This window comes from Bufo bufo, chromosome 7, assembly GCF_905171765.1.
Source record: "Bufo bufo chromosome 7, aBufBuf1.1, whole genome shotgun sequence".
Taxonomy (NCBI): domain Eukaryota; kingdom Metazoa; phylum Chordata; class Amphibia; order Anura; family Bufonidae; genus Bufo; species Bufo bufo.
This window is the reverse complement of record NC_053395.1, coordinates 192,953,962-193,242,319: the sequence shown is the minus strand read 5'-3', so window position 1 is coordinate 193,242,319 and position 288,358 is coordinate 192,953,962. Positions and strand designations below refer to the sequence as shown.

Below are 288,358 nucleotides of genomic sequence, written 5' to 3'. Positions count from 1 at the left end.
ACTTATGAAAAACATTATGGATCTTCCAAGTCTGAGGAAGATCAAGACGGTAGGCAACAGGATTGATGACAGACAGGATCTTGTAAGGCCCAATAAACCTAGGACCCAACTTCCAGGAGGGAACCTTCAATTTGATATTCTTGGTAGACAACCACACCAGATCACCAACATTCAGGTCCGGACCAGGCACACGTCTTTTATCTGCCACACGCTTATATCTCTCACTCATGCTCTTTAGATTATCCTGAATCTTTTGCCAAATAGATGACAAAGACGAGGAGAATCTGTCCTCATCAGGTAAACCAGAAGACCCCTCTCCCGAGAAAGTCCCAAACTGCGGATGAAACCCATATGCACCAAAAAATGGTGACTTATCAGAGGACGACTGACGACGGTTATTTAAAGCAAACTCAGCAAGGGACAAAAAAGAACACCAATCCTCCTGATTCTCCGCCACAAAACAGCGCAGATATGTCTCCAGATTCTGATTGACGCGCTCTGTCTGGCCATTCGACTGCGGGTGGAAAGCAGAAGAGAATGACAACCGAACCCCCAAGCGAGAACAGAAAGCCTTCCAGAATCTGGAAACAAACTGTGTGCCCCTATCAGAGACTATGTCTGAAGGAATACCATGCAATTTGACAATGTGGTCAATAAATGCCTGCACCAGCGTCTTAGCATTGGGCAAACCAGGAAAAGGGATGAAATGCACCATTTTGCTAAAACGGTCCACCACCACCAGAATCACAGTCTTCCCCGAGGAACGAGGCAAGTCCGTTATGAAGTCCATGGACAGATGTGTCCAAGGACGGGAAGGAATGGGTAAGGGAAGGAGAGGACCTGATGGCCGTGAATGAGGGACTTTGGCACGAGCGCAAGTCTCGCAAGCTGCCACAAAACCCTCAACCGACTTACGAAGCGCAGGCCACCAGAATCTCCGAGCGATGAGATCCAGTGTGGCTCTTGCCCCCGGGTGCCCCGCAAGGACCGTATCGTGGTGTTCCTTAAAAATCTTGTGTCTCAAAGCGAGAGGCACAAACAACCTCCCAGGAGGACAAATATCAGGAGCCTCTGACTGGGCTGCCTGCACCTCTGCCTCCAATTCAGGAAAAAGAGCAGAGACCACCACACCTTCAGCCAAAATGGGACCCGGGTCTTCAAAATTCCCACCTCCCGGAAAACAACGTGACAGGGCATCTGCCTTCACATTCTTAACCCCAGGGCGGAACGTGACAACAAAATTAAACCTTGAAAAGAACAAAGACCATCTGGCCTGTCTCGGGTTCAGACGCTTGGCTGACTCCAAGTAGGCCAGATTTTTATGGTCAGTAAACACAGTAATAGGGTGTCTGGCTCCCTCTAGCCAATGGCGCCATTCTTCAAAAGCCAACTTGATGGCCAACAATTCCCTATCTCCCACATCATAATTTCTCTCTGCGGAGGAGAGTTTCTTTGAGAAAAAGGCACACAGTTGCCATTTGGCAGGAGAGGAACCCTGAGACAAGACCGCACCCACCCCAACCTCAGAAGCATCAACCTCAACTATGAAGGGTAACGAAATATCAGGTTGTACCAGGATGGGAGCGGAAGCAAAACTCTCCTTGATATTAGAAAAGGCCTTACGTGCCTCTACCGACCAGGAAGAAAAATCTACCCCCTTTCTGGTCATATCAGTGAGTGGTTTAACAACAGAGGAATAATTCAAAATAAATTTCCTGTAATAATTGGCAAAGCCCAAAAAACGCATCAGCGCCTTCTGATTCTCAGGAAGCTCCCACTCAAGCACAGCGCGGACCTTCTCGGGGTCCATGCGAAAACCAGAAGCGGAGAGTAGAAACCCCAGAAATTGAATTTCTGGAACCGCAAACACACATTTTTCCAGTTTCGCGTATAATTTATTCTCCCGCAGAATGAGCAAGACCTGACGTAAATGTTCCTTATGAGTCTTGAAATCAGGAGAAAAAATCAAAATGTCATCCAAATACACTAATACAAATTTTCCCATTAAATGATAAAAAATGCTGTTCACGAAATGCTGAAAAACGGCTGGGGCATTTATCAAACCAAAAGGCATAACCAAATTCTCAAAATGGCCCTCAGGGGTATTGAAAGCCGTCTTCCATTCGTCTCCTTCTCTGACCCTGACCAGGTTGTATGCCCCTCTTAGGTCTAATTTGGAAAAGACTTTAGCCCCAACAACCTGGTTAAACAGGTCCGGGATCAGAGGAAGCGGATAAGGGTCACGAATAGTGATACTGTTCAGCTCCCTGAAATCCAGACAAGGTCTTAAAGAACCATCTTTTTTCTTAACAAAGAAAAAAACAGCGGCAACAGGTGACTTCGAGGGTCGTATGTGTCCTTTTCTCAGACTCTCAGAGATATAAGCACGCATAGCGACCCTCTCAGGTTGGGAAAGATTGTATAAACGAGATTTAGGCAGCTTGGCGCCTGGGATGAGATTAATAGGGCAATCGTACTCCCTGTGCGGGGGCAATTCCTGAACTCCACTCTCAGAGAAGACATCCGAAAATTCAGAGAGGAAAGGTGGTACAGTCTTAGTAGAAACCTCAGAAACAGATGTCATGAGGCAATTCTCTCTGCAAAAGTCACTCCAACCATTTATTTGCCTCGCTTGCCAATCAATGGTGGGGTTATGTTTAGTGAGCCAGGGTAGCCCCAACACTAGAGGAGTAGGCAAACCGCTAAGGACGAAACATGACACATCCTCAACATGAGCATCACTCACAATTAAACGGATATTGTGAACTATGCCCTTTAATGATTTCTGAGAAAGTGGAGCGGAATCAATAGCAAAAACAGGAATATCCTTTCCCAAAGTGCATACCTGGAAACCATGAGTTATTGCAAATTGATTATCAATGAGATTGACAGCTGCTCCACTATCCACAAAAATCTCACAAAAAATGCTTTTGCTCTCTAGCGCCACCCTAGCAGGCAGGAAAAAACGGGAACTACAAGCAAACGGAAAACCTTCAATTTCCGCCTCAACCCTGCCAATAGTAACAGACGGAACATTTTTAAAAGATTTTTTCCTTTTTGTTTCTTTATTACTCCCAGAAAACTGCCTGAATCTCTTAGAGGGACAAACATTTGCCAAATGATTTATACCTCCACAACAAAAACAAACCCTCCCATGCGGGCTGAATCTTCAATTGTCAGAGGCAATCAACCCCAGCTGCATGGGCTCCTGCTCAGAAGGGACTGACAGCAACTGAGACCCCTGCGCACAGAAAGAGACCGCTGCACTGTCCCGGGACTGAGCATGACAGGAAGGAGAGATCTCTCCTCTCTCTCTAAGATGTCTGTCAATACGAACGGCCTGAGACATAGCAGAATCCAAGGAGGTAGGTCTCTCATGAAAGGCAAATGCATCTTTCAATCTCTCTGAAAGACCATGGCAAAATTGACTTCGGAGTGCAGCATCATTCCAACCAGTATCAGCTGCCCATCTCCGAAATTCTGAGCAGTATATCTCTGCGGATTGTTTACCCTGGCATAACAGACGTAGTCTAGACTCAGCTAGAGCAATACGATCCGGATCATCATATATCTGACCCAGGGCTAAAAAGAATTCATCCACTGAACGGAGGGGCCGTGCCCCCTCCGGCAGCGAAAAGGCCCAAGATTGAGCGTTACCCCTGAGCAGCGATATAATGATCCCCACCCTCCGTTCTTCATCACCAGAGGAATGGGGAAGAAGGCGAAAATGGAGTTTGCAAGCCTCTCTAAAACGCACAAAATACTCACTACCCCCGGAGAACGTATCCGGGAGCGAGATCTTAGGCTCAGAACAAACTCCATGAACGCAAGCTGAACCGGTCACTTGAAACTGAGAAAAAGTTTTACGGAGATCAGCTACCTCCAATGAAAGACCCTGGAAGCGCTCAGCCAAAAGTGAAACCGGATCCATGCTTGAGACGGTTTTGGCGGCTTATAATGTCATGGATGGTGTACAGGAAACAAGACAATACAATATGAAACTATGACTCACTGGATCCACAACTAAGGAACAAAAGGTAGACCCCTGCAAGAGACCTGCCGATCTCCCTTATTGCTCAGCCTATGCGACCACCCCAAAGGTGGATGGGCGCATATCCACGTACCTCGACTATCTTACACCTGATGACCCTACAATAGTGAGGGGACACGACCACCGGCTCCCTACACAGACACGGAGGGAGTCAGGGTCACCTGGATCCAGAAAACAGAAAATCATAAATACATAAACAGAACTTATGTTGCAGACGACTGGGGACTGTGGACTGAGAACTAGGAACAGCATGCACACACACTCCAGGAAGTTGTATAAGCCGCACACTACTGCATTCTGGGGAGGAACTTAAAGGGCAGCAATCAGTCCAACTGCATGACAGCTGAGATAGACTAACGAGATGAGGAACTTAACCAAAACAAAGAAACTCAAGGAGGAGGATCTGGAAAGCTCTTGTCAGAGCTTCTCAACTGTCTGGTTGTGACACCATGCCACTGTTAGAGGATACAAAGATAGATAGAGTAGAAGTTGAAGAGCATGGGAACCTGTCTGAGGTAGAAAAGTCTGATGCAGCATTAGTCTTGCCTCAAACCAATATAGCCCAAGCAGATGAACTAAGACATTCATCACGTGCCAGAAAACCAACCCAAAAAATGCTGGGAAATTTGGAGCAAGAAGCAGCGCTGAGAGGAAAAAAGTTCTCCAGAATGTATGATAAGTGGAAATTATACATTAAAGAAATCTGTAAAAAGTTAAAGCAAGAAAGTATAATAAGGGACTTGAGTGATATGGTAGAGACGGTAGAAGAATCTGAATCAGAGCTTATGGCAAAATACGGATGTAGCAGGGTTAACACACATGCTTTATGAGACATGTTATCTAAACTAAATGAAACTAAATGCTTTAAGCAATTGCTTTTAAATGGCTTTTGTTTCAAGATGACGCGATGAGTTAAGAAATTTGAGTTAAGAGTGTGTGTGTTACCCCTGCTACATCTGTATGTCAACATGCGGTCGTTTACAACACCTTCCCAGGATATTGTAAGGAACATGGACACATGTACTGCAGTCACTAAAGATTTAGTAAAGCTCATGAGAGAACTTTCATCTCCAGCTAATTATGATGAAGTTAAAGCAAGAAGTAGAATGAACAAGCCTTTTATGAGAGGCTATGCTAGGTCCTTAGGTGGTACCACAATCTCAAGTGTGACTTCCTTCACTAGCAGAAGTGCCACCCACATATCAGAGTCCTCAAATACTTCAGCCAAAAGAAAGGACTTAGCTGAACAACTTGCTGTCAAGAGAGCAGAAATTGAGATGGAAGCTGCCATCAAGGCACAGCGCCAAATGATGGCTGAAAAGGATGCACAATGCCATCAGATGGAAGCTAAAATGGAGGCACAGCGCCAACAGATGAAAAGTCTAGAAAGGCAGAAAGAAGTTAAGATCTTAGAAGCCAGACTGAGAGTATACAAAGAGGATATGAATCAGAGTAGTCATAGGTTTGTAGTGTCCCACTACGTAAGGGTGGGCACTACACAAGGGTCAATTGGATCACGTTGTTCTCCACCTCCTGTGTAACATGGTTATTGTATTTTATATTGCATTTTAATGTGAATTGTCATGTTATTTATGTTATCTCCTGTGTACCAGGCCTGTTATGGGTGTAGTTCCTCCTCCTAGACAGTAGAGGGAGCTAGGGAACCTCCTAGTATAAATAGCCAGGTCCAGAGCAGAGAAAGGGTGTGTGTGTAGTCAGAAGCCTAGAGTCACTTCAGCCAGAAAAGAGCCGAGAAGCAGCCTCTGACATGCAGCTAGATAGCCCAGGCTTCTAGCTTGCCACCAGGAGAAGAGTCTGCCTCCTGAGAAAACTAAGTTCCTATAAAAGTACAGTGCAGAGCCAAGTTTATTCCAGCCAAACAGAGAGCTGAAGGGCAGAAGGATATATTTAAAGCAAGGAGACATATACGAGAGGAAGTTTTCCCTAACCAAGGATAAAGCCAGAAATAGGGCATACGGGCCTTGGAGAAAGACAGACAGGATCCTGAGGAAAAGTGCAGCCTATTCTGTAAGTGTTTAACCCTCTGAGTATCTTGCAAAGAATATTGCCTGCCATTTGATGTAAAGCCTGCCTGTCACCACCTTTTACATGTGGAACTGCCTAAAGACTGTAAATAGTTAAACTGTTCAGTAAAAGGAAGTCTTCACTGCAACGTGTGTTCCTCAATTAGTACTACAGGAAATCGGTGTGCCACCGTTACCAGCACTGGCGTCACGAACTTTAAGGGATCTTGCCACAGGCACAATAAACCTACAACACCTAGGGCACCTCACCTACCACCTGGCCTGGTCCCTATACACAGAGAGTGCCCCAGAGGATCCATGTGCCAGCCTCTCCATCACTGCTGTACGCCTGCCCTGCCCAGGGTATATAAAAACTGTGAGTACCAAGAGCAACCCTCGTTCTGCCTATTAACCATGACCTCACATTCGCTTACCCTGCAGGGCTGCGTACTGCAGGTTCAAATCTGTACTAAGTGAAGAGGCAGACTCCTACTTTCCTACATACTCCCAAGAGAATGGAAGGAAATCTCCAGCATTTAGTGAGGAAATAAGTCATTATCCTTCCATTCCTGCTCAGAAAGACAAAGAGAGGCCTAGTCCAGTGTTAGGAAAAGGTGTTTGGATTTACCCTCTATCTCTACCAGAAAAGTTAAAGAAAGGGACTCACCTATTTCAGAACTAAGTGTGAAAATAGAACCGGATGATTCTATTCCTAGATGCCACGGAAATGCTCAGGAGAATGTTACAACCATTGTCCCGGCAAGACCACAGAGAACAGTCCTAGCTAGACTTCCCATTCCGGAACCTACTGTATTTTCGGGAGACGTACTGAAGTTCATAGAGTGGAAGGCAAGTTTTGAGATGATCATTGAGCATCATTGCTTCAGTCCAGTTGGCAAGTTATTCTACCTTCAGAGATATGTTGGTGGAGAAGCCAAGGAAGTTCTTGAAGGTAACTTCTATAGAAAAGACGAAGAAGCCTACAAGCAAGCTTTGGAAATATTTAATGCAAGATATGGTCATCCTTTCTTAGTACAAAGAGCCTTTAGATAGAAACTGAATAACTGGCCTAAAATAGGTCCTGAAGAACACTTTAGACTCCAAAAGTATAGTGACTTCCTGCAAGCATGCAGCAATGCCATCCCACATGTTAAAGGACTGGAAGTACTGAACAACTATCTAGAAAACCACAGGATGCTAACTAAGCTACCTGAAGAAGTGGCTTCTAGATGGAATCGCTATGTGACTAAACAGTTAGATCTAGGTAAGAACTTCCCAAGTTTTAAAAAGTTCTTTGAGTTTGTCAATGAGGAAGCATGGATAGCATGCAATCCAGTAACACCATCTTAGATCTTAAAATCCTTAGAAGAAAGGCCTGCAAGAGAGATAAGACATGCAAGAGCAACTATCTTTGTAACCAACACAGCAGCTAAAGGTCCAGATACGTACGAGAACAAGTCCAAAGTCACTACTGGGATCAATAGAGAGACAGAACCGACAAATCTTCAGACTACCTTCAAGTGTATGTTCTGTGGAGAGAACCACTCCATACAGTTCCAACAGTTGAAGGAGAAGTCCCCGGAAGAAAAGAAAAAATTTATGCTGGATAAACAACTGTGTTTCAGATGCCTTAGAAAAGGCCATGTTACTAAGGAGTGTAAGAAAAAGGCAAAATGCAGCGTTTGCAAAGGATACATCCTACACCACTACATGAAGAACGTCCAAAGAAAGATAAATCCTCAATACCTAAAGATACTGAGCCACTAGCAGTAGATATTACCCTCCGGAAATCCTCTAATTTATCAACCGGCAACCTGTATTGCAACCGTATTGATGACAATACCCAGGAAACTTAAAGCTGTGGTTGGCCCTTCCCTTTTATCCCGAGCCAGCGGTACCCCAAACTGTCTCGCCATCGCCTCGAAAGAATACAGCATAACCGAGCATCCATTCAAGCCCGGCGGCCCAATAAACAGAAAATCATCCAAATAATGGATGATGGACCGCCACCCCGACCAATCCCATGCCACCTATTCCAAAAACATGCTGAACTTCTCTAAATACGAGCACGAAATGGAGCAACCCATGGGAAGACATTGTTAAAAAAAAAAAACTCCCAACAACAGCCCAACAGATGCTGACAGTCAGGATGCACTGGCAACAACCGGAAGGCCAACTCAATATCAACCTTTGCCAGTAATGCCCCCTGACCGTATTCGCGAACCCAACAAACCGCCTCATCACGCCACGTATAAATTATTGAACACAACTCAGGCGCAATCTCCTTTGGGAAACGATAGATGATGAATCAGCCGAAATTTTCCGGGATCCTTTTTTGGAACCACCCCTAAAGGGGAAAACCTCTAATCCTGTATCGGAGGACCTGTAAATTGGCCTGCCATGCGCCCCAACTCAACTTCCTTCTGCAACTTATCTGAGCTGATCAATGCGTGTGTTTTGAATTGTCCGCCCCCTGCCTGATGTAGCATCGGAATAATAAAGTTGCTGATTTGTTTACACACGGGTGAGTGCTGCTGTTTTGTTCCGTTCTACATTACCTTGATTCTTGCATCTCACTTCTACAGCTGAGCACCGCCGATCGTGTATGTCCTCTCCAGCCACGTACAGCGCTTTGTTTCTTGTGCATCCAGCAGGAGCAGTGGTGCCGCCCCCTATCTCACTTGTTACAATATTATCTGAGACTATACCCGGAAAATCCAACGCTGAACGCAAATTCCTCCCTACCTACACCGAACCTCTCCCTTCAACAAATGGGATCCGAAAACCCTCCCGGAAGCCAGCCTTCAAAAACTCTGCCGCCACCTAGTCCGTATACTTATTTAGGAAGGGCTCTATCCCGATTAACCGAATGGGCGTCCGGCCCTTTTCTCAGCGCGTCACCCCCACCCTTTCCTTTCCTGCTCCGGAAACACCGAGCTGCTCCATGCTTCCCGAAATGATGGGCACTCGTGCTTAAACTTGCACTTGTCCCCATATTTGCATGTGCCCTCATTAAAGAGGAAGCACAAACCCTTCTGAACCGCCGCCGAGAATTCCAACTGTCCGGAATCCCTGCACCCCCCCCCCCGTGATAGGACTGCCCTGCCCTAACCGGAGCCGTCACCCGCAACCACAGCACTATATCCTTGTGGTCCGACCTGATACTAGGACGCACCGCCTTGCACTGACGAAACTGCTCGTCATAACACAGCCAAGTAAGCCACAACAGGCGGAATCAGACGAGAACGCCGCTTATCCTCATCCTCCTTTCTCTTATCCTCCGTCTGTTCTCTATCCGGGAGTAGGGAAAAAATATCCACGTACTCCCCTTTCCAAATTTTATCCTGCACCTCTTGCTTTAAATGTGCCCCTAAGGGTCCTTCAAAGCAAACATACACGTCGCCGTTTACCGCGTCATCCAAACGCGGCTCATCGCCATCCTTCCTCATCTGCATGACCAGAGAAAGCCGAAGAAGAAGTAAGGACACTAGGATGGGCGGGCTCAATGGAGGATCCCCCGAAACTGCAGCAGGCTGGTCCGATGCAGAAATGTTGCCTAATTTTTTATTGTACAGTACAATGGATAAGGTTTAGTGATGAGCGAGCACCATAGTGTTCGGGTGTTCGGTCCAAACACATCGCGATATTCGTGCGCTCGGCTGAGTATAATGGAAATCAATGGGAGGCGACCAGGCACCCCCTGCTCGGATGAAGTGAGGGTGCCTGGTTCATAGGAAAAGGTCTGAAAGTGATGGAAACACCTCTGAAATCGATTAGGAACAGCAGGGGGACCATGTCTGGATACATCTTGGACACCAATGTCGCTGCTGGGAACCATGTTGTCCGAGTTGTACGCCACTTTTACAGACTGACAAAAAAAAACGCCCAAAACCCCGCCCCCACGAAAAAAAAATCCTTTTTAGAGGAAAAATTGTTAGGAAACATTCTTTCCTGTAGATTCAATTGTATATACATTGTAAGTGCTGCCAAAAATTGCAAGGAAAAATAAATACAGCTTCTATATCACATGAGGAGGGCCTCATTCACATGGTGTTACAATTGTTCAGGTAGTGGGACTCCTACACTCATACAGCCTATGCACTAAATAAAAGGCCTGCCAAAAATGACAAGGCACAGGCACTCCAATTCACCTTTTATTACACATAAAGGAGGGCATCACACACACCCATTAAAAAATATTAATAATAGCCTGCTGCTGACCCTCAAAAAACATTAGGAGCAAGGGCCTGCTGGTTACCCACTAAAACATTACGGGTGAGGGCCTGCTGCTCAGCTGACCCTCCTAAACATTATGGTTGAGGGCCTGCTGGTGAGCTGACCCTGGAAAACATTAGAGGTGAGGGCCTGAAAGTGAGCAAACCCCATAAAACATTGTAGTGAGGGCCTACAGGTGAGCAGACTGTATGAAACATTGGAGGTGATGGCCTACAGGTGAGCGAACCCCATAAAACATCGTAGTGAGGGCCTTATGGTTAGCAAACCCCATAAAACATTGTAGTGAGGGCCTACAGGTGAGCGAACCCCATAAAACATTGTAGTGAGGGCCTACAGTTGAGCGAACAGCATAAAACATTGTAGTGAGGGCCTACAGGTGAGCAGACTGTATGAAACATTGGAGGTGAGGGCCTACAGCTGAGCAGACCGTATGAAACCTTGGAGGTGAGGGCCTACAGGTGAGTGAACCCCATAAAACATTGTAGTGATGGCCTTATGGTGAGCAAACCCCATAAAACATTGGAGGTGAGGGCCTACAGCTGAGCAGACCGTATGAAACATTAGAGGTGAGGGCCTACAGGTGAGCAGACCGTATGAAACATTGTACTGAGCAGACCATATGAAACATTGGAGTGAGGGCCTACAGGTGAGCAGACCGTATGAAACATTGTACTGAGCAGACCGTATGAAACATTGGAGGTGAGGGCCTACAGCTGAGCAGACCGTATAAAACATTTGAGGTGAGGGCCTGAAGGTGAGCGAACCCCATAAAACATTGTAGTGAGGGCCTACAGCTGAGCAGACCCTATGAAACATTGGAGGTGAGGGCCTACAGCTGAGCAGACCGTATAAAACAGTGGAGGTGAAGGCCTACAGGTGAGCAAACCCCATAAAACATTGTAGTGAGGGCCTACAGCTGAGCAGACTGTATGAAACATTGGAGGTGAGGGCCTGAAGGTGAGCAAACCCCATAAAACATAGTAGTGAGGGCCTGAAGGTGAGCAAACCTCATAAAACATTGTAGTGAGGGCCTACAGGTGAGCAGACCATATGATTGGAGTGAGGGCCTACAGGTGAGCAGACCGTATGAAACATTGTACTGAGGGCATATATACTGTATAGAACAGGAGGAGGAGGAGGATGAGTAAACAAACATACTGTATACCCTTTTTGAGAAGTTGAAAAGGGTGCATCTGAATCTTGTGGATTGAGTACATTGTAAAGCATACATTTCAATTGCGTGTTTGTTCCTCATTAGCTCAGCATTCCTCTGGTGGAGTGGAGAAGTCAGGGGCAATCCAGGCCTTGTTCATTTTTATCTGAGTCAACCTGTCAGCATTGCCAGTGGACAAGCGGATACGCTTATCTGTTATGATGCCACCAACAGCACTAAATACACGCTCAGACAAAACGCTGGCGGCAGGGCAGGCCAACACCTCCAAGGAGTAGAGCGCAAGTTCGTCCCACGTGTCCAGCTTGGACACCCAGTAGTTGTAAGGCACTGAGGGATCATTTAGGACACTGACACGGTCTGCTATGTATTCCTTCACCATTTTCCAAAACTTTTCCCTCCTTGTACCACCAGGCCGCCCTTCAGGGTGAGGTTGCTGGCGGGGTGTCATAAAAGTGTCCCATGCCTTGGAGAGTGTTGCCCTGCCTTTGTTGGAACTGCTGTGTGTTCCCATTGTCAACCTTCCCCGGTTGCCTAAGGAAGTACGGACTCTGCCGCCAGCATTGTCAGATGGAAAATTCCGGAGCAATCTCTCAACAAGTACCTTCTGGTATTGCACCATTTTACTCGTCCTCTCCACGACAGGAATGAGAAGTTTTCTTTGTAATGGGGGTTGAGAAGGGTGAACACCCAGTAATCCGTGTTATCTAAAATGCGTATAACGCGAGGGTCGCGGGTAAGGCAGCCTAACATGAATTTAGCCATGTGTGCCACAGTACCAACAGGCAAGATGTCGACATCAGGATTACTCTCCATCTCCTCTTCCTCCTCCTCCTCTTTGGCCCATCCACGCTGAACAGATGGAATTAAAGTTCCATGGGTACTAGCCTCAGTAGCAGAGGCAACAGTCTCCATCTCCTCCTCCTCCTCCTCTTCACGGTCCAAGTCGTGCTGAGAAGACAAACTGTGGGTGGTCTGGGTATCACCCTGTGAGATATCCTCCCCCAGTTCCTCGTCTGCCACATTCAGAGCGTCGTCCTTAATTGTGAGAAGCGATCGTTTGAGTATGCACAGCAGTGGGATGGTTATGCTGATAATAGTGTTATCGCCACTAACCATCTGTGTGGATTCTTCAAAGTTTTTAAAAATCTCACATAGGACTGACATCAATAGTGGCAGTTGACTTTAAAGGCGACGACCATGTTGCAGCTGGTATTCCACAACTGCCCTCTTCTGCTCACAAAGCCTGACCGACATATAGAACGTAGAGTTCCAGCGCGTGCTCACGTCGCACAACAGTCGGTGAGCTGGAAGCCGCAAGCGCTGCTGCAGCGTTGACAGGCCGGCTGAAGCTGTGGACGACTTGCGGAAATTGGCACACACGCGGCGTGCCTTCACTACTAGCTCTGGCAAGTTGGGGTATGTTTTGATAAACCGCTGAACCACTAAGTTTAAGACGTGGGCTAGGCATTGCATGTGTGTCAGGTTGCCGAGCTCCAAAGCCGCCACCAAGTTACGGCCATTGTCAGACACAACCATGTCTGGTTGTAGGTTGAGTGGAGAGAGCCACAGCTCGGTCTGTTCCCTTATACCCTGCCAAAGCTCTGTGGCGGTGTGCTGTTTGTCCCCTAAGCAGATCAGCTTCAGCACGGCCTGTTGACGCTTACCCACAGCAGTGCTACACTGCTTCCAGCTAGCGACTGATGGCTGTTGGAGGTGGAAGTGGAGGAGGATGAGGCAGAAGAGGAGGAGAAGTGGGGGTTGGAGCCAGTAACATAGCTGCTTGCGGAGACCCTGATGGACGTAGGGCCTGCAATCCTGGGCGTGGGTAGCACCTGTGCCATCCCAGGGTACGACTCACTCCCGGCCTCCACCACATTCACCCAGTGTGTGGTCAGGGAAATGTAGCGTCCCTGGCCACCAGCACTTGTCCATGTGTCCGTGGTTAAGTGGACCTTCCCAGTAACTGCATTGGTCAGGGCACGGGTGATGTTCTGGGACACATGCTGATGTAAGGCAGGCACGGCACACCGTGAAAAATAGTGGCGGCTGGGGATTGTGTACCGAGGGACCGCGGCCGACATCAGGCTGCGGAAGGCCTTAGTGTCCATAAGCCTATAAGGCAACATTTCAAGGGCCAGTAATTTTGAAAGTTGGCAATTAAGTGCTATGGCCTGTGGGTGGGTGGGTATTTGCGCTTGCGTTCAAATGACTGTGGTATGGACATTTGGATGCTGCACTGGGACAGGGAAGTGGATGTTGTTGCTGCTGGACAGGGTATTGGACAGCACGTAACACAGGGGAAGAGGAGGCAGTGGTGTGACCTGCAGACCCAGATTGTGGACCCAGGCATTCGGCCCACTTAGTAGGGTGCTTGGATGACATATTGCGGATCATGCTGGTGGTGGTGAGGTTGCTAGTGTTCATGCCTCGGCTCATTTTGGTACCGCACAGGTTGCAAACTACCACTCTTTTGTCCTCTGCACTTTCCTCAAAAAAGCGTCATACTGCGGAACACCTACCCCTTGCTAAGGTTGATTTACGCATGGGGGTGATCGGTGTAACAGTTGTGGGCCTGTTTGGTGTGGGCCGACTTCTCCCTTTTGCAACCCCACTGCCTTTTCCAGCCTGTTGCGGTGCTGCGGATCCCTCCCCCTCTGTACTGCTGTCCTCGCTCGGCTTTTCACCTTCCCATGTTGGGTCAATGACCTCATCGTCCAACACCTCCTCTTCCACTTCCTCACTCTGATCATCCTCCTGTCTTGACCTAACCACAACCTCAGTGATTGACAACTGTGTCTCATCGTCATCCACCTCGTAAACTAATGATTGACGTTCACCACCGTCATCTTCTTGAGACTGTGAAGGCTCAAGAGGTTGGGAATCAGGGCACAATATCTCAGGTCCCTCTTCAAGCATGCTGACCGCGAGGGCCAAATCTAATAGTGGAGCTGAAAAGAGCTCCTGGAATATCCGAGTGTGGGATCACCCGTTTGGCAGGCCTCTCCATGGTGGGAGGAAGGATAATCTGAGCAGGAGTTGGCTGACCAGACTCTTGGCTACAGAGACTGGACTTGATGGAAGAGAGGGTGGTGCTTAGCCGACTGGAAGCATTGTCGTAAGCAAGCCAACCGACCAACTGTTCGCACTGGTCTGACTTGGACTAGCGCCGCCTAGCTAAGTTGGACATGAAGCTGGGTACGGTTTTATAACTTTTTTTTTTTGGTGCACTGACAGTAGGCACAGTTTAATTGCGCCCAGTGCCACGACCTCTGCCTGAACCATCAGCATAACGCCCACTTCCCCGTCCCTTAGTGCTGGCTTTCTTCATATTTATGGATTTTTTACTGGTTGTGACGCAGTTTTTTTTACTGTCCACAAAAGACAGTTTTCAGATACAGGGCAGTATATGACACAGAACAGCATAGATTTTGGACAGTATTTTAGCCACAGATTATTGTAATCTGCAGTACAGCCACTGTTTTATGATGTTGTTTATATTTATGACTATATTATTCTCAATATATACGCCTGAAGCGCACAGATGGTACAGAAATGCAATGCACTGCGATTAACGTTTTAAACCGCAGACAAGAAAACTGGGTGCTGATTTAGTGAAATGTGTATATATACTGATTCTATTTCTCCAAATATATGGGCCTGAAGCAGTCAGACGGTATAGAAATGCAATGCGCTGTGATAAACGGTTTCTGCCGCAGGCAAGAAAACTGTGTGCAGATTAAGTGAAATTTGTATATATATTGATTTTCACTACATCCCAATATATGGCCCTGAAGTGCACAGACGGTATTCTAATGCAGAGCACTGAGATTAATGGGTTAAACAGCTGACAGCAAAAATGTGGTCAGATTCTGGGACAAAAAAATATTGTTTTCACTGATATTTTTCCTATCTATGCCCCTGATACACAGAAGGTATTGCACAGATGTCAGAAGTCACTGCAGACACTTTCTATTAGGATAGCCAATGAAGCGATTTTTTTTTGTAAAAAACAAAATACAAAAAAAGTGCAAATCTGCACTTTAAGTTGCTGCCAACACACATAGTACTGTAGTCCTTAAAATGACTTTTGGGTCTTTGAAAGTCTTGAGAAAGAGTAATTTGCTATCACAATCTCCCTACACTGTCCCTTCCTAACAGCAGCTCTCCCTGACTCGCAATGAGCCAAACCCGCGTGACCGGGTGCTATATAGCACCCGATGACGTGTTCCGGCCAGCCAATCACTGTAATACCAGTAGAAAACATGGCTAATGGCATTACAGTGATAGCAATACTTACCAGCATGTTTATTGGCTGCTTAGAAGGTGCCAAACGTGCGGAGAGGAGACTCGAGCACATGTGGTACTCGGCCGAGCGCTCGGATCTGCGGAGCATAGCGATGCTCGAGCCGAACCCGTACTCGGCCGAGCATGCTCGCTCATCACTAATAAGGTTTATTTGCTGAAAGAACTACAGTATACTTCTCATAAGGATTGGCTACTTTTGACAATTACGGCTTATTAGAAGGATTCTTTGACAATAAGCTGGAATCCAGCTATCTGAGTAGGTGCTTGAGAAGGCGAGCAGACCTCCTGTGATCAGTTTTGACCCCTGCTAAATAGACATTTGAAAACATAGCTACAGTAACAAATCGTATCTTAGAAAAAGGATAAATCTCCTTTTTCTAAGATACGATTTGTCACTGTAGCTATGTTGTCAAATGTCTATTTAGCAGGGGTCAAAACTGATGACAGGAGGTCTGCTCGCCTTCTCAAGCACCTACTCAGATAGTTGGATTCCAGCTGGATTCCAGCTTATTGTCAAAGCAAACTCCTGCCATATGCAAATTACTTTTGATGTGTCTATTGGGTGTGTCTTCTTCTGGCAAGTGTCCTGCGATCTCAGCAGCAACTCCTAGTGTAGGCGACGTAGTTGCCGTATTTGTGGGAGGGGAGGCTCCCGCTCTTACTATTTAAGGCACCTCCGTGCCCTCCCCCCTGGCGGCTTCCTCCACGATTCCCGGCTCGGCAGCGTGTGCGTCACTTCCGGATCACGTGGTGAATCGCGTCCGACGGCCGCCGTCCTGCGTGCAGCAGCGCTCATCTCCACACCTACAGCCGCTCCCGTCCGGCAGGCATCCCGGCACAGGTAACGGGCGCATGCCCCTGGCCTCTCGCCCCACGTTCAGGCAGCCGCACCACTTCCCTCCTCGCCGGGCAGCCATGTTACCGGGCGCATGCAGCCGACAGCGTCCTCCTAGCGGCGGTACCACTTATCTAGTACACGTCCCGGTCCGCCGGAGTGTGCTGTCGGCTTCACTATCGCCACCTTCACTCGCCCACCACGCACTTCCCAGACTACGACCTCAGGCGGTCGATCCCGCGATAGCTCCCAGCGTGCTGCCGGATTTCATACCTCCTGAGTTATAGTACCCACGCAGTCACAGGGTACCCGGTCCCTTCCACCACGGGTTCACAGTCGGGGGTCAGACATCATTCACACATGGCGCGTACGGCACCATATCGCCACATTCCGTATCTCATCTGTTCGACGCACCGCAGCTCCTGTGTCGCCAACCGTACCGTTCTTGATACCGCAGTCCGGACAGTATGCAATTCAAAGCATACTCACGCTGGGCATACGTCATTATTCAGCTGCTGGTCCGCGCACCCCGCGCTGGAGCAGCGTACGGGTGCACATGCTTGTCTAGACGTCCGATTACGGGCATTCAGTAGTCAGTACTGTCTATATCGTTGATGCATTTTATCCCATAATAGGTGTCATCTCAGGCTTCAAGGGCTCGTACGGTCAGAGTATCAAACTCCTACAAACCCTGGTGCAGGTAGATTTCAGTAACATAGTTAGGTCAGGCTTAATTTTTCAAAGCTGACCTGGTGCTCTGTTTCGTTCACAGTCAAGTAGTCACATACTTCGTCCATCAGGATCCGGTAAAGGGAAATTTATTTTGTTTTCTCTCCCCCCTTTCTCTCTCCTCTCTTCCTCGCTCTCTTCTCACCAGGGGTACCACTCGTCACCAGGGGTTCATGTACAGCCATTAGTTAAAAAAAGAATAAAAAAAAAATAATATATATATATATATATACATGTATACGAAAAAAAAAAAAAAAAGGGGTTTCTCCCCACGTCCTCAGACTCACACGCAGTCCCGGCACGTTCAGCCTCGGCAGGTCTGTCACGTCCTCAGACTCACACGCAGTCCCGCCACGTTCAGCCTCGGCAGGTCTGTCACGTCCTCAGACTCACACGCAGTCCCGGCACGTTCAGCCTCGGTAGGTCTGTCACGTCCTCAGACTCACACGCAGTCCCGGCACGTTCAGCCTCGGCAGGTCTGTCACATCCTCAGACTCACACGCAGTCCCGGCACGTTCAGCCTCGGCAGGTCTGTCACGTCCTCAGACTCACACGCAGTCCCGACACGTTCAGCCTCGGCAGGTCTGTCACGTCCTCAGACTCACACGCAGTCCCGGCACGTTCAGCCTCGGCAGGTCTGTCACGTCCTCAGACTCAGTTGATAGTCACGGCATATCTCAGCCGGCCCACTTCTGACACGTGCTCAGACTCTCACGCCAATTCCGTCACGTTTCAGCATTGGCCAGTTCTGTCACGTCTTCAGACTCAACGTAAGACCTGTCACGCCCTCAGGCAAACTCGTCAAGTCTGTCACGTCTTCAGTCTCGGTCAAGTCCTGTCACGTCTTCAGGCACACGCGTCAAGTCTGTCACGTCCTCAGACTCAGTCTAAGTCCTGACACGACTTCAGGCATTCGCAACTCTGTCACGTCTTCAGAGATTACGCAAGTCCTGTCACGTCTACAGGTGCCAGTTTAGTCGCAGCTCGGTACGGCTTACAGTTCGAGCGTACAGGTCTCCTGTCTCACACGCATCCACTATAACCCACTCACACGCAGTTGTGGGCCCCCACGGACATCAGCAGTCACGGCTGTACATGCCCTGTCCCGGGGTACACAAGGTGGCAGGGGGTGTCAGGGTACACGAGTGTGGCGCGTTATTTCCCTCAGGCACAGCTTGCACGGTTAGTCTTTCTTCCCTAACTAGTTCACCAGGGTACATGGTACGGGCAATCGTCACGTTTAGCTTGCCATCGTGTCATGCATTTCATGTATTCTAGATGGAGCTGCCACACAACCAGGTTCCGACTGCATCTGCGTCATCCCAAGCCAGCGGGGACGTACAGTCAGAAAGAGGCATGACCCCCTCCCTAAGGTCTTGGACCATATCCAGGATAACTACGGAACTGTTACGCAGAGGAATTCCCTTCCCAGCATCTGCTAGGAAGGTCGAACTTTTTCGTTTGCCACAGTCCGAACCAGGCTCCAGTCAAGAGTTGCTTACGCCCAACACCATACAGACTTCCATTACCCAGTTACATGCGGCAATTGACAACATGGCGTCCTCCATGTCTAGCTTCCAAACCAGGCTAGAGGAAATTCAAAACAGGGCATCCACCTCCAGCGCTGGCGCCCCAACACTCACGTCTCCGTCAGTCCCCTCCACGTCTGCGGCGACCCCCCCCCCCCAACTTCCCTAATGTCGCACCATCGCATTTCATTCCGGCCAACGTTAGGCAGGATATTCAAGACGGTAAGGATGTCAATTTAGCCTGTCTGCTTATCGCTACACATGAGGTACCCGATAATAAGACCATCGCCTGCGGGGAGGTGTCTGTCATCCTCAAGTCACGGGACATCAGGCTAAACCGCAAACTCAGTATTACTGAGTTTGTGCTGGCGTTTAGCCTATACCGGGACGTCATCTGTTCCGTGTCGCCCAGTTGCCATGAAGAATTAGACCTATACCTCTACAAAGTGGTAGACCTAGGCCACAAATACGGTGGCACGGCCTTCTACGAGTATCACAGGTCTTTTTCTGCAAGGGCAGCAGCCTTGCTCACACAGTTCCAGCACACCGTCGACTGGGCAGTGACGGACACCGAGCTTTTTTGCCGCCATTTTGCTGGCTTGAGAGCCCCCGCTTGTTCCACTTGCAGTTCACACTCCCACACCGCAGAGTGGTGCTCCTCCAGCAATCCTCCGTCAGGCAGCTCCCAGACTAGGCAGGCACCCGATAGCATCATGCCCAAATCCGCCACAGGGGTTGATAAATTAGGCAGGCCCATCAAGTACTTAGGCAAATCGCAAATTTGCAACAACTTCAATTACACAGGGTGCTTCTACAGCCAATGCCGGTTGCTGCATTTATGCACCAACTGTTTCAGGGCCCACCCCAAGACAGCATGCCCTCAGAAAGGCCTTCACCCGGCATGACTAGGCAGGGTGCATGTCGACACGCTAGCCACATTCCTGGCTGATCATCCAGACCAACAGTGGGTGAGGTTCCTCCTAAACGGTTTCACCGTAGGTTTCCACACAGGCCAGATATCCCTACCACAGACCACGTACGAATGTAGGAATTTGCTGTCTGCTGTCAGGAACCCCGAGGCAGCCAGTGTCCTCATTCAAGCAGAGGTGGCAAAGAGCTACCTGATAGGTCCTCTGCGCCAGCCCCCTTTCGATTGCTGGAGAATTAGTCCGATAGGCATGGTTGTTGGCAAATTCTCCAATAAAAAACGCCTGATTTATGACCTGTCAGCTCCACATTCTTCTGACGTGCCTAGCCTCAATGCTCTCATTCCCTCCGAGGAGTTCGGCATGAAATATGCGTCCATAGACGAGGCAATTCAGGTCATACTGTCTTTGGGGCAGCACACGTGGTTGTCAAAGGCAGATATCACCGACGCTTTTAAACTGCTGCCCATTCACCCCCAACTATGGCAGTGGCATGGCGTTAGGTGGGACGGGCTGTATTATTTCGCTAACTGTCTCACTTTTGGCTCAAAATCAAGCCCTTGGCTGTTCGATCAGTTTGCCAGCAGTCTACACTGGATCCTTGAGCACACCTTCAGTGCCCATCACGTCATCCACTATCTAGACGACTTTCTGCTGATCGAACCTCCGTCACGGCCTCCAGGTGATCTAGGAGTTTTGACTGAAGTGTTCAGCAAACTCGGTGTTCCAGTAGCGAATCATAAGCTCGAGGGCCCACACACCAGTTTGACCTTTTTAGGTATCCAACTAGACACCTTTACGTTGCAAGCTAGTTTGCCTCCGGACAAGCTACACAGAATCAGAGATAATATCCACAAGTTAGCTTGCGCAGGCATTTGTTCCAGAGTGGAGCTCCAAAGCCTGCTTGGCATGCTCAATTATGCCATGAGGATCATCCCGCAAGGCAGGACTTTCATCTCCAGACTCCTTAGCCTTCTTCCATCAGCCACTGACCAAGATAGCCAGGTGAGGCTAGATCAACAAGCTCTGGCCGATCTAGTGATGTGGGACCAGTTCCTTTCCAACTGGAACGGTATTTCATTGTTTATTCCCTCAGTGACCAGCCACTCCCCCGTCCTCCACGCCGATGCTTCATCAGCTCTGGGCTTCGCCGCCATTTACGGCAACCACTGGATGGCCAGCGCTTGGCCACCCGAGGTTGCTTCCATACCTGGGTTTTCCCAGTCATCCTCGTTGTTCGAGATCTACACCATTGTCGCTGCAGCACAGGCGTGGGGAGCTCACTGGCGCAAGAACACAGTGCTGATTCTGACCGATAATGAAGGTCTGGCAGCACTGATCAATATAGGTAGGTCAGACTCCAGGGAAATCATGGCCTTCATGAGACGGTTTATCTGGTTGGCTCTACAGCACCAGTTTCATTTTGAATGTGCACATATTCCCGGCAAGGTAAACGTGGCAATTTTATCTAGGGGTAAACTGCAATTTTTCTTTCAGATTTCACCAGAGGCGGACCCCGTACCAACCCCTACACCATCGCACAACCTGTTAGTCATGCCTTGAACACGCACCTGGCCACAGCCAGGCTCCTCATGCAGAGGTCATTGTCCGAGAACACGGCTAGGACGTACAAGACGGCGTGGTCCCATTTTTCTAGATTCCAGCTTAAGTGTCCACAGCTGGGCATGGACGATATCACATATTTAATCGCATTTATAGCTTTTTGCCACTCAGACCTCAAACTAGCACACGGCACGATCAAGTCATACTTAGCCGGCATACAACACTACTGGCACATCTCCTACCCAGGTAGACCCTCGCTATTCTCCGCTCACCCTATTAAAACGATCCTCAAGGGCATTCAGAATTCAGCGGCCGTTAGCCCGATTTCCAGGAGACCCTTCTTTGGGGACATGTTTAAATCCTTAGCGGCCATCCTAGATACCAACCCCTTCGGAGTAAGGACTAGCGCCTTAGTTAAAACCGCCCTGTATCTATGCTTCTACGGCTTCCTACGACCCGGGGAATTCACGTGCCCCGTTTCCCGCCATACTTTCATACAGAAACAACATTTACAACACTCAGGCTCCCACTATGTGCTCACACTTAATCATACCAAGACGACCAGACCCGGCGAGACCACCAAGGTTAAGTATTTTCCCCACAGGCAATGTATGGTGCCCAGTCGCAGTGTTTAATGAATGGTTGGTGCTGATCAAACCCGACGCACCTCACTCCCCGTTGTTGGCTTACGACTCCGGCCCACTCTCTATCCAGACTTTCCTTAGGTTCATCCGCGCATTATTGCCAGGAGTGGGTGTGGATCCGTTGAGCATCACCGGCCATTCATTCAGGATAGGCGCTGCATCAGCCGCCTCTAAAAACAATGTACCGGGGCACATTATAAAGAGATTAGGGCGTTGGAAGTCATTGTGCTACACTCGCTACATCCCCAACCCTAAACGCGAGATGTCTTTAGCTTTCCGGAATTTGTTACTGTAATATGTGTCAATACAGTATTTTGTTCACATTACTGTGTCGTGTATTTTTGGCCCCTTTAGGCTACCCTTTACAGCAGTTCCGCCACTACTCTACTGCTACGCTTAGGCCACGGCTGTTCTGATAGTCGATCCGAGCACAAGTGTAGGCAACGTAGTTGCCGTATTTGTGGGAGGGGAGGCTCCCGCTCTTACTATTTAAGGCACCTCCGTGCCCTCCCCCCTGGCGGCTTCCTCCACGATTCCCGGCTCAGCAGCGTGTGCCCCTCCCACCCTACCCCTTTTTTCATCCTTCCCATAGGGTGGCCCCCTTTAGGCTACCCTTTACAGCAGTTCCGCCACTACTCTACTGCTACGCTTAGGCCACGGCTGTTCTGATAGTCGATCCGAGCACAATTATCTTTAATGAGTCTAATGACATCTCCGATGACTTCGGCGTCATCCACTGTCTCCCTGCAAAAGCATCAGTGAAAGAAGCGTTCCTATCTTGGACATTTAGAGTATCATATCCATAGGACATGCCATAAATGTCTGATGGATGCGGGACCCAACTCTGAGATCTGCACCTCGAGAAGAGGGACTCTTGACTTGTGGCAGCTGTGACTGGAGAAGTCGCCACACATGCATGGGTCCTCAGTTTATGTAATTGTGAGTTCTTAAACATATCTGAGCAAGCATGCTTGACTATTTCCTAAAACAGAGGATACAAAGTTAATAGGATGTGGGAGGAGTTCCTTTTTAAAATGACTAGTGTTAGCCCTTGGAAGCTACATATAGGAACCTCAGATCGTGAACCCTCAAAGAGTAATTTTATGACTCTGTCAGTGCCCGCTTCACCTGATGAAAATTATTAAAAGCACCAAGGGCATTAATCAGGCAGTGCTGTATTGCATTATCATAATAAATAGAATATTAGAGTGTACTTCTTTCCATGCACCTCGCTGACACAAAGTAATACTTGTTAATGTACCTTAAAAAACACAAAATACATAATATTTTAAGCATTTATTATACATGTTATCCTCAGGATCCAAAGTAGTAAAATCTGTGGATCAGTTTCAAATAAATATGATTTTTTCTTTTAATTACTTCAATAAATAGCTGAAATAGAGTGATTTTAATTCACTACTATTACCACCGCATGTATTGTTAATTAGTAATGTTATCATTAGCATTATTATGAACACAGTTAGACCCATTAGATGCTGCAGTCAATAGTGACCGCTGCTCTAAGGAGTTGACAGAGAGAGGTGGTTCCCTCAATTGGGCCACCTGTGATGCGATCTCAGGTTACTGACAGTTGTCAACCAGAGACCTAAAAATGCCATCTGGGTCTGGCACAAACAGAAGCCTCTTAGGCCATTGGCAGGGCTTGCCTGACAGGTAAGAATTAAAGGGGTTATCCCATGATTAATGTAAAAAAAAAAAAAAAAAACATACATCATATAGCACCTGAAAATCTCTTTCTAACAAAGCTACAACCAGCCCTGTACCTCGCATGGATCCAGAGATCTCCCCATTCATTGCTCTGCTAGATTTGTATCAAGCTCAGGGGGAGTGAACTTTCTTCTGCAGTTCAGGAGGCGTGTCCATTCTGTTGGAGCTCTCCCTATCACAGTTCAGGAGGCGTGTCCATTCTGTTGGAGCTCTCCCTATCACAGCTCAGGAGGCAGTTGAAAGATGAAAGATGAGCATGTGCGGCCATCTCAGTGAGCAGGACAAAAAAATTAGAAAAAGAACAAATAGGTGGCACTATACAGATACATTTTATTGAATAACTTAGCGGCTAAGCTACATTTTTTATTACATGCAGTTACAAAAGTATTCAGGTCCAGGTGCTGATTTGAAAACTGTAGAATATTTTTTGTGGGACAACCCCTTTAACCACCTCCGGACCGCTGTACGCACAGACGCGTCCTGGAGGTGGTTGATTCATTCCTCCTGGACGCGCCGGCGCGTCATCTCGCGAGACGCGAGATTTCGGTCACAGCCGGCCCGCGCATGCGCATCGCGGGCCGGCAAAAGTTAGAGGAGTATTTCATCAGCAACCTGCCAGCCAATGATCGTCGCTGGCAGGTTGCTGATTTTTAAAAAATCGAATCACAAGCCAGATAACAGATCATATTAGTAAATATGATCTGTTATATGGCTTCTCTGCTTCTCTGCTGGTCCTTTTCGTCGGTTGGATCCAGCAGAGAAGCAGACATCACTGTGAGTACACACCAAACACTGCCCTTAGCCCCTGATCACCATCCATCACCCCCATCATCCAAATTAACCCCTTGATCGCCCCCTGTCAATCACTTAGTGAAAGACAAAAAGTGATCAGTGTAAACTGACACTTTTTTTTTTCACTAGTATTGGCTGTTAGGTTTTAGGGATAGTTTAGGCCCCTTGGTTAGGTAGTTAGCGTCAGTTAGCGCCCACCCCACCGCACCGCAGTCACTTTTATTCGCTGTTTAGCGTATCGCTAATCAGCATTTGTACTTTTATAGTATCTGTAAGTGATCAAAACTGATCACGGTCAGATCTATAATAGTATTAGTGTCACTTTAGTTCGCCCTCCACCCAAAACGCAGTGTTTGCCCGATCAGGCCTGATCGGTCGCCCACACGTGCGTTCACCCACGCCCGCCCCACCGCAGTGACAAAAAAATTTTTTTTTTTGATCACTGCACATTCACTTTACACGCTCTGCGGCGATAAAAAAATCAGTTTTGATATTTTTTATCAACCGCAGCGGCCTCCGGTACTTCGCTAGCCTCCCCTTTGTAAGACAGGCTTGCTTTTTTTCTTGGGTAGTCTCAGGGAATACCCCTAAATTTAGTAGTCCAAATGTCAAACAGGGGGTATTCTTCTGAAGAGGCCTACAGGATTCTGACCCAGTCGGATGAGGAGTGGGAACCCTCATCTGATGAATCTAGCGGGTCAGAATATGAACCTGTAGAAAGCAGTGGCTCTCTGACCCAAAGTTCGGACGAGGAGGTTGAGGTCCCTGGCAGCACCAGGCGTACCCGGCCCCGTGTCGCTAGACCACAGGTTATGCAGGATCCGCTTCAAGAGCAGCAGAGTGGGGCTGTCGCTGCCGGATCACGTGGTGAGGCATACACCAGCAGCGCAGCCCTTCCTGGACCTAGTACCAGCACTGCCGTACAACATGGTGAAGTAGCGAGCACCAGAAGGGCAGTTGAAGCTGGTACGGTGGCACGTGCACTAGTTACCCCGTCGCAGCCACCGCACAGACAGGCCCGTAGAGCCCCTAGAATCCCTGAGGTGCTGGCAAACCCTGATTGGCAGTCACCAACTTCAGCCGCACCAGTAGTTCCCCCTTTCACCGCCCAGTCTGGAGTTCGGGTTGAGACGGCTCAGATCAGTACGGCCCTGGGATTTTTTGAGCTGTTCTTGACTGCGGAGCTCTTGGACTTAGTCGTGGCAGAGACCAACCAATATGCCACACAATTTATAACCGCAAACCCGGGAAGCTTTTATGCCCAGCCTTTCCGGTGGAAACCAGTCCAAGTTTCCGAACTTAAAATTTTTCTGGGCCTTCTCCTCAACATGGGCCTGACAAAAAAGCATGAATTGCGGTCATATTGGTCAACGCACCCAATTCATCACATGCCCATGTTCTCTGCTGCTATGTCCAGGACACGATTTGAGGCCATCCTGCGTTTCCTGCACTTTAGCGACAACACCACCTCCCGTCCCAGAGGCCACCCAGCTTTTGACCGGCTCCACAAAATTCGGCCCCTCATAGACCATTTCAACCAGAAATTTGCAGATTTGTATACCCCTGAGCAAAACATCTGCGTAGACGAGTCCCTAATACATTTTACCGGGCGCCTTGGCTTCAAACAGTACATCCCAAGCAAGCGTGCCCGGTATGGGGTCAAATTGTATAAGCTCTGTGAAAGGGCCACAGGCTATACCCACAAATTTCGGATCTATGAGGGAAAAGATCAGACCCTGGAGCCGGTCGGTTGCCCTGACTACCTGGGGAGCAGTGGGAAGACAGTCTGGGACTTGGTGTCACCCTTATTCGGCAAGGGGTACCATCTTTATGTGGACAATTTTTACACAAGTGTGGCCCTCTTTAGGCATTTGTTTCTAGAACGGATTTGCGCCTGTGGCACCGCGCGAACTAGTCGCGTGGGCTTCCCCCAACGGCTTGTAACCACCCGTCTTGCAAGGGGGGAGAGGGCTGCCTTGTGTAACGAAGAACTGCTCGCGGTGAAATGGAGAGACAAGCGTGACGTTTACATGCTCTCCTCCATTCACGCAGACACGACAATACAAATTCAAAGGGCAACCCGTGTCATTGAAAAGCCCCTCTCAGTCCACGACTATAATGCGCTCATGGGAGGGGTGGACTTCAATGACCAGATGTTGGCTCCCTATTTAGTTTCCCGCAGAACCAGACGCTGGTATAAGAAGGTGTCTGTATATTTAATTCAATTGGCGCTCTACAATAGTTTTGTTCTCTACAGTAAGGCTGGGAGAACACGATCCTTCCTCAAATTCCAGGAAGAGATCATCGAGAACCTCCTTTACCCAGGAGGTTCCGTGGCCCCATCCACCAGTGTAGTTAGCCGTCTACACGAGCGACATTTCCCCAGTGTCGTTGCTGGTACCTCAACCCAACCGCCACCCCGAAAAAAATGTCGTGTCTGTAGCAGGAGTGGAATAAGGCGTGACACCCGCTATTTCTGTCCTGACTGTCCGGACCACCCTGCCCTATGCTTAGGAGAGTGTTTCCGGAAGTACCACACACAGGTACACCTAGCATAGGGATCACATCTCACCAGGACAGGCACACAGGGCTATTAGGGCCCTTTCTCTCACAGCTGCTGCAAACCTCTCCTTTCACCTGGGATAAAGTGCATAACGTACTTCGCCACATCTTTGGGCGATTTGCGCTTTGCACATTGTCCCATGGGGAAGGAGAGGTTTGTTCTATAAAGGTAAAAAAAACAAAACAAAAAAAAAATTACCGGTAAGTAAAAAAGTTAAAAAAGTTTAAAAAAGTTAATATGTTCTGTTCTAAAGTTAATAAAGTTATTGCTTTGCGGCCTGGTTTTTTCTTTTTTGTTTTGTTTTTTTTACCTTCCAGGTGGACCATCCGATCGACCAGCTGCAGCACTGATGTGCATTCGGACAGAAGCATTGCGCTGCTGTCAGATTACACGCAAGTCGGTGTATGCGGCGCTGCAAGACGAGATTTCTCCTCTGCAGTAAAAGATATGTTTGCCAAGGCATATGAGCTGAGGAGGTGGCGGTGTTCATATACTTTGGCAAACACTTTGTATATATAAAAAAAAAAATCCCGGCAATGATTTATTCATCCACATCGATTGATGTGAATGGAGAAATCTGGTTTGCCAGGGCATACGAGCTGAAGTGGGTATGGATGTTGGGCGGAGCTCCTATGTCCTGGCAGACGCCTTTCCCCTCCTTTTTTCTTTTTTTGGCCGAGATTTTTTCATCCACATTGATCGATGCGAATGAAGAAATCTGTGCCGTTCATTTTTTTCTTTCAGCCCAGAGGCTGAACGGAAAAAAAAAATCTCATTACCCGTATGCTCAATATAAGGAGAATAGCAGAAACTCCTAATGCTGGGCATACATGTAATGATTGCGGAGACCCTCAAATGCCAGGGCAGTACAAACACCCCACAAATAACACCATTTTGGAAAGAAGACACCCCAAGGTATTCGCTGAGGGGCATATTGAGTCCATGAAAGATTGAAATTTTTGTCCCAAGTTAGCGGAAAGGGAGACTTTGTGAGAACAAAATCAAAAAAATCAATTTCCGCTAACTTGTGCCAAAATTTTTTTTTTTCAATGAACTCGCCATGCCCCTCATTGAATACCTTGGGGTGTCTTCTTTCCAAAATGGGGTCACATGTGGGGTATTTATACTGCCCTGGCATTTTAGGGGCCCCAAAGCGTGAGAAGAAGTCTGGTATCCAAATGTCTAAAAATGCCCTGCTAAAAGGAATTTGGGCCCCTTTGCCCACCTAGGCTGCAAAAAAGTGTCACACATCTGGTATCTCCGTACTCAGGAGAAGTTGAGGAATGTGTTTTGGGGTGTCTTTTTACATATACCCATGCTGGGTGAGATAAATATCTTGGTCAAATGCAAACTTTGTATAAAAAAAATGGGAAAAGTTGTCTTTGCCAAGATATTTCTCTCACCCAGCATGGGTATATGTAAAATGACACCCCAAAACACATTCCCCACCTTCTCCTGAGTACGGAGATACCAGATGTGTGACACTTTTTTGCAGCCTAGGTGGGCAAAGGGGCCCACATTCCAAAGAGCACCTTTCGGATTTCACAGGTCATTTACCTACTTACCACACATTAGGGCCCCTGTAAAATGCCAGGGCAGTATAACTACCCCACAAGTGACCCCATTTTGGAAAGAAGACACCCCAAGGTATTCCGTGAGGGGCATGGCAAGTTCCTAGAATTTTTAATTTTTAGTCACAAGTTAGTGGAAAATGATGATTTTTTTTTTTTTTTTTTTTTTTCATACAAAGTCTCATATTCCACTAACTTGTGACAAAAAATAAAAACTTCCATGAACTCACTATGCCCATCAGCGAATACCTTGGGGTCTCTTCTTTCCAAAATGGGGTCACTTGTGGGGTAGTTATACTGCCCTGGCATTCTAGGGGCCCAAATGTGTGGTAAGGAGTTTGAAATCAAATTCAGTAAAAAATGACCTGTGAAATCCGAAAGGTGCTCTTTGGAATGTGGGCCCCTTTGCCCACCTAGGCTGCAAAAAAGTGTCACACATCTGGTATCTCCGTACTCAGGAGAAGTTGAGGAATGTGTTTTGGGGTGTCTTTTTACATATACCCATGCTGGGTGAGATAAATATCTTGGTCAAATGCCAACTTTGTATAAAAAAATGGGAAAAGTTGTCTTTTGCCAAGATATTTCTCTCACCCAGCATGGGTATATATAAAATGACACCCCAAAACACATTCCCCACCTTCTCCTGAGTACGGAGATACCAGATGTGTGACACTTTTTTGCAGCCTAGGTGGGCAAAGGGGCCCATATTCCAAAGAGCACCTTTCGGATTTCACAGGTCAATTTTTACAGAATTTGATTTCAAACTCCTTACCACACATTTGGGCCCCTAGAATGCCAGGGCAGTATAACTACCCCACAAGTGACCCCATTTTGGAAAGAAGACACCCCAAGGTATTCCGTGAGGGGCATGGCGAGTTCCTAGAATTTTTTATTTTTTGTCACAAGTTAGTGGAAAATGATGATTTTTTTTTTTTTTTTTTTTTTCATACAAAGTCTCATATTCCACTAACTTGTGACAAAAAATAAAAACTTCCATGAACTCACTATGCCCATCAGCGAATACCTTGGGGTCTCTTCTTTCCAAAATGGGGTCACTTGTGGGGTAGTTATACTGCCCTGGCATTCTAGGGGCCCAAATGTGTGGTAAGGAGTTTGAAATCAAATTCTGTAAAAATTGACCTGTGAAATCCGAAAGGTGCTCTTTGGAATATGGGCCCCTTTGCCCACCTAGGCTGCAAAAAAGTGTCACACATCTGGTATCTCCGTACTCAGGAGAAGGTGGGGAATGTGTTTTGGGGTGTCATTTTATATATACCCATGCTGGGTGAGAGAAATATCTTGGCAAAAGACAACTTTTCCCATTTTTTTATACAAAGTTGGCATTTGACCAAGATATTTATCTCACCCAGCATGGGTATATGTAAAAAGACACCCCAAAACACATTCCTCAACTTCTCCTGAGTACGGAGATACCAGATGTGTGACACTTTTTTGCAGCCTAGGTGGGCAAAGGGGCCCACATTCCAAAGAGCACCTTTCGGATTTCACAGGTCATTTTTTACTGAATTTGATTTCAAACTCCTTACCACACATTTGGGCCCCTAGAATGCCAGGGCAGTATAACTACCCCACAAGTGACCCCATTTTGGAAAGAAGACACCCCAAGGTATTCCGTGAGGGGCATGGTTAGTTCCTAGAATTTTTTATTTTTTGTCACAAGTTAGTGGAAAATGATGATTTTTTTTTTTTTTTTTTTTTTCATACAAAGTCTCATATTCCCCTAACTTGTGACAAAAAATAAAAACTTCCATGAACTCACTATGCCCATCAGCGAATACCTTGGGGTCTCTTCTTTCCAAAATGGGGTCACTTGTGGGGTAGTTATACTGCCCTGGCATTCTAGGGGCCCAAATGTGTGGTAAGGAGTTTGAAATCAAATTCTGTAAAAATTGACCTGTGAAATCCGAAAGGTGCTCTTTGGAATATGGGCCCCTTTGCCCACCTAGGCTGCAAAAAAGTGTCACACATCTGGTATCTCCGTACTCAGGAGAAGTTGAGGAATGTGTTTTGGGGTGTCTTTTTACATATACCCATGCTGGGTGAGATAAATATCTTGGTCAAATGCCAACTTTGTATAAAAAAAATGGGAAAAGTTGTCTTTTGCCAAGATATTTCTCTCACCCAGCATGGGTATATATAAAATGACACCCCAAAACACATTCCCCACCTTCTCCTGAGTACGGAGATACCAGATGTGTGACACTTTTTTGCAGCCTAGGTGGGCAAAGGGGCCCATATTCCAAAGAGCACCTTTCGGATTTCACAGGTCAATTTTTACAGAATTTGATTTCAAACTCCTTACCACACATTTGGGCCCCTAGAATGCCAGGGCAGTATAACTACCCCACAAGTGACCCCATTTTGGAAAGAAGAGACCCCAAGGTATTCGCTGATGGGCATAGTGAGTTCATAGAACTTTTTATTTTTTGTCACAAGTTAGTGGAATATGAGACTTTGTAAGAAAAAAAAAAAAAAAAAAAAAAATCATCATTTTCCGCTAACTTGTGACAAAAAATAAAAAGTTCTATGAACTCACTATGCCCATCAGTGAATACCTTAGGGTGTCTACTTTCAGAAATGGGGTCATTTGTGGGGTGTTTGTACTGTCTGGCCATTGTAGAACCTCAGGAAACATGACAGGTGCTCAGAAAGTCAGAGCTGCTTCAAAAAGCGGAAATTCACATTTTTGTACCATAGTTTGTAAACGCTATAACTTTTACCCAAACCATTTTTTTTTTACCCAAACATTTTTTTTTTATCAAAGACATGTAGAACTATAAATTTAGAGCAAAATTTCTATATGGATGTCGTTTTTTTTGCAAAATTTTACACCTGAAAGTGAAAAATGTCATTTTTTTGCAAAAAAATCGTTAAATTTCGATTAATAACAAAAAAAGTAAAAATGTCAGCAGCAAAGAAATACCACCAAATGAAAGCTCTATTAGTGAGAAGAAAAGGAGGTAAAATTCATTTGGGTGGTAAGTTGCATGACCGAGCAATAAACGGTGAAAGTAGTGTAGGTCAGAAGTGTAAAAAGTGGCCTGGTCTTTCAGGGTGTTTAAGCACTGGGGGCTGAGGTGGTTAATACACTGCACAACAAGCAGTGCAGTGTATTTTGTAGGCAATCAGAGGAATGCATGCTCAAGTTGCCATGTGGGACTATTATAATCATATTTTACTAGGTTTACTTTAAGTTAGACAGGCTACACATTTAGACAGGGAATGTCTAAAGGGAGTCTGTCACCAGCAAACTCACTGTCAAATTAGGCACCGTGTCTTGTAGGGCTAGTTCTGCTGAATGGAATGATACCTTTCACTTAGTGATCCGTTGATCCATTCTGGAAGAAAAGTACTTTTAATACATATGCAGATTGGCAGTTAAAGGGGTTGTTTCATCACAGCTAGTGGGGGCATATCGCTAGGATAAGCCCTCATTGTCTTAAAGGTGACACTGCTGGGACCCGCACCTATATCGGGAACGGAGCCCCGCAAAGTGGTGGCTGGAGGACTCCACTACCAAGCGCGCTCCCCATAGAAGTTAATGGGAGCACACCGCGCATTACCGGCCACGGCTCCCACTCACTTCTATGGGCCCAACGAAAATAGCCGATCTTTATGCTTTTTGGGCATAATGGTAAGTTTAAGACTAAGTTAAAATCTGCTCCAGAGGCTTCATTTGGAGACTCCATCAGAGGCCAAAAAAGTAATTTTTTTTCTCTAAAAGAACAGGGACTCCTGAAGGAAACCAAACTGAATAGTCAATGGGGCCGATTCCGCATCGTTTGTATTATTTATCTGCCAGACCCGGCTCTTTTACTATTTTTGTTGTTCTGAATTCTGCCCCTACAATAGAGCAGAACAATGGAAATAGAGCTTGTGTGAACCCAGCCTTAGAGGACCATAATCCCAACCCACAATTCCAGGACCCCACAGTTCTACTGAACTGAACTCATAGCACCACAGAACTCTATGGTGATCCAGGTTTTGCAGCTGTAATATAGATCTTAACCTGTTAGTGACTGCCATTACATCTTTTTACACCACCTACTGTAGATACATATTTTAATGGAAAAAATAGAAAAAATAAAATATCCTCCACATATTTGGTATTACTGCTTCTGTAACATCCCACGCTAAACAGTTATCATGTAGTTTATTCTGTATGGTGAAAGCTGTTAAAAAAAAAAAAAATAATAATAATTCCTGAACTGCTGTTTTTTGTCTGTGAAGGTTCTCATTTATCCAGGTCATGGTATATCTGTAAAGAATAAATCAAGGCAACTGGACTTACTATAGATTTCTTGAAAACGTTTCACTCGTTCTTCCAACGAGCTTTCTCAATTCTGAGTGACTGTACAAGAATTCTCTGGGAATAAATATGTAACTGAATCAACATCTGGTAATTATACCCAGCATGGGGTCAGAGGTCATTATACCCAGCATGGGGTCAAAGCTGTTGATTCCATTATCCTAGTTGCTGTTTTTTGCTTATTCTCCATAAAAAAAGGAATTAAAAAAGCAATCAAAAAGTATTATGCACACTGTACACAAATGTTATGTAAAAACACAGCAGCAGTACTGCTGTTGCCCCGCCCCCCCCCAAAAAAAGAGTTAATAAAAGTTAGTTAGTAAGTTATGTGTACCCCAAAATGGGGCCATTAACCACCTCAGCCCCCAGTGCTTAAACACCCTGAAAGACCAGGCCACTTTTTACACTTCTGACCTACACTACTTTCACCGTTTATTGCTCGGTCATGCAACTTACCACCCAAATGAATTTTACCTCCTTTTCTTCTCACTAATAGAGCTTTCATTTGGTGGTATTTCATTGCTGCTGACATTTTTACTTTTTTTGTTATTAATCGAAATTTAACGATTTTTTTGCAAAAAAATTACATTTTTCACTTTCAGTTGTAAAATTTTGCAAAAAAAACGAGATCCATATAGAAATTTTGCTCTAAATTTATAGTTCTACATGTCTTTGATAAAAAAAAAATGTTTGGGTAAAAAAAAAAAATGGTTTGGGTAAAAGTTATAGCGTTTACAAACTATGGTACAAAAATGTGAATTTCCGCTTTTTGAAGCAGCTCTGACTTTCTGAGCACCTGTCATGTTTCCTGAGGTTCTACAATGCCCAGACAGTAGAAAACCCCCACAAATGACCCCATTTCGGAAAGTACACACCCTAAGGTATTCGCTGATGGGCATAGTGAGTTCATAGAACTTTTTATTTTTTGTCACAAGTTAGCGGAAAATGATGATTTTTTTATTTTTTATTTTTTTCTTACAAAGTCTCATATTCCACTAACTTGTGACAAAAAATAAAAACTTCCATGAACTCACTATGCCCATCACGAAATACCTTGGGGTCTCTTCTTTCCAAAATGGGGTCACTTGTGGGGTAGTTATACTGCCCTGGCATTCTAGGGGCCCAAATGTGTGGTAAGGAGTTTGAAATCAAATTCTGTAAAAAATGACCTGTGAAATCCGAAAGGTGCTCTTTGGAATATGGGCCCAAGAAGAGACCCCAAGGTATTCGCTGATGGGCATAGTGAGTTCATGGAAGTTTTTATTTTTTGTCACAAGTTAGTGGAATATGAGACTTTGTATGAAAAAAAAAAAAAAAAAAATCATCATTTTCCACTAACTTGTGACAAAAAATAAAAAATTCTAGGAACTCGCCATGCCCCTCACGGAATACCTTGGGGTGTCTTCTTTCCAAAATGGGGTCACTTGTGGGGTAGTTATACTGCCCTGGCATTTTCCAGGGGCCCTAATGTGTGGTAAGTAGGTAAATGACCAGTGAAATCCGAAAGGTGCTCTTTGGAATGTGGGCCCCTTTGCCCACCTAGGCTGCAAAAAAGTGTCACACATGTGGTATCGCCGTATTCAGGAGAAGTTGGGGAATGTGTTTTGGGGTGTCTTTTTACATATACCCATGCTGGGTGAGAGAAATATCTTGGCAAAAGACAACTTTTCCCATTTTTTTATACAAAGTTGGCATTTGACCAAGATATTTATCTCACCCAGCATGGGTAAATGTAAAATGACACCCCAAAACATATTCCCCAACTTCTGCTGAATACGGAGATACCAGATGTGTGACACTTTTTTGCAGCCTAGGTGGGCAAAGGGGCCCAAATTCCTTTTAGACATTTGGATACCAGACTTCTTCTCACGCTTTGGGGCCCCTAGAATGCCAGGGCAGTATAAATACCCCACATGTGACCCCATTTTGGAAAGAAGACACCCCAAGGTATTCAATGAGGGGCATGGCGAGTTCATAGAAATTTTTTTTTTTTGGCACAAGTTAGCGGAAATTGATATTTTTTATTTTTTTCTCACAAAGTCTCCCGTTCCGCTAACTTGGGACAAAAATTTCAATCTTTCATGGACTCAATATGCCCCTCACGGAATACCTGGGGGTGTCTTCTTTCCGAAATGGGGTCACATGTGGGGTATTTATACTGCCCTGGCATTCTAGGGGCCCTAAAGCGTGAGAAGAAGTCTGGAATATAAATGTCTAAAAAATTTTACGCATTTGGATTCCGTGAGGGGTAGGGTGAGTTCATGTGAGATTTTATTTTTTGTCACAAGTTAGTGGAATATGAGACTTTGTAAGAAAAAAAATAATAATTCCGCTAACTTGGGCCAAAAAAATATCTGAATGGAGCCTTACAGAGGGGTGATCAATGACAGGGGGGGTGATCAATGACAGGGGGGGTGATCAATGACAGGGGGGTGATCAATGACAGGGGGGTGATCAGGGAGTCTATATGGGGTGATAACCACAGTCATTGATCACGCCCGTGTAAGGCTTCATTCAGACGTCCGTATGCGTTTTGCGGATCCGATCCATCTATCAGTGGATCCGTAAAATCATGCGGACGTCTGAATGGAGCTTTACAGGGGGGTGATCAATGACAGGGGGGTAATCAATGACAGGGGGGTGATCAGGGAGTCTATATGGGGTGATCACCACAGTCATTGATCATGCCCCTGTAAGGCTTCATTCAGACGTCCGGATGCGTTTTGCGGATCCGATCCATCTATCAGTGGATCCGTAAAAATCATGCGGACGTCTGAATGGAGCTTTACAGGGGGGTGATCAATGACAGGGGGGTAATCAATGACAGGGGGGTGATCAGGGAGTCTATATGGGGTGATCACCACAGTCATTGATCATGCCCCTGTAAGGCTTCATTCAGACGTCCGGATGCGTTTTGCGGATCCGATCCATCTATCAGTGCATCCGTAAAAATCATGCGGACATCTGAATGGAGCTTTACAGGGGGTGATCAGGGAGTCTATATGGGGTGATCACCACAGTCATTGATCATGCCCCTGTAAGGCTTCATTCAGACGTCCGGATGCGTTTTGCGGATCCGATCCATCTATCAGTGGATCCGTAAAAATCATGCGGACATCTGAATGGAGCTTTACAGGGGGTTGATCAATGACAGGGGGGTAATCAATGACAGGGGGGTGATCAGGGAGTCTATATGGGGTGATCACCACAGTCATTGATCACGCCCCTGTAAGGCTTCATTCAGACGTCCGGATGCGTTTTGCGGATCCGATCCATCTATCAGTGCATCCGTAAAAATCATGCGGACATCTGAATGGAGCTTTACAGGGGGTGATCAGGGAGTCTCTATGGGGTGATCACCACAGTCATTGATCATGCCCCTGTAAGGCTTCATTCAGACGTCCAGATGCGTTTTGCGGATCCGATCCATCTATCAGTGGATCCGTAAAAATCATGCGGACATCTGAATGGAGCTTTACAGGGGGTTGATCAATGACAGGGGGGTAATCAATGACAGGGGGGTGATCAGGGAGTCTATATGGGGTGATCACCACAGTCATTGATCATGCCCCTGTAAGGCTTCATTCAGACGTCCGGATGCGTTTTGCGGATCCGATCCATCTATCAGTGGATCCGTAAAAATCATGCGGACGTCTGAATGGAGCTTTACAGGGGGGTGATCAATGACAGGGGGGTAATCAATGACAGGGGGGTGATCAGGGAGTCTATATGGGGTGATCACCACAGTCATTGATCATGCCCCTGTAAGGCTTCATTCAGACGTCCGGATGCGTTTTGCGGATCCGATCCATCTATCAGTGCATCTGTAAAAATCATGCGGACGTCTGAATGGAGCTTTACAGGGGGTTGATCAATGACAGGGGGGTAATCAATGAAAGGGGGGTGATCAGGGAGTCTATATGGGGTGATCAGGGGTGATCAGGGGCTAATAAGGGGTTAATAAATGACGGGGGGGGGTGTAGTGTAGTGTAGTGGTGCTTGGTGCTACTTTACTGAGCTACCTGTGTCCTCTGGTGGTCGATCCAAACAAAGGGGACCACCAGAGGACCAGGTAGCAGGTATATTAGACGCTGTTATCAAAACAGCGTCTAATATACCTGTTAGGGGTTAAAAAAAACACATCTCCAGCCTGCCAGCGAACGATCGCCGCTGGCAGGCTGGAGATCAAATCTCTTACCTTCCGTTCCTGTGAGCGCGCGCGCCTGTGTGCGCGCGTTCACAGGAAATCCCGGGTCACGCGAGATGATGCGTATATGCGTCGCTGAGCGCAGGGCTGCCACCTCCGGAACGCCAATCTGCGTACAGCGGTCCGGAGGTGGTTAAAAAGATCAACTGGTCTCACAAAAATAAGTCCATGTGGTTGTATGGACAGAAAAATAAAAAGGTTATAGCTCATGGAATGTGACGATGAAGAAAATGAAAAAATTGCTTGGTCACTGAAAGGAATCCATGTTTTTATATGTTAAAACTAAATCTGCTTTCTGTTAAAGTTTAATTTCTCTGTTAGAAACTAACTCTGATTGCTGTTAAGTATCTTTTCTCTGTAACCCTGAATTTTATCACTTTGGCACTACTCCCGGACAATATTCCTAATGTGGAAGTTCCGTTTTTGTTGCTCTTTTGCTGTCTGTAGAATAGAACGTGTTAATATGATAGGTTGAATAAACAACTTACGTTGATATGCTAATAAAGGGGGTAAAACCCCCTCTATATAACCTGTGTGCACTAATAATAAACTTCAGAGCGTTCATTCAGTACACCATTGTTGTGTCTTTTATTCCCTTCTGAGTAAAGCGCTCTCCTGACGTCAGAACAAGACTCAAACCAAGCCGATACTAGAAGTTTGGTGCCAGGGGTACCAAGTGGGACGTTGAGATTTCCTATCAGTCACTAAGACCCAAAACTGGTTGGTCATTTTAGGGTTCACATTGTGGCTGTCTGAAATCTGCCTTTCTCTTGTGAACGTCATTTTTCTTCTGCAAACTTAGGTATTTCAGTGCTTTAGGGGCATTTATTGCACTTATCTCCCCTTTTTCTAAATTATTAAAATCTATGCAGCTATAAACTTTTTGACAAATGATGCAAGGTAACACTGATTATCGTGCGAATGATCTTAAGTAAGAAGTTATGACGTTTATTGTATATTTGTTACTGTAAATGAGTTTGCTACTTCCCACACTATGCAACGTGGGTGGTAAAATTCAGCAGCAAACAACTAGATCAGGGTAGAATACTAGACAACTCTTGAAAGGTAACTCGGTTTTCTTAAATAATATACTGATAAATTTACAAATTAGCAGAAGAGTGAAGTTTGTTCATTAATTGCATCATTGCCATGTTTGGGTATTGGAGCAGTAAGTGTGTTCATGGTTTGAACTACACTGCTCAAAAAAATAAAGGGAACACTTAAACAACACAATGTAACTCCAAGTCAATCACACTTCTGTGAAATCAAACTGTCCACTTAGGAAGCAACACTGAGTGACAATCAATTTCACATGCTGTTGTGCAACTGGGATAGACAGCAAGTGGAAATTATAGGCAATTAGCAAGACACCCCCAATAAAGGAATGGTTCTGCAGGTGGTGACCACAGACCACTTCTCAGCAGGACCGCTACCTCCGCCTTTGTGCAAGGAGGAACAGGAGGAGCACTGCCAGAGCCCTGCAAAATGACCTCCAGCAGGCTACAAATGTGCATGTGTCTGCTCAAACGGTCAGAAACAGACTCCATGAGGGTGATATGAGGGCCCGACGTCCACCGGTGGGGGTTGTGCTTACAGCCCAACACCGTGCAGGACGTTTGGCATTTGCCAGAGAACATCAAGATTGGCAAATTCGCCACTGGCGCCCTGTGCTCTTCCCAGATGAAAGCAGGTTCACACTGAGCACATGTGACAGACGTGACAGAGTCTTGAGACGCCGTGGAGAACGTTCTGCTGCCTGCAACATCCTCCAGCATGACCGGTTTGGCATTGGGTCAGTAATGGTGTGGGGTGGCATTTCTTTGGAGGGCCGCACAGCCCTCCATGTGCTCGCCAGAGGTAGTCTGACTGCCATTAGGTACCGAGATGAGATCCTCAGACCCCTTGTGAGACCATATGCTGGTGCGGTTGGCCCTGGGTTCCTCCTAATGCAAGACAATGCTAGACCTCATGTGGCTGGAGTGTGTCAGCAGTTCCTGCTAGTCGAAGGCATTGATGCTATGGACTGGCCCGCCCGTTCCCCAGACCTGAATCCAATTGAGCACATCTGGGACATCATGTCTCGCTCTATCCACCAACGTCACGTTGCACCACAGACTGTCCAGGAGTTGGCAGATGCTTTAGTCCAGGTCTGGGAGGATATCCCTCAGGAGACCGTCCGCCACCTCATCAGGAGCATGCACAGGCGTTGTAGGGAGGTCATACAGGCACGTGGAGGCCACACACACTACTGAGCCTCATTTTGACTTGTTTTAAGGACATTACATCAAAGTTGGATCAGCCTGTAGTGTGTTTTTCCACTTTAATTTTGAGTGTGACTCCAAATCCAGACCTCCATGGGTTGAAAAATGTGATTTCCATTTTTAAATTTTTGTGTGATTTTGTTGTCAGCACATTCAACTATGTAAAGAACAAAGTATTTCAGAAGAGTATTTAATTAATTCAGATCTAGGATGTGTTATTTCTGTGTTCCCTTTATTTTTTTGAGCAGTGTATAATAAATGTGTATATAGTGCCCAGCAGGGCCGGCCTTAGGTTACATGGCGCCCTGTGCGAGAAGTCCTTTTGGTGCCCCCACACACACCTCCACAACCATTATATAGAAATAAATACACTAAATTAGTTGCATCAAATTTAAAATGTAGCAAATATGAATGTATAGCTAATGCTTAAAGGGGTTTTCCCATCTGGGACATTTACAAAAAATCAATACGATATGCCATAAATGTACGACAGGTGTGTGCCCTCTCCTATCTCAAGAACATGGTCCCAACGGGAATGGAGAGCAAGCCACACATAGGACCTCTGAAAAAAGCAGAGCGCTGGCTCAGCTATCTTCTGAATTCCCACAGCAGATGGATATGGAGAGGACCCTGTGCATGTGCAGTGTGCTTTTTAAGATACAGTGGTAGTGGTGCCATACCAAGCTCATTACACAAATACAGCACCAGAACCAAGCAAAGTGCATAAATACAGCGCAAGAACCAAGCACAGTAAAGTGTAAAACTATAGCTCCCAGTATGTCCTGAATAGGTGTAACAGTATGTTGGGAGTTGTTGTTTCATGAAAGACAATGCTAGCACCCATCATCATACTGTGGACCATGTGAGCAACTACAGCGCTGATCAGACACAGTCTGTGGCAGAATAAACACATTTGCTGACTTGAGGTGACATGAGATTGACGTCCCTTCTAGAGTTCTTCTCTTTTCTTTTCCTTCCATTAGGTTCAGACCACCGTAGTTGCCTTCTCCAGGACTGATTCATCTCTGCAGTTTTCCACCAAGATGTCCTATGAACTAACAGAAACCCGTTGGTGCCACATGCTATGCCCTGAATATAATAGCAGCATACACTATGCCCCTGAATACAATCATGTCACATATTTTCCCCCTTGAAAATAATGTTCCACATCCATAGTGCCCTTAAAGGTAATGTCCCCTATAGATAGTGCCATACAGTCTGTGCCCCCTTATAGAGTACTGCATGCTCTGTAAACCCTTATATAGTGTGAGGCATGCCCTGTGCTCCATTATATAGTGTTACATGCTTTGTGCCCCCATGCTCTGTGCCACTTATGCTGTGTACTCCCTTATAGAATGCTACATGCTTTGTGCCCCATATTCTGTGACCTCATGCTCTGTGCACCATTATATAGTGATACATGATGTGTACCGATGTTTTGTGCTCCTTATGCTCTGTGCCTTCATAATTTGTGTCCCTTCTGCTCTATACCACCATGCCCTGTGTCCCATGTATTCTGCCACCATGCTCTGTGCCCCCTTATATAGTGATAGATGCTGTGACCCCATGTTCTATGCTCCTTATGCTGTGTGTCCTCATACTCAGTGGTCCTTATGCTCTGTGCCCTTCTGCTTTGTGCCACCATGCTATGTCCCCCCTATGTACTATACCGCCATGCTCTGTGCCCCCATGCACTGTACTCCTATGTACTCTGTCACCATGCTCTGTGTCCCTTATGCTCTGTGTACCCTTATATAGTGATACATACTGTGTCCCCATGTTCTGTGATCCCTATTCTCTGTGCCATCATACTCTGTGCCCTTTTGCCTCTTGCCACACAAGTTGCGCACCTCTAAGGCCTGCCCAGTATACATATAACCCATTCATAATTTTTTATCTGCTTGCAAAAAATTTGGTTTTATGGGATTGTTTTGTGAAGACAAACCTTTTTATACTGTATGCCTTATTCCTATTGGACACATGGACACCATAGATGGGGGTCCCACTCTTGCAGACTTTGCGAGGTTGTGTATTACATGCTAGCTCGCTCATGTAAATGGTCACCCAGTAATAGAATACTACATTTTCGCTGGTGCATTTCATCTGCATCATCCACTGCAAGAGAAATGTGCAACTTCGTTGTAAAGAGTGCTCTTGGATGGTAGTGGTGGAAGGGCAAATGCCTTATGGGTTCTTTTGATGGCACTTAAAATAAGGCAGGCTGAGGCGCGTACATTTTTGTCCTGCAACACAACTGTATTCATTCTACACAAGGTCATAATACTTAAAGCTGTCATTTGTTTACAAATCTCTTAAAGGCACAGCAAGCTTGATGGTTCTCACAGAGAGTTACACTTCTTAAAGGCAAAGTCCTTTTAACTATGTAAACAATCCGTAGATACAGTCCACAAACAGTCCAAACAGGGCTCTCTCTTTGCCTTTTCTTTAAGGGAACCCGTACTTCTCACCTGGCATTGTGGTCACACTGGTTATTGTTTCCACTTGAGGGCCACTACGAGAACCTGGTCATGCCCTTTGGTTTGACTAATGCCCCGGCAGTCTTCCAGCATTTTATCAATTACATTTTTCATTTGGTGGGAAGGTTTGTTGTTTACCTCGATGACATACTAATTTACTCACCCGATATGGGGACTCATCAGAATCATTTAAGACAAGTATTATCGATCCTTCAGGAGAATAAATTGTATGCTAAATTGTAGAAATGTGTGTTTGCTGTCCAGGAGCTGCAGTTTCTGGGTTACTTAGTTTCTGCCTCGGGTTTTCGCATAGATCCTGAAAAGGTCTGTGCGGTACTGGAATGGGATCGGCTGGAGAATCAGAAAGCTCTGTTGCAGTTTTTGGGTTTTACTAATTACTACAGAAAATGTATCCTGAATTATTCCACTATTGTCAAGCCTTTGACTGATATGACTAGGAAGGGTGTGGACTTCTCAGTCTGGTCGGAAGAAGTATTACAGGCTTTTTCTGCAATAAAGGAATGTTTTGCTTCTGCTCCCATTCTGATGCAACCCGGTGTCTTAACCCTTCATTGTGGAGGTTGACGCGTCAGAAGTGGGAGTCGGAGCAGTTTTGTCGCAGGGTCCCTCTCCTAGCAAATGGCGGCCGTGTGTTTTTTTTTCAAAGAAACTCTCTGCTGCCGAAAGAAATTATGATGTTGGGAATAGAGAGTTGCTGGCCATTAAATTGGCCTTTGAGGAATGGCGTCATTAGCTAGAAGGAGCGATTTATCCGATTATGGTAATTACTGACTATAAGAATCTGGCTTACCTGCAATCAGCAAAGCGTCTGAACCCTAGGCAGGCCAGATGGTCATTGTTTTTTACCAGATTTTATTTTGTGGTCACCTATCGGCCTGGGGTCCAAAACGTCAAAGCGGATACTTTGCCACGTAGCTTTCCTGGGGGGGGGGGGGAATTCAGAGGATCCCGCTCAGATTTTGGCTGATGGGGTGATGGTATCCGGTCTTTATTCTGAACTGAAAGCGGAAGTGTTGGGGGCTCAAGGTGAAGCACCCGATTCCTGTCCTTCAGGGAAGTTGTTTGTTCCTTCTGAACTTCGACACAAGTTGTTTAAGGAACATCATGATACTGTCCTTGTGGGCCACCCTGGGAGGAGATCCACGGTGGATATTTTTTCCCGGAGATTATGGAGGCCAGGGTTACATAAAAGTGTGGGGGGCTATGTAGCAGCTTGTGAGACCTGTGCACGTGCTAAGGTGGCTCACACTCGGCCTTCAGGATCGCTTCTTACTTTGTCCATCCCGTCTCGTCCGTGGACACATTTGCCCATGGACTTCATCACTGATTTACCAAGTTCCTTTGGGAAAACTGTGATTTTGGTGGTGGTGGACCGCTTCAGTAAGATGGCTCACTTTGTACCATTGTCAGGTCTGCCCAATGCTAAAACTGTCGCTCAGGTGTTTGTTGGTAACATTGTGAAATTACACGGCATCCCCTCTGATGTGGTGTCTGATAGGGGGACGCAATTTGTTTCCAGGTTTTGGAAGGCGTTTTGTTCTCGTCTGGGAATTCAGTTGTCTTTCTCTTCGGCTTTCCATCCTCAGTCGAATGGACAAACTGAGCGCACTAACTAGAACCTGGAGACTTATTTGAGGTGTCTTGTCGCCGAGAATCAGGAAGAATTGTCTTCGTTTTTGTCCTTGGCTGAGTTTGCTTTGAATAACCATAGACAGGAGTCCACTCATAAGTCACCATTTTTTGGCGCATATGGTTTTCACCCTCAGTTTGGTACTTTTTCTGGCACTGAATTTTCTGGTATACCTGAAGAGGAGAGATTCTCTTCGTCGTTGTCTTCTCTCTGGCGTAAGATTCAAACTAATTAGAAAAAAAATGGGTGAAAGATATAAACGGATGACTGACAAGAGACGTATGACGGACCTGTCTGTGGGTGATTTGGTGTGGTTGTCCAATAAAAACATTAAGTTAAAAGTACCTTCTTGGAAGTTGGGCCCAAGATTTATTGGTCATTACAAAATCTCGGCCGTTGTTAATCCGGTTGCGTTTCGTCTAGAACTTCCGCAGGCCTGGAAGATGCATAATGTGTTTCACAGGTCTTTGTTGAAGAAGTATGTTGAACCTGCTGAACCATCTACTTTGCCACCTCCTCCTGTCTTGATAGATGGTAATCTGGAGTTTCAGATCTCCAAATTACTCAACTCGCGTGGTCTTCATGGCTCCCTTCAGTACCATGTGCATTGAAGGGGATACGGCCCTGAGGAAAGAATGTGGGTTTCCGGCTACTGATGTCAATGCTAGTCGCCTTGTGAAGGCCTTTCACAGGACACACCAGGATAAGGTTGGTCCTGGGTGCCCGGTCACCCGTAGAAGGGGGGTACTGTCATGCCCTAGCCTGTGAGAGGTCTGAGAAGATCTGACAGTCTTGCTACACGTGAGTCTATCTGACAGATTGTTCTGTTTCTCTTTGGTGTGGTTTTGGGCAGGATCCCACCTCCCCACAGGTTCTCCTCATTAGCTATTTAGTGGTACTATTTATACCCGCCTCTCCCTTGCGATTTAATTTTGCTTCTGGAGTTCTCAGCTGGTGTTTGGTTTCCTGCTCCCCATCCGTCTTAAGCTAAGTCCTATTCCTTCCCTTTTGTTGTGTGTTTTGGCTAGGCCTCAGGAAGACGCTGGTTCCTGCCCCAAGCACTAGGAACCGGTTGTCTTATCTCCTGCTCCCTAGCTGAGGGTTTGTTTCAGTTTCAGCTAGGCTTAGGTTCCAGCACATGAGCACTTCCACCTTTAGGATTTGCTCAGGTTGTCAGCAGTCAGGGAAAGACTCAGGGATTGTCAGGTGGTGACCTTTCCCTGTTCCCTAGCTTTGGGGCCTAGTCTGGTGTTTTGCTGCTTTTGTTTTATTTGGTTTGCTTCCCTTCCCTCACCTACCGTGACACATACCGATGTGTTCGGCCAGAGCACCCGAGCACTTTGGTGCTCGCTCAACACTACTCTGCACCTTTCAGAGAACTGATGGTTTGTGCCGAGCCGAGGTTGAGAGTCCCAAGCCGTCATTTCTTTGCCAAAAAGGCAGTACCAGCCCTGCACACGTATGTAGAACAGAAGGTGGGCCAGTCCTTGAGCCTGTCGGTGTCTGCAAAAGTGCACGGCAGTGCTGACGTGTGGAGCTGTAACTACGGTCAAGGACAGTACATGTCTTTTATGGCCCACTGGGTGAATGTGGTTTCTGCACAGCCACACCAGCAACTTGGCTAGGTAACACCGCTTCTGCCTCCACGTTGCCACGCCGTTGGTCCAGCGACAATGTCCGCCTCTGTCTCCTCATCCTCAACCGTGTCCTCAGCCTTCATTGCAGGGACAATGCACAGTGCCCCTCCAGCATACCACATGTGCACGGCACGGCGGTGTCACACTGTTTTGCACCTGGTTTGCCTGGGCGAATGGAGTCACACAGGGGAGGAACTGCTCCATATCCTTCAGCAAGAAATCGAATCCTGGCTTTCTCCGCGACAACTAAAATCCAAACCATGGTGACCGACAACGGGAAGAACATTGTGCCGGCGCTGCGTCAAGGAGGGCTGAGCCATGCGCCCTGCATGGCACACGTGTTCAATCTGGTTGTCAAGCTGTTTCTGAAAAATGGCCAGAAAACTTTGCATGCACTTCAGCCACTCGTACACCGCAAAGCACACCCTCCTTAAGCTGCGGCGGCAGAACAGCATCCCCCAACATAAGCTGATGACGTTTCCACCCTCCATATGTTTTACTGACTATACGAACAGAGAAAGGCCATCAAGGATTTCCTGATGATCCAAGTGAACAGTAGTACTCCCCCGTGTAACTTTGATGTCAGCCAGTGGCAGCTCATGCGTGACACCTGCCGTTTGCTCAGGCCCTTTGACGAGGCCACGTTATTTGTCAGTTGCCAGGACTACGGGATGAACAATGTAATTCCACTGCTTCATGTCCTGGAACAGATGCTGGTAAATATGGCTAGTCAGGAGACTGGAGATGTGGCGCCTAGATATCACGGCCACATGACCCCTGTGGGGGCTGAACTGGAGGAGGACATTGGAGCACAAGTAATGTCTAGCGAAATGGGTGGTTTTGCTACACAGGTGACAGGAGAGGAGGAGCAGCCAGAGGAGCTACAGGGCGATGAGGAAGAAGAGGCCGAGGACCCAGACACACCGTGGCAGTACGCAGAGGAGATGGAGGCAGGGAATCCCTCCAAGTCACTCGCGCAAATGGCCCGCTGCATGCTCACTTGCTTGCGTAGTGACAGCCGAATTGTCACCATTCGGCAGAGGGATGACTTCTGGCTCTCCACCTTGTTGGAGCCTTGCTACCGGTCCAAAATGGGGGCTTTTTTTTTTACCCGCTGAGAGGGAGGACAAAATGAAGTACTATAGAGACATCCTATGTAGTCATTTGGCCGCTACCTATCTGCGCCATCATCCATCCTCTCGCAAGTCTGACCTGGGGGGTGCTCTGCGCTCACGTTCCACTGCCATGGCTGCTAGGGAGGGGTGTGGTGGCAGGAGAAGTACCAGCTCCATCAGCAGCAGCCTGAGTCTACAGTCGCTGATTTCTTCAGCCGCATAGCGCATAGTGAAGAAACTACTCACCAGCATCTAGACCTGGAGCAGAACCTGAACCAGCAGGTGGTGACATACTTGGAGTGCACCCTGCCAGCCGACCTTGAAGATCCGTTGGACTACTGGGCAGCCAAACTGGATTTGTGTCCGCAACTGGCAGAGTTTTCCCTGGAAAAGCTGTCCTGCCCGGCCAGTAGTGTGGCATCAGAGCGGGTGTTTAGTGCGGCAGGGGCCATAGTTACCCCAAGAAGAACACGCCTGTCCACCAAAGATGTGGAGAGACTGACCTTTGTCAAGATAAATCAGGCGTGGATCAGCCAGGATTTCCACCCACCAATTCCTGATGCATCAGACTAGATCATCCATGGTGCCACACCAACACTTTGACAAAAGAGACTGGTTTCTTCTGCTAATAGTGATGAGCGGCAGGGGCAATATTCTAATTCGCGATATTTCGCAAATATTTGGTAGAATATTCGTCATATATTCACGAATTCGAGATTATTTTCTTGATCGCGAAAAAGCGACAATGTAATATTAGCGTAATGCGCGCGAAATAGAGACGTGGGTCACTATAGCTACATTTTCCCAGCTGCTACAAGTTTCCTGAGACTGGAAAAAATGGTTGCCATAGCAGAACATTACAATAGCTTTATATGCAGATAGACTGCTCCAATATATTTGCGATTGCGAAATCGGCACTAATTATGCAAATATTTTGGCGCAATACGTGCAACTTCACATTTTAACAGGTCTGACTACTTATTAGTGATTGGTGCACTAAGTATTGTTGTGAACTTGTGACATAACAGCACTATGTATGTATGTATGTAGCATACATACATACATACAACACTATGTATGTAGCATGTACGTATGGACAGCAGAACCACTATATCACTATCTAACCTACAGTGACTATCTCCCACTAACTACGTATCTGTATTATATATATATAAGCTAACTAACTAATTATATAATGGAATGACACAGGAAAGCAGAAAGAACAGCAATAACACTGCTGTCTCTCTCAGATCTGCAAAATACTGCATACAAGAGTTGCTGGGGAGGTTCTTAAATAGTATGGGGTAGGCAACTTTCCTATTGGTTGCTAGGGATGTTACTAAGCTCAGACAAAGACATTACAGCCTTCTCATTGGCCCACAAGCAAGAAGGGAGGTTACTGATGGAAAAAAAATCTAGAATATTTAAAATTACGATTACATATATCACTGTATTCTAAATATTCGTGAAATTCTCAAAGTGCCGATATTCTCCATTAATATTCGCTATTCGAATATTCGCGCCCAACACTAGTATTCTGATGCTGCCACCCGCCTGATGCCACACATCAGATGCCAAGTGCTCCTTCTTTCACCCACCATCTTCAGCGGGTACTGGTATTGCCACCCAACTCCACACTATGTGACCTTGCCACTCTGTGGTCTCCTGTTGCTGCTCCTACCTCCACTCTATGTCACCTTGCCACTGCAACCACCTCCACAATATGTCAGCTAGCCTCTCTGTGGCCTCCTGATGCTGCCGCCACCTCCACACTCTGTCATTGTGCCAATTTGTGGCCTCTTGATGCTGCCGCCACCTCCACACTATGTCACCTTGCCACTCTGTGGTCTCCTCATGCTGCTGCCACCTCCACATTATGTCACCTTGCACTCTGTGGCCTCCTGATGCTGCCGCCACCTACAGACTCTGTGATTGGGCCACTCTGTGGTCTCTTCATGCTGATTCCACTTCACTACTATGTCACCTTGCCACTCTGTGGTCTCCTCATGCTGCTGCCACCTCCACATTATGTCACCTTCTCACTCTGTGGACTGATGCTGCCATCACTACCAAAGCAGACTCCCTATGCGTGTTACTGCAAGGCACAGTGTTCTACACCACTATAAAGGCTCTCTTCATTCAGGAAATAGCCGTTTTTTTACGTAATTCACCATTAATTTATTTGTATCAAAGCAAATTTTTCCCCAAAAAAATTGGCGAACCAGCAAATCGAATTTTTGAAAAATTCGCTCATCTCTAAGCCTGTGTAATAGGCTGATGCAAACAAGTGCCGATTAACTTTTTTTTTTGCGGACCCTTGAAATGCTATGTGCGGCCCCCAGACCAAAAAAGGTTGTGTACCCCTGGTCTAAAGTAAGCCAACCAAGAGGTGGTGCAAGGAAAACTTTCTATCATGTCTAGCAAGAGGTACCACATTTATCAAGGAAGGTAAGCCACTGTTGAACTTGTCTACTTTTAACGATTTTTAAGAACTCTGCCCCATTCAGTTTATATTTGAAATATACACATTGTATTTATATGTTTAGTATGGTCAGAGCTTCTAGGTGTAATGGCAACACCCCCGTTGTTCATTTGCATATATTAAAACATCATTTTTCTCAGCAATGCGGGCACATATGAACATGGGACCAGCACAGATGCCTTCAGTTGCCAAGTACACATGTAACAGGTCAGCCAGTTTCATAGGTACAAATCTGCGAACAGATGCCCTTTAAACACTTTTTAAGCGATTTGTGTGTGGTTTTTTTTCCCCCCACAGTACAATAACACATACCAAATATTGGAAAATGTGATGTTACTATGCTACTCATACCATTCAGCAGTGATAATACTACTGCCCCCTTGTGGTGAAAAGGTAATATAAAAAAAAAAATTGGAGAAGTTCACAACTCCCAACTGTAAGGGAAACTGTGAGTGACAATTATTAGTGACATTATGTGTCTATATGTAGAAACACATCCACAGCAATATTAAACCGAGAAATAAGACAGCAATTGTTTTACCACCACTGTTTTTTCATAATTTTATTTTCTATTGTATAAATGAGATTAGACTTCACTTTTTTTGCATTTTTGACATTTGACATTTAACTTACTGTCCTTTTGATGACATCACTTTCTATACAGTATATGTTCAAATTGCTTGTGTTTGAAAAAGACCTACTAAGCTGGAACGGCACATCACCGGATTACATTACACACACTTTCATTCTACAACATAAGTGCTATCTTCTTTCTCCCTATATTGCTGTTCATAAGAGTAGAGGAGTTTGAGTAAGCCCACTGGGCGAGCATTCCACATTTATAATTATCTTTGGATCAACTTTGTAGGATAACTTTGCAGAATAACAGGTAGAACTGGACAGGCATAGTTACCATATTTTTCACTCCAAAAGACACACTTTTTCCTCCCAAATGTGGGGGGGAAATGTAATTGCGTCTTGTGAGCTCTTTACTGGAGGGCAAAGGAAGTTAAGGGGTTAAAGTGAATGAAGCAGGAGGGGGAGCCTCATTGGCTGTGAGTTGGTCAAGCTCCCGCGGGGCAATATTTATTCAGAGTGCTCCTCCCTCGCTTCCTCTTTGCCCGCTCACAGCCAGGGACAAATTTTTTTCTGTGGTTACAGCATTAGGTAGGCAAAGTGAATTGGGCTCTATTGTTCAAAAATGGCCGATGAACTACTGATGGCTCTTCTTAAGGAGAAGCTCAGTAAAGTCAGGCTGGTTGTCTCTTTTATTGGAGCCTGGGGGCCGCATCTCCCAGCACAAGGCCTGTTAGGTAGTCCCGCTATTTGAATAATTGCGCCCAACACTACTGCCTCAGCTACTATTCTGCTGATGCTGCCACCCGCCTGATGCTACACATCTGATGCCAAGTGCTCCTTCTTTCACCCACCATCTTCAGCGGGTACTGGTATTGTCACCCACCTCCACAGTATATGACCTTGCAACTCTCTTGTCTCCTGTTGCTGCTCCTACCTCTACTCTATAACACCTTGCCACTCTGTGGCCTCCTGATGCTGCAGCCACCTCCACAATATGTCAGCTAGCCATTCTTCTGTGGCCTCCTGATGTTGCCACCACCTCCACACTCTGCCATTTTACCACTTTGTGGCCTCTTGATGCTGCCGCCACCTCCACACTATGTCACCTTGCCACTCTGTGGCCTCCTGATGCTGACGCCACCTACAGACTCTGTGATTGGGCCACTCTGTGGTCTCCTGATGCTTCCGCAACCTCCACACTATGTCACCTTGCCACTCTGTGGCCCCCTGATGCTGCCACCACCTTCACACTATGTCACCTGGCCACTCTGTGGCCTCCTGATGCTGCCGCCACCTCCACACTCTGTCATTGTGCCACTCTGTGGCCTCCTGATTGTGGCAGGCGCAGCACTATGAAGTGCCTTTTGTGCTGTGGCATTAGAAGAATTTTGATATCTCTGACTTTTAGTCTAACCAGACTGTCTATTACTCTGTAATTCCTCTAGCGCCGTTCTATGAAAACAGTAGGTTTAAAGAGCACACCAAATGCTTCAAATAACTTCTTTATTAACTTCAACTTTTCTTCATATATAACACTGCCGCCTGCGCAGCAGATAGTCCATGTACAAAAGACGTGTTGAAAAGATATCACAAAATGGCGGTATGCATAAGATGGTGGTTCAACTGTTCAATCTTGTCATTCAACATAAAATGGTGGATATATTTCTCTCGAGTATCTGTACTCTCACTTTAAGTTTTTTAAGCATTTTATGATCTCTCTGAGAGGTATATTTGAGGTCTAACTAATAGTTCACTTGCAGTTAGCAGTGACTGTTTGCAGATTGGTTGAGTATGATTTGGTATGGTTGTATGCAATTTGGATTGCAATATGGAATCTGAATGCTTGCAATTGTATGCTTGCAATTGTAGCTTGCAATTTGAAACTTGCAATTGAATTTGTATGATTGCAATTGGTGGTCCTGTAAGTAAACACATATATATATAGTTCAGTATACAGTTCTTAACACAATACTAACAATATGAACATTATATAACTGTTTTAACTACCTATATTGGCCTCTCATTCCCAGAAACTGCAGTCTTCAGTGGAGTGAATGTCTCTTCAGCTCCTGTCTCTGGTGAATAATGATTCTAGCAGCAGGAGCTGGGGGAATTCCCAGACAGGCTGCCTGTGAGGCTGGCTGTGATTGGTGAAAACTCTTGCTGTATGAGAAGCTGGCTGTGATTGGTCTAGACTTCTGCCCAGTAACAACAGATTAACACTATGCTTTCTGTTGGGGGACGGAGCCTGCACCGGAGTCTGATGGATGTGTTAAGTGCAGCTCTCCTGCAAGCATAACCCTCACAACGTGTTTATAACAGCTTACTGGACCCCAGAATGGTCAAGATCGGTGGCCCGAAACCCGCAGACCAGACGGGACACAATCGCTCCTCGAGCCAGCCGGGAGAAATGGAGAAATTCATAAAAAAGGCAGCCGCAGCTGTAGTGAACAGGGAACCCAAGATGGCGCCTGGAACCCTGCGCACAAGCCACAAGCAGGCAGCGGCGGCAAGCGCTGACAAGGTAGGGGAAGATCTCACTGATATAGACTGCCTACCTATCTCTCGGGCTTACCTAAAGGAAGCTCTGGCAGATGCCCTGGGACCCCTTAGCCAAGACCTCTCCTCTATCAAAGAGGATGTGCGCCATATAGGCCGGATGGTGGAATCTTTAGAAGAAACCCAGGCCGCAATAATAAACCATCAAAATGAAGTGACTTCCAGCCTGTCACCAGCTCAAAGTCACATAAACTCCCTGTACACTGCCATAGAAGACCAATAAAACAGCAGTTGACGTAACAACCTGCGTTTTCGAGGCATTCCTAAAACGATACCTGCAGTTGATAACCCATAAAACTGTAATCCAGATTTGTCTGAAACTACTGGGGCCAGACTCTGCACATGAAGTGATAATTGAGAGGGCTCATAGAGCTCTCCGCCCAAAACCACAAGATTCAGAACCCCCCAGAGATGTGATTTGTAAATTTCAGCATTTTCCAGTTAAAGAAGCTATATTGGCCAGTGCCAGAAACTCCAACACAGTAGAATGGAAGGACAATGCCATCACTATATTTCAGGACTTAGCCCAATCAACACTTAGGAAACGTAAAGCAATAAAACCGCTTACAGATTGGTTACGTCATCACAAGATCATCTACCATTGGACCTTCCCTTTTTGTCTCTCATTTCTCCACGACGGTCGCCGCATCACCATCTCCTCCTACAGTGACCTGGATAAAGCCTACGACCACCTTCAGATTCCACCATTGCCTATTGATAATTGGGAAATGGTCCAAAATCTAACTGTGCTACCTTAATTACCTAAAGTGTCACCTTGGGAACTTCCTCGCACTCCAAAACCCCAAAGATCCAGAAAAGGGAACTTTTTATCTACCCCAAAGCGTCTCTCTCTTCTGGATAAGTAACCAACGCGCAGCTACCTCCATTTATCCTGAAAAGAGTACCTGTTTATCTACAATATGAGATTTTCTACCGCTAATGCATTTGTACTATGTGTTCAACATCATACTGCTCTCCCTATTGAGTAGAGATAAAGGAGTATTTATCTCCAAGCTATCCAGTCCAGTTGTTATCTCTACTTGATATGGGATAGTGGAGGTCTCCCCTCCATTATTTCTGCCTAGGACAATTCCACAATTAGAGCATAGTCTTCAAGGTGTACAATGTATTATGTCTAGCATTATAACCTGTATCCTTTAGTATACAAAGAAGGGAACACTTGCTCCCACACCCGTAGTATTTCACTAAACTCTCTACACCACCCCCCCCCCCGACCTTAATTAGAGTAACCTTAATATTTGTGACTTCCCACAAATAGAAAGTTCCTCTAGATTCCCAACATTATTTCTATCCAGTATTAACAGTTCCAAAGAGGGAAATGCCTCAAGGTATTTCACCTTTACCCCCTTATGTTACCTAACCAGAGGGACTTTGCTGCTCAATCCTCTTTTGCGTGGCAGGGCTGCTCTCTGATTTGTTTTCCATTCTATGTTCTTTTTTATGTTCTATACTGTTACTATGACAGGTACCACCGACTAGCTTTGCTAATCTACTATGTGTTTGTTATTATTCATGTGCGAACCGGGAACATATCAATGTATCACTACTAGAGTTGAGCGAACACCTGGATGTTCGGGTTCGACGAGTTCGGCCGAACTTTCGAAAAATGTTCGGGTTCGGGATCCGAACTCGACCCGAACTTCATCCCGAACCCGAACCCCATAGAAGTCAATGGGGACCCGAACTTTTGGGCACTAAAAAGGCTGTAAAACACACCCGGAAAGGGCTAGAGGGCTGCAAAAGGCAGCAAAATGTAGTTAAATCCCCTGCAAACAAATGTAGATAGGGAAATGATGAGTTAACATAAAATAAATAAAAATTAAACAATATTAATTGGAGTGAGGTCCCATAGCACAGAATCAGGCTTCAAGTCACCCACCAATGGAGAAGGTCACTTACTATTATTTTGACCACAGCACCCAGACAAAGGAGAGAGGTCCCACAGCAGAGAACCAGGCATCATATCACCCACCACAGGAGTAGGCCACCATTTAGTTACTTTGACCCCTACACCCAGACGGAGGAGAGAGGTTACACAGCAGAGAATCAGGCATTTAGATCACCCACCACAGGAGTAGGCCACCATTGAATCAGACCCCGGCAACCATGTCAGATGGCACAAGCATAAGCTTTATATCAATCAGCACAGGAGAAGGCGACTTTGACAGACTTTGACCCCTACACCCGGACGGAGGAGAGAGGTTTCAAAGCAGAGAATCAGGCATTTAGATCACCCACCACAGGAGTAGGCCCCAATTTAATGGGACCCCGGCAACCATGTCAGATGGCACAACCATCAGCTTCATATCAATCAGCACAGGAGAAGGCGACTTTGAAAGACTTTGACCCCTACACCCAGACGGAGGAGAGAGGTTTCACAGCAGAGAATCAGGCATTTAGATCACCCACCACAGGAGTAGGCCCCCATTGAATCAGACCCTGGCAACCATGTCAGATGGCACAACCATCAGCTTTATATCAATCAGCACAGGAGAAGGCGACTTTAAAAGACTTTGACCCCTACACCCAGATGGAGGAGAGAGGTTTCACAGCAGAGAATCAGGCATCATATCAACCACCACAGGAGAAGCCACCATTTAGTTACTTTGACCCCTGCACCCAGGAAGAGGAGAGAGGCACCACAGCACATATTCTGGCATCATATCAGCCACCACAGGAGAAGCCACCATTGAGTTACTTTGACCCCCGCACCCAGGAAGAGGAGAGAGGCACCACAGCACATATTCTGGCATCATATCAGCCACCACAGGAGAAGCCACCATTGAGTTACTTTGACCCCCGCACCCAGGAAGAGGAGAGAGGCACCACAGCACATATTCTGGCATCATATCAGCCACCACAGGAGAAGCCACCATTGAGTTACTTTGACCCCTGCACCCAGGAAGAGGAGAGAGGCCCCACAGCACATATTCTGGCATCATATCAGCCACCACAGGAGAAGCCACCATTTAGTTACTTTGACCCCTTCACCCAAACAGAGGAGAGAGGTTCCACATCAGAGAATCAGGCATCATATCAACCACCACAGGAGTAGGCCACAATTTAATGGGACCCCGGCAACCATGTCAGATGGCACAACCATCAGCTTCATATCAATCAGCACAGGAGAAGGCGACTTTGAAAGACTTTGACCCCTACACCCAGACGGAGGAGAGAGGTTTCACAGCAGAGAATCAGGCATTTAGATCACCCACCACAGGAGTAGGCCCCCATTGAATCAGACCCTGGCAACCATGTCAGATGGCACAACCATCAGCTTTATATCAATCAGCACAGGAGAAGCCACCATTGAGTTACTTTGACCCCTGCACCCAGGAAGAGGAGAGAGGCCCCACAGCACATATTCTGGCATCATATCAGCCACCACAGGAGAAGCCACCATTGAGTTACTTTGACCCCCGCACCCAGGAAGAGGAGAGAGGCACCACAGCACATATTCTGGCATCATATCAGCCACCACAGGAGAAGCCACCATTGAGTTACTTTGACCCCTGCACCCAGGAAGAGGAGAGAGGCACCACAGCACATATTCTGGCATCATACTAACCACCACAGGAGAAGCCACCATTGAGTTACTTTGACCCCTGCACCCAGGAAGAGGAGAGAGGCCCCACAGCACATATTCTGGCATCATATCAGCCACCACAGGAGAAGCCACCATTGAGTTACTTTGACCCCCGCACCCAGGAAGAGGAGAGAGGCACCACAGCACATATTCTGGCATCATATCAGCCACCACAGGAGAAGCCACCATTGAGTTACTTTGACCCCTGCACCCAGGAAGAGGAGAGAGGCCCCACAGCACATATTCTGGCATCATACTAACCACCACAGGAGAAGCCACCATTGAGTTACTTTGACCCCTGCACCCAGGAAGAGGAGAGAGGCCCCACAGCACATATTCTGGCATCATATCAGCCACCACAGGAAAAGCCACCATTGAGTTACTTTGACCCCCGCACCCAGGAAGAGGAGAGAGGCACCACAGCACATATTCTGGCATCATATCAGCCACCACAGGAGAAGCCACCATTGAGTAACTTTGACCCCCGCACCCAGGAAGAGGAGAGAGGCACCACAGCACATATTCAGGCATCATATCACACACCACAGGAGAAGGCCTCTTTCAGTGATTTAGGCCTTTGGACCCAGACAGAGGAGAGAGGCACCACAGCACATATTCTGGCATCATATCAGCCACCACAGGAGAAGCCACCATTGAGTTACTTTGACCCCTGCACCCAGGAAGAGGAGAGAGGCCCCACAGCACATATTCTGGCATCATATCAGCCACCACAGGAGAAGCCACCATTTAGTTACTTTGACCCCTGCACCCAGGAAGAGGAGAGAGGCACCACAGCACATATTCTGGCATCATATCAGCCACCACAGGAGAAGCCACCATTTAGTTACTTTGACCCCTTCACCCAAACAGAGGAGAGAGGTTCCACATCAGAGAATCAGGCATCATATCAACCACCACAGGAGTAGACCACAATTTAGTTTATTTGACCCCTGCACCCAGGAAGAGGAGAGAGGCCCCACAGCACATATTCTGGCATCATATCACACACCACAGGAGAAGGCCTCTTTCAGTGATTTAGGCCTTTGGACCCAGACAGAGGAGAGAGGTCAGAGATTAGCTTCATATCCCCCAGCACAGCAGAAGACCGCTTTATTTGACTTAGGCCTCAGCACCCAGACAGAAGACAGAGGTAGCATGGCAGAGGTTATGGCTTCATGTCACCCGTTAGTTTAACCGGCCACTTTCATCTGGTTAGGCCCCGGCGCCCAGACAGAGAAGAGTTTCATTCAACTGTGGGTTTCATAAAATTTGTATCAAATAAAGAAGTGGCCCGTAGCACAACAAGACATGTTTTAGGCAGTTAATAAGGACTACTCTGCACAAGGGAGGGACAGGTCCTGTGGGATCCATGCCTGGTTCATCTTTATGAAGGTCAGCTTGTCCACGTTGGCTGTGGACAGGCGGCTGCGCTTGTCAGTAATGACGCCCCCTGCCGTGCTGAATACGCGTTCAGATAAAACGCTGGCCGCCGGGCAGGAAAGCACCTCCAAGGCATAACATGCTAACTCTGGCCACGTGGACAATTTCGAAACCCAGTAGTTGAATGGGGCCGAACCATCCGTCAGGATGTGGAGGGGTGTGCAGACATACTGTTCAACCATGTTAGTGAAATGCTGCCTCCTGCTAACACGTTCCGTATCAGGTGTCGGTGCAGATAGCTGTGGCGTGGAGACAAAACTTTTCCACATTTCTGCCATGCTAACCCTGCCCTCAGATGAGCTGGCCGTGACACAGCTGCGTTGGCGACCTCTTGCCACTCCTCTGCCTTCACCTTCCACCTGTTCCCCTGTGACATGTGGGAATGCTCTCAAGAGCGCCTCTATCAGCGTGCGCTTGTACTCGCGCATCTTACGGTCGCGCTCCAGTTCAGGAATTAAAGTGGGCACATTGTCTTTATACCGGGGATCCAGCAGGGTGGCCACCCAGTAGTCTGCACACGTTAAAACGTGGGCAACTCTGCTGTCGTTGCGCAGGCATTGGAGCATATATTCGCTCATGTGGGCCAGGCTACCCATGGGTAAGGACAAGCTGTCCTCTGTGGGAGGCGTATCGTCATCGTCCACCGTATCCCCCCAGCCACGCACCAGTGATGCGCCTGGGCTGCCACCCCGCTGTGAACTTGCGTCATCCTCGTCCCCCTCCACCTCCTCCTCCTCATCCTCCTCGTCCTCCAGTACAGTGCCTTGGCTGGCGACTTGTGAACCTGTCCTCTGCTGCTTAAACAAACCTCCCTCTGAGCCACTTCGAACAGACTGGCCCGAAAGTGTTAGAAACGAGCCCTCATCCTCCTCCTCCTCCTCCACCTGGGCCACCTCCTCTAACATCATTGCCCTAAGTGTTTTCTCAAGGAGACATAGAAGTGGTATTGTAACGCTGATAACAGTGTCATCGCCACTGGCCATGTTGGTGGAGTACTCGAAACAGCGCAGCAGGGCACACAGGTCTCGCATGGAGGCCCAATCATTGGTGGTGAAGTGGTGCTGTTCGGCAGTACGACTGACGCGAGCGTGCTGCAGCTGAAACTCCACTATGGCCTGCTGCTGCTCGCACAGTCTCTCCAGCATGTGCAAGGTGGAGTTCCACCGGGTGGGCACGTCGCATATGAGGCGGTGAGCGGGAAGGCCGAAGTTCCGCTGTAGCGCAGACAGACGAGCAGCGGCAGGATGTGAACGGCGGAAGCGCGCACAGACGGCCCGCACTTTATGCAGCAGCTCTGACATGTTGGGGTAGTGGTGAATGAACCTCTGCACCACCAAGTTCAGCACATGCGCCAGGCAAGGGATGTGCGTCAAACCGGCTAGTCCCAGAGCTGCCACGAGATTTCGCCCATTATCGCATACCACCAGGCCTGGCTTGAGGCCCACCGGCAGAAACCACTCGTCGGTCTGTTGTTCAATACCCCGCCACAACTCCTTTGCGCTGTGGGGCCTGTCCCCCAAACATATGAGTTTCAGAATGGCCTGCTGACGTTTACCCCGGGCTGTGCTGAAGTTGGTGGTGAAGGTGTGTGGCTGACCGGATGAGCTGGTGGAAGCAGTGGAGGAGGAAGCCGAGTAGGAGGAGGAGGCTACAGGAGGCAGAGAATGATGCCCTGCGATCCTAGGGGGCGGAAGGACGTGCGCCAAGGAACTGTCCGCCGGGGGCCCAGCCGCCACTACATTCATCCAGTGTGCAGTTAGTGAGATATAGCGTCCCTGGCCGTGCTTACTGGTCCACGTATCTGTGGTTAGGTGGACCTTGCCACAAATGGCGTTGCGCAGTGCACACTTGATTTTATCAGACACTTGCATGTGCAGGGAAGGCACGGCTGTCTTGGAGAAGTAGTGGCGGCTGGGAACCACATACTGCGGGACAGCCATGGCCATCAGCTGTTTGAAGCTGTCTGTGTCCACCAGCCGGAATGACAGCATTTCAAAGGCCAGCAGTTTAGAAATGCTGGCGTTCAGGCCAAGGGCTCGAGGGTGACTCGGGGGGAATTTGCGCTTCCTCTCTAAGGTTTGAGATATTGAGTGCTGAACGCTGCTGTGTGATATAGTGGAGACGCTAGTTGACGGTGGCGGTGGTGGTGGTGTCGGTGGCACATCCTCTGTTTGCTGCTCGGCAGGTGGCAACATTCCTCTCGAGGCGGAAGCCGAGGCAGCAGCGGTAGAGGGAGCAGGGGGAGCCTCAGCGAGTGCCTGGTTTTTAAGGTGTGTACCCCACTGCAGTTCATGCTTTGCATGTAGATGCCTGGTCATGCAGGTTGTGCTGAGGTTCAGAACGTTAATGCCTCGCCTCAGGCTCTGATGGCAGAGCGTGCAAGTCACTCGGGTCTTGTCGGTAGGACATTGTTTAAAGAAGTGCCATGCCAGGGAACTCTTTGAAGCTGCCTTTGTGGGGCTGGGTCCCTGTTGGCGATGTCCAGTAGCAGGCGAACTCTGGGGGCGGCGGCTCGTCTGCTTTGGCCCCCTGCTCCCTCTTTGGCTTCGCTGTTGTCTCGGTCTCACCACTACCTCTTCCTCTGAACTGTGAAAGTCATCGCCACGACCTTCAGTCCATGTGGGGTCTAAGACCTCATCGTCCTCTGCATCGTCTTCCACCCAGTCTCCCTCCCTGACCTCCTCCTGTTCAGTCTGCACACTGCAAAAAGACGCGGCAGTGGGCACCTGTGTTTCGTCATCATCAGAGAGTCGGTGACTCTGCTGTGGTGGTATTCCCATGTCCTCTTCATCTGGAGACATAAGTGGTTGTGCGTCAGTGCATGGTATGTCTTCCTCCACTGGGGAAGGGCTAGGTGGACGCCCCTGGGAAACCCTGGAAGCAGAGTCTTCAAACAGAAGAAGAGACTGCTGCATAACTTGTGGCTCAGACCGTTTCCCTGATATGCTTGGGGGTGATGTGACAGACTGATGGGCTTGGTTTTCAGGTGCCACCTGTGCGCTTTCCGCAGAAGACTGGGTGGAAGACCATGTGGTGAACGTGCTGGAAGCACTGTCGGCCACCCAATCAATTAATGCCTGTACCTGCTCAGGCCTTACCATCCTAAGAGCGGCATTGGGCCCCACGAGATATTGCGGTACATTCTGCCGGCTAGTTGAGGGAGTTCGTTCCCTACTGTGTGCGCCTGGGGCCGAACGGCCACGTCCTCTACCAGCAACAGAGGCTCCACGGACACCACCACGACCGCGTCCTCGTCCCTTAATAGTATTTTTCTTCATTGTTGCGATTCAACTCGTAAATATATTATTTTTTATAAGCAAAATCCCCTCACTGGAATACTTTCAGTCTTTTGACTGTATGGATTACAGATGGAATGACTGTTATATGTGAGTACCGCTTTCTTTGACAGATTCTAGTATGGGTACATATATGTTTTCCCAACCCCAGCACATTAGTTTGCTAATTCCAGATGTATGAAACGCAGGCCTAACTGTATCTAGTATATTGAACGCCAGATAAACTAACTTGGCCTTTTTTAAATAAAAAAAATTCCCTCACTGGAATACTTTCAGTCTTTTGACTGTATGGATTACAGATGGAATGACTGTTATATGTGAGTACCGCTTTCTTTGACAGATTCTAGTATGGGTACATATATGTTTTCCCAACCCCAGCACATTAGTTTGCTAATTCCAGATGTATGAAACGCAGGCCTAACTGTATCTAGTATATTGAACGCCAGATAAACTAACTTGGCCTTTTTTAAATAAAAAAAATTCCCTCACTGGAATACTTTCAGTCTTTTGACTGTATGGATTACAGATGGAATGACTGTTATATGTGAGTACCGCTTTCTTTGACAGATTCTAGTATGGGTACATATATGTTTTCCCAACCCCAGCACATTAGTTTGCTAATTCCAGATGTATGAAACGCAGGCCTAACTGTATCTAGTATATTGAACGCCAGATAAACTAACTTGGCCTTTTTTAAATAAAAAAAATTCCCTCACTGGAATACTTTCAGTCTTTTGACTGTATGGATTACAGATGGAATGACTGTTATATGTGAGTACCGCTTTCTTTGACAGATTCTAGTATGGGTACATATATGTTTTCCCAACCCCAGCACATTAGTTTGCTAATTCCAGATGTATGAAACGCAGGCCTAACTGTATCTAGTATATTGAACGCCAGATAAACTAACTTGGCCTTTTTTAAATAAAAAAAATCCCCTCACTGGAATACTTTCAGTCTTTTGACTGTATGGATTACAGATGGAATGACTGTTATATGTGAGTACCGCTTTCTTTGACAGATTCTAGTATGGGTACATATATGTTTTCCCAACCCCAGCACATTAGTTTGCTAATTCCAGATGTATGAAACGCAGGCCTAACTGTATCTAGTATATTGAACGCCAGATAAACTAACTTGGCCTTTTTTAAATAAAATAAAAATTCCCTCACTGGAATACTTTCAGTCTTTTGACTGTATGGATTACAGATGGAATGACTGTTATATGTGAGTACCACTTTCTTTGACAGATTCTAGTATGGGTACATATATGTTTTCCCAACCCCAGCACATTAGTTTGCTAATTCCAGATGTATGAAACGCAGGCCTAACTGTATCTAGTATATTGAACGCCAGATAAACTAACTTGGCCTTTTTTAAATAAAAAAAATTCCCTCACTGGAATACTTTCAGTCTTTTGACTGTATGGATTACAGATGGAATGACTGTTATATGTGAGTACCGCTTTCATTGACAGATTCTAGTATGGGTACATATATGTTTTCCCAACCCCAGCACATTAGTTTGCTAATTCCAGATGTATGAAACGCAGGCCTAACTGTATCTAGTATATTGAACGCCAGATAAACTAACTTGGCCTTTTTTAAATAAAAAAAATTCCCTCACTGGAATACTTTCAGTCTTTTGACTGTATGGATTACAGATGGAATGACTGTTATATGTGAGTACCGCTTTCTTTGACAGATTCTAGTATGGGTACATATATGTTTTCCCAACCCCAGCACATTAGTTTGCTAATTCCAGATGTATGAAACGCAGGCCTAACTGTATCTAGTATATTGAACGCCAGATAAACTAACTTGGCCTTTTTTAAATAAAAAAAATTCCCTCACTGGAATACTTTCAGTCTTTTGACTGTATGGATTACAGATGGAATGACTGTTATATGTGAGTACCACTTTCTTTGACAGATTCTAGTATGGGTACATATATGTTTTCCCAACCCCAGCACATTAGTTTGCTAATTCCAGATGTATGAAACGCAGGCCTAACTGTATCTAGTATATTGAACGCCAGATAAACTAACTTGGCCTTTTTTAAATAAAAAAAATTCCCTCACTGGAATACTTTCAGTCTTTTGACTGTATGGATTACAGATGGAATGACTGTTATATGTGAGTACCGCTTTCTTTGACAGATTCTAGTATGGGTACATATATGTTTTCCCAACCCCAGCACATTAGTTTGCTAATTCCAGATGTATGAAACGCAGGCCTAACTGTATCTAGTATATTGAACGCCAGATAAACTAACTTGGCCTTTTTTAAATAAAAAAAAAATTCCCTCACTGGAATACTTTATGGCTTTTCACTGTATGGATTACAGGTGGACTGGTATTAGTAGGGGTGACACAAGCACACCCAAGTCCCTGATGTAGGATTTCTATGGCACAGACCACTATTACAAGTGATTAATGGACGTTGGGAGAGATTGTGCTGCAGCACTAGTCCCAAGATGGCCGCCGCCTATCAGCCCAGTAACATGTGCCACAAAATGGTCTGCACAACCTTTAAAAAAAATAGCCTTGGACTGTGCTGCTAAATCGCTATTGGTCTGAATCCCAGGTGTAGATGTCTGACTTGTTTGGAGCTTTGGAATGCACACTGTGGCAGCTTCTGCTGCAGCACTACAAGTCGCAAAATGGCGGCCGGCGGTCAGCCCAGGTACATGTGGATGGAAAAATCACTCTGGCCACTCTAAAAATAGCCAATCCCTATCAAAAAAGCAGCTCAGCTGCAGTTGTTCAGATGAATCACAGGTGGAGGAGAGAAATTTGCTTCCAGTTATTCAATTATCCCTGCCTATTCTCGCCCTAGCATCAGCTGCGTCTATCCCTGTTCTATTCACATCGGGAGTGAGCACGTCCCGACGTGCGCACAAGCTTATAAAGAGGCTGAGTCACATGCTGCACTTGGCCAATCACAGCCTTGCCAATAGTAGGCATGGCTGCGATGGCATCTTAGGGCAAGTAGTATGATGCATGTTGATTGGCTGCTTTGCAGCCTTTCAAAATGCGCCAAAATACATGCCGAACGACGAACCCGAACCCGAACTTTTACGAAAAAGTTCGGGTTCGGGTCCGTGTCACGAACACCCCAAAATTCGGTACGGACCCGAACTATGCTCGAACTGTTCGCTCAACACTAATCACTACTCAAGACGGTGGCTGGAGGCGCTCTTCTCTCGAGGTGGCATCCTCCGTCTCCTTTTGCTGGTTGGCTATACTCACCTGATCAATCTGACCATAGCCCTCCCTGTATCCTTCCTTATACCCCAAAATGTCTGACCTCAGACTAGTTTTGTATAATGTCAAGGAGTTGAGATCTCCGTCAAAGAGATGTCAAATCTTCTCCCTTCTGAACAAGGAGAAGAGTTCAATAGTTTTCCTCCAGGAAACTCACTTCAAACATGGCAATTATCCCAATCTCTCCTTTTCTAAATTCCCCAGCTGGTATCATTGCGGAGCTGGGGGTGCCGCCTCGAGGGAAGTCAGTATAGGCTTTCACAGAGGGCTACCCTTTCAATACAAATCCAACATACTTAAATCACTACAAACAAGACTCTACAAGTTAGGTGTTCTAGATGTCTGGCGATGCCTTAACCCTGATGTACTTGACTACTCTTTCTACTCCCCAGAAAACAATTCGTATAGCAGAATAGACTACATCTTTATATCAAAGGAACACTTGCAATCCTGCCCATCCTCCTGGATAGGCGACACGACACTATCCGATCATTCCCCAATATTCTGTGATATCCGTCCCATTGCCAGGTCTGGTGGAAACGCAAATTGGAGGTTTAATGAGTCATTGCTGGGCAATGCCAAACATAAATCCCAAATATCCTCCTATCTTGAGAAATATTTTTCAACCAATAACACTCCAGGAATATCCCCCCAGATTCTTTGGAACGACCATAAAGCCTACATTAGAGGAAGATTGATCAGTCTCTGTTCCTTCCTCAAAAGAGAGTCTGAGAAAAAACTTAATACCCTGCTATCAAAAATACACATATTAGAAAAAGCTCACAAACAATCTTTACTTGCTCAGCAACTTTCGGAACTTTCCTCTTAGAACTGAATTAAAAAACCTTCTTAACGAACGGTCAGACACGTTTTTCCTGTCTGCCCAACAAAAAGTCTTTGTCCATGGCAATAAGGCTTCAAAGTTCATGATGCAAAGAATAAAACAGAGATGAAATTCCCATTACGTTCAGAGCATTAAATCCCCCCAGGGAACCCAATTATTTAAAGTAGAAGAGATTGCCGAACAATTCAGACTTTTCTATGAGTCACTTTACAACCTCCCCCCCCCCCCTCTGAACTCCCAAATGCCTCAGGGGGAGGGAGGCCAACATCAATTCTTTCCTTGACACCCTTGATCTCCCATCCCTGTCCCCACCACAACGGGACACCCTTCTCCCCTTCCTACTCCAAATTTGTAATCTTGCTATGTCCAATCATCGCATTACAACAGACATGACAAAGGCCACCATTACAATTATACCTAAAGAAGGCAAGGATCCCACTTCTTGCTCCAACTACCATCCTATCTCCCTACTTAATGTAGACCTTAAACTACTAGCCAAGATGCTTGCCACCAGACTACAAAGCATTCTACCAAACCTGATCCACCCAGATCAGGTGGGATTTGTCAAGGGACGTGAAGGGAAGGATAACACCACTACGATCTTAAACGCCCTATATTATGCCTCGTACAAATCCTCCCCTCTGGTCTTGATTGGCACGGACGCCGAAAAAGCATTTGACATTGTCGACTGGACATACATCAGGTTGACTCTGTCCAGATTTCTAATACCAGAATCCATAGGCGTGCGCAGCCTATTGCATTAGGGTGATCACCCTAAAGCACATACACACACGCCGTGCGCACGTGTGTATGTATATATATATATCATCCATAACAGTGTGTCAATTTTTATTGTACTAACCTAATACTTAAAAGACAAGCTTTCAAGAGTTTTCCTTTCTTCCTCGGTACGCTTGAGTATTCAGAAACAATCTATTCCTAAGGGTGGGTTCACATCTACGTTATGCCATTCCGTTCCGTTTCAAATGGAATATAACTGAATGGCCAGATGGAATGCAAAACGGAAACATTTAAGAGGCATTCCGTTTTACTCTGTCCTAATAGAAGTTTATGAGAAAGCATAACCGATCCGTCTGGGTCCCCTTATGCAAGACGGAAAACAAAGTCCTGTCGACAGGACTTTGTTTTCCGTCTTGCATAACGGGAACCAGATGGATCAGTTTTGATTCCCATAGACTTCTATTAGGACGGAGAGCAAACGTAAGGCCTCTTGCAGAGTCTGCACTGTACAAGAGAGAGATAGCAGTGACTCTGTTATGGGGGCATCTGTGGATGACGCACTGTTATGGGGGCATCTGTGGATGACGCACTGTTATGGGGGCATCTGTGGATGACGCACTGTTATGGGGCATCTGTGGATGACGCACGGTTATGGGGGCATCTGTGGATGACGCACTGTTAAGGGGATAACGGTGGATGGCACTGTCATGGGGGAATCTGTGGATGACACATTGTTATTAACAGTGCATCATCCACAGATCCCCCCCATACCAGTATCATCCACAGATCCCCCCCATAACAGTGTCATCCACAGATCCCCCATAGTGTCATATTCCACACAGATGCCCCCATAACAGTGTCATACACAGACCACAGATATCCTCTTAACAGTCTATTAAGAGGATATCTGTGGATGGCACTGTTATGGGGGTATCTGTGTGGAATCTGACACAGATGCGGGGGGATCTGTGGTCTGTGGATGACACTGTTATGTGGGGCCGGGGGGGGGGGGGGTCTGTGGATTACACATATATAGCAGCATCTTGTGCTATATATGTGTCATCATCCACAGATCTCCCCCCCCCCCCATAACAGTGTCCCTGACAGTGACTAGCAAGAGGTACCATGTCTAGCAAGAGTGACTAGCAAGAGGTACCATATCATGTCTAGCAAGAGGTACCATTTATCATGGAAAGTAAGCCACTGATGAACCTTCTGCCTTGTCTACTTTTAACAATTTTTAAGAACTCTGCCCCATTCAGTTTATATTTGAAATATACACATTGTATTTATATGGTTAGTATGGTCAGAGCTTCTAGGTGTAATGGCAACACCCCGGTTGTTCATTTTCATATATTAAAACATCATTTTTCTCAGCAATGAGGGCACATATGAACATGGGACCAGCACAGATGCCTTCAGTTGCCAAGTGCATATGTAACAGGTCAGCTGGTTTCATAGGTACAGATCTGCGGACAGATGCCCTTTAAACACATTTTAAGCGATTTGTGTGATAATTTTTTTTTCCCACGGTACAATAACACATACCAAATATTGGTATGCTACTCATACCATTTAGCAGTGATAATCCTACTGCCCCCTTGTGGTGAAAAGGTAATATAAAAAAAATTGGAGAAGTTCACAACTCCCAACTGTAAGGGAATCTGTGAGTGACAATTATTAGTGACAATTATGTGTCTATATGTAGAAACACATCCATAGCAATATTACACCGAGAAATAAGACAGCAATTGTTTTACCACCACTGTTTTTTCATTTTTTTTTCTATTGTATATATGAGATTAGAGTTTTTTTTTGCATTTTTGACATTTGATCTTTAACCTACTGTCCTTTTGATGACATCACTTTCTATACAGTATATGTTCAAATTGCTTGTGTTTGAAAAAGACCTACTGATCTGGAACGGCACATCACCGGATTACATTACACACACTTTCTTCTACAACATGAGTGCTATCTTCTGGGCGAGCATTACACATTTATAACTATCTTTGGATCAACTTTGTAGGTTAACTTTGCAGAATAACAGGTAGATCTGGACAGGCATAGTTACCATATTTTTCACTCCAGAAGACACGCTTTTTCCTCCCAAATGTGGGGAAAATGTAATTGCGTCTTGTGAGCTCTTGACTGGAGGGCAAAGGAAGTTATGGTGAAGGAAGCAGGAGGGGGATTCTCATTGGCTGTGAGTTGGACACGCTCCCACGGGGCAATGTTTATTCAGAGTGCTCCTCCCTCGCTTCCTCTTTGCCCGCTCGCAGCCAGGGAGGAATTTTCTTCTGTGGTTACAGCATTAGGTAGGCAAAGTGAGTTGGGCTCCATTGTTCAAAAATGGCCGATGAAATAATGATGGCTCTCCTTAAGGAGAAGCTCAGTAATGAAGGGTCAGGCTGGTTGGCTCCTTTATTGGAGCGCCAGGGCCGCATCTCCCAGCACAAGGCCTGTTAGGTAGTCCAGCCCTCCCCCATGCCTTTCCCCTTCCCCTGCGGTGCATAGAAAAAGGAGCAGAGCTCCTTCTCGTATCTCTACTAAGTGGGCTGTAGCACCAGTTAGGAATGGAAGGCAGGGCAGTCCTTCCTCACAAGAATGGGCTGGCTCGTCTATGGAATGAGGTACAGCCCCCTCATGTTCCCCCGCCCCCCTCTATACCTCCTCCTCCAGTTCCTCAAGTGGCATCCCTTGCCGTTCTGAGGATATGTTTGAGGCTGATATTATTCCAGACACTCCTTAGTGGGTTCATGTTGATGTCCCTATTGATGATTAGATGATTACCATCATGGCCACCATCACACGCCATCCACGATGTTACATTGGTGACTGCATCTGGTGAGTTGGCTTGCAAGCAAGCATGGACAGATGTTTCTGGTTGTAATAGTGGTGATATGTAAGGGCGGATTCACATCGGTGTTATTCAATTCGGTTATAGGTTCCTGTTAACAGGACTATTTTTTCCGTCATGTATAACTGAAACAAACTGAACCGTTATGTGCCCACATAGACCTGTATTAGGACAGCGCAAAACAGAATGCCTCTTAAAGGCTTCCATTTTGCATTCTGTCATAGAATTCTGTTATATTCCGTTAAAACTTAGAGTTGCGAAAATGTTTGGGAATTGGGCTCAGGCTTATGGCTAGTGTCACCAGCCAAAACCACCTGGAAAAAGCATTTGAAATTAATTACTTGTCTAGACACAATTAATTCTGCTTAAAAATTGCATGGCGGCAAGGCCTGGCGGAGGTATGATGAGGAGTCCAGGCGGTGCGTTGTGGCCAGTTGTCGGTTGGGCCACTAAGGCCACGGATTTGTGGATACAGTTCATGCTGGCACAAAAACAATCCGCGCCCTTTCTGCCTTCTTCTGCTGCGGCTGCTGTCCAGCATGCGGCGGGAGAGCGAAAATCGGGAGCCTGCTGGCTCTTTAATGAAGGCCACTTCCGTTTCTTTACATCGTGTAAATTCCGGCATGAGTGCTCTCTATGCGGAGGCTCCCTCCCAGCCATACAATGTTTTAAGAAAGGAAAGTTCCCTTCCAGCCTGTCAAGTCGGAGGACGTCAGTGAACGTCCTAGAGATGCAACAGTGGTTCGACCAATACCCCCCGGAAACAGGAAGCCGCCATGCTTCTCTAAGGTTTTACAGCCAGCTTTAATATACCATTAGAGATGAGTGAATTTCTTAAAAGTTCAATTCGGCTGATTCGCTGAATTTGACAAAAAAATTAGCTTCGTGACGAATACTTTGTCACGAAGCGCCTTTTTTTTGTATGTAGTAGGTGCAATGACAGGGAGCTGCGATAGTGCTGCCCCTGTCATTGTACCCCTCAGATCCCGCGTTCATACATGATCGCGGCATCTGAATGTAAAATTAACAAAAAATATATATAAATCAAACTTACTGCCTCCATTTGCTCGCGACGTGATGATGTAATCTCGCGCCGCAAGGGATTTCAGCCGAAATCTTCCAGCAAGATGGAGGCTGGCGGGCCATCGCGAGCAAATGGAGGAGGTAAGGGAATTTGGCTTCTAGACAAATTTAATTTATCCTGAAATTCGGATTGAATTCCACTTCGTGTTATTCGATTCGTTCATCTCTATATACCATGTTCAAGATCACACAGTTGTTTTTTCACCTAATCTGAAATTGGTTTTGGAGCACCCGGAAGTAGCGCAAGACAAGTTAGACAAAGACGTGGAACTTGGTCGGATAGCAGCCCCTTTTTTAGAACCCTCCATTGGAAAACCTTTGGATTTTACCGCTGGATTTGGTGCCTAAGAATGAAAAGGGTAAATTTTTTGTGATTATATCATTCCCGGCAGGTGATTTAGTCATTGACGGAATTGCTCCAGAGGAGTCTGCGGTGTCTTACATGTCCTTTGATAGGGCCATTCAGTTGATAGTTAAAGCTCTTGTGCATTACTCGCAAAATCGGACATTGAATCTGCGTTCGGACTGTTTTCATCTGCTGCTACTGGCTGCTACCTCAATAGTTTGTATTATGTTGACGTGTGCCTTCCAATGGGCTGTTCTATTTCTTGCCGTTATTTTTGAATTGTTTAACTCATTCTTCATTTGATTGCTCATTATTTAGATGATTTCCTTTTTATAGATGCAGATGGTTTGGATGGTTCTCGCTTACTATGTTTCATTATTTTATGGCTTTGTTTGGGGTTCCGATAGCGAGGACAAAACAGAAGGGCCCTCTAGGTCATTGTCTTTCCTGGGGATATACATTGATACTGAGCAGATGGTCCTTAGACTCCCTGGAGACAAACTCAGGCAATTAAGGGCAGATATTGTCATTTATTTTCATTCTCGCAAGATAACATTACGTGAACTCCAGTCGTTGTTGTGCCATTTGGCCTTTGCATGCAGAGGTTTTCCGATGAGTCGAGTTTTTTCTTGTCATTTGTCGCTGGTGGCGGAGCGGGTTAAGTAGCCACATCATTTAATTAGACTAAGGAAGGTCCTGAAAGACGATTTACGTATGTGGCATTCTTTCCTTTTGGATTATGAAGGCATATCCTGTTTCACAGAAGGAGAGGTGACTAATGAGGATCTACAACTGTTCTTGGACGCAGCAGGTTCGCAAAGCTTTGGTGCGGTTTTCGGCAATCATTGGTCAGCTGCACCGTGGCCTTGTGAGTGCTTTGGTTTGGGTTTGGCTAAAAACCTTACATTATTGGAGTTGTTTACCATAGTTGTGGCAGTTGAAATTTGGGGTCACGAAAAATAAACAAATCTTTTTTATGGTTGTATAATGAAGGCGCAGTAGTAGCAATCAATAAATTGACATCATCTTCTTTGCCGCTGCTTGCGCAACTTCGACATTTGGTGTTGAAATGCCTATTTTTCAATGTGGTTTTTTAAAGTTAAGCATGTCCCTTGTAAGTGTAATGTTGTGGCTGAAGCTCTGTCTCGTTTCCAGTGGCATTATTTCAGGGAACATCTGCTATTTGTAGACCAAGATGTTTACTCTTGCCCACCATGCCTGTGGGACCTTCCGGTGACTGCCTAGGCCCACTTCTTAGCTCGGCTGTGTCTTCAGCAACGTGGACCAGTCATGGTAAGTCTTGGTAAGACTGGTTGTTGGGAGCTGACAGCACTGCACTGGCCGATGTTAATTACTGTAGACAGGTGACCTTGGTTTATTTGGATCGTCTGAGGGGCCAAAGCCTTTTGTCAGCTATAGTTCAGAAATGTTTATCAGACGTGTCTTTTTTTTTTACTTTATAGATTACAGGATGTTACTAAAGATTTTATCATTGTGTTGTTGTTAAAATGATGGAAAAAAGAAAATAAGTCGGTAGATACACGCAGGCCTGTTTTTTTTTTTGCTTTTGTGTTGTTTACCCGATATATTGCCGTCCGTGTGTGCCACAGAATACGAGATTACTTTGTTCTCTTATGCTTTCGTTTTGGCTTTCTTCGGTGCCTTACCCATAAGCAAATTAGTTTCCCTGTCTCGCTCCAAGCCTCCGGGCCTTTTCTCAGACTATGTTTGTTTCGCGGAAGATGCAATTAAAATCCATATTTGAAGGTCAAAAACGGATGTTTACGGTAACGGCGAATGGTTATTGATTGCGAAAATCGACAGTCCTCTATGGCCAGTTTCATGCATACGGGAATATATGTCAGTACGTTCGTGAGGCGCTTGTTTTTTATCGCATGACGATGGTTCTCCATTGACAAAAGGCCAGTTTGTGTTGACTTTCAAGCGGTGCATATAGTCGGCCGGTCTTTCACCTTCGGAATTCAGGTCACATTCTTTCCGGATGAGAGCGACGATGGTCACAGACGCGGTGGGTCTTTCAGAGGTGCAGGTAAAATGGATTGGTCGATGAAAGTCTGATTGTTACCATCGTTATATTCGTCCTAACTTACTTACTTGTTGATTGTTTTTCTTTTGTTTACAGGTCATAGGAGACCGCTGTGTGGCTCTTGAGTCACTTTTATACATTTACTGGCTGGCTCAGAGAGCTTCTTAAGCCCCTGGTGGACTTGACCTTAGTTTTTCTCACGTGGATGTCTCTTGACATGGGATACAAGGTTTAAAATGGTTCAGGTTCTTACGGAAGTTGTGACCATAAGTAGGGCATCGCAGGTTCGCACGGGGCTGGTCATACGTGCCGGGGGCAATGATCTGTGATCAGTGCAGGTTTTGGAATTGTTGTCCATTATTGGTTTTGACGTGGACCATTTTGCTGCCTCTTTTTCGGAATTAATGATCGTGTGGTCCGAAATTATACCTCAGGTCCTTTAGAGTGGCGCCTGCAATTATGAAGCCATAGAGAGTGCGCGCCGCCTCCTAAATATGAGAGTTTCCCATCATGTCGTGCGGGGAGGTGGTGATACGTCACAGACAGCTTGAAGGTGATTTAATGCTGCAGGATGGTGTTCACCTTACTGAAATAGGTCTGGACCTATTTTTGTCTGGCTTACAAGATGCCATAAAGAGGGCCTTGTTCATTTTGTTGGGGGGGGGGGAGTGGATTGGAGAACGGTGTAGGCAGTGTGGTAGACCTTGTCCTGGCGATTACACGAGAAGAAGAGGTCATCTGCCAGAACATCTAAGACATGACCACCAAGGCTGTGGGGGTGTGGCATATGAGGTGATCTCCAAAGACGTTGTTATGGGCATAAGTGGATGGGACAAGGTCTCCATACTATTAATAAAGCTGTGGCCCTCCTTATTTGTAACCACTAGAATGGTGTCTTGACTATTTATTCAATGGGGTTAACAATGAGGATCAGTTAGAGGCAAGTTTGGATGAGCAGTCCCTTCAGGCTATGGAGCGAATACTAATGATCGCTTCCATTATGGAATCGGTCATCAGTATGTAGGAGGTGCGGGAAGCTGTGAGTGTAGCACTGCACTGACTATACTCACCACTCCCTGGTCTTCTTCCATACAGTGTCAGGATATTGTGCACATAGGATGAATAGGAGTATGATGGGGTTCTGATCTGAGGTCTGAGGAGCAATGGTGGTCTGACACAGAGATATGATGACGCTCATGGGTCTGATCAGGGTTTGATACATAGGTCTGATGGAGCTTGGGGGTCTGATACAGAGATCTGATGTAGCTTGGGGGTCTGATCTGAAGTCTGAGAAGGAATAGGGGTATGATAGGGGTCTGATGTCTGAAGAGGAATAGGCCTCTGATACAAAGCTCTAATGGAGCTTTAGGGTCTGATACAGAGGTCTGATGGAGCTTGATGTTCTGATGAGGTTCTGATACAGAAGCATGATAGAGCTTAAGGGTCTGCTGAGGTCTGATTTGAGGTCTGAGGAGGAATTGGGGTCTAATAAAGCCTGGGGGTCTGATATAGAACAGTGATGAGCGGCAGGGGCGATATTTAGCAAATATTTGGGCGAATATTCGTCAAATATTATTTTCTTGATTGCTAAAATCGGCAATCAGAAAATTAGCGATAAGATTCACGATACGAAAATTCGCTATCAACACTACTCCTATAGGCAATTTTCCTATTAGTTGCTAGGGATGTTGCTAAGTGCCGATATTCACGATAAATTCTCAATAAATTCTCAATAAACTCACGATTCGAATATTTGTGAATACGAATATATACACTATATTCGAAATATTCATGAATTCTCAAAGTGGCGATATTCGCGATTAAAATTTGCAATTCGAATATTCGCACTCAACACTAATATAGAAGTCTGATGGTGTTTGGGGGTCTGATGGGAGACTTATCTAAGGTCAAAGGAGGAATAGGGTTATGATCTGAGGTGTCTGATTTGAGGGGGAATGGGGGTCTGATACAGAGGTGTTTTGGAGCTTAGCAGTCTGATTGAGCTTTGGGGTCTGATGGAGGTCGTATCTGAGGAGGAATAGGAGTCTGATCTGAGGTCTGAAGGAGCTTGGGGCTCTGATCTCAGGTCTGATGGAGCTTGGGGTTCTGAGGAGGGGTCTAATCTGAGGTTGGATGAAAAATATATTTTTTTCCAATTTTTCTCCTCTATATCCTAGGTGTCATGTTCCAAGGGTCATACGGAATATCCCACAGGCATGCAGAGATGGAAAATAGGCCACAGACAAAACAGATTACCTTATTAAACAGGACATGACCAAACATGACAGTAAGACCTGGACAAACAAGCAAGGGAACCATGGCAGATGGAACACCACTGGACCAAGTGCGCCGGTTTGACGGGCGGATTCTAAGTGAGCCCTGTTCTTCACAATATCCCTGGTGGTGGGGATAGACTTTACCGAGGGCTCACCAGGTCACATCTCCAGGATGGTCCCGGTGAACTTAGCCCCTTACCTGCCAGCGACAAATGCTGGCACAAGCACCAGTGATCCAGGTCAACGTTCACACAGCAAAGGCCACAGCCAGCACGCATCACACAAACCAGCATGCATGAGAAAAGCCCACAGCCAGTACGCAGAGTGCATGCAGCAAGCCTGCACGTCACAAGTGTCAGGAACTACACAGTGATATGGATACAGGGAGCATGCATACACAAGCCACAGTTCACACACAGGCGGCCGCAAACTACACGTAGCCTAAAGCAACCAGCCTACACATGAAGAGCCAGCAGTCAGTACGCCAGAGTGACTAAAGCGAGTACAGATGGTAACCAGTGTCACAGTCAACTGCACTGTGACACCTAGGTGTGTCTTATGAAGCAAAAAATGCGGTATGTCTCTTTTCAGCCTTACAAACTATGGGGGTCATTTACGATCCATAAATACACGTATTTTAGGCGTATTTCTGGCGCAGATTGCAGCACAAAGGTTATTTGTGCCACAATCTGCGACCCCACTCGCAACACGTCTAAAAAAGTCGGCGGGGTAAGGGCAGGGAAGGGGACGGGCCAGCTAAAACACCGGTCTTAATAAATGACCCCTATGTACCTATATTTTCCAGGAATAAATGCCGTATAGCTCAATCCCCTTGAAGGATTGGACAGTTGAGCCACACGAAGAACCTTTCTGTGTTCTGGCCATTCTCTAATGATAGTGAGATGACTCTGCTGACCCTGCCTATGTCTACAAAGAAAATCTGAAAAATGAGCTTCAGAAAAGGATAAAGTCAGACCACTGTGTGTGCTCCAGTATGTGAAAACTGGAATGTGTCAAGATTTTTTTTTATATGGGTAGTACTAGTCACATGAAGAAAAAGAAAAACGTAAGGATACAGTTCCTGCAGATTCCTCGGCACTGGATGAAGGAAGTCCTTATATTGAGGGCATATGTCTACGAATGGTTTGGATACATTCAGTATTTTTATTTTAACACACAAGCATTTAACAGCATGAAATTAATATACATGGGACATTTCTGGCTCCCTCTACAATTATTCCATCTGTCATTGTTTAAATGAAATGCAAGTGAACAATATTAAATTTTTGTTCCCATTATAAAAAGTTGATATTTGTAATGCATGTACATATGTCTCTGTCCCCTTATGTCATCTGTGGGGGCTTCTTTTCCATAAACTGCATTATAAGGTATGAAATATTTAAGATTTTAATACAGCTACAACTACATTCATATTGGATTTGCAATATGCTTGGTCTTGCAACTACAACCATTAGCGGATATTAATAAGGGCGTGTGTTGTGGCAGCCCCAGGCCCAACATCTCTGTGGGGCCCAACGCTGCCCCAAACGGTCACATTGTGACAATTCTCTGAGTACAGATAATGTAGTAGATGTTCCCTGCAGTCCTATGTAATACCACAGATGACAGAATGATAACTCTCTGAGTACAGATAATGTAGTAGATGTCACCTGCAGTCCTATGTAACACAACAGATAACACTGTGATAACTCTCTGAATACAGATAATGTACTAGATAGTACCTACAGATAACATACATTTCTCCAGGATTTACATATTGAAGGCCTATCCTCAGAATAGGTCATCAATATAAGATTGGAGGGGTTCAACTCCCAGAACTCCTGCCGTCTGTTTGAGGAGACCGTGGTCCGTGGTGCTCCAGTGAGCGCTGTGGTCCCCTCACTGCCTACCAAGCAAAGCTCTGTCCATATGATAGCAGCTGTGCTTGGTACTGGGACTGAGCTGCACCTACAGATGTAGCCGAGCTAAAACATTTCACAGTATTATCTCAGTTCTCTCGTGACAAAATCCATGGAAATCCATTGAAAAAGTCAGTTAACATTTTCTTTTGACTCTTCACGTAACACGTTAACCATCAAGTTTAGCTTGGCTACATCTGTAGGCCACATGACTGATGAATGTGATGGGATATGGCCTAGGAAGAGGTTGCAGCGCTCACAGAGAACCAGGACTTCTTCATTAAGAAAAAAAACAACTATTGGGCAGCAACTATTGTCGGGAGAAAATGTAGGGAGGAGACCCGAGCTGCGGAATCTGCTCCTGGCTACAACTGTAAACAGGGGCGTAACTAGAGGTGACTGGGCCCCACAGCAAATTTTTGTATAGGCCCCCCCCCCTGTGTAAACCCCACTCCTTTGGCACGATCTAGACCAGACCAGGCTGCCACGCCATCCTTTTCCTATTATATATATTATATACATACACACACACTCTATCTGTCATCTAGTGTCATTCTATCATACTGTTGTGGGGGCCGTGTCAAAGTCTTAGGCCCCTTTGACACGGGCGACTTTTCCGCGCGGGTGCAATACGTGATGTGAACGCATTGCACCCGCACTGAATCCGGACACATTCACTTCAATGGGGCTGTGTACATGATCAGTGATTTTCACGCATCACTTGTGCGTTGCGTAAAAATCGCAGCATGGTCTATATTCTGCGTTTTTCATTTAGCACAGGCCCCACAGAAATAAATGGGGCTGCTTGAAAATCGCATTGCATCCGCAAGCATTGCGGATGCAATGCGATTTTCACGAATGGTTGCTAGGAGATGATAGGGACCCGAACTTTATTATTTTCCCTTATAACATGGTTATAAGGGAAAATAATAGTATTCTTAATACAGAATGAAAAGTAACATGTGGCTTGAGGAGTTAAAAAAATAATAAAAAATTTAAATATTCACCTCATCCACTTGATCGCGCAGCCCGGCTCGTCTTCTTTCAGGACCTGGCAGGAAAAGTACCTTTAATGACGTCACCGCGCTCACAACGTGGTGAGCGTGGTGACGTCGGAGAAATCTTCTATCTTCATTCAGCAGGACCTGCGGCGACGTCACCACGCTCACCACCAGGTTGCTAGGAGATATTGTTTGTAAACTTTTAGTTTTTCATCACGTGCATGAAAAACGCATCAAAACGCATTGCACCTGCGCAGAAAAAACGCAATCGTAGACAAAACTGACTGAACTTGCTTGAAAAATGGTGCGAGTTTCACTGAGTGCACCCTGAACGCATCTGGAGCAAACCCGTATCGTTCGTGTGAAAGGGGCCAGCCATTCCCGTATTGCGGAACGCATATGCGGATCAGCAATAAATGGGCACCCTTCCGTGTGCATTCCGCATCACGGATGTGGACCCATTCACTTCAATGGGTCCGCAAATCCGGAGATGCGGAAGGGTGCGAAACGGAATCACGGAACGGAACACTACATAAGCACTACGCAGTGCTTCCGTGGGGTTCCATTCCGCACTTCCGTTCCACCAAAAGATAGAACATGTCCTTTTTGCAGAATTGTGCTTTCCTGGGTAATATACCTGGAGAGGTGAAGATGACATCACACGACACTGTATGTACAGCACAGTATGACCCCTGCTGTAGGATAGGCGCCCATTCTATGTATTGCTGCAGGGCTGACACCGACTGTAGTCTGTCCCCATGGTCTGAGCCCCTGGTAACCAGTGGAGTAGCTAGAAATGACTGGGCCCCACAGCAAATTTTTAAACGGGCAGGCAGGCGTCATACAGTGGCATCTGATTCTTTAACATACCTGTGTTTTTACTGGACTATGACGTACACGATACAAAAATGCAGTACTCCACGTTCTTGTATCCTGCACAATCCGGTAAAAAAAATGGATACTTTTTTTTTTTTTGCAATGAAACTCTATGGTGAACGGATGTCACTGTCATGGCATCAGTATGAGGCATCCGAATATGTTTTTTTGTATATATTAAACGGATGGGAAAAACGTGATGTGAACCCAGCCTTAAATGTGGGACAAAAATCTGATGTGAACTAGCGGTGCATTGTACAGTTGTTGAAAAACCGTACTCGCCTGCTCCCCGCCGCTCCGTGATTTTCCAGTCCCCATTCTGGCCTCATACTGGTGTCCCCAAGCTGCACATGGGCGCCCAGAGGAGTGTGGCATCAGATGGATAGGGGGCCTAGAGGGCAGGGCATCAGATAAGTAGATGGCCCACAGGACAGGACTGGGGGGGCTTCTGAAAGAACAGCAGATGAATGCAGCTGGGGGGAGCAAAGGACAGCAGATGAATGCAGCTGGGGGGGCAAAGGACAGCAGATGAATGCAGCTGGAGGGGGCTACAAGAGATGCAGGACAGCTAGGGTTGGCAGGGATAAGACTGGAATGTATGGGCTCCTGATAGTGACAGGCACAGCATCTTCTTTCTGCAGCACTTCCTGTCTCCCCTCTCCCTCCTGTTACTGCCGACTACAGAGCAGTCTCTGTAGCAGAAGCTGGGCTGTACTATTAGTTAGGAGCAGGGGCGTACATAGAAATCAATGGGCCCCATAGCAAAAATCTGAATTGGGCCCCTTAACTCCGCCCACTACCCACCATGGCCCCATCCTACTTTCTGATCTGGCTCCTCCCATGCCACACCCCCATTAAATAAATTTATACATGACCTACAGATGGGCCATGTCACTTGCCAGGCTTTAGCAGAGTGGGCACAGGACAGTGGACATAGGGCGCAATATGTATGCCACACAACTGAGCGAGTGCAGGGCAGGAGCGCATACACATCACTCCTCCTGCCTCTGTCCACTGTGCTAAAGCCGGACGTAAGTCATCCCCCACATCTTAACCTAACTTGCTACCTGCGCCATTTTGTCATCACTTCTCTTACCCCAAACCCCTTTAACTCCTTGGAGGAGGAAAGCACACTGTCCTCTATGAGGCCCCCCCAACCCCTAATGCCCCCCAAAAAATCTCAGGACACAGTGTGCTTTCTTCCTACTTCTCCCCCATGGGCATTTTGGGGCTCATAGAGGACAACAGGACTCACTGGAGTGGGATTGAAGCATGTCCCACCCTGTCCTGGCTGTCCCCCTCCCTCCCCCCCACCCCTCCTCTCTCTTGCTGCCTTGCAGTGGCCTGTCAGGCTGTCAGGTCAAATCTGAGTATCTGACATTATTTATCAAGACATCGACTCACTCGATCATACCTAGAGTCTCTGCAGTGCTGACTGAGTGCTGACTGTCAGTCTGCTCTCTCTCTCTGTCTCAAGCGCGTCTCAGGCAGCCAGAGCCAGGCAGTGACACGGCAGCCTTCAGGAAGGAGTCAGGACTGGACGGATGAATGGTTGGTTCTTCAGGCCAGCCAGGGACAGGGAGGGACGGGTGCTTCTGCTTCTTCCTTCTTCGTCTCCTCTCAGGTCTCAGGCACACTGGCGACGGCCGACGAACCAATTCTCCCGCCTCCCTTGCGCACACTGCCACTGGCCAATCAGCAGCTGCCTCAACAGAATTGCCTTGTGCTGATTGGCCAGGCTGGTTGCAGGCTGGTTTGATCCTGTCTGATTCCGGACCGCAGCAGACAGGATCAGCAGGTCAGGAGGAGGTCAGCCAGCCAGGATCTGGTCAAACTTCGACGCCTTGGAGGGGGGGGGCGGTGCGATTGCGGAAGAATAGTTAGCTCATATAAGAGCAGCCGCATAGCGCTATAGGCGCCTGCAATGAGTGGGCGGGGCCTTCTCTGCACTCCGGGCCCCCCAGTGCCGCGGGCCCCATAGCAATGGCGTGGTCTGCCTCTATGGGCCGTACGCCACTGGTTAGGAGAGGGAGGGGAGACAGGATCTCCCTGTAGCACCCTGTACTGAGCCCTGGCTGCACTATTAAGCAGCCAGGCGCCTCTATTAATGGTCCGTGCTGATGGGCGGGGCTTAGCTCCCTGCTCTGCTCCGAGGACATAATTTCTAAGGCCTCTTTCACACTTGCGTTGTCCGGATCCGGCGTGTACTCCACTTGCCGGAATTACACTCCGGATCCGGAAAAACGCAAGTGTACTGAAAGCATTTGAAGACGGAACCGTCCTCAAAATGCTTTCAGTGTTACTATGGCAGCCAGGACGCTATTAAAGTCCTGGTTGCCATAGTAGGAGCGGGGAGCGGGGGAGCGGTATACTTACAGTCCGTGCGGCTCCCGGGGCGCTCCAGAATGGCGTCAGAGCGCCCCATGCGCATGGATGACGTGTCCAATGCGATCACGTGATCCATGCGCTTGGGGCGCCCTGACGTCACTCTGGAGCGCCCCGGGAGCCGCACGGACAGTAAGTATGCTGCTCCCCCGCTCCCCGCTACACTTTACCATGGATGCCAGGACTTTAGCGTCCCGGCAGCCATGGTAACCATTCAGAAAAAGCTAAATGTCGGCTCCGGCAATGCGCCGAAATGACGTTTAGCTTAAGGACGGATCCGGATCAATGCCTTTCAATGGGCATTAATTCCGGATCCGGCCTTGCGGCAAGTCTTCAGGATTTTTGGCCGGAGCAAAAAGCGCAGCATGCTGCGGTATTTTCTCCGGCCAAAAAACGTTCCGTTCCGGAACTTAAGACATCCTGATGCATCCTGAACGGATTTCACTCCATTCAGAATGCATTAGGATAAAACTGATCAGGATTCTTCCGACATAGAGCCCCGACGACGGAACTCTATGCCGGAAGAAAAGAACGCAGGTGTGAAAGAGCCCTAAAGCAGCAGTGAAGTGAGTGTAGAGGGGGGTGTGGCCAGTCTGACTGTTTACTACTGCTCCGGGCCCCTTGTCAGCCCGGGCCCCGAAGCAGCTGCTTCCCCTGCTTCCCTGGTAGTTACGCCACTGACTGTAAAGCTGTAAAGCCATGGTGTTGCACTGCGACATGTCACATGCTGCGACTGCAACACGGTGGTCGCAGAAAAATCTATCTTCAATGGATTTTTTGCAACTGTCATGTTGTAGTCGCATCATGTCACATGACGCAGTGCGACACCATAGCCTATCGTTATAAAAATTGTTGAGACAAAATGTCGCGCAACACATGTCGTCGTGTAGCCCTAGCATTAAAGGGGCAGGGCGCTGTGGAGGTCACTGTTAAAGGGGCGGGCACTGTGGATGTTACTGTTAAGGGGGCGGGTGCTGTGGAGGTCACTGTTAAAGGGGCGGACACTGTGGAGGTCACTGTGAAGGGGGCAGGGGCAACTATTAAAGGGGCAACTGCTGGGGAGGTCCCTGTTAAGGCAGCACGGTACTGAGCGGTCCCTGTTAAGGCAGCGGGGTACTGTAGAGGTCTCTGTTAAGGGGGCGGGCCCCTGAGGAGGTCACTGTCAAGGGAGTGGGGTGCTGTGAAACTCACTGTTAAAGAGGCGGGCTGATGTGAAGGTCAAAGTTAAGGGGATGGGCTGCTGTGGAGGTCCCATTTTAAAGTGGCGGGGCACTGTGGGTAAGGGGTGTGTAAGGGGTGGGGGACTGTGGAGTTCATTGTTAAAGGGGCGGGGTGCTGTAGAGGTGACTGTTATGGGGGATACTGTCAATATCTTTTAATGACACACAGAAACATTAAATGAAATAGATGAAATATACCTGTGTGAAGCCGGGTCCTTCTGCTAGTGTGTATATACAAGTTACATCTAGCCTGTCACATCTGTCTCAGTTTCAGGCCTCATGCACACGACCGTATTTGTTTTTGCGGTCCTCATGCCGCATTTTCCCTTCTGCATTTCCTGCAGTATTCTAAAAATGCCTATTCTTGTCTGCAAAATGAACAAGAATAGGACATGCTCTATTTTTTTGTTTTTGCTGGGCGGTAGAATGGACATATGGATTCGGACAGCATATTTTGAGGCTGCATTAAATGAATAGGTCCGCATCCGATCTGCAAAAATGCGGATTGGATGTGGACTAAAACTACAGTTGTGTGCACAGGGCCTAAATCTGTTTGCTGTATTCTCTTCGGTAAAGGAAACATTAATCACAACCCACAACCCGTTTGTCATGTCTCCACCAGTACCAGAAGGTACATCACACTGCAACGAAATATTAAGGGACACTTTTGTAACATTGTATAATGTAAAGACTTTGGGGTAATACTGAAAAAAAAAAAACAGGTCCTTTCTTTTATATTGCCACGTAAGACAATATGAGAGTATACAGTATATTTCAGTGTATCATAAAATATCTAGAGGTTTTATTAGCCAAAACAAATTTTAGTTATATTAACATTTTATGTTCTGGAGAAGATATTGTGATGTTGGATAAGGTTTGAATAATGTCATTGTATAGCCTTGGAAATTTGTTGATATTTCAATAAAGTTTCCTTGGTGTCATTACTGCATTTAATCAATCCCTGCAGCGGAATCGTATACAAGAGGAGCATTATTCCGTGGTTATAAATGTCAGGGAACGCTCGTTAGTTTGGAAAAGTCATCTGCCTGCAGAATTTCATCCGATCCGTTATTTAATTAGTATTGTAAAAAAATACCACCGTCTATCTATTATATGTATATTAATGTATCTATTTTGTTTGTTCCTAATAAAGGATATCATGTACAGTATATGTGCAAGATACAAAACCCTCAACAGGTAAAAAGTTAAGTAACCCATCTCCAGAATTATCAGCAATGCTAGAAAACCCTGAAATTGCAGTTCTTTTATTATTGTATTTTACTCATTTTGGACAAAAAAAACCACATTTTAATAGTTTTTTGTTAGAAAAAATAAATTTTTTTTTTCTCTACAGCTTTCACTCTCAAGGCATTATAAACTGTTACTTCCCCCTTCTCAGTGAATCCATCAGAGCAGCTTGATCTTTAGCCCTTAACTGTACTTTCCTAAAATGCTCTTAAACACTGATTATAGCTAAATTCTTATTAGTTAATAATTTAGCTTGAAAAGCATCTAACAGCAGGATCAACCCCATTAAACCAGGCTTATTGCCTGGTAGGGTTGATCATACTGATTAAAACGATACCTTAGTTATCTTTGCATGTAGACTTGTTCCCAAGATATGTGCATTTTTTTTATATGCAAATTAGCTCTTTTGTGCAACAAGGGGCTGGCCAGAAGCCTCGGAGCACCACTGTTTTAATGCTCAACCCCTCTGTGCACTCCCTCCTCACCTGTGATTGACAGAGCTAAACTAGTTAAATAGCCGAGTATTCCTTTGCCTGCATCGTGGCACAGAGACTCGGTCCTTTGCGCATTCAATCTGCTGCTGATTCCCGAGCAGCGCAAATTCCAGCTGTGCATGCGCCGAGGACACACCAGCCCATCTGGAAGTGGAGGCACCTCTGCGTCCAGATATAGTGTCATTGGTGCATGTGTGCAGTCTGGATCTGCGCTGCTCAGGAAGTAGTAACAGATAAAGTGTGCAAGCGCCAAGCCACAGCACAGGCACAAGAATACAAGGCTACACGAGATGTCTAACCCTGTCAATCACAACGGAGGGGGAGTACACAAAGGAGATAGCATTTGAATAGCAGTGCTCCAAGGCTTCTGACTGGCCCCTTGGTGCTCTAATGAGCTAATTTGCATAATAAAAAGGCAGATATCTCGGGAATACTTCTGCATACAAAGATAACTAAGGTATCGTTTAATCAGCATGGTCAATGCTACCAGGCAATATGCCTGGTTTAATAGGGCTGATCCTGCTAATAGATGCTCTTTGAATTAGTTTTTTGAGCTGTCAGGAATTCAAAGATAAGGATACAGACTAAGCCATTGGAATGGCTCTCTGACATATTCACTCAGAAGGGGAAAGCAACAGTCTGCAGATTCCCTGAAAACAAAAATCTGCTGAGAATTTCACCATTCCAGGACTTTACTATTTTCTGTATTTGCTTTTTCATGTTTTATTTTACTCTTTTCTAGTGTTGTGTCTGTGAAGATTCTCATTTATCCAGGTCATGGTATATCTGTAAAGAATAAATCAAGGCAACTGGACTTATTGTAGATTTCTTGAAAACGTTTCACTCGTTCTTTCAACAAGCTTTCTCAATTCTGAATTGAGAAAGCTCGTTGGAAGAACGAGTGAAACGTTTTCAAGAAATCTACAGTAAGTTCAGTTGCCTTGATTTATTCTTTACAGATATCTTTTCTAGTGTTGATCGCGCACCAAAGTGCTTGGGTGCTCGGGTCGAACACCTCGGGATGCTCGGGTGCTCTACCGAGCACCCGAGCACAATGGAAGTCAATGAGAGAACCCGAGCATTAAACCAGGCACCCCCTACTCTGAAGAGGGGAGGGTGTCTGGTCTGGTTCATACAAAAAGTTCCTAAATTGATGGAAACACCACTGAAATGGTTTGGGAACCGCATGAGGTGGATGTCTGGATGCATCTTGGACTCCCAGTTCGCTGCTGGGAACGATGTTGTCCGAGTAGTATGCCACTTTTACAGACTGACAATAATTCGCACAAAACTGAAGATAAAATCGATTTTAGAGGAAAAATTGTTAGGAAACATTCTTTGCTGTATATTTACTTGTATACAAATGCTGCCCGAAATTACAAGGAAGATGCACTCCGATACAAACTATATATCACATAATGGAGGGCCTCATTCACATTGTGGTACAATTGCTACACTCATAAAGCCTATGCACTAAGTGAAAGGGCTTCCAAAAATTACAAGGAACTGGCACTCCAATACACCCTTTATTACACATAAAATAGGGCATCATACACCCATGAAAAATTATGATTGATGGCCTGCTGGTGATCCTCAAAAACATTAGGAGCAAGGGCCTGCTGCTGAGCTGACCATCTAAAACATTAGGGATGAGGGTCGGCTGCAGAGCTAACTTTCTAAAACATTATGGGCGAGTGCCTGCTGCTGAGCTGACCATTGAAAAAATTATGGGTGAGGGCCTGCTGGCGAGCTGACCCTGCAAAACATTATATACGAAGGCCTGCTTGTGAGCTGACCCTCTAAAAGATTGTAGGTGAGGGCCTGCTGCTGAGCTGACCCTGTAAAACATTATGGTTGAGGGCCTGCTGGTAAGCTGACCCTCAAAAACATTATATGCGAGGGCCTGCTGGTGAGCTGACCCTCTAAAAGATTGTAGGTGAGGGCCTGCTGGCAAGCTGACCCTCTAAAACATTACATGCGAGGGCCTGCAATTGAGCTGGCCCTGTAAAACATTATGGTTGAGGGCCTGCTGGTAAGCTGACCCTCAAAAACATTATATGCGAGGGCCTGCTGGTGAGCTGACCCTCAAAAACATTATATGCGAGGGCCTGCAGGTGAGCTGACCCTCTACAACATTAGAAGCGAGGGCAGACTAATAAGCATGTTGATATGATAGAATATAGGAGGACGAGAAAAGGAAGATTGAGCCATATATCCTTTTTTGTGGTGTAAAGGGGTGCATGGGAATACAGTGTATTCAGTACATTATAAAAAACACATGTTATGTACAGTCGCTTTCCTCTGGTGGAGTTGAGAAGTCAGGGGCAATCCAGGCCTTGTTTTCAGTTGACAGGCGGATAAACTTATCAGTTATTATGCCCCCAGCCGCACTAAATACCCGCTCTGACAAACCGCTGGCGGCAGGGCAGGCCAGCACCTCCAAGGCGTAGGGCGCCAGTTCGTGCCACGTGTCCAGCTTGGACACACAGTAGTTGTAAGGCACAGAGGGATCATTGAGGACGCTGACACGGTCTGCCACGTACTCCTTCACCATCTTCCAAAAATTTTCCATCCTTGTGACACTAGGCCACGCATGGTGAGGGTGCTGGCGGGGTGTCATGAAACTGTCCAGGCTTTGGAGAGTGTTTTCCTGCCTCTGTTGGAACTGCTGTGTGTTCCCCTCGGAATGAGAGATGAGAAGTTATCTTTGTAGCAGGTGTCGAGTAGGGTGAACAACCAGTAATTGGTGTTGTCCAAAATGCGTAAAACGTGCGGGTAAAGGGAAAGGCAGACTAACATAAAGTCAGCCATATGTGCCAGAGTCCCAACAGGCAAGACTTCGCTGTCATCATCAGGAGGATGACTCTCAATCTCCTCATCCTCTTCCGCCAATCAACACTGAACAGATGGAATTAAACTTTCATGGGTACTACCCTCTGTAGCGAAGACAACCATCTCCTGCTCCTCCTCCTCATCATCATCATCAAATTTGCGCTGAGAAGACGAACTGAGGGTAGTCTGGCTATCACCCTGTGTAATGTCTTCCCCTATTTCCACCTCTTCCACATGCAAAGCGTCGGCTTTAATTGTGAGCAGCGAGTGTTTGAGAAGACATAGAAGTGGGATGGTTACGTTGATAATAGCGTTATCGCCGCTCACCATTTGTGTTGATTCCTCAAAGTTTCTTAAAACCTCACAGAGGTCAGACATCCATGCCCACTCCTCGTTTGTGAAGAGCGGAAGCTGACTGGAAAGGCGACAACCATGTTGCAGCTGGTATTTCACTACTGCCCTCTGCTGCTTACAAAGCCTGGCAAACATGTGGAACGTCGAGTTCCAGTGCGTGCTCACGTCACACAACAGTCGGTGAGCTGGCAATTGTAAGCGCTGCTGCAGCGTTGACAGACCAGCGGAAGCTGTCGATGACTTGTGGAAATGGGCACACACGCGGCTCACAATCACCAGTAACTCAGGAAAATTGGGGTAGGTTTGGAGAAACCACTGAACCACTAAGTTGAAAACGTGGGCTAGGCATGGGATGTGTGTGAGATTGCCGAGCTCCAAAGTCGCCACCAAGTTACGGCCATTATCAGACACAACCATGTCTAGCTCAGTCTCTTATCCCCTGCCACAGCTCTGCAGCGGTGTGCTGTTTGTCACCTAAGCAGATCAGCTTAAGCCCGGCCTGTTGCCGCTTTCCCACTGCAGTGCTACACTGCTTCCAGCTACCGACCGATGGCTGACTGGTGCTGCAAGAGGATAATTCTGAGGTGGAAGTGGAGGAGGAGGCAGAGGAGGAGAAGTGGGGGTTGGAGCCACTAACATAGGTGGTGGTGGAAACCCTGATGGAATTAGAGCACGCAATCCTTGGCATCGGTAGCACTTGTGCTATCCCAGGGTACGACTCCCTCCCGACCTCCACAACGTTCCCCTGGTGTGCCGTCAGGGAAATGTAGCGTCACTGGCTGAAAGCACTTGTCCATGTGTTAGTGGTTAAGTGGACTTTCCCAGTAACTGCATTGGTCAGGGCACAGGTGATGTTACGGGACACATGCTGGTGTAAGGCGGGCACGGCACACCGTGAAAAATAGTTGCGGCCTCAGGGTCCACAAGCCTAAATGGCAACATTTCCAGGGTCAGTAATTTGGAAAGTTGAGCATTTAGTGCCATGGCCTGTGGCTGGGTGGCTGGGTATTTGTGCTTGCGTTCAAATGCCTGGGGTAAGGACATTTGTACGCTTTGCTGGGACACGGAAGTGGATGTGATCGCTGATGGTGCTTGTGAAGGTGCAGGGCAGGACAGGGGATTGCCCAGCACGTAATACAGGGGAAGAGAACACAGTGGTGTGACCCGCAGACCCAGGCCCACCTATTACGGTGCTTTGATGCCATGTGGCCGATCATGCTGGTGGTGGTGAGGTTGCTAGTGTTCACACCCGTACTAATTTTTGTATGGCACAGGTGGCAAATTACAATTCTTTTGTCGTCTGCACTTTCCTCAAAAAAGTGCCAGACTGCAGAACACCTACCCCTTGGCAAGGGAGATTTCCGCAAGGGTGTGCACCGGGGACCCTCCCCCTCTGTACTGCTGTCCTCGCTCGGCTTGCCACCTTCCCAGGTTGGGTCAGTGACTTCATCATCCACCACCTCCTCTTCTACTTCCTCATTCTGCTCACCCTCCTGATTTGTTGATCTAACAAACTCAGTTATTGACAACTGTGTCTCATCCTCATCATCAACCTCTTGAGACACTAATTGCTGTTGACTTATTGACAACTGTGTCTCATATTCATCATCCACCTCGTGAAACACTAATTGCCGTTCCCCACCGTCATCTTTTTGTGACTGTGGATGCTAAAGAGTTTGGGAATCAGGGCACAAGATCTCATGTCCCACTTCAAGTGGGCTTGTCAAGAGGCCCAAATGAAGGAATGGCGCTGAAAAGACCTCCTCAGCATCACTTGTTTGGCAAGACTCTCCATGGTGGGAGCAAGGAGGATCAGGGTGAGGATTGTGTTGACCAGACTCTTGGCTACTGAGACTGGACTTGGTGGAAGCCAGGGTGGTGCTTAACCGACTGGATGCAATATCTGCTGCAATCCAAACGACCACCTGGTCGCACTGGTGTGACTTCGAGAGCGTTGTCCTGCGCCACCCTGCAAACTGGGACATGAAGCTAGGTATCATGGATAATTTTTTTTCTTGTGCTCTGGCAGCAGGCACAGTTTCAACGCGCCCAGGGCCACGGCCTCTGGGTGCACCATTAGCATCACGGCCACTTCCCTGTCCCTTACTGCTCGCCTTCTTCATAATAAATGTTATATATGCTTGAAAGCATGTCACACGTACAGTAGCGTAGGATTTGTAAGTGTATGATCAAAAAAATGTAAAAAAGTATTTGGGATATGGAAACTTCACACAGGAGATATACCGCAGATAATGTTGCTGATGTCAGCAGCGGCTAATAAAAAATTACAGGGAATGTCACAGGTATTTGGGATGTGGAAACGTTACACAGGAGAAATACCGCAGATAATGTCACTGATATCACCAGCGGCTAATAAAACATTACAGGGAATGTCACAGGTATTTGGGATGTGGAAACGTTACACAGTAGATGTAGCGCAGCTAATGTCACTGTTCACAGTGGACACCGTCTACGGAAAAAGTACACTGGATGTCACAGATATTTTTGTAATGCGCACACGTTACACAGGAGATGTAGCGCAGATAATATCGCTGTCTGCAGCGGCCTAACTATTGCACACTATTTAGCACAGGATGCGCTAAAAATAGATACTGCTGCCACACACAATAGTCCTTAAAAGGACTTTTGGGTCTGTAAAGTTTTAACAATTTAGCGTAAGTTGCACTAAGAATATATATTTCTGCTGCTACACACAGCAATAGTCCTTAAAAGGACTTTTGGGTATCTGACAAGTTTTTCAAATTAAAAAAAAATGTACCTGCATGTTTATTGGCTGCGTAGCAGACAACAAACGTTCGGGGAGGAGAACTAGTGTTCGGCCGAGCATGCTCGATCAACACTACTCTTTTCCAAAGCCATAACTTTTTTATTTTTTATTTCACATGACCATATGATGACTTGTTTTTTTGTGGGAGAAATTGTGCTTTCTAATGGCACCATTGGATATTGTATATATTGTAATGGTAAGATGGAAAAAAAAATCCAAATAGGGTAGAATTGGAAAGAAAACACAATTCTGCCACAGTTTTATGGGTTTCATTCTTTTAGCATTCCCTATTAGGTAAAACTGACCTGTTACCTTCATTTTCTGGGTCATTTTCTTTTTTTTTTTTTGTATCGCATCATTCTTACCACCATAACTTTTTTTTTATAGTTATGCCTACAGAGCTGTGTGAGGGCTCTTTTTTTTTTTTTTTTTTTTAGTTTTTATTGATACTATGTATGATGTTTTCTTTTTATTTTCAATATGGGGAAAAGGTGGTGATTTGAATTTTTATATATTTTTAAAAATGTTCTTTTACACTCTTTTAAAGTGCCCCTAGGGGACTTGAACATGCAGACATCAGATTGCTTCTCCCATAGACTGCAGTGAATTACCATTTCAGCCTATGAGAGTTTCATTACGTTCCTGTGGAGACATGTCACAGGCAGGGGTCTATAGGAACATCACTGTGGTAAGCCTGGGAGCTGGAGGCTACCACAATGAGTGAATGGTTCCCTCGATTTCCACACGGGAAGCCACTTGTGCTCCCAAGAAAAAGCCTCTCAGATGCCACGGTCTCAATTGACCATAGCATTAGAGGAGTTAAATGTCCATGATTGGCATTTACACTGATCACAGACATTAGCTCCAGGTGTGCATTTTTGTTAGATGTTATTATTGAATAATATGCACAGGTAAAGATCGATCATATGATTTGCACAATTGGCATCTATAATCCAATGTGTAGACTCACTGACAGGTTGATGGAATGGAAAGAAACTTGTAATGATAATATATGTGGTCATGATATTAGAGTGAAAGCAGTTTATTGGGGAAAACTGTACCGTTGAAAGGAGGGTCTAAGACCTCTAACCTGGATACGAGATGAGATACGATTGGACATGTAGGCATAGAGGTTCCATATGGTATCTTGCGGCACATTTGTCCACAGATGTTAAAGGGGTTGTCCGAGTTATGAAAAAAATATAGCACTGAAAATCTGATGGGCAGCAATATATAACTAAGCTAAGCAAGTTTTATGCAAAAAAATATATATATATTTCCTCATTTCCCTGGTTCTTTTCTGGCCCTTTGTTTACATGCAATAAAAACAATCTCTGCCCCTCGCCCGCTCTGCTAAGGGAGTGGATACAAGAGCTGCCCTGAGTGACATGTCTGCCTGCTGGGAGAATCAGCAGCATGTTGCATGTGTAGGACTACAAGTCCCAGCTGTATAATGACACTGCTAAGGAAGTGGATACAAGAGCTGCCCTGAGTGCTGGGAGAATCAACAGCAACTTGCAAGTGTAGAACTACAAGTCCCAGCTGTATAATGACATTGCTAATACACACAGGATCTTCCCCCTACCTTCTTGTGCAATGCTCTCTCTAGTCTATCAGCTCCTGTGCCCAGAATTGTCACTGCTGCAGCTACCCAGTCTGTGCAGCTGAAGGGGTTAAGAATCCTAGGAGAGAGCAGACGGCAGTGAAGGGGGGCGTGGCCAGCACAGTGATGTCTCTTACAGGCTTGTAAACAAACTTTATCAGAGCAGGGAGAGAAGCTGACATCACAGGTCATGTGACCCTCAGTGAAATCTGAGAAACCAGGCACTGGAGATAAAGTGAGTTAATTGGAAAGCTGTTACATTTGCTTAGTTAGGAACTTAGGAACATAGAAAAAACAAAAAAAATACTCGGACAACCCCTTTAAGGTTGACTCTGTAGAACCAGCATACTCGTGGGTCGCTGAAGCTGATGTCTCAGATGGTTCCATAAATGCTCGATTGGCAATAAATCTGGTGATGTGGCAGGCCACTGAAGTGCTGTAATCTGGTGGAGACATTCCTGGGAAACCCTTGCTGTGTGCAGGTGAGGATTATCCTGCTGAAAAATGCCAGTTGGAAGTCCCTCAATGAGAGGAACACGTATGGCCGCAGGATGTCCTGTACATATTGCTGAGCACATATCACATCACACCAGCAGTTGGGACAGTGTGATACTCCACAAAAAAGGCAGGTTTGGAGCGCTCACCACAAGGCCTCAATACCATAACAGAGCCTGGATTTGTCACTAAAGATTATAAGGTTCCAGCCTGTAGCAGTCCAGGTTCCTTATTCATGACACCACTTCAGGATACGTAATACCCTTAGTGACACCAAAACAAAATTGTGGGAATTGCTCATGCTTTGTTAGAGGACCAAATAACCCTCTCTTCTGGTGGCCTCTTCTGGGCTTTCCAAAGCTTGTGTGTGCGTGACCTCAAGTAACCAAAGATCCCAACACCTCCTAACAGCTAGGTCAAAACAACCATCCTGCCTCAATTAGTCCATTGAGTGTCTCCTTCTAAAAGTCTGTCAACTCGGCCAATGATCGAGTGGGTCGTAGAGACATGTTAACAATCTCTCATCAAGAGGTACACTACCCAAAAGTAGCCTCTGAGAGCCTTGCAGCAAGGGAAGCACTTTTATGCCCTCTTGTGGCAAATGCCAGCGTTTAATCAGACCTCACCTGAAATTATTTACATATTTGCCTGGGACATAACTGCATGCTGAGTTATACAGCCATCCAATATTTCAGTCTAGGTACATTATTTTTTATGTCAATGAGTGTATCATCAAAGCTTGTAAAACCACTCTTTTTATTATTATTTCAATGCCATTTTGATATTCAATGAGAAAGAAAGAAAGAAAGAAAGAAAGAAAGAAAGAAAGAAAGAAAGAAAGAAAGAAAGAAAGAAAGAAAGAAAGAAAGAAAGAAAGAAATGAATGGTTAAAGTTGCTTTCTTGGATTCTGTCACCAGATGGCGCCCGGTTAACACAGAGTGACACATCTGGTGACACATCCCAAGGTCTTTCCCAACAGATATAGAAGAAATAACCTGTTCCTCTGGCCTTTACTATACCTGCGCGCAATATGGTCCCAGAGTAGGGAGACAGTCCCATAAAATCAGAGTGCAGTGATATTTGCTGGTTGCTTAATGCTAAAAGCAATGCTTCAATGTTTTCAGAGTTTTCCCGTCATATTTATCTATTTATGTGTCACGTTCAGTTTAAAAATTATGCAGAGACGTCACAGGGACAGATAATCGACGTAGATGACAAGTTTTATTCCCCTTTATCATATTATGTCTGGTATATGTATATGCATACAGTTCCCCTTATCAGAGTACGCACAGCACTGATCTGGTGGTCCTAGTAATTGAATGGGTCCGCAATCCGGACCTCCGTTGCGGACTGGAGCCACGGAACCCCACGGAAGCATGTTCTATTTTTTTACAGTGCTGACAGATCACGGACCCATTCAAGTTGAATGGGTCTCGATCCGTCCCCGCCGCCGCACGGATGTTGCCCATGCATTGGGGTCTGCAAATTGCGGCCCCCCAATGCACGGAACGGCCGCACAATGGCCGTGTGCATGAGGCCTTAGTCTGGTAATTATCACTCAGAAATGAAATAGAACTTTTCAGACCCCGACCAGACATTTGGTTAACCCTTTATACATTCTCATTCTCCATATGTAGAGATTATCACTTAGTCCCTGTCCCCCATGGGGCTCACAGTCAATTGTGCCTTTCTCAGACAAACACTAGGGTTATTTTCATAGGAAGCTAATTAATGGGGAATTATTAACAACAAAAAAAAATTATACAAAAATGAGCCACAAAATATGAAAAAAAATATTACATTTCCTTACCCTCACTGATCCCGCTCCCTACTGTTCCGATGCTGGTCTGGTCCCAGTTGCTTTTTACTTCCTGTTTCCAGCTTGAAATGCTGAAAATGCCATAAAAGACCCGTTCATCTAATAGTGGTGACCCACCTCAACGTGGGTCGTGGATCAGCTACGTGGGCCACACCTGGTCTGTGGATCCAGGACCAGCAAGGGCCAGGAATAGCAAGGGTGGAGTATCGAAGAGGTTGAGTTGACTTTTTATTTTTAGCCCTTTGTGGACCATATATATATACAAAAATGAAAAAACAATGGCAGCACCGTCCTAAAATGTAAGCTGGCGGGTGCAGCAGGCCCAAAATGGATCAATCCAAAAATACAAAAATAGAGAGGATGGGCAGCACTCCAAAATGTAAAATATAAGAAAACTTTATTTACCCCAGTGGGAAATGCGCGACGTTTCGGCTCCAAACCAGAACCTTTCTCAAGCTTGAGAAAGGTTCTGGTTTGGAGCCGAAACGTCGCGCATTTCCCACTGGGGTAAATAAAGTTTTCTTATATTTTACATTTTGGAGTGCTGCCCATCCTTTCTATTTTTATATATATATATATATATATATATATATATATATATATATATATTTATTATATTTTATTTTTTATTTTATTTATTTTCCCCGAAAATCGCTTTAACCTACCAGTACGCTTTAGGAATGTGGAGGCAAACGGGAGCACCTACTAAAATCCAGCGTCTATCCCTGCAAAGGTTTTCCTTCTCTCTGCTTTTTAAGAATAATTTGAAAGGTTGGGCTCTCCCTGTTTCTTTCTGTTGCTATCCAGAAGATAAGCGGCACCGACAGCACCTCTTATCTCCATTGAATTATGGGGGTTTCGGCCATCTCTTTCGCCTTGCTTTAGCCAACGGCTGTAGAACATCAATATTGGCGTGGAAATTGAAATTGCGTAGATGGTGTCAAACTTTTTAATGCCAGAGATGGATTCACATTAAACGTATGGAGAAGAGTTACTAAGAACAGAGGGAGGAACTAAACTACTCAGGACACATTTCTAATGTCAACTCTGGGTCGCTTCTCCCATTCTCCTAGCGTTGTGCACGTCTCTAATCTGACTACCTATATTCTGTTTATGCTTTTACCAGTAGATGGAGCTGCCATATTGAGGTGTTGCATGCATTTTTATATATTTATTTTCCTTTGCAGTTTCATGCCTTACAGACCATAGAGAAAGCACCAGTACAGGAGATGGAGAACATTAAGAAGAGGTTTATCTTTTCTTTTGCAAGCAGAATGAAATGAAGGTGGCAGCTTTGTGCATATCTGTGCCTCACCGCGGAAAACCTGCCTTGGCAAGAACCCCGGGACGTTACCCTATGCTAGAACATCTAATGTATCCCTCATCAGGTAAGATTACAGTACATTTTCTGCTTCTCGCTTGCAACACATGGTCCGCAGCTCCTCATGACATGCATTACTATTATCATTTTCAGCAACCTGATATTTATAGCTTTTCTACGCCCCGATCTATTCTCTATCTCCATAGTATCTGTTAGCAAGTTAAAGGGATGATTTTGGAACATTTTACTACCCCCCCCCCCCTTCCACACCACCCCGTTCCTCACTGCTTCTAATAATCTTGCAATCAGCATATAATTATGTCTACTTCCTTATCTTTTGCCCATGAGGTAGGAGAAGGCGAACTGTATCTGCTTACTGTCTGCTCCCCCCCTGCAGCAAACTAATCACATATCAGGATCAAATCTGTTATAGGAAGCCAGGGCTTATTAGTACTGCTGCTATTTTCCTGGAAAAAAAAAAAAGAAAAAGAAGCAAAAACATATCCTTTAGGCCTAAGAGATTTTATTTCCTTTGCTCGGATCAGGAGGCCTTTCGGATGGCATCCTCTTAATTCAGCCGAAAAAATCTAAATGCTTAAAATATGCCTGCCCCTTCAAATAAGTTTAAAAAATATAATAGTTTAGAATAAACTCAACGTATTTTTTGTGTGTGTTTTTGTTGCTTTTATTAGACCGTTTTTGAAGGACACTTAGTAAGGATGATTGAAATTAGTATGTATATTTCGTGATTATTATTATTATTCTTTTTTAGAGATATATTTTTTTGTTAGCTAGGGCGTTGTTCTATGTTCTGATCTGATTGCATTCCGGACAATTCCAGCTCTTTGTTCTGTGATCTTTTGCAGAAAGGTTAATTGTATAAAAAAATCATGCAAAATAATGGTAATCTATGCAGATGGAGGGGCTTCCTTTAACTCAGATCAAGCTTTAGTGATTAAACGTAACCTTAGCAGGAGGGGAAGTCGCTCGAGGTTTTTTATGTTTTTCCATCCTGAGTGTGGGTGTGGCAGGGCTAACCTTCCTCTTAAGTCTAAATTGCCAATCTGTACAGAGCAAGATGAAGTGATACTCACTGCACGCCGGCTGCCGGCACTGTTTCAGATAGTGAACTTTGCATCTGCTTTTGATGCTATTTTTTTATATGTCATTTCAGAGCAGACATTATTTCTAACTCAGTATGTTATCTTTCGGCAAAAGGAAGATTTTTTAATATATAATTTTTTTTTTATGCACTGACATATTCCACAGCGCTTTAAGGATATTAGCATCACACTGTCGCCATTGGGGCTCACAATCTAACCTCCCTATCAGTACGTCATTGGAGGAAACCCACACAAACACGGGGAGAACATACAAACTCCATGCAGATGTTGTCCTTGGCCGGATTCAAACCTAGGACCCCAGCGCTGCACAAGGCACCAGTGCTAACCACTGAGCCACCGTACTGCCCATATGCTTTTTATACATTATCAAACGGAACGGAACAGGTTAAAAGCTACAAAATATCAAGTAAATGGCATTTTTCATTTTTGATATATCTCCTTGTACCATTATTATTCCTTTATAATAAAAAATAAAAAATCCAAATGACATGGTCGCTCTTTAGCCACTATAGACGCAACATATATTACACATTAAAAAGTAAACTTGTTTTTATTCATGATTTAGAAAAGAAAAAGTCAAAGAGCAGCAAACAAACAGATGGGCAGTGCAATACCTTCAAAAGACCGGTGACCCAGGTCTCACTGAATACATTGAAAAAATGATTTATTTTTATTTATTTTTACACAATGCGTATAAAAGTGTGTGATTTTGTTATTACCACTTTAGGCTACCTGCGCACGATGCGGATTATGTGTGTTTTTTTCCGTGGGGATTGTAATACAGGAAAAAAGGAGCGTCATACAGTGTAAGCAAAGTGTAGACTTTGCTTTTTATTTCCGTGCTGAAATTGGCCTGTGGTGCGGATTTTGAAATCTGCAGCATGCCGACTGTTTGTGCGATTCCGCACCTTCTGTACAGTGGTTTTCCCCATAGACTTCAATGGGGTTGTTAACATAAACAGAAAATGTTCATGAAAATACGAGCAAAAACAACGCATAAAAAAAGCACAACGAATGCACCAAAACTAGTGCCGGTTTATGTGCGGTTTTGGCGCAAATTTCATGCAGATATTCTACATAGTATCCTTATGGATCATATAATTCTCCTTTAATGTTTATTATCCTAAAAATGCATTTCTTTGTAGTTAAAGTCTAATACATGACATTTTTATTTAGTTGTTCAAGCCCAGTTTCACAAATATTAGAATTTTTCAAATCAATATGGAATATACATTTTTTTTTTACTTAAGAAGGATCTGTCATCTCACCTGACTTATCTGTTTTAGTTCATATGTTTATTCCCTATGAAAAAATTATTCTGAAGCATCATTTCTTAGAACTATACATTTTGCAGTTCCTCTGTTATTCCTCCTAGAAATATATGACTGAATGGATGACTGGAAGCTACCAGTTGGGGGTGTTCCTGTATACACTGAGGTCTCTATAACACGTTCGTGGTGACATCCATGACAGGTTGGTCAGTGGTTCATCCGTGAAGATGTCCATGACAAGGATCCGTGTTTGGTCCATGTGTCCATTTTTTGCCCCCCGTGTGTCATCCATTTTCCACGGACACTGCTAGGATGAAAATTAGTATCCAGCACATCTCCTCCCAATGGTCTGTGAAAATCACTGAAAGAACATGGATGGCATCCGTGTTATATCAGTGCTTTTCATGGACCCATAATATGGATAAGGGATCTGTAATCACAGACAAAAATAGGACGCGCTTCCCTGGTGTCACTACTGACCCACAGTTCATGGAAAGCCACTGAAGTGTAAATGCACACATTGGAGTGTGTCAGTGGAGACCACAGACAGCCCATGTCCATGATTGACTTATGTGTGAAAGAGGCCTGACACCGTATAATTAGTCCTGAAAGTGTCAGACTGTACAGTGACACTTTTGACAAGAAGAATTCATACATTTCTAGAGAAATAACAGAGGAACAACATAACACAAAGTTAGGCCTCATGCAAACGGAAGTTGATTGGCCATTCCTGCATTGGGGACCGCAATTTGCAACATCCGTGCGGATCCTGCAGACAGATCCAGACCCATTCAACTTGAATGTGTGATCTGTCCGGACTGCAAGAAACTAGTGCATGCATTTTTGCGGTGCGGAGGCACGGAGAGCAACCCCACAAAAGCACTCTGTTCCGCACCGGACCTTCGGGATTGTGGACCCATTCAAGCTGTATGTGGGCGGCAATACGGGCACAGTCGGGCAACACCCGTGTGCATGAGGCCTTATGATAAAACGTTCCCCAGAATCTATCATGTGGCATGCATGTCAGGATGAGCAAACTGGTTCTTCTCAAAAAGTTCAGATTCAGACGAAACCAATTTTTTTGTGAATCATTTTGGGTGAGCCAACATGAGAGAGGGCGAACCAACACGAGAGAGGGCGAACCAACACGAGAGAGGGCGAACCAATGAGAGAGAGATAGAGAGAAGGAGAGTGAGAGAAAGAGATGAAAAGATTAGCATTCTTTTCTGTTTTGGAAGAAAAGCTCATTTGAATATCTTTCCCAGAAAGCAAAAAAAGAAACCTATCTAATGCCAGAAGAATTAAGATATGCGATTATATTCCTAGAAACCAAGAGTAGTGTTGCCTGCCATACAATATTCATGCATATTTTTTGGTCTCCCTAATGATGAAGAGCACCCCAAAGAGAACCCCACAAGGCCAGTCAACCAAGTAAGACAAGTTTCTCTAGAGACATTCTTGTTCTCTTCTATTTTTTTTTTTTTTTTAAAAGAGAGAGCTAGCTTTCATGTTTTGTTGAGAGAGATATATTTTTTGTGGGCTGTTGTAATTTTATTTTGTCTCACTTTCATTTGAATACTATTTTAGAGCTTTCTCTGGTTCATCTGAAGTTGGTCAAAAATGGTGAAATAAAATTAGTGTCCTCTGTTTTTGCTATACTGATGATGTATCCTCTGGTGAATAGGAAGGAACCGTCCCACTGAAGTGAGACAGCAGGAGCTATAATTATATCTATTAGGTAAAAGGTGGACACAGCAACAATACAAGCGCTGCATTATATTCACACAGCAGATTGGCAGAGATGCTACAAAAATAGCTAAACCAGCCTCACACTTGCAACTAGTCCTTTATTAGAGAAAAGCAAACGAAAACAACATGTCTAGTTGCAGGCCTTAGGAGAAACCTCTGTGTGGGTAATATTTCTATTATGGAGACCAGTTGATATATGTGATGACTATTGTAGGCTAGGCAGGCTCCTCTGGATTTCTGGGTAAAATATATCCAAATTATCATGTAAAACATCTGCCGGAATCAAATAGGTTTAGGAAAGCTAATTTGAATATCTTTCCCAGAAAACCAGAAGGGCATCGCCTGGCTTACAATACTGCGCACATGAACTCGGCATAATAGGGGCATCGCCCGGCCTACAATTCTGCGCAGAATTACTCAGCATTCTAGGGGCTCTCCATAATGAGAAAGAGTATCCCTTGAACAATGCATATATGTTGTTGAGAAACGCACGTACACACACCTTTATCTTGTATGTCATTATAATCCAAACCCACCATCTAATGTTTATGTTCCCTTCAGATTTTCCACCAACATCTGCCATTAAGGGTAGAGAAGGGTTGAGCATTTTGAATTAAAATCTTGATCCTTTTGTTCTCAGGGAGAGCAAAATTGCCTATCAAAAGTATTTGGCAGCACCTTTCTTCCCTCTCCCATTTGAGCTGAGCCAAGCATGCCTATGTATAGGAGGGATCAAGACAGAGATCTATCGGTTATCTGGTCTATGGCCGGCCATTAGATTAATGTTGGCGAAATAATTTTTCATTAAATTATCTTCCTTTGGCTTTCATATTTCTAATGCACTTTATTGGAAGTTTATTGGGTATTTTGTGGCCATATTTCATATGTAACTGTATTTTATACGGCCATGTGAAAATATTAAAGTGGTCCTCCAAGTCCGAAAAATTGACAGTCTATCCATAGAATAGGCCAACAAAACAAAATTGGAGAGGGCCCACCTCCCAGCACCGCAGCCAATCAACTGATAGCAGTTTCTGGCGCTATGCAGCAAGTGCCGCGCCCCCTTCGCCAGTTACCAGACACAGCTCCGCACTTCTGATGGTGACTGTGCTTAGTATTTGGAACTCAGTCCAATTCTCAGAATGGGACCAAACTGCCCTAAGCTGTAATACCAGAGACAACCTCTAGGAAACATATTTAGCTGTGCCTGGTAAATAAAGGGAAAAGGTAATCAGCTGATTAACACGGGTCCTGGAGGTCAGATCCCCACCAATTGGCTAGTAATAGTTTATCTTAAACAAGGGTCAGAAATGTTGTGTTCCTGGAGAAATCCTTATTGGCTCTTCAATATGAACTATACGTGATATGGATGAAAGGCTTGTGGGAAATTACCTTTAGTGGGTGAATATCTGGAAACAGATCAGCACCACAAAGAGTTTATGTCAAGTGGAATATGATATGTTTTCATGTTATCTTACAGTTTTTGGTCTGTTTTTATCTTTTTATTCATTTATTTTATTAAACACATTTTGTTATCTGATATTTCACATAGAAAGGGTAATATAATAAGGTTAGCTTCAGTTCTTCTCATACCGTACATATGTACAACATCTAATAGTTACTTAAAGAAGCACTCCCACAAAAATATTTATTCTCTGACCTGTTAGAAAGGTACATGATATAAACTCTTCTTACCAGTGACTGTATTTGCGAGTTATAACCTCCCTTCTGATCCTCGGCTGTGTTATGTGACCAACACTATGATTTCCAATTGACAAGGAACTCAGTTATTTGTCTATTCATCCCTATGAGACTGACATAGAATACATAGAGAAATTGACTTCCTGTCCACACATGAGAAGCTGTGTTATTTGGAAAGTCAGAGAGCTGGTCACATGACACAGCTGAGGATCAGAAGGGAGGTTTTAACTCACAAATACAGTCAGTGGTAAGAAGATTCACTAAAGTTTACATCATGTAACTTTCTAACAGGTCAGAGAATACATTTATTGTGGGAGTGCTTCTATGATTAATTAGTTCACATATCCACTCAAGAAACACCATAGTATCTGGATAAATCTGCAGTCGTGGTGCCCATAGAAATAAATATTTGCTGCCACCGCAAGAATTTAAGAATTGTTTCATTACTTAATACATGTCATCAACTTAATTTTAATTTGCTAATTGGGATTATTCGTAATACATTATATTTAAATCCTAAAAATATGGATTATGCAATGTATGGAATAATCCAGGAGTCACAAAGGAGGATGAAAGTCTTATGAGGTAATTTATATAACTGGTGTAAAGTAGAACTGGCTCAGTTGCCCATAGCAACCAATCAGATTCCACCTTTCATTGTTGACAGCTGCTTTGGAAAATGAAAGGTGGAATCTGATTGGTTGCTATGGGCAACTAAGCCAGTTCTACTTTACACCAGTTTGATAAATTACCCCATTAATAGCTGCACTTCAAGGAGACCTTAACGATTAACGCTCTTTGGCTTATACACGTGTATATATATAATAGGCAGTGAGTAAGGATGAGCCGAAGATAGGGTTCGCCGGGTTTGGGACCCAAACTTGACCCAAACTTGACCCCGAACCCCATTGAAGTCAATTGGGACCCAAACTTCACTTTATTATTTTCCGTTATAACATGGTTATAGCAGAAAATTATAGCATTCTTAAGACAGAATGCAAAAGAATATGGTCATTTACGGGTAAAAAAAAAGAAACAACTCTCCTCATCCACTTGATCTCGCTGCCACAGTGTCTTCTATCTTCTTTCAGCAGGACCTACCAAAGGACCTGCGATAAAGTCAACACGCTCACCACGTGGTGAGCGTGGTGACATCATCGCAGGTCCTTCTGAAATAAGTTAGAAGGCAGCACGATCAAGTGGATGATTTGAGTTGTTGTACTTTTTGTTTTTACCCCTAAATGGCCATATTCTTTTGCATTCTGTCTTAAGAATGCTATTATTTTCCGCTATAACCATGTTATAATGGAAAATAATAAAATCACCCAAACACTGAACCCGAACTCAGACTTCAGTGAAATGGTCCGGGTTTGGGTCCGGGTACCCGAACTCGCAAAGTTCGATACGAACCCAAACTTTGCAGTTCGGGTTCGCTCATTCCTAGCAGGGAGCACTTCTCTCACTGTGGCATATGCAGTATTTTCAGGAGCGTCTGGTTGAGCGGCCTATGACAGGACAGTAAGTAATTGACAGCTACATTCCCCTAGAATTGTGAATCACCAACATTAGAAAAACGCTTGATCTCAATTGTTTAACCCCTTCAGCACTAGGATCAATGTCATTCAGAGCCTCTGGTATGCCATTTTATCATTTGAGTTTAGGGCAAGAATTAGAGATTTATTTTCTGGGATTTGCATTAGGGCTCATGCACACCACCGTTGCCTGTTTTGTGGCCCGCAAATTGCGGATCCTTAAATCATAGATACCGGCCGTGTGCATTCCACATTTTGCGGAACGTCCAGTCCATAATGTAACAGTCCTATCCTTGTCCATAATACGGACAATAAAAGGACATGTTCTATTATTTTGTGGCACGGCCATGCGGACATACGGAAACTGAATTATTACTATTATTATTTATTTTAAAGCACCATTAATTCCATAGCGCATTACATCCATCTGGGGTTAGACAGAAATAAAAAACACAGTAAACTAGAAACTATTAACAGACTGGTAGAGAGGAATAGAGGACCCTGCCCACAAGAGCTTACAATCTATAAAGGAAGGGGAGAACACAGTAGGTGAGGGTATAGATTGCTCATTTGCCTGTGGTGGCAGCATGCTCATTGCAGATGGTAGGCTTTCCTGAAAAGGTGGGTTTGCAGGTTACTCTTGAAGGTTTGGATGTTGGGGGAGAGCCTGATGTGTTGGGGTAGTGCGTTCCAGAGTAGGGGAGAGGCACGGGAGAAATCTTGTAGTCGATTGTGTGAAGAACAGATGAGAGGAGAACTGAAGAGGAGGTCCTGTGAGGATCTAAGATTACATGAGGGGTTATATAGAGAAAGCAGGTCAGAGATGTAAGGAGGGGACAGGTTGTGAACGGCCTTGTATGTAGTTGTTGTTAGTATTTTAACCAGCTCCCGACCGCCTAACGCAGGGATGCGTCCTGCGGGCGGCCGGGTTATTCCTCGTTGACGCATCTACGCGTCATCTCGCGAACTTGCGCGCGTTCACAGCGACGCGCAGCTAATAAGATGATCTACAGCCTGCCAGCAGCGATCATTTATTAACCCCTTATTAACCCCTGATCACCCCATATAGACTCCCTGATCACCCCCTGTCATTGATCACCCGCAAAACACGGACGCAGCGTATCCGCAAAACACGGACACCGGCAATGTGCTTTCCGCATTTTGCAGATCCGCACATTGCCAGAACTATATAGAAAATGCCTTTTCTTGTCCGCAATTGCGGACAAAAATAGGACATGTTCTATAGGCTCTACAAAAAACGCAGTGTTCGCCCGTTCAGGCCTGATCTTGTGCGCACACTTGCGTTCAGTCCACCCCACCGCAGTGACAGAAATATATTTTTTTCTGATCAATGCAAAAACACCGTAAAATCGCTGCGGCGCTATAAAGATCACTTTTGAGGGGCATGGCGAGTTCATAGAAGATTTTTTTTTTTTGGCACAAGTTAGCGGAAATAGTTATTATTTTTTTTTTTTCTTACAAAGTCTCATATTCCACTAACTTGTGACAAAAAATAAAATCTCACATGAACTCACCATACCCCTCACGGAATCCAAATGCGTAAAATTTTTTAGACATTAATATTCCATACTTCTTCTCACGCTTTAGGGCGCCTAAAATGCCAGGGCAGTATAAATACTCCTCATGTGACCCCATTTTGGAAAGAAGACACCCCAAGGTATTTCGTGAGGGGCATGGCGAGTTCATGTAAAATTTTATTTTTTTGTCACAAGTTAGTGGAATATGAGACTGTGTAAGAGAAAAAAAAAAAAAAAAACATTTTCCGCTAACTTGTGGCAAAAAATTTGGGCGGGGCTAAATTGTGAGCAACCCTGTAAAGCCTAAAGGTACTCGTTGGACTTTCGGCCCCTTTACGCACCTAGGCTGCAAAAAAGTGTCACACATGTGGTATCGCTGTACTCAGGAGAAGTAGGGCAATGTGTTTTGGGGTGTATTTTTACATATACCCATACTGTGTGTGAGAAATATCTCTGTAAAATGACAACTTTGTATAAAAAAAAATGGGAAAAGTTGTCTTTTACAGAGATATTTATCTCACCCAGCATGGGTATATGTAAAAATACACCCCAAAACACATTGCCCTACTTCTTCTGAGTACGGCGATACCACATGTGTGACACTTTTTTGCACCCTAGGTGCGCAAAGGGGCCCAAATTCCAATGAGTGCTTTTAGGATTTCACAGGGCATTTTTACGCATTTGGATTCCAAACTACCTGCCTGTACTGGTATTTTAGTTGACTCAGAGGTGAGGAAAGCGCGAATACGAGAGATGTTACAAGGAGCATATTTTGTTTGTTATGTGGCCCTATTGAAGTGAAATTGATCCACATAGGGAATGCAAAAAAAACAGCATAGAAATGAAAAAAAATATGTTCCTGTGCATGAGCCCTCAAAGCAGGCATCCTCAAACTGCGGCCCTCCAGCTGTTGCAAAACTACCACAATGCCCTGCTGTAGGCTGATACCTGTAAGCTGTTTGGGCATGCTGGGAGTTGTAGTTTTGCAACAGCTGGAGGGCCGCAGTTTGAGGATGCCTGCCCTAAAGGGATTGTCCATACTTTATGTTGAAAGGACTCATGCACCGTATTGTATCAAAACTCATACTGTCTTTCTCCCGACCATCCATTCTGGTTCCCTGGCTCCCCTCAGTGGTCTTCCACTCTCCGGCCTGTATAGGTCACGTGCCCTCCTGCAGTCAATGACTGGCCATAGCAGCATGTCACTACTGGGTCAGTCACTGGCTGCAGCGGTGCACATGACCCCGTCCATCGGGAATTTATGGTATGGGGATCGGAAGACCACTGAAAGGAGCCAAGGATCTAGAAAGGAGAGGCAGGGAGCAGGTAAGTATGAGTTTTTTTTTAACAAGTGCAACATGGTGCAGGTGTATGTTTAAAAGTTTCAGAAGCTGAAAAGTCCCTGTAAACATTGATGGCCTATCTGACATTCTGAACCCCCATCTATCAGAAGAAGAAAGGGACTGTGACCCTTTTCCCTGTTATCCAGACATGCGACTGTCCCTGACACCTCAGCCCTATTCACTTGAATGCAGAATATTGGGGGCCAGGGGTCAGTCCTTCATGGATCACATATTGATGGCTTCTCAGAAGGATAGATCATCAATGCATAGTCTTTGAACTTAGTTGCACGCAGGGGATAACATGGTTAATTTGCTGAATTGACAGCTGGTGGAGACTCTGGAGATTCTCCACAGAAGGTGGCTGTTTGAGTCACACTGTTTGAAGATTACAGGATTCCTGGAAAAACCCATTTAGATATCTTGAATGGTTATGTTGTCTGGTCAGCTTCTAATAACCGCCATGCTGACTTTCTTACATGCAGTATGGATTGCAGATTATGTATCAATGACCCTGTCCCTTGTCAGTGTGATTCCTACGTTGATCTAAAGGTTTAGTCTACAACAGCCAAGACCACCCATGTGTATGGGGGTCTCCCAACTCATCCCGTATGGATTAGGAAATAAGTTGCCGCTAGAAGTGTCTGGTAGCAGCGTATTCCCTTCTCTCCTTATATGTGGGGTTGGGAGGATTAGTGTGCGTCAGTACATATGAGAAAATCATACCCCCATAACAGATCCTCAGATCAGACCCCCATATCAAACCTCACGGGACCCCCCATCAGACTTTCATGTTATACCCCCCAATATCAGACCTCAGATCAGACCCCCTATAGACTTCCATGTCAGACCCCCATATCAGACCTCAGATTAGGACTCCATGTCAGACCCAATCCCCATATCAGATACCCTTTAGACCTTCATGTGAGACCTCAGATCAGGACTACTTATGAGGTGGGGCCCCCATATCAGACCTCAGACTTTAAAACAAATAAATTAACTTACCTCCCCTGCTATGCTTACACTCTCCCGATACGGCATTCTCCCCTGCAGTTGCGCTCCCTCGTCTTCTCTGGGCCCCGGCTGCACAGTCACCTGACTGCTTGCAACTTCAGGTCATAGTGCGGTCCGGAGGAGACCAGGGAGGAGAGGTGAGTACAGCACTCACAGTGCTTCACTCCCCCACCTCCTGCAGACTATAATGGAAGTGCTCACTAGTATTTCCTTTATAAGACAAGCTGCGTCTTATAAAGTGAAAAATACAGCGCAACAGCCTGTGGGCCCCCCTGGCTTAGGGGCCTGGTTGCAACTGCAACCACTGTGACCTTTATAGCTACACAAGTGGCAGTGGGTCCCCCAAGAGCAGTGGGCCCCAGCACTTGCCCGGCTATGCCATGTGCTGACGCCGGCACTGCTGAAAGGCTACTTCTTTATAAACGAGCTAGGAACGGAGAGGAGAGTCACGTGGCCACTTCCCAACAATATATGGGAGAAGCCAGTGGGGAGACATCCCTCCATGGCTCTTCTACCTGTTCCTGGAACATTTGTTCAGTGTTTTAGAGTAAAACATATATATGTTTGTAAAGGGAGAACCTGTCGAGATTTCCTGTTAACCCTGGTTTTGAATACATGACTCTCCTGACAGGTTCTCTTTGATAGAGACTGCTCTGTAGGTGACTTGGGCAGATACTGAGGACTATTAAAATCTGCTATGGAAGCAGAGTGAACATTGCATTATGAGGCCTGCTTAAAAACAGGATTTTGCATGCTAATATAGTAGCTCACACTAAACATGAGGACTTTCACAGCAAGTCTTTAATTTTAGATCCACTGTGGCAAATGCAAAATGTTTTATTAGCATCATCATCATTATCATCTTATTGTTGTTATTATTATTATTATTATTGTTACTATTATTTTATTAGCAATATACACTGACCAAAAATATAAACGCAACACTTTCGGTTTTGCTGAACTCAAAGATCTGAAACATTTTCTACCTACACAAAAGACCCATTACTCTCAAATATTGTTCACAAATCTGTCTAAATCTGTGTTATCTCCTTTGCTGAGATAATCCATTCCACCTCACAGGTGTGGCATATCAAGGTGCTGACCACAATAAAAGGCCACTCTGAAATATGCACAGATTTGCCTTACTGGGGAGGTTCAGAAAGCCAGTCAGTATCTGGTGTGGCCACCATTTGCCTCATGCAGTGCAACACATCTCCGTCGCATAGAGTTGATCAGGTTGTGGATTGTGGCCTCTGGAATGTTGGTCCACTCCTCTTCAATAGCTGTGCAAATTTGCAGAATATTGGCAGGAACTGGAACACGCTGTCGTATACGCCGATCCAGAGCATCCCAAAGATGCTCAATGGGTGACATGTCCGGTGAGTATGCTGGCCATGCAAGAACTGGGATGTTTTTAGCTTCCAGGAATTGTGTACAGATCCTTGCATTATGGGACTGTGCATTATCATGCTGCAACATGAGGGGATGGTCGTGGATGAATGGCACAACAATGGGCCTCAGGATCTCATCACTGTATCTCTGTGCATTCAAAATGCCATCAATAAAATGCACCTGTGTTCGTTGTCCATAACATACGCCTTCCCATACCATAACCCCACCTCCACCATGGGCCACTCGATCCATAACATTGAAGTCAGCAAACTGCTCACCCACACAACGCCACACATGCTGTCTGCCATCTGCCCTGAACAGTAAAAACCGGGACTCATCCGTGAACAGAACGCCTCTCCAATGTGCCAGACGCCATTAAATGTGAGCATTTACCCACTCAAGTCGGTCACGACGATGAACTGCAGCCAGTTCCAGACCCCAATGAGAACGACGAGCATGCAGATGAGCTTCCCTGAGACGGTTTCTGACAGTTTGTGCAGAAATTCTTTGGTTATGCAAACCGATTGTTGCTGCAGCTGTCCGGGTGGCTGGTCTCAGACGATCATGGAGGTGAACATGCTGGATGTGGAGGTCCTGGGCTGGTGTGGTTACACGTGGTCTGCGGTTAGGAGGCCGGTTGGATGTACTGCCAAATTCTCTGAAACGCCTTTAGAGACGGCTTATGGTAGAGAAATGAACATTTATTGCACGGGCAACAGCTCTGGTAGACATTCCTGCAGTCAGCATGCAAATTGCACGCTCCCTCAAACGTTGTGACATCTGTGGCATTGTGCTGTGTGATCAAACTGCACATTTCAGAGTGGTCTTTTATTGTGGGCAGTCTAAGGCACACCTGTGCAATATTCATGCTGTCTAATCAGCACCTTGATATGCCACACCTGTGAGGTGGGATGGATTATCTCGGCAAAGGAGAAGTGCTCACTAACACTGATTTAGACAGATTTGTGAACAATATTTGAGAGTAATGGGTCTTTTGTGTATGTAGAAAATGTTTCAGATCTTTGAGTTCAGCTCATGCAAAATGGGAGCAAAACCGAAAGTGTTGTGTTTATATTTTTGGTCAGTGTATTATCCACCTTCATTCTTTAATGTGTGTTTATAGGAATCATGGTTTATAGAGGTATTGTCAATTGTCATCTTATTTTATGGCATATTGCTAGGATACATTAAGACCCAAGTGGGTCAGACCTCTGAAACCACAGATCCTGAGAACTTTTAAGTAAAATGGGCATTGTTGCAGTTCCTTGGTGGACAGGAGTACTGCTCTGTACAGGATAAAAAATGAGGAAGAGTAACAGTATTTAAGGCAACCTGTCACCAGGTTTGGGGCCTCTAAACCATAGGCCAGCCATTATGCAGCAGGGATATAGAGTCCCATGCCTTCCCATAGCAAACCTAACCATCCTTGCAAAGAACAGTAAATTAAGCTTGAACTTACCAGGAGTCTGGGAGTCTTCATCAGCAGCATTGGTCCCATTCACATTGCTCTGATACAGCTTGCTTCATTATGCATGCACTGTGCATCCGGCACGTGCACAGTGAAGTGGGGTATATCTTTCTTGGCGTCATTGGCTCAGTGTGCGTGTGACCAATTGTGATGCAAAAGAGTCCCGGAATCTTTTGGTAAGATTGAGTTTCATCCACCATTGTCTGCAGGGATGGATGATTTTGTTATGAGCCGGTTTTGGACCCTATACTCCAGATGTATAATGACGTGTTGGCTGTTTAGAGGACCCAAACCGGGTGACAGATTATTTTTCATTAGCACTACAACTCATTCTGAGGCTCTGTGTGGGTGCTTGGCAGTTATATCCCCTACAATTAGAGAGTGATAACATATCCTGGTGATATGACATTACTTTTTATCACACATGCATTATCTGCTTTAAGACATCTGTAGTAGAAAATGTGGTTGATTTTTGTTAGTCATGTTACCTTCTCAAAGAGTTACTGCAGATGTTTGGATGCTTACTAAAGTGAAACCTCTTCAAGATGACCACCCAAAATTTCACTGCAAAGTGATCTTCAAGGTGGCTGGCAAGAATATATGGTGGAACTGAAAATCTGTCACAGGGAATCTGGTTCAAATAAGGGGATGGTCTTCTCAAAGAGATGTGGGTTTGAAGATTTTTCACTGTATTCGGCAACAATGTGCTCTTTGAGTGTTGGGGTCTGACTAATGGCAACTGCATGGATTTATCTTTGTATATTCTCTCTCCAAGTCTGCGCCTTTGGAGAGTGCCATACACTGAAGAAAGGCATCCTAACAGCAAAAATTGAAATTGACACCCTATTATGGTGCTTTGGTTCTGCCACCTAGGACAGACGGGCCTGGTGTCAGTTTTCCTCCACACCTTTTTGCCCACCCCTTCGTTTGGTAACCACATGGTTCCTCTGAGAGTGGAGTCCTGCACAGGTTCACAGCAACAAAACCGTTAGCAAAGGAAATTGGACCAACTATGTTTGGGCACCATATCTTCAAGGGGTTCATAACAGCATCATGGTCTACCTCTACCCTGCATACTCCATTGTCTTTGGTACTGTGCCCACAATTAGAGTTCAGTACTTAAACGAAACGTCAGAGACTGTGAAGACAATTAACGCTTCATTACTATTACCTTATTGGCTTAAATCTAAGAACCCCTTAAATGCCCGAAACCTTTTCAGATATATTGTATGCATAAGCTTCTTCCCCAGGGCCACTCTAATGGCTTCGTTTTTATTCATTGATGCTGCCTTAATTTGATAATTCAACTGATTGGTCAGCTCTCCTGATATAGTGAAATCCGCTAAGTCATTATCCATTATTACAGATGAGAAAGAACCGGGGTGAGTATGTATCAAACAACGGCTTCCTTGATACTTTGGATATTTGAATGAGGGGACGATTATAAAACTGCTTTCCGTGTTACTTATCGGCTTTTGTTGCATCCCACCTATTCAATGGCCAGGAGTTTTTTTCTCCTCCATGATTAGTTATATGTTCTTGTTTTCTCTCCTTGACATTGTTTCTTTTATGTTTTTAGTCTTTTGGACTATTGTAGAATTGCATGTCTGGAGATGTGGGGAGAGATACACATTTTTGAAAAGAATTTTTGTACTTGAAATTACAGCCAGCCCTATTCCTGATATGGAGAGGACAGTGTTGGCTGCAATGTTGACTAATACGCTTTGACGCAATCATTGTGACAGCCTGCCATGGTGCCTTAATCATAATGTCACAATGATCACATGATTAAAGGCCACGCTGATGTCTGGGTGATGCTTTCTGACCAGATGTATTTTGTGAGAGCTCGGTCTGAGACTGCAAACATGCTAAGGAGTGCACAGGGCATAGAGCTGAATGAACCTAACTGTGGTCATAGTAAAGCTATGGACATATTTATCACTTTTTCCCTATAGCATGTATGGATGACGCCAGATTACAAAATAATTTTATTTTTGAGCATTTTATGGCACCAGTATATTCAGCAATGCTATATGGGCTGAAATCACTTGGATCAGTCCTTGTCATCACCGGGGATTGGTGTCACTAGCACCAGGGTTTTTTGCTTGGTGCTTTAGGTCACTATGTTCTTCTCCGCCATTGTCTCATGGTGCCCAGATATCTTCAGGGTCTACAATATAATGCTGTTTGTTTGGGTAACTTAAGGCCTTGCTGGATAGTAGAGATGCCACTAACTTTATTGATGCCAGTCCAATCAAGATGTCAGACTTAAGGTGGATTTACACGGGGAGATAATCGGACAGATTATAGGGAACAATCTGCCCGTGTAAAAGTGCAGCGGATCACCCAATGAATGAGCGAAACGCTCGTCCATTTGGTGAAATGATCGTTAGTGCTAAGACCTAAATTATCCTTTCTGGGCAGCAGATTGTGCGGTCTAAACAGCGGTATGAGGACGAGCTATCTCAAAAGCGACCGCTTAACCTCCTCTTAATGAGCAGCTGACTTTCGGGAAGTAATGCTTCCTTCCTGACAATTGGCTTTAGCTCACTACGTCTAAATTCAACTTTACCTATGATAAAGCTATTGGGGGAGATTTATCAAACTGGTGTAAAGTAGAAGTGGCTTAGTTGCCCATAGCAACCAATCAGATTCCAACTTTCATTTTCCAAAGGAGCTGTGAGAAATGAAAGGGGGAATCTGATTGGTTGCTATGGGCAACTCAGCCAGTTCTACTTTACACTAGTTTGATAAATCTCCACCATTGTGTCCCACCCAGATTACAGCAATTGATATTGAATTAAATTCAAATGATGATTGAATTTGTCACCCTCCAAAATCTCTGTCTTGGTGGATTCAATACATGTAGAATCCATGTTGTTTTTACTGCTGTCAGCAGCTGTTGTGTTGGGATTTGTCATAATTATAAAAGCACTACCCAGTGTGGACTGCAGGGATCTCAAGTCTCCCGGAGGTTCAGGGAGTCTCCCGCTATTAGATAGCGGCTCCCTGACACCCCATGTGAAACAATATATCCCGGAAAGGTTTATCTCAGTCAGATAGCAGAGCAGAGAGATAAGAGAAGTGACAGGACACAGAGTTTAGATTACAGGTTGAATTAACCCTTTAGGGTCAAATTGGCTCCTCAAGGAGATATATATGTGAAAGGCATCCCTTCTTCTGTCTCATTCAGTAGCTATAGAACTATTGAGAGAGATGTATTTTTTTAAAATACATTTACACATTTAACCCTCCATTTTAATTATATTATTTACCCCAGTGTTAAATTTACACCCCCTGGATGCTTGTTTTTTTCCTACAGTGGGGTAGATAATTACACACAGGGTTTTAATGAATAAACTTCCTGACTCAGACCAAGAGCCGACTCAGCGAAGCATTGCGCAACCTAAGCTTCGGTTCACTTGCTTCTTGTCAGCTCAGCGAATGAACCGATTCATGTGAAAGATCCGAACTTCCCATCTCTAGTTTACTCGCAGTAAACCATTCCGGCAACCTGTAGCAGTGTCCCCTTCTCGGCGCGTGCGCACAGTGCAAGAAGAAACCGATGCCAGCAGTCCGCAATGGCGCATCAGGCTGAGCCTGTGCGCACGCGCGGGATCTCAAAGCTGGAGGAGGGGGAGGGAGGGAAAGGGAGAGGCGGCACTGAGGAGTAGAAGGCGGCGCTGGGCACGAACGGCGATGCGTGCGGCCGGGCACCATGCATCCACAGACCTCCCCTGCTTGGGCACCTTAATTCAATGATTGAGAGGTTAGTAAAACCAGTTTTTCCGCAGAATAAAGCCACAAATAGCTTTTATAAGGCCACCTTAGAAATCAGAATGCTACCTTGGACATGAGCATAGGTTTAGCTCACAGGGCTTATAGGTGGTGACAGAATCCCTTTAATCATATACATAAATATGATAATTTGGGGCAGGGTAATGAGCCCAGTCCTCCACACCATAGAGCAAAGTGTGCAGATACTGCATATGTTTGGAAAATGACATAAAAAGTTTGTGAAAGAAAAAAAATGAAAACCTCCCTGAAATGAGGTGTATGGAACCTTCTGCTACTGCTCTGTATCCTGTATAATTTCTAGCACTGCGGCTACCTGAAACAGCTGATCTACGGGGGTGTTGGGTGTCGGACCCCCGCCGATCTGATATTGATAACCTATCCTGAAGATAAGTCAACAATATCTGTAGCCTGGACATCCCCTTTAAATGGAGCTTTGATGGTCATGCACATTGCTTGGCCTTGTTATTCAACTCTATTGAGATTATCTGTGTCTTATTGCCTGAGCACCATATGGATTTTTCTGATGTATTTGCTTAAAGCCTCCTGAACATAAATGTATGTGTTCCGTTTCCATATTGCGGACCGCATATATACGGATCCGCAATAAACAGACACCATTTGCATTCCGCATCACGGATGCGGACCCATTCACTTGAATGGGTCCGCAAATCCAGAAATGCGGAACGGAAGCACGGAACGGAACCCTACAGAAGCACTACGGAGTGATTCTGTGAAGTTCCTTTCCATACTTCCGTTCCGCAAAAAGATAGAACTTGCTCTATCTTTTTGCGGAATGGGCGGATCTCGGACCCATTCAAGTTGAATGGGTCTGGATCCGTCCCAGAGGCCGCACAAACGTTCTCCGTGCATTGGGGACCGCAAATTGCGGAACGGAACAGATACGTTCGTGTATAGAAGGCCTTAAAGGTATTAGACAAATGACTGCTGAATAAAAATCAAGGTTATACCATTCCTAGAAGTGTAGGTGGCTGTCCCATCAGTCAGGTTATTAGGCCCCTTGGCCTCAGTGCCAAGTATAGGTATGTGTTTCCATACCTGGTACCTTTACCATTTCTCTGAGCCCATATTTGATCCTGTACCAGGGGCAGACTGGAAATTAGAGTGGCCCTAGAGAAAAAACTAAAAGTGGCCCCATGTTGTAGGAGGGTCTAAAGCAGGCATGGCCAACCTGCGGCTCTCCAGCTGTTGCAAAACTACAACTCCCAGCATGCCCAGCCTGCCTACAGCTATCAGCCTACAGCAGGGCATGGTGGGAGTTGTAGTTTTAGAACAGCTGGAGAACCACAGGTTGGCCAGCCCTGGTCTAAAGTAACAGAAGGCAAAACCAACAATACCCTAGTGCAGCGCAAAATACCGCCCCAGCAGAACCAAATACTACAGTGCAGCACAAAATACTGCGCCCACTGCAATATTCAACTGTATCACCTTCGTGAGAATGGCGATACCGTTGAATTCAGGAGGGGCCCTGCCGCCGCCAGCCAGGTGCATAAATACCTGATGCTCCTAGCATTAATTAAGGCTGAAAGCATCAGATCATTATGCACCCAGTTGGGCTCATCCCTGGGCATCGGCCCACCAGGAAATTTCCTTGTATGGTCTATGACTGCTGGTGGCGGTCCCAGTGGTTTTACAACTGTCAATCTAATACACAGACATACTATGCACGGCAAGATTATCTAAATATGATAAGAAATAGCTTTTAATTTCATTCAATTACATAGAACACAGAATATATTCCTATATATAGATAAGATATAATTATCCCCATGCTCCACCAGCCTGTGGTCTCCTAGCCTTCCTACATACTAATATTAAATATGCGCTGAGCATGGTTCTACAAGTAATTGCGAGCCCCTTACCATGTTTCTCAATGTACTCTACAAATCCTCAGCCTTAAAAACGCCCCTGGGCCTCGTCCCTATAGTCAGTACAGTAGCCCGGTGCATTAGGATAAAAATGCACAGCAGTGACAGACACCAGTTCTAGAGGCAAGCTCGTCTGATATTTCTCAGACGGTCTTAACCCAAGCGACTCCCTGAGGACAGCCATGTATGTGTGCAGCTGTGTTCTGAACACCAGATAAGCTGCTAAGCATTTTTTTTTCCAGTGGAAAGGCTGAAAAAAAGAAGTTGTCATGGACTACTGCAAGTAAGCCATTTTGCTCCCACTCTTCCTGATGATGAGCCTTCCACATATTATTCACATAATCCATTTGACACCCTTTCATAACGATCATGGAAGTACACATTCAGAGGTAATTTTTTTATGATTGAATTTTACTCCTTTTGGGCTAAAAATCAGTTTTTCAATTGGTCTTTATTAAAAATATCGAGCCATTCTGTCAATGGGAATGCGTCATCAGAAATTGACCTGCTGTTTAAATCACTTTTTTCTATGTTTAACATGTTTTTACATAATTTTTGATGATGTTCCTTCCAATTTTCCATGTCACTTTTTATATTTAAACTAAAACCAAAAATCCTGTAGTTTTCGCACCGGCTACTATGTCTAATAATTGGCTTGGTTTGTTCAAATCACTTTACTGCAGTTAACTCATTCTGAACCTGCATGTAATGATATCATCTCTGTGTACAGATAAGACAGGAACCATCATTCACACTAGATGATTGTCAAAGTTTATCTATTCCTTCCTTGTACACCTCTGCACAGGTCACAGAGCTGCCTAGAAAACTCTCCCACAGAAGTCACTGAGGTCCCCTCATGACCATTGTATACATGGACCATGGGGCTCCCATAAAGCAATTTTCTTAATGTTTTCTAAATGCTGCTAAAAACCACTCGGGCAATATATCCACCCCCATAATAATTTTCAGGAAATTAAAAAAAAATCTACAAACAGAAAATAAAAACAGATTCGAAAAAAAGGACATGTGCTATCATCTGATTTTAACTGGCAGATAACATTTTTGGTGGCACATTTCCTTTATCTGTTTTTCGAGCTGTGTGGTCGGTACTTTTTTACTTTCACTTTGCGCTGGTCATCTAATAAACCTTATCTAAACTTACTAAGAGGTCATAAACATTTATTTAAGCCACATTCTTATCCGTAAGTTAAAAACTGAGCTATAATGAGTGTTTATAATGTCAGCGAGCAGAGATAAGGAGCCTGCCGGAGCAGAGAGAGAATTCAGATCCCTCTATTTAGAGCATCTCAGCCCTGTACAGAATAAAGAGATCCATATTTGTAATAAAGACCAATCGAAAAATTATTTTTAGCTTAAAATGAGTACAATGCAATAATAAAAAATGCCCCAAAGGTTTACATAGCCTTTAAGCATTGCTTCAGTATCTGCATCCTAGATTTGAATGAATTTTCTCCGGTATCTCCAGTTTAAGCTCACAATCTAAGAGGCTAAATGGCTCACTTCAAGATCATATATTCTTAAAGGGGTTTCCGGGCCTTTAATATTGATCTATCTACTCAGTGTAATGAACTGCCTACAGGGCCGGCGCCACCAGTAAGGCGACTTAGGCAGTCGCCTAGGGTGCCATCCAGCAGGGGGCGCCCGGCGCCCGTTGCGGTTTAAAAAAAAAAAGTTGCATACATAAGTTCGGGCGGCCAGCGGCGCCCCTCATGCTGCGCCGCCGGCCCGCCTGAGCGGCTGAGGCTGAGCGCTTGCCGCTCTAAAGAATCCTGCCTGCGCCTGCTGTGTGCTGTTAATGTAGCGTGGCCGAGCTCTGTTCGATCCGCGGTACAGGAGCTTTTGTTTCCTGTACCCGGCCGGACTGACAGGAAGTGCTCACTTAGTGTGCACTTCCTGTCAGTCCAGCCGGGTACAGGAAACAAATGCTCCTGTACCGCGGATCGAACATAGCTCGGCCACGCTACACTAGAGGTGGGGGGGAATGAGAGTGACAAAGAGGGAGGGGGGGTGGAAATAATGAGTGACAAGGGAGGGGGTGGTGGAAATAATGAGAGTGACAAGGGAGAGGGGGGGTGGTAATAATGAGAGTGACAAGGGAGAGGGGGGGTGGAAATAATGAGAGTGACAAGGGAGAGGGGGGGTGGAAATAATGAGAGTGACAAGGGAGGGGGTGGTGGAAATAATGAGAGTGACAAGGGAGAGGGGGGGTGGAAATAATGAGAGTGACAAGGGAGAGGGGGGGTGGAAATAATGAGAGTGACAAGGGAGAGGGGGGGTGGAAATAATGAGAGTGACAAGGGAGGGGGGGGTGGAAATAATGAGAGTGACAAGGGAGAGGGGGGGTGGAAATAATGAGAGTGACAAGGGAGAGGGGGGTGGAAATAATGAGAGTGACAAGGGAGAGGGGGCGGAATAATGAGAGTGACAAGGGAGGGGGGGTGGAATAATGAGAGTGACTAGGGAGGGGCGGGAGAGAATGACAAGGGAGAGGGGGGGAATAATGAGAGTGACAAGGCAGGGGGGGTGGAATAATGAGAGTGACTAGGGAGGGGCGGGAGAGAGTGACAAGGGAGAGGGGGGGGGAATAATGAGAGTGACAAGGGAGGGGGGTGGAATAATGAGAGTGACTAGGGAGGGGCGGGAGAGAGTGACAAGGGAGTCCCCAGAGCCAGACTGCAGCCAGAGTCCAGATCATCTTATTGTCCTGGTGGTAAGTAGACAATGCAATATGTTTATTATTTAATTGTTTAGTTATTAATACTACATTGGAAACTAATTTACCTCACATTTAGGGTCCATTCACACATCCGTGTGTGTTTTGCGGATCCGCAAAACACGGACAGCGGCAATGTGCGTTCCGCACTTTGCGGACCGCACATTGCCGGCACTATTGCGGACAAGAATAGGACATGTTCTATTTTTTTGAGGATCGGAATTGCGGATCCGGGTCTACAATTCCGGATCTGGGCTGCACGTTGTGCGGCCCCATAGAAATGTATGGGTCCGCAATTCCGTTCCGCAAAAAGAGACAGCTACAAGAAGCTGGATTAACCCTAAGGGAAACATAGCAGTTCTTTTCATTTAAAAGCTGAGAAAGGGGTGGAACATATGTGATGTCATGATATGGGCAGATCATCTGATAAGGGGGGGGGGCGGCAATTTTTATCTTGCCTAGGGCAGCAAAAATCCTTGCACCGGCCCTGACTGCCTGTGGCTCCTGCTAGCGACTGATCGGTGGTAGTGCTTGGTGTCAGGCCCCCATTGATCTGATTTTGATGACATTTACTAAGCATAGGCCATTAATGGAAGTCCTGGAAAATCCCTTTAAAATAGGAAAAAAGGTTATTGAAGACAAGGGGCATTGACTCTGAAGCTACCCAGGCACTCAGTCACTAGTGGAGGGGAAGGACATAAACATATGTGGTGACCAAAGTCAATAATCAAAGGATCCTGGCCACGTTCAAAGCCATTGTTGAAGAGAAGGATGGATGTGTTTACAACCTTTACAACTGTTTCTATGATACCCAGAACAACCAGGTGGCATCATCCACAGTAGCACCCTTTCCCATGACTCCATTTAGGGTTCAGCCGATTCCAGGTCTTTGGTGCCTCTAGGTAGCCCAGTGGATGATCCTCTGGATAGCTTCAGAAGAAAGTGAACCAGGAAAGATGGGGACATTGGAGAGACAATTCTAAGGGTAACAGCCATGTTAGGGTGCATTCACACGACGGTATGTATTTTTTGGTCCGCCAAACACGGATCCGCAATGATATATGGATGGTATTTGTGTTGCATCTGTTTTTTTTGCAGACCCATTGTAACAGTAAATATTGTTGTCCACAAAACGAACAAGAATAGGACATGTTCTATTTATTTTTTTTGCATTTTTTTGCTGTGGAACGGACATACGGATATGGACATCACACGGTGCAAGATCTGCAAAAAATGCGGATCAGATGCGGAGCAAAAATAGGGTCGTGTGAATGGGGCCTTAGTCTAATTAAATGTACTAGGAATGAGAAACAAAGAACCCCTAGTCAGAGTCAGCAAAAGTCACAGCAGTATGATAGAGGTCTAGTTGTATTATAGGGGCTGTATATACAGTATTATATAGAAAATGTATAGGAGTATTATTATGACACAGAATGGTGGTCTTTTTTGGTCAATGTATGCAGATGATCAAATTATGGAAAACAAACATCTAAAATGGGAAGCGAGGGGTCATATTTGTTTATTGCCCAGGTTGCCGTTGCTTTGTAAACCAGATTTCCCTGTTATGAGAAATTGCTTGGCATTGCTTGGAAAAGTATAAGAAAAGTGTATTCTTTTAAAATGCATGGGGAAAATTATCGGCACCCTAAAAGAAATGAAATAAAAACAAAGATTCATTCTTTTATTGCTTTTTTTCTCCAGTTTCCTGGGAATATAAGGATGATGTTACCGACATGTAATATTCATTTGTTATCCATTAACATGGAGAAAACCAAAGAGCTGTCAACTCAAATGAGACAGAAGGTTTTGGATTGGCGCAGATTAGGAAATGGCTATAAATCAAACAGCAGTCATTCTGAATTACCAGAATCAGGGAGGTAATAAAAATGCTCCATTCAGGAAGGTCAGCTGAGGGCGGCTTCACCCACTAATACGAGACTGTCATTTACAACATGCATTTAGAAAAATGGATGCACTCAATATTTATTCCAATTTTTAGATGTTCTCTGACTTTTCAACCTGTTTGACATTTTACGCATTTGAAAAATGATGCAAGGAAGATTAGACAAATTTTTTTTGTATCGAATAAGACTGAAGCGTAGGAAAATGGATGTGAGTGAGTTTTCAATTCTTTATACTTCTTGACTTTTGCAAGAATCTATTATCAAATTTCAAAGCGTGGTCCAAAGATAATTTAAAATTGTATTAAAAAATAGATGTACCCATGGGCGTAGGGATTGCCATAGCAGCCATAGCAATGGCTATGGGGCCCTACGCCACTGAGGGCCCGGGCCGCCGGCTGACGATTTTTTTTTTTTATTCATGTGGCGTACAGGGGTCGCAAGCCCCACCAGGACAGACAGAGAAAGCACTATCTGCAGGGCCTGCAGGCTGTGGGTGCTGCGATAGGTGGCGGCCGGAGGCAGAGAGGCGTACCTGCAGGGAGGAGAGGGAGTGGTGCCGCTCCCAGTCTGGGCGGCAGTCCTACTGGCCAGAAGTGGAGGAGGCGGAGCATACAGCGAAGCTGCGTGCTGCTGGGCATGGCAGCGATGCTGGAATGTGAGCACGCAGACGTTCAATTGGCTGTGAGGTGAGGGCTGGCTGACTCTGGGACTGGTAAAACTTACTCTGGAGTCCTGGACCATTATATCTGGGGAGGAGGGAGGAGCAGGACCCTGGAGGTCTGGAACAGTACATTTAAGGAGAAGGGGGGAGCAGGATCCTGGAGGTCTGGTCTGGACCATTATATAGGGGGGGAGAGGACACTGGAGGTCTGGACCATTATATCTGGGGAGGAGGGGGGAGCAGGACCCTGGAGGTCTGGACCATTATATTTAAGGAGAAGGCTGTAGCAGGACCCTGGAAGTCTAGATCATTATATTTAAGAAGGGGGGAGCAGGACCCTGGAGGTCTGGACCAGTACATTTAAGGAGAAGGGGGAGCAGGACCCTGGAGGTCTGGGCTTGACCATTATATAGGGGGAACAGGACACTGGAGGTCTGGATCATTATATCTGGGGAGGAGGGGGGAGTGGGATCCCTGAGGTCTGGACCATTATATCTGGGGAGGAGGTGGGAGCAGGACCCTGGAGGTCTGGACCATAGTTGTCCCTTTCTAAATATCATTGGTTAATTTGATATACTGATATTATTATATTATATATCTATTAGGCTCTGTTCAGACCACATAGCCTTAGAAGAACATAGCAAAGGGAAAGTTTAAGAAGCAAGGAACCACTGAAACCAGGTTACTTACTTAAAGGGATTCTGTCATCAAGATTTTCAATATGGAGCTGTTCACAGCTGACCAGTGGATTTAGGGCGCATGCGCGAGATTACCCTTTAATTATTATGTCCCACGTTGTCACATGGCCGAATCAGTCCAATAATTATGATATAATAACAACCAACTTATCTAAAAAATATATGTCTTTCCATCAGCATAGTAGGGATTATATACTGTAAGGGCAGTAGAAAGAAGGTCTGTCCCTTTCATATACCCTATTATGGAATTAGAGCGTGTCCTCTATTCTTATCTGTTGGCCACAGAGGAGGGTAGCTACAAAGGGAATCTCCCGCTCTTTGGAGGACCTGGTCTGTCCTGCCTTACAAAGTCATTCTGTTGATTTGAATGGTCATCATGTAATGCTGATTTTTCACTGTGGTGGCGCTGCAGGGAAATCGAACCCTTACTGCCAGGTTTTCCCACCGATCACAGCTGATCACTAGGGATCTAAGCAGCAGGACTCATTACAATCTGCTAATTTTCAAAGGACTCTTCTAACAAATAGAAACCACACAAAGCAGAGAACCCCTTCAACACATCAGGTATTATTGATACTTGGATGCCAGACAGTGTAATGCAGAGATGTGTTGGCTCTGCCAGGACATGAGTCAGTCTTAGGCTACTTTCACAATAGCGTTTTGGCTTTCCGTTTGTGATATCCGTCATGGGCTCTCTCAAGTGGTTCAAAACGGATCAGTTTTGCCCTAATGCATTCTGAATAGGAAAATGACCCGCTCAGAAAGCATCAGTTCGCCTCCATTCAGTCACCCTTCCGCTCTGGAGGCGGACACCAAAACACTGCCTGCAGCTTTTTGTTGTCCTCCTGACGAAGCGGAGCCAAAAGGATCTCTGACACAATAGAAAACGGATCCGTCCCCCATTGACTTTCAATGGAGTTCAAGACGGATCCGTCTTGGTAATATAAGACATAATACAACCGGATCTGTTCATAACGGATGCATGCGGTTGTATCATTGTTACGGAAGCGTTTTTGCAGATCCATAACGAATCCGCAAAAAAAGCTAGTGTGAAAGTAGCCTTAATCAGTTTTGAGTCCCTCCTTATGATGACCATTTCTCCTAATAGGGAATATAGACAAGTGCAGCCAGCCCAGGAGGACCGGAGCAGAGGATTAGAGTGGTCATGGATCTGGCTGCAATGGTTATTTACAGAGCCAGTCCACACACCGATGCTCTCCTAGAACTGTGAAGTGGTTAGAGGGCACACCCTTGCTTCCCTTGGGGCACACTGTGATGTGAGGGCTTCTGCCTGATGGTAATTTGGGTGCCCTTTATGTAAATCTTTTGTATGGCCGTGTAGGTGCAGTGGCTGGCGAATGGTGCTGGAGTCGGTAACCGGGGTGATTGTAGAAAATAAACAAATCTCACTTTACTAAAATGCAGAGGGCATCCAATAGTATCAAGACACAGTTCGAAACAATTCACAAATAGCGATGTATGGATAGAGCCAAGAGGAGAAGAAGATAGCCACGGTACTCATTGTCTTCAGAAATAATCCAGTGTTTATTCACCAAACGAGCAATGTTTTGACTCGTATGAGTCTTTATCAAGCTCAATGACATATAGCAATGTTTGCTATCTTTTTATCCTCTTGGCTGTTGGGAGGCCAGCAGGCTAGGGCTCAACACTGCTGGCACCGCCACCTTATGGACCTACTAAGTCTCAGTGAGTAGTGCTGTCTTACCTATGTATGCATCTGATCTATGGATATAAGCAAGGTTGGGGGTTGTAGTACTCTTCCTCTCTATCTTTCCAAAATCTCTTTTTTTTGCAGAATCTATGGCTGACAATAATGTTCTTGCAAATTTCTTTAACTAATAATAATTACCAGCTGAGGGGAAGCTCCAAGATGTCTGGCCAAAGTGTGGAAGGGTGTTAGCAATGTCCTTTTCACTTCAGTAAAGTCTCTCTAACCCTTAAACAGCAAATACCTTACTGACTCACTCCAATGCTTGGCCACACAGATTCTGGAAGTATAGTTCTTTTTTCTTTCTTTCTTTCGTAGAGATGGCTTTCTTTTTGTGGAACTCACATATCGCTTCTCTCACTTTCTCTACCAGACTCACTGAACAAGTGGCAGACCTGAGTCCATCTCCCAGCTTTCTACAGGAGCACTGTCAGGAATCTTAACCCTGATGTATCCATACAAAATTATGCTGGGTTGTACAATTCATTATATATCTGTGAAGGTTCTCATTTATCCAGGTCATGGTATATCTGTAAAGAACAAATCAAGGCAACTGGACTTACTATAGATTTCTTGAAAACGTTTCACTCGTTCTTCCAACGAGTTTTCTCAATTCTGAGTGACTGTACAAGAATTCTCTGGGAATAAATATGTAACTGAATCATCATCTGGTAAATATACCCAGCATGGGGTCAGAGGTCATTATACCCAGCATGGGGTCAAAGGTGTTGATTCTATTTTCCTAATTGGAGTCAGTAGGTGATAATGACCTCCCAGAAAAAGGTGTCAAGACAGCATTGTATGTGGCAGACAATAGATGTCTACCCCCCCCCCCCCCCCCGCCTCTATTCAAGCTTGGCTTCTCCATTTTTACATAGATGGCCTCCTTCACACCTCGTTTGTACCATCTAAAAGAAACAGGTCACACCTTTGAAGACAGTCAAGTACGTGTTTTGGATAAGGAGGCCAAGAAATCTTCACATCACCTCCAAGTTGAAGTGGTCTCTTATTCCATGCAGTGACTTTACAGTACAACATGTTGATACTTTTTGTTTTGATAGGTAACGTTTCAGTAGTTACTTAATTATCATCACAGGCAAACATACAATAACAAGTAACATCTCTACATAGATAATGCAGGATCCACCTTTCACAATAGGTGATATCACCGCTTATCTGCTCCTTCCTGACCTCTGCACAGGTCACAGAGCATGCCTAGAAAACTCTCCTATAGAAGTCAATAAGGTCCCTGCTGTCCATTGTGTTTGTGGCCAATGTGACTGCTCTCTAAGAACAGGAAGTCTTAGGGTACTTTCACACTTGCAGCAGAGGATTCCGGCAGGCAGTTTCGGATGCAAACAGATGGCATTTGTCAGACGAATCCGGATGCGGATCCGTCTAACAAATGCATTGAAATACTGATCTGTCTCTCCGGTGTCATCCGGAAAAACGGATCCGGTATTTAATTATTTTTTGCATTTTTAAAGGTCTGCACATGTGCAGACCGGAAAAATTGATCAGTTTTGCCGGAACACTTAATGTCGGATCCAGCACTAATACACTTCAATGTAAATTAATGCCGGATTCGGCGTTCCAGCAAGTGATCAGTATTTTTGGCCGGAGAGAAAACTGCAGCATGTTGCGGTATTTTCTCCGTCCAAAAAACGTAAGAGGGACTGAACTGAAGACATCCTGATACATACTGAACGGAATGTTCTCCATTCAGAATGCATTAGGATAAAACTGATCAGTTTTTTTTCCAGTATTTAGCTCCTAGAACGGAACTCAAAACTGGAAAAGAAAAACGCTAGTGTGAAAGTACCCTTAACATATTTTAGGCCTGTGGCCAGTGTGAAAACTGCATGAATTTAGGGTTTCAAACAACAGGTCATTTTCTGATGACATATTCCCTTTAAATTACCATAGGTTTTTGGATGTCTAACTTCAGTACAATAGATCTACACGGGGCTCAGGTATTGCAGCCATGATACAGGTGTTAAAATATGGCCATATATACAAACCTAGGTTCTGGTGACATCCTAGTGCTTGACATCTCTTGTTGCCAGCAATAACTCAATGCAATAGTAGCTACGTCCTCCCCTTCACCAATGCCATGGTGCCCCAGATATCTTCAGAGTCTACCAAAGCCCCTCCGCAGATCTCCAGACTAGTGAATTATACATATATCTAGTTAAAATGGGCAGCTGCTGTATAACATGACATTGCTTTATGTACCAGCAGTCACCAGGATACATTTACTACAAGACTGCTGTTTCCAGCCTTTCTACTACAAAATGATATTTGCCCGAAAAAATAACAATCTCTTCTCGTGACCTTCCCAGTTTCCTTGTGTGCACAGTCTGTCCAAAAGGTGCTTTGAGGACATGGGTCATTTCAGTGATGCAACAGCTGCAACTGCTGTAATCTATCCTCTAGCCAAGATTAAGGCTCAGATACCTGAACTGTAACTTGTAAATTGGCACTTTTCGTAAAAATAAATAAATAAAAAATAACCATATGAAATCAGAATGATGTTGCATAGCCTTCAAGTTCATATTCCTGAACATGCAGATTGAAGGTGTAGCTTAAGCATGTAGCAGGACATCTGATGACTTCTTCCCATACAGTATGTCCTATTATAGAACAGAGCAGTACACCAAGGGAAAATGTAAGCTTGATTACAGAGCGATTTTAGATTTTTGCGTTGTTTTGTTTTTTATTCCCTGCTTTCTTGGAGCCATAGGTTTTTATTTTTCTGTTCACATAGCCTTATGAGGACTTGTTTTTTGCGGGACCAGTTGTACTTTCTAATTGCATCATTTAATATGGCAAAGGATAAAGTGGTAAGCTACATCTGTGTGCTGTCCGCACCTTTTGTGTCCGTATTGAAGTTAATTGGTCCGAATCCGACCTACAAAAAATGCAGAAAAAATATATGGTCTTGTGCATTAGCTCTTACATTGCATTCCTATGGAGCCCTTCCACAGACAGGATCTCCATAGGTATCTATGTGCGACAGCCTTGTGTTATTCAGGATTACAAAGGCTGCCGCACACACTGTCTGCCCCACCCCCATCCTTGCTAGGGGGGAGACAGTACACACTTGGAAGCATGTGTTTCTGGGTTTTTGCGCTCCCAGATGCCGTGGTCACATTTGACTACAGCATCTGAGCAGTTAAGTGTCCGCGATTGGCTACACATGGCAGACACCCATTTGCTATGGCACACACTCTGCTCCAGAACGGGCACCATCTTTAGTGACCCGACCTGACATAATAGCCTATCTGTTAAAAACTATAGTAATCTCTGAAAAAACCCTATAGTGAGAGTATTCATGACATATTCCTGGGGGTCTAGAATAGCTCGGCAGTATCTTCGGTGGTCAATGGTGACAAACACACGCCGCACTTTTCAGATTTTTATTTATTAAAAATAATGAAAACCATGTATCATTTTCTTTTCACTTCACACATGGTTGATACCCTGTGTTGGTCTATCACATGAAATCCCAATAAATAAGTGTGTGGCTATAACGGGAACAAATATAGAAGCTGAGGGAGCAAAATGAATTTTTTGTTTTTCTGGGTTTCTACAAGAGAACATTTTTTGACACATTTGGTACAGAAAGGGGGTCTTATATTATTTACACAAATTGTACGTCTTGTATAAGGGAGATTGTCACGTGGCGGAGTTTGGTACCTGTAATGCAGATCTGTTCTTAAGCAGCACAGGACGGAAAATCTCGTTTTAAGCACTTGACAAAGAAAATTTGCTGAACATTTTGTTCCAGTAAAAGTTCAGAAGAGAATAGCCACTAAATTGTAATGTTTGATTCATATCACTGACACGGGAAAAGTCGACGCACAACTAAATCCTGTATTTAGGATTGCGTGTGGAATATAAATGAGATGGATGGTTTACTCAACCCGCTTACCCCAATTATAGGATACCACAGGGGGCTCTGCCAGGTACTGATGTCCTCTCTGCAGGATCTGTCAAAAATCTAATTTGTGTGAGCAGCTAAATGAACAAATACAATTATCTCTAGCTCCTTTGTACCATATTTGGCTTACTGTACAATATCCTCCTGACAGCTGCTGAGATTATATAAAAAGGTCCACCTGTTTCCTAGAAACAGCGCCACTCTTGACTGTAGGCTCTCCCTGGTATGGCAGCTCAGCCCTAGTCATTTGAATTGGAGCACAGCTGCAGTACCAAAAAGGCTCATGGGCAAGATAAGCACTGTTCCTGGAAAAAACAGACCCCGTTTTTAACCTCGCACACTACGTCTAAGTTTGGATAGTTGAAGATTATGCAAGGGTTGGCCAATGTCCTACAACAGCTGTTTTATGGCTCTCTAATATGAGTTTATTTGCACTTAGTATATAGATAGATAGTTTCATAGATGGGTCCATGATATAGCAGCACATGGAAGCCATATGGCCTCTGTGTGATGCGGCACAAGCTCCATGCACAGACAGCTATGCTGTGTACAGGAGGCCTCAGACTGTGTTTGTCAACCTCATGTGTGAATCTGGCCTTAGGGGCATTACTGGAAACAGCATAACAACTTATTTCAAGTGCCAAGCATCCTAAAAATGACACCAAGAGCATAAGCAAAAAATATCTCAGTGCACAGAAAAAGCGATCAACCCTTGTAGAAAAATCTAAAAAATAAAAGCATTGTAAAACTGAAAAAATAATCCCTATTTGAGCACCATCATTTTGCATGTACATTTTTTTTAAAGTGTCATAATGACTTAAAGGGAACCTGTCATGTGGATATTTGATTATAATCTAACTAATTATATACAATCATTAACTACTAAAAGGTGCCTTAGATGTATTCACTTACTGGTGTGACAGATGGTTACCTCATAATATACACACAAAGATGCCACATGCCACATGCTAATGAGCTGATTTGAGTCCAGCGTGATGTCATTGAGTCCAGCGTATATTTAATTCAGAGCTATAGCCACTCCCCTGCCCACCAGCTGCTGATTCCTATGGAAACAAACTGTCATTCAGCAGCAGGTGGGCGGGGAGAGTCAGGAGCTCATGAATATTCAGGACTCATCATTATCAGCTGGAGATTTTCAATACAAGATGTTGGCAGATTGACTGGGTCAATTAAAGAAAGTGACCCAGCATTGTGCTAAGAGAATCAGTCACTTATTTATGTTGCCCTCAGTTAGGACACCATAAAACTGGTGACAGGTTCCCTTTAAAGGGAACCTGTCACCGGGATTTTGTGTATAGAGCTGAGGACATGGGTTGCTAGATGGCCGCTAGCACATCCGCAATACCCAGTCCCCATAGCTCTGTGTGCTTTTATTGTGTAAAAAAAAAACAACGATTTGATACATATGCAAATTGACATAAGAGTTATATCTAACTTGTGTGACCAGAGAAGAGTCATATTTTCAAGCTCTGACTCATCTTAGGTTAATTTGCATATGTATAAAATCGGTTTTTATACACAATAAAAGCACACAGAGCTATGGGGACTGGGTATTGCGGATGTGCTAGCGCCGATCTAGCAACCCATGTCCTCAGCTCTATACACAAAATCCCAGTGACAGGTTCCCTTTAAAGTGAATCCATCACCATGAAAATACAATGCAACCTGCAGGCAGCATGTAATAGAGAAGGAGAAGCGGAGCAGATTAATATATAAGTCACCGCGTTTTCTGCAGTGTTAGCTATCAATCACTTATAGGACTGCCCAAATGACTTCTAGTCCTGAGTCCCAAGTATAGAAAGAGCACAGAATTCAATGAACTAATTACAGATTAATGAATCATTTTCCATAAAACTATACAGGGAGTGCAGAATTATTAGGTAAATGAGTATTTTGACCACATCATCCTCTTTATGCATGTTGTCTTACTCCAAGCTGTATAGGCTCGAAAGCCTACTACCAATTAAGCATATTAGGTGATTTGCATCTCTGTAATGAGAAGGGGTGTGGTCTAATGACATCAACACCCTATATCAGGTGTGCATAATTATTAGGCAACTTTCCTTTGGTAATATGGGTCAAAAGAAGGACTTGACAGGCTCAGAAAAGTCAAAAATAGTGAGATATCTTGCAGAGGGATGCAGCACTCTTAAAATTGCAAAGCTTCTGAAGCGTGATCATCGAACAATCAAGCGTTTCATTCACAATAGTCAACAGGGTCGCAAGAAGCGTGTGGAAAAACCAAGGCGCAAAATAACTGCCCATGAACTGAGAAAAGTCAAGCGTGCAGCTGCCAAGATGCCACTTGCCACCAGTTTGGCCATATTTCAGAGCTGCAACATCACTGGAGTGCCCAAAAGCACAAGGTGTGCAATACTCAGAGACATGGCCAAGGTAAGAAAGGCTGAAAGACGACCACCACTGAACAAGACACACAAGCTGAAACGTCAAGACTGGGCAAGAAATATCTCAAGACTGATTTTTCTAAGGTTTTATGGACTGATGAAATGAGAGTGAGTCTTGATGGGCCAGATGGATGGGCCCGTGGCTGGATTGGTAAAGGGCAGAGAGCTCCAGTCCGACTCAGACGCCAGCAAGGTGGAGGTGGAGTACTGGTTTGGGCTGGTATTATCAAAGATGAGCTTGTGGGGCCTTTTCGGGTTGAGGATGGAGTCAAGCTCAACTCCCAGTCCTACTGCCAGTTTCTGGAAGACACCTTCTTCAAGCAGTGGTACAGGAAGAAGTCTGCATCCTTCAAGAAAAACATGATTTTCATGCAGGACAATGCTCCATCACACGCGTCCAAGTACTCCACAGCGTGGCTGGCAAGAAAGGGTATAAAAGAAGAAAATCTAATGACATGGCCTCCTTGTTCACCTGATCTGAACCCCATTGAGAACCTGTGGTCCATCATCAAATGTGAGATTTACAAGGAGGGAAAACAGTACACCTCTCTGAACAGTGTCTGGGAGGCTGTGGTTGCTGCTGCACGCAATGTTGATGGTGAACAGATCAAAACACTGACAGAATCCATGGATGTCAGGCTTTTGAGTGTCCTTGCAAAGAAAGGTGGCTATATTGGTCACTGATTTGTTTTTGTTTTGTTTTTGAATGTCAGAAATGTATATTTGTGAATGTTGAGATGTTATATTGGTTTCACTGGTAAAAATAAATAATTGAAATGAGTATATATTTGTTTTTTGTTAAGTTGCCTAATAATTATGCACAGTAATAGTCACCTGCACACACAGATATCCCCCTAAAATAGCTAAAACTAAAAACAAACTAAAAACTACTTCCAAAAATATTCAGCTTTGATATTAATGAGTTTTTTGGGTTCATTGAGAACATGGTTGTTGTTCAATAATAAAATGAATCCTCAAAAATACAACTTGCCTAATAATTCTGCACTCCCTGTATATCAATCTGCTCCGCTCCTCCTGCTCTATAACTTGCTGCCTGCAGATTGCACTGCATTTTCCTTTATTAAAACAAAAGAAGCTATAATCAGCTCGCTGAACCTTATTGCCAGACTTAGATTCTGCAGAGAGAGACTTTGGATAGAGAGAAGGAGTACTACAACCCCATCCTTGCTTGTATCCACACAATGCTATCTAGGAAGATTTGCACTGTTTGGAACTGTATTTGCTACCATTGGATGTACAGATGGAGTCGAGCTAAACTTGATGGTTAAGGCTACTTTCACACTAGCGTTCGGGTGTCCGCTCGTGAGCTCCGTTTGAAGGGGCTCACAAGCGGCCCCGAACGCAATCGTCCAGCCCTAATGCATTCTCTATGGAGGCGGATCCGCTGAGAATGCATCAGTCTGGCGGCGTTCAGCCTCCGCTCCGCTCAGCGAGCGGACACCTGAACGCTGCTTGCAGCGTTCGGGTGTCCGCCTGGCCGTGCGGAGGCAAGCGGATCCGTCCAGACTTACAATGGAAGTCAATGGGGACGGATCCGCTTGAAGATGACACAATATGGCTCAATTTTCAAACGGATCCGTCCCCCATTGACTTTCAATGTAAAGTCTGGACGGATCCGTTCAGGCTACTTTCAGACTTAGAAATTTTTATAAGTTATAATGCAAACGTCTGCATTATAGGAGCGGATCCGTCTGATGAAACATCAGACGGATCCGCTCCGAACGCTAGTGTGAAAGTAGCCTAACGCGTTAAGTAAAGAATAACAAGGAAAATATACTTTACAATGGATATCAATGGCTTTTGTCACAAGGTAACCAAGAGAACACCGTGCATGTGTTATCAGAGTCAACTTTAGCTCGGCTATATCTGTACTACTACTCCCATTCTGCACTTAAGTAAAGAGAGACTTACTTATTTTCTACAACTGGCCTGATTACTGACTTTTCCGACTACTTGCCCCGAGGAAAGAATTGGTGTTCTCTCTTGTCCCTGCCCGGCCATAGTGTGAGAATAGTCACTGTGAATAACTGTTGCAGCCAGAGCCACTACCACTTCCATCCTCCCCTCGTTCCCCCTGGGCCGCGCACGTCTCGCATGGTGTCTGCTTCTTGGTCTCTCTCGATAGTTACTGGCTCAAGCAGTTCAATGTTGTGGACAGTGATTTTATGATTGGTCACATTTCTTGTGTCAAGTTGGTTCGTGAAAAAGCGCCAGGACGGGAGCCGTAGCAGATCAGTAAATTGAATATTGGCACTTTTATTTTTTAAGCCATTGTGACCATTTTTAAACAACAAAAAAAAACATTGCAATTAAAGGGATGTTCCTTTTAGTAAACAAATATATGGTTCATCTATGAGTAAGTAAATCTTTATAGATTAATATATGTATTTCTATATACCAAAAGTATCCAACCAAACAATACTGCCCCCTCCCTGTTTGCACTCATGGTCCCTAAACTCTAATAGAGAATACATTAGAACATGTCCAGTGCTTTACCGGAACTTTATGCTGGGAGCCATTTTGAAACCTCATGGCCTCCAAATTTCCAAGGACTGTTGTCTAGGACTCACAAAAAGGTTCAAATTTTTTATTCCACCCAATAAATTAATCATCCTACATTTTTTATAATGACATGCTGAAGGGTCATACTGCTAAAATATGGTGATTACTTGTATATTGGTTCATTATTATCTGTGCCAGCCCCGCCAAACAATAGCCAATCATTAGCTGAAATGGGAGTTAGTTTTTTATTGCAGCAAAAGGGGCCACAATCTAAAATGTTAGCAACTGTAATGAGAGCTATTGTTCTATGCAAAGAACCCTCTCACTTGTAGCATGAAAGGCCATGTAGAACAGGCTTAGCTGCCATAATTACTTTGTTTTGGCGCTAGTCTCTTGAGACTGTCTCATAAGATACAAACAATTAGTTTAGTGTCTGGTTGTTTAACTCTTTCAGGTTTGGCGGAGACTGTGCAAAATAATAAATGGGTAGAGATTTTATAGCTGTGATTAGGAGCAACATTAAATCTTGATGATATCTAATCTATATCTTCCACGCCGTTGCAATCAACTCTGTGAGCCGTTGTCAACGTGATCTTTCTGAAGTCTCATGTCCTCCAACATCACCCATTAATGGAAAGATGGATCAGATACTTGGGGCTTTAATTAAAGGGATTGTCCAGAATTAGAAAAACATGGCTGATGTCTCAACAAAAACGGTGCCACTACCTATCCTTCATTTGAATGAAGCTGAGCTGTTTCTGGAAGAAGGCGGACATGTTTTTCTAATTCTGGACAATCCCTTTAGCCTGCAAATTCCTTTTTAACCGTAGTGATAAGTGGTGCCTGATATTTCGGGGAACTGCTTATTTCCTCCTTTCATAGGAATTGCCTATTAAAGGTATATTGCCATTATAGGTATTGATAGAATATATGAAGAATATGACAGTAATGCTTAATAGATGTGGAATAGTGGTGGCGGATTTGAGTCTATTGACCCCTTTCATTCACCACTCATGCTGAACAGTTTCCCCGTAGAAGTCAGTGGAGAAGTGGCTATGTTTGAAATCGACACTCTCTGATTAACTCTATGGGAGGTTTGGCAAGAGAAAGTGCTTTCAGCTACTTCTCCATTGACTTCTATAGGCAGAGTGGCTGACTTGAATAGGGGAACAGGAATCATGAGAAACCAGTTCTCCTGAGAGAACATCCTCCAAGATCACAGATATCCTAGTACGATGCTGAGTCTTTTTTTTTTTTTTTAAAGACCCCTTTAATACCTCAATGCATTTTAAAGGCATTTTCTAGGGAGAATAAAAAATAAAAAAATGGACCAAAACATGTCTAGGGAGAATATTTTTTAAAATGGACCAGAACATGTTAAAAATCACAAAGAAGCTTTTTTACTCCTCCACCAATTTCCCCCATCGCCTCTGTTCCCACATCTCAGCCAATGACTGGCTGAACAGGTGTTGCCTAGCTTTTCCATTGCGGCAAATCGGGACATGAAGTGCAGGGCAGTGGGCACCGGAGCAGCACTGATCAGTGGAGGTTTCTAATACTTCTTTGTTATTTTTTACATTATGACCATCTCTTTTCATAAATTCTCTCTAATTTTCAATATTTTCTTAAGAAAGGCATGAAAGATGGCATTTATTTTACAAGGCGGATATGTATGTCTAATGTATCACTCCAGTGGGATTTTTTTTTTTATTGTTTGGCGTCAGACATATCAGTCTTTGAAAAGGCTATAGATTCGGTCTTGGCGTAATCTGAGAGCGGCGGCTCAGTTTATCACAGTGATGGCCGGCCTCTGCCCTTAACACTGTACATCATCTTCTCTGCAGGAAAGCTGAGGAGCTGCAATATGACGATAGTACATAGGGACTGTCAACTACAAATCTCACTCCACCTTGGGTCAGCTCAAATCTGCACCGGACAATCAGTTAAGAGCCCCTGTGACAGAATCCACAGTTTTAGATGGGAAAATAGATTTGCATGCAGTATGTTTTTTGCCATCAAAACATTGGAGACCTTGGTGCAACTCAGCGGAGCCCGTTTTAAGCCATTGAGGTCCGTTGCATGTGATGGATCCGTCACAGCATTGTAACTTCTCTTATAAACCAATGCTGTTACTTTTTGAAGTTCTTCACCACCCCAACTGTAAATAACTTCCTGTATCGGCGACTACGTTGTCTGTACATATAATACGCACAGTAACTGTGGTCACCAGTAGTAATCCTATGCAGCACTGTGGAACCACACATGGAACAGGGCAGATATTAGCAAGTGCTTGAACTGGTATAATACGCAAAATACGTTTTTGCAGCATTTGCGAGGATTTTTGCAAACCCCATTCTGGTGTGTATGGAACATTTCTAATAAAAAAGAAAGAAAGAAAGAATATCTGCCAATTGTGAACAGACGCTCAGGTTGCAAACAACCCATATGAGAGTGGCAGAGGTCTGTTGCATCCAGCCTTGAATGGTTTATACGTCACATTTAACAATGGTGTTTTAGATATGGATGGTGCCAGTGGTCAAGAAGTGGATTCTGGGCTTGCTTTTGCCCTTGTGCTTTATATCCTAACTGCTTACCTCTGTAAAAATGTTGTTTATGTACTAAAGTATATAATATGTCCTATATGTACTAAATTATAAAATTCCATAGACAAAACTACTATAGGCAGACAAAAAAAGATAGCAAAATAAATAATGGAGAAGTCACATATTACACCCTTCTCTAGACAGATAACATAACATTTGGAGGTACAAAAGCCAAACATGCTCATGCACATCTACCCAACCTGCATGCAGCTATATAGCGGTGCACAGTCTGCACTATGGGTCTGTATTATGAATTTTCAGTGCACTCTGTTTCAGTTCCCTTTCCTAGACACAATACTTCTTGTGAAAAACAGCCGTGTATTGGCAGGGTCCTTGCATGGTTTGAAACAGCTGTGTCTCTGCAAAATCATGTGGCTACTTAAGTCATTTTAAAAACTGCGATGGCTTTATGCTGCTGCAGTCTTGCATTGCTACCTATGTGGCTCCACCCAAATGGCATCTGTTTGGGAATGCCATGTAAAATTACGAATAAACATACAGTAGGGACTTATAGACTTCCATTGGGCAGCACAGTGGCTCAGTGGTTAGCAGTCTTTCTGTGCAGTACTATGATACTCCTAGGTTTTAATCCAACCAAGGGAAACACCTGCATGAAGTTTGCAGCTTCTCCCTGTGTCGGTGTGGGTTTTCCTCTGGGTGATCCAGTTTTCTCCAACGTTCCAAAAAATACACAGGTAGGTTAATTTAGTATTTAGATTGAGGGACTGATTAGAGTAATCACAATCTCTGCCGAATATGTAAGCAATGTCCAAAGTAAATCAATTGGCATTACTGTATATTTGGGAATTGGAATCCTTGTGTTTGAATACAGCTATGATCATGAGGTCTTCTTCTGGGTTCTCATCTAGGGTAGGTGAGGCTGTAAGAGTGAAGTTGAGATATCATAGTACATCACACCATTTGCAAACCCAACACTGCTGTACGAGTAGTACATTTGATTCCACAGTTTGGGTAGATGTACTTTCTGGAGCGAGTCCATTTTTATAAGTGTTGTAAATTGAAATCAGGTTAATAGTTCTAAGAAATTGCATTAATATATCAATTAGTAAGTATCTTTACTCCCTTGAGTGCAAAATTACAGCCATTGTGTGAGAAAGACTATATGAGATGCAGAACACTACAGGATACATTCATCTCTTCCGCTTCCTTATAAAAGTAATGGGCAAATATCACTTCTGCCTGGTTTATTAAGGATTCCACATAATCCTGCTGCTGTGAGTGCAATCAGGGTGTGTCCAGCTCTTCCGTAGCCTGGAACAGTAATTAGGATGGTGCCTCTCTTCTGTCTTAAGTAAGTCAACATAATAAACATCTATGGCCCGCCCAGCCCAGATCTTTTGTTACCATGAACTGTTTGCAGCTCACACAATGAAATACAATTTGAACTCACTGCTTGAATTATTATGGAGGAATTAGAATAATTAACTTCAGTGATTGAGTGAACATTCAGTTTAGGAGAAATGCAAGAAATGTGTTAGTCCCTAATGCCCAAGAATTAGACCAACGTGACATCCAGATGTTCAATCATCAGAATTAATAATTCTTGTGTCCACACAATAATGCAAGCAACAAACCCTAGACTGGGTTCTGATAAGTATTTAAGTTTATAGCAGCTCTAACAAATTAAATAGGGTGGCCCGGCGTAAATTTTAGATATAGAGCAGAATGGATTAAAAATAAAGAAGCATTACTCACCTCACTGATGCACTTGTTGCTGCTGTTCTGACGTGTACTGGGTCCCTGCTGGTCTCCACTTCCTGGTCCCAATGTGACACACAGGAAATGCCTGATTAGCCAATAACTGGCCACCAGTAAATAGCTGTTCGGGGACCCGAGAATGAAAGACCCATTAAACATCAAAATGACAACAGCTCTGGAATCCCTGGGGTAAGTAATGCTTCTTTTTTTTTAACCCCAATATATAAATAAATTTATTCCCACTAGACAGCTACTTTCATGGATAATACTTGGAAGGTAACCATGTAAATCTGAACGGGTTCATGTACATGGCCATATTTCACTTCCATGTTACAGATCCATACAAGATCCGTGTTGTACAGAACCAAGATAGGAAGCCTAGAAAAATTTATATTCTACACTGCGTGCAGAATTATTAGGCAAATGAGTATTTTGACCACATCATCCTCTTTATGCATGTTGTCTTACTCCAAGCTGTATAGGCTCTAAAGCCTACTACCAATTAAGCATATTAGGTGATGTGCATCTCTGTAATGAGAAGAGGTGTGGTCTAATGACATCAACACCCTATATTAGGTGTGCATAATTATTAGGCAACTTCCTTTCCTTTGGCAAAATGGGTCAAAAGAAGGACTTGACAGGCTCAGAAAAGTCAAAAATAGTGAGATATCTTGCAGAGGGATGCAGCACTCTTAAAATTGCAAAGCTTCTGAAGCGTGATCATCGAACAATCAAGCGTTTCATTCAAAATAGTCAACAGGGTCGCAAGAAGCGTGTGGAAAAACCAAGGCGCAAAATAACTGCCCATGAACTGAGAAAAGTCAAGCGTGCAGCTGCCAAGATGCCACTTGCCACCAGTTTGGCCATATTTCAGATCTGCAACATCACTGGAGTGCCCAAAAGCACAAGGTGTGCAATACTCAGAGACATGGCCAAGGTAAGAAAGGCTGAAAGACGACCACCACTGAACAAGACACACAAGCTGAAACGTCAAGACTGGGCCAAGAAATATCTCAAGACTGATTTTTCTAAGGTTTTATGGACTGATGAAATGAGAGTGAGTCTTGATGGGCCAGATGGATGGGCCCGTGGCTGGATTGGTAAAGGGCAGAGAGCTCCAGTCCGACTCAGACGCCAGCAAGGTGGAGTACTGGTTTGGGCTGGTATCATCAAAGATGAGCTTGTGGGGCCTTTTCGGGGGAAGTCAAGCTCAACTCCCAGTCCTACTGCCAGTTTCTGGAAGACACCTTCTTCAAGCAGTGGTACAGGAAGAAGTCTGCATCCTTCAAGAAAAACATGATTTTCATGCAGGACAATGCTCCATCACACGCGTCCAAGTACTCCACAGCGTGGCTGGCAAGAAAGGGTATAAAAGAATAAAATCTAATGACATGGCCTCCTTGTTCACCTGATCTGAACCCCATTGAGAACCTGTGGTCCATCATCAAATGTGAGATTTACAAGGAGGGAAAACAGTACACCTCTCTGAACAGTGTCTGGGAGGCTGTGGTTGCTGCTGCACGCAATGTTGATGGTGAACAGATCAAAACACTGACAGAATCCATGGATGGCAGGCTTTTGAGTGTCCTTGCAAAGAAAGGTGGCTATATTGGTCACTGATTTGTTTTTGTTTTGTTTTTGAATGTCAGAAATGTATATTTGTGAATGTTGAGATGTTATATTGGTTTCACTGGTAAAAATAAATAATTGAAATGGGTATATATTAGTTTTTTGTTAAGTTGCCTAATAATTATGCACAGTAATAGTCACCTGCACACACATATATCCCCCTAAAATAGCTAAAACTAAAAACAAACTAAAAACTACTTCCAAAAATATTCAGCTTTGATATTAATGAGTTTTTTGGGTTCATTGAGAACATGGTTGTTGTTCAATAATAAAATTAATCCTCAAAAATACAACTTGCCTAATAATTCTGCACTCCCTGTAGTAGTGTATCTCTGTCTTTTCAGAAGCATGCAAACATTTTCTTGGATTAATATGGAATCTGAGAAAAAAATTTGACTTGAAAGGCGTGTTATGAAGATGTTCGGCCACGGAAGAACTGTTTCTAGAGAAGAACACTCAAAAACAGAACAAAGTGATGAAGGGTTATTGGTCCAAGGCAGGAAGGAATAATATCACTATTAATGTATCTATACTAATAGGCTGCTTAGGATGCAACCCAAAAGGATTCAATTCCCCACTAGCTGCTGGCCATTATTAAGTTTATTGAGATCATAAATAAATTGGTTGAGTGCTGAACAAACAATCAAAATGGCCGTGATGTAATGATGCTATCAGTTCTTTGTGGAAACTTCTATTTTCACATTTGAAGACACTATATACGACTGCATGATATTTTATAGCCCTTTCACAACAGTGTGCAACACAATGGTTCATTCACATGCAGCGGCATATTATGTAGACCATAGACCATGGGCTGTTCCCTTCTTAACCACTGTCCTGCCATACTGCATCTATAGTCTACAGCAATATCTGTGTAAATCATGACAACTGGGTGTTATGAATAGGCTGTGCCCCTACACACCGACAATGCCCAATCATTGCTTACAGTGTCATCTTTTTTTCAAGGGGAATGGTAACTTCTGTTTGGCCTGTGCTACATAGAGATTTTTGTAGAGTTTTTTTTTTTTTTTGAATGCAGGTAATTACTAAAACAGACATGTTAGGAAAGGTGACAACTGACAAGTCTTCTGTAAATTTAGTCACTTACAGTTAGCATTGTTTTTTCTACTCCATCTGGCCCAGACTGTGATGATTACTTCTCCTGATGATTGCAGATTATTGACTCCTCTATAGCAGTACAAATAAATTCAGACCCCAGACCAAATCCCAGAATAAATGCAGAACTACAGACCTCCTAAACTGTTACAATCCCTAGACCCTCTAAACTCAACCCCCTAAACTAAAGTACACTTGACACCGCCTAAATACAAACTCCCCATAAACTTACATAAAAGTTCCCACCCTCCTCCTTCCTGCTCTGCCTTTAGTATACAAGTTTGGTCCTCCTACGCATCCTGCACACATTTGTGTTAGGGATCATAGCATTAAGAATCTTTGTCATGGTTTGTGTCGCAATCCACAGCAACTGAGCGTCTGTAACAAAAATGTAATGTGAACTAAAACTTCAGACACTTTGGGAGTTAAAATGTTCCCTACAAGCCTCAAGGCCCCAGGTGGCTTCCTAACCATTGCGCACATGGCTGATCTGAGTACATGCATTATGTAAAGTAGATCACTCAGACTCTACAGCAATAATCAATGCCTCTAGTGGAAAAAAAAAAATATTAAAATTAAAAATAAAAATTAATAAAAAAAAACAAAAAAAAAACATACACATATCATATGTGAGGCATATAGAAGTACATTATGACCCCGTGGACTACTGTGAATGCCAAGCCAAGAATGTGAGGCTCAAAGGATAAAGTAATGGAAGCATTTGTTTTAAAACCATATAGGCTGTCCATAGACATGTATGTAATTCATGGAAGATCTTCTGTCCTAATCCCTTGTAACATGTACGTTCAGAGTGCAGTTAGTTTTAGTTAGACCAGTGGTTGGGAAGTTATTTGTGGCAGTAAGACGTGTGAAAAAATCCACCCATATTGCATTTGCCTGAAACTGGTCCAACACTTTGATTTGCTTGCAAATATTAACATTAATGTCTTTGTTTTTTGTAGAGTTTTGCTATGCATCAAGCTAGATGGTAAATAAGGGGAGCAGGATGAAAAGATGGCGCAGCCAAGCCTTGTACCAACTGGACTTGACAACTTCCAATATTTTACCAGGGAATCTCTTAAAGCCATTGAGAAACGTATTGCAGATGAAAAGAATGGAAAGCGTGAGACCGAAGAACGGATTCCAAAACCAAATAGGGACTTGGAAGCTGGTAAAAAACTGCCATTTATCTATGGTGACATCCCACCTGGAATGGTATCAGAACCGCTGGAGGATCTTGACCCATACTATGCTAACCAGAAAGTGAGTCTACTGGGGGATGTGGTGGATATGTAGAGATGATTAGACCAAAATATGACCAGTTTGTAGCTCATAAAATGGAAAGAGAATACAGAAATGCTGTTGATGGATTTAACTAATTGGTTTGTTAGGTCTGGTGGATGTTAGAAGCTACATCCAGATAGAGAATGGATGGAGAGTTGGCAGAGAATGTGAGTGGCTACAGTATCTCCATTCAGCTCTCCATTCATTCTCAACCTGGCAGCTGGTGAAAGTCTCTCCAGTTGGGTCAAAGGAACCCCATTCTTCACCCGGGTGCAGCTGAGAAGTGGCACCCGCATCTATCAGACATTCATGGCATAACTTGTGGATATATAAATGTCTCAGGTGGGGAAAACCCTTTTAAGCCCTTCAGGATACAGCCATTTTTCACCTTCTTAACAGCGCCATCTTACGTGTGTCTTGTTATGTAGTAATAACTGTAACGTTTTAACTTATCCAAGCGATTCTGAGATTGTTTTTGTGTGACACAATGTACTTTATGTTAAACATAAATTGCATCGATATAATAAAAAATCCCAAATTTGCCCAAAAATGTGAAAAATTCACTATTTTCTAAATTAGAATTTTTCTTCTTTTTAAAATGTATAGTGATACCTTATAAAGTAGTTATTAATTTATATTAACCATCTGTCTACTTTATGTTTGCATCATTTTGTAGGATGTAAGAAGGCTTCGATTTTAAGAAGCAAATTTTCTAATTTTTAAGGAAATTTCCAAAACCCACTTTTTTAAGGACCAATTGAGCTTTGAAGCCACTTTGTGGGGCTTACGTAGCAGAAACCACCCATAAATGAAGCTATTTTAGAAACTATACTCCTCAATTTATTCAAAACTGATTTTACAAACGTGGTTAGCCCTTTATATGTTTCACAAGATTTATTGGGAAAATGGAGGCAAAATTTTAAAATTTCACTTTTAATTTTACATCACTCTGTAAAGGGTCTACACCTTCAGATTTATACTTTTTACCATTACCATTACCATTTATATAATTGAAGAATATTTTAGGGCTAGTTTTACTCTCTTTGGCAATTATTCTTTCTGTCTTCAGTTTGACTGCTTTTATTTGTCTTTTACATACATATATTTTTTTCCCGTATAGTTTTTAAATGCTCGCCACCCTCCTGTTTTAGTGATTTAAATGCTTTCTTTTTGTTATTTATTGCTTCCTTTGCATTTCTATTTATCTTTTCTTGTTCCTTAACATTTTATTTCCATAAGGTATGTACCTCTCACAATTAGAATTTATAATGGTTTTAAAAATATCCCATTTTGTGGCTGCATTTTAATTTTTGAGGACATTGTTCCAGTTAGCGAGGCCAATGGCCTCTCTTAGCTGGTCACATTTTGCTTTTTTGAAGTTTAGTATTTTTGTGCCTCCCTGAAGAAAAACACTCTTTTGAATGACAATTTGAAGGTTATTATTTTATGATCACCATTTCTCAGGTGTCCCCCAACCTGCACATCTGTTGTTCTGTCAGGTCTATTGGTTAGTACTAAGTCCAGTATGGCCGTCCCTCTAGTCGGTTCCTGAACCAGTTGGGAAAGGTAGTTGTCTTTGGTTATTGCCAAGAACCTGTTTCCTTTATGAGATCTATAGTTTCCCAGTCTATATCTGGGTAGTTGAAGTCCCCCATAATAAGGTACTCATTATGATTTGCTTATAACAAACTCCTATCAGTATTTTATTATTGTATTTACCTCCATGTATTTCTAGCTGCAGTGACTCCACATGCTCATGTCCCTCACTTAAATCTTCTCGGAGTGGGGGATTTAGACAGGACTTTACATAAAGCCAAACCCCTCCCCCTCTCTGGTTTTACTATCCTTTCTAAACAGACTGTAACCCTGTACATTAACCGCCCAGTCAGAGCTATCACTAATAAAAATATATTTCTTAAAGTACAACATCAGAAATCCTTAATGTTAAACAGGTTTTCCGGGATGATAGGTCATCAATATCTGAACAGTGGGCGTCTGACTTCTGGCACCCCCCACGATCAGCTTGTCTTCCTAGGTCAGTGACGTCATGTTCATCTTCACATGACCAATTTGCAGCTCAGTCCCATTCAAGAGAATAGGCCTAGGCTGCAATACCAAACACAGCCGCAATACAAGGTATAGCACTGTGCCTGATATGATGTAAAGATGCCGCAGCACTTACTGTAGTGCCGCAGCCTTTTTAAACAGGCTGACCGTCGGGAGTCCGACCACCACCAATCAGATATTGATGAGGATAGGCCTTCAATATTAACCGCTTCCCGCCACGCTAACGCCGAAAGGCGTCATTGCGGCGGCTCCCCCAGGCTACGCTAACGCCAATAGGCGTCATCTCGCGTGAGCCGAGATTTCCTGTGAACGCGCGCACACAGGCGCGCGCGCTCACAGGAACGGAAGGTAAGAGAGTTGATCTCCAGCCTGCCAGTGGCGATCGTTCGCTGTCAGGCTGGAGATGTGGTTTTTTTTAACCCCTAACAGGTATATTAGACGCTGTTTTGATAACAGCGTCTAATATACCTGCTACCTGGTCCTCTGGTGGTCCCCTTTGTTTGGATCGACCACCAGAGGACACAGGTAGCTCAGTAAAGTAGCACCAAGCACCACTACACTACACTACACCCCCCCCCGTCACTTATTAACCCCTTATTAGCCCCTGATCACCCCATATAGACTCCCTGATCACCCCCTGTCATTGATCGCACCGCTGTAAAGCTCCATTCAGACGTCCGCATGATTTTTACGGATCCACTGATAGATGGATCGGATCCGCAAAACGCACACGGACGTCTGAATGGAGCCTTACAGGGGCGTGATCAATGACTGTGGTGATCACCCCATATAGACTCCCTCATCACCCCCCTGTCATTGATCACACCCCTGTAAAGTTCCATTCAGACGTCCGCATGATTTTTACGGATCCACTGATAGATGGATCAGATCCGCAAAACGCACACGGACGTCTGAATGGAGCCTTACAGGGGCGTGATCAATGACTGTGGTGATCACCCCATATAGACTCCCTGATCACCCCCCTGTCATTGATTACCCCCCTGTCATTGATCCCACCCCTGTAAAGCTCCATTCAGACGTCCGCATGATTTTTACGGATCCACTGATAGATGGATCGGATCCGCAAAACGCATACGGACGTCTGAATGGAGCCTTACAGGGGCGTGATCAATGACTGTGGTGATCACCCCATATAGACTCCCTCATCACCCCCCTGTCATTGATCACACCCCTGTAAAGCTCCATTCAGACGTCCGCATGATTTTTACGGATCCACTGATAGATGGATCGGATCCGCAAAACGCACACGGACGTCTGAATGGAGCCTTACAGGGGCGTGATCAATGACTGTGGTGATCACCCCATATAGACTCCCTCATCACCCCCCTGTCATTGATCACACCCCTGTAAAGCTCCATTCAGACGTCCGCATGATTTTTACGGATCCACTGATAGATGGATCGGATCCGCAAAACACATACGGACATCTGAATGGAGCCTTATAGGGGGGTGATCAATGACAGGGGGGTGATCACCCCATATAGACTCCCTGATCACCCCCCTGTCATTGATCACCCCCCCTGTCATTGATTACCCCCCTGTCATTGATCACACCCCTGTAAAGCTCCATTCAGACGTCCGCATGATTTTTACGGATCCACTGATAGATGGATCGGATCCGCAAAACGCATACGGACGTCTGAATGGAGCCTTACAGGGGCATGATCAATGACTGTGGTGATCACCCCATATAGACTCCCTGATCACCCCCCTGTCATTGATTACCCCCCTGTCATTGATCACCCCCCCTGTCAGGCTGCATTCAGATGTCCGTATGATTTTTACGGATCCACGGATACATGGATCGGATCCGCAAAACACATACGGACATCTGAATGGAGCCTTATAGGGGGGTGATCAATGACAGGGGGGTGATCACCCCATATAGACTCCCTGATCACCCCCCCTGTCATTGATCACCCCCCCTGTCATTGATCACCCCCCCTGTCATTGATCACCCCCTGTCATTGATCACCCCAAGTTGATTTGGCCCAAGTTAGCGGAAATTATTATTTTTTTCTTACAAAGTCTCATATTCCACTAACTTGTGTCAAAAAATTAAATCTCACATGAACTCACCATACCCCTCACGGAATCCAAATGCGTAAAATTTTTTAGACATTTATATTCCAGACTTCTTCTCACGCTTTAGGGCCCCTAGAATGCCAGGGCAGTATAAATACCCCACATGTGACCCCATTTCGGAAAGAAGACACCCCCAAGTATTCCGTGAGGGGCATATTGAGTCCATGAAAGATTGAAATTTTTGTCCCAAGTTAGCGGAAAGGGAGACTTTGTGAGAAAAAAATAAAAAATATCAATTTCCGCTAACTTGTGCCAAAAAAAAAAAATTTCTATGAACTCGCCATGCCCCTCATTGAATACCTTGGGGTGTCTTCTTTCCAAAATGGGGTCACATGTGAGGTATTTATACTGCCCTGGCATTCTAGGGGCCCCAAAGCGTGAGAAGAAGTCTGGTATCCAAATGTCTAAAAATGCCCTCCTAAAAGGAATTTGGGCACCTTTGCGCATCTAGGCTGCAAAAAAAGTGTCACACATCTGGTATTGCCGTACTCAGGAGAAGTTGGGGAATGTGTTTTGGGGTGTCATTTTACATATACCCATGCTGGGTGAGAGAAATATCTTGGTCAAATGCCAACTTTGTATAACAAAATGGGAAAAGTTGTCTTTTGCCAAGATATTTCTCTCACCCAGCATGGGTATATGTAAAATGACCCCCAAAACACATTCCCCAACTTCTCCTGAATACGGCGATACCACATGTGTGACACTTTTTTGCAGCCTAGGTGGGCAAAGGGGCCCATATTCCAAAGAGCACCTTTAGGATTTCACAGGTCATTTACCTACTTACCACACATTTGGGCCCCTGGAAAATGCCAGGGCAGTATAACTACCCCACAAGTGACCCCATTTTGGAAAGAAGACACCCCAAGGTATTCCGTGAGGGGCATGGCGAGTTCCTAGAATTTTTTATTTTTTGTCACAAGTTAGTGGAAAATGATGATTTTTTTTATTTTTTTTCTTACAAAGTCTCATATTCCACTAACTTGTGACAAAAAATAAAAACTTCCACGAACTCACTATGCCCATCAGCGAATACCTTGGGGTGTCTTCTTTCCAAAATGGGGTCACTTGTGGGGTAGTTATACTGCCCTGGCATTCTAGGGGCCCAAATGTGTGGTAAGGAGTTTGAAATCAAATTCTGTAAAAAATGACCAGTGAAATCCGAAAGGTGCTCTTTGGAATATGGGCCCCTTTGCCCACCTAGGCTGCAAAAAAGTGTCACACATGTGGTATCTCCGTATTCAGGAGAAGTTGGGGAATGTGTTTTGGGGTGTCATTTTACATATACCCATGCTGGGTGAGAGAAATATCTTGGCAAAAGACAACTTTTACCATTTTTTTATACAAAGTTGTCTTTTGCCAAGATATTTCTCTCACCCAGCATGGGTATATGTAAAATGACACCCCAAAACACATTCCCCAACTTCTCCTGAATACGGAGATACCACATGTGTGACACTTTTTTGCAGCCTAGGTGGGCAAAGGGGCCCATATTCCAAAGAGCACCTTTCGGATTTCACTGGCCATTTTTTTACAGAATTTGATTTCAAACTCCTTACCACACATTTGGGCCCCTAGAATGCCAGGGCAGTATAACTACCCCACAAGTGACCCCATTTTGGAAAGAAGACATCCCAAGGTATTCGCTGATGGGCATAGTGAGTTCATGGAAGTTTTTATTTTTTGTCACAAGTTAGTGGAAAATGATGATTTATTTTTTTTTTTCTTACAAAGTCTCATATTCCACTAACTTGTGACAAAAAATAAAAACTTCCATGAACTCACTGTGCCCATCAGCGAATACCTTGGGGTGTCTTCTTTCCAAAATGGGGTCACTTGTGGGGTAGTTATACTGCCCTGGCATTCTAGGGGCCCAAATGTGTGGTAAGGAGTTTGAAATCAAATTCTGTAAAAAATGACCAGTGAAATCCGAAAGGTGCTCTTTGGAATATGGGCCCCTTTGCCCACCTAGGCTGCAAAAAAGTGTCACACATGTGGTATCTCCGTATTCAGGAGAAGTTGGGGAATGTGTTTTGGGGTGTCATTTTACATATACCCATGCTGGGTGAGAGAAATATCTTGGCAAAAGACAACTTTTACCATTTTTTTATACAAAGTTGTCTTTTGCCAAGATATTTCTCTCACCCAGCATGGGTATATGTAAAATGACACCCCAAAACACATTCCCCAACTTCTCCTGAATACGGAGATACCACATGTGTGACACTTTTTTGCAGCCTAGGTGGGCAAAGGGGCCCACATTCCAAAGAGCACCTTTTGGATTTCACCAGCCATTTTTTACAGAATTTGATTTCAAACTCCTTACCACACATTTGGGCTCCTAGAATGCCAGGGCAGTATAACTACCCCACAAGTGACCCCATTTTGGAAAGAAGACATCCCAAGGTATTCGCTGATGGGCATAGTGAGTTCATGGAAGCTTTTATTTTTTGTCAGAAGTTAGTGGAATATGAGACTTTGTAAGAAAAAAAAAAAAAATCATCATTTTCCGCTAACTTGTGACAAAAAATAAAAAGTTCTATGAACTCACTATGCCCATCAGCGAATACCTTAGGGTGTCTACTTTCCGAAATGGGGTGATTTGTGGGGTGTTTGTACTGTCTGGGCATTGTAGAACCTCAGGAAATATAACAGGTGCTCAGAAAGTCAGAGCTGCTTCAAAAAGCGGAAATTCACATTTTTGTACCATAGTTTGTAAACGCTATAACTTTTACCCAAACCATTTTTTTTTTACCCAAACATTTTTTTTTTATCAAAGACATGTAGAACAATAAATTTAGAGCAAAATTTATATATGGATCTCGTTTTTTTTTGCAAAATTTTACAACTGAAAGTGAAAAATGTCATTTTTTTGCAAAAAAAATCGTTAAATTTCGATTAATAACAAAAAAAAGTAAAAATGTCAGCAGCAATGAAATACCACCAAATGAAAGCTCTATTAGTGAGAAGAAAAGGAGGTAAAATTCATTTGGGTGGTAAGTTGCATGACCGAGCAATAAACAGTGAAAGTAGTGTAGTGCCGATTTGTAAAAAAGGGCCTGGTCTTTAGGGGGGTATAAACCTGTGGTCCTTAAGTGGTTAAAGGATAACTGTCATATTTTCATAAAAAAATCTATTTCAGCATATGTTACTGCTGCAGCAGCATTATGCATAAAGCAATCTTTAGTTTCTTCATTTACCACAGTTTTCTTTGAGTTGTCCCCTTAGTTACGGCTGTTTTGAATCCTACATTATGAGGATCTTTTCAAGATGGCTGCTCTGCCAGTTCTCTGAGGCCAAAACTGCATTCCCTCAGGTCACATACAAACTTGCTGTAGCCAGCAGCTTCCTGCCAGCCAATCAGATTGTATTACTGAGAGACACGCCTCCTCACTCTGAAGCAAATGTAGGCATGCAGTGTGAAGGACCGCCCTTTGTCTTCCTAGCCGGAGACAGACAAGCCAGAGCAACGGTCTTTTAAGGGAGCAGTGGAAAGGGACAGGAGACAATAATGAAAGCTGTTATTATAAGGAAATTACAGATCTTTTGGCAATCATTGACAGACTAACTCAGGTATACATGCCTAGCTCTAATAAACTAGCAAATAAAATAAAAAATATGACAGTTATCCTTTAAACTAATGGTACAATCCCTTTAATGTCAATGAAGAGGATGACAAAACAACATACAGGCATAACAATGTGGTCTATAAATACATGTTAAAATATGATTTTTGTATGTTGATGTACAATATTTTAGAAAGTTTCCATTAGTTACAATGCCTGAAAATTACAAAATGTTTTTTCCCCCCCCCCATCTTTTAGACCTTTATAGTATTGAATAGAGGGAAGGCAATCTTCCGCTTCAGTGCCACGTCTGCCTTGTACATCCTGACACCTTTCAACCCTATACGTAAAGCAGCTATAAAGATTTTGGTGCACTCATATCCTTTTCTACAGATGACTAGATTTGTATTAATGAAGAAATAAATGCTTCTACAATCCTCTTTTGCAATATGTAATATTCTCTTCAGATGTTTCTTGTAAACATGAGTGAATACCAGTAAAGCAACCTGTTACCAGGATGGCTCCTGGACTCTGAAAAGACCTGGGACACTGCAAGACACAAAATACAACTGAAAGTGGTAATGGTGGCACCAGGACACTGGGCAAATAGGTTGAGCATGTGCCCTGCTTCTCCATTCATTTTCTATGGAACCATCGGAAATAGCTGAGCGCTGTACTCAGCTATCTCCGGGAGTTTTATGCTTGCCTGGCAGTCAGCATGCTCGACCTGCCACTCCATCAGATCGGGGGAATTGGTGGGGGTCCCAGTGTTCGTACCCCCACCGTTTAGGTATCCTTTATCCTGTGGATAGGGGATAACTTCAAAACTTCCCCCAAAGGTGCCTGTACATGTAACAGTGCTAAGGTGCCTGTACATGTAACAGTGCTAAGGTGCCTGTACATGTAACAGTGCTAAGGTGCCTGTACATGTAACAGTGCTAAGGTGCCTGTACATGTAACAGTGCTAAGGTGCCTGTACATGTAACAGTGCTAAGGTGCCTGTACATGTAACAGTGCTGCACAGCCAAGAACTTCTATCGGTTTATTTTATGAATTACAAGGTCTTGTATTGAGATTTTTGGCCACATGGTTTCTCCTGAGAATTTTTGGCCACGTGGTACACTTTCATTAGATGTAGATGTAAAGACTTACTGATTTCCCTGTTTAGTTTACTCTATCCCTTTGTGAAATCTGTGTATATTGACCATACCCACTTGGACATTTACCAACTGATGGACCATCATTCAAATCCTGCTATCTGGAATGCCACAGTGGCCCACATTTACTAATGTGAGTGCACCTAGACTTTGGCGTAAATTGTACCAAATTGTGGAAGGGTATCTAGATTTGAAGAATTTATCTGTGCCCAGCCTAAAGGGGGCTTGGCTTACCAGAAATGGTTGTGGCTTAATGAGAAAGAGTATGGCCTAAGATGCAGCATTTTGCTTTAAAGTTATGTCTCAATTCTGGTGTAAAATTCTAATGGAAACTAAGATATATATAAAGTAAGATAAAAAAATCTATTGGATGCATGAAATTCGTGAACAAGCCTGAGAACTTGTGATAAAATAGCGTGTCAAGTTTATGCCATCTATAGAACTGGTAAATCTGTCCAGTGTATCAGTTTTGCACAGAAAGCATCCTTAAGTTAAACGCTATAGATAAATTTGACATGTTAGTAGTTACTCTAAAGTTAAAAAAGCCGCACTAACTGTCAGTCTTAGGCACACGACTGTTGTTTGGGTCCGCATCCGAGCCGCCATTCACTTCAATGGGGCCGCAAAAGATGCGGACAGCACACGGAGTGCTGTCCGCATCCGTGGCTCCGTTCCGCCGCCCCACTAAAAAAATATAACATGTCCTATTCTTGTCTGCGCTTTGCGGACAAGAATAGGCATTTATATTGCCGGCAAATTGCGGAAGGCAACACTGACGGCTTCCGTTTGCGGCACGGCCGTGTGCCTGAGGCCTTAGTCATTCATTTGCAGAAACCCTGATATTCAGTTTTTAACCTGCTACTAATTTCACACTTTTGCCATGTGGTTGTGCCCCCCCAGTATTATATGTTGGATCTGTGTGTCCAGGATGCTGCTGTCTTCCTTCTGCAAACTGACATGTGTGTGCATTCCTCCCTATCTACAATATGTATAAACAGCTCTACTTGGATCCTCTCCTGCCTGCTAGGTAGCTGCATTTGCATGTAGAAATAATTGCTGCTGTACGGGAACAAACAATCGTTATAAGGACCATTTGTCCTTTTAGAGTTTTATTTTTTGTTGGCAGGACAGCCCTATTTACATAGGGTAATGTGCTGGTGAAAATGGGATTTTTGCTCCTGCATGAAAGATGTGATTACCTGACAAAGAGCAAATGTTTGTCAGGTGATTGTCATATTCATATCTGTCAATTAGCCTGATCCTCGGTCCATGTAAAAGAGTCCTAACACTAAGACAAAGAAGTGGTGAGCAAAGAGCCCTGTCAGAGTGTTCTGATGGATTTATACCAGATTCTGCAGAACCAGCAACTAAGTTAAGGACTTACACAGTCCCTGCAAAGCAAAATGGTTGGAATTTTTAATGAAGACTACTTAGAAAGCCGCTTAGTTTTGCATTTAAGTGAGTGATAAAAAAAAAAATCAGTGCACAGGTGCCTATAGCTTTAAAGGGACTGTAGCAGATTTACTAAGCCTGTTGTAGTAAACTTAGACAGGCTGTCTAGACGTTCACCAGATTTATCACAGTGGCTCAGGCTGGATGATAAATGTGGTGCAGGGACAGACACTTTTTTCTAGCTGTATACTAATTACTAGTCACATCTTAGCATCCCATTAAGGTCAACAGCCTTTTCAAACAAGTAATAAAAATTGTGCTAAATTGTGCCAAAATTGTGCCAATTGGTGCCACTTTTTTTGACAGGTTCTAGGCTCAGACACATTAGTAAATTGGGGCCAGTATCTTCTTTTATAACATTTTTCTGCTTTTAGATAGAACATTTCATACAGATGGTGTTAAAGAATCAACATTTAGGTGTACGATCTAATATTTTTTAGAATAAGGGGACTGCTGAATCATAAAAAATTATGGGTGCTAGATAAATATAAATAGACTTACGTAGATAGGATCAAGGGAGCAGGCCTTAAAAACCTTGAGCTCCAGCTTATTACACATGTTTTCATGTTATTGGATCAATGGGCACTGCATGCGGCACACACAGTATAAGCTTGTCATGCATGTAAAATACTGTAATTTTTTCTTCTTCTCTGTAAATGTCAGAACTCGCATTGTGGGCATCACATAATTTAATCTGTTGGTGTTCCATAAATTTCATTTCCTTTCTTTCATGAACATTGCTCAATCGCGGTTCCTATTCAGTGTTTTGTGAGTCACTATTTGGTTTAATGTCTTCCACAAAAGCTGTTCCATTTTTTTTTCAATAGGCAGTTTTGTTTTACCAGTACATTTTCTGGAAATGGAAAAAAAAAATATAAAGAAAGCTTATATTTAGCTCTCTAGGATACCTATCTTTTGTGTCGTAATGAGGAAAGGTCATTGCATTATAATCGCGGTGTTGGAACTATTGATTTTGCACGTTTTATGCTGCTTTATACAATAATATAATAACATATATTTATGTTTAACTTCCTTGACAAGGATTACATTATTCAGCATGTTCATCATGTGTACTATTCTCACCAACTGTGTGTTCATGACCTTAAGCAACCCCCCAGACTGGACCAAGAATGTAGAGTAAGTATTTGCTCAGAATACCAGGCATAACTGTCTGCCACATTTTACCAAATTTTCTGTGAAATACTCCAGAATTGTTCATTAATTTTGTATAAGTGTCCCTCTCTTTAAGGGCTCATTCAGACGGCCGCGGACCCATTAATTTCCAAGGTCCCGCAAAAAGATGCGGCTCCGCGGAAAAGATAGAACATGTCCAAATTCTTGTCCGCAATCGCGGACAAGAATAGGCATTTTATATTATGGTTGTAAATTGCGGATCCGCTAAGCACTACTGCTGTCTGAATGATCCCTAAGTTTTATTCTCCTGAATTATGATCCTGCACATGGTTTCCTACAGATTTCTAGTAATAGAACAAGAGGATATGTATTTTATAGTATTATGGGTTGTATGTAAAGCAAAAAAATCCATAGGGCTAGACAATCCCTTTTAACTTTTTATAAGATCTCTGAAATGTGAGGGTATGGTATAGTATAGTAACCTACAGTACTGACAGCAGATGGAAGTTAGTAACGGTGACCATTTTCATTGGATGAACATTGGCCAACCCACCAATTTAAGTGGGACTGAATGACCATCTAATATGTGATTGAGGTGTCCTTACTCTTGACCGATGTCCAGGAAAGAAGAATCGAGCATGTTTGATTTGAATGCGACAATCTTATGTTTTAAAAGGATATCAGCTGCTAGAAGAGAGGTTTGGCAGAGGCGTATTCCTCTTTCCCCATTGAAAACAGTAACATTTGAGAGTAGGATTCCAGTCTATAATGAAACACCCCTCAAGAATCTCAACAAACCTCATGGTTGGAAAAATTAAGCTGTTTCACTCTTCACAAGGAGGGGCAATCAACTAGAACATGAACTCTCTATAAGGGTTTTTCAGGGAGGTAGATACAGAGGATCTACTGTATCTTCAAGATCAATATCAAATTGGTAAGGGTCTGACACCCACCAATCAGCTGTTTTGGCCAGCCGTGGGTACCGGAAACTATACAGTGTATGAAAGGCACCATACACAGTGTAGTTTTGAGTTCTGGCATATTGCAGCTTAAGCTCTCTTCATCTGAAGCTCCATACACAGTATAGTTTCCAGCACCAGTGGCTAGCAAAAATAGCTGATTGGTGCTGGCGTTGGACCCCCACGGATGACCTGTAAGTCCCGTGATGTTTAAGTCTTGGAAAACCCATTTATTTCTCAGGCTGACGCAGCGACATTTATTAAATTTTTCTGTATCTCAGAAATCATGTTATTGCCTGTGGCTGTGGCTGCCCGGAATGAGGTCAACAATACCGGGTGGACAGTCAGATCATTTGTTTGAGTCCCTGTTTTATCAAGAGCCATCTTCGTGTCCTCCAAACACCCCATACCCACTTTTATATGGTGTTTTTTGAAGACTCCTTACTGTACATGTCCCTGAAAGCTGGACCTCACGAAAACTCCAGCAATCTTCACATTTGTGACTAGGCCTCTGTATTTACTTCCTAATGGACCATCGTTTCCCAGGGATATGCAGCTTCACTCTTGTTTTCTTGACGGTATGCTGTGCTACACTGTGTAATGCAAGCCATCATCCTTTGCCCCCATATTAAATGCCAAAGTGTGCCCTAAGGGTACATGCACATGACAGTGTAGGTTATACAGATTTTCCACATAGATTTTCATGTGGTTTTCACTGTTTCCATACCAAATCTGCTTGTGTTATTTGTGGAATTTTGTTAGAAACACTATAAAGAATGCAAAGAATCCAAGGGAAAGAAACGCATGCTGATACCAACTCGGCTGAGCCAAGTATGCTTGTACATGATGCAAATGGAAGGAAGGGAGGAGTAGCTTTTGACCAAAAATGCATTTGACTGATGGCTAGCTTAGGTGTATGGACACAAGATCAGACTACACTCTGTAACCATGATGGCAAACAGATTGCCATAGGACACAAGAAAGATATATGATACGGCATAGGATAGGATCTTTATTTGAAATTAATATTAGAGATACAATGTTCACCAACAAAAATTTGCCATTTTGTGTAGAATATTGTACCATGTTGATGTTCGAATATTTGTGGTTATAGTCACAATTGTATTATATAACATGATGGATTGAAACGTCAAGCTTTTAAGACACATTAGGTTTCTTCATTGGCCATGATAGTGTAGATTTTATTAACGTAAAAGTTTTGTAAGTGCTTCAATTATCAACATAATGTACAATTAAACTGTAGTAATGGACCTTTAAGTGGCTGCGTAAACGAATCCCATCACTTAGGAAAGAAGACATGTCATGTAAGCAATCACGGCTACAGTATGTAGCAGCAAGTATCATGAGTTATTGTGTACTAATTAAAGTGGTTATCAGGGTTTTTAAGACTGATGGCCTATCTTTAGGGTAGGTCATCAATATTAAATCGATGGGAGTCCAACTCCCAGCACCAGGTTGATCAGCTCTTTGAAGGGGCCATGACGCTCAGTCATGTATTCCAACTTCTCCAAGTGTTTCCCACATGCTGTACTTTTCACATCAGCTATGCCTGATATTGTGGCTTTGTCCCATTCAAGTGAATGAGTCAGAGCTGCCATACCAAGCACAGACTCTAGGAATCAGACCCCATTGATCTACTTTGTTGACCCTAAGGATATGCCATTTGTTTTTAAAACCTGGATAATCTATTTACCCTGCACAGTATATTTACTACTTTAACTAAGGCTATGCAGTGATCATGGTCAAAGATAGCAGTGCAGCCATAGCTCTAAATGGGGTCGCAGAGCGACACGCAAGTTGCCACATCCCTAACCTAAGAATCTAAAAAAAGTAGCAGTGGTTGAGGCAACTTGCGAGTCGTACTCAGATCCCATTTCATTGCGGCACTGCTACAAAGTGATCTTTGGTTGTCAGATGGGTGTTTTGTCCAAAATCGCCAAGTAGCCCCAACCTTAGCTATAGCATCATCAATGTCTTTCTCCTTAATAATAGTAGTCTCTATCTTCTAGATACACATTCACTGGGATTTACACTTTAGAATCACTGATCAAAATTCTTGCGAGGGGCTTCTGTTTAAATAAATTTACTTTTCTCCGTGATCCCTGGAACTGGCTTGACTTTACCGTCATCTTGTTGGCGTAAGTATAATTTTTCTCCCATAATATACAGTACAGACCAAAAGTTTGGACACACCTTCTCATTCAAAGAGTTTTCTTTATTTTCATGACTATGAAGGCATCAAAACTATGAATTAACACATGTGGAATTATACACATAACAAACAAGTGTGAAACAACTGAAAATATGTCATATTCTAGGTTCTTCAAAGTAGCCACCTTTTTCTTTAATTACTGCTTTGCACACTCTTGGCATTATCTTGATGAGCTTCAAGAGGTAGTCCACTGAAATGGTCTTCCAACAGTCTTGAAGGAGTTCCCAGAGATGCTTAGCACTTGTTGGCCCTTTTGCCTTCACTCTTTGGTCCAGCTCACCCCAAACCATCTTGTTTGGGTTCAGGTCCGGTGACTGTGGAGGCCAGGTCATCTGGCGCAGCACCCCATCACTCTCCTTCATGGTCAAATAGCCCTTACTTTCAAAGTTTTCCCAATTTTTCGGCTGACTGACTGACCTTCATTTCTTAAAGTAATGATGGCCACTCGTTTTTCTTTACTTAGCTGCTTTTTTCTTGCCATAATACAAATTCTAACAGTCTATTCAGTAGGACTATCAGCTGTGTATCCACCTGACTTCTCCTCAACGCAACTGATGGTCCCAACCCCATTTATAAGGCAAGAAACCCCACTTATTAAACCTGACAGGGCACACATGTGAAGTGAAAACCATTTCAGGGGACTACCTCTTGAAGCTCATCAAGAGAATGCCAAGAGTGTGCAAAGCAGTAATCAAAGCAAAAGGTGGCTACTTTGAAGAACCTAGAATATGACATATTTTCAGTTGTTTCACACTTGTTTGTTATGTATATAATTCCACATGTGTTAATTCATAGTTTTGATGCCTTTATAGTCATGAAAATAAAGAAAACTCTTTGAATGAGAAGGTGTGTCCAAACTTTTGGTCTGTACTGTACTCTTTAACAATGTCTTTTCGGCATAGCTTTAATGCATCATACAGTATACCAGTTGTATGTTTAATATCGTAAACAAATACTAACACATATTTGCTATACTATATAGCAAATATGTGTTATAAATACTGAGGTTGTCTAAGTACAGACATTGAACAGTTAATGTTTTCTGGTAGATTCTAAGGTATAGGAATAAATAGGTTTAAATTGATAAGTGAATAAGAAGTTTACTAAGCAGTGATAAAGACATACAGAAAAGACATATACAGATCAATTACATAAGATACATAAAGAATCACAACCCACAACTGTTTTCTCTAAAAGAATAAAAAAAGATCAAAACATAAATATGAACGGACATCCATAGGCCATGTTTACATACTCTGGCTGCCAAATGTGGCTAAACCAAACCACCTATAAATGAAACACTATTTTGTGGTTAAAACCAAGGTATTACCAGCAAAATTGTGCATCTTTTGACCACATCTGGAGAGTAGGGTTTTGGCTAAATTCTGGAGCTGGAAGGTGTAAACCTGGGCTTAGAACTTCATAATTGCAATACATTTCAAAGAAATCCATTGACATAATCCATCTAGTCTTGGCATTGGTGTGGTCCCAACCCACAAGCAAAATTGGTAATCGTAATAAAATCTAATGATACACATATGTTAGGTAGGCATTAAACTCTGATGGTAAGTTAATAAAGTGTGGCAATGACATGGCCACAAACCTCAGCAGTGTGGATCCTTCAGTTTGCAGTGAAACATCTGTCTGACCCAAAAAACTATGTGGCTGATTCTAATGTTTCCCAGCAAACATTTCATTTGAAAACCACAACGGCCACCCACATCTTTGGTTTTCCAGCCGTGTCAGTGGCGTAAGTGGTCTTACGTTTAAGTAATAGGTACTGTAATTCTAATGAATGTAATTCTCTTTGTCACAGGTATGTAACAGAATTTGTAAGCCTAGGCAATGTTTCAGCTCTTCGGACTTTCAGAGTATTAAGAGCTTTGAAAACTATTTCTGTAATACCAGGTAAGGAGTAAGTGGTGGAAGAAGTCGGTCTCTTGCACCGTTTCTTTGTGTCTGTCATTGTGTTTGTGTCTAAACATCCTTATTGTGGCTGTAAAGAATATAGAAAGTCATATAGTATAAGTACTATGTACTTCATGCGTTTCTGACAAATAATTCAAAAGTTGACAAAAAGTAAAATTTTTTGTGGGGGAGTAACATTAAATTAAAAAAATGCTCTGAAAAAAGGGCTTCCATCTCTTGGTTAAGTACTGAACCCTTAAAAACCTACGTAGAGTTAATCATTTGAAATTTACTAATCCTATAGATAGTGTAAGCTTAGACAGGGTGTCTAGACCTACACCAGAATTTATAGCAGGTATATATACCAGCTGGATGATAAATGCAAGGATAGACACTTTTCTGTGACTCTATAGCAGCTATTGGTTGGCTTACTTTGAGACAGAATTGTACGCCAGAATTGTGATGCAATTTTGGCACAAAATGTCACATCTTAGACCGGCCCCTTTCCATCTAACCACCACCTTTCCTGCTAAGTCGCATCCCCTTTCAAGCAAGTTGGAAGAATGTCTATAAACTGTAGTAACGCAGGGTGTCGTGCTAAGCCTATTTTTCAGCTGGAATCATTTAAAAAATGTTCTTCTAGATTTTGCTGTTACTTTCCAAAGAGGTTTAAATTCTCCTGGTTTATTTACTACCACATGTGAACACACTTTGTTTCATCTCAATGAATAACCTTTCTCAGGAACTTGAAATTGAAGTCTGTGTGCTGTTCTCTCTTTGGAAAGTACAGTATTTGGTTAGAGGATAGGGAGTAATCCATCCTAATGGGTAACAGGTGTAAGAGCTCTTAAAGGGAATGCATCGTCCAAAAATTACCTACTGTTTTTATGTTTAACATATTTTTAAATAATTTGTGATGATGTTATTTTAATTTTCCATGTCAATATCTATATTTAAATCCATAAAATCTTGCAGTTTTTGCACTGGCCATTAAGCATAATAATAGGTGCCACATCTTGGTCTGTACAGATTACTTTATTGCAGTTTTCTGCTTATCTGTCATTCTAATCCTGCCTGTAATGATACCACCTCTGTGTATAGATAAGACAGGATCCACCATTCACAATAGTGGATTATCAAAGCTTATCTATTTTTTCCTTGTACAATGGCCTCTGCACAGGTCACTCTCCCATAGAAACTCTCACATAGAAGTCAATGAGGTCCCCTCCTGACCACAGCGTCTTACGTACAATGTGGCCGCCGTAAAGCAATTTTCTTAATGCTTTCTAAATGCTGTTAATGGCCGCCCTCATAATCATGTTCAGGAAATATAATAAATAAATCGGTAATCATAAATAAAAACAGATTAGCAAAAAGGATATGTGCTGCTATCTGCTTTTAACTGGCAGATAACATTTTTGGTGACACATTTCTTTTAAAGGGACACTTACATCAGAAAGGGATATTTCATAGAAGTCTTTTTTTTTTTATATTTTGCTTTCATTTTTATTTCGACAGTATTATGTCATTGAAAATTAACCAGTGAGTACAAATGATAATACCTTCTATATAGATAGGCAATCTATAGTCAGTTTACTGCAGCTGTTAGGGGAATACATTATCTGAAGGGCTGTAGAATTGGGATGACAATATGACAACTCTATAGTTCTCTTGATAGGGTTAAATGAAGATGTCCAAAAAAGTGTATTACATTGATTAATAGTGATGGACGAACATCGGCGGGGACGGTTCGCGAACGCGCGTTCGCGGTGGGCTCCATTGACTTTACTGGTAGGCGCACCTAAAAAACCTTCAGGTCATATTTGCAGCCACTAAATACTTACTAGAAGTGCCCAAATAGTCCCACAACATGGACAGTGACATACCAGAGGGGGATTCTTGGCAAAAATTCCCACAAAAAATATGTATTTTAATCAGGGGCCATTTTTATGAGTCTTAAAGGGAAACTCTCAAAAATGTGCCCTTCTGGAGCCTAGAAAATGTTTATTTTAGACCACGAGAGTACAAGCCCCAAAAATTTGTCATTCACCTGACAGAAAAGAACTTGTGATTATGTGGCTGGAGGTACATTAGGCGGTCACTGACAGAAAAGAACTTGTGATGATGTGGCTGGAGATACATTAGGCGGTCACTGGATAAAGTTTTTACTGTAGGCCACTGGAGTACAGGCCCCAAAAATTAGGCATTCACCTGACAGAAAAGAACTTGTGATTATGTGGCTGGAGATACATTAGGCAGTCACTGGCTAAAAATTTTACTGTAGGCCAGTACAGGCCCCGAAAATTAGGCATTCACCTGACAGAAAAGGCCTTTTATACCGCTGTTTATATATAAGACAAGGACCATTCTTTGTTCTGGGTGGCGGCGGATATGTGTGGGCTGGCATGAGGAAATTCAATTACACGTGGTCGTCACAGGTGTTGAATTCTTCAGTGATCCATGCCTCATTCATTTTTAGAAATGTGAGGTAGTCCACATTTCTGTCGTGATCTAGGCTATTGCGCTTATCGGTCACGATCCCCCCTGCTGCGCTGAACGTCCTTTCGGACAGGACACTCGGCGAGGGGCAAGCTAAGAGTTCCATGGCAAATTGTGCCAGCTCTGGCCACAGGTCAAGCCTGCACTCCCAGTAGTCCAGGGGTTCCTCGCTTCTCAGAGCGTCCACATCGGCCGTTAACCCGATGTAGTAGGACACCTGTCGGTCTAGGTGTTCCCTGAGGCTGGATCCGGAGGGTGGATGTTAATGGGTTGACTGCAAGAATGATCTCATATCCGAAGTGACCAACACATCTTCAAACCGCCCACTTTTTGCAGGTTTGGTAGGATTGGTACCCGCACCTGTTTCGCTGTGGGTGGAAATTCCTCTGCCAGCGCCCTCAACAGAAGAATGCAGCATCTTTTGCAGCAAGGCCTGGAAATGCTGCATTCTGACAGCCCTCTGTGATGCTGGTAACATGTCCGCCATTTTGTGTTTGTACTGGGGGTCTAAGTACTTTGCCACCCAGTACTGGTCCTTGCCCTTTATGCTTTTTATACGGGGTCCCTCTTCAAACACTGGAGCATGAAGGCCCCCATTTGCACTAAATTGGAAGCAGTGGAGCGCCTTGGCTCCTTCTCATCACCCAGGAGAAATTCGTCCTTGGTCTCCTCCCCCCCAGCCACAGACAACACCAGGGATCCCTGAAAAGTTTAAAGTCCCCCTCAAAGCCTACTCTTCTTGCTCCTCCTCCTCCTTCCCCCAACCACCATCCTCCTCTAACTCCTCTTCAGACTCCTGCTGACTTGTCTCAGATGGAGTAGACCCCCCCGGGAATAAATTCAGCATTGCGACTTCCTCAACTTCCAGCTCCTGCTCCTCGATGGCTTGATCAATGACACGACGCAATGCATGCTCCAGAAATAAGACGTAAGGTACGATGTCTCTGATGGTGCCCTGGCTGTGACTGACCAGTTTGGTGATCTCATCAAATGGCCACAGAAGTCTGCATGCGTCGCGCATGAGCAGCCACTGGTGCTGTGAAAAGAAACCAAGCTCCCAGAACCTGTCCTGCTGCAGAGTTTGTACAGGTAGTCGTTAACGGCACGTTGCTGCTAGAGCAGCCTATCAAGCATATACAACGTGGAGTTCCAGCGCGTCGGGCTGTCACAAATCAGACGTCTGAGGGGCAGGTGGTGTCGTCGCTGAATGTCAGCAAGGCGAGCCATGGCCGTGTAAGATCTAAAATGACCAGAAGTTCAGGACGTGTGCCATGCACTGCACGTGTGTCATTTTGCCCTGTTTCGGCTAAGGTATTCTCAATTTGGACCCATTTATGTGTAGAGGACAGATTGAACCAGTCCATCATAGCATCAAGAGTGGCTTCCTTATAATTATCGCTAATATTGGGGACGCTCATTCCACAATCCAAAAAGGAATGATAGAGCACATTTTGAGCCACTCTAGGGCGCTTATTCCCCCAAATAAATTGCAGTAGTAGATTTTGCATCTCAGTAAGTAGGGATTTGTGTATGGGTAGGGGTATACATCTAAGCACGTATAGTATCTTTGGCAAAAATGTCATCCTACAAATTTGAATACGCGCTATCCAAGAGAGTTCTAGGTTTGAGATCCTGTTTTGTTCGGTCTTTAGGGAATTAAGTAGCTGCCTTAAAATATGAGGAACCACTGTTGTTACCGGAAAGTAGAGATGACCTTGCGTTTTGCCCGGTGGTCGTTTCGCGGCAAACTTTGCTTGTTCGCAGTTCGCCAAACCGACGAACATATGGCGATGTCCGCCTGCGCCATAATCTTTTGCATTGTGCTGAACTTTGACCCATGACACATCCATCAGGTGGGACAGGACAGCCAATTGAGACGTTTCAGCACATAGATACACCTCCTACCCTATAACTAAACCAGATCTGGCAGCCATTTTACATTCTGTTTTTTGCCAGTGTAGAGAAAGGTTGCTGTGTGGAGCAGGGACAGACTGTTAGGGACACCAAACGCTAGCTAATAGGGCCAAAAAAGTCCTGGTATAGGTGTGCTATCAATAGGTATGACATACTGAGGGGTGTGATATATTTATAATATACTTTCTAACATAGAAAGTATATTATAGTGCATTTGAATTGTGCAGCAGTTCTGGCAAAAAAACAACTTAGAGCTGGTTTCCTAATGGTTGTATTGCTAGAATTGACGAAGATGACGAATATCACAAATTCACGAATATAGCACTATATTCTCAATCTTCGTTATATTCTAGCAACAACCATTAGGAACTCAGCTCTAAGTTTAATTCGCAATGCGATTAATATAACCTGTATTACTCACATTGCGAATTCAACTTAGTGCTGCGTTCCTAATGGTTGTATTGCTAGAATTGACGAAGATGACGAATATCACGAATTCACGAATATAGCACTATATTCTCAATCTTCGTTATATTCTAGCAACAACCATTAGGAACTCAGCTCTGAGTTGAATTCACAATGCGATTAATATATCTGTATTACTCGCATTGCGAATTCAACTTAGAGCTGAGTTCCTAATGGTTGTATTGCTAGAATTGATGAAGATAACGAATATCACGACTATAGCACTATATTCTCAATCTTTGTTATATTCTAGAAAGCCAACCATTAGGAAACTCAGCTCTAAGTTGAATTCGGAATGCGAACATATACTCGCATTGCTAATTAAACTTAGAGCTGGGTTCCTAATGGTTGGCTTGCTAGAATTAATGAATATGAATATAGCGCTATATTCTCTATATTTGTTAATTCTAACAAGCCTTAGAAACGTTGTCTATACACAAAATTAAGTTGGATGCGCAATGCGAGTAATTTAAGTAAGTTTACTCGCATCGGACATGTAAGAAGAACTGCTTTTGGGAAGTGGGAACAACTTTAAAAAAAAACAATATTCGAATTAACGAATATATAGCACTATATCCCAAATATTCGCGAATTAGTGAAGTGCCGATATTCGCGATTAAAATTCGCTATTCGAATATTCGCGCTCAACACTACTAGCAAACACGGGCAGGGAAGGTACATAACTTTTACTGCCCACTGGGTGAACCTTCTGATGGCTGTCAAGCATGCAACCCGCGGCATTTGTATGGATTTGGTGTTAACGCCACGGATTGCATGCAGGCCTACCTCTCCTCCTCCTTTTCCATCCTCCATCTCCTTCTCGGCTGACTCCTCCTTTTCTACCGCCTCTTCCGCTGCACCCCCAAGCTCCCAGAACCTATTCGACGTGTCAGGTGAGACGTTGCCATGCTGTGCTGCGGCTGTTGTGCCTGGAAGCCAAGAGCCATACCGGTCCTGCACTGCTTTTAGCTCTGCGGTCACTGGCCGATCAGTGGCTAACCCCGCTCAATTTGACAGTTGGTAAAGTGGTGTGTGACAAAGGTGGCAATCTGCTGAGCGCGCTGAAACAGGGCAAAATGACACACGTGCCGTGCATGGCACACGTCCTAAACTTAGTCGTGCAGCGATTCGTTGCTAAATACCCCGGGGTCCAGGACATCTTGCGGCAGTCCATGAAAATCTCTGGCCATTTTAGAAGATCTTACACGGCCATGGCTCGCCTTGCTGATGTTCAGCGGCAACACCACCTGCCCGTATGATTTATGACAGCCTGACGAGCTGGAACTCCACCTTGTATATGCTTGATAAGCTGCTCCAGCAGCAACGTGCCATTAACAAATTCCTGTACAAACAGCAGGACAGGTTCTGGGGAGCTTGGTTTCTTTTCACCGTGCTAGTGACTGCTCATGCATGACGCATGCAGACTTCTGTGGCCATTTGAGGGGTTTTTACAAGAGGGGTGATTTCGTTAGCCATGTTTTTAATCCAATTTTATATTTTTAGTTCTTTTAAACATATGTATTTGACATGTATTTGTACTGGCCTGCAGTAAAATTGATATCCAATGACCGTCTAATATAACTCCAGCCACATAATACACATACAGGCCAATTGTGTAATTGGTGCTACCCACCTGCACTTTCGTGATGTTGGGACATGATCTGATGTCCTCCGCCAAGGGTTCCATTACGAGAGCAAATACTACAGGGGACAGAGAGCAATCCTGCCTTGTACCATTGCTAATTCGAAAGGGAGAGGATAAGAACCCTGAAGCAAGAACTCTGGCCGAAGGGTTGGAGTATAAAGCTAAGATAGAAATCAGTATAAAACCTGTAAAGCCAAATTTTCTGAGAAAAGCCTCCAGGAACCCCCAGTTTTTCAGCGTCTAGGGAGAGGAATGCCCCGGGGGTTCTGGAAATCTGCATAACATTCAAAAGATTCAACATGCGTCTTGTACCGTCTCTGGTTTGCCTACCAGCTACAAAACCTACCTGATCCGCGTTTACTAAGCCTGGCATGGCTTGCTAAAAACAAGAAGCCAGCATATTTGCATATAGCTTAAGGTCGCAGTTTAATAAAGCTATAGGTCTAAAATTTTCTGGTTTGGTGCAGAGTATTTATTGTTGCGGCAAAGTGATTTGAGTCAATAGTGACCGCAGTCTGCCATGCGTGAAATAAACGTAGTAAATATGGGGTTAGTTCAGTGGAGAACAGCTAATAATAGTCACTAGAGAGACAATTAGGGCCAGGGCCCTTAGGTGAAGGGGAAGATTTGATGCTATGATTAATTTCCTGCTTGGTGAATGGGGCATTTAAAGCGGATAGTTGATCTTCTGTTAGTTTAGGGAGGTTTATTCCATCTAAAAAGGAATTAATAGAGTCCCTTGTAGGCTGAATCACAGTAGTATCGTCTTTTAAATTATACAGTTTAGAATAATAAACTGCAAATGTCTCAGCAATATCTCTGGGGTCTGTGAGCCGATCATCTGGGCTCCGCTCTAGGTAGGAAATTTTGGCCTTGGCTGTCATTTGTTTCACTCTGAGACAATAATGCGCTTGCCCTGTCGCCCATAGCATAGTATTTGGCCCTACATCTGGTTAGGTTGCCCTCATAATTATGTAGCAGGAGTATATGTAGTTGATCCCGTGCCTGAAGAAGCTGGGACGAGAGTGCATGTGTTGGATGTGTTTTGTTCAGAACCTCCAAGTCTCTGACGCGATCCATCGCCTCCCCAACATCTTACGCTTGGCTGCAGAGGCAGCCTGCAGGAAAAAAAAACTAACATACGCCTTGTGCGCAGCCCATAATGTAACATCTGAGACTTCAGCTTTATCATTAATGGAAAAAAAACTTTTTAATGCCCCAGTGATTTTACTAAACACCTCTTGAGATTTCAACAGGAAGGGGCTGAGACGCCAGGAGGAGTGCGAGGTATGAGGACTTCTGTCATCTAGTATAAGGGTAACCGGAGAATGGTCCGACCATGTTATAAGGCCAATAGTAGGTTGTATGCAGGAAGGATTATCAGCTAGAAAGTAGTCAATACAGGAATAAGAGTGGTATCTAGGGGAGAAATATGAAAAATCTCTTTCATTTGCATGCTGATATCTCCAGATATCATGGGGATCTTCCTCCAATAGCAACATATGGAGATCATCTCTCTGACTAGAAGCTTTTGATGAACAATCTAAATGCGTAGAGACAGGGATGTTAAAGTCCGCACCCATCAACACTCCCCCCTTTGCCAGCAGCCCGACCTTCTTCAACACCGAGTGAACAAATGCACATGGCAAATGGTTAGGTGCATACATACTAACCAGAGTGAACACAAAACCATTAACGCTACATGATAAAACAATAAACCTCCCTCCTGGGTCCACTAGTTCAGATATGACCGAAAGAGCCAGTCTGTTCTTAACAAGGATACAAACTCCGGCCCTCTTGGTCACGGCCGTGGCCAGTGGCGGATCCAGAGCCTGGTCTCGGGAGGGGCACTTCCAGATTATTTTCTGTCCGCCGCCACAAAACAATGGTGCTTATAGAACAGACTACACAGTGTAGAAGTATACTGTATATTGTGTGGCACAGTGTATGCTATATGTGTATAACAAACATATTTCACATGAAAACTTACAATTACTTGGCTTGGCCCTTGGGGATACCACTTCAACACTTGGCTGGGGGGCTCGGTGGAGCTGATGTTGTGTTTTATCCTAATGAGAAAGATTTCATAATAGGGATAGCAGAGCAGGGAGAGGCTGGTGCTGCTACTAGGGGGCTCATACCATGGGGGAGTAATAAAGCCCACCATAATGCCCCCCCCCCAGTAGTAATAATTCTCCTTATAATGTGACAGTGCAAAAAATACCCCCTTGTAATGCCCCCAGTTGAGCTAATGTCCCCATAGTGCACCCATAATGTGCCAGTATAAAATACCCCAATATAATGCCCCCAGTAAATGCCTCCATAGTGCTCCTCTCCCCCCTTCCTCCTAGTGCCCCCCATAATGTACCAGTATAAAATGCCCCAGTAGATGCCCTCAGTGTCCCCCAGAATTTGCAAGTATAAAATACCCCTTCTTAGTGCCCCCCGTAGATGACCCCATAGTACTCCTCTCCCCCCCTTCCCCATAGTACCCACCATAATGTGTCCCAGTATAATATTCTACTGTACAGAGTCCCCCATATAAAATACCCCTTCTTTGTGGCCTCAGTAGATGCCCCTATAGTGCCCCCAATCATGTGCCAGTAATAAAAGCACTCCTCCCCAATCATGTGCCAGTAATAAAAGCACTCCCCCCCAATCATGTGCCAGTAATAAAAGCACTCCCCCCCAATCATGTGCCAGTAATAACAGCCCCCCAATCATGTGCCAGTAATAGCAGCCCCCCCATTATGTGCCAGTAATAACAGCCCCCCCATTATGTGCCAGTAATAACAACCCCCCCCCATTATGTGCCAGTAATAACAGCCCCCTCAATGTGCCAGTAAAAGTATTGTATATATATTTAAAAAAAAACACTTATACTAACCTCCTTGGCAGCGATGCGATGCAGGCCTCTCCCGGCCTGTGTCCCGCGCTGTACGGCTCAGGCGGCGCGATGACGTCATCGCGCCGCCTGCACCGGCCTATGATAGGCTGCCGGCCTAGTGCCGGCAGCCTATCAGAGGAACAGGGAAGGGACACACCTCTCCCCTGCTCCTCCGCACAGCCTTCTGTATTGCTGTCCTGAGGACTGCGATACAGATGACTATGTAGATGATAGCTTCCACAATGGAAGCGTTCATCTCCCTGTGCCCCGCCCCCGCCCCCACCTCTGAGCAGCTCGGGGGGGGGGGGGGGCAATTGCCCCGTTGCCCCCCCCTGGATCCGCCACTGGCCGTGGCGTGCATTATGTATGGGAAGTCTCTGTGTGATAGTCGGGGGCAATCTTTCTATAACAGATGAGTTTTCTGTATGCAAGCAATATCACCCCATTTATACGGTATAGCCTTGGGTGACAGGTGTAAACTCAATTCTCTTTGCCAAGGTGGCCGCTGATAGACACGGGTAGACAGCGAGCTCGTTGTATGCATCTGATAGAGTTGGCTTGTGACGCAGTTGGGAAAGAAAGGCCTCTTTGGTTTTATAGAAGTGGAGCCTGGCCAATGTGTCACATGGCAATGTGGGATTAAGTTGTTTAGGCTTCGGTACCCAGTGGATTCTGTCCACCAGGAGATCCATTTCAAGTAAGTCCAGTAGAACATCTCTAAGTAATCCAGCAAAAAAGTCCCAGAGTTGAGAGTCCTGAATATTTTCAGGGATCCCACTGATGTGCACATTATTTCTTCTCTATCTATCCTCAAGGTCATACAGCTTACTTTTTATACAGGAGACATCCTTCTCTAGCTCATAATGAGCATCTATAAGAGTGTTGTGGGAGGTAGCATACTCTGCCATCTTGGATACAATATGTGTAGTACGATCTCCCAGGTCTGAGATTTCCCGCTTTAAATTGCACAGCATGGCCTTAAAGTCCCCCAATAGGGAGAGACGGAAGGCATTCAGCATAGACTGAATTGTCAGGGATCAGAGAGGAAGGAAAGAGGGTGCACTCTGACTCCACCCTCAACCCCTGTCCCTGCCTACTTACACTACCCGCCCTAGGCGACGGGGCGTAACTGGGCGACGGTCCCTTACTTACGTAAGTGCACAGAGGAAAGATACGGAAGGTCAACAAGCCAAGGGTCAGAACCAGGAGAAGTGGGAGTACAAATGGAGCAGGCAAATGTAAGGTCAACAGTCAGAGCCGAGGTCAATCCAGGAGAGCAAATACGTACAAAGGATGAGACGAAGTCAAGGTCAAAGAACGAGCCGAGGTCACAAGGTCAGGAGGTCAATCAGAACAAGCAGCCGCAGACTAGAACCAAGGAACAAGGAAGCACCAATGGGCCAGTATCACAGGCAACCTGTAGCCAGCAGGTTGCCTGTATTTATAGTGGGGAGTGAGGGTCATGTGACGTGGCCAGCGTCACATGACCGACAGACAGACAAGTCGAGCACCGAGTGATCAGCTCGGCGCTCAAGGCAGACCTAGGAGCAGGGAGCCTCCCAGCTAGTAAAGCTGCCCTGGGAACGACGCCGAACACAGATCCTCGCTCCCGAAGCTAAGCAGTAGGTCTGCGGCTGATGGGAGACCGAGTGCGACTTCGGCACCCTGTTACCAGCATATTCTGCTTCGTAAGCGCACACTCAGATATCTCACCCTCCGGCGGCTCAGAAAGGAGGAAGGAGAAGAGGCCTGCTCACGTGGTGATTGGCTTCCCGGGTCCGGAGCTGAATAACTCAGTAAATTTGGACAGAGGGCCCCTTTTGACCGCCTTACCACGAGGCATTGTAAGAAAGTCAGCAGTTGACACTGACTCCAGATGAAATTGCCGCTTTGAGCCCCTTAATCAGTGTTCCCCAGACAGAGCTCCCTCTTCACACAGCTGGCGCTATCGGCCACGCCCCCCTTAATCAGTATTTTGTGGAAGCAGGTATATCGCAAGCCTCAATCAAAATTTGGTGGAAGCAGGTATATCAATCCCCTTAATCAGTATTTTGTGGAAGCAGGTATATCGCAGCCCTTCATAAATATTTGGTAGAAACAGGAATATCATACCCCTTAATCAGTATTTTGTGGAAGCAGGTATATCACAGGCCTCAATCAATATTTGGTGGAAACAGGTATATCAAACCCCTTAATCAGTATTTTGTGGAAGCAGGTATATCGCAGGCCTCAATCAATATTTGGTGGAAACAGGTATATAGAACCCCTTGATCAGTATTTTGTGGAAGCAGGTATATCACAGCCCTCAATCAGTATTTTGTGGAAGCAGGAATATCAAACCCCTTAATCAGTATTTTGTGGAAGCAGGTATATCGCAGGCCTCAATCAATATTTGCTGGAAACAGGTATATAGAACCCCTTTATCAGTATTTTGTGGAAGTGGGTATATCAAACCCCTTAATCAGTATTTTGTGGAAGCAGGTATATCACACCCCTCAATTATTTTTTTGCCGCAACAGTTATATCACACCACCCTGTTTATTTGGGGCAACAGGTATATCACACCCATTGCAAATAGTTGTTACAATAGCGCTCTATATACCTACAGTATTGCAGCAGAACCGCACACAACTGCTGCACAATACAAATGCACTATAATATACTTTCTATGTTAGAAAGTATATTATAAGTATATCACACCCCTCAGTATATCACACCTTATCGATAGCACATCAATACCAGTCCTTAAAATAACTTTTGTGGCTCTATTAGCTAGCGTTTGGTGTCCCTAACAGCCTGTCCCTGCTCCACAAAGCAACCTCTCCCTACACTGGCAAAAACAGAATCTGAAATGGCTGCCATATCGGGTTCTGTTATAGGGTGGGGGTGCGTCCATGTGCTGAAACGTCTCAATTGGTTGTTCTGTCCCACCTGATGGATGTGTCATGGGTCAAAGTTCGGCACAATGCAAAATAATATGGCGCAGGTGGACTTCACCATATGTTCTCATGTTCGGCAAATCGCGAACACGCAAAGTTCGCCGCGAAACAACAGCTGGGCGAACCGCAAGGCCATCTCTATTGATTAATGTAACATGTGATGCTCTAATTGAGACACTACAGGGGGGCTCTCTAGCCACAGTGATGGTCTGACAGAGAGTTAAGTGAGACAGTTTGTCATGCTTAAAGTCCAAACAGAGGGAGTTAAAGAGACAGGACAGGAGGAAAAATACATGGAGTGGAGTGACTTAAAAAAATCATACCCATAAATCCATCCACTTGTTTTCTATAAAAATGACATAGAATGTTCACATATAGACTGTTAATATATGATATATTTGTATTGACTGTGTCCTTTAAAGTGAAAGGTAGAGAGTGCTGCACCGTAACTAGACTTAGATATTGCTTCTTACAGACTTGTTATGATGCCCCCTGGTGTTCTTTTGATTCTCTCCCAATAGCTCCACTTAATGTGTCTAGTGCTGATGGACAGACATTCATAGTAACTTAGCCCCACTGCCCAGATTGAAGCGACAGAGTGACTATTGCTGTTTTGCAGGTTAGTCAATAAGCCCTAAGAAGGAAATATATAAAGACAATTACAAGTACCTTGCTAAGAAATATATTGGCACAGAACAATTTTTTTAAATATTCCATTGTAAAAAAAATATATATTTTGAATGATTTAGCAGAGAAATGTAATACATTTTTAGACAACCCCATCTGTATAAGGGGCCAGAGTTTTGTTTCAGGATGAATTCTTAAGTCAACTGTACCTTCAACACTGCAACATGTTGCAAGTGCGATTTGCGGGGAAAATCATGGTGGTAATGCAGTTTTATATTATTTGCCATTAATAAAAAAGTCATAAGTGACCTTGAGACACTTGTTATGACACTGTGCCTCATAGGAAATAGTTGATACTATATGTTAACAGTGATCTTCCCAGAGTTCACAGGAATCCTAAAAATACTGTCTGAGGAGAGCTTTACAGTAAGGATGGTATCACATTTTCTTAGTGCTGACTTCCTTCACGTCATATCATATGGACACATTTCATATTCTTTGGTTCTTCTGATCCTTCTTCTGAACAGTGGCCATACACATTGGTCTAAAAATGATCTCAACACAACAATCATTCACAGAGTGAAATTTAACAACGAACAATGGTTTTAGCCAACCAATGACAGAAATCACGATCAGAAAAGAAATCAGCCATGTTTGGAATTTTCTTTCGATAGATGGACAAAAGACCTTTCGTTCAAAGAAAGATTGTTTGAAAAAATGTTCCCATAAAGATTTTTGTCCAGTTTGAATGAGTGTTAAATATGGTCTAAAATGTGTATGGCCGTGCCTGTGAAATAAAAATGCACCAGATATCTGTTTATTCAACTGATGTCCAGCCATCAAACAACTTCTAATGTGTATGGTCACCTTGAAGGTTCCAAATGGTACCTTGGAACCGAACCCGAGTTCGGGAAATGTTTTTTTACAGTACAAATTAATTTATGAAGTTATTACGCGAAGTCTCGTGAGACTTCATGAAGCAATAACTTCGGCTCATCGGAGCCAATACATTCTAATATTGTACGGAGCTCCTGCTCCTTACAGTATTTGAACAAAGTTTTATGTAAATCGACTTCAGATGTTTCAACTGAAGTCGATTCGCACATCCCTAATGGCCACTGTAGACTAAAATATGTATGGCTGTTCACCAGATGATTGTTTGTTCAACTGATGTTCAACTATCAACTAAATTCTGTCTAATGTGTATGGCCACCTTTAGTATTGTGTTTATGATATGGACCCCAAACATGGCCGTATCATGCCCTCGTGAAACAGTCTTAAGACAGTATATTGTAGTAACTCTTTTTTCTAATTTTCTTCATTAAATTTAAGGTTTAAAAACCATTGTGGGGGCCCTGATCCAGTCGGTTAAGAAGCTTTCAGATGTGGTCATTCTCACGGTGTTTTGTCTGAGTGTGTTTGCACTAATAGGACTACAGCTATTCATGGGACACCTAAGGAACAAGTGTGTGTACTTACCGAATGGTTCTTTACCTGTTAATATGAGCTTGGATGAATATGTCGAGATGAATGCAAGTAAGTCATTTTGTAAGGCAAATGTCTGTTTAAAAGACCTTTTTTCAAAAAGTTGCAGTTCCTAAATTAAGATGGGGAAGATAATCCATTCAGGACTGCCAGAGCAGTTACAAAGTATCTCTTTCTGTTGAGTCTGTCATGTCTGTGCATCACACTGACAACACTGTGTAAAAAATTCTTAAAGGGGTTTTCTGAGATTTTTATACTAATGACCTCTCCTCTGGTTAGATCATCAGTATCTGATCAGTGTGGGTCCGACACCTGGGACCCGCGCCAATCAGAAGGCAATGATGCCCCCGTGAGCGCCACGGCCTTCTCTCTTTTTCTAGGCTAAGTGACAACACATTCATCTGTCACGTGGCCTAGGAGAAGCTGAGACCTATTCAAGTGAATGTTACACCAAGCACTGCCCCTGTACAATGTATGGCACTGCGCTTAGTGAGCTTCGAGAAGGCCTCGGCACTCACAGGAGTGCCGATGCCTTCTCAAAATAGCTATTCAGTGGGGGAACCTCCACAAATCAAAATATCCAGAGGATAGGTCATTAGTATAAAAATGTCGCAAAAGCAGTGGCAGACATTTTCTGCAGGGTTCTCCAACAGTTTACACCAATTGATAAGTTTACCTGTAGCAGGATACCTTGCAATTAACCTATCACTGGGATCCTTTTTCCAAAAATGGATAGTCCAAAGTGGACAACCCCTTTAAATGCAACACTTAAAACAACATTCATATTAAAACAACATGAATAAAATAAAATAACCGGTTTATATACCTAATGGTTTCCTTGCAGACATTTCAGACGTTAAGCCTGAGACAATAAATTGCACTTTTGTTCCAGTTCTATGAGTGATGTTAATCTAATGTGTCTTTCAAGCCTGAAGCTGTAATGATAGCATTGATTAAATTACATTGTAAAATGTTACGTTCGCATGCAAATTGTTTCAATGTTGTACATCTGTATCTTCAGCCAAATGACGCACATTAGTTCATGCTTGTCTCATAGAGAGTCAGGTCATCCATCAGTGAGCAGGCAAAGATAGCCTCCATGCCAGGGCCACAGGGTTGCATGCATTTTGTCTTGCTGTGCATTCAGATACAATAGTAAGGAGCATACGTGATTATGACTTGTGACATGAACCATTCAAACTGTACATTGTCCATATGCAATATTTCCAACTCCAGGTGTAGTGGACTATGTAGAACAGAAAGGTTCTTACAGCAAAGATCAAATTGTTGCCAGGTTTTATCGCCCAGGATGGAAGGACCTAATGTTTTTATTTCCACTTTTTTATGACCTCCAGACCCATTCTCCACCGCTTTGTTTGATATCAATACAGTATCTCTGGAGAGGAGAGTCCTTCACATTTTCCTTAATATTTTCTCTACTTCTGTTTCTCCACTTCTGATTTTAGCTTCAAAAACTGCATGTGAGGCTGGACTTTAAGACCACTGACAGGGATGTGTAAGGCCGTAAGTGAACAGTCAGTTCTTAAAATTGATGTGTTGGAAACAGGCAAAATGGGCAGGCATATGGATTTGAGTCTTACAACGGCCAAATTTTGATGGCTAGACAACTGGGTCAGAGTATTTCCAAATTGGCAGATCTTTTGTAGTGTTCCCGATATGCAGTGGTTAGGACCTACCAAAAGTGGTTAAAGAAAACATACCAATGTAAAGACTAGCCAGTCTGATACCATCCCGCAGAAGACCTGCAGTAGAACAAACTGCTGAGAAAGTTTATGCTGTCTGTTAGGGTTGAGTGAATCGAGCTTCTGATGATAGATTTTACAAACTTTGTTTGCAATGCTGTTTCCGTACTCCATTTACAATGTATATGCTCCAGGTAGGAAAATTTCATCTTGTCCGAAGTCGCACTAGACTTCATGAAAAGACTTTAGTATTCCTATCTGCGGATTTGAAAACATTTTACAATAGGAATCCAAAGTCAACTTCAGTACTGGCGGGTACTGAAGCCGACTTCGGATTCTTATTTTAAAATGTTTTTAAATCCACAGATAAGAATACAAAAGTAATTTACCGAAGTCTCGCGCAACTTTGGATGAGACACAGTTTTCCTACACTGAGCAAATTTATTGTAAATGCTGTACGGAAATAGCATTACAAATGATGTTTTTTAACAAATCGACTTCGGATCTATGATCAGGTGCTTGATTCGCTCAACCCTACTGCCTATTATAGAAAACGTGTTAGAACACACACAGAGCATTACTGCTTGCTGTGAATGTGGCTGCATGGCTACAGACAAGTCAGAATGCCACTGTCCACTACCAAAAGTATCTATGCTGCATCTAAGCTTCAGAACTGGACCATGGAGCAATGGGGGAAGGAGGCCTGGTATGACCCTTAATGCACCCTGCCAGACTGCAAAATGTGTTCAGGAATGGTTCGAGATACAAGACAAACAATTCAAGGTGTTGACTTTGCCTCAAAATTGCCCAGATAACACAGTCCAATCAAGCATTTGTGGGATGTGCTGGAAAACAAAAACCATCCATGGAGCTTGCATCTCATAACTTGCAGGAATTAAAGGATCTGCTGCTAAAATCTTCGTGCCAGATCCCATATGACACATTCAGAGGTCTTGCAGAATCCAGATGTTTCAGAGTTGTTTTGGTGGCAAGAAGGGTACCTACACAATATTAGACAGATGATTTCAATGTTATGGCTGACTGGTGTATATCTTTTTGCTCACAGAAAAATTGTGTCTCTTGACCCCCATGACATTATCTGAAAGATTCCTTGATGAAAATCATGGTGTTATGCAGATCCTCCAATTAACAAATCAAAATCACAACACAAAATAAAACATTGAGTTTGGAAGCTTCTGGGCTGTAATGCAATACCTGAATGGCCCTGCTCTATAGGATCTGCATGGAGGATAGGATTGAAGTATCTCAACTCTGTTTTATGGTGTTATAGTTCGACTCCTGTCCACCTCCCCCTTCCCCCTTCGTCGATCAGCTGTTTTAATTGAAGCACAGCTGCTATCCATTGGATGGTGCTATGCTTCCTAAGCTGCGAAGAGTCCACAGTGCTCATCAGAGCGCCACTGCCTTTTCAAACAGTTGATCAAGGGGGGTGCCAGGAGTCGGACCGCCATCATTCATATACAAACCACAACCTCTTTAAATAATTGTTCAAATCAGACAATATGTAATAGGCCTTCTATAGTGCTAATGTTCTTGAATGGCTCAAGGAGGTGTATAACAGCCCCAAAGCACATGATTCTCAGTCTGACTGCAGACCATGCACCCACTTTTTTTACACCATTGTTCTTTACCACTGTAAGGCCATATACAGATGTAGCCGAGCTAAAATTGACTCTGATAACACATGGCACAGTCATATCTCAGTTACGACAAATGCCAGCGAAATCCATTGAAAAAGTCAGTTAGCATCTTCTTGCCATTCTATACTTAACACATGAAGTAGAGATAAGCAAAGGCAAATTTCCTCGTGCTTCGTGGCAGTACACCTGAAATAGTGTAAGAAACTAAAAAAACAAAAAACTTACCTGCTCCATTTGCTCGCAACGGGCCAGCCGCTGGCATCTTGATTGAAGATCTCGGCCGAAATCCCATGCGTTATGATGTATGACGTCACCATGCCAGCAGGCATGATGACGTAATCTCGGGCCGCGCAAGAATTCACGCAAGATCTTCAAGCAAAATGGCGGTGGACGGCCCGTCGCGAGCAAATGGAGGCATGATTAAATCTTTTTTCTATTAATTTTAAACTGTATTATTACTCTTAGATGCCGCGATCATGTATGAACGTGGCACCTGAAGGGTACAATGATGGGGAACAGAGTTATCGCAGCTCCCCGTCATTGAACCTGCTACTTAAAAAAAAATTGCTTTTGTGAAGAAGTAATTCTTCGAAGCAGCCGAATCAAATTTTCCAAAAGTTCGCTCATATCTAGAGTTAACCATCAAGTTTAGCACGGCTGCATCTGTAGATGTTGTAGAGGCATGTCCCCTGCTTGAGACTATCCTGAGTTAACAAGTGTGGAAAGCTACTAAAGAGCATGGCTCTTGCTCTGGAGGACTCGTTACGACAAGGTATTACACGGTTGTCTATTCATTTCATTGCACGGTCTTACAACTGCTTCACTTGATCATCAGCCGGTCTTCATCTAGAAAAAGGGGTTTTCAGTTAGGACTTTCAAATATGGAGAGAGGTTGCCAACTCTTTAATCTTCCTTTCAAAATGTGGAAGTTCTTCAGTTTCTAGTTAAATATTTAGCCAGCAACTTTTCTCATTTTGCAGGTGTTATTTATAAAGTCGATGGTGAGAAGGATCCTTTGCTTTGTGGTGAAAGCTCAGATGCTGGGTAAGAAAGTATTTGGCTGCCTATTGTGATATGAAGTAAATATGTAAGCATCCTATGATGATCCAGTAATCCAGTGGTCAAACAACAGCCATTTGGTAAACTACATTTTTGACTGAACCTGCATAATCAGCATCAGACTGAAGTACAGTATATTATGCCCATCAGGGAACTACCGTAATTCTAAAAGCCTACCTTCTATGTATCCCACAGATTTAATACACTTGCTGTACACATCAATAATGGGGTCATATACTTTAAACGTATAATTATTTTCATATACTGTTTTCTATATGGAGTCTCCACACATACACATTAAATGCAAAGGTTCAGAACAGAAGAACGGAGACTTCAGTTCACAGCTCTACCTCTAGAATGCAGTCAGTACGGATACAGGACATACTTTTATTAGTTAATGTGCAATGCGTTGCGTGATCATGCATTAAATGACTGCATTCTGGAGGTAGCGCCGTGAACTGCAATCTCCGCTCTTCTCTTCTGAACCCAGGGGCGTAGCTAGAAATGCATGGGCCCCATAGCAAAAAAAAATTATGGGCCCCCCCCCCTGTGCCATCCACAGATCCCCCTCCCCTAAATAGTGCCATCCACAGATCCCTCTCCCCTAAACAGTGCCGTCCACAGATCCCCCTCCCCTAAATAGTGCCATCCACAGATCCCCCTTCCCTAATCAGTGCCATCAACAGATCCCCTCTCCCCTAAATAGTGCCATCCACAGATCCCCCTCCCCTAAACAGTGCCATCCACAGATCCCCTCCCCTAAACAGTGCCATCCACAGATCCCCCTCCCCTAAATAGTGCCATCCACAGATCCCCCTCCCCTAATCAGTGCCATCCACAGATCCCCTCTCCCCTAAACAGTGCCATCCACAGATCCCCTCCCCTAAACAGTGCCATCCACAGATCCCCCTCCCCTAATCAGTGCCATCCACAGATCCCCCTCCCCTAATCAGTGCCAGCAACAGATCCCCTCTCCCCTAAACAGTGCCATCCACAGATCCCCCTCCCCTAAACAGTGCCATCCACAGTATCAGGTGCCTCTCTCCCCCCCCCCCCATTTGTCAGTATTAGGTGCCAACCCCCCCCAGGTGCCAGTATCAGGTGCCAACCCCCTCCCCCCATGTGCCAGTATCAAGTGCCCCCCGCTCCCCCCATGGCAGTAACAGTCGGGTATTAAAAAAAATACTTACCTCCTTGTCAGCGATGCGATGCAGCCTCTTCCTGTGTCCCGCCCTGTATGTCCATATATGGAGTCAGTGCTTGTATTTCAGAAAAGGTTTCTAATGGGATTCGAATCCACGACCTCCTGTATCAGAGGCAAAGCATCTAACCACAAGACCATAACAGCTGGCTTGCTGCTGACTGACTGCTCACTAGCTGGCTAAGTGTACATCTATACACATGACAGCTGCTTATATATAGAGATATAGCAGTGCTGAGTGTGCTGGGATAGCTGTCATATAGAGATATAGCAGTGCTAGCTGTGTTGGGGCAGCAGTCATGTGTATAGATGTACACTTAGCCAGCTATAACAGTACAAGTCTCATAATTTTTCAGTCAGCAGCAAGGCCTCCTTTATGGTTGTGAGGGTAAATGCTTTGCCTCTGATACACTGATACATTGGAGGTTGTGGGTTTGAATCCCAGACACATCAGGAAACTTTAGAATACAATAAGATTAGATCACATTAGCGAGGGGGGCCTGAACATTAAGACTGCTGCTGTGAAGGGGGCCCTGAACATTAAGACAAGAATCGATATTTAACTAACTTGAAAATAAACTGTCGGGCCCCGAAGCAGCTGCTTCCCCGGTAGTTACGCCACCTCCTGGCTGCCTGTGTGTAGTGTCTGTGTGTGTTAATAAAAAAAAAAAAAAAAACTGAATGCGGTCGGACGGGCCCCCCAGTGGCGTAAGGCCCCATAGCCACTGCTATGGTTGCTATGGCGATCCCTACGCCACTGTCTGAACCTTTGCATTTATCCAGCATCCAGCCTGTTGTGGATTGTGAGTGGCACCTTCACACAAGCTTCAGCAGGTTGTTCCCCCATTAGCGTTACATTTCCAGGTGAGTGGCGTACTGGCTGACACTTTCCTCCTATATTCTGTGGTCCTTCCCACGTATGATCTCTCTCTTGTTCTAACCAACATATACACATTACACACACATATTACACACAGACACAAACTTACCCTTTTTGTGCAGATATCTAGGCAGCTATCAGGAGAGGGCCACTACTCTCGACCTCCCCAGGAACAATAGTGGAGTGGAGCCTGGAGCCATTCCTTTAATAAATGGGAGATAAAAAGGAGGGGGGGACAGGACAAAACTGACAACCTGTATATTTTCTGTCTTGCTCTCTTATATAGAGTATCTCACAAAAGTGAGTACACCCCTCACATATTTTGTAAATCGTTTATTATATCTTTTCATGGGACAACACTGAAGATCTGACACTTTGATACAATGTAAAGTAGTCAGTGCATAACTCAACACACAGCCAATAATGTCTAAACCGCGGGCAACAAAAGTGAGTACATCTCTAAGTGAAAATGGCTAAATTGTGCCCAATCAGCCATTTTCCCTCCCCGGTGTCATGAGACTCGTTAGTGTTACAAGGTCTCAGATGTGTTAAATTTGGGGTTTTCACTCTCACACTCTCTCATACTGGTCGCTGGAAGTTCAACATCGCACCTCATGGCAAAGAACTCAGAACAGGCCTCGCCATTGTGGACCAAAGAAGTTGAGTACACGTGCTCAGCGTCATAGCCAGAGGTTCTCTTTTTAAAATAGACATATGAGTGCTGCCAGCATTGCTGCAGAGGTTAAAGGGGTGGGGGGTCAGCTTATCAGTGCTCAGACCATACACGGCACACCGCATCGAATTGGTCTGCATGGCTGTCGTCCCAGAAGGAAGCCTCTTCTAAAGATGATGCACAAGAAAGCCTGCAAGCAGTTTGCTGAAGACAAGCAGATTAAGGACATGGATTACTGAAAACATGTCCTATGGTCTGATGAGACCAAGATAAACCTATTTGGTTCAGAAGGTGTCAAGCGTGTGTTGTGGCAACCAGGTGAGGAGTACAAAGACATGTCTGTCTTGCCTACAGTCAAGCATGGTGGTGGGAGTGTCATGGTTTGGGGCTGTATGAGTGCTACCAGCTGTGTGGAGCTACCGCTCATTGAGGGAACCATGAATGCCAACATGTACTGTGACATACTGAAGCAGAACATGATCCACTCCCTTCGGAAACTGGGCCGCAGGGCAGTATTCCAACATAATGACCCCAAACAAACCTCCAAGACGACCACTGCTTTGCTACAGAAACTGAGAGTAAAGGTGGTGGACTGGACAATCATGTCTCCAGACCTAAACCCTATTGCGCATCTGTGGGGCATCTTTAAATGGAAAGTGGAGGAGTGCAAGGTCTCTAACATCCACTAGCTCCGTGAAGTCGTCATGGAGGAGTGTAAGAGGATTCCAGTGGCAACCTGTGACGCTCTAGTGAACTCCATGCCCAAGAGAGTAAAGGCAGTGCTGGAAAATAATGGTGGCCACACGAAATATTCACACTTTGGGCACAATTTGGCTACCTGTATCATGTTACAACAGCCGACAAGAAGCTCCAGCTGTTGTAACTCACTGCAGCAGAGGCAAAAGAGGAAGGAAGAGGATATAAGAACTGTACAGCTCCTACTTGAGTGAGAAGAAGAAATGAGGTGGGATAAACATGTAACCCTCCTCACCGCCATGTTGGTTAAGGAAGCAGCATGGGCTTGGGGGGAACTGAAAGGAATGACAACTCAGGGGCGCCAATACCAACAGCTTGGCAGCAGCTGTATAAAAAACTGTCAACCCACCTACTTCAGTGTGCTACCTCCGTTATGAGCAGACAAAGACGCTGCTTCCTGCTCTAAACCTGTTACAGTGCTAACAGCAACAAGGATAGGGGCCAATTAGAAGTAATTGCTTTATCTGGGGGGAGCCCATTAGTGGATCCCCCAGTCCTTTTCTGGACAGGACTAACGCAGTGCATAATAACCAGAGATAGGCAAAGGCACATTGATCCTAGACTCCTAGTACAAAAGTTTAGTTTGGGCCTCCCTTCCCAACCAATAAAAAAAGCCAAAATGTTTTCCTGTATATAACTGTGTGTATACCACAAATATAAAGTCTTATTCACACGAATAAGCACAGGGACATATTAGACATAAATAATGTAGCCATATACAGTACATAATAATGGTGCCGTATAATGTGCACAAATAATCCAATAATTCTGTATACTGTGCACATAAATATATGGTCATCATATAATAACTCCATACCAGGACCAAATACTGTGCCGTGTGATTAACCCTTTCCCGACATTTAATGTACATGTAAATCATAACGGGGGAAAGAGTGTATGGGGCAGACTCAGGATCTGAGCCCCCTCTATATGCGGCTCAGCTGACATACCAGCAGTGACCAGGATCTGCGATAATGCTGATTCCAGCTATTTAACCCCTCAGATGCTGTAGCTAATAATGACTACAGCTAGAATGGGGGTTGGGTGCCGATCAGTTGTCATGGCAGCCTAGGCCCAGGCCTGCTAGTGTAATTTTGCTATTAACCCCTTCACGCTCAGCAATGTAATTGTGCATTGCTGCAAATAGATACAGTAGTTTGTGCTCAGTGATGTAGTATTTCAGTGCTGTTATGGCTCAAGCTCAGGAACCGTACCATCATGTCTTAACCCCTCAGATACTGCGGCCAATAGTGACTACAGAATCTAAGCTGTAAAAAAGAGGGAGGGTGCCCCTGTCTGTCTTCTGATTGCCACCTCAAGAATGCAGTTGCCATGTGGTGTTCCTGGCATCCAGGAACCTTCTGAAGGGCATGCCTTGTTACTTCCTCCATTACATCCTCCCTGTGGCAGGATATAATACAATGCTGGTAAAAATGCTTATACAAACATATTGCAATGTATAGTACAAGCTATCAAATAATCACAGTCCCTTAAGGCTACAAAAAGAATGTGAAAAACTGTTAAATAAAGCTTTAAAAATATATTTAAAAATAAATAAATATATATATATAAAAAAACGATTTTTCTATTTCTTATGTATTGAAACATTCTATAAAGCTAACCATACTGGGTGTCAGCATGTCCACAAATGTGTGGAATATTAATTATTGAAATATCATGTTATTTATCACACGGGGTGAATGTCGTATAAAAAATTTTTTTTAAATATTAGAATTGTCTCTTTTTGGTCACCTCGTCTCCCTCAAAAAATTCAAAATCAAAAAGTTGTACTGTATGTATGACAAAATGGTGTCAATAAAAACTGCAGCGTGCCACACAAAAATGAGCCCTCACACAGCTCTGTTAGCAATAAAATAAAAATGTTGTGGATGCCAAAATATGGCGACACACGCGATATTTTTAAAGAAGCATCTTTCTGTTTTAAAAGTAGTAAAACATTATAGCCTCTTGCACACGGCCGTTGTGGGTCTCGATTTGCGGTCCCCAATGCACGGGCAACATCAGTGCGGTGGCCGTCCACATGTAGTGCTTCCAATCCGTGCTTCCGTTCCGCCACGAGTTGTGGGCACCTCCGTATGCTTAAATAGCCCCGGTCTTGCCCGGCGTGTCCCGGGCTGGCGTGTTAGTGAGGGCGTGTAAAGAATGACGTGTGTGTCACAAGACCGTCACATGACAATCACATGACTCAGATCGTCATGGCTACATCGTTGTATACCCGGAAATATGTTAAAACTATGCTGCTCTCATCATGATAATAGTTTATTGCTATTTCATGCAAACAATATTATGTATTCCCTAATTAGATTCCAAGAAGGGAAAAAAAGCGTTATCTGTTAAGGTAACCTTCTTTTCGAGTGAAGAGGCATAATTACATCCCTGATTTATAGTACTCACATAGTCATAACTGTGCTATTTTTTCAAGGATGCATTCACAATTGGAATGCCATTAGACATTGCTCTAAGTATGGCTATTAGTATTAATCCCTTTGTGCCTAACCTTGGGCCTTATTTCCCGTCCACTCCAAATCGGAGTCAGGCTGTTATGCCAGCACTCCGATCTCCCCTTGGCGGGAGGCCCTACCCCATACGTCTAGATGTGTAAAAGCTTCTGAAGAATATTTAGCCGCAAGAAAGATTATATTAAATGAATATAGAAATATAGAGTGAGGAAAATATAGAAATAAACAAAATACTGCATAAGAGAAATGAACTTAGGATGAATAATGAGATATGTATAGGGGTATAGGGGTCAGAAGATGATGATAAAATATGAACATCTGAACAGTTGGACATTCAAATGCAATATTAAACTATGTCTTCACTTTTTTACTTGTATTTTCATTTTTTATTTCCATTTTTTCATTTATTTTTACATTCTATTTTTAATTACTTTTGTATGATTATTGTATGTTATATACATTGCAATAGGTAAATTACTATATACCTCCATTAATTGAGATGGGGGGCAATTATAACCAAAAAAACGCACTGAAACCGCAATGTGTTTAAAAAAAATAAAATATGAGGCAATATTAGGATAATAGACAAGAGAAAGATTATACTATGTGAGGTTGTGAAGCTCTGAAGCTGAAAAGATTTGTATATGGTCACAAAGATGAGAAGAGAACTATATGCAATAATGGCAAAAATGGCAAGTCTATAATATAAGGGGAATTGTGGACACAATACAAGCGCTCCAAATATTATTTATCACTTATCAGTGACCGAATTTATATGTGCAAATAACACATTTATAAATGTGAACTTTATAAATGTAAATAATACCAATACACTCGAGAGCAAAACTATAGAGGTATATGGTTGTAATATACAGTATACAGCATTATACTATATATGTGACAATTATATATATTAGCAGCAGACATAAAGTATATACAGCCATACTGGATGTTGATGTAGAAACATGTTGGTTTTATTGGTTTTATAAATCATGTATTTTACTTTATTTTATTTTAATTTTAGGTTAAACAAAAATTATTTTTTTGGGTGATATTTTGTTTTAGGGAACGTGTAACATTAAATATTATTTAAAGAGACTAATGTCTCTGGGTTGTTCCAAGTAAAGAGTGCCTATCTATACAGTAGTTATATACAATTAATCCTATTGTGACGGGGTGAGTCATACAGATAGAGCACCTTGTTCAGAGCAGCCAGAGGGTGAGCCCCTTGTATACATAATAATTGAGTTAATAAAATTGCATTTAGCTACATGGTGGACCCCTCAAATTAATTTCATTAGTGAGCCCTAGACACCACAATACAAATGCACACCTTAATGGTTCCTGCAGTGTGTGGCACTTTCAAGGGGAGGCATGTGCTGGCAGGCAGAGAGGATGATAGCAGGTGGTGACAGTAGCAATGAGGGTGGTTGTGGTCCTCACTTCAGCTCCCCCCTAGCCCATGGCTGCAGTGGTTGGAGGGGCACACCCTTTCTTCCCTACAGGGGGCACCTTTGGTTTGAGGGCTTCTGTCTGATGGTGGCCAGGGTACCCTTGATGGTGGATGGATGGTGTGGCGAAAATAACCTCGCCACTGGGTTTTGGAGGGGCCTGGTTGCCAGCCTCTTGCCCCAGGATTATGGGCCCTCTCATCAGCCCATGCAAAACTTAAGCCCCATGACGATTTGACTGTGTTTGTGGCATCTGAGCGCTCAGATCCAAGTCATATGGGGATATGTGGGGTTTTGAGGTGTGTGACAGAACCATCTGTCTGTGGAATTGTATTGTATGTTATGTGATGGTACCCAGATAGCTAATTTTATTGTATTCATGTTGTCTGAGTGCCATTCACCTAATAATATGCACTCAGACATGAGCTATCTGGGGATATGTTAAATGTCTGTGTTTACTGTAAGGGTTGTGACATTTTATGTTTAAATGGTGATTTCTGTCCTGTTGTCCCCACATGTGTATTGGCGATTTCCCTTTGTCCTGAGAGATAATTGAATTGATCCTCGGGTGTCTCCAGGGCAGAGAGGAGGAAACCATGATGCATTGTGGGGATGTATTGTGTCTGTGTATCCTGAATTGCTGCATATCTGTCCTGTGTCCCAGTCTTCCTTCTGGTCCCCTAGGGGAATGTCCACCAGATGGGGACCTGCATAAATACGGGCGGGTAGCCCTCAATAAAGAGTTCCTGTTTTACACTCAACATAGAGCCTCGTCTCATGTGTGTGGGGATTGCTATACTTGTATACTCCCCTGGCTATTACTCCTAGCTCTTGTAAGAGCTGTTCCTGTTCCTGGTTCCTGTGGTGGTATCGGTGTCGAGTGGAGTGCTTGGAGTCCTCGGGAGGCACTGGGAGCATTTATCAACGGAGGTACCCGGTCGGGGTGCTAGGAGATCCGTTACAGATGGTTAGCAGGGTGCAAAGCAGGAAGACAGCGTATGAGCCTTGGGATGTTAGGATGGTAGTGACCAGGCCGGATTGATTATGACAAATGACAGTCTTTTTAATTGAAGATGATGGGTGGCACAGTGCAAATATAAGTAATAGGCACAGTTTTCAAGCATATCACAAGGAAATTTCCTTCCCAAAAGGCTGTGTATAAGGGTTAGACAGTGTGATGACGATCCCCTCTGAGTCTCTCACTATATGCACAAGCAATTGTCCGAAATGACCAAAGGTGTGCAAGTCCTTTCCCAATATATCTGAAGTACCGAACTGCATGGTGCAGTCCTAGATCGGATGGCAAGTCTGTGTCAATAGTGTGGCGGGTGCCTGAAGCAATATAACCCAAACCATGTGCAGTGAAATCCAAAACCGTACCTGCGACACACTGTCCTTTTGTGATGGCCCTTAACCTTCTATGAAAGTCTGCTTTGCTCTCTGTCAGAGGTTGACTTTTAGAGCTGTTGATTTTTCTGGCAGCTTGATATCTCACAGGGATGGTCTCTCCCCGGACAAGGCTTCTGTCTTGATCTACTTGTCAGCAGCACACACAAAACAGGTCTTCTTTCTGTCTTTCTTACTAGAAGACTCACTAACCAGGGGAAATGGATCCAGCCCACTGTCTAGTTACTACCACTATTGAATGCCAGTTAACTATTTCATATGCATATTCAGATATTTGGAATACAGTGCATAGTAAGTCACATTAGCCATTTGTACCACTTTTGGTGCATAGTTACCATTTCAGTAAGAATCCTAACAACTTCAGCAGTGAACCATGGCATTAACCTCTTAGCAGTGGCCCAGCTGGTCACTACACTTCTAATAGGTAAATGTGCACCCAGGAAAAACTAAAACTTACACTCATGGTGAGCAAACGGTGAAGTCATTGCTCTGCCTGCACCATGATGGTGATGTTCTGTTTAGCCCTAGTGTCCTGTAGGGTGCAGACCTAAAGCATACTTACTTACCAACTTTCCAGATGTTAAATTCAGAACAAATAGGCACCAGCCAAGGAACACCCCAAACTGTCTGGGACCACCCAGAGTTTACATATGCCTCATTCATTTTTGGCCCAGGACAGCCTGAATTTGCAAGAACTGTCTCTGAAAATTATGAACTGTCCTTGGCAACTATCGCCTAAAATGGTCTGTGACCTTTGAGACAGGATGACAGGACAAATATATGGGATACATAGGTCAAATGGGTATTGTTTCCCTTTAAGGGTACGGCCACACGGTTAGGTTTTTGCATGCAGTTTTGGAAGCCAAAATCAGGAGTGGATCATAAAGGAGAGAAAGTACGACTCTGTTTTTTAATTTATTTATTCGCTCCTGGTTTTAGCTTCGAAAACTGCATGAGAAACCTGACCATGTGGCTGTACCCTAAGAGAGGAAACTATGTTATGGTTCACCCTCCTTACACCCTGCTCTTCTGTCTGTTTCAACTGTATCAGCATCCACAGGAGACCGATACAGTTGAAAGCAGTGATCACCCAAAAATCTTTGGCATGTGCTCTGGATGCTCAGTGCTAGTGATACCATTTTCAGATGTGGTGTGGACTTCTGGTTGCAGTTGTGACCTATGACCCCTGCATACTTGACAACAGTTCTGATTTTGCTGGGACAATTATGTGAATCAGCCCATGATTCCGAGAAAGTGGGTGATTTGGGGGCATACATGGGTGGTCCAGTGGGTGGGGCTTCGATTTGCCCATTTTTACATTTTCCATAAACCCCTGTTGATATGTCACTGATAATTAATCAAATCTTTGGAGTTGTTTTTAAGTACAAATAACCATTAAATGTATGGCTTATAATGTATTTTAACTGACTCATACAATATGTAGCAGAGTTGAGCTTGTCAATAAAGGGCTCATGCACTCGGCCGTTGCCCTTTTTTGCAGACCGCAAATTGTGGATCCGCAAAACACGGATACCCGCCATGTGAATTTCGCATTTTGAAGAACGCAACGCCCTGCCCTCTGTAGAACTGTCCTATCATTGTCCGTAAAACGGACAAGAATAGGACATGTTCAGTTTTTTTGTGGGGCCGCAGAATGGACTTACGGTTGCAGACAGCACACAGGTGTGCTATCCGCATCATTTGCGGCCCCATTGACGCAAATGGGTTCTCACCTGACCCTCAAATGATGTGGATCGGATGCAGACCAGAAACACGTTCGCGTGCATGAGCTCTAACTCTTTGGGTCTGCAATGTTTGTGCATTGTGATAAACCTGTGAATAAGCCTGAAGCCATGTGTGGCTTCATACTACAGATCTGCATGGACTCTGCATGCTGCCATTTACGGTGACCTCTTGTAAAGCCATGCTTCTGAAGAGAATATAGTCCTAAGCGGCCACCACAATATCTGAAATCAGAGGCATGTAGAGGTAAAGGAGGGCCTTTGTTAGTCCATGATTGCTCTAGTGTAGCTCTGCACAACCACAAAGCCATGTACGTAAGGCCTTAAGCTAATACAACATGAAGAGTTGTACCAAATGACAAATTTAGACTTTCTGCTCTCAACAAACTGAGCTCTGCTGTATTTGTGTAATTGTCTGATATGTTGCCATCTGTTGTTCATGAGTGGAACTGCAGCCATCCTTTTGTCCATGCTCACGTTTTCTTAATGATACCGTTCATTATAATATGTATTATACCTGTAATACAGTGTCATTTCAATCAGTCAGTGCCCAGAGTCATATAATTGTACGAAGGTTGGAAGAAACCCCGATTATGGATATACAAGCTTTGATAGTTTCGGGTGGGCATTTTTATCCCTGTTTCGATTGATGACTCAGGACGCCTGGGAACATCTGTATATGAAGGTAAGTACACCGCACTCTACTGAGTGTTTGTATGCTTACTGCTTACTCACACATACAGTGGGAGTCATGGTCACTACTGTAACTCTACTGTAACTATACATTACATTACAAACAGGGCTGTTGTATGCAGTGTCGCAACTAAAACTGGCTGGGCCCCAAAGCAAATTTTTGAACAGCTCCCCAGTCCCCTTAATGCAGATCTCAGATCGAATAAAAAAAAAATACTCACCTCGCTTCTCCTCCTGCAGGTGCTTCCACTCTTCGTGGAGCACTGCGTCTAGGCATGCACTAACTGTGACCTGACGTTGCACAGTATCAGGCCATAGTACGATCCTACACAGACTACGTCCCGTCCAGAAGCTGTACGCTGTCAGGACTTAGAGCAGCACAGGCGCCCACAGAAGAAGACCAGTGAGCAGTAGGCAGTACCATAGCTAGGACTAGGAGCACCATACTCACCGCTCCCTGTTCCCTAAAAGAAACCCATTTGTTCTTCCTGAGCTTGTGCCCCTTAGCAGCCACTTTCCCTGCTTCCATGTTAGCTACACCCCTGGTTGTTTTTCTCATCGTTTTTTAGTTTAAAGAGGTTGTCCATTTTTTGGGAGAGGGAAACATGCAAAGGGAAGCATACTTACCTGCTTCCTGGCTCTTTTTCTTCCTGGCTTCGGCTGATCCACTCGGGTCTCTGGATATAAACTCTTGGTTTGTCGCCGCTGCAGCCAGTCACTGGCAGCAGTGACCTGTTCCCCTTGTTTCATGTCAAATGGTCACATGGTGCAAGGGGGGCAGGTCCCTGCTGCAGCCGCATCAAACCGGAAGTTTATATTCAGGGACCTGAGTGGAGCAACAGAGCCTGGAGATGGAAGTAGCCAGGGTCAGGAAGCAGGTACAGGTGAAACTCGATAAATTAGAATATTGTGCAAAAGTCCCTTTATTTCAGTAATGCAAATTAAAAGGAATTGCATTAATGCAGCTTAACATTAACATTTTGTGAAAAGGTTCAATATTCTAGGCTCAAAGTGTCACACTCTAGTCAGCTAATTAATCCATACCCCCTGAGCAAAGGGGACCTCAAAATTGTGACTTTGGGGTTTCATAAACTGTAAGCCATAATCATCCAAATTATAACAAATAAAGGCTTGAAATATCTCGCTCTGCATGTAATGAGTCTCATATGTTAGTTTCTCCTTTTAAGTTGCATTACTGAAATAAATGAAATTTTTCGAGTTTCACCTATAAGTATGTTTCCCAGGAGTGGAGGGTTTGCCCCCTTCCCCCTTTCCAAACATGAACAACCTCTTTAATGTTTTCTGTAGCATGCGTGATCCATTCAAACTTTAGCAATCGAGGTGGAGGCGGGGGCTGCACCCCCAATATTTATCCCCTATCCAGTAAACAGGTGTTAAATGTTTCTGACTAGAATACCCCTTTAAGGAAAGACAGATACCTGGCATCTTGATCTTGTTTCCAATGTTTCCAAGCTTAGCAGCTGCATCTGCAGCGACCCAGGAGGGAGGCGAGGATGGTTCACAGTGGCTGCCCTCACCCCGGGGCCGTGCAGAGAAAGGAGGGCGCACCCTTTTTCCCTCACAGCACATCCTTATCCTTCTAGGGGATCCTGCCTCTGGTGATTGGGGTGCCGTTAATGCCAGGTGCATGGCAGGGTGCAAGACAGGAGGTCAGGCGGTGAGAGGGCAGGTGAATGGATTATACAATGACCATTTTAAACATATAAGGCTAGTTTTAAACTAACGCTTGGCATCTCCGGCAGACAGCTGTTTTAGTCTGGCCAATTCTCAGCATATTTGCTGGGTTGCAGCTGAATCTCGTATAGTTAATGGGGCCAACAGGCCTTCAGGCAGCTTCCGGCAGTGCCGGATCCAGACATCTCCCCGCTGGAACAGTCTGCCGGAGATGCCAAGCGCTAGTGTGAAACTAGCCTAACAGTCTCTTTACTGAAGATGATAGGTGTTGCAGTACCAGCATATAAAGTAGACACAGTTCTGAGGTATATCATAGACACTTGAAAAATTAAATTCAGTCTCTCCAGTCTTTCAAAGGGCCAATTTGGGACTTCAAGCTGCAAGAATGCTGACTCTGGAGCCAGACGTTACAACCCATTCCACGTGCAGCAAAGTCCAAGTTATCTTTACTGTCCTGCACTCACCTGGTTCTAAACAGTCTGTGAAAGTTCTTTACTTCTTTCTGATCAGAACTTTAGGAGTAGGACTCCCTCTGGACAGTCAAGAAGCAGCCTAAACAGCAGCTGACTCAGAGATGAAAGGGCCAGCCTCCTCCAGCTGAGTAGGGCATAATAAACTAAGTTATGTTCCCAGATTCAGCTTTTTGAAGCACACAAATGGCATAGGAAAGTACAGTAACTCTTTTAACAACAAATTAACTCTTAGCAGTGGTCTACTGGGTCACTGCACATGTGGGTATGAATGCAATATTGAAGTTGTGTACGTTGCCATCCTTATAGTATAATGCTCTACTTACCTACAGACCATACGTGCTTCTGGAAAAACCTACATGATCTTCTTTGTGTTGGTGATATTTCTGGGCTCTTTCTATTTGGTGAATCTAATTCTAGCAGTGGTTGCTATGGCCTATGAGGAACAAAATCAGGCAACTTTACAAGAAGCTCAGCAGAAATGTGAGGAGTTTAAGAAAATGATGGAAACACTGAAAAAACAACAAGAGGACGCTCAGGTAATTTGTACAGCACCACCAATGCCTCTTCAGATAAGTAAGCTTGGAATGGACATTTAAGGCTGTCTAGTTGTGTTTTAGTTTTTACTCATGAATTTATAGGAAAGGTCCACTTTGGAACCACTTGTAATAATATACAGGGTGAGTGAAAAATTGCACGACACCACAGGGACACCACATTGAACATGTCAAATAGCTGAGCACACAGGGAACATTCCTGGTTGTTATTGCAACTTTCTGTGTTGATAACTTTCTAACCACAAGAGATATTGATTTCTGATAAACTTCTAGCCACCTTGTAGATACAGAACATAAAGGGGTTGTCCACTATGAACAACCCCTCTTTTGTTAGAAGAATCAATCATATGGTGGACTGCTGCCACCACAGTGCAATGCCACCATAAGAAAAATCAATGGGCTGTCCAACTGAGGTGAGGGTCCTGAATGGAGGAACCCTTTCTATTTTTTTTATCATTCCCCAATACTGTGTTTGAAAATGGGTTATTAAACACCAGAATCCCAGCTATAAATGTCCTGGAGATGGTCATCTCCATATATGTTTAAGGAGTAGGTCACTTTGTACGTACATTTCACTAATTTCATACACTAACCTGTCATGGAAAAAGAACTTGCAAAATGGCCTCTGGGCTTCTTGGACCCTCCTGAAGTGGTACCCCCCTCTTGGTGCCTAGGTGTATACAGATTCCAACATCCATAGCTTTTCCAAGATGGCACCTCTGCCTTGCTGCGAAGTCCCCCAGAGACCACAGGTGATCATTAGGGCTATAAATTGTGTGACTTCCCGAGGGGACCTTCTAAAAAGAAAGTCAATCAATAGCAGACAGCTGCGTTAATCATTTGAAGTTTATCTTGTTAATCTCCAATTCTCACTTTAGGCTGTAGCAGAAGCACCTTCAGACACAGAAGAAAGTGAAGATGGTGAAGTGTATGATTTGTCTGAGAGCTCATCCATACTAACAAACAGAGATGAAGACAGAATGAACCCAGGAATGGCCAAAGAAATGCAGGTCAGCCATTTTGGAAACATTCCGTAGATGTACAGATCCTTGTGCAAGGCAGCCAGGGGAATTTAGCGATATTTAAACAAATTACTAAACCACTGCATGGAATCTATGGAGCTTTTATCATGTACTCTTAAAAGAAGCAGACATTTTGACACCTAAAAGACTAGAAATAGGCTGTGCTCTTCTGTAGTAATAGGTGCTTTCGTTCATCTGTAGTAAAAAGCTGTGCTCTTGTTATATTGATGGCCCTTGCCCATCACCGCCCCTCTTTCCCGGATGAGCATGGGCACCGCTTCATGCACCCTGCTGCTTGTCTGGACCCGCTGTCTTTTCTCTGCCCCCACAGCAGAGCCCTGTTCTCTATCTTCAGCTACAGGACATTCTGCCCCCTCTGCCCATAGGTCCAGTGCACAGTTTTCCTGCTCTTAAAGGGTCAAAATGCGCACCCTAATAATCTAATCACTAGCCAATGGCTGTTTACACTGAAGTACTTAAGGCATCTTCCCCTATTGGAGGGTGCCTGAGCAATACTGTTCTTTAACTTCCTGAGATCCCTACGAAGGTATGCTGACTGGCCTGACCTCAGACCTGTTCCATGAGTTCGCATGTACTCTGCTTGCCCTGACCTTGGCCTGTTACTGACTACAAGTTTGTCTGTCCCTTTGGTGCTTCACACCACTGTATCTTGACTGCCCTAGGTCAGCAGAAAACCACATGGAGACTACTGCAAGAGGTAATGTCCTGGTGCATTCCCGGCAGCGATGTTCAGGTCCCTGTACACTGTATGGTGTTAAAGGGTGAAAACCAGAGAACTGTCATGATAATGCCCTTAGGTTTAGCCCTAAGTCAAATCCGATGGTTGGTATAGTGTTTACACATACACTGGTGTAACAACTCTTCTGTAGTAATAGACTGAGTTCTTTTGTAGTAATAGGCTGTGTTCTTCTGTAGTAATAGGCTGTGTTCTTCTGTAGTGATAGTCTGTGTTCTTATGTAGTAATAGGCTGTGTTCTTATGTAGTAATAGGCTGTGTTCTTAGGTAGTAATAGGCTGTGTTCTTATGTAGTAATAGACTGAGTTCTTCTGTAGTAATAGGCTATGTTCTTCTGTAGTAACAGTCTGTGTTCTTATGTAATAATAGGCTGTGTTCTTATGTAGTAATACAGATGTAGCCAGCATTATTTTGAAGAGATACAGGAATACAACAAATCATATGTGTTCTTCTGTAGTAATATGCTATATTCTCCTGTAGTAATATCCTGTGTTCTTTTGTAGTAGTAATAGGCTATGTTCTTCTGCAGTACTAGGTTTTGCTCTTGTGTTGCTCTGATAGAATACTGATCAAAAGATCATTTACATAGTCAATGCCATGATTGATGTAAAAATGAAATTCAGTATATGAGATTCTCTTTTTAACAAAGCTAGAATCAGTCCTGTACCTCACCTGGAACCAGAGAGCTCACCATTCATTGCTCTAATTGTTCTGCAGCATTTATTTCAGGCTGGCAGCTCAGCGCATGTGACCACATAAGTGAGGTAGACAAGAAATAATGAAAAAAAATAACAGCAGGTGGCGCTATACAGATACCGTTTATTGCATAATTCCATGGCTACACAAATTTTTTAATTGCATGCAATTACAAAAGTATTCAGATCCATGTGCTGGTGTGAAGAATGTAGAGTATTTTTCATGGCACAACCCTTTTAAAGGGGCTTCCTGATTCACCATTCAGTTTCCATGTTTTTTCCCCTCTAAGTCTCAATATATTTCTTTGTGGTTATTTTTTTGCAGACACGGTCAAGTATCCATTTTAGCAGCGCGTTTAGCTTCAGATATCACGTCAAGGATGGAGCATCAGAGAATGATTTTGCTGATGATGAACATAGCACTCTTGAAGATAATGACAGCAGGAGGGACATTTCTCTGTCTGTGCCTGGGAGAAGAGATCGGTTAAGTAGCAATCTCAGCCAAACCAGTCCATCGCTCAGGAATGGTAAAATGCATAGTACTGTGGACTGTAACGGAGTTGTCTCATTGGTCAGTGGTTCGTACCCACGGGCTGAACTTCATCCAGAGGTAACAGTGTGGACACAACTGATATAAATAATATTTTACATAATTACCGTTTAGCAAATTTTTTGCCAACTTGCATTTCTCCACTTATTGCCCATAGCATGCAGTGAGGGAAAGCAATCACCTATAATCACCTATAATCATCTGAGACAATGGGAGCATATAGCGAGGATATGCCCCTATTGTCTAATAGATCTATATCGAGAACGGAGCAGGCAAAGTGGTGGCTAGAGGACTCCGGTCCTGCCACCACCAAGCACTCTCCCCATAGAATTGAATGGGAGCGCACCACGCATGACTGGCCACCACTCCTGTTCACTACTATGGGCCCAATGGAAACAGCCAAAACAGCGCTCGGCTTTTTTTGGCTGCCCCCATAGAAATGAATGGAGGGCGGCTGCACATACGCGGTGCTTGACCAACTTCACTCATGTCCTAATTCAAGTCTGTCAAATCCGGGGATCCCTAAGAAGGCAACATGTTGATTGGCTATTATGTGCAGCCAATCTGCACACAGCTTCAACAAGATACCATTATGGGGTATTTTGGTTTATTGAGATAACCACCCAGCAGTTCCATGACCCATTTTGAATATGGCAACACAGCATTAATGACACTCACTTATTGATCATTCATTTTCATATGGAGCAGGTATTAATTTTTCTATGAAAATGAATTAGAAGAATCTCGCTTTGAAGATGACCTGTCAGTAAATATTTGTGTCCTCCATGAAATAATTCTGGAACATCTTCTTTTTTTTTTTAGAAACTTGCATTGTGCCATTCCTCTGTTTGTCTTACTGGAAATGTATAGACACAGACAACTGAGTCCTAACATTTCCTTTGTCAAGGGGGCAATCTGACTGTAACGGTCACGTACACACACACACAGGGGGGAGGATAGTGACCACTGCGCTCCACCCTCCCCCCTGACCCTGCCTACTTGCCTCACGAGTCCTGATGACAGGGGACAACTGGACGGCAGTCCCTAACTTAGGATACGTGCGGGAAGGACAGACAAGACAAATAACGGATAGTAAACGGACCGGGTCAAAACCAAGAGGACAACGCAGTACAGAGGGATAAGCAAAGAATGGTCAGGAGAAGCCGGGGTCATAAATACCAGGAGAGTCGAAAAGTACCAAAGGAGTCCGCAAAGAATAGTCAGGTGGAAGCCGAGGTCAAAATACCAGGAGACATGCACAGTGCACGAGGAGCAGGCAAAGGATCCTCAGGGAACAGGATCAGATAAGTATACAGGTATCCAACAAACGGCAGGAACCTAAATTAACAGGCAACCTGTGGCCAGCACGCTGCCTGTATTTATAGTGGGGAGTGAGGGTCATGTGACGTGGCCAGCGTCACATGACCGACAGACCAACCAGTCGAGCATCGAGTGATCAGCTCGGCGCTCAAGGCAGACCTAGGAGCAGGGAGCCTCCCAGCTAGCAAAGCCGCCCTGGGAACGATGTCAAACACAGATCCTCGCTCCCGAAGCTAAGCAGCAGGTCTGCGGCTGATGGGAGGCCGAGTGCGCCTTCGGCACCCCGTTACACTGACATTGTCTAATCTATGCAGACTTGGTCCAACTTTATAGGAACACACCCTATAGACAAAGGAAATGGTAACACCCAGTAGTCAATCTATGCATACACTCATAGGAGGAATAACAGAAGAATGGCACAACACAGAGCTCTATGCAAAGATGCTACAGAATTGTTACTGAATTTCAACAGTTGTATTATTTAACTACTCCTATGAAGGGGATTTCAGGCTCTGTATGAAAAAAGCTGAGCTCCATCCCCTATAAAGGGGACATTACTGGGCATTCACCTCTCCCAACATTTATCTAATGTGGCGGCATATACAGTGGATATAAAAAGTCTACACACCCCGGTTAAAATGTCAGGTTTCCGTGATGTAAAAAAATGAGACAAAGATAAATCATTTCAGAACTTTTTCCACCTTTAATGTGACCTATAAACTGTACAACTCAATTGAAAAACAAACTGAAATCTTTTGGGTAGAGGGAAGAAAAAATATAAAAATAAAATATTATGGTTGCATAAGTGTGCACACCCTTAAACTAACACTTTGTGGAAGCACCTTTTGATTTTATTACAGCACTCAGTCTTTTTGGGTATGAGTCTATCAGCATGGCACATTTTGACTTGGCAAGATTTGCTCACTCTTCTTTGCAAAAACACTCCAAATCTGTCAGATTGCGAGGGCATCTCCTGTGCACAGCCCTCTTCAGATCACCCCACAGATTTTCAATTGGATTCAGGTCTGAGCTCTGGCTGGGCCATTCCAAAACTTTAATCTTCTTCTGGTGAAGCCATTCCTTTGTTGATTTGGATGTATGCTTTGGGTCATTGTCATGCTGAAAAATGAAGTTCCTCTTCATGTTCCGCTTTCTAGCAGAAGCCTGAAGGTTTTGTGCCAATATTGACTGGTATTTGAAACTGTTCTTTTGATGATGTGCAGTGTTGTTTTTGCGCCAAACATATCTTTTGGAATTATGGCCAAAAAGTTCAACCTTAGTTTCATCAGACCATAACACCTTTTCCAACATGCTTTTGGGAGACTTCAGATGTGTTTTTGCAAAATGTAGCCTGGCTTGGATGTTTTTCTTTGTAAGAAAAGGCTTTCGCCTTGCCACTCTACCCCACAGCCCAGAATTATGAAGAATACGGGAGATTGTTGTGACATGTACCACACAGCCAGTACTTGCCAGATATCCCTGCAACTGCTTTAATTATAGGCCTCTTGGTAGCCTCCCAGACCAGTTTTCTTCTCGTCTTTACATCAATTTTGGAGGGACATCCAGTTCTTGGTAATGTCACTGTTGTGCCATATTTTCTCCACTTGATGATGACTGTCTTGATGATCACTGTGTTCCATGGTATATCTAATGCCTTGGAAATTCTTTTGAACCCTTCTCCTGACTGATACCTTTTAACAATGAGATCCCTCTGATGCTTTGGAAGCTCTCTGTGGACCATGGCTTTTGCTGGGGGATGCGACTGAAAAAGTTTCAGGAAAGACCAACTAGAGCAGCTGAACTTTATTTGGGGTTAATCAGAGGCACTTTAAATGATGGCAGGTGTATGCTGACTCCTATTTAACATGATTTTGAATGTGATTGCTTAATTCTGAACACAGCTACATCCCCAGTTATAACTTCCCACACTTATGCCACCACATTATTTATTTTTATTTTTTTTCTTCCCTCCACCTAAAAGATTTCAGTTTGTTTTTCAATTGAGTGGTACAGTTTATAGGTCACATTAAAGGTGGAAAAAGTTCTGAAATGATTTATCTTTGTCTCATTTTTTTACAGCACAGAAACCTGACATTATAACAGGGGTGTGTAGACTTTTTATATCCACTGTACTTGTGCAGACATATTCATTCTTATGGATTTTACATTTATTTTTCCAGAATAAGAGCTATCTAAAGATCAATTGAAAAAAATTTGCCAGTCATTCTATTTCATCAATTATCCAGAAAATCATACAGTACATATTCCGACGTCAAACTACCCATAAGTGTCTTATTTTAAGTACTGCGTGGGTGCTTTGTTAGTTGAGCTGAACCACTGGGGAATGTACAGTTCAAGAAAAGAAATGACTTTCCTAGGTGCATACAATCCCCTGTGTAGCATTTTCCTGCCAGTTAATCCTGCTGCAATTATGAGCCATGTACCAATATAAATGTGTCAGATTTACAATAGTCAAGATCTTTTAGCCAGTGAGCTGGTGGAAGGAGAAAAAGTCCTGATTTCTTAAAGTACCTGAATCATTCTGTGGGTAATTACTCTATTAATACTAGATGCAATATCAGGAGCAGTTGGGTTATCTGCAAAGTAACTAGATTTTAAATGTATGTATATTGTCAGGGATGGACTGAGCTTTAAAGTGTTAGCACAGTGCCCAATGGGGACACTCCACCACTGATACTTCCCAACACAATCATTAAAGGGGTTGTCTTTAGAGATGGCCTTGCAGTTCGCCTGGCAGTCGTTTCGCGGCGAACTTTGCACGTTCGCGGTTTGCCGAACAGGCGCACATATGGCTATGTCCGCTGGCGCCATATTCTTTTTCATTGTGCAGAACTTTGACCCATGACACATCCATTAAGTGGGACAGGACAGCCAATTGAGACGTTTAAGCACATGGAAACACCTCCTACCTTATAAATAAACACGATCTGGCCGCCATTTTACATTGTCTTTTGCCAGTGTAGGGAGAGGTTGCTGTGTAGAGCAGGGACAGACTGTTAGGGACACAAATCGCTAGCTAATAGGGTAACAAAAGTCCTTTTAAGGACTGGTATAGGTGTGATATCGATAGGTGTGACTTACTGAGGGGTGTGATATACTTATAATATACTTTCAAAAATACAAAGTATATTATAGTGCATTTGTATTGTGCAGCAGTTGTGTGCGGTTCTGCTGCGATACCGCAGCTAAATAGAGGGACAAACGCTATTTGAACAACTAATTGCAACTGGTGTGATATACCTATAATATACAGTACTTTCTATCTAGTGCATTTGTATTGTGCAGCAGTTGTGTGCGGTTCTTTGCCCCCCAAAAAAACTGATTGAGGAAGGGGTGTGATATACCTATAATATACTTTCTATATAGTGCATTTATATTGTCCAGCAGTTGTGTGCAGTTCTGCTGAGATACCGCAGCTATACAGAGGGACAAACGCTATTGGAACAACTACAGTTGTGTTCAAAATTATTCAACCCCCACTGAAATTGAGTGTTTTGGCCAGTTTGACATTGATTTTGATCATTTCAGTCATCTTGTTTACAATTAAATCAAAGAGGCACATGTAAGTCAGACAAATATAACATAACATTTATAATGAAATAACCACAAATGTCTTTTCTGTGCTCACATCATTAACAGTTTTATTCAACCCCCAAGTGACATTCATTCTTAGTACTTAGTACAACATCCTTTTCCAGTTATAACAGCTTTTAAACGTGAAGCATAGCTTGACACAACTGTCTTACAGCGATCTACGGGTATCTTCGCCCATTCTTCATGGGCAAAAGCCTCCAGTTCAGTCACATTCTTAGGCTTGCGCGCTGCAACTGCTTTCTTTAAGTCCCACCAGAGGTTCTCAATCGGATTTAAGTCTGGTGACTGCGATGGCCACTTCAAAATGTTCCAGCCTTTAATCTGCAACCATGCTCTAGTGGACTTGGAGGTATGCTTGGGATCATTGTCCTGTTGAAAGGTCCAACGTCTCCCAAGCCTCAGGTTTGTGACGGACTGCATCACATTTTCATCCAATATCTCCTGGTACTGAAGAGAATTCATGGTACCTTGCACACGCTGAAGCTTCCCTGTACCTGTAGAAGCAAAACAGCCCCAAAGCATGATTGACCCCCCGCCATGCTTCACAGTAGGCAAGGTGTTCTTTTCTTCATAGGCCTTGTTCTTCCTCCTCCAAACATAGCGTTGATCCATGGGCCCAAACAGTTCTAATTTTGTTTCATCACTCCACAGAACACTATCCCAAAACTTTTGTGGTTTGTCCACATGACTTTTGGCATACTGCAGTCGACTCTTCTTATTCTTTGGAGACAGCAAGGGGGTGCGCCTGGGAGTTCTGGCATGGAGGCCTTCATTACGCAGTGTGCGCCTTATTGTCTGAGCTGAAACTTCAGTACCCACATCTGACAAATATTTTTTCAGTTCCTCAGCAGTCACACTGGGACTTTTCTCCACTTTGCGCTTCTGGTAGCCCACAGCAGTCAAAGTCAGCATCTTCTTTCTGCCATGGCCAGGTAGCGTTTCAACAGTGCCCTTTGCCTTGAATTTGCGAATGATGCTTCCTATGGTGTCTATTGGTATGTTTAACATCTTTGCAATATTCTTATAGCCATTGCCCTTCCTGTGAAGAAAAATCACCTCTTCTCTTGTCTTCCTGGACCATTCTCTTGACTTCACCATGTTTGTAAACACACCAATAAATGTCTAGAAGGAGCTGAGTATCACAGTCCTTTTAAATCTGCCTAATTGGTGCTTATTATGCTTGATTGCTGCTCCTTGACATCCACAGGTGTTTTCAATACCTGATCGAAAACACTTGAATGAACCTCTGTTCTTAAGAGTGGTAGTCTTTAAGGGGTTGAATAATTGTGTCAATGAAGAAATCACAAAAAAAAACATTTAATACTGTATTACAAAAACAATTGATGTCATTTTAATTGCATTTGGTTCTTTAAAAAGTCCTTGTAAGATTTCATTCTGAACACAATTACAAATGTACACTAAATTCCCTAAAACCCTTTACAGCATTGGGGGTTGAATAATTTTGAACACAACTGTAATTGCAACTGGTGTGATATACCAGTTGCCCCCCAAAAAACTGATTGAGGGCCGAGGCAGGGGTGTGATATACCTATAATATACTTTCTATATAGTGCATTTGAATTGTACAGCAGTAGTGTGTGGTTCTGCTGCGATACCACAGCTATACAAAGGGACAAACGCTATTGGAACAACTAATTGCAACTGGTGTGATATACCAGTTGCCCCCAAAAAAACTGATTGAGGCAGGGGTGTAATATACCTATAATATACTTTCTATATAGTGCACTTGTATTGTGCAGCAGTTGTGTGCAGTTCTGCTGCGATACCACAGCTATACAGAGGGACAAACCCTATTGGAACAACTAATTGCAACTGGTGTGATATACCTGTTGCCCCAAAAAAACTGATTAAGGGGTTTGATATACCTGCTTCCAGCAAATAATCATTAAAGAGTTCTATAAACCTGCTTCCACAGATACTGCTCTTCTATAGGGACTTTGTCACAAGGTCATTTTTAAAATGACAGGCAGAGGAAGAGGCAGGCCATTCCGCAGGGGTGGTAGGGGTCGGGCAGGTGCACCAGGCCGGAGCCTAAGTGGTAAGTTGGAGAACGTGCGTGCGATTACGTCAAAGGACGCACCAGAGTTAGTTGACTGACTCACTCAGCCTTCCGCTTCTGCACCCTCCTCATCCTCTGTATCTGCACCCTCCTCACTCTCTGCTGTGTGCACCCCCAAAGACAGCACCACCACCACCACCATAGCCCCTCAACTCGAGTAAGAGGAATTATTTTCCCATCCATTCCCAGACCTCACAGATGCGCAACCATTCTTGACATCGGATGAGGAAGAGGAGGTAGCAACAGCCGCCACCCAGCAGTCTAACGACAGTACCCAGATCAACCCAAGGACGGAGGTCCCCGCTGTTGCTGCCTACTCCGAGATCTCTAATGTCAGTGGTGGTGAAGGTGACGATGATGACGTGTCGATGGACGTCACGTGGGTGCCCACAATAGAGGAAGAGGAGGGGAGTTCAGAGGGAGAGAAGGAGCAGCAGATAGGGAGGAGAAGGAGGAGAAGCAGGCAGAACTTGCAGTGCACAGGAGACAAAAAGCAGTCTGCAAATATATATGGAGCGAGCCATCCACCATGCATGGTCACATCTTGCGCTCCCAGGACGCCGGCACATGGCTCTGCAGTGTGGGCTTTTTTAATGTGTTAGCTGCTAATAACGGTGTTGCCATCTGCAGCCTGTGCTGTCAACGCATAAGTCGCGGTAAGCCCAACACTCACCTATGGACGACCGCCTTAAGAAGGCACCTGGCCTCCCATCACTAAGCCCAATGGGAGCAACACCATCAGTACCCACAAAGTCACACTCCCGTGCTCCACGTCCTGCCTCTTCTCCTTCTCCTCTCTCCTCCCATTTTTCCTCCACTCCACTTTTCACTGTGCCATCGTCGTGTTCATCTGGTAAAGGGCAGGCTTCCGTGGCTCAAATGTTCGAACGTAAAAAGTTGATGACGCCAGATAACCCTCTTGCCCAAAGGCTGTCCGCCGGCTTGTTGGAACTGCTAGCCCGCCAACTACTGCCATATAAACTGGTGGACTTGGAGGCCTTTAGAAAATTTGTGGCCATTGGCACACCGCAATAGAAGGTCCCCGGAACGAAATATTTCTCCCAGAAGGGCATCCCAGAGCTATATGGCCATGTTCAGCGGCAAGTGAATGTATCTCTGGCACACAGTGTCGGTGCCAAGATACATCTGACCACAGACATGTAGTCTAGCAAACACAGGCATGGAAGGTACATAACTTTTATTGCCTACTGAGTGAACCCTCTGACGGCTGTCAAGCATGCAACCCGTAGGACCCATGTGGATTTGGTGTTACTGCCACGGATTGCATGCAGGCCTCCCTCTTCTTCTCCTCCTCCTACTCCATCCTTCGTCTCCGCCACGGCTGACTCCTCCTTTTCCACTGCTAACGTCTCTTCCGCTGCACACACCCCCCCCCCCAGCTCCCACCAAGAGCCACACCGGTCCTGCACTCCTTTCAGCTCTGTGGTCACAGGCCAATCAGTGGCTAACCCCGCTCAATTTGACAGTTGGTAAAGTGGTGTGCGACAACGGTGCCAATCTGCTGAGCACGCTGAAACAGGGCAATATAACACACAAGCCATGTATGGCACACGTCCTGAACTTAGTCGTGCACCGATTCTTTGCCAAATACCCGGGGTCCAGGACGTCTTGCGGCAGGCCAGGAAAATCTCTGGGTATTTTAGAAGATCTTACACGGCCATGGCTCACCTTGCTGACATTCAGCGGCGACACCACTTGCCCGTCAGACGTCTGATTTGTGAAAGCCCGATGCGCTGGAACTCCACCTTGTATATGCTTGATAGGCTTCTCCAGCAGAAACGTGCCATTAACGACTACCTGTACGAACTCTGCGGCAGGACAGATTCTGGGGAGCTTATTTTTTTTCCACCGCGCTAGTGGCTGCCCATGCGCGACGCATGCAGACTTCTGCGGCCATTTGATGAGATCACCAAACTGGTCAGTCGCAGCCAGGACGCCATTGATGACATCATACCTTACGCCTTCTTTCTGGAGCGTGCATTGCGTTGTGTCATTGATCAAGCCATCGAGGAGCAGGAAGATGAGGAAGTCGCAATGCTGAATGAATTCCCAGGGGGCTACTCCATCTGAGAGAGGTCAGCAGAGTCTGAAGAGGAGTCAGAGGAGGATGGTGCCTGGGGAGCGCAGGAGGAGGAGGAGGAGAAGGAGCAAGAAGAGCAGGCTTCAAACTTTTCAGGGATCCCTGGTGTTTGTCCGTGGATGGGGGGAGGAGACAGAGGATGACAGTCTCCTGGGCGATGAGCAGGAGCCAGGCCACTCCAGCGTTTCCAATTTAGTGCAAATGGGGGCCTTCATGCTCCAGTGTTTGAAGAGGGACCCCCGTATAAAAAGCATAAAGGGAAAGGACCAGTACTGGGTGGCAACATACTTAGACCCCCGGTAGAAACACAAAATAGTGGACATGTTACCAGCATCACAGAGGGCAGACAGAATGCAGCATTTCCATACCTTGCTTCGAGAGATGCTGCATTCTGTTGTTGTGGGCGCTGGCAGAGGAATTTCCACCCACAGAGAAACAGTTGTAGGTACCATGCAAGAAGAGGGCGGTTTGAAGATGTGTTGGTCACTTTGGATATGAGATCTAGTGTTGAGCTCAAATACTCGAATGGCGAATATTAATCGCGAATATCGCAACTTCGTAAATTCGCGAATATTACGAATATAGTGCTATATATTCGTTATATCGAATATTCGTCATTTTTTAACATCTGAAAACATGATTCCTCCCTGCTTCTTTCTTGTGGGTCAATAAGTCATTGGCCCACAAGCAACTTAAGCAAGGAGGAATCATGTTTTCATATGGAAAATAAAATGACCAATATTCTAAAAAATGAATATATAGCAATATAGTGAATATATTCGTTATTTAGAATTTTCGCATAAATTTTTCCTATCTGTACAGTTGTTCGCATACTCCTCCCCGACAAGCGTCCCTGTCACCATGGGAACGCCTGTGGGTTAGAAAATACCATTGAATCTGAGTTTTCCCTGAGATTGTGAAAACTCAGATCCGATTGTATATTCTAACCCACAGGCGTTCCCATGGTGACGGGGACGCTTGTCGGGGAGCAGTATACCAAAGTGGAATAACAGTACACATTGGAAAAAAAATGATGAATATTCTAAATAACAAATATATTCGCTATATTGCTATAACTTTTAGAATATTGCTTATAGTCTTTTAGAATATTACGAATATTTAAAAAAACGAAGTTATAGCAATATAGTGAATATTCGTAAAATACACATATAGACTGTAATTTAGCTAATATAGTGCTATAGTATTTTTTTTTAATAGTGTAAATTTTTTCCAAAACTGAAGTTCAGAAGAGGCAAAAAAAATTAGACAAAAAAAAAAATTATAGCACTATATTAGCTAAAGTACAGTGTATATGTGTATTTTACGAATATTCTCTATATTGCTATAACTTCGTTTTATAGAATATTATGAATATTCTAAAAAACAAAGTTATAGCAATATAGAGAATATTCGTAAAATACACATATTAGCCTAGCCATAGCCATAGGAAAGTTGCCTTATACAGTTAAAAGAAAATTCGCAATACGCGAATAATTAAATCACATATTATTCGCGATAAATAGAATAATGCCGAATATTCGATTTTGACGAATATAAGCCGAATATTCAATCGAATTTCTGTGAAATCGAATATGGCACCTCCCGCTCATCACTAATGAGATCATTCTTGCAGCCAACTCATCGACAGCCGCCCTCCGGATCCAGCCTCAGCGAACGCCTAGACCGGCAGGTGTCCGACTACATCAGGTAATGGCCGATGTAGACACTCTGAGAAGCAAGGAACCCCTTGACTACTGGGTGCGCAGGCTTGACCTGTGGCCAGACCTGGCACAATTTGCCATGGAACTCTTGGCTTGCCCCACGTCGAGTGTCCTGTCCGAAAGGACGTTCAGCGCAGCAGGGGGGATCGTGACCGATAAGCGCACTGCCTAGCTCACAACAGTCTGGTCTACCTCCCATTTCAAAAAATGAATGAGGCATGGATCTCAGAGGAATTCACCACCTGTGACAACCACGTTTAATAGAATTTCACCTATTACCATTGGAGGTTTTTTCAAGAGGGGGATTTCGTTAGACATGTTTTTAATCCAATTTTATATTTTTACTTCTTTTAAACATATGTATTTGGCATGTATTTGTACTGGCCTGCAATAAAATTTATATCCAGTGACCGTCTAATATACCTCCAGCCACATAATCACTTGATGTTTTCTGTCCGGTGAATGCCTAATGTTTAGGGGCTGTACTCCACTGGCCTGCAGTAAAATTGATATCCAATGACCGCCTAATGTACCTCCAGCCACATACTTACTTGATCTTTTCTGTACGGTGAATGCAAAAAATTTTTGGCCTGTAATGTAACTGGCCAACAGTAACATTTTTATACGGTGACCGCCTAATATACCTCCAGCCACATAATGATTTGATCTTTTCTGTACGATGAATGCATAATCTTTGGGGCCTTTAATCTAACTGTATTTCTAGTAAGTATTTGGTGGCTGTTTTGATGTTTTTCAGGTTCGCCTGCCATTAAAGTGAATGTGAACACTTGATCGCGTTCGGGAATCGTCCCGGCCGATGTTCGTCCATCACTAGTTGTCTTATTTCAGACTATGGGGGCACATTTCTAGGATATGCCCCCATTGTCTTATAGGTGCGGGTCCCTCACCTATATCGGGAACAGAGCCCCAGCAAAGTTGTGGCTGGAGCACTCCAGTCCGGCCACCAACGAGCACTCTCCCCATAGAAGTGAATGGGAGTGCACCGTGCATGACTGGTCACCGCTCTCATTGACTTCTATGGGCCCGACGGAAATAGCTGAGCCAGCGCTCTGCTATTTTTGGTGGCCCCATAGAAAATGAATAGAGGGTGGCTGCACATGTGCTGTGCGCCCTCCACCACTTTCAGGTCTCTGTTCTCGATATAGTTGCGGGTCCCAGAGGTGGGACCCGCACCTATCAGACAATGGGGGCATATGCTAGTGATATGCCCCCATTGTCTGATCTGAGACAACACCTTTAATACAGTAATATTCCAATTATCTGCCATTTCATGGCCAACACTTTTCATAATCCAGTACAGAATTGATTGATAATTCCAAATCTTACAAAGCCTAACACTGAAACTATAGAAGAGATAATGAAGTAGCAGAGCAAAAATTGTCATGTATTTTTTTCAGCTCTATTATATGTGAATTATGCAAAATTCACATAAGAGGACATTAAAACAGAAAACTGCCTTCACAAGTGTCACAAGGTTTGGCACATGCCCCACTTGCACAAAAATGTTAATACTTCTATGGCATTTTGCACCTTGCTTGCCACTTTTCAAAGGTGGGAAGTGGGCGATACGGGGCTGGACATAGCTGGCTGGGCATATTTCTTATAATCTATACCAGAAAACTGGCATAGATTATACCTGCTCCCTTGCTGGTGTAGATTTCAGTTTTGGTGCACAGATCTGCACAGGTGTGAGAAATTATTAAGAGATGCACACCTCTTAATAACTGTGGAGCATCTGACACCAGCGGCGGATGGATTAAGACCGGCGTGTCTCCCATAGCTATAAAGGGGTTGTCCAACCATAAAACCATATCATCTATCCACATGATTGGTGATAGATGTCTGCTCGGTGGAGGACCTCTGACCACGAAGGTCACACATGCGCATTGCTGCTTCATTCAGGTCTATGGGAATACCGAAGAGAAACCATTCTCTAGGAGAGTCTCAGAGAGATGAATAGAGTGGCGCAAGCATGTGTGAGCATTGCTCCATTCACACAGAGGGCGTAGGAATCAGCACTTTTTTTTACTAGTAGTATATTTGTAGAAGTGATTGGAAACTTTCATATACATTTTTGATAAATTTTTAAAGCAAATAACCTGGACATATCCCCACTTTCATCCCCCCGGCCCCCCTGATATGAGGCTCTCCTTTGCCCTGCACTGAATCGCTCAGGGCAAAGGCTTTTTATGGAGATCCGGTGATGTCACTGGCACTGAAGGGCGAGCCTTAGTGCTGCCCTAGCCTGTAAAAGGACTAGGGCAGCGCTAAAGCCCGCCCATCAGTGCCGGTGACTTTACCGGCAACATTACTAGGCAGAAGCCTCAGCCTAGCAGTGAGAAAATATAAACAAACAAGCCATTGCCCTGCGCGATACAGCGCAGGACAAGGGTGAGCATCGGAGCATGAAATTGTACATTTTTGTGGGAAATAACAATATGTTGGGTTTTGTCAATAAATAAAGTTTTTTGTTTCATACATGCATTTAATTATTGCTTGTTATGCTGCTGTTTTAATTTTTGTACACTCGGCAGTGGGGGCTCCATCTTATTTTGCTATGAGTTATAGTTAAGCCCCTGGTTGTGGGCAATTTAAGTGTGGTATTTAATACTAATTAATATCAAAGGGGTTGTCTCATCACAACAGACTCTTTCCATATGCCCATTAACAAGCAGTGGCTTTCACTATGGCAGGCCCAGTCCATTATCCATGTATTTACAAGGACAGCCATTCATCTGAATGGCCACATGTAATACCATATTCCTCCTGTAGTGACTGCTGCAGAAGGAATGAGCAGCCAACTCGCATCTAGGAGATGGTTTGTAATGAGACAACCTATTTCACAAAAACATATCACATGAAAATGACGCGTAAAACGTGTTTCTTAATAACTGGTCATCTTTGGTTTTCATATTTTTTTTTAAACATGTTTGACGGCAAATTAAGTAACTTTGTGCTGGTCATTTTTAGGGCACTATAACAGAAAGAGACATAAATAAAAGACGAAGAAGTTCGTATAAAATCTCAGTAGATATGACGGGCGATCTAACCCCTAGACAAAGGGCTCAAAGCATTGCTACTGTTTTGACAACTGCAATGGAAGGTAAGATGTTTTCTCCTTCTTCAGGCGACATACTGTATACAACATATTTGGGGCTTTGTGTATAAAATCACATGAATTGTTGTCCATAAAACCCAATTAGATCAAGGTTTTTATAGGTTGGCCATTGCTATTTTTCTCCAACATTCTTAAAATGGTTGTCAAGCTTATTGAACTCATTTTCATATTGATATTGGGAATCTCTGTTTTGGAAAATCCCAACTTGTTCACCACATTGTGTCTCCTCTTGAAAGCCTTAGCAATCAGCTGTTATTTGTGGGGGAACCTGGCAGTGTGTTGAATTTCCCCTGCAGCGCCACCACTGGAGAAATGAAACATTAAACAATGTCCATTCAAGTTAATGTGTTGTCTATGGAAGGTAGGGCAGAAGAGGTTCTCCAAAGTTAGAGGCGCTCTCTAAATCCACTGTCCCTTCTGGCCACAAGATGAGACTCTTGAACAAGATAAATGAAAATGGGTTTCTAAACTGGACAAACCCTTTACTAGAGAGAGGGGTCATTGGTTCTGGATGGTTTGCTCTTGGTTAGAGTGGAGAGTGATTATAAATAGCGTCACTTGCCCTGGAGGACCTGTCCTGTCCTGCTTTATAGAGGATGACCATAGATTTGAATGGGCAATGTGCAATGCTTCATTTTTCCAGAGGTGGCACTGGAGAGAAACTGAACACTTCCTGCTAAGTTTCCCCGCAGATTACAGTTGATCTATGGCGGATGAATAGAATAAATACTTTGTGATCTTCTTATTTTTAGGGCACCTTTCTACCATGTAGGAATAATCAAAAGAAGAGAACCTATTTCCAAATGCTCTCCTAGGGCATATAGGGTAGTCCCCCCCACTCAGAATCCCCTTTATTAGCCAGAGCAGCTCCCACTTGAAATATGGACCACATAATGCTATATTTAATAACTGATCCTTCCAAATTTTGAACTACACGATTTGGAACACTCAACAATTAAAAAAAAATATGACTATAATTATTCTATACTTAATTAAGTTTTTATCTACTGTATATTGTGAACATATATTTCTTAGACTATTTAGGGGTAAATATGATTTTTCTATGATTACCTAAAATACTTTACATAAAGACTTTGGTTGGTTTCTGAGGGCAATACTTCTATTTTTGTGTAGTTTTGTAACTACATTTTTGTGTCGTTAAGTAACTACACTTTTATAAAACTTTCTTTAATAATGGTCTAAATAGCCTAAAATTATTTTTCTAATATACTTTACTTTTCCATACAAATAGGCAACCAAAGTCTTGGCGCTAAAGTGCTTTAGAATCAGCCTTCTAGTACAGCACTGACATCAGCAGTGAACTGGAGTATGCATTCCGTTGGGGAAGCAGCAATCATTGCACAGGCTGGCGCATGCATCGCTGCTCCTGCTTGTACCCCCCTCAGCTTGGCTAAATTCTAGCACAGCACATTGGTACCCTGTACCTATGCGCCATGACAGGATTGAGCTGAGCAGAGAGTGCTCCTGCCTGTGTCCAGTTGAAAGCTCCACATAGCACATCAATAAAGGTTTATAAAAGTTAATCTACGCGTTAAACATGAAACATGACATTTCATGATAATTATGAGATTTTTTTTAGCTGTCTTACCTTATCTACCCATTGAATTCATTGGGACAGACAGATATAACATTACATAAGGCTTCAATAGAAATTCGGAGATGCTCAGAATCTGTCCTCCACTACACTCAGAAGTATCTCTAATTAAGTGGGTCCTTCAGACTGCCAAAGTGTTTCTACTGGGACCTATCTGGCTCTGTGAAGCTATTTCTATGAAAACTTGACTTTGTGCCTAGTATGTGAAGCCAACACTGACTTCCTCTTTTAAAGGGGTTATCCAATGCCAAGAAATATGTTCAGTGGTTTGTAAATAAAGAAACATTAGCATACTAATATACTTTTCAAAACTTCATGAATGGCCTGATTTCACAGTCTGGTGGTCCTGGAGGTTTGGAGCTTCTCCTGTAAGTTCTGATGCTCCAACTCAGCCTTAGTAGGGTTGATTATCTTGTGGGGGTCTTTTGGCAGACCCCCTTTTTCCTTGTATCCTGACCTGCAGATGGAATCATACTTACTGGCTCCCCGCTATTGAGTCCCAGCATCTTTACTCCCCCACCGCCATGCAGTGGTCAGGTTCCCTCCTGACAACATTCGGTTTGATTCTGCTGCAGCCAATGACTGGCCGCAGCGACGACCTGGGTCGTCCCTGATGTGACCAGTCATTGGCTGAAGCAGCGTCAAACCAAATGTTGAGAGCAGGGGACCCGAGCACTGCAGTAGAGCTGGGACCCAATAGTGAGGAGCAGGTAACTATGTTTTGCAGGTCCTGGGGGCTCCCTGATACCTGATTGGAACATCATAGCTCACAGGAGAAGCTTCCAACTTGTGGGAACATGTGATTGGAAGTGAAATTGGGCCATCCATGGAGTTTTGAACATTTCAGTACATTAGTAAGTTTCTTTATTTTACATTTACAAACCATGGAACATGTCTTTCTGACTTTAGATAGCCTCTTTAATGACCTTTAGCAATAGCAAAAAAAACATCCCATATCTAAGACTCACTGTTATCTCAATATCTGGGACATGTGATGAATGGGAAGAAAGCTAACTAAAAGCCAGTGCCTAAATGCTAGCACCATAGATGTCTAGATTTTAAACATAAACCATTGTACTTCTCTACCTGCAAGTGCATTTATGGTCAATCGCCGGTTGCACCTTCAATCGAAAAATTATTTCAGATCTTTTTTATGCACTATGCATGTGTTAAACTGAGCATTTATTGCATATCCTGTAAAGTATGCCTTTAAATTTCTTTACTATGAGCCAAATTCAAAAATAATAAGTGAAGTTAACATGTTACAATGGGACTAGCTAAGACTTCTTTCATACAGTCGGCCGAGCAATTCCACAGACTGTTCCTGCAGGGAACGGCCTGCTGTAGGTCTCCAAATCTGGCCTAGCCGGATAGTGTGACATGCCCATCGGACCCCATAGACTATAATGGGATCTTGTGGAAAACCGTCTGTTCTCTGGGATTTATGCCAGGATTTGGCTAGACAAATATCGCTGTGTGCTGCAGTTTTTATCTGGCCGAATCCCGGCATAAATGGGGAATGGGAATCCACGCTGGTTCCCTTTTTTAGTCAATGGGCCTCAGTGGTGATCAGCAGTATCCGGCTAGGCTAGACCCAGAGAACTCCAGCAGCCTGCCAGAACAACCTGCCTGATGGTTCTGCTGCCTGTGTGAAACTAGCCTAAGACATTGATAAAACTTAGCACATGAACTAAATAACTTAATAATACTGCTTGTTTCATTTATACTTCATTTATAAGTGTTATCTGCTTTATGTTCAGAACTTAAAGATTCAAGACAGAAGAGGTGTTCTCCTCGCTGGTATAAATTTGCTAAATTATTTTTAATCTGGGACTGCAGCGATCTGTGGCTGAGGTTTAAAGACATCGTGAAGCTCATTGTGATGGACCCATTTTCAGACCTTGCTATCACAATCTGCATTGTTCTGAATACTGTTTTCATGGCCATGGAACATGCCAACATGGATAATAATTTCAGGAAGGTTCTTTCTGATGGGAATCTGGTGGGTTCAATGATTTTGCTTGGTGCTAAAATATATAACATAGTGTTAAATAACAGTGAATAAAGCACAAATTGCTCATGTATCATACGCCATTACTGTAACATTATTATTACATTCTTTTTCTCTTTTTGTCTTAGTAGTTTGTGCAGTTTATATGGCTACAGGCAGGGAGCGTTAAGAAACATGGTTTAAGAATGTAATGGTCAGACTAACCATTTGGCATTTGAGCAGTGCCAAGAGACGCATGGTCAAAAAGGTTCTCTCACAGTGTTGGACTTGGGGGGGCCTGAGGCCTACTGTTAAAAATTCAATCTCGGGGCCCACTGTAAAGCAACATGCGAACATTAGCTTACCACACAGCGGCAGCTAGATGCTACAAGATGATGGATTACAAGGGTCCCTGCAGTGACTTCAAGACAAGAGGTCCCTGGGGAAAGAGGATTCTGGCTGGTGACCTCTATCTCAAAGTCATCTCAGCCACCTGATGCATCTATAATAATATACAGAGACCTCTGTAAAATAATCTACCCAGTTTTTTACACAAGCATAGACTGGTTTCGATGCTGTACGCTGCCTATCTATATGTAGTACAGTAAGTCTACTGTGTTATGTGCCACCTGTGCAGCTGGTGGGGAACTAGGGGCCAACTTTGCTCAGGGGCCCACCAGGGTATTCACCTGTTCCCTGTGGACCAGTCCAAGCCCGTTCTCTCATCACCATCTGGTATTGCTGCTAGTGATAGAACATGGATATAAATTTCCAGATTCTGGGCCCCAAGTTCACATGACAGGATGACTACTTTATGATAATCATCTATACAGTTACAGATAGGACTATAAATGGATTCAGTCAGGCTGCCTAATAGCATCAGGGCTCTTAGTGTGGGCCTTGAAAACATGTCCCTCAACATAAAACCACCCAATATTTGGTACTGCTTTAACAATTTTGCCTCATTTCTGCTTCCCGACAAATTGACCAAGGGTAATAGGTGCCCATATCGGCTTATCTACTATTACTAAGTTACCTATAGAAAGCAAGCTGAATATTTATTTTAAGGCAGAATGGAGGCATAAATGTCACTTGGCTACTTTTTATATAAATTCTTGAACATAAACAGAATTGGGTGTTGATATGTCACAATTTTATATATTTTTTTGCATGCTTGTGGTTCGTTGTCTAAGCTACAGAAATGCACAAATCCCAGTAATTCACTACTGAAAACAATTCTTCTGTTCCCAGGTTTTCACCTCCATTTTTACATCCGAAATGGTATTGAAACTGATTGCATTGCATCCATACTATTACTTCCAGAAGGGCTGGAATATATTTGATGCATTTATTGTGGGACTTAGCTTAGCAGAACTTGGAATCGAAACAGGAGGAAGTTTCAGTATTCTTCGATCCTTTAGACTGGTAATTTAGTGTTGTTGTGGATGTATGTAGTATATTTATTTACCTTCTAGAAATTAATGAGAAACTTAAACAGAGGATAAACTTACCAAAACTGGTTGTCAATCTGTAGGAGTTTCTGCATGTTCTTAAAGCAATGGGCTTTTACATATTATGCAGAGAACATTGTGGTTCAGGGATATGGGGTCAGTGAGGTAGGACGTGACATTATTTGTCTCCTGTTTCAGATGCATCAGTGGGGGGAGGCTCCTGCTGAAGCCAGTGGGCTCAGAGCAACAACTAGAATCTTGTATGAAAGGAGAAGTGGCTTCTGGGACATATATAGAAAATGTCAACATATTTTAACAGTTTTGAATACACCTTGAGTCAAAATAAGATTAAAGTTGAGGAGGAGATTAAGGAGGGAGTTGGTGCTTTTTGGATATATTCTATGTTTTGTAGTCCTTTAAGGCTTAGCTATACAAATACTGGTAATAAACATTATATGGGTTCCTTAAAAAAATGACATTCCATTATTATTTTTAAATCTACACTGAAAAATGTTTTAACACGTTATGAGGGTTCTCTACAGTTTCTGTGTTTTGACCATTCACATAAGATTATCAAACGCTCTTCTTAAATTTTTTTTTTAAAACTGGGAATCCATGGTCAGGGGGTTGGGTATGGTGCCAAAGTCAAAAACAAACACCTTTTCAAGAGCTCTCCGGGTCCATTTCTGGTCCACTCTGGATCCGCATGTAACGTAGGCCACACATCAAACTTCTGGTCCAGAGGTGACCAGAAGTGGAGGAATGGAGCTCATCATTTTTTACTTGACTGCTAATCATTTCTGTTGTCCTGCCCCTCTACAGGAATAGCACAAGTACCATATCTGTCAGATAATTCACAGAAACAGTGCCTGCCAGACTCTGTTGACCAAACAATATAGAGCAGCACATTTCAAATGTTGGTTCTCAAGTAGCTCATGCTCCCTTGTCATAGTCATCTCAGGCTTTAGCTGTGGCATAGTAGAGAACAGGAGGGGAACTTTAGAATAGCCCATTTAAGTAATTGAAATTTTGGATGCAAGCAGAGCTGGCTGAAAGTTGCATTATCAGATTTTGTTAGAGTTAGACTTTAAAGTAAATCTTCACCTTTTTCATCATGTCATTAGCATATCCAACATTCTGCTCTGGTTAATTTCCTAATATAACTTCATAGCAGTAAAAGCTTTATTTTTCAGATAGTCCTTCAAATCATAAGTTTGAAAGATAACATACTGGATGCCACCACTAGAGGGAGCATGGGAGCTTATTGTGTACTAGTTGAATACACTGTATAAAATCCTAGAGGAACCTACACAGCGCCCTCTAGTGGAATCTGCAGGCAGCCAGAATGATATATTTTAAATGTACAGTACAACCTTTCAGGGTATTTTGAGCTCTGTATGAGATAAACAAAGCTCTATCTGCTATAAAGATATATTAATAAATGTCATGCAAGGGTGGAGTTTCATTGTAATGTGATTTCTGGTTGTTTGGAGGAGCACTGCATCATTTCACCTGTAGAATAATACAAATAGTACCTTGGACTAAAATAAAAACAGAGAATTATAGGGAAACTGTAGTTTTTCAATTTAGACCCATATACAAAAACACAACAGAAAGATATCTGATTGGAGTTTGCTGCCTTATCCAATGATTATATCAAGTGCTCATATTAGTAAATTTCAAAAGAGGCCATAAAATGTTAAAATGTTTTATTATTCTCAATATTCTAGCTTCGTGTCTTCAAGTTGGCAAAATCATGGCCTACCCTAAACATGCTGATCAAGATCATCGGGAACTCTATTGGAGCTTTGGGAAACCTGACCTTGGTGTTGGCCATCATAGTGTTTATCTTTGCTGTGGTTGGCATGCAGCTGTTTGGCAAAAGCTACAAGGACTGTGTCTGTAAAATCTCTGACGACTGTGAACTTCCTCGCTGGCACATGAATGACTTCTTCCACTCTTTCTTGATTGTCTTCCGAGTGCTATGTGGAGAATGGATCGAGACCATGTGGGACTGTATGGAGGTGGCAGGACAATCTATGTGCATCTTGGTGTTCATGTTGGTGATGGTGATTGGGAATCTTGTGGTATATGCTTTATTTTATACTAGTTATTTATTGCACCTATTCATTTTCTCCATGAGCATCACTTATAGATATACAAAATACACTTTAGTTCAGGTCTGATCCTTATATTTACATTCATACTGATTTTGTACAGAGCATGCTCTACACATTCAATTTCTAGGAGGTAGACTACACTTTTCAACATTGAAATTGCAACACCAAATAAAAAGAAAAAGTTGTGGAATTATGGAAATTACATGCTAAATATACATATTAATAGTATGCAAATGACAAAAAATGGAAACAAAATATTAAAAACATATCAATTAATTCAATATTGAATATGAGCACCATGTGCAGAAATACATGCACTTGCACACCTTGGCATGCTATCAATGAGGTTAATAATGGTTGTGTGAGGAATGTTCTGCCTCACTGGATGCACTCGGGCACGCAAGTCATCAAGATCCACTGCTGGCAGCTCTCTTTCAGTTGCAACCAATGACATCCCAGATGTGCTCGATAGGAGATAAGTCAATAGATGCTTCCAGCCACAGTAACACATTTAGGCAAAGCAGGCTGCTCATAGTAGTATGAGCAACATGAAGTGTGGTGTTGTCCTGCTAAAAAACGGTTCTTGGGGACACTTTAAGGAAATTGCCACTAGTTCCATGACCAAACCAATGTGATGCCAATCTGGCAGTGTACCTGAAATGAAGACTAGTGAGGTCTGAGTACCATACATTATGCCACCCCACACCATAATACCAGGAGTAAGGCCAGTATGACATTCCCTTATGAAGGCCTCTTCATGGCGTCACCCACAATGTTTCCAGACATATCCCTGGCTATCATTGCAACCAAAACAGGGAGGGACTCATCCCTGAAGAGGATATACCTCCATTCTTATTAGAGATTGTCAGCCCACTTGGCTACTGTGCTCAGAAACATCAGAGGTTTAAAGCTACGTATATATAAATCTGCTGAGTTCCTCCTGATTTATAACATGCTGCCTGAAAATTTCACTACATTTAATGGTAACAAGCTCCCTCTAAAGTGACCATGCATTTACAAGTTGACTATTCGTTGGAAATGTATAGTCATCATCTGCTGATGGTGTGTATATACAAGAGATCACACTTATGCTGTATTTAAAAATGTTTTTGTAGAGTAAGGATCCCCTTTATTTGCTTTCTAACGTTTTGTGGGTTTAACACCTAATTTTCTACTTTTTTCTTTTTAATTATAGGTGCTAAACTTGTTCTTGGCCTTGCTTTTAAGCTCTTTTAGCTCTGAAAATCTTTGTGCAAATGAGAAAGACATTGAGCTCAATCACCTACAGATTGCATTTGACAGAATCCGGAGAGCCTTGGTTTTTTCAAAAAAATGTTTGCAAGAATTTTTCCAAAAATTGTTTCTGAGAACTAAAGATGACGATGACACAAAACAAACTGGAGAACAGACAATTAAGTATGATAATGGAATTTACACCAACATAATAGTGGAGAACATAAAAAAACGAGATCCTGCTATAGTTGTAGATGCAACAAGTGGTACCAACAGTGTTATTGAAAGGATAGTTTGGGTGACTGATAGCAACAAACAGTGCCTCATCGATCCAGTGCCTATTGCTGTTGGAGAGTCAGACTTGGAGAAACAAAATTCTGAAGACTCCGGGAGTGACTCCGACACCGATGAAGATAAGAGGGTATGCTAAGTGACAAAAATAAAAACCTGTTCTAAATATTATCAGTATATGTTTATATTTTCTGACCATTTAAGAAAAATATTTTGCCAGTGTATTAATGGTTAAGACTTGATTATATATGCGTAATACATAAGCACATATACAGTATACATTGTAACAAGTACACTGATAAACATAAGCTATATTCCATTCAGTTATATATATACAATATTTACATGTCGATTCAAATTTAATACTTTTTAGCCCACAATAATGACATAAAAATGTGTCTTTCTTCACGTTTTTTCTTGGCTTAACACATCCCAAGATGTATGGTGTGAAATCAAAAGTTGGTTTTGCTTTTTTACTTTTTGCTGCAATACTTTGCCTGACTTGTCTATGTGTGTCCACCCAGTGGATGTGATTGTAGCCAACCAGGGGTGGTGTTGTTGATTGGCGTAGCCACCCAGTGGTTGTGATGAGGATTGAAGTAATTGAACAGTGGTTGTGGTGTGCATTAGAGTAGCCAACCAGTGGTAGTGATGTTGTTTGAAGTCATCACCCAGTGGTTGTGATGGGGTTTGGAGTAGCCACCCAGTGGTTGTGATGTGATTTAGAGTCGTCTCCTAGTGGTTGTGATGTGGTTTGGGGTAGCTAGGGTTGTTATGTGGATTGGAGTAGCCACCCAGTGGTTGTGATGTGAAATGGAGTGACCACTCAGTGGCTTTGATGTGGATTGGAGAAGCCACCCACTGGTTCTGATGTTAATTAGAGTAGCCACCCATATCAACATGCTTATTCGTCGCATATAATGCCCTCGCATATATGCCCTTCACATATAATGTTTTACAGGGTCAGCTCAGCTGCAGGCCCTCGCATATAATATTTTAGAGGGTCAGCTCACCAGCAGGCCTTCACCTACAATCTTTTACAGGATCACCTCATCTGCAGGCCCTCGCATATAATTTTTTAGATGGTCAGCTCACCAGCAGGCCTTCACCTACAATCTTTTACAGGGTCAGCTCACCTGCATGGCCTGCACCTAAAATCTTTTACAGGGTCAGCTCACCTGCAGACCCTTGCATATCAATTTTTAGAGGGTCCGCTCACCAGCAGGCCTTCATCTACAATCTTTTACAGGGTGAGCTCACCTACAGGCCCTCGCATATAATTTTTTAATGGGTCAGCTCACCAGCAGGCCATCAATCATAATTTTTCAAGGGTGTATGATGCCCTCCTTTATGTGTAATAAAGGGTATATTGGAGTACCGGTTCTTTGTCATTTTTGGCAGCCCTTTCACTTAGTGCATAGGCTTTATGAGTGTAGGAGTCCCACTACCTGATTAATTGTACCACAATGTGAATGAGGCCCTCCTTTATGTGATATACAGGTTGTATTGGAGTGCCTCTTCCTTCAAGTAAATATACAGGAAATAATATTTCCTAACAATTTTTCCTCCGTCTAAAATCGATTTTATCTTCGGGTTGTTGCATATTATTGTCAGTCTGTAAAAGGGGAGTACTACTCGGACAACATCGTTCCCAGCAGCAACCTGGGAGTCCAAGATGCATCCAGACATCCACTTCATGCTGTTCCCGAACCATTTCAGTGGTTTTTCCATAAATTTAGGAACTTTTCGCATGAATCATATACCCTCCCCTCTTCAGAGCAGGGGGTGCCTGGTTTCTCCCATTGACTTCCATTGTGCTCGGTAGAGCACCCCGAGGTGTTCGGCCCGAGCCCCCGAGCTCTATGGTGCTCGATCAACACTAGTTAGAGTAGCATCCCAATGGTTGTGATGTGGTTTGGAGTAGCCACCCAGTAATTACAATGTGTTTTGGAGCAGCCACCCAGTGGTTGCAATGTGGTTTTGAGTAGTCACAATGTGGTTGTGATGTGGTTTGGATTAGCCAACTAGAGGTTGTGATGTGGCTTGAGGATGTCACACAGTAGTTTTGATATGGATTAGAGCCTGTGAAGGATTTTATAGCATGATGTGTCAGTATTGAATTTGTATTTTAATACTTAAAACTCTGAACTGGAAAGGAGCCTAAAAAGTTAAACTTAGTTTCATAAGTTAAAGATTCCAGTTAGAGCAATTTATTCCCTGTCCACTGGGGGGTCTGGGGGGTGTGGGGGGGGCGGTTGTGGGGTCTAACAACTGGGACCCCCTCTGATCACATGGGGGCCACATGTTCCACATTTTAACAGAGTGATGGTTGAGCATGCTTATGGAAGTGCCGGAAGTAGCCAAGCGCTTAACTCAGCTATCTCCATCAGTCCCATAGAGATGAATGGAGGGGCAGATCTCATGCTCGACTTGTTACTCTATTCATATGGGGATATTGGACCTATGTTCTCATGATCAATTGGGCTACCAACAGTCAGAGTCCTATAGATCTAACAGTCATCCCTTATGCAGTAGTTATAACGGGAGGGTTATGGCAATAATGATGATAATGAGGAGACTGTTGACTAGCACAAACTGGAAAGTGACGGGAGGTGTTATTTAGTTCATATTGCTCAATGGTCAGTGTGAAAATGTAATATATAAAGAGTACCTGTCACCTGTCCTGACATGTCCATAAACAAAGAGTTCTGTGCAGAGGCTGCAGCAGTTGCAGAGAGAGCAGAGCCTCTAGGTGTAATGGCAACGCCCCCGTTGCTCCTAGAGGCTCATTTGCATAAATTAAAACATAATTTTTCTCAGCAATGCAGGCACATATGAACATGGGACCAACACAAATACCTTCAACTACCAAGCGCACATGGAACAGGTCAGCCAGTTTCATAAAAACAAATCTGCTGACAGATGCCCTTTAAGCCGATCTCCCTTGTTTATTCTTGTATAGGCCACCACTGATGAATTTATAATTTTTTCACTTCATTTGTGAAGTATCATACAAACACTATAATACACAAAAACATTGCACACTGGCAAAATAATCAGATAGCACTGACAATTAGCATTCTTTTTTTTTCTCGTAAATGCATGAAAATTGGTCATAGAAAGTATGAAGTGTATCATTTCATCAGTATTCTCATTTGAATTTACACAGCCATGAATTTCTTAATGTGTCATAGTTTGACTTTTTTACTTCCCACAGAGGTAACCTCCAAGTTGAAGGAGTCAAGAATTCAGCTCTGGTGTTTATTTTAACAAGACAGAGCAACGTGTCCAGTCAAGTAATATATATGGTTATGTTACTGACGACTATCGGTCTGCATGCTGCTCAGCTATGAGCCTTACCATCCATTGCAACTCAACAAAGAATATGCACAGCTATTCCAAGTGCTGAACTGTTTAACGTCACCATAGCATGGTCATGCAGGACTGGCCAACCTACCCTGTTTTGTGAAACAATGAAATGCTCTGAGAAATAGCAAAACAGGTTAGGCTGTTACCACTCTCCATGGTGCTGAAATCAATCGAGCAGCATGTTGCTTTAAAAAATCATGTTTTCCATCAACGACCAAGTTGATGTTGCTGTCTACGGGCTGCATGTAGTAAGTGGTCCTTGATGCCACTTTACTTCAACAATGTGCATGCCATCCTCCTTGGGTGGAGGGGTGGGGAGGGAAATGAAATACAGTTACTGAATTAACTGCAAGAAGTGCAAAGTGAAAATGCAAAGGGAACATGCCTCATTTTTCCAACTTGATTGTCTAAAAAAAAAGTCAAAAATGTTGCCGAAAATTAAATAATAAAAATTGAATCCAAAGCGGATTTATAAAATTCTACTTTACTTCTAGCCTTAGGAAAAATAATGAATGAACCCTTCTTGCATTTCATCCATTACTTATCTATCTATTTATTCGGTTTGCTTGTGTTTAATTGAGGTTCAGACTCCCTCTACTTGTTGTTAAATTTGCACCTACCCTTTTCACAGAAGACACATTTTCTATGAGAAGCATAGTCTTCTAAGGTGGGAGACCCATTACGACAGCCAAACCGATAAATTAGTGACCGTGCCATGGCATCTCAAATTCACAACAGATGTTTGCTTGCTTGTTTGGAGGCAATTGTTGGGATAATATTTTTTTTTACAGGTTTAGCTCCCTGACGATACAGATGTATCTATGAAAAGCTGAGTTACAACCACTCTGGACACTATGGTGCCTGCTATTAATGGCTGTCACCCAGCAGGCTGCCTGTGTAGCACATCAGGGTAGAGTACATTAAGTGTGACTGTAGGGAGTTTCTATATATTTACTTTAGGGGTGAAAGTTCCTTGGACAGGTTGTTTCACCAAGAGAGAAAGAAAGCGATTGTTTGGCAACACCTTTTTTTCCTGTAGTGACAACTACTGGCACCTCAGTACAATAATTGACCTACTGTGGCTGCTTCTTAGCCCGGCAACCTAAAAGGGCCCTAAAAACCCTCTGCCCCATATTAGAAGAATTATACCATAAGTTATATCTGATGTTTAAGGGGCTCAGAAGCTTCAAGTCTCTGATGGTCTTGCCAACTCAGCTAGAGCAGAAATTATTCTTAATAAGCAGCATTCTAATCTGGCTTATACTTGGATGTTCTGAGTAGGGACCTACCTCTATGATTTACATTCCTTAATAGGCTACTAAATTATTGATTTACATGTTATTTGGGCTAACAAACATTTTTGTACATGTTGCACCCTGTGGCTTCCGCAGCTTCTATGTTTAACAGTAGAAAGCAGCTGCAGAGTGCTATTCACAGTGATAAATCTATTAGACTGCTCATCCTCCAGTTCCTCTCTGACCGCTGTTGAACAATCCTTCTAAGCTGATTAATGACGAAACCAAAGTTCACATAAGAGAACACTACACGTTGTTCTTGATCTCTTGAACGTCTTAAACTTTGGTCCGATTTTTTGGGATACATAATATTTCTCTTCTGTCTTCTAAGCTGTACATACAGTTTTAAAGTCTGTAAACTACCTGGTAAGTGTTGCATAGATGTTGGACTGGTCACTGTACCAGTAATTATTGCCTGAACTATAGTAAGTGCATCTAATAGCTAAATAAGGATGGTTTGTATCAATATGCCTGGAAAAAAAGTTAAAGAAAAAGTTATTACTTATATTATGAAGAAAGGAACTTGCATCCTATCCGTAAAAAGGTGACCTGTAAAGTTTTCCTCAAATTAGCAAAACATTTTGTAGGACCTGAAGCAGAAGAGACCAGTCTCTGCTTCATTATTTGTTTACTGAGTATAGCTTTTGTAGCATAAATATACTTCATGTTTATAAAGGCTATAATTTCCCAGAATATCCATAATCTAACTACAAATGGCAAGTACAGTATGTAAGATATTCTATGGGGCAGAAAATGGACGCCTGACTGGTCAACTAAACGAGAATACAATATGTAATGTTTGCATTGGTACAGAATATTATGTAATTGATGGGTTTTATTGCAGAAGGACAAACCTTCTATCTCCAGTTCCTCCGAAGGCAGCACGGTAGAGATAAGACAACCAGGAATGGAGCGAGAAGATGAACTCTTTGGCTTTGACTCTGAAGAGGCTCTTGAACCGGAGTCATGCTTTACAGAGGGTATACTCACATCTTACTTATTGCCAAACTATTGTTAAATGCTATATTTTAAAATGAGCCTCCAGGATTACAGCTTCTGCTCAAAATTTATCTCATGTTCAGGGCAAGAGCAAGGAGAGTGGGTGGTTCTGTATCTAAGATAACTGTACCAAGTCAAAAGCCGTTCCTACAATGCTATGGTTGGTTATAATTACTAGATTTCATACTGCAAAAATAGAGCTGTGTTACAGTAAGGACACAAGTAGTGGGCACAGTGCAACTAATGTCCACCTTGTCTCAACAGCGGCTGCTACATGTCTTCTTTCTCTAAGCAGGTCGTAAGTAGTAGATAAGATGTTTGGTTAAGGTTCTAGTTGCAGAAGTAGTTTTTGTGTCAGTTGACTGCAGCAGTTTTACAAAAGTTTTTTTTAGCATTTACAAAAAAAGTAGCAAAACAAAAAAAACACAGGACACAAATCGCTATAAGGATGCTTGTACACAATGTGACGTAGGCAGTGGGATCTTCATGCAGCTCACCAGAAATTGTTGGGAGCATTTTTATTTTTTCTTTGGAATTGCTGGGCTGCATCTGTACTTGCCAAAAAACATTTCCAGGTGCCGGCTGACAATTATGGGTGCAGCCTGTCGCAACGTGTATGGAAAGCCTAGAAACATGTCCTGTAAATGCACCCTTAACTAATTATTATTTGTCCATTGCTTTTTTATAATTTCCTTTAGACTGCGTGAAGAGATTTCCATGCTGCCAAATAAATATTGAGGAGGGAAGAGGAAAAAGCTGGTGGAATCTCAGAAAAACCTGCTACCTTATTGTCGAACACAGCTGGTTTGAATCATTTATAATCCTCATGATCCTACTTAGCAGCGGTGCCCTGGTGAGCACAACAATTCTCATTTTACTCACAAAGCGTAATCATTTTATTATTTTTCTGTAGCATGGCTTCTTAAATTCCAGAACATTATTTTTTTCTGCTAGGTGACATTTTTATGTGGGTGTTTTTTATGGTATATGTGGAAATTACCTATTTTTTGCACTTTTTATTTTAAGAAAATAAAGATAAAGCAGTTAAAGAGCAGCTGTAGGACCCTATTAAACCAGAAATACTTTTTGGTAGCGTTGCTCATGCTGATTACAATGATACCTTTTATTTTATATGTAATTTAGGGTTTGTGAGCAGCCTGACGGCACATCTCATCTGTGTGAAATGCCTTCTGAGTGTAGTGTAGCAAGGGCCCACCCAAGCAGCTGTACAAATTGTGGCAACCCATCCTACACTGGCATAATAAAAGCAGATCACACATTTGCTCTACAGACCGAGGAGAATTAGGGCCCTTCACTGGTTTCCTTCTCTCCTTCAGAGGTGGAAACACCACAAGAGGGAGCTCAATGCAAAGACATCATATAACCTCATTTGCACTGTATAAACATGTATGCAGTGAGCTCCTCCTAGTGGTAGCTGCAGGCAGACAACTTTGTAATATGTTAAATGAAGCTGGAGAATGTATCAGTGTAGTTATTCCCAGTTATCTGGTGTTAAATTCATTGATAAATTTCCTGTTCAGGATGAGCACCATATTTTGAATTTGAAGCACCTGTTCCAGACACAAAAGTCGGATAAAGTTAGCGGGGCTGAGGGAAACTTTTTTTAATGAAATTTTTTTTTGCTAAGTTTTACTTTGGGGCCCTGAGATATGGGTAGACATCTTGTCCTGGGAACATTCCAGGACGGGTTGCCAGCGGCCATGTTGATATATTGTTGATACATGTTGTTTGCTAAAGCAGATATATCAGAAGATCTGACAGATTCTCCTTATTTCCATGCATGAGCTGTTTATTTCAGGTGACAAAATACCTTATTTGAGTTCATGTTCTAACTTTTAACTAGTCAACTTATTTTATTTTCTTTCAACCATCCATTAAGTTTTGTATTTATATTTAGCTGTTTTTAGGTCCAGAGTTTTGTTAAGAGCATAGCCATTGTATAGTCTCATATACTATTACAAACTGTATTTTCAGGCGTTTGAGGATATTTACATCGAAAATCATCAAACGATCAAAACAGTGCTGGAATATGCTGACAAGCTCTTCACTTACATCTTTTTCTTGGAAATGCTTCTGAAATGGTTGGCCTATGGATTTGCAACATATTTCACTAATGCCTGGTGCTGCCTGGATTTTGTGATAGTAGACGTAAGATTTTAGTTTTCTTCTAATGGAATTTTTGGAGCATAATCTTGTATAAAAACTGTAGCTGTATAACATGAGCCACTGAAACTTTAAGACATTCGGGCGGGGGAGGAGGGGTGCTTATCCAAAGTGTTGTAAGATACAGTGGGGAAAATAGGTATTTAATACACTGGCGATTTTGCAAGTTTTCCCACCTACAAAGAATGGAGAGGTCTGTAATTTTTATCGTAGACACACCTGTACTATGAAAGACAGAATCTAAATAAAAATCCATAAAATCACATTGTATGATTTTAAATGAATTAATTTGCATTTTATTGCATGGAATAAGTATTTGATCACCTACCAACCAGCAAGAATTCTGGCTCTACTTAAGAAGCCCTCCTACTCTGCACTTATTACCTGTATTAATTGCACCTGTTTGAACTCGTTACCTCTATAAAAAACACCTGTCCACACACTCAATCAATCACACTCCAACCTCTCCACCATGGCCCAGACCATGGCAGAGAGCTGTATAAGGACACCAGGGACAAAATTGTAGACCTGCACAAGGCTGGGGTGGGCTACAAGACAAATAGGCAAGCAGCTTGGTGAGACAGCAACAACTTTTGGTGCAATTATTAGAAAATGGAAGAAACACAAGATGACTGTCAGTCTTTCTCAGTCTGGGGCTCCATGCAAAATCTTGCCTCGATAAAGGTCAGGAATCAGCCCAGAACTACACGGGAGGACTTGGTCAATGACCTGAAGAGAGCTCGGACCACAATCTCAAAGATTACCGTTAGTAACACACTACGCAGTCATGGATTAAATTCCTGCAGGGCATGCAAGGTCCCCCTATTCACGCCAGCACATGTCCACGCCTGTTTGAAGTTCACCAATGACCGTCTGGAAGATCCAGAGGAGGCATGGGAGAAGGTCATGTGGTCAGATGAGACCAAAAGAGAACTTTTTGGTATCAACACCACTCGCCGTGTTTGGAGGAAGAAGAAGGATGGGGGTGGAAACATCATCCTTTGGGGGTGCTTTTCTGCAAAGGGGACAGGACGACTGCCCCGTATTGAAGGAAGGATGGTTGGGCGATGTATCACAAAATTTTGGCCAAAAACCTCTTTCCCTCAGTAAGAGCATTGAAGATGGGTCATGGCTGGGTCTTCCAGCATGACAATGACCCAAAACACACATCCAGAGCAACTAAGGAGTTGCCCTGTAAGTAGCATTTCAAGGTACTGGAGTGGCCTAGCTAGTCTCCTGACCTGAACCCAATCGAAAATCTTTGGAGGGAGCTGAAATTCAATGTAGCCTAGTGACAGCCCCGAAACCCGAAAGATCTGGAGAAGTGGGCCAAAATTCCTGCTGCATTGTGTGTGCAAACTTGGTCAAGAACTACAGGAAATTACCTCTGTAATTGCAAACAAAGGTTTCTGTACCAAATATTAAGTTCTGTTTTTATATTATATGAAATACTTATTTCATGCAAAAAAAAATACAAATTAATTATTTAAAAATCATACAATGTGATTTTCTGAATTAATTTAGATTCTAAGTTGAAGTGTACCTACGATAAAAATTATAGACCTCTCCATTCTTTGTAGGTGGAAAACATGCTAAATTGGCAGTGTATCAAATACTTATTTTCCCCACTGTATGTGTATGTATGGACTGAAGAAAATAGCAAAAAATGCGAAATAAGGCAGGTCCAAGCATACGCTGTATGATGCCCTTCACGGTGACTTTTATTGGATTCCTCCCATATGGTGTACTGTCATACAGTGTACAAATAACTATACAATAGCATTCTGTTTTAAACTGCTGTTCCTTAGGTTTGGCCCATCTAAGAAAATGTGAAACATTCCAAATTGATAAGGCACAACATTTAGCAAGCAGTTGTAACACAAAACTTAAAGGGGGTTAGCTCATAATTTTAGCCAAAAATTAAAATCAGACATCATACAGTACATGGTAGTCTCTTTCTAACAAACTCAGAACCAGCCCTGTACCTCCCATGGATCCAGAGATCTCCCCATTCATTGTTCCGATTTCTCTGCTAGATTTATTTCATGCTGTCAGCTTAGGGGGTGTGGACTTTCACAGGGGTCGTGTCCTGTCTACTGCAGCTGGTGGCTGTTGGAGGATGAAACTGAGCATGTGCTTCCATCTCAGTGAGCCGGACAAAGAAATAAGAAAAAGAGCAAACAGGAGGTGGCGCTATGCATATAGCATTCAGGGTATAACTCTATTTCTATAATACATTTTTAATTACGTGCAATTACAAAAGTATTCAGAGACGGGTGCTGAATTGAAAGATGTAGAATATTTTTCATGGTTCAATTCCTTTAAGCTAAGGGCTGCAATGTGCCATTGTCCTAAATCCTTAAGGGTCTCATACACATTAGTGAATTGCTGGCCAAACCCAACAAGAATGGCAGGTTCGGCTATCAGCCTAATGTGTATGGGCAGTTTCTGACACTACCCTGACAGAGAAGGTTCAAGCGAAATTAATTTTTTCACCAACTTTACTTGTTCTCCCAGGAGATAATCCACCGCTATAAGTGTCAGGCAGTGGCTTTCTCCCCAGTGAATACAAATACTGTACACATTCAGTTTGACTGAATGGGGAAGTCAAAACGATGTCAGGGGAGATAGCTGTCAGCCAAGCAATGTCTTCGGCAGACAGCTATTGAGTGTGTGTAACAGCGGCTGCTGTACGCTGCTGTTCCCCTGCTTACCGCCATGGTCCTGGGCCTCGCTGACCAACCCTGGCTCTCCTGCATGTACTAAAGAGGCTTAGCCCCCTTCCCAGATGCATCAGTGGCAAGGTCCTTGTGTTTGCTAAGCTCCTGATACTCACGTGTGCTCCTGACTTATACCTCAATCCTGGATTCTGCTACCCATCTGATCCCTGCCTGCTTGCCTTGACTCTCCTGTTGCCTGACATGTTCCTGTGCCACCTGCCCTGACCTTTTGCCTGTCGGACTACACCTCTGCCTCATCCTTCGGTCCTGCACTGTTGCTCCTGGTAATGACTCCGCCTGCCTGACTATGCTTGTACTTCTGTTACCTACTCAGGTACCTCCTGGACCACCTGAACCAGCTGCCTTGTGTGCCTACCCTCCTCAAGAGGTAGCGAATTGGTGTTCCCCTCGGGAAAGTCTATCCCCACCATGAGGGGTACTGTGAAGAATTGAGGGGTTCACTTAGACAACGCCCTTAGAGGAGGTGGGATACATGGCACAGTGGGTTCACACCCGCTGGTTCGTGACAGTCTGTAGGGTTAGCTGTAGCCATACACATATTTCTCGATCTAAAGGCTAATGAAGAGAACCCTGGCATGGACTTATCAATTTGCTGAGCATCCAAAGCTATAAGTTATATGCAGTGCAATTTCCACTTCTAACAGCTTTAACTTGGGTTACAATTCAGGGCTCGCATAACAGCTTGGCTTCCCTAGGCCCCTGGTCCCTCAAACATTGGTCACTTACTCATCCACACAGTCTGCTGCCCCTAGTCAAAAATCTCAAAACTTTCATTTTCTCACACCTTAAATTTACAGCTGTCATCTCCCTCTTTCTTAGATCTCCTTGGTTTGCCTTATAGCCAGTATGTTTAACGGATCAGATTTAGGTGCGATTAAGTCACTAAGAACATTAAGGGCTTTGAGACCCCTGAGGGCATTATCGCGCTTTGAAGGAATGAGGGTAAGTTTACATCATAATGTAAATGTATTCAATAATGTATATAAAATTGTAATTCTGTATTGTGTTTTTTAAAGGCACTCACAGCATAGCAGGTCCACAAAATATGAGCTCATTTTGGATAAACTCCACTGGTATTCCCCCTTATGATCAGCTGTTATCAGTGGGAGAAGTTGCTGGAGTGCTCAATCTGCTCTTGTTAACAGCGAGGGGTCCCAAATGGGAGACTATAGGATATATGCATTATCTAAAAGAGAATACTCCTTTACCCAATTATGTATGTTACTATTGATCTTACTTGCTTATCCCATTGATTAGAAAGACCCCACCCCACCCCTGCCACCCTTTTTAAAACATCATCACAGGGAATCCTTGTGCTGCAGTCAAGGTTCTGTCTGACCATATTACCTGCTTTTGGACCGTATAACTTACAAAAATAAAATACCCAGCCAGGTGTCTTACATCCAATATGACAGCAGTGATAAATGTGTAGAAGGGAAATACCCGAGTGTGCGGGGATAAAAATGGCTAATGAAGGGTGGTTCCCAGTGCTACCTCTGTGGCGGAACTCGAAACTACCTGAACTGTACAACCTGCCTGACTTTGAATTCTGGCTGCAACACGGCATTAAATATGTTACCCAACTATATTCATATGGTAACTTTAAAACCTTTATGGATTTAGGGGAATTTCTGTTATCCCAGTCTAGCCTATTTAGGTACTTTTAGCTCAGACATGCATGTACAGAGCAATTTGGAAGGGACCTGATAAAGCTAGAGTACAGAGCAATTAAAATAATTGCACCACAAAAAGGTATGTGTAAGCCGGTGTCTTGCTTTTATTTGGGTCTTTTGTCACAGCTTTCTTTACCGCTGTCCAGATCCTTGGCCAGATGGAAGGTCGACATTCCGGAGATAGAAGATAGGCATCAGAAAGAGATAGTATATAACTGGAGAACTAGAGTTATTAGTGCTAGAGATCAGTTGATTCAGATCAAATAGCTATATCGTATTTATTTAACTCCAGTTCGACTGGAACGTATATGCAAACTGGATAGTGCTCAGTGCACTAGATGTAATGGAGACAGGGGAACCCTGATCCACATGATCTAGAGCTGTCCGGTTACTGCTGCGTACTGGTCGGGGGTCCATGGGTTTTTGAATTGGGACTACCTGCGGTCTGCTCGCCAGAGAATAGTCTGCTGGGGTTGGTCAATGAATTGATTCAGACGGCTCCTAATGTTCTATGCTAGGAAATCCATTTTATTAAACTGGAAACCCCCTAAAATCGCTTCTGTCCAACGCTAGATGCTGATTATAGATGCAGCTCTGCCGATGTACAGACTAACTTTCGTAGTGAGGGGGAAGCCAGAGAAATTGAAGAAAATCTGGGGGCCCTGGTTGGCAGCCAGGGCACTAATCGTTTAGAGGAGGTGGGAGAGCCCGTGGCGCTGTGGTGGGTGTGGATGTGTGTCTGTTAGTCAAATCTATGAAGTCAATAATATTGGGTTACGGCGAAGGTGGGGACATATATCCACATTACTGATACTTTCCTCTCGTTGTACAAAATTGCTGTTGCCATGCATTACACCAGTGTGAGTGATTTTGGTTCTGAGACTTGCAAGTCTGTTATTGTCTTGAAAAACAAAAAAAAAGACATAAAAAAATCAACCCATAAAATTTAACAAATAGGAGAAAAACATATAAAAGAGAAAAATAAACAAACATGTTTTGTACGGTAAATAAACCATATTAAATTGAGACATAATAATTTTTACTCATTTGGTGTCATCATCCAGCACAATGAATGATTAAATGAAGGAATTTACACCACTGGTGGAAAATCAGCTTTTTTTTCAGCAGTTTTACCAGTGTAAAAATTACCGTATTTTTCGCCCTATAAGACGCACCTGCTCATAAGACGCAGGTTTTTAAGGAGGAAAAAAAATAAAAACAAATATTGAACCAAAAGGTGTGCTTTTGGTGGGTTTTGAACTAATGGTGGTCTGAGGATGACATTATTATGGGGGATCTGTTAAGGACACTGTTATGGGGGATCTGTGGGTGACACTGTTATGGGGGATCTGTGGGTGACACTGTTATGGGGGATCTGAGGGTGACACTGTTATGGGGGATCTGAGGGTGACACTGTTATGGGGGATCTGTGGGTGACTGTTATGGGGGATCTGTGGATGACACTGTTATGGGGATCTCTGGATGGCTCTCATTGGGGTATCTGGATGGCACTGTTATGGGGATCCGTAGATGACACTGTTATGGGGGGGATCTGTGGATGACACATATATAGCATCTTATGCTATGTGTCATCCACAGATCCCCTCCATAACAGTGTCCCTGTAGTGTGAATGACCCCCAATACATAGGGTGGGGGTCGCATCTGGTTTTATAATGACAGTGGGGCCCGTGCAGTGCCTGTATTCTACTACACGGGCCCTGCTCACTGTATATTATAGTATCTGTAATTGTAGGCATTGTTAATGTATACAAATTCTGGGTATCAGCGCCTGTATTACGGTACTTACAAGCGCTCAGTAGCAGAGAGGAGGGAGGAGGCAGGCCGGGAGGACGGGCGCTGGCACCGTGAGTCACTACGTCATGCGCCCACGCCGCCTGCTTGATTCATAAAGTGGGCGGCGCAGTGACTCACGCTGCCAGCGCCCATCCTCCCAGCCTGCCTCCTCCCTCCTCTCTGCTACCGAGCGCTTGTAAGTACCGTAATACAGGCGCTGATACCCAGAATTTGTATACATCAACAATGCCTACAATTACAGATACAATTATATATAGTGAGCGGGGCCCGTGTAGTAGAATACAGTCACTGCACGGGCCCCGCTGTCATTATAAAAGCAGATGCCGTCCCCCAGCCCCTCCTCCCTCTCAGCTGATACACCCGTATCATTGAAAATTGGGCAAAATGCAGCATTCGCCCCATAAGACGCACTGCTATTTTTCCCCCACTTTTGGGGGGGGGGAAAGTGCGTCTTATAGGGCAAAAAATACGGTACTATAAAATGAAATGCTAATGTAAATATATTAATTTAGATATCCAAAAAACAAAACAAGTGATTAGAGATGAGCGAATCGACGAAGTGGAATTCGTTCCGAATTTCAGGGAAAATTTGATTTGCACAGAATGCAAATTTCCTCGCGCTTCGTGGTAATGAATCTCATTTTTTCTAAAATGTCTGCTGCACGTGTGAGGACATTAGGAAGGTGGGATCACCAGCACTAACCAGCACTGATTGGGGATCCAAATTGCCATAAAGCAGCTCTGTAATTCCATCAAACCGTTCTTATTGGGGTGCAAGTGCTGTTTGATACAGGCATTAACAAGGGTTATTACAATCAAATATTTCTATGTTTTATTTGCCCTAGTGCGGTGCAGTTATATGTTCTAAAGCATTTTTTGGCTTGTATAAGTGGGGGAAAGGGGCTTATTAGCCGTTGTGTGGTGAAGTAAGAAAATTACAGCCCTTTTTGTTGTGTATTAGTGGCAAAAGTAAAATATATTTGCCGCTCAGAGGAGCAGTTATCTGTTCTAAAGCCTTTTTTTCCATGTGTTAGTGGAAAAAGAAAAAATATATTTGCCGCTCAGTGGTGCAGTTATCTGTTTTAAAGCCCTTTTTTACGTGTATTAGTGGAAAAAGGAAATAATATATTTGCCGCTCAGCGGTGCAGTTATCTGTTTTAAAGCCCTTTTTTGCATGTGTTAGTGGAAAAAGGAAAAATATTTTTGCCGCTCAGCGGTGCAGTTTTCTGTTTTAACGCCCTTTTTTGCGTGTATTAGTGGAAAAGGGAAAAATATGTTTGCAGCTCAGCGGTGCAGTTATCTGTTTTAAAGCCCTATTTTGCGTGTATTACTGGCAAAATAAAAAATATATTCGCCGTTCAGCATTGCACTTATCTCTTGAAAAGCCTTTTGTGTTATGTAAAAGTAGGGCCTAATTGCCGTTCTGCGGTGCAGTGATATAGTCTAAAGCCCAGTTTGCCGTGTATTAGTGGTGAGTTTGCCGTGTATTATTGTCGAAATATAAATATATTAGCCGTTCATCGTTGCACTTATCTGTTGAAAACCCTTCTGTGCAAAAGTAGAAAAACAATTAGGGCCTAATTACATTCTGCGGTGCAGTGAAATATTATAAAGCCCAGTTTGCCATGTATTACTGGCGAAATAAAAATATATTTGCCGTTCAGCATTGCACTTATCTGTTGAAAAGCCTGTTGTGTTCTGTAAAAGTTAAAAAAAACTAGTGCCTAATTGCCCTTGTGCAGTGCAGTGCTATACTCTAAAACCCAGTTTGCTGTGTATTAGTGGTGAAATAAAAATGTATTCGCCGTCCAGCGTTGCACTTATCTGTTGAAAAGCCTGTTGTGTTGTGCAAAAATAGAAAAAAAATTGGGCCTAATTGCTGTTCAGCGGTGCAGGGATATATATTCTACAGCCCTGTTTGCCGTGTATTAGAGGCGAAATGAAAATATATTCACCATCCAGCGTTGCACTAATCTGTTGAAAAGCCTTTTGTGTTGTGTAATAGTAGAAAAAAATTAGGGCTTAATTGCCATTCAGCGATGCAGTTATATGTGGTGAAGCCCTTTTCGCGGTATGGACCGAATTACGTAGTAGTGACATTTTTTATGTGAAACAGGCTTTTTGGGGGGAAAATTGATGGGAGATTGTAGACTTTCTTCTGTATGAACAGAATTCCATTATACTTTCAATGGTGAATTTTTTTTATTTCAACCATGTTTTCTGCGGGAACATTGATGGGCGATTGTACACCTCCTTTTGCTGTATGGACCGAATTACGTCATCGTGGGTCCTGCAGTAAACATAATGAAGACGCTGATGACAACACACCAGCAGACTTTGCCTTCACCATCTATTCACAATTAAATCAAGCATCTTCACTAAGTTGAAAACATTCATGTGTATTTATCTGCTCCGTCTGCATTCGATCTCAACAGCACACAAGACATGACAGGAGAGCTTCTGCTTTGGAGTCCAAGTCCAGTTACTTAAGATCAGAAGTTCAATCAGAATGGTGCGTAACAATCTTGCTCCCTGTGCAAAGCCATAACAAAAGGACTCCGTATCACATCAGAGGAATCTGAAGCTGGTTGCCCCAATTTAAATTCAGGAGCAGTAAACAGCGCAAAGCAAATAGAGGTAGCTGAACTCTGCTGCTCTGTATCTCTATTGAAATCAATGTCTCCAGCTATGTCCCTCTCACGATTTCCAACAAATACATTATTTTCATGTAGAAATACAAGAAATATGTTGGAGGCATAGTGTATGCAAGCTGTGTGCGAACCATCTCAATTAAGGGCCTACTTGCCGTTCAGTGGTGCAGTTATATGTGGTAAAGCATTTTTTGCAGTGAAATTTGCAGTGAAATTTTTTATGTGACACAGACTTTTTTCGAGAAAATGTATGGGTGATTGTACACCTAATTTTGTGGTATGGACCGAAAGAACTTAGTGGTGAAATTCTTTATGTGACTGGCTTTTTTTCAAAAATGTATGGGTGAATGTACACCTCCTTTTGCGGTATGGACTGAAGTACTTAGAGGTGAAATTCTTTATGTGACTGGCTTTTTTTAGAAAATGTATGGGTGAATGTACACCTCCTTTTGTGGTATGGACCGAAGTAATTAGTGGTGAAATTCTTTATGTGACACTGGCTTTTTTTCTGAAAATGCATAGTTGAATGTACACCTTTTTTTGCGGTATGGACCGAAGTACTTAGTGGTGAAATTCTTAATGTGACACTGGCTTTTTTTCCAAAAATGTATGGGTGAATGTACACCTCCTTTTCGTTATGGACCGAAATATGTAGTGGTGAAATTCTTTATATGATACTGGCTTTTTTTAAAAAAAAATTATGAGTGAATGTACACCTCCTTTTGCGGTATGGACCGAAGTACTTAGTGGTGAAATTCTTTATGTGACACTGCCTAATTTTTGGAAAATGTATGGGAGAATGTACACCTCCTTTTGCTGTAGGGACTGAAGTACTTAGTGACTAAATTCTGTATGTGACACTGCCTAATTTTTGGAAAATGTATGGGAGAATGTACACCTATATTTTTATCGAATATACTTTTATCAAATATAGTATTGATTATATCTACCACAATATATGTGATTGTAATGTTATATATTATTGCTACATTGTTCTCATAAATATTATTACTTGTATTTTATGGGGATTTAATAAATATTTTCTGCATATTTCAATTTGGTTGCCAAGTGTATGAGTGCCCGCTCATTTTTCTATTGTTAGAATGTACACCTCCTTTTGAGGTATGGACCGAAGTACTTAGTTGTGAAATTCTTTATGTGACACTGGCTTTTTTTCCGAAAATGTATGGGTGAATGTACACCTCCTTTGGCGGTATGGACCGAAGTACTTAGTGGTGAAATTCTTTATATGACACTGGATTTTTTGGGGAAAATGTATGGGTGAATGTACACCTCCTTTTGTGGTAAGGACTGGAATACTTAGTGGTGAAATTCTTTATGTGACACTGGCTTTATTTCAGAAGTCTATGGGTGAATGTAAACCTCTTTTTGCGGAAGACCAAAGTACATAGTGGTGAAATTCTTTATGTGACACTACCTTTTTTCGGAAAATAAATGGGAAAATGTACATCTTTTTTTGCGGTATGGACCGAAGTACTTAGTGGTGAAATTCTTTATGTGACACTGGCTTTTTTTCCAAAAATGTATGTGTGAATGTACACCTCCTTTTCGTTATGGACCGAAGTACGTAGTGGTGAAATTCTTTATATGATACTGGCTTTTTTTTATTTTTTATTATGAGTGAATGTACACCTCCTTTTGCTATATGGACCGAAGTACTTAGTGGTAAAATTCTTTATGTGACACTGCCTAATTTTTTGAAAATGTATGGGAGAATGTACACCTCCTTTTGCGGTATAGACTGAAGTACTTAGTGGTGAAGTTCTTTATGTGACACAGGCATTTTTTCAAAAAAAGTATGGGTGAATGTACACCTCGTTTTGCGGTATAGACCGAAGTAATTAGTGGTGAAATTAATTTTGTAACACTGGCTTTTTTCGAAAAAAGTGTGGGTGAATGTACACCGCATTTTGAGGTATGGACCGAAGAGCTTAGTGGTGAAAATATTTATGTGACACTGGCTTTTTTCGGAAAATGTATGAATGAATGTACATCTCCTTTTGCGGTATGGACCGAAGTACTTAGTGGTGAAATTCTTTATGTGACACTGGAATTATTTTGGAAAATGTATGGGTGAATGTACACCTCCTTTTGCGGTATGAAAGAAGTACATAGTGGTGAAATTCTTTATGTGACTAGCTTTTTTTGGATAATGTATGGGTGAATGTACACCTCCTTATGTGACACTGCCTAATTTTTGGAAAATGTATGGGTGAATGTACACCCCCTTTTGTGGTAAGGACTGAAATACTTAGTGGTGAAATTCTTTATGTGACACTGGCTTTTTTTCAGAAAATCTATGGGTGAATGTAAACCTCCTTTTGCGGAATAGACCGAAGTACATAGTGGTGAAATTCTTTATGTGACACTACCTTTTTTCGGAAAATTTATGGGTGAATGTACACCTCCTTTAGCGGTATGGACCGACTTACTTAGTGGTAAAATTCTTTATGTGAGACTGGCTTTTTTCCAGAAAATGTATGGGTGAATGTACACCTCATTTTGCGGAATGAAAGAAATACATAGTGGTGAATTTCTTTATCTGACTGGCTTTTTTTGGAAAATGTATGGGTGAATGTACACTTCCTTTTGTAGTATGGACCGATGTATTTACTGGTCAAATGCTTTATGTGACACTCAGGGTTTTTTTCGGAAAAAGTATGGGTGAATGTAAACCTCCTTTTGTGGTATGGACCGAAGTAATTAGTGGTGAAATTCTCTATGTGACACTGACTTTTTTCTGAAAATGTATGGGTTAATGTACACCTCCTTTTGCGGTATGGACCGAAGTACTTAGTGGTGAAATTCTTTATGCGACACTGGATTTTTTTTTGGAAAATGCATGGGTGAATGTACACCTACTTTTGTGGTATGAACTGCAATACTTAGTGGTGAAATATTTTTTGACACTGGCTTTTTTTCAGAAAATGTATGGGTGGATGTAAACCTCCTTTTGCGGAATAGACCGAAGTACATAGTGGTGAAATTCTTTATGTGACACTACCTTTTTTCGGAAAATGTATGGGTGAATGTACACCTCCTTTAGCGGTATGGACCGACTTACTTAGTGGTAAAATTCTTTATGTGACACTGGCTTTTTTTCAGAAAATGTATGGGTGAATGTACACCTCATTTTGCGGAATGAAAGAAATACATAGTGGTGAATTTCTTTATCTGACTGGCTTTTTTTGGAAAATGTATGGGTGAATGTACACTTCCTTTTGTAGTATGGACCGATGTATTTACTGGTCAAATGCTTTATGTGACACTCGGGGGTTTTTTCGGAAAAAGTATGGGTGAATGTAAACCTCCTTTTGTGGTATGGACCGAAGTAATTAGTGGTGAAATTCTCTATGTGACACTGACTTTTTTCTGAAAATGTATGGGTGAATGTACACCTCCTTTTGCGGTATGGACCGAAGTACTTAGTGGTGAAATTCTTTATGCGACACTGGATTTTTTTGGGAAAATGTATGGGTGAATGTACACCTACTTTTGTGGTATGAACTGCAATACTTAGTGGTGAAATATTTTTTGACACTGGCTTTTTTTCAGAAAATGTATCGGTGAATGTACACCTCCTTTTGCGGTATGAAAGAAGTACATAGTGGTGAAATTCTTTATATGACTGGCTTTTTTTGGAAAATGTATGGGTGAATGTACACCTCCTTTTGCAGTATGAAATGATGTACTTACTGGTCAAATGCTTTATGTGGCACTGCATTTTTTTGGGAAAATTTATGGGTGAATGTACACCTCCTTTTGTGGTATGGACCGAAGTAATTAGTGGTGAAATTCTTTATGTGACAGGCTTTTTTTTCAGAAAATGTATGGGTGAATGTACACCTCTTTTTGCGGTATGGACCGAAGTACTTAGTGGTGAAATTCTTTATGTGACACTGGCTTTTTTTCCAAAAATGTATGGGATAATGTACACCTCCTTTTCGGTATGGACCGAAGTACTTAGTGGTGATATTCTTTATATGATACTGGCTTTATTTCGGAAAATGTATGGGTAAATGAACACCTCCTTTTGCTTTTTGGACTGACTTACTTGTGACAATCTTTATGTGACACTGGCTTTTTATCGGTAAATGTATGTGTGAATGTGCACCTACTTTTGCGGTATGGACTGACTTACTTAGTGGTGAAATTCTTTATATGACTCTGACTTTTTTTCGGAAAATGTTGGGGTAAATGTACACCTCTTTTTGCGGTATGAACTGAAGTTCTTAGTGGTGAAATTTTTTTTGTGACACTGTCTTTTTTTTGGAAAATGTATGGGTGAATGTACACCTTCTTTTGCAGTATGGACCGATGTATTTAATGGTAAATTTCTTTTTGTGACACTGGCTTTTTTTCAGAAAATGTATGGGTGAATGTACACCTCCTTTTGCAGTATGGACGGAAGAACTTAGTGGTGAAACTCTTTATGTGATACTGCCTAATTTTTGGAAAATGTATGGGATAAAGTATACCTCCTTTTGCGGTATGGACCGAAGTACTTAGTGGCGAAATTCTTTTTTTGAGACTGGCTTTTTTTCCGAAAATGCATAGTTGAATGTACACCTCCTTTTGCGGTATAAACAGAAGAACTTGGTGAAATTCTTTATTTGACACTGGCTTTTTTTTTGAAAATGTATGGGTGAATGTACACCTCCTTTTGCGGTATGGACCATATTACTTAGTGGCTACAATCTTTATGTGACACTGGCTTTTTTTTTTTTTTTAAATGTATGGGTGAATGAGCACCTCCTTTTGAGGTATGGACCGACTTACTTAGTGGTGACAATCTTTATATGACACTGGCTTTTTTTTGGAAATTGCATGGTTGAATGTACACCTCCTTTTGAGGTATGGACTGAAGTACTTAGTGGTGAAATTCTTTATATGACACTGGCTTTTTTTTGGAAATTGTATGGTTGAATGTACACCTCCTTTTGCGGTATGGACCGATGTATTTAATGATGAAATTCTTTATGTGACACTGCCTTTTTTTTTGGAAAATGTATCGGTGAATGTACACCTCCTTTTGCGGTATGGACTGAAGTACTTAGTGGTGAAATTCTTTATGTGACACAGTTTTTTTTGGGAAAATGTATGGGTGAATGTTCACCCCCTTTTGTGGTATAAACCGACTAACGTAGTGGTAAAATAATTATATGACACTGGCTTTTTTTTTGGAAAATGTATGGGTGAATGTACACCTCCTTTTGCTGTATGAACCTTTTTACTTACTGGTAAAACGCTTTATGTTACACTGCTTTTTCAAAAAAAATATATATTCAGTACAGACCAAAAGTTTGGACACACCTTCTCATTCAAAGAGTTTTCTTTATTTTCATGACTATGAAGGCATGAAAACTATGAATTAACACATGTGGAATTATATACATAACAAACAAGTGTGAAACAACTGAAAATATGTCATATTCTAGGTTCTTCAAAGTAGCCACCTTTTGCTTTGATTACTGCTTTGCACACTCTTGGCATTATCTTGATGAGCTTCAAGAGGTAGTCCCCTGAAATGGTCTTCCAACAGTCTTGAAGGCGTTCCCAGAGATGCTTAGCACTTGTTGGCCCTTTTGCCTTCCCTCTGCGGTCCAGCTCACCCCAAACCATCTCGATTGGGTTCAGGTCCGGTGACTGTAGAGGCCAGGTCATCTGGCGCAGCACCCCATCACTCTCCTTCATGGTCAAATAGCCCTTATTTCAAAGTTTTCCCAGTTTTTCGGCTGACTGACTGACTGACCTTCATTTCTTAAAGTAATGATGGCCACTCGTTTTTCTTTACTTAGCTGCTTTTTTCTTGCCATAATACAAATTCTAAATGTCTATTCAGTAGGACTATCAGCTGTGTATCCACCTGACTTCTCCTCAACGCAACTGATGGTCCCAACCCCATTTATAAGGCAAGAAATCCCACTTATTAAACCTGACAGGGCACACCTATGAAGTGAAAACCATTTCAGGGGACTACCTCTTGAAGCTCATCAAGAGAATGCCAAGAGTGTGCAAAGCAGTAATCAAAGCAAAATGTGGCAACTTTGAAGAACTTAGAATATGACATATTTTCAGTTGTTTCACACTTGTTTGTTATGTATATAATTCCACATGTGTTAATTCATAGTTTTGATGCCTTCAGTGTGAATCTACAATTTTCATAGTCATGAAAATAAAGAAAACTCTTTGAATGAGAAGGTGTGTCCAAACTTTTGGTCTGTACTGTATATATGCATGAAAGTAAACCTCCTTTTGCGGTATGGACCGAAGTACTTAGGGGTGAAATTCTTTATGTGACACTGGCTTTTTTTTGGAAAATGGATGGGTGAATGTACACCTACTTTTGCAGTATGGACCGAAGTACTTAGTGATGAAATTCTTTATATGACACTGACATTTTTCGGTAAAATGTATGGGCAAATGTACACCTCCTTTTGTGGGATTGCCCGACTTTCTTAGTGGTGAAATTCTTTATTTGACACTGGCTTTTTTTCCGAAAATGTATGCGTGAATGTACACCTCCTTTTGTGGTATGGACTGAAGTCCTTAGTGGTGAAATTCTTTATGTGACACTGTTTTTTTTTCGGAAAATGTATGGGTGAATATACACCTCCTTTGGCGATATGGACTGACTGACTTACTGGTGAAATTCTTTATGTGACACTGGCTTTTTTTCAGAGAATGTATGGGTGAATGTACCCCTCTTTTTGCGGTATAGGCTGAAGTACATAGTGGTGAAATTCTTTATGTGACACTTGCTTTTTTTGGGGAAAATGTATGGGTGAATGTACACCTCCTTTTGCTGTATAGACCATTGTACTTACTGGTGAAATGCTTTATGTGACACTGCCTTTTAAAAAAAAAAGGCAGTGCCTTTTGCGGTATGGACCGAAGTACTTAGTGGTGAAATTCTTTATGTGACACTGGCTTTTATTCTGAAAATCTTTGGGTGAATGTACACCTCCTTTGGCGGTATGGACCGACTGACTTAGTGGTGAAATTCTTTATGTGACACTGACTTTTATTCCGAAAATGTATGGGTGAATGTACACCTCCTTTTGCGGTATGGACCGAAGTACTTAGTGGTGAAATTCTTTATGTGACACTGGCTTTCTTGGAAAATGGATGGGTGAATGTACACCTACTTTTGCAGTATGGACCAAAGTACTTAGTGATGAAATTCTTTATATGACACAGATTTTTTTTCGTAATATATATGGGTGAATGTACACCTCCTTTTGCGGTATTGACCGAATGAATTAGTGGTGAAATTCTTTATGTGAAACTGCCTAATTTTTAATAAATGTATGGGTGAATGTACACCTCTTTTTGTGGCATGGACTGAAGTCCTTAGTGGTGAAAATCTTTATGTGACACTGGATTTTTTTCGGAAATTTTTTGGGTGAATGTACACCTCCTTTTGCGGTATGGACTGAAGTACTTTGTAAAATTCTTTATGTGACACTGGCTTTTATTCTGAAAATATATGGGTGAATGTACACCTCCTTTTGCGGTATGGACTAAAGTCCTTAGTGGTGACATTTTTATGTGACACTGGCTTTTTTTCGGAAAATGTATGGGTGAATGTACACCTCCTTTTGCGGTATGGACCAAAGTACTTTGTAAAATTCTTTATGTGACACTGGCTTTTTTTCAGAAAATGTATGGGTGAATGTTCACCTCCTTTTGCGGTATGGGCTGAAGTACATAGTGGTGAAATTCTTTATGTGAAAACTGGCTTTTTTGAAGAAAATATATGGGTGAATGTACACCTCCTTTTGCTGTATGGACCTTTGTAATTACTGGTGAAATGCTTTATGTGACACTGCCTTTTAAAAAAAAAATATATGGGTTAATGTACACCTCCTTTTGCGGTATAGATCAAAGTACTTAGTGGTGAAATTCTTTATGTGACATTGGCTTTTTTGGAAAATGGATGGTTGAATGTACACCTACTTTTGCAGTATAGACCGAAGTACTTAGTGTTAAAATTCTTTATGAGAAACTGGCTTTTTTTTGGAAAATGTACGGGTGAATGTACACCTCCTTTTGCTGTATGGACCTTTGTTCTTACTGGTGAAACGCTTTATGTGAAACTGCCTTTTCAAAAAAATAATTTGGGTGAATGTACACCTCCTTTTGCGGTATGGACCGAAGTACTTAGTGGTGAAATTCTTTATGTGACACTGGTAGTTTCAGGTGCTGCACATCTCGTATCTTCACAGCATAGACGATTGCCTTCAGATGATACGAGATGTGCAGCACCTGAAACTACGGATACTGGAAGCCTGTGCTAGCATTTCTTCTGCGGTGTTGCTTTCAGTGTGTGAAGAGTGGGAGAAGAGGGTTGCATTGACAATCCAAAACAATGAGCAGCACATTGAACACATTTTATAAGTGGTCAGAAACTTGTAAATAACTCATGAAAGAATAAAGTTATGTTAAAACCAAGCACACCATTGTTTTTCTTGAGAAATTCCCAATAAGTTTGATGTGTCAAATGACCCTCTTCCTATTGAAAAAACAAAAGTTAGATTCAAAATGGCCGACTTCAAAATGGCCGCCATGGTCACCACCCATCTTGAAAAGTTCCCCCCCTCACATATACTAATGTGCCACAAACAGGAAGTTAATATCACCAACCATTCCCATTTTATTAAGGTGTATCCATTTAAATGGCCCACCCTGTACATCTCCATTTGGGGTATGGACTGAAGTCCTTAGTGGTGAAATGCATGGGTGAATGTACTCCTCCTGTTGCGGTATGGACTAAAGTACTTTGTAAAAAAATTTGTGACACTGGCTTTTTTCAGAAAATGTATGGGTGAATGTACACCTCCTTTGGCGATATGGACCGACTTACTTAGTGGTAAAAAAATGTATGTGACACTGGCTTCTTTTTGGAAAATTTATGGGTGAATGTACACCTCCTTTTGCTGTATGGACCTTTGTACTTACTGGGGAAATGCTTTATAAGACACTGCCTTTTTATAAAAAAAAATATATGGGTTAATGTACACCTCATTTTGCAATATGGACCGAAGTACTTAGTGGTGAAATTCTTTATTTGACACTGGCTTTTTTTTCAGAAAATGTATGGGTGAATGTACACCCTCATTTTGCGGTATTGTCCGACTTACTTAGTGGTGAAATTCTTTATGTTACACTGGCTTTTTTTTGGAAAATGTATACGTGAATGTACACCTCCTATTGTGGTATGGACCAAAGTACTTTGTGAAATTTTTTATGTGGCACTGGCTTTTTTTCAGAAAATGTATGGCTGAATGTGCACCTCCTTTTGCGGTATGGACCGACTTACTTAGTGGTGAAATTCTCTATTTGACACTGGCTTTTTTTCAGAAAATTCATGGGTGAATGTACACCTCCTTTTGCGGTATGGGCTGAAGTACATTGTGGTGAAATTCTTTATGTGACACTGGCTTTTTTAGGGGAAAATGTATGGGTGAATGTACACCTCCTTTTGCTGTATGGAACTTTGTACTTACTGGTGAAATGCTTTAAGTGACACTGCCTTTTTTTTTAAAAAATATATGGGTTAATGTACACCGCCTTTTGCGGTATGAACTGAAGTACTTAGTGGTGAAATTCTTTATGTGACACTGGCTTTTTTTCAGAAAATTTTTGTGTGAATGTACATTTTCTTTGGCGGTATGGACCGACTGACTTAGTGGTGAAATTATTTATGTAACACTGGCTTTTTTTCAGAAAATGTATGGCTGAATGTGCACCTCCTTTTGCGGTATGGACCGACTTACTTAGTGGTGAAATTCCTTATGTGACTCTGGCTTTTATTGGGAAAATGGATGGGTGAATGTACACCTACATTTGCAGTATGGACCGAAGTACTTAGTGGTGAAATTATTTATGTGACACTGCCTAATTTTTGGAAAATGTACGGGAGAATGTACAGTCGTGGCCAAAAGTTTTGAGAATTACATAAATATTGGAAATTGGAAAAGTTGCTGCTTAAGTTTTTATAATAGCAATTTGCATATACTCCAGAATGTTATGAAGAGTGATCAGATGAATTACATAGTCCTTCTTTGCCATGAAAATTAACTTAATCCCAAAAAAAACTTTCCACTGCATTTCATTGCTGTCATTAAAGGACCTGCTGAGATCATTTCAGTAATCGTCTTGTTAACTCAGGTGAGAATGTTGACGAGCACAAGGCTGGAGATCATTATGTCAGGCTGATTGGGTTAAAATGGCAGACTTGACATGTTAAAAGGAGGGTGATGCTTGAAATCATTGTTCTTCCATTGTTAACCATGGTGACCTGCAAAGAAACGCGTGCAGCCATCATTGCATTGCATAAAAATGGCTTCACAGGCAAGGATATTGTGGCTACTAAGATTGCACCTCAATCAACAATTTATAGGATCATCAAGAACTTCAAGGAAAGAGGTTCAATTCTTGTTAAGAAGGCTTCAGGGCGTCCAAGAAAGTCCAGCAATCGACAGGATCGACTCCTAAAGAGGATTCAGCTGCGGGATCGGAGTGCCACCAGTGCAGAGCTTGCTCAGGAATGGCAGCAGGCAGGTGTGAGCGCATCTGCACGCACAGTGAGGCGAAGACTTTTGGAAGATGGCCTGGTGTCAAGAAGGGCAGCAAAGAAGCCACTTCTCTCCAAAAAAAACATCAGGGACAGATTGATCTTCTGCAGAAAGTATGGTGAATGGACTGCTGAGGACTGGGGCAAAGTCATATTCTCCGATGAAGCCTCTTTCCGATTGTTTGGGGCATCTGGAAAAAGGCTTGTCCGGAGAAGAAAAGGTGAGCGCTACCATCAGTCCTGTGTCATGCCAACAGTAAAGCATCCTGAGACCATTCATGTGTGGGGTTGCTTCTCATGCAAGGGAGTGGGCTCACTCACAATTTTGCCCAAAAACACAGCCATGAATAAAGAATGGTACCAAAACACCCTCCAACAGCAACTTCTTCCAACAATCCAACAACAGTTTGGTGAAGAACAATGCATTTTCCAGCACGATGGAGCACCGTGCCATAAGGCAAAAGTGATAACTAAGTGGCTCGGGGACCAAAACGTTTACATTTTGGGTCCATGGCCTGGAAACTCCCCAGATCTTAATCCCATTGAGAACTTGTGGTCAATCCTCAAGAGGCGGGTGGAAAAACAAAAACCCACTAATTCTGACAAACTCCAAGAAGTGATTATGAAAGAATGGGTTGCTATCAGTCAGGAATTGGCCCAGAAGTTGATAAAGAGCATGCCCAGTCGAATTGCAGAGGTCCTGAAAAAGAAGGGCCAACACTGCAAATACTGACTTTGCATAAATGTCATGTAATTGTCAATAAAAGCCTTTGAAACGTATGAAGTGCGTGTAATTATATTTCACTACATCACAGAAACAACTTAAACAAAGCTCTAAAAGCAGTTTAGCAGCAAACTTTGTGAAAACTAATATTTGTGTCATTCTCAAAACTTTTGGCCACGACTGTACATCTCCTTTTGCGGTATGGACTGAAGTACTTAGTTGTGAAATTCTTTATGTGACACTGGCTTTTTTCGGAAAATGGATGGGTGAATGTACACCTCCTTTTGTGGTATTGCCCGACTTACTTAGTGGTGAAATTCTTTATGTGACACTGGTTTTTTTTCGGAAAATTTATAGGTGAATGTACAGCTTCTTTTGCTGTATGGACCGACTTACTAAGTGGTGAAATTCTTTATATAATACTGCCTAATTTTTGGAAAATGTATGGGAGAATGTACACCTTCTTTTGCAGTATGAACCGAAGTACTTAGTAGTGAAATTCTTTATGTGACACTGTTTTTTTTTCAGAAAATGTATCTGTGAATGTACACCTCCTTTGGCGGTATCTACCGACTTACTTAGTGGTGAAATTCTTTACGTGACACTGGCTTTTTTTCGGAAAATGTATGGGTGAATGTACACCTCCTTTTGCGATATGGACTGAAGTACTTAGTGGTAAAATTCTTTTTGTGACACTGGATTTTTTCGGAAAATGTATGGATGAATGTAAACCTCCTTTTGCGTTATGGGCCGAAGTTCTTTGTGAAATTCTTTATGTGACACTGGCTATTTTTCAGAAAATGTATGGGTGAATGTACACCTCCTTTGGCGGTATCTACCGACTTACTTACTGGTGAAATTCTTTATGTGACACTGGCTTTTTTTCGTCAAATGTATGGGTGAATGTATACCTCCTTTTGCAGTATAGACTGAAGTACTTAGTGGTGAAATTCTTTATGTGACACTGGCTTTTTTTCGGATAATGTATGGGTGAATGTAAACCTTATTTTACGGTATGGACCGATGTACTTACTGATGAAATTCTTTATGGGACACTGCCTTTTTTTGGGATAATGTATGGGTGAATGTACACCTCCTTTTTCGGTATGGACCGAAGTACTTAGTGGTGAAATTCTTTATGTAACACTGGCTTTTTTGGGGGGAAATGAATGGGTGAATATATACCTCCTTTTGCGGTGTGGACTGATATACTTATTGGTAAAATTGTTTATGTGAAACTGGCTTTTTCTCGGAAAATGTATGTGTGAAGGTACACCTCCTTTTGTGGTATGGACTGATGTATTTAGTGGTGAATTTTTTTATGTGAAACTGGCTTTTTTCTGAAAATGTATTGTTGAATGTACACCTCCTTTTGAGGTATGAACCGAAGTACTTAGTGGTGAAATTCTTTATGTGAAACTGGTTGAATGTACACCTCCTTTTGCAGTATGGACCGACTTACTTAGTAGCGAAATTCTTTATGTGACACTGGCTTTTTTTCGGAAAATGTATGGGTGAATGTACACCTCCTTTTGCAGTATGGACTGACTTACTTAGTTGTAAAATTCTTTTTGTGACACAGTTTTTTTCAGAAAATTTATGGGTGAATGTACACCTCATTTTCCGGTATGGACCGACTTACTTAGTGGCGAAATTCTTTATGCGACACTGCCTGTTTTTCCGAAAATGTATGTGTGACTATACACCTCCTTTTGCGGTATGGACTGAAGTACTTAGTAGTGATGAGCTAGCACCAAAGTATTCGGCCCGAACACATTGCTATTAGTGATGTCCCGAACTATTCACCGGCGAACAGTTCCTGGCGAACATAGCTTGTTCGCGTTCGCCGCGGTGGGCGAACATATGTGATGTTCGGTCCGCCCCCTTTACATCATCATTGAGCAAACTTTGACCCTGTAGCTCACAGTCAGCAGACACATTCCAGCCAATCAGCACACCCTCCCTCCCAGACCCTCCCACCTCCTATCAAAAAGCAAGGACAGCATCCATCTTAGATTCATTCTGAAGCTGCAGTGTCACAAATTTGACTAAGTTGTAATCGCAATGCGATTAATACAGGTTATATTAATCGCATTGCGAATTCAACTTAGAGCTGGGTTCCTAATGGTTGTATTGCTAGAATATAACGAAGATTGAGAATATAGTGCTATATTCATTATATTCGTCAATTCTAGCAATACAACCATTAGGAACTCAGATCTAAGTTGTAATCGCAATGCGATTAATACAGGTTATATTAATCGCATTGCGAATTCAACTTACCACACTCTGCGTCAATTTCGTAATTTTCCATGGGAGTTTTGCCATGGATCCCCCTCCGGCATGCCACAGTCCAGGTGTTTGTCCCCTTGAAACAACTTTTCCATCACTATTGTGGCCATTTTAAAATTCGCCTGTCTATTGAAGTCTATGGCTGTTCGCCCAGTTCGCCCGTTCGCAGAAGTTCGTTTTCCCGTTCGCGAACGGAAAATTTTATGTTCGCAACATCTCTAATTGCTATATTTGTGTGCTCGGCCAAGCACCCGAGTATATTGGAAGTCAATGGGAGACAACCAGGCACCCCTGCTCATAAGAGAAGAGGGTGTCTGGTTCATAAAAAAAGATTAGAAATTGATGGAAACCCCATCTAATTGGTTTAGAATTAGTATTAAGAGGATAGTTGGATGTGTCTTGCACTCCTATTATGTACTGCATACAATCACACAAAGGCTGTATGCCAAAAGCTAGGTGTGTGCAAACCATCCATCTATCCATGAGACAGATAACAGTCAGCATACCTTATAATGGCAGCCTTGTGCACTATGAGATATTCCAAACCAGCTCTCATCTGACTGAGAACCTGTAAACCTCAAAGTTATTTTGCATCCGTTGGATGGCTTGGGTGGACCTGCACATCTAGATCACTTATCATTAGGGCAACAAAAAGTTTTCCGATTGCCCTAACAAAATATTTAATAATCTTTCTATACAGTTTTGTCATGTAAAAATGCATTTGCATAAACATGGACATATGGAAAAGACATGCAAATGAGCAGAATCTGCCTTGTTTTTCATCTTTCATAAGACTATGAAAACCAATAGATGGCGCTATTGAGTTATGAATAGCATCCTCTATTGGTTTTACAGTCATATGACAAGACAAATATTCTTCTCAGAAGACTATGAATCCAATAGAGGGCGCTGTTCATAACTCAATACCGCCCTCTATTGGTTTCATAGTCTTCTGACAAGAATATTAGACTAAGTCTTATGACAAGCTTATTAGTGTAGACTTTTGCATGGAAAATTTGCGATTACAATATTCGCTATCTACACTAGGACGATATCTGACACTGGGAAAGCTGGGTAATAACTCAGTGATAAAATCTGACACTAGGAAAGCTGGGTAATAACTTGCAATCTACGAATATTCGGCCGAGCACTTGGAACTGCTGAGCATAGCAATGTTCGAGCCGAACAGGTATTCGACTGAGAATGCTCGCTCATCACTAGTACTTAGTGGTGAAATTCTTTATGTGACACTGGCATTTTTTCAGACAATGTATGGGTGAATGTATACCTCCTTTTGCGGTATGGACTGCAGTACTTAGTGGTGAAATTCTTTATGTGACACTGGCTTTATTTCTGAAAATGTATGGGTGAATGTACACATCCTTTTGCGGTATGGACCGACTTACTTAGTGGGGAAATTCTTTATGTGACACTGGCTTTTTTTCAGAAAATGTATGGGTGAATATACACCTTCTTTTGCGGTATAGACTGAAGTACTTAGTGGTGAAATTCTTTATGTGACACAGGCTTTTTTTTGGAAATGTATGGGTGAATGTACACCTCCTTTTGCGATATGGACTGAAGTACTTAGTGGTGAAATTCTTTAGGTAAAACACTGGCTGTTTTTTGGAAAAGGTATGGGTGAATGTACACCTCCTTTTACGGTATGGACCGAAGTACTTACTGGTGAAATTCTTTATGTGACACTGGCTTTTTTTCTGAAAATGTATGGGTTAATATACACCTTCTTTTGTGGTATGGACCAAAGTACTTAGTGGTGAAATTCTTTGTGTGACACTGGCTTTTTTTCCCCAAAATGTATGGGTGAATGTACACCTCCTTTTGCGGTATGGACCGAAGTACTTAGTGGTTAAATTCTTTATGTGACACTGCCTTTTTTTCCGTAAAATGTATGGGTGAATGTACACCTCCTTTTGCGGTATGGGCTAAAGTACTTAGTGGTGAAATTGTTTATGTGACAATGGCTTTTTTTTTTTTTTTTTATGTATGGGTGAATGTACACCTCCTTTTGCGGTATTAACCAAATTACTTAGTGGGGAAATTCTTTATGTGACACTGGCTTTTATTTGGAAAATGTATGGGTGGATGTAAACCTTTTTGCGGTATGGACTGACTTAGTGGTGAAATTCATTATGTGAGACTGGCTTTTTTTTTTTTTAAATGTATGGGTGAATGTACACCTCCTTTTGCGGTATGGACTGATCAAAAGTTTAGTAAGAAAGGTTGTTCAGAAGCAGCACATCAAACGGCTAGTGTAGAGCGGTAATGGAGATCATGCAGCAGCTGGGCAAGGGACCACAGATCCAGAGTGATCCAAAGAACGTGTAGAAAGAGTAGAGGGCCACAGCAGCATATCCAAAAAATTCTTCTTTATTGATCAATTACCGCATGCCACGGCATAAAAAGTAGCAGCAACGTTTCGGCTAAGGTTAGCCTTTGTCAAGCATATCTTACAATTAAAACAACAGGTATATAACCAACATGTCAATGCCACCCACAATGTCAATAATCCAATCAACAGACGTTTCACTATGTTACACCCACCTAGTTAATATTCACCAAGCTGTTGTATCACACTCATTAACAATACCAACATACATGAACAAAGATAACACATTCACATAGTCACCTGCGTTGCCTGTCGGTGTATACACATCCTCATGGTGGCTGGCGTCTCAGAATGGAAAGTGCGCATGTCCGCGAGCGTCATCAAGAGGCGACTCACCCAGGGCAGCACCGCAACTGTTAATGATGAACTTCACAACGTGGTTGTTGGCGTCCCAATGTACACACTGCGCATGTCCGCGAACGTCATCAGAGGGCGGCCGGCTAGCGTCACGACGCCGCACCATCAATAGACGTGACAGGCAATGCGGCAGGGGAGGCAACCTAGTTGTGTGACGGTAGAGGCAACGCAGCTACAGAAATCGAGCATGTCAGCGTTGCCTAGAGACCGAACAACGCGCACTGTAAAGGATACAATGACACATGGTATGAATACAATGCGTCACGTATCATCGTGAACACAGAGATCGCCCTACAAGAGGATGGATACAATGCCAACACAGGTGTATATACGTATAAAACGTCAGTATAAAGTATGGCACAGATATAACACATCACATATAATGGTTGTGACAAAGTTCACCTAGTGGCTGGATAGACACACAACCATCACAGGTATACACATGCGATGATGTGTATCCACACAGCAATGTACAACAAGTGTGCCAGTATAAAGTAACATAATAAAGAAAGAACATCCTAGTTAGTAACTTGTCTGTTGAAAAACAGTAATGTGGTGGTTATCGATCATTAATCATATGGTATGGCATGGTCATGTATTAGATTGGTTTTCATATATAAAATGTAAAATCAAAGCTAAGTATACAGAGAAGAGTCTAACTAATTCCAGCCACATTGAACTCAAGATTGAGTCCAAGTGGCTGCAAGGACTTCAATGTAAAGATCCATTTGAGTTCCTTTTTTCTCAGTATCGCATCTTTGTCGCCACCTCTCCGAAGAAAACCCACACTGTCTATAACTCTGAAGCGAAGCTGGTTGACAGAGTGCCCAGCCTCAACAAAGTGTTTGGCAACAGGCTTATCCATGTTTTTATTGCGTATAGTGCTCTTGTGCTTATTGATGCGTTCCCTCACCTCCATGGTGGTCTCTCCCACATAGGTGAGGCTACATGGGCATTGGATCGCATATACCACATCCCGTGACCTGCAGGTATAATAACCTTTGATTTTATATTTTTTGCCACTGTATGGATGGAAAAAATGATCTCCTTTAAGCACATTACCACAATTACAGCAAGACAAACACGGATAGGTAACATTCTTGCGTGGGGCAAGTAATTTCTGTGTAGCCATTGTTTGGTCACAAACATCAGTTTTAACCAACCTATCGCGTAGGCTAGGGTTCCTCCTGTATGCCATCATCGGCGGGAACTTAAATTCTTCTATATCTGGCAACCCCCGTTGGAGTATATGCCATTCCTTCCTGAGGACATGCGCAATATCGCCACTGTCCTGGCCGAAGATGGAAACAAAAGGAACCCTAGCCTTAGGTCTGGTCTTGGTGGATTGTCGAAGTGTGGAACCTCTGTCAACCAACTTCACCCTACGTCTAGTTCTGTCTAGAAGATGTTTAGGATAGCCGCGTTCCACAAAACGTGTACACATGGCATCCACCCTTTGTGTACAAACATCTTCATCAGAAACTATGCGTCTAACCCTTAAAAGCTGACTCCAGGGTATGGAATCAAGCATTTTGCGTGGGTGATAGCTATCATGCATAAGGAGGGTGTTTCTATCAGTGGGTTTCTGATAGAGGTCCGTTGCTAAAAGACCCTCCATCAAATAAACCCGTACATCAAGGAACTGCAATTCACTTGTTGAAACAGTAGCTGTGAATTGCAGTCCTGGGACACCCGCATTCAAATGTGAGTGGAAACTGTCCAACTCATAAGTTGTCCCTGTCCAGATCATGAAGATGTCGTCGATGTAGCGCCACCAACATAGGACCCTCCCAACAAAGGTTTAAGACCACTTGAAAAATGGCAAAAAATCATATTTAGCATGGCTGGATCTTAACAAGGTTCCAAGTAGAGCTTCAACATGCAACAGGAAGAAATGGGAGTGAGACAAAACAATTTTTGAGCATTCAAATTAATGAAAACAACGAATAAACTGAAACAGGCTGTTTTTCAGCTGATCAAAAGTTTAGGACCACTCCTCCAAAAAAAAACTAAACCCCCCAAAACAGAAATCCAACTTCCAAACATGAACTCAGTAATGAGTAGCTCCGCCGTTCTTGTTTATCACTTCAAAAATTTGTTTCGGCATGCTTGATGCAAGCGTTTCCATGAGGTGAGTGGGAACATTTCTCCAAGTGGTGAAGACGGCCGCACGAAGGCCATCTAATGTCTGGAACTGTTGTCCATTTTTGTAAACTTCCCTTGCCATTCATCCCCAAAGGTTCTTAATTGGATTTAGATCAGAGGAACACGCAGGATGGGCCAAAAGAGTGATGTTATTCTCCTGGAAGAAATCCCTTGTCCTGCGGGCATTGTGTACTGTAGCATTGTCCTGTTGAAAAACCCAGTCGTTACCACACAGACGAGGGCCCTCAGTCATGAGGAATGCTCTCTGCAACATCTGGACATAGCCAGCGGCCGTTTGACGCCCCTGCACTTCCTGAAGCTCCATTGTTCCACTGAAGGAAAAAGCACCCCAGATCATTATGGCGCACCCTCCACTGTGGCGCGTAGAAAACATCTCAGGTGGGATCTGCTTGTCATGCCAGCAATGTTGGAAACCATCAGGACCATCAAGGTTAAATTTTTTCTCATCAGAGAATAAAACTTTCTTCCACCTTCGAATGTCCCATGTTTGGTGCTCTCTTGCAAAGTCCAAACGAGCAGTTCTGTGGCATTCAAGGAGACTAGGTCTTTGAAGAAGTTTTTTGTTTTTGAAGCCCTTTAGTCTCAGATGCCGTCTGATGGTTACGGGGCTGCAGTCAGCACCAGTAAGGGCCTTAATTTGGGTCGAGGATAGTCCAGTGTCTTGACGGACAGCCAATTGGATCCTCCGGCTCAGTGCTGATGAAATTTTTTGGGGTCTTCCACTTGACTTTTTTGTTCCATAACCCTCAGGATAATTTAAGAAATTCCAAACTGACTATCTTACTGCGTCCCACCTCAACAGGGATGGCACGCTGTGAAAGACCCTGCTTATGCAGTTCAACAACCCGATCACGTTCAAAAAGGGAGTTTTTTTGCCTTTGCCATCACAACGTGTGACTACCGGACAGAAAATGACAATGAATCCACATCTTTGCACAGATTTTGCTTTTTAAAGGCATGTGGTCCTAAAATTTGGATCAGCTGAAAAACAGCCTGTTTCAGTTTAATCGTTATTTTCAATTAATTGAATGCTCAAAAAAATGTTTTGTCTCACTCTCATTTCTTCTTGTTACATGTTGAAGCTCTACTTGGAACCTTGTTAAGATCCAACAATGTAAAATATGATTTTTTGCCATTTTTCAAGTGGTCTTAAACTTTTAATCAGGACTGTAGTATCTGCGGTAGAACATTCATTTTTAATGTATCAATCCTCCCAAACCACGACAACGGAAGGTTCTTCCAGGCCATCATATCCTTTTTTATTTCATCCAAAAGAGGGGTAGAATTTAGACAGAAGACGTCTGAAATCTTAGAAGGGATAGCTGTGCTTGCCAAGATATTGAAATATATTTGGGTGACCAATGAAAGGGGAATGAAGACTGTAAGGTATGTACTAAATTAGAGGTAGCGTGACGTTAATTATCACAGACTTGGGAAAGTTGACCTTAAAATTACTAAGATCGCCAAAGGCCGAAAACTCCCTCAAAATATTGGGAAGGCTAACTATTGGGTCAGAGCAATATATGAGGAGGTCATCCACATATATGGCGATTTTGGACTCCATATCTCCTAGCTGAAGACCCCTGAGGGCTCTAGCCAGGAATTCCATGACCATAACGTACAGCAGGGGGGAAAGTGGGCAACCCTGTCTTGTACCATTATGTATCTGAAAAGGGGCTGAAAGAGAGCTATTAATCCGGACTTGAGCTCTGGGGTCATGATAAAGAGCAAGTATTCTACAAATCATATTAGGGCCTAGTCCAAAAGCCCTCAGAGATTCACCCAGAAAGGTCCAATCGACACGATCAAACGCCTTCTTGGCATCAACCGAGAGAAGTCAAAGAGGAGATTTGGTCGCATTGACTCAGGCTATCAGGGCCAGAGAGCGGATAGTATTATCTCTGGATTCCCGACCTGTGACAAAACCCATCTGATCCTCGTGAATCAAAGAGGGCAAGTAAGGTTTCAGTCTATCTGCTAGAATTTTGGCATAAATTTTCACATCGACGTTAATTAAGGAAATTGGGCGGTAATTACTACAAACCAAAGGGTCCTTCCCCTGCTTGGGAATAACACAAATGTGAGCCATCAGGGCCTGAGGAGTGAAGGAAGATCCCTCTGCCAAGTAATTGCACATTTTGGTAAAGGGGCTGGAGATGTCCTCGAGGAATTTCTTATAAAAACAAGGCATGAAGCCATCTGGGCCTGGGCATTTCCCAACAACCAATCTTTTAATATTGCCCTGTAGCTCATGTACTGATATTTCCCCTTCTAGGATGTCCCTGTGTTCTGAAAGGTAGGACCCAACAGGCCAGAGATGTAGTCTCTAATTTTCTGTATTTTGACGTCTAAATGAAGATCTGCATACTTCCCTCTCAGGTTATAGAGCTCCTCATAATATGTTTGGAATTCTCACAGAATATCCCCTGTAGCGTGGACACAACCTCTATCCTGCCAATTAAGGGAGGAAATATAGGAGGTATTTGGTCTCGGCCTCAGAGCTCTTGCTAGCAATCTACCGCACTTATCTCCTTGTCCATAAACAAGCTTTTGGAGTCTATCTCTGGCTCCCAGGTATTTCTGGTCAATTATCTTCTTAAGAGCCAAACGTGTGTCACATAACTCTTGATACACCACTGAAGAGAGAGCGCCCTTATGACTCTGTTCCAGAACAGCCAGTTTCTCCAGCAGAGACCTTATCTGCTCAAATCTCATTTTCTTTAATCTAGAGGCATGTAAGGCTACTTTCACACTTGCGTTAGGAGCGGATCCGTCTGGTGTCTGTACAGACGGATCCGCTCCTATAATGCAAACGCTTGCATCCGTTCAGAACGGATCCGTCTGCATAACTGTTTATTTCAGATCAGATTTTTCACTTCGGGAAAACTCAGATCCGACAGTATATTCTAAACACAGAAGCGTTCTCATGGTGATGGGGACACTTCAAGTTAGAATATACTAAAAGAACTGTGTACATGACTGCCCCCTGCTGCCTGGCAGCACCCGATCTCTTACAGGGGGCTGTGATCCGCACAATTATTGTGCGAATCATAGCCCCCTGTAAGAGATCAGGTGCTGCCAGGCAGGAGGGGGCAGACCCCCTCCCTCCCCTGTATTAAATGTGACCAGTGCGGCCCCCCTCCCTCTATATTCATTGGTGGCCAGTGCGGATTCCCAGTATTAAATATGACCAGTGCGGCCCCCTCCATCTATATTCATTGGTGGCCAGTGCGGATTCCCAGTATTGTGACCAGCATTATACTTACCTGAAGAGCTGCGATGTCTGTGACCGGCCGGGAGCTCCTCCTACTGGTAAGTGAAAGGTCTGTGCGGCGCATTGCCTATAGCACAGACCTGTCACTTACCAGTAGGAGGAGCTCCCGGCCGGTCACAGACATCGCAGCTCGCAGGTAAGTATAATGCTTCTATTTATTGCTAAGTAACCATGGCAGCCAAGACTGCAATAGCGTCTTGGCTGCCATGGTAACCGATCGGAGCCCCAGCGATTTAAACTGGGACTCCGATCGGAACTCTCCGCTGCCACCAATGATGGGGGGGGGGGTGATTTTAATTGGGGGGGGGAAGAGGGGAGGCCGCACTGGTCACAATACTGGGAATCTGCACTGGCCACCAATGAATATAGAGGGAGGGGGGCCGCACTGGTTACAATTAATACTGGGGAGGGAGGGGGGGCGCACTGGCCACCAATGAATATAGAGGGAGGGGGGCCGCACTGGTCACATTGAATACTGGGGAGGGAGGGAGGGGGGCCGCACTGGCCACCAATGAGTTAAATACAGGAGGAGGGGGGGGTCTGCCCCCTGCTGCCTGGCAGCACCTGCCAGGCAGCAGGGGGCAGTCATGTACACAGTTCTCAGTATATTCTAACTTGAAGCGTCCCCATCACCATGAGAACGCCTCTGTGTTAGAATATACTGTCGGATCTGAGTTTCGCGATGTAACTCAAATCCGATGGTATATTCTAACATAGAGGCGTTCCCATGGTGATGGGGACGCTTCAAGTTAAAATATACCATCGGATTGGAGAAAACTCCGATCTGATGGTATATTAATAGGGACTCCTGACTTTACATTGAAAGTCAATGGGGGACGGATTCGTTTGAAATTGCACCTTATTGTGTCAACGTCAAACGGATCCGTCCCCATTGACTTGCATTGTAAGTCTGGACGGATCCGTTTGGCTCCGCACGGCCAGGCGGACACGAAACGCTGCAAGCTGCGTTCGGGTGTCCACCTGCTGAGCGGAGCGGAGGCCAAACGGTGCCAAACTGATGCATTCTGAGCGGATCCGCGTCCACTCAGAATGCATTGGGGCAGTACGGATCTGTTCGGGGCCGCTTGTGAGAGCCTTCAAACGGAACTCACAAGCGGAACCCCGAACGCAAGTGTGAAAGTAGCCTAAACTAAAAGGAGTCTACCCCGTACTACACATTTCAAGGCCTCCCACTGAATGTTTGGGCTTGAAGGATCTATTTTATGAACCTCCACAAAGTCTGAAATAGCAATAACATCAGCCATACAAACCGGGTCTCTAAGTATGTTATCGTTGAGTTTCCAAGAACCTTGGGAGCGGGTATGGTCCCCAATTTCCAAGGTCACCCAGATAAGGGAGTGATCAGAGAATCAGACGGGCTTAATACCAGCAGAGGGGCGGGCATCCAGGAGGGAGTAAGAAAGAAGAAGATAGTCAAGACGGTAATAGTTGTTATGGGAGGCAGAGAAGAAAGTGTAATCTCTAACAGTAGGGTAGAGAATACGCCATATGTCTACAAGTTTAAGGTGTTGTATGTGTCTCTTAAATCCACGAGTCACCCCACCAGGAGCAGAAGACCTACCTGAAGAAACATCAATAGAGGCGTCCAGGGGAAATTTAAGTCACCACCAAAATTAATCGGTAGGCCTCCAGCAAATTCCTCTAGAGCAGCAAATATTGCAGGGGAGAACCGGGATTGACCTGTGTTAGGGAAATAGACTTTCGCTATTACCAACAATTTAGCATGTACAGACAACTTAAAGGGAACCTGTCACCAGTTTTATGGTGTCCTAACTAAGGGCGACATAAATAAGTGACTGATTCTCTTAACAAAATGCTGGGTCACTTTCTTTAATTGACCAAGTCAATCTGCCAACATAATGTATTGAAAAGCTCCAGCTGATAATGATGAGTCATGAATATTTATGAGCTCCTGACTCTCCCCGCCCACCTGCTGCTGAATGACAGTTTTTTTTCCATATGAATCAGCAGCAGGTGGGCAGGGGAGTGGCTATAGCTCTGAATTAAATATACGCTGGACTCAATGACATCACGCTGGACTCAAATCAGCTCATTAGCATGTGGCATCTTTGTGTGTATATTATGAGGTAACCATCTGTCACACCAGTAAGTGAATACATCTAAGGCACTTTTTAGTAGTTAATGATTGTATATAATTAGTTAGATTATAATCAAATATCCACATGACAGGTTCCCTTTAAGGAAGAGAAAACGACCCGACTTATCTATTTCTGAACTTAAATTATTACATGGGGTCGACTTATGTATAGCTATAGACACCCCTCTGGATTTGGATTCCGGGAATGTGCTATGAACCCATTCCGAGAAATATCTATTTTTGCAAGAAGGGACGTTCCCAGAGTTATAGAGACTCTCTGCTTGTGAAGGCTATACAAAATTTGATTTCTCTTAGCAGGGTCGTTTAGACCATTAACATTTTAAGTACAGATCTTAATAGAAGCCATAGATTAGTATATAGATGAACATCTTTATACCTCGCAACGCAAGGACAGGATTGGGAAGGGGAAAACGAGGGGGTAGACAAAACAGAACAGGGGGACAAGACAAATAGGCCAAACAGCTCCTGTGAGCCATCTGCTGAAATACACAACTCCGATAACTCGGAAATTATTAAGGGTAACCCTGCAACCCTGTAAATAAAGGGAATGAGAAGTGGAGGCCCGGACGAAGCATATGGCCCCCCCACCAGCCCTGAACCAGAATTATTCTGATAAATCAGAACTATCCATCAATAGTATTCGCTAACCAACCTAACAGGTATAAACCTCACATTAGGTAATTGTAACATATGGGAATTTCTAACTTCCTACCAACATTTTAAACAGTAAGGAGCACAATGAGTACTCCGCAGTAGGGCACAATGACAGGCCCCGCGTACATACGCATTTAACTACGAATGAAGGTTAACAAACAAGAAGTCTATCAAGACGTCTTCCTCTGCTTCGAAGATCTTGGGGACACCTTGGACCATTGCTCCCTATCTGGCATGTGCATCGAAGATGGGACTGTCGGCCAGTCTGGAAGGGAGACCTGAGGTAACGAAAAAGTCTCTAGAAACTTGGAAAGGTCCGCCAGATCACGGATCTCCCATCCTTCTTTGCATGGAGCTGAAATGGGAATCCCCATCTGTAGGTAATGTCCTTGTCTTTTAGCAGGGTAAGGATAGGATGTACCGCTCTGCGAAGTTGAAGTGTTCTTCTGGAGAGATCAGGCATAATTTGGATCTGAGACCCTTCAATTTCCACTTTCTCTGCCTGACGAGCAGCATTCAAGATGGCTTCTTTGATTTTGTAAAAGTGGACACGGCACACAATGTCGCTTGGCCTGGCCGGATCGACTGATTTAGGCCACAGAACTCTATGTATACGATCAAGCTCGATAGGGAGTGTGACCGATCCATTCAGGAAAGAGCCAAAGAGTGATTGTATAGTATGCTGTAGGTCACCGGGTTGGACCGATTCCGCGACACCTCTGATCCGAAGATTGTTTCGGCGATGACGGTTGTCGATGTCGTCTAAGTGGGATAATAGCTGAGATATATGCTGGGAGAGGGCTTCCAACACCTTGTGGTGATCTTCTAGATGCTCCAGTATGGCCTCCTGTGCCTCTCAGAGGCCTCCACCCGATGGCCTAGGTGTTTGATTTCCCCCTTCAGTACCTCCATCTCACCCTTGTATGTCCTCTCCAACCTGAAGACCAAATTCTCTAGGTCCTCTTTGGTGGATAACGCCTGCAACTGGGCACGGAGATCCCAGCCGCTGTCAGAAGCGCATGATGAGGGACTCCGAGAGTCAATTTCAGAACGCGGTGAGCGCGCGCTGCGTTAGGAAGGGAGGAAGCGGCGGCCATCTTAGGCGTAGCTTGATGCCCTGCAGCACCCGTCTGGGAGCCGAAGAACTCCTGAATGCCGGTATTATCAGATTGGGGTTTGGTCTCCACCGGACCCTTCGCTGTTTTCCGACCCATCTGGACGATCGGTAAGGGAAATTGCGCGGAGGATAGCGGTATATAGCAGGGATGGTGGGAGAGCTGTTCCACTGTGCGTCTTACTCCGCCATGAGCAAGTCACGCCCCCCGTACACCTCCTTTTGCGGTATGGAACAATTTACTTAGAGGTAAAATTCTTTATGTGACACAGGAATTTTTTTGAAAATTTATGGGTGATTGTACACCTCCTTTTTGAGGTATGGGCCAAATTAAGTAGTGGTGAAATGTGTTATGTGAAATGTTTTTTTGGGGGGAAAATTGATGGGTGATTGTACACATCTTTTTGCTGTATGGGCTGAATTGTGCAGTGTTGAAATTTTAAATTTCAAAGCAAACTCCACTACTCTGTATCTCTTGTTAAGTCAATGCCTTCAACTATGCCCCTCTCGCGATTTACACCAAATACATTATTTTCATGTAAAGATCCAATAATTATTTTGGAGGCATGTAGTGTATGCAAGCCATGTGCGACCCCTCTCATCACCCTCATGCTGTTCTGCACCTGGTTTGCCTGGGCGAACGGAGTCACACAGGGGAGGAACGGCTCCATGTCCTTCATCAAGAAATCGAATCCTGGCTTTCTCCGCGACAACTCAAAATCAGAACCATGGTGACCGACGACGTGAAGAACATGGTGTCGGCGGTTCCTGAAATCTTCCACCCATATGCAAGACATCCTAAAAATGGCCAGGAAACTTTGCATGCACTTCAGCCACTTGTACACCGCAAAGCACACCCTCCTTGAGCTGCAGCGGCAGAACGGCATTCCCAACATAGGCTGATATGCGACGTTTCCAACCATGGGAATTCCGCCCTCCATATGTTGAACCGACTGTATGAACAGAGAAATGCCATCAACGATTTATTGATGATCCAAGCGGACAGGAGTAGTCTCCTGTGTAACTTTGATGTCAGCCAGTGGCAGTTTATGTGTGACACCTGCTGTTTGCTCAGGCCCTTTGAGGAGGCCACGTTATTTGTCAGTCGCCAGGACTACGGGATGAACTATGTCATTCCACTGCTTCATGTCCTGGAACAGATGCTGGTAAATCTGGCTTGTGAGGGTACTGGAAACGTGGCGCCTAGAAAGATGGTGGCAGAGTTTGATACGTTTGTCTGTCAATATATCAATTTACAGTCAGTGAACGGCAACATCATTCATCGCAAGGATATGCAAACACCAACCGATGGGGTGTTAAGAAGTAGGTCATCGGCATGAAGGAGTAGTCATTCTCACAGCTTGAGGTATCCTCCCGGAAGCTTGACCTCTGCTTGTCGACGGTCTGCATTGCGAAGCTTGTCTAAAAGAAAAATCCTGCATGCACCCCCTTGGAGGAAACTCTTGATCCAGCACAGGCTGCTTTGCTCCTTCAAAAACAATGGACTCTGTACAGCGTGACACCAATTATAATTTCTCATACACCAGACTGAAAGAGTATTCCAAGCACCTGTCTTCCCACATAGCTGCTGAGAAGCTGTAAGGTCTTGCCAGTGAAGTGGGCTCAGAGCTGAACCTAAAAGCCACATTTTCCTGTTTTCCTGGACTCAAAGGAAAAGACAGAAATCCACTGGCTGTGCTCATACAGATTTCATCAAAGCCTCCAGTTACCAAGGCAAGCAAAGAGGACTGGATTGTGTGGACAAGTTGGTTCTGCGGGACGTACACAAAAGATGATCTATTGGAGGTGTTACCAAAGACATTTACTTGCCTCCCACTCTTCCTGTATAACAGCTCCAAGGCACTCACGGCTATCGTAGGGACGTGGTTCCAAAGAAACTTTGACTGTTGTTTCGATAAGCTGGTGATCAGTTCTCAGGACCTTACGTGGTTAGCAGCGATGTGGACCGGGTATGACGTGTCTGGATCAGTGTTGGTCACAGAGCTTGTTTTCTCTGTGACCGTTGAACCTCGCATGAACATTTCTTATGCCATCCATGCAGAGGACTTCAACACTTTATGGAAGGATATTCATAAATCAAAGGACGAGGTCACGTTGGAGAAAGTGGACAATTTATTCAAATGTCTTTACTCGCATTTCTTCAGACACTTTAGAATCCACTTATCAGATATCGGCCAAATATTTTCTAAACTCCCAATTTAAATACTTTGCCCATGGCGATAAAGCGTCCAAGTTTATCATGAACAGGATTAAAAAAAGGAGAAATTATAACTATATTTGTAAGATCCATAATAACAAAGGTGGAACAGTCACTACGTCCAAAGAAATAGCCTCCCAATTTCAAGCCTTCTATCAAGCCCTTTATAATCTACCCCAACCAACCCCCTCAGCTAACGCCCCATCCACTATAGAAGCCATCAGCAGTTTCCTGGATACTGTTTCCCTCCCTAAACTCAATACTTCTAATATAGAAATATTAGAATCCCCTTTTTCTATGGATGAACTGAAAAAAGCCATCAAACAGCTCCCAAAAAATAAAGCCCCAGGTCCTAACGGCCTTACAGCCCTTTATTATAACACATTCAGAGAATCTATTTCTCCTTATCTTCTTAATATCTGTAATCAGTCACTCAAAGGCACTCCTCTCACCATAGACATGACTAGAGCTTTAATAACCATTATCCCTAAGGAAGGTAAAGATCCAGCACACTGCGCAAATTATCGGCCCATTTCTCTGCTGAACCTTGACCTAAAACTTCTAGCTAAGATGTTAGCAAACCGTCTCGCGACCAAACAGGCTTTGTGATTGGAAGAGAGGGTAAAGATAATTCGGTCAGAATTATCAATGCTATTCATTATGCCACCAAGTTCTCTCACCCCTTAGTTCTTCTCAGCACCGACGCCGAAAAGGCTTTTGACAGGATCAGTTGGGACTTCCTGCACCTTACTTTGATCAAATTTGGATTACCAACATCTTTTATAGACGCGGTCTTCTCCATGTATTCCAATGCTTCGGCGTCGGTGCTGGTGAATGAAACTACCTCTTCTTCCTTTTCCATTAGAAATGGCACGCGCCAGGGGTGTCCACTTTCCCCCCTAGTTTTTGTATTAACTATGGAACCACTCCTACAATCCTTCCGCCAAAATGACAAAATCAAAGGCATTAAACTTGGAAACCATGAACATAAGGTCGCAGCATTTGCTGACGACCTCCTTCTCCTTACCTCCAATCCGAAAATATCCCTCCCATTAATATACGAGACTTTAGAAAAAATTAGCCCCCTTTCTAACCTCAAAAAAAAAAAGAAAAAATCACATATCTTGAGCATAGGCCTAAATACTCGTACTAAAGTTGACCTAGCAGCCCAATCCCCGTTTAACTGGGATACCCCTTACATAACTTATCTAGGAGTTAAAATCAGCACTGATATTTCCAAATTATTCCAACAAAATTTTGCCCCACTGCTACAAAATATGCACGAACAATTAAACAACCTCCACCTTCAAACACTATCCTGGTTTGGCCGTAAAAATATATTTACTTCATTAGTCCTCCCTAAGCTAAATTATCTACAACAAGTCCTCCCCCTCCCTATTCCCAAAACCTTCTTCCAATCCCTTGATAAGGAAATTCGCTCCTTTATATGGAGTCACAAGAAAGCCCGTATACGTCTTTCTGTACTGCAGAACCCCAAGACCTTCGGTGGCATTAACCTCCCGAATCCCTCTCTATATAACCTAGCTACCCTATTAGCCAGGATTGTTGATTGGTTCAGGAATCCCACATACAAATCCTGGCCTAGTATGGAGGCTGCCCTAGCTAACGTCTCATTCAGAACCCTACTGATCCATTCTCAGCAAAACCGAATTAAATTCAAAAATACGAGCCCAAATATAACTGCCACCCTGGAGGCATGGAATAAATTCCAAAAATCCGATAATGGAATCCCACTTCCCTCTCCACTTATTCAAATAAAAGATTTAATAGACCTGGCTCCATTAGAGCTGAAACAAAGTCTCCCTACATATATTCGTAATTCTGAAACTCCGGCTCTTTCCCTTTTTAGGGAGGACGGTGGCATGATCCATAAAGATCAATTTGTCTCCCTTTTCCCCGAAACTAAGATATTTCCATCTCTCTATTCATTTATACAAACTAGCTTAACAAAGTTTGTCCCCTACCATGCGCTTCTAAGACCCCTTACCTGGTTTGAAAGCCTCATTAATACTAAACATCCCCCTAAGAAATTAATTTCTCAGCTATATAGAAAATTGAGTCTTCCTATATGCCCTCCTAAGTTGGCATTCATTGGTGCCTGGGAAAAAGATTTAGATATTCTATTCTCTAACGAGGACCAACTGAGACTTTTTAGAGAGCCTCATAGCTCATCTAGATGTGTCAGGATACAGGAAAATGGTTACAAAGTACTCACCAGATGGTACAAAACGCCTGATATCACATGTAGATATAACAGTACTGGTTCTGACGCATGCTGGAGATGTAGAGAGGGGGGTGGCAAATTTCTTCATATTTGGTGGTCCTGCTGACCTTTATATAATTGGTGGTCCGAGATCTTTAAGCAATGTAATACAATCTGCAAGTCCAAGATTATACTTTCTTCTCAACTTGCTCTCTTAGGCCTCCCCCCCTCTCACGCATCCACCGGTGTCACTCCACTGTTTAAGAAGTTATCAGCAGCACGCCTCTTAATCCCCAGATTTTGGCTCTCATCAGATCTTCCACCTCTTGAATACTGGGTTAATAAAGTGGACTCCATATTCAGGTTTGAAGAGCTGTCAGCTTGGGAAAACCGATCTCATGACAAATTTACTGCCCTTTGGAAACCCTGGATCGTTTATAGGCACTTTAACGAGGTCCACTAATGGTTCTAGGAAATACTGTCTCTCACCTGCATTCTATGTTATCTTTGCTTAAATTATGCAATATGACTGGAAATGATATCTACTATGTTAATTTTGTTAACTTGGTTATTTTATTGATAGCTAAGCAGTACACTGGCAATGTATGCGGCTGTATACTGTCCACTACTGTCCACTGAAATGGAATTAATTGTACTGCTGAATTACGTTTTCAATAAAGCTTTGAAAAATAAAAAATAAAAAATAAAAAAAGATTCCACTTATCAGCAACCCAGCTCATCACGGAATGAGCTGGAGTCGGCTTGTTTGCTGGACTGTCCTCCAGTTATCAGCCATAACCCCATACATTTCTTGATCCATATGCATTACCATCGTGGTCACTCCGACACTGGTCGTCAATCCAATCTTATTGATGAAGCACTTTGTTTTTTCAGTTTGTCTATTAAATCTTGTGGTTTTGCCCCTTCTGTGTTGTATTTTATATGTGTTAATATCCTGTTTGTTAAATAAAGGTGTTTTTTTTTACTCCCCCATAAAAATAAAAAAAAGAATTGGCTTGTTATTTGGTAGCCAAAAGCAGGAGTGGGTACAAAACACAGAAGGCATGCAACTATTCCATTCACGTGTCATCTCTGTTTTGGATCCACTCCTGTTTTTTTTGGCATTAGCAATATTGATGGATTACTGATCAAATGCTGACCAAGTAAAAGTGGATGCTCCACAGACAGGACCTGTTTTTTGGGGGTTATTGTTTTGACGGATCAGAGGAAGGGCAAAATAATCAATGACGTCAACACAAACTTACTGCTGACACCCTCTCCACTCTGTTGGGGGGCTCTACTTGTATAAACGTTTAATAGAACAGGTTCTGTAGACATCTATGTGGAATCAGCTGACGACGGTATAAAAGGGGTGCGCTTCTTCTTGGCACTAACATTGACCTGTAAGGCTGAGTTCATACGTGAGTTATTTGGTCAGTTTTGGCCCCGTGACTGCCCAAATAAGTGAAGTGTGCAGTGATTCTAAGTGTGACGCCTGTCATCTGCATGTCATACGGACTCACAGTATTGTTTCACTACCACAGCAGACTCCCTATGCGTGTTACTGCAAGGCACAGTGTTCTACACCACTATAAAGGCTCTCTGCAGCCCGGAAATAGCTGTTTTTTTAAGTAATTCGCCCCAAATTTTTTCGGCTCAAACTGAATTTTTCCCCAAAAAATTGGCGAACCAGCAAATCTAATTTTTGTAAAATTCTCTAATTTCTACAAGTGATGACAACCAGAATGCAAAGAAACAAAATAAAAAAAATAAAAAGTATATGTCTTTAAAGGGAATGTGTGGTCTATAATTTTTTTCTGCCTATCAAAGCCAGGCAGTGAAACAGTTTTTATTTTATGATCGTATTTTTTTTTAAAATCAATCTTTTTATACATGATAATCAGTCTGCAATCATGTCTGAGCTATTATTAACAGCATTTAGACATATGCTTTATATAATGCCGGTGGTCTGTGCCTTGTTTTTTTTTCTTGACCATTTATTTCCCAAAGACTTTCAGCTAACATCTGGCGTTGACACAAAAAGTGCACCAAAAACGTATGTGCAAAAAACGCTCAAAAAAACTTGAAAGTTATGGAAAACACCACACAAAAACTACTTGTGAATGTTCCCTTAGCGTAAAATGGTCTAATATATAGATTTTGCTATAGTATACTATTTGAAGGGGTTGTCCAGGATTTGGAAAAATAATTTTTGTTTTTGAAGAAAGCAACCATGTTTTTCTAATCCTGGGCAACCCCTTAAAACAACAAATACAATAATTATATCTATCTTTTTAGGTGGTTGTGAATGCCTTGATCGGAGCGATTCCTTCCATCATGAACGTGCTGCTGGTCTGCCTTATATTTTGGTTGATTTTCAGCATAATGGGAGTCAACCTTTTTGCAGGAAAATATTATCACTGTGTTAATACGACGTCGGGTAAAGATTTCCTTTACACTCAAGTTAATAATGAATCAGAATGTAATCTAACAGCCAAGGAAAACAAGACTGCTCTATGGCTGAACCTGAAAGTGAATTTTGATAATGTTGGAGCAGGATACCTTGCTTTACTTCAAGTGGTAAGTAGCATAGAATTTCCCTAAACTTATTTAATAATACCTACCCTACAAATTAGGTATTAAAGTCTGTTTGTGTCAAATTGCCTTTTGGGAATCTAGTGTTGTTCTGCTGTAGAAGCTCCTTCATCACCAGTGACAAGTCACATATGAGTGTTGCTTCAGGGGACATAGGGCAGCACAAAATACCACCACAGCAAAGTCAAATACTGCCCTATGACCATACTGAGTTTGGTGATACTGTTGAATTAAGCAGGGCACCTTTGGCCACTGGCAAGGTACATAAGCACCTGGTGCTCCTAGAATTAATTAGTGCAAAGAAAGCATCAGATCGTTATGTACCTGGACAGCGGCTGAAAGTAGTGATCGGATGGCTGCCTGGGTGTCGGCCCACTAAGTAATTTCCCTGTAGGGTCTATGGTCAGCACCACTGGACCTACAGCATGACATACTGTAGGATCCATCAATGTACTGTATATACAACTGCAAGACCTCACAGCAAGAGCTGCTTTCTACTCGCTATCACTAAGGCAACTCATCTAAAAGAGGACATTTTGAATTAAGAAAATTATAGAGTGCCTCCTATCACACTTGTCTGACTGAGTAGTCTAGAGCAACTCCTTTAGGTCCATAGTGACCCCAACCTCATAGATCTCTATCTGCAGTGTCCAATAAAAGTGTGTGCTGCAGTGCCCTTAGAACTGCACCAGTTACAGAGTCTCCGGAACATTTCCACCCACAATGCCCTGATCTATCACCAAAGGTGATCTGCTGGGTCACACTCGTTGCATTATCTATATGCTGTGTAGGTGGATACGACAATAAGAAACAATCAGCTCACCGTTACCATCGCAGGTATACAATCCTGGCGTTTGGTGGGTATGTGGAACGAAGGATACCGGCTCAGCAACCGGTGTGTATCCTAATTAAGAAGATTTAGTTCCAACACACCACAGGAGAAATAACAAAGACGTGCATTTTATCTCAAAACATATTTTAAAAAAAGAGGTATTTGCGCCCCAAGTGCTTTTTGAGCCAGTTATGGCTCCTAATCATAGCTTTTAACCTAAGGCTATGATTGAGAGCCATAACCGGTTTAAAACACTTAGGCCCCTTTCACACGGGCAAGTTTTCCGCGCGGGTGCAATGAGTGAGGTGAACGCATTGCACGCGCACTGAATCCGGACCCGTTCATTTCTATGGGGCTGTGCAGATGAGCGGTGATTTTCACGCATCACTTGTGCGTTGCGTGAAAATCGCAGCATGCTCCTCTTTGTGCGTTTTTCACGTAACGCAGGCCCCATAGAAATGAATGGGGTTGCGGATGCGGTGCGATTTTCACGCACGGTTGCTAGGTGACGATCGGGATGGAGACCCGATCATTATTATTTTCCCTTATAACATGGTTATAAGGGAAAATAATAGCATTCTGAATACATGCATAGTACAATAGGGCTGGAAAAAAATGAAATAAAAAATTGAACTCACCTTAATCCACTTGTTCGCGCAGCTGGCATCTCTTCTGTCTTCATCTGTGAGCAATAGGACCTTTGATGACGTCACTGCGTTCATCACATGGTACCATAGTGATTGATCATGTGACGGACCATGTGATGAGCGTAGTGACGTCATCAAAGGTCCTATTCCTCACAGAACAAGACAGAAGAGATGCCGGCTGCGCGAACAAGTGGATTAAAGTGAGTTAAATTTGTTTAATTTTTATTTATTTTTTTAACCCCTCCAGCCCTATTGTACTATGCATTCTGTATTCAGAATGCTATTATTTTCCCTTATAACCATGTTATAAGGGGAAATAATACAATCTAGACTACAACTAATCCAAACCTGAACTTCTGTGAAGAAGTTCGGGTCTGGGTACCACAGTCAGTTTTTTATCACGCGCGTGCAAAACACATTGCACCCGTGCGATAAAAACTGAACATCGGAACGCAATCGCAGTCAAAACTGACTGCAATTGCGTTCCTACTAGCACGGGTTTGCCGCAATGCACCGGGACGCATCCAGACCTAATCCGGACACGCTCATCTGCAAGGGGCCTTAGGCAGTTGAAGATAAAAGTTTTGAGATAAAATGCATGCCTTTATTATTTCTCCTGTGGTGTGCTGTAACTACATCTACAACATTTGGTCACATTAGATACTCCTTCTAAAGGGGATGCCAGAAATAGCCTGGTACTTGAAGCTTCTGGCCACCATGGAGCAGTTTTGTTTAGATGATTTTATTGATGGACCTGGCCATTGCTCATCATATGTAAGTAGTACTTGAGCATGACATGATGGCATTGCGTGGCACTGCTATTTAGGTCCACACACCGGACAGTGCATACGTGGGGGAGTGTCCACAGAAGGAACCAAGCTGACCATTATGAAACATAAAGCCTGTCCTAATAACAACCAGCTGACATCCTACTGTGAAGATCCTAAAATATTTTTCAATGTGTAATACTACGAACCATTATGTTCAGTAACAAAAATATAATGTATGTTTTTTTCATTTTTTTTCTTCAAAGGCCACTTTTAAAGGATGGATGCCTATTATGTATGCAGCAGTTGATGCAAGAGAAGTAAGTAGAATTATTCTAGCTCCAGAATATATTAAGTACAAATGTATCATTGTTTGACCACTTTCTGTCACTCCACTGCCTTTTCACATCATAAATAGTTACAAAACTAATAAACTAGATATATGGTGTAGCGGAAATCGAAAAAAACTACTGTATTTTTCGCCCTATAAGATGCACCTAGGTGTGCTTTTGGTGGGTTTTGAACTAATGGTGGTCTGTGGATGACACTATTATGGGGGATCTGTGGATGACGCACTGCTATGGAGGATCTGTGGATGGCAATGTTATGGGGATCTGTGGATGGCACTGTTATGGGGAATCTGTGGATCGCACTGTTATGGGGGTGTGACGAATACCACACTTCGTGCCCGCTTGACGTCGCTTACGTCGAGCTCACGAGAAGCGGTATGGTCACAGGCTTAGCAAAAACGTGACTTTACGCCCTCTGGGAGGAGCAGGTAAGGTCAGGTTGGTACAGTTTACACACACACACCTCCTGTCCACGCGGGCACAGAGAGGCAACAAGCTGAGAGAGCCTTTTCACTGCCGCAGTGAAAACAGCGCTGTCTTAGCATGGGAAATCTGCCACCAGTTTCTCGTTTCATATAAGCCCGGTCCGCTAACAGGATTATATAGGGTCAGAAACCAACCCGCGGTAGCTTATAACTAGGCCAAAACACGGACGTGGGGATTCATGATTGAGATACAAGATAGCACAAGATTAAATTATATATTTAATCGCCGTAAGGGCACCCTAGATTTAACACAATATACACAGAGAATATGCACAGTGGTCTGAGGTTACAGATACGGGTTATATGGGTTCAACAGGGTTAAGCAGAGTAAAAGTCAGTTACCGGGTAAGATGAAAGTTCCTTTTGGTTGTGAGATGTTCTTTGCTGGAGTCCACATGAATGGCCATGATCTCAGCTAGTTCCTGGGTCCCTCTAAACACATTTGTAAGATGTGACCTTTCTTCAGAGAAAGACGCGGCCGCTTGCTGGCCCAAGCCTTTTAACCTGTAGCCGGCCCCTCCCCTCCCGGCCTCAGGGAGGGGTCCACTCCCCCTCTTATGGGCTGGCAGCAAATGACCCACAAAACCCTTTAGGGTTCATAGCTCCAGACCAGAGGGTCACAGGGAGATGGTTCTGGGACCAACGGACCTGCCTGGGTTCCGGCTACAAGTAGAGTCCAAACCTGGTACCGTTATGTGGTTTCTATGGGGAGATATGGATATCTCCCTCCCCTGACCTCGTCCCATTAAACAAAGACCATGGGCACGTACATCGTGGCCACTGGGACACAAATATGTATCCGGTTTGCGCCTGAGATGGCCAGGCGATTCATAATTCCTTATGAGAGGTAGGTGCCAACTTCTGGGAGGTCTCATTGATCCTGGGTAAGGGATGATACCCCCCTAATGGGGGTTTTCATGAAGGATTTAGCTTGGCTCCAAACTGGTGGACTGAGGTGTGACCTTCTCCACCTGGGCCCTCCTTGAAGCCTGGACCCCCTGGGGCTTTCTTCCTTGCCAGCTGACACTCAGATGGCTGGGGGGGTGGAAACTTATTTTGCATGTATACTGATGACCCTGCCAAAAGGTGAATCGATTGACAAGCAGGGCTGGGGCTTTGAAGCAGGGCTTCTGGAGACATCCCAAGAATATTGCTGAACTAAAACAGTTCTATAAAGAGGAATGGTCAAGAATTACTCCTGACCGTTGTGCACGTCTGATCTGCAACTGCAGGAAACGTTTGGTTGAAGTTATTGCTGCCAAAGGAGGTTCAATCAGTTATTAAATCCAAGGGTTCACATACTTTTTACACCTGCACTGTGAATGTTTACATGGCGTGATCAATAAAAACATGGTAACATTTAATTCTTTGTGTGTTATTAGTTTAAGCAGACTGTGATTGTCTATTGTTGTGACTTAGATGAAGATCAGATCACATTTTATGACCAATTTGTGCAGAAATCCATATCATTCCAAAGGGTTCACATACTTTTTCTTGAAACTGTATATATATATAGATATGTCGCGAACATAAAATTTTCCGTTTGGGAATGGCGAACGCGAATTTCCGCAAATATTCGCGAATGGGCGAACAGCCATAGACTTCAATAGGCAGGCAAATTTAAAAAACCCACAGGGACTCTTTCTGGCCACAATAGTGATGGAAAAGTTGTTTCAAGGGGACTAAAACCTGGACTGTGGCATGCCGGAGGGGGATCCATGGCAAAACTCCCATGGAAAATTACGTAGTTGATGCAGAGTCGGGATTTAATCCATAAAGGGCATAAATCACCTAACATTCCTAAATTGTTTGGAATAACGTGCTTTAAAACATCCAGTGTGTGTATACGATCAGGTATGATGTTGTATCGATCAGGTAGTGTAAGGGTTACGCCCGCTTCACAGTGACAGACCAAACTCTGACAGACCAAACTCCCCGTTTAACGCACCGCAAACAACCGCAAACAGTCCATTTACACAACAGCAAACTCCCCATTTGCACAAGGTTGGATACCAAGCTAGCCATGTCCTGTTCCTTGTCCTCACTGACGTCATTGAAGGTCTCTTCCTCCACCCAGCCATGTACAACACCAAGGATCCCCGAAAGGTGACAACAAGCCCCCTGGGATGCCTGCTGTGGTTGGTCTTCCACCTCCTCAAAGCCACCTTCCTCCTCTGACTCCTCTTCTTCAGACTCCTCTCTCTGCGTTGCCGCAGGTCCAGCAATCGATGACGACAAGGCTAACAAGACGACAAGGCTGCTTCATGCTCATCTACGGCCTAATCCAGCACCCTTCGCAGGGCACGCTCCAGAAAAAATGCATATGGGATGAGGTCGATGATGTTGCCTTGGGTTTGACTGACCAGGTTTGTCACCTCCGCAAAAGGACGCATGAGCCTACAGCCATTGTGCATGAGCGTTCAGTAACGCGGCCAAAAAATACCCAGCTCTGCAGAGGCTGTCCTCTTTTTTTTTTATTAAAAAAATCTGTTCTTACCAGTTTAATCTCTGTTTTGTCCCCTATCAGGGGCCGGTGTATGGAATAGATTTTAGTAACCGGGAGATGGAAAAAGATGGTTGGTCGGTCCTCTTACTTCCAATTTGGGGCACTGCGCGTGCACCGTGCAATGTACTGTGCCACCCTATATGAGTTGTGTGTTAAGTAGTACTATTCTTATCAGTTTAATCCCTGTTACGTCCCCTATCAAGGGACGTGTATCGAATAGATTTTAGACAACCGCAAAGAGTTGTCAATAGTTGACACACTCATGACATAAATTTTATTCCTTGGTGTAGTGATGACTGTGCTCGTGCGCACGTTTGGGAGATTGCAGTCGATGGCGGTTTTTCAAAGCCTATGGTCGTGCTGAGGTAGTTCAGTGACAGTTAAGTGACCCAGAAAACAATGATTCTGCAGTGTGAGCCCATTGATGGCCTAGTAGGCTTTAATGATCACCTTAGATGATCACAAAGAAAATTAATGTTTTTTCTATGCAAAATTATTCAGCCGATCGCTTTTGGTCTGTTCACAATAAAGAAACGACCTTATCATCTGGGGTGTGCCAACGTTGCCAACTCATAGAGGTGATCGCTTCATTGTGATATGCAAGCCCCTTCACCACAACAAGGTAAACGATCACGAAGGGGAATTGACACATGTATGTGCCTTTTTTTTTGTTTTGTTTTTGCAGCCACAGTGCAGCACTAGAGGTCAGAAAAATTAGGCATGTACACATGGTAGGTATTGTTGCAGCTGCTGCTGTAGCAGCGGCCGGAAAAATGTATGTTTTCCAGGCAGAAAGTGCACTAAAACATTGCGGCTTGAACCCTAGTTGGTGGCGGAGAAGTCACGTAAGTCATCCGGCATGCAGAGATTAAATACAGCAGCGTGTGGACCATTTTTTGCCCAAGGCATCTCTTCAGGCCTTTTTTAGTCAAATACATCCCCCACTGTCAGTCCCTTTGGGATCCATGCCTCATTCATCTTAATAAAGGTGAGGTAATCTAGACTTTTTTGACCTAGGCGACTTCTCTTCTCAGTGACAATACCTCCTGCTGTGCTGAAGGTCCTTTCTGACAGGATACTTGAAGCGGGGCAGGCCAGAAGTTCTATCGCAAATTGGGATAGCTCAGGCCACAGGTCAAGCCTGCACACCCAGTAGTCAAGGGGTTCATCGCTCCTCAGAGTGTCTATATCTGCAGTTAAGGCGAGGTAGTCTGCTACCTGTCGGTCGAGTCGTTCTCTGAGGGTGGACCCTGAAGGGCTGTGGCGATGCGTAGGACTTAAAAAGCTCCCCATGTCCTCCATCAACAACACATCTGTAAAGCGTCCTGTCCTTGCCGGCGTGGTCGTGGTAGGAGGAGGATTACTTTCACCTCTTCCCCTGTTAGATTCCCGTTGTGCTGTGACATCACCCTTATACGCTGTGTAAAGCATACTTTTTAACTTGTTTTGGAACTGCTGCATCCTTTCCGACTTCTGGTAATTCGGTAACATTTCAGCCACTTTCTGCTTATACCAGGGGTCTAGTAGCGTGGCCACCCAGTACAGGTCGTTCTACTTCAGCCTTTTTATACGAGGGTCCCTCAACAGGCATGACAGCATGAAAGACCCCATTTGCACAAGGTTGGATGCCGAGCTACTCATGTCCCGTTCCTCATCCTCACTGATCTCATTGAAGGTCTGTTCTTCCCCCCAGCCACGTACAACACCACGGGTACCAGATAGGTGACAACGAGCACCCTGGGATGCCTGCTGTGGTTGGTCTTCCTCCTCCTCAAAGCCACATTCCTCCTCTGACTCCTCTTCCTGAGACTCCTCTTCCAGCGTTGCCGCAGGTCCAGCAAGCGATGATGATAAGGCTGTTTCTGGTGGTGATGGTGACCACAACTCTTCCTCTTAACGCTCGCTACGGCCTGATCCAGCACTCTTCGCAGGGCACGCTCCAGGAAGAAAACAAATGGGATGATGTTGCTGATGGTGCCTTCGGTGCGACTGACTAGGTTTGTCACCTCCTCAAAAGGATGCATGAGCCTACAGGCATTGCGCATGAGCGTCCAGTAACGTGGCAAAAAAATACCCAGCTCTGCAGAGGCTGTCCTAGCACCCCGGTCATACAAATACTCGTTGACGGCTTTTTCCTGTTGGAGCAGGCGGTCGAACATTAGGAGTGTTGAATTCCAACGTGTCGGGCTGTCGCAAATCAAGCGCTAACTGGCATGTTGTTTCGCCGCTGAATATCGGAAAAGTGCGCCATGGCCGTGTAGGAACGCCTGAAATGACCACACACCTTCCTGGCCTGCTTGAGGATGTCCTATAAGCCTGGGTACTTATGCACAAAACGTTGTACGATCAGATTCAACACATGTGCCATGCACGGCACATGTGTCAACTTGCCTAAATTCAATGCCGCCAACAAATTGCTTCCGTTGTCACACACCACTTTGCCGATCTCCAGTTGGTGCGGGGTCAGCCACTGATCCACCTGTGCATTCAGGGTGGACAGGAGTGCTGGTCCGGTGTGACTCCCTGCTTTCAGGCAAGTTAACCCCAAGACGGCGTGACACTGTCGTATCCGGGATGTGGAATAGCCCCTGGGGAGCTGGGGGGGGTGCAGTTGATGTGGAGCAAGACGCAGCAGCAGAAGAGGACTCAGCCGAGGAGGTTAGTGAAGAGGATGGAGTAGGAGGAGTAGAGGAGGTGGCAGCAGGACTGCCTGCAAGTCGTGGCAGTGTCACCAACTCCTCTGCAGAGCCATGCATTCCATGCTTGGCAGCCGTCAGCAGGTTTACCCAATGCGCAGTGTACGTGATATACCTGCCATGACCGTGCTTTGCAGACCAGGTATCAGTGGTCAGATGGACCCTTGCCCCAACACTGTGTGCCAGACATGCCATGACTTCCTTTTCCACAATAGAGTACAGGTTGGGGATTGCCTTTTGTGAAAAAAAAATTTGGCCGGGTACCTTCCACTGCGGTGTCCCAATAGCTAAAATTTTTTTGAAGGCCTCAGACTCCACCAGCTTGTATGGTAAAAGCTGGCGGGCTAAGAGTTCCGACAAGCCAGCTGTCAGATGCCGGGCAAGGGGGTGACTCTTTGACATTGGCTTCTTACGCTCAAACATTTCCTTGACAGACACCTGACTGTGGGCAGATGAGCAGGAACTGCTGAAGGTGAGAGGCGGAGTGGCGGGTGGTTGAGAGGGGGCAAGGAGGACAGCAGTGGTTGACGTGGCTGAAGATGCTGGACCAGGTGGAGGATGGTGGCTTTGAGTTTCTGTGCTGCTTGTACTCATCATGTATTGATCCCATAGGCATTTGTTATGTGAGATCATGTGCCTTCGCAAAGCAGTTGTACCTAGGTGGGTGTTGGACTTCCCACGACTCAGTTTCTTTTGGCACAGGTTGCAAATGGCATCGCTGTTATCAGAGGCAGACACACAAAAAAAATGCCACACTGCTGAGCTTTGCAATGACGGCATTCTGGTGGTGGCAACAGCATGCGTTGATTGGCATGCTGTCTGGCTGACCCAGGGTGCCAATACATGCTGTCTGACTGTGCTACTAGCTCCTTGCGACGACCTCCCCCTGCTTCCAACTCGTCTCCTCCTCCTCTCTGTCTCCCCATCTGAACTTTCCCCCTGTTCTTCTTCTCTTCGAGCGGGCACCCACGTGACATCCATTTTTTAGCGGACCGTATGCAGAACCATTCATTTCAATGGGTCCACAAAAAAAATGGAAGTTACTCCATGTGCATTTCGTTTCTGTATGTCTGTTCCACAAAAAAACAGAACATGTTCTATTATTGTCGGCATTACGGACAAGGATAGGACTGCTCAATTAGGGGCCAGCTGTTCCGTTACACAAAATGTGGAATGTACATGGACGTCATCCATATTTTTTGTGGATCCGTGTTTTGCAGACTGAAAAATACATACAGTCGTGTGCATGAGCCCTTATTCTCATCCCAGCCTTTGGTAGCCCTTGACAGTGATGGCCAAGAGTGGAAAGAGTTATGAAAACAGCTGAAGGGGCAGTGCTATGCAATTTCGATATCTCCCATAGAAAGTGAATGGATGCTAAACAAAGCGTGTAGCACAGTGGGTTAGACTGAGTCCATAACTCCTGACTTACAGAAACAGCATAGCTTGATGTGCTAAGTTGTCAGCATAGCTCTGGTACATTCCTATAAGAGTTACAGAAACAGCAGATCATAGCATGTTTCGCTAATTCCACGCACCACTTACGAGTGTTATTCCATCTCAGCCAAACGTTGAGATGGATACAATCATTTAAGGGGTTAATAATCTAATTCACTTGTACGTATCTTGTAGGTATTGTTCAAAAAAATCCATCTAGTCTAAAGCAATACGTAAAAGACGAAGAAGGAGGAGGGGGATGTGGCTGCAGTTTCTCACTCAATGTTTTAGTAAATAGCACAAGAGAGAGAGAGAGAAGACATCTGTTTGGCTCAGTGTAAAGTATCACTTTTATTTTAGGCTAGAAAGTGGGAATTTACACAAAATCTCTGGACGCACTTTATCCATACATCTACAATATGCATCCATGACTTACTACAAGTCCTTTCACACTGATGCACGGCCACAACGGGCATCGGTTGACAACACCAGATTCAATGTATTAACTCGATGTGTTTCTTTATTTACATAGAAAAATGAGCAACCCAAATATGAGGCGCAACCTTACATGTATATATACTTCGTAATCTTCATAATATTCGGGTCCTTCTTCACCCTCAATCTCTTCATTGGTGTGATTATAGATAACTTCAATCAGCAGAAAAAGAAGATAAGTATTTTTATCAATAAATTTGCTGTTCACGTCTTTTAACCCCCATCTTAAAAAAATCTTGTTAACCTAACCAAAATATGGTATCCCTATTTAAAGTGTCACTAAATGTAAAAAAAAAACTTTTGATATATAATAAAGACGTATCAAAAGTTTCGACCTCAGGGAGGTCTGAGTGTAAAGACCCTCACCAAGCCTTAGAACAAGGGGAGAGAAGCACAAGAGATGGGCTCCAAAGAAGTCTTTGTGCCCGTGTTGATTCTGTCCTCAGCAGCAGAGAGTACACTATGCGTGTGCTTCACTCCCTTCATTCTAGGAATCGGGGGGCTCAGACCCCCTCCAATCTAAAATTTTGAAATGTCTCCATGACATATCAAAAGTTTGTTGAAAAGTTAGTTACCCTTTAAACCATTGATGGCATATGCCCAGGTTATACCGTAAATAGCTGGAGAACTGGCCATGCATCATCAGCACTCTTTGAAATTCTTATAGACTTGAATGAAGAGGAACGCCAACCTCTAAAATTCAGTCTACAGTTAGATGCATCCAACCCCTGTGAGGAATGGGAATCAGGAGGCCCCATTTTGCTCAAAAGGTAATGGTACAAGTAGTGGGAACCCCCACATATCAGACAATAATAGCATACGCTGTGGAAATGGAAATACACCTTTAGAAAAGGGAGGAAATTATGTTTCTGCTTAGATTTATGTTGATTTTAATATTTTACTTAGGAGGTCAAGACATCTTTATGACTGAGGAACAGAAGAAGTATTACAATGCAATGAAGAAGCTCGGATCCAAGAAACCACAAAAGCCAATCCCACGACCTAAGGTTAGACTAAAATTTCAATAAAAACTAAATTAGTCTTTTGAGTGAACTATTATAGGTATATAACTATTTCACTCTTCGTAAAGCTGGCCTACAGTTTAGATACCTGGGACTTGACAGCGATCTCACCTGATCCCCCCGCATACACATGGAACCTTAGCTTGTGTATTTTCTGAATGGAGTGAGATGAGAAATCCACAGCTAGGCACTTCCGGTGACAGCTATCTCACCGAGAACAAATGGATGGAGCACGACATCCAGTCGTCTAATCTACCCAACTTCTGCTGTCAGGGGAGAGTCGAGAGGCTCCCTCTACATATTAAATGGTCAGCCAGGGCCACTGAAATCAGCAGATTCAGACTAAATCAATCACCTGTATGGCCAGCCTAAAGGCTATGGACACCACAGCTCATAAATACTCATTATAGCTAAATTGTTATCAAACTGAACAGGGGCGTAGCTGTAGGGAGTGCAGAGATTGCAGTCGCTACTGGGACCAGGAGCAGGAGGGGGCCCAAAGACCCTTGTACCACATAAGAAGACAAATGTAATTTATGTGGCAACAGTAGTGACAAATGTAATTTATGTGGCAGCAGCAGTGACAAATGTAATTTCCCCACTACTGACATCATGCGCCAACCAAATTGTACCAATTTCTGTAAGTTCTATGAGAATGATCCCCATTTCCTCTTCCTTTCCTGCTTAGCTTCTCATCCCTCTGGGATGTGATAACCTGGGATGGGCCCCCATCACTTTGAGGGCCCCGTCTCTACCACAGGACCTATCTAATAAAGATGGAAATGCTTGAAAAGGGCATACCCTGGTAAATTATGTAAGCCCTATGGTTTCTAACGAAATATTTAAAGGCAGGCATCTAAACCCCCAAAATGACTCACTGCGTGTTCCAGTATAGGTAGCTTTGTTGTTTATTGTGTTGGCCCTTCCTGGACATACTGAGACTGATAACCAGTATTTTTTCTCCACAGAATGTTTTACAGGGATTCGTATTTGACATTGTCACAAACCAAATATTTGACATCATCGTCATGTGTCTCATATTCCTGAACATGGTAACAATGATGATCGAAACCGAAGGCCAGAGTCCACAAATGGAGGATAACTTGTATTGGATTAATCTGGTCTTCGTTGTGCTCTTTACCTGCGAATTCCTCCTCAAACTCTTTTCCCTGCGCCATTATTATTTCACAAATGGATGGAATATATTTGACTTGGTTGTGGTCATACTCTCCATTGTAGGTAAGATGGTCCTACTGGTGGAATTGAATGGAAATGTCAGTCATATCCTGGTGATTTTCAGATGAGGGAGGCTCGAACTGCGAGAAAAACGTTAATGGGGGTGTCCGCTAATAAATCTGATTCACTGTATATTAATGCAGTGTATTTTACAAAATTACTGTTTATGTAGAATATTTCTGTATATCAACTAAAACCAGGTCTTCCTAGGTGGCCATACACTTTCAATTGCCGTCAGCCTCTTAGTCGGTGGACAGCTATTCTCCCGATCCCCCATACACGCACATGGTTGAGTCAGCTGATGATTTCTGAATGAACAGAGGGGAGTAAGCTGCTGCCAGAAACTCTGCCAGAGGCTTATCTCCTATGAGAACAAAGGATTGGACAGATTGAAATCCAACATGCCCATCCCTTCTTGCTGCTGAGGGGAAAGTTTGGACACCCCAATACTCATTAGTTGGGTTAATTCTCTCACAAAATCGACCAACGTTCATCTGATGTCTATGGTCGCCCTAAGGGTATGTTCATAAGGTGGATTTTGCGTAGGCCCAATTCCCCTTGCTGTGTCTTCCAGTGGCGTCTCTCTGGATACCGTGATAGAAGGGATGTGTTGTGGCCTTAGACTACAAAACGGGAGGTAGATACCAATGTGACCGTCGGCAGAAAGAAACTGTTTGAGCAAGCACTTAAAGAGTTTTCCAGAAAATATGGTTTAAAGGGACGCTGGCCTGACCCTGGTCGCCCTAAGGGTAGACATATGGGGAATGGAAAATAATAACTATTTTTGGAGGTATTACTATGCATTATAAAAGTAGGGAAATAGAAATTTGCAAATTTTAAAAATTTTTGGGTAAATTTGGTATTTTTTTATAAATAAAAATGAATGTCATAAAGTACAATATGTGACGAAAAAGCAATTTCAGAATGGCCTCGATAAGTAAAAGCGTTTTAAAGTTATTCACACATAAAGTGACACTGGTCAGATTTGCAAAAAATTGCCTGGTCCTTAAAGTGAAATATGGCCGTGTCCTTAAGGGGTTAAAGGGTTTCTGTCATCAGAAAAATCGTTATTTAGCTGGCTGACATTAGCGATGTGCTAATGTCAGCAGAACATAACTGTATGACTTATATCTCCCTGCCTGCCACCGTTTGTGCTAAATAATGACTTTTATTATATGCAAATGAGCCTCTAGGTGCTAGTGAGGCATTGCTGCAGCACCTAAAAGCTCTGTCCTCTCACCGTTTGGCACGCCCTTGTAAAGGTGATTGACATCCTCGGTCTCCTCCGTGCCCCGCAAATTTTAGTATTAGGCGCAGGCACAGTGAGTGAAGGATGGCAGCAGGCGAGCATCCTTCACTCACTGCGCCTACGCCTAATACTAAAATGGATGGCGCAGGCGGGGGATTTGTGGTGCACAGAGGAGACCCAGGATGTCAATCAACTTTACAAGGGCGTGCCAAACAGTGAGAGGACAGAGCTTTTAGGTGCTGCAGCAACGCCCCACTAGCACCTAGAGGCTCATTTGCATATAATAAAAGTCATTATTTAGCGGGAACAGCGGCAGGCAGGGAGATATAAGTCATACAGTTATGTTCTGCTGACATTAGCACATCGCTAATGTCAGCCAGCTACATAACGATTTTTCTGACGACAGAAACCCTTTAAGGGGAAAAATTACCCGGTCCTTAAGGGAATAAGATTAGGGAATGTGAACAGAGCCTTACTTGCTTTTTTCCAGATTTGATTGGACAGTTTGTTTTCTACCTGTAATTCTTAAGCTATTGGGAAACTACAGCTACCAGCATGCATAGCTGGAGAGCCTGTGGCTACCTTGCCATGACAGGAGTTGTACAGTAGATTCCAGCAATGTTGGTGCTTTTGTATGTTTCATAGTGCAGAGGCCGGAACACCAGTTTTTATGTATTTATTCCAAAAAACTATGTTTTTTTACTGAGATTTAGCCTTATATTGTTAAAGTATCACCTACACACATATTTGCCACATATTTGGCATAACATTCTGCATTTTTTACATTCCTTACAGGTATGTTTCTGCAAGACATAATAGAAAAACATTTTTTTTCACCAACACTATTCCGAGTCATAAGACTTGCAAGGATCGGAAGAATTCTGCGTCTTATTAGAGGAGCAAAGGGAATCCGTACCCTGCTTTTTGCACTGATGATGTCACTTCCTGCATTATTCAATATTGGTCTTCTGCTCTTCTTAGTCATGTTCATTTACGCCATCTTTGGAATGTACAGTTTTGCCTATGTGAAGAACGGGGGTGGCGTTGATAACATCTTTAACTTTGAAACATTTGGCAACAGTATGCTTTGTTTGTTCATGATCACAACATCGGCAGGGTGGGATCTTTTGCTGGAGCCAAATCTTAAGACTGGAGAACCAGACTGTGACCCCAATTATCAACATACAAGTGGTAACAAAGGTAACTGTGGAAACTCATCAGTTGCCATTTTATTTTTTGTCAGCTACATCATCATCTCATTCCTCATTGTAGTTAATATGTACATTGCCGTCATCTTGGAAAATTTTAGTGTTGCCACTGAAGAAAGTGCAGAACCCTTAGGAGAAGATGACTTTGACATGTTCTATGAGGTTTGGGAAAAGTTCGACCCAAAGGCTACACAGTTTATTGAATACGATAAACTTTTTGATTTTGCAGATGCACTGGAACCACCTCTGCAACTACCAAAACCAAACCGAATTCAACTCATTGCGATGGATTTGCCCATGGTAAATGGAGACAGAATCCACTGTCTTGACATTCTTTTTGCTTTCACAAAACGTGTTTTGGGTGGAGAGGAAGGTATGGACTCTCTTCGTATAACAATGGAGGATCGGTTTATGGCCTCCAACCCATCTAAGACTCCTTACGAACCCATTACAACTACCTTACGACGTAAACAAGAAGACGAATCTGCTACTCTTATACAGCGTTGCTACAGGCGTTACAGGATAAGAAAAGCTGTGCGGGGTTCCACAGTGCCCAAAAAAAATAAAACTAAACGTGCTAGTATAATGGCTAAAAGAGACCGAAGGTTTTCAAACTATATGGGAAATTCCAACACTATTGAATCAGGCGTGTCCACCTCAACCATGTCACCCCCTTCTTACGACAGTATCGAAAGGACACATGGAACAGACAATGAAAAGGAAGATGATGATGAAGATAGAAAAAGTCATGCAAAATAAATTCATATTGATTGTGTCATGAACCATTTATGAAGATCACAGAAGACTAAAAAGGTCCACAGGTGTTTGCTGGAAGATCTATGCCAAATTGTCAATTATATCTATGATGTACGTTTAGTGCCTATAAAACTATATGAAAATGAAGCTTTCGATAGGATCTACAAAAAGGTCTAGAAACTTTTGGAGGCACATTTTTTTTTTGTATTCAGAGTATGAACTTTATGATGCAAATTATCCACTTAAGCTATGGGTTACTTGGGCTTAGGTGTCTATATGCTCTGCTGGACAATCACAGTAACTTTTGCTGCTTTTTAAAATGTCATGTGACTGTTCCTCACGTGATCATTGGATGCATTCATAACAAACCGTTCCATCACTGACGATAATGGGTTGAACTTGTGAGAACACATAATAACCATTCAACAATATTTAAAGCTACAGAATTTATTTTTACCAAGTAACTGTTGACTGAAGATGATGTCCGCTGGTCAATAATATGTTCAACAATGTTTATGTGCCTCTGACGTCACAAACGGTTCCGGTTCTTTAGCTTAAACACGCTCTACACCAAGCATCCTCAAACTGCAGCCCTCCAGCTGTTGTAAAACTACAACTCCCACAAACCCCTGCTGTAGGCTGATACCTGAAGGCTGTTCGGGCATGCTGGGAGTTGTAGTTTTGCAACAGCTGGGGGGCCGCAGTTTGAGGATGCCTGCTCTACACATGTAAAGTGCTCTTCTGTACAAAGAAAAAATAACCACTGAACACACGCATATATATATTATTAGGACTTTCAGTCAAACAGATACAGTAACATTTTTGAAAAATTTTACTCTCTACTATTAAATTTTTTTACTTTCTTGATCACTTTACTCAACAAATAAGTTGCTAGCTCTGGGGATTTTGCCTTGTTTGTTTCTGGCCCTTCAATGATTGAAGTTTCTCAGTTCTTAGATTTCTTTTATTTTATGGTCTTAATCTTGTCTTGAAGTAATGAGGAGGCCTGGAAAAATGTCTTCGTATAAGGAGGCTGAACATAAAGGCCCACATTTAGAGGGAGTCTGTCAGATGCTTTATGGCTACTAAACTGATAACAGAACAGGGCAGGTGACTTAAATAACTCTGTGGACACAGATTGCATTGCAGAGAAAAATAGCTTAATCCCATATTCATATCAGCAGGGTCTGGCTGGGGTTCTTTGAGCCCACCAGAAGAAATTATTCTTGGGGCCCAACCACCATATCATCAATAAAGTCTAATACACTTTGATTTAAAGAAATAGACCCTAGTGACAAGAGAAATGTTTTTTTTTTTTTCTCTCCTGGACTTTTGGTACACTATGGTATCAGATCCTGGGCCAACCAGAGGATCCTCTGGGCCAGTCCATTGCTGCATATCAGCCCACAAGTGCCCTGAGAGTGGTCTTAAGCCAAGCAAATGCTCCTCAGTGAATCTTGCGTAACCTTGTTTTTTATTAAAGGGGTTTTCCAGGAATATGATACTGATGACCTATCCTCAGCTGTTCAAAGAGGCCTCAGTGCTACATGAGTGTTTAGGGTTCTTCCTAAGCCATGTGATGTCACTGTACATGAGTCACGTGGCATAGGCACAGCTCAATCCCATTCAAGTGAATCGGGCTAAGCTGCAATACCAAGAGCAGCCACTATACGATGTATAGTGCTGAGCTTAGTAAGCTGTGAAGAGACCGCCTCTTCTGAGGATCAGCCATCACTATCAAATTTCTTGATAACTCCTTTAAATATAATTTAAATATTGCTCTTGTGCAATGTGTTCCTGGGCCAGCGCATGAACAGTATACTCCATGCTGTATGGGAGGGCTAGTAGAGTGAAGTCAAGTCATACTGCGCATGCGTCTAAATATTTTAGTGCCTCACATAATGGCATAGGGTTCAATTGCGTGCAGGACACACATTATTGATTTTCTAGCCATGAAGCCTCTGACACACTAGAGGGGCAATTTTCTTCTTTCTGGAAGAGAGCTAATTAACAGCATTTGAGTTTGTTTGTTTAGTATATGTGACCTAGCTCAACTTTTAGAACACACCCATAGGGACCAAGAAAAGTCCAAATTTTTTGCAACATTTTGTGCGCTAATCTATTCCAAAAACTGTCCTATCTGTTCAGTAAACAAGGGTCATATTATTCGGCCTCCTGTTTACATTGTGTTCGGAACATGTCTGATGCATACATCTAAAGTGTGCCACCACGGGTGACACCCAAACATATGCCTATATGTCTCCGATGGCAAACCAAAGTATAAAGCACGGTATCAGATCCTGTTGCCATCTACGCTTATCAATACAATACGTTTTTTTTTATGTATCCTAACCAGATGTATGAAAAAGGGCACTATTTTAGTATCTGCAAGCAAAAGAACTTTATGGGCACATTTCCAACGTACAGACAAAGGGGTAGATTTATCAATACTGGTGAAAAGTAGAACTGACTTAGTTGCCCATATCAACCCATCAGATTCCACCTGTTTTTTTCAGAGCTCCTTTGTAAAATGAAAAGTGGAATCTGATTGGTTGCAATGGGCAACTAAGCCAGTTCTACTTTGCACCCGCATTGATAACTACCCCCCCCCCCCCAAATGTTAATCCCGAACACCTTGTGAACAGAGCCTAAAACTCTTCAAAATGTGAACATATCTCTCGTTTGATATATTTCTTTCCTTTTGAAAGATGCTCTTTAATATGTCTTGCATGGCAATAAGCTTATATTATGGGCTATTCAAGTTTCAGAAACCTTTTTTTACTATTATATTTATTACTTAATTTATGCATTGTTTTATTTTTGTACATTTTTTTAGGTCTTTTTTGTTCCAGTTATCACATATTGTGGGGTGGGTCCTGTGCAGTACAAAAATGCAGTACATTTAAGGACAGTGGTGTTGCCTCCACCTATAATTTTGTAAAGAAATTTACAAAAATGTTGGCACCTGCTCGGTATCTACAGCTTTACGCCACTGTTTTCCTCTGTACTACTTTTTCTGCATGACTTAAAAGGATTGTATAAGATAAGAGAAAAAGGGTCTATTTTTTTTTCTAAGAAACAGTGCCTTTCTTCTCCATGGACGGTATCTAGTATTGCAGGTCAGCCATATTTAAGAGAACGGGGACAAGCTGCAATACCAGTCACAACCTATAGTCGAGTGTAGCGCTGTTTCTTGGGAAAAAAAGAACATTTTTCACATACCAACCCTATACTAAGGCATAACCTGTAACAGAGTCCTATATCGATTTGCCTTCACATCTCTGTGTATAACACTAAGGGATATCTAATCTAATAGAAAGCCATATTTGAAACCTGTTCTTACGATCTTAGATCACATGATGGTGTAACCTGCAGGGTAATACACATTTTTGTAATATGTAACTTGATCCTACCTGATGCATAGCCAAATATAAGGAAATGTATTCTAACGTAATCTTTATAAAATAGTAGAAATAAAATATTTATCTTGCATTTTGTATATAATTAAAAAAAAAGTATTAGTTGAGGGCTCTGTGTGTGAAAAACCATAACGATTTCACTAATGGATCTGATTAATATTACAAGTTGGAAATAAAAGCAGTAAATGTGGTAATTGGGTGTATATGTGTGTGCTCTCATTATACCGAAATAATGTTTAAGACAAAGCTAACAAAAACAATGGCCATAAAAGTCAGAAAAAAAATGCACGGTAGTCTTAAAAGGGTTGTGCCACCATTAATTGTTATTTTTTATATAATTCAGCATGAAAAATGTGTTACTTTTTTAATTTACTTTCTGTTACAAAAAAAGTTTCAGTTGAGAGATATTCTCCTTACTTCATTATAATGGTGCCCCCTGGTGTTTAAACTGGTAAAGTAATGTGCGCGTCCACCTTCTGATGTGGTCACATGCTCAGTTTGATCCTTCAACTGCCACCAGCCATAGTGACTGTTGGAAGCTGTGACAGTTACTGCTGCAGCAAAAAGGACACACTCCTTGAGAAAGGATATGCCTTTTGAGCTGCCAGCCTGGGGAGAATCTAGCAGAGCAATAGGAGCAATGAATGTGTAGATCTCTGGACCCATGGTGAGGTACAGGGCTGGTTCTAGCTTCGTTAGAAAGCGATTATCGTGCCCTGTCTGATTTTCATTTTTTTACAGTAATCACGGGAGAACCTAGGGCGCTTTCACACGCCGCAGATTTTGTGGCAGAAAATTCCGCAACTGAAAATCAGGTCCATTCATTTGAACGGGGCAGTAAGCACATGGATTCATGCATGCCCCAGTAAGGTGGATGGAACTGATTTTCTGTCGCCGACTTTTCTGCCACAAAATATTATGTGCGCCATAGAAAAAAAATTAATTCTGATGTGAACACCTTACTAGAGTTGAGCGGACACCTGGATGTTCGGGTTCGACGGGATCGGCCAAACTTCACGAAAAAGTTCGAGTTTGGGACCTGAACTTGACCCGAACTTGACCCCGAACCCCATTGAAATCAATGGGGACCCGAACTTTGGAGCGCTAAAATGGCTCTAAAAAAGTAATGGAAAGGGCTAGAGGGCTGCAATTTGCAGGATAGGGAAAATGACTTAAAACAACATAAAATACTTAAAAATGTAAAATAATAATCTTGATCTAGGAGGACGAGGTCCATATGGAGTAGAAGGTTGAGGAGGCGGTGAATGTGGCGGTGTAGGTGGAAGCAGCGGTGGAGGAGGAGGTAGCCAACACTGTTTTTTTTTGAGTTTTTTTGTTTAAATTAAGGTACACCCCAAAACATTGGGAAATATAACCTGTGATAACCCCCTCCAGCCGTGCTAAACAAACGTTCAGACAATACACTGGCTGCAGGGAAGGCCATCACCTCCAAGGTGTAAAGGGCAAGCTTAGGCCATGTGCCCAATTTGGAGACCCAGAAGTTGAAGGGGGCAGACCCATCAGTCAGTATGTGTAGGCGTGTGCACACATACTGCTCCACCATGTCGCACATCCCCGTGATGTCCACGATCCAATTGGATACCTGCTCTATCAACTTTCAATGTTCTTTTCTGTGCCTACCATGTTGATCACGGTTAGCGGCGGATCAGGGTTCCACGCCGGAGAGGGAGAGTGAGAAAGGGATACCACATCCAAGGGAGGTCAATGGCTGCAATGTGATCGAGCTGAAATGTGGGACAAGTTATTAAAGCTGAAGTATTAAATGAAAGGGCCAATTAAAGACGAATTTTAGAAATTTAAGTTCCTGTCACCTATGCAGAGCAGGGGTTTTTCAGTGGCAAAAATGGGTTAATGTCACCCACCAATGGAACAGAAGATTTAAAAAAAATTTGGGCCCTGTCAACTATGTAGAGCAGGGGTTTATTCACGGCAAAACTGTGTTCATGTCACCCACCAATTGAACAGATGATTTTACAAAAAATAAGGTCCCACTCACCTATGCAGAGCAGGGGTTTATTCACGGCAAAAATGGGAAAATGTCACCTAAGAATGTAACAGATGAATTAGGGAAATGTATTTCCTTGTCCACTATGTAGAGCAGGGGTATATCACAGCCAAAAATTGGTAAATGTCCCCCGACTATGTAACAGAGAAATTAGTGAAATTTATTAACTTGTCCACTATGAAGAGCAGGGGTATATCACAGCCAAAAATTGGTAAATTTCACCCGACAATGTAACAGACAAATTAGTGAAATTTATTAACCTGTCCACCAGGCAAAGCAGGGGTATATCACATCCAAAAATTGGTAAATTTCCCCCGACAATGAAAAAGACAAATTAGTGAAATTTATTTACCTGTCTACTAGGTAGAGCAGGGGTAGATCACAGCCAAAAATTTGTGAATATCACCCGACAATGTAGCAGACAAATTAGTAAAATTAACCTGTCCACTAGGTAGAGCAGGGGTATATCACAGCCAAAAATTGGTGAATTTCACCCGACAATGTAACAGACAAATTACTGAAATTTATTAACTTGTCCACTAGGTAGAGCAGGGGTATATCACAGCCAAAAATTGGCAAATTTTACCCGACAATGTAACAGACAAATTAGTGAAATTTATTAACCTGTCCACTAGGTAGAGCAAGGGTATATCACAGCCAAAAATTGGTGAATTTCACCCGACAATGTAACAGACAAATTTGTTAAATTTATTAACCTGTCAACTAGGTAGAGCAGGGGTATATCACAGCCAAAAATTGGTGAATTGCACTCAACAATGTAACAGACAAATTGGTGAAATTTATTAATCTATCCACTAGGTAGAGCAGGGGTATATCACAGCCATAAATTTGTGAATTTCACCCGACAATGTAACAGACAAATTAGTGAAATTTATTAACCTGTCCACTAGGTAAAGCAGGGGTATATCACAGCCAAAAATTGGTGAATTTCACCCGACAATGTAATAGACAAATTAGTGAAATTTATTAACCTGTCCACTAAGTAGAGCAGGGGTATATCACAGCCAAAAATTGGTGAATTTCACCCGACAATGTAACAGACAAATTAGTGAAATTTATTAACCTGTCCACTAGGTAGAGCAGGGGTATATCACAGCCAAAAATTGGTTGTGCAGGGAAGGGATGGCTCGCCTGGAGAAGTAATGGCGGCTGGGCACGACGCACTGTGGGACAGCCACCGCCATAAGGCTTTTAAAACTCTCCAATAAAAGAAAAAAGAGAACACAGTCGGCACTACTGCGCGGTATGGTGCAGATGGCTAACTCTCAGCGTCCATGCAAAAAATCGAGTGGTGCTCTGCCTAGGTAAGTAGCTGAATGTCAACGGTAGAAGAAAAAAAGAGTAAAAAAGGCGGCACTCACCGGATCTTCGTTAAATCGTAGCTTTATTCGGTTTGAAACATAGCGGGTGCGGGTCACATATAGCAGAAGGAAAGGCAACAGCCGTTTCGCGCTACAATCGCGCTTTGTCGAGCCTACTGTGGCGTGAAAAGGGAGCGCCCGATATTCCTGTCTCCTCCCTGCACGTCACTGCTAAACAGGTGCATCAATCAATATAATATTCGGATCACCTTTGTATACATATAAAACTTTAAAATCATACAAAGACAGCAAGATCGTTTTTGTCATTGAAGACAAAACCTCCCATGGCATTACTTTTAATAATCCATTGTGCTTTTCGTTGCAATAAAATGCGCTTTTTGTCCCCACCTCTGGCTAGTGGATTAACTCTCTCGATTCCTGCACATTTTAACACTTCTTTATTACCCTGATGTTCATCTTTAATATGTTCTATAAGACGTGTAGCTCCAATACCTGTAACGATCGATCTTTTATGTTCTCTGAATCGCACATATCGGGGTCTATGGGTTTTACCGATATAAAATCTTTCGCATGGGCAAAAAAATGCATACACTACATAAGCTGACTTGCAATTAATAAATTGCTTAATAGTGTGTGTTATGTGTCCTATCTGGACTTGTTTCCCCGGGCGCATTACGTTACACATTGCGCAGTGCCCACATTTGAAGTTTCCCATGGGACTCCATCTATCTAATCAAGTATGGCTTGTATCTGGAAGATTACTGCTGGTCACAATATCTCCTATAGTTTTCGCTCTCTTAAAGCTAACAATCGGTTTGTTTATCACTTTATCGATTAATTGCTCATCTCGCTGGAGAATATGCCAATTGTTTAAGATGGCATTTTTGATGGTTTGGGCCATGGGAGAATATTCAAATGTGAACACTACCTTAGTGTCTTGCTGTTTTTCACTGTAATGTGTTTTTTTCTTTTTCTTCTTTTTCCATATATCTTTGCTTAGCCTGTGTGCATATGCTTTATCATAAGCTTTATCAATCAAGAGAGGCGGATATCCACGTTGCATGAATCTATTTTTGAGATCTCTACTCTGATTCTCAAACTCTATATAGTTTTTGATGATCCTTGCAAGTCTGACAAATTGACCATACGGGACAGCTGCAGCTACGTGTGGCGGGTGAAAGCTGTCATAGTGCAAAAGAGAGTTTGTCGAGCTGGGTTTTCTATATATGGTAGTATCAATTTCCTCATTAATAATCCTAACTTGGACAATTAGGAATTCGATAGCCTGTTCTTCTATCTTACTAGTGAAGCTCATGTTCATATTATTGTCATTTAAATACTGAACAAACAAAGTAAATTGATCTGGATCCCCTCCCCAAATAATAAATACATTGTCGATGTATCTAAAAAAGCTTTTGATGTATTGTACAAAGGGGTTAATTTTGATAGTAAATATGTATCTCTCTTCAAATTGGGCTAGGAATAAGTTTGCAAAAGTACAGGAGACTGGTGTCCCCATAGCAGTTCCGGATGTTTGACTATACCATTGCTTAATAAACATGAACGTGTTGTTTTTTAACACAAAGGACAATGCTTCAGTGACAAACTCAGTGTAAGGGTCCATTCACACGTCCGTTTTGGTGTTCCGCATCCGTTCCGATTAAAAACGGAACGTTATGCGGATCCATTCATTTTCAATGGAATCCGCAAATAATCGGAGAGCACTCATGGTGCTCTCCCATTCCGTGATACCGTTCCGTTCCTCGGGTTCCGTTATTCGGATATAAAATATACCCTGTCCTACTATTTGTCCGATTTTGCGTTCCGTCATCCCATTCTAGTCAATGGATCCATCAAAAAATCGGATGACATGCTAAAAGCATCCTCATGTCATCCAGATTTTCGGATCCGCAAAAAAACAGGAACGAATCTGGAAAGGTAAAAATACTGACGTGTGAATGCACCCTAAGGTTTATCCTTTCCTATTTTGGTCAATAAGTCTCCAACAATTGCTACACCTAGAATGGGAAGAAAATAAACACCAGAAATAGAGTGTCAGTGTGCCCCCCATGTTGGGGGGTACACTCTAGTTCTGGGGTTTCTTCCCTCCCCTGTCTGATGGTGGACACTACAGGGGTGTGTGCTGTAAATTTGTAATTAGTGAGAGTCTGATGATCTGAATTCTGAAGTTAAAAAGAGCTGCCTGCAGACCTGCAATGATAAGGAGGGCGCCCCTTGCTTCTCTTGGGGGCCCCACTCTGCAGGCAGCTCTTTTTAACTTCAGAATTTAGATCAAGTATCTCAGA

The 288,358-nt window shown here is 43.5% G+C and overlaps 1 protein-coding gene across 1 annotated transcript; it reads left to right on the top strand.

Moving 5' to 3' along the window:
- The first annotated feature begins 94,095 nt into the window (after nt 1–94,095).
- Nucleotides 94,096–279,267, top strand: LOC121008820 (sodium channel protein type 2 subunit alpha-like). The gene is made up of 27 exons (XM_040441516.1): nt 94,096–94,196; nt 138,590–138,890; nt 146,909–147,027; nt 150,307–150,396; nt 153,383–153,511; nt 155,402–155,493; nt 169,802–170,005; nt 174,299–174,362; nt 185,511–185,652; nt 188,158–188,364; nt 189,261–189,392; nt 191,182–191,466; nt 205,235–205,367; nt 208,758–208,999; nt 210,239–210,412; nt 212,169–212,525; nt 213,754–214,212; nt 219,591–219,726; nt 220,444–220,598; nt 221,741–221,914; nt 225,490–225,612; nt 263,282–263,563; nt 266,091–266,144; nt 273,831–273,972; nt 274,700–274,800; nt 275,784–276,054; nt 278,096–279,267. The coding sequence occupies exons 2-27, from the start codon at nt 138,642–138,644 to the stop codon at nt 279,265–279,267; spliced, it is 5,688 nt and encodes a 1,895-aa protein (XP_040297450.1). The 5' UTR covers nt 94,096–94,196; nt 138,590–138,641.
- The last annotated feature ends 9,091 nt before the right edge of the window (nt 279,268–288,358 follow it).

What these genes read in the sequence shown, in the direction of transcription:
- LOC121008820 (XM_040441516.1), top strand. Translation starts at nt 138,642, where the DNA reads ATGGCGCAGCCAAGCCTTGTACCAACTGGACTTGACAACTTCCAATAT. An exon ending in CATACTATGCTAACCAGAAA is followed by an intron (nt 138,891 to 146,908) that starts GTGAGTCTACTG and finishes CCCATCTTTTAG; the next exon opens with ACCTTTATAGTATTGAATAG. An exon ending in CGCGCTTTGAAGGAATGAGG is followed by an intron (nt 225,613 to 263,281) that starts GTAAGTTTACAT and finishes CTATCTTTTTAG; the next exon opens with GTGGTTGTGAATGCCTTGAT.